This window comes from Glycine max, chromosome 10, assembly GCF_000004515.6.
Source record: "Glycine max cultivar Williams 82 chromosome 10, Glycine_max_v4.0, whole genome shotgun sequence".
Lineage (NCBI taxonomy): Eukaryota > Viridiplantae > Streptophyta > Magnoliopsida > Fabales > Fabaceae > Glycine > Glycine max.
Window position 1 is genome coordinate 48,613,250 of NC_038246.2, and position 254,089 is coordinate 48,867,338.

Here is a 254,089-nt window from a genome sequence, read left to right on the forward strand (position 1 = left end):
AAGCGAAAGAAGCTGGTAGCATCACTTGGGCATTGGAAGCACCAAACCTCGTGGTTTGTCGTTCCATAATCACGTTCACACTAACAGACACGCGCCATCAGAAACATAACCAAATTCACTTTATTATATTCTGAATTCACACTGGCTTCTGTTCCGTTAACTTTTAAAAAATTGTTATATTCCCCGTTAGGTTCCTATTTTCTTCCCTATGCTCTCATTTGACCGAGACCGTCGGAAAAAGAGCGAAGCTTCCACACATGCAGCTACCATGAGGAGGGGGAAAATTGTATATTAACCTATGATCCGTTACAGACACTGAAATTAAGTTCACAATATAATTTGGGAGGTTATAAGATGCACATTCACTCATATTGATGAGTAATGCGTTGAGAAAACAACTTTTAAGAAAAAAGTTTAACACCTCTTTGATTTTTTTTTTTTGGGGGGGGGGGTTAGAGATCATGAACATTTTCCTAGTAAATAGATTGTTCCCTACTGTGCCAACCCTCTTGATGATTCTACCTGGTGGTACTATTTAGTTTTTATTTTACACATAATTACCCAGACAAAATAGGGAGAATATCCAAAATACCATATGCTCTGTAATGACAAATGCAAATAAACGTCGACAAGTAAATTATGGTTACTATTTACAAGTCAGACAGCAACTCCGTCAAAAGATAATGTAAAGAGTAACATCCATCCATCACGAGCATTCATTATCTGACAATTTCAATATCGGGAGCACTGACAAAATAAAATCATAACACAACCGGAAACATACAAGAGATGTTCGGTACATTGAGTATTGTCCCTGTAACTCTACTCCATTATCTCGGCTATATCAAAAACAACCACGTTAACGATCTTTTCAAACACAGAACTTCCACGCCATGTAGAAGCTGTTAGTGCCAAACTGGCTGTGGTCGATGGTAGACTCTTTAATATTACCACCATCGACACTTACATAACTTGCTAAAGTAACAAAAGTTTAATGGGTCCACTATACCAAAGCTTCACCACCTTCCCTCGTTTATGGAAGGTAAACTAAAATTTTAACCTCCAATTGCTCTATTCCGAAGTGGAAAAACGAGCTCCAACTCCATAGTTGGATTCTGCATTGAGAATAAAACCCGTGAAATTTTATGCTCTATTTACAGAACTATATGGAGGCATACACAAACTTCCACAAAGAACCAACTGAACCCCTACTCTAAAATCTAAACGTTAGTAGTCAAAAACTAGTGACTGCTATTAACAATTGCCTTGAATTGATCCTACCCCCATCTGTTAGATTTCCATCTTCCAGATCATGCTATCAATGCTGCAGTTATGTGATTTCTCCAGTGCAACAACTTTAGTCCGATGTACTGCTAGTGAGTTCTTTGCTCTTTCATCCTGAGGAAGTTCGCAAGCTTCACTGACTGAAGCTGTTCTCAAATCAGCTGGGGGAATGAAGCAGTCGACAGAAAGGCCTTGAACATTGAACGCAACCTCGTCGATTGTCCAGGCCTCTTCCATTCTTGTTTTAGTATGGCTCAAGGCCATCTCCCCAAACCTGAAAAGAGTTACCACAGAATGCCCAGAGTGGGCAATCATTATACCTTCCACGGGCTTGTAATCACTAAGGAATGAATTGATTGTGGTTTCCCAATAAACTGCATCGCCCCCATTAGACTGGATCCGGGTCAGATGGGAGTCCTCAATGTGAACAAGAAGTCCAGTCTTCTGGCTAAAGTAGCCAAACAAGACATGCCTTATGATCTCAGCAGGACCCTCACTCCGAGCCTTCAATGTTTCAGGGTCAGTACAAAGCTTCAAGATGAAGCAATCTTCGCCATTGATGTTCTTCTCTCCTATGCATTTGGCATCAGCAAACATACTGGCAGTGGTTCTAGGGTCAATACCCTAATCAAACAAATACACACACTTAGAAATTACAGAGGAAAGGGTAAACATAACAGACACTAAAACAAAAACAAACAGCACATGTATGTGCAGTAGGGAAATCAAAAAACAGATTCAACCTGAAGTGCACGGCGCAGAGGCCTCACAGGCCCCTTTGCCGTGTGAGCACCGAGCCAAGGTGTGTGCCTCCAAACAAGCTTTCCATTACAGCCAGCATGAACCTTGCTCCCCCCAACCGCAAGCTCTACATACCACATGTCGGGATCCATCTGCCAGAGCACAAATCCACCAGACTCTGCACACCTATTCCGATTCTTCACTACCCTAGTTGCAGTTTCAAATTCGGAAGCCACCATTCTAACCTTTCCCATGGCATAAGCATTTCGTATGGAGTTCTGCAATTTTAGCCCCCCAGACGCTGCCGTATACTGCTGCAATATGTACTGAGCAGATGAAGTTTCCTGCAAGGGCATCCATGAACAAAACAAAGGTTAATAATAGCTTGCTTATCAACTGAAATTCACTGTTTAGAATAAACGGCATCTTTTTTAAAAAGATGATCCATTGGTCCCCCTTTACAACGAAACAGTTGAATGCAATGCACCAATTTGAGTTAGGAAGCTAAAATTATCTCATAACACACAGAACCGGGTTTTCAGGCTTTTGGTCGGTCCCTATTCTTTTAATTTTTATTTTTATCAATTTATTGCTCTGAGTAGGCACCCTTGAAAAATTATTGAAAGAAGGCACGTGACTCACTGAGTCTCTCCCAAGTTAACCCTTTGAGCGAAACACTGAGAACAAGAGATAAAACTGAAATGGCAAAGTGAATCTGGCACGGGAACAAAACACGACAAGCAGCAAAAAAACATGAAATAAGTTGCCAGAAAAGTCATAGTCTGAGTTGCTAGAGAGAAAGACACATTAAGAGAGGAGGAAGAAAATGACCAAAAAATTCAAGCCACATGCATCCAAAGAAGAGACAGAGAGTTGTTAATTTCACAGTAAAGAACAGCAAAAAACAAAGGATGTTTGAGGAAAAAGGGAAAAAGTGTGCGAGAGAGCTTACAATGGGAGTGTCTTTGATGCTGAGGTGAGGCAAGGGGTCGGTGGAGGAGACGTGAACGGGGGCGAGAGGAGCACCCATGACGCCGAGGAGGAGTCTCAGATCAGACCTCTTGTAGGACACGGAGGGGGCACGTGACAGCTGTCCCTTCATCCAGTGTCCGAGGCCCGAACCGATTCGCTTAGGATCCCCGTTTTCGGTTCCGTCAGGGTCGGGGCCCTCCATGAGAGGGGTGAGCGTCTCTCCCAAGGGACGGAGGCTGGCGGATCTGGCGACGGAGGAGTCAGGGCTGGGGCTGCGCTTCTTACGGCGGAGGAGAGCCGAGATGGGGGAGAGGGTTCGGGCGGGGCTGATGGAGCGAGAACGAGAAGGGGAGAGTCCGCGGACCACCTCGTCTTTGAGGGCGGAGAAGAAACCCTGCTTCTTTTCCATTTCCAAGAGAGACTAGGGAAGAGGAGAGAGAGAGAGAAAGAGGTTCATAGAATGAATGTGAGATCAGAAAACGGTTTTGCAAAAGTCAGTGAGTGGGCGTACGGTTTTCCGGGCGAATGGTATTTGCTGCTTTTTGGGAAGCCTGAAAGATTGTGATAATAATACTATTATATAGTAGCTCTTTTTCGTTTGTTGCAATTCCAACTTCTGAATATTTTCTTTTCTTTCTTTTTTTCCCTTTAATTTCGTACAGACCTCGTGGAATTCATTTTTTTTTTATTACTACATGTTATTGTTTATTCTACATTCTACTTTCTTCAAAAACTCGCACAATATTTCGTTTTAGCCTATTTTCAGCTACTTTCTTAAAAAAAACTCATTAAAAAATATTATTTTATTATTTAAAATAATAAATTGAATGATGATTGTACTACATGTTGTGCAAAACTTCACAAAATAAAGAATTGTTGTGCAAAACAACCTTACAATGGTGGTCTTTATACTTTCTTCAAATAATGAATTGTTGTGCATAAAGAATTGAATTGTTGTACAAAACAACCTTACAATAAATTTAAAATTATAAAAAAATTAAAATTAAAATTTAGTTTTTTTTACAACTTTTAAGATATTATAAATAATAGAGTTAACATATATTAATAGTTTATATTTATTGTAAGTCTTTATACTTACATCTTGTTTCGTGTCAATGTATTTTATTTCTATATGTCAATATATATTTTTTTAACCAAAAACGATGTTTAATTTGATCCTCAACTTATTTTTTTGGTTTAATTTCAGTCTCTTAAATTTAAAAAGTTTCACTTTAGTTATTTAAATTAATATCTTCGTTAGACCAACTTGATCTTTTTATTATTTTTTTACGTAGACAATAATTTTGTTTTAGTTGGTTTTAGTTTATATATATATATATAATTTGTTAAATTTATCTTTACATGCAAATAAATCATTGAAATTGTGAAAAATAGATCTGGTGAAGAGAGGAGGATTTGAAGAAACAAGTGAAATTTGTATTATAATTGTAATTAAAGGTTGTTTGACTATGACAAACTGAAAACAAATATTGTAATGTGATATTATTTTTTACGGATATAGTTTATTTTTATTATTCTACCAAATTTTTATTTTTTTAAATAATAAAAATATTACTCTTCAAATTATTTATCTTGTGCGTTGCACGAGAATATGCATTAGTTTAAATTATAAGACACGACAACTTTTTTAATTGAAACTCACGAACAACTAAAAATAAATAAATATACCAATAAAAATGAAAAATATTTTGAAGTGGTTATAATATTTCTTGACTAATTACAAGGATGATATGTGAAATATGTCTCTATGAAAAAACACTAAAAATGTCTAATTGAAAAAGGTAAGAGAACAAAAGTTGGGTTAATTATTCGTTTAATCTTCATGGTTATAACATTTTTATTTAAAATTAGAGAGATTAAAAAGAAAATTTGTATTTATAGAGAAGTGACACATTGATTTCGAATGTGGCATTTTAGATGTGGGATAGCTTGTATCTAGTGAAGAAATTCAATTCCAAGAGTTGGCCTTTCACAACAACCCGCGACTCCGGCAGCGTCATTGGAGGTGTGAGTTTTCTCTTCAATCCACGACCGCCAATGTTGGAATTGTGTGTCTTCAATATGCTATGAATTGTTCCAGGTGTTGGTCGTCGTTTGTGTTTATTGAAGCTTTGGTCATAATGTACACTAATATCAGTCATCTTTTGTTAGAGGAGCTAGCACTGAGCACCAATATGAAGTTGAATGCATCATGTTTGTTTCACAAAAAAATAATGATAATATATTGTTGTTGTATTAACTTTTAATTATAATATTTAGAATCATATACTTATTGACCTATGTATAAGTTTCTTAACTTATTTATAATTTTTTTTTGTAACTTTATTTAACAGGTGCTGTTATAAAATGAGCTTTTAAACAAGTTTGAAGTTGGGATGGACTTGTAAATTAAAAAAAAAATTGAAAAAGTAATTTTAGAAATAAAATGAAAAAAAAATGTGTACACCAAAACAAAATAGCATATTCCTTTTATTAATAATATAAATTAATAGTATAGATACTATTCCATTTTATAAATTAGATTTAAATAATTACAAGACAATGTAGGCCAAAAATAAGTAGATGGTAACGTGATATCTTCCCTCCTATAGTACGTATACTTAATTCACGTGTTCTTTAGAGACAATAAACAAATGAACAAAATCTCTACCGATATTGTGAACCAGATAAAAAATTATAACAATAAAAAAAATGCTCGGGCCAAACACATGTATAAAGTTGGTTCTCAAAGTTTTCCTCAAATATTAGGTCTCCTTTCCCCAGATTCAATACAAGAAATTACTGAATTACCTATACAAAATTGGTAGGGTTTTTTTTTAAGAACAAATTGGTAGTTAATTTATATTAAAAAAAATAATAGCTACAAATTAGTTTTAAAAATTGATACAAAGTCGTAGTAACATAAAATGCGAAACAAAATAATTAGGAAAAAATAGTTAAAATATTACTTTATATCTTTGAGTCTGTTGGTTGTAACTAACTAGATATACTTATCCACTTGTTGAATAAAAAAGAGCACATACTTATACACTTGTTGAATAACAAAAGGGAATGTTTGGATTTTTTTTTTCAAAGGGAGGCGATATATCTATATACAGAGAGAATAAGTGTTTTATCTATTATTAAGTTCATAAAATATTTAAATTAAAATCAATGATTAATAATAAGCTGTATTTGTTTCACTCTCCAGCAAGATTTAAATCATACATTTTTGTTATTCAACAAAAATGGCAGTTAGAAATGGTCTCACTTGTTTGTATCGTTCTGAAGATTCCTTTTTGTTATTCAACAAGTGTAGAAGTATATGCTCTTTTTGTTTTTCTGAAACATTGTTGGTTTCGAATTTTTCAACGTGGGCTAGTGTTTTTCGAGAGAAAAAAAATGGCAGTTAGAAATGGTCCGAATGCGAAGGAAGTTTTCCAAGATGGGGGAGAAGAGAACGTTAATCCACAGGGTAAAGGCTTTCCTTGATTTGTTCGATTGCTGCGAAATCAATAATTCTTGCGATCTTGATCAAGACTGAAGAGTGAAGAGTGAAGATGATAAAGTGGATCAACATATGAACCCCGGCTGTGGAAGAATGAATGGGCTGAGATGAAAAACATTGAGTTTTGAACTTCATGGATGCGCCTCTTTTATCTGAGATGAGATCATATTCATGTGCCTCTTTGATATCATTTTTTTATTTATAAATTCTCTTACTAAATAAATTATTTTGCACGTGTGAACCTTAGAGAATTCTCTTTGATCGATTGCTACAACTTTCATACAAGACATCAATTTTTTATATATATTATTTGTATAAAAAATTACACTATTTGCTTTACTAGGACTTTTAAGAAAGTTATTTACTGTACAAGGAGGAACAAATCCAGTATAAAAGGGGCTGAATTTTTTTTACATAATTATTTAAATAGTTAAATTTAATAAATAATAAGTTTTAAAAATATTTATTATTTATTTTATGGATAAAATTAAAGATATAATTTATTATTAGAAAAAAATTAAGTAAATATCAACTTAAAAACATATTTTCTTTTATTTTAATTTCCCCCCCTCATATATATATGATCTTAAGGAAGAGAGATCAAGACCGCGCTTGTCTCTCTTGGATTCGTCCTTGTATGCAAGTTAACAAGTTGATCATATATTAATGTCATTCACGAAATATTTGTTATGTTACAATGCAGTCTATTATTAAATTCCACAAAAAAAGCCTATTACTAAATTTATTAGCTATTCTTGCATTTTAAATTTACTACATTAATATTGAACATTGTCAGCATACAACACATTATTTATTCATAAATCAATGGTTAAAATATAGAAAGATTTGCCCTCCAATAAAAAGAAAATTGTAGGATTTTAATATTTTCTGAAAATATTTACCAAGTTAGAAATTGATCATTTCTTTCTTGTAATTTTTCTTTTCTTTAGAAGAAGTTAAATCAACTACATATACAAAAAAAATTTAAAAATTAAGAAACTTAATTCTTATAAAAATTAAAGAAGAAAAAAAGTAGTATATAGAAAAGTCAACTGAACCTCCACCATGACGATGACACCTTCATCAAAACAAGAACAAGTTCGTTCATCAAACCAAATGAAGCTGAAGTATTTGCGATGCCAAAAAAGTTTAGAATGGATCCAGTCACTACACCTCCACAATGTGGTATTTGCAACTGACTGTAAATTGGTAACGAAACATATAGATTCAGGAAAGAAAGGTCTCTCAAATTTCTCTCTCATTTTAGCAAATTGTAAACTATATATTTTGGTCTAATACTCATAATTTTACGGTGAGTTTTTCTAAAAGAGGCAAATTGTCCTAAAGGGAGTACTTTTAGAAACTTATTCTTGAATTGGGTCTCTTTTAAAACTATTTATCCCATGGTACTGCTTTTTACGCGAGATGCATGCAAAAACCATGCAAACCGTCAGTCCCATTGACAGGTTTGCTATGGGTGTGACACATGGCAAAGACGCCACTGATACGGGCGATTTCTCCTGACATCGTCACCCCATTGGCAATTTGGTCATGCAAGGGGGTGTGACTGGCGAGTTCTAAGAAGAGGGCGTATTTAATTTTTTTCCGTTAAAATCAATCATTCATAATTCAACTACAATCAATTACAATTATATTTAATTTTTTTCCGTCTAATTTTTTCCATTAAAATCAACATGCCTAATTTTTTTCCATTAAAATCAATCATCCCTAATTTAACTACAATCAATTACAATCGTATTTAATTTTTTTCATTTAATTTTTTTCCATTAAAATCAACAATGATTGTAAGTGATTGTAGTTAAATTAGGGATGATTGATTTTAACGGAAAAAAATAGTCATTATTGATTTTAACAGAAAAAAATTAAATGGAAAAAATTAAATACGATTGTAATTGATTGTAGTTAAATTAGGGATGATTGATTTTAACAGAAAAAAATTAGACGGACAAAATTAAATATAATTGTAATTGATTGTAGTTAAATTAGAAACGACTGATCTTAACGAAAAAAAAATTAAATACGCCCTCTTCTTAAAACTCGCCCGTCAAACTGGCTACACCCCCTTGCATGGCCAAATCGCCAATGGGGGTGGCGATACCAGGGGGAGGCGATACACCCATAACAAACCCGCCAATGGAACTGGCGATTTGCATGATTTTTACATATATCTCGCGTAAAAAACAGTCTCATGGGATAAATAGTTTTAAAAGAGATCCAACTCAGAAATAAGTTTCTAAAAGTATACCCTTTGAGACAATTTGTCTCTAAAAGACAAGCAAATCTTGGGACCTACAAACTAAACTAGTTAGGGCACCAAAATATCATGTCGGCATTCATGATTATGATTATATTCGCTTCCAAGTACACTAAATTATCTTTGATGAAATAAAGTAAGTTTATTTCTTTTTTTTAAAAAGAAGAAAAATCTTCCGAAGTAACTTCAATCTTTGTATTTGAAAACAAAACATGTTTAGATAAAATGGAATTAAGTTGGTCTTTACACGAATTTTGAAAGCTAAAGAAGTTTTTTTTATTAAAAAATAAAAATTAAACAGAACATGTATTTTGTAGAGTATAAATGTTTGAATAGAGATTGTATTCGTAGACTGGACCGAACGGCCAGGTGTATCATTGAGTATCAGAACTAGAAGGATTAGTTATATACTACTACGACGGAAAAGAAGAACAATGAACAGTTAAGCATTGTTTTCTATTCCGTTGGGGCCCAAATAAACGCGTTTTAACTTTATCCCTTTTCGGTGCATCCATGATCCAACTAATAAGAGGCTAAGAAAATCTCCCACCAAAATCTTAATCTTAAGATTCTTTATAAACCAAAAGCCTCTGCATACACCTCTGCCTTTCTTTGCCTATTTTTAATTCCCAAAAAGATATTGTTTGATTCCAAAAAAATATAGATGGAAAGGATTAGAATTTAATATTAAAAATTCAAATACTTTTTTAAATAATCACATAATATTAAATTTTAATCTTAATCATTTGATTATACGGTACATATTTAATATTATTCTTATATAAAATAATTTTCTCTCATATATATATATATATATATATATATATATATATATATATATATATATATATTTGTTTCTACTTCCTCGTTCGAGCAAATAAGGCTTGTAATTTGTAAAAATAAATTTTAGTTTAAGATAGTCTCTGTCAATTTTGGCGGGCATGGCTATGACATGTCTCTGAATTTTTTTTAACTGGACTTAAATTCTACAAGGTTTTAAGTATTACACTATAATTTTCAACTGGGGTTTGTAATCTTGAATATAACTTAAACAACATAATAAAAAACTGATAATTAATAATAATAGTTCTTGATCCAATTTATATATTTACTCAAATTTAAACATATATGAAGAATCTCTACCAAAAAAAACATATATAAGGAATTCATGATGAGATTCTGTTGTGTATCAATTAGCATCTGCTATGGTTCCTGAGGTGCACTTTTGGATTTTAATTGCTGTTCTCTTTTCTATATATGTTACTCTTCAGTAGTAGGGCCAGTTAGTTTAATCAAATATCACTTTTTTTTCACATAATTAAATATCAGTTATGATTCAGAGAGTTGCCCCATCATCCAAAAACAGAAAGTCAGAAAGTATCGGAACCCCTATTTTGCTAACAAGCTCACCAACTGACCCCAAATAAGAAGTTACCGACAGGTGCTTTTATCTAAATAATTTAATTATTTTTTTAAATAATTTTTATTGCAATAGAGCTTATATCATTAACTAAATACTTGGAGGGAGATAAGTTTTGCCACCCAAAGCTCTATCAAACTCGAATATAATTATTTTTAGTAAAAAAATAATTTTAGTGTAGACCAAAAAAAACTAATATCATAAACTAAATTGTAAATTTTATTAAAATAAGTTAAAAATAATTCATGTTAATATTTTTTTTTATAAATATTATAAGTAGAAAAAACTATAAAGCATTTTATGAATATAAAAAAACTGTATATATATATACAAACTCTTTCAGATGCACCTCATATATATATTGATTCACTATCACTGGCGTTTGCATGATCTTCAAACTTGGAGTATCATAAAGGCGTGGGCCTCCAGAATTACAACTAAATGAAATGATTACTAATTAGTGGGCCAATCTCATTTTTATGTCTGCAGTAGACAAAATTGTTGTTCCTTATCGACAAAGGTATTCTCTTCCCAACAACCTTTTCCTTCTTCATCTTCTATATATTTTTTGTTTATTACTTTCAAAAAGTAGGAGATCGACATAACATTTTTCTTTTCCCAGTCCCCCTTCAGTTGGATTTGATGTTGCACCCTCCTACTTGTAAAGCTGCATTAATATATAGTTTCCAGTTTCCACATAAGCTTATTTAAAACCCTCAAATATTGTCACTATCAATTAGAATGTACATAAAACATAAGTGATCCAAGTGAGTCCAGCGTAGACATATGATTATTAATTGTAATTTGACGGGTGTAATAACTTGATTAACTTTCTGTACTCTTTTCAAAGACTTCAACTGCTGACTTAAATAACTATCTACCACAAGATCTTGGAGTTTATAATTAATTGAAAGCTTACTCCCGTGAGTTTTGTGACAATAACATCATATAGGTTCGAGGCGCCTAATTATGTCGGTGGAATATATGCATGGAATTAGGACAATGAGGCTTGCTTTAACCAACCATTTTTGGCCATTAATTGACTTCTCAAAATAACTAGTAAAACTTTTGTAGAATGCGTGACAGATATTATATATGCAAGTTACACATTTAATTTCATTTGTACATTCTTTTGTAAGTAAGGAAATAAAAATAATATTTACCCATCTTGTGATTTTTTTAATGGTTTAAATTACACACACATCTCATATACTCATAATTATATAAGTAAAACATGTTGAAGAAGTGCACGTGAAGTTTGAATTCAATGGGTATGATTATGTCCTTGTAACAGGATCTAAGCTGGTTAGTTAATGGGGATTTTTCCCAAGGTATCTTGTAAGGGAGGTTTCTCAGTACTAGACTACTACTAGTTACCACTAATAAATGTCCATTAAAAGACTTGTTCCACATGCTAGTAGTCACTGGTTACATTCTTTTTCTTTTTTTTTTCTTTTTCCTTTTTCAAATGCATGTTGTCACTCAATTCCTAATGTGATGGCTGCTACTTAGTTCTTTCTAACTGCCATGTTGAAATATTCTTCCCCATTTTGTTGCAACTATGTTTCTTTGTTTTGACTAGAACAGCAAAAAGAATCCATGTTCTGCTTCTATTTTGCAGTGTGCTATTATATACTATATGTCTTAGTGTAGCGTAATAATTTATATATGAATCAGCCGGGAACATATTAAAGTAGAGTCTCTTCTATTTGGGACCCAAACCATATGCTATTTTCATTGGTCTTGCCAGCAACCTTCCTCTTTACGCGCCACAGCACGTGCAACGCAGGTTTAGGGTCATGAAGAAAAATATCATGACATAATAGGGGATGAGAAGAGGAGCTTCATTTTTTTTTTTCTCACTTAAAAAGTTTAAGTAAGTTAGATCTAAGGGCTCTTAAATTTTCACATCGATAAAAAAAATCAAACTTAAGTTCTTTTTAGCATGTGAATTTATTTCTTACTAACCAATATTTTTTTTTCTAGTACAAGAGAAGGTTGATGTAACGTAGTATAAGAACGTATAAACAAAACTGGGTCTTCATCTTCTTGATGGGTGTGTGTGATCAGTGGTGGGCTCAGCTTTACAACTAATCTTGGAGGAAGAGGAAGAGCATGAGAGAGCCAGAAGAAAAGATCCCATTTAAAAAGTGGGAGGAGGGGTCAACTTTTTCTTCTCTCTTTTTTTCATTTTTTTTTCCAAGTTGTGTAGCTGTCAAATCTGATGCATGACCAAAGTGAGGGGCCAACGGGATTGGGTTTAGAGTGGCAGATTTGGTATTTAGATTTGAAAGTTTTAATATCACATTCAATGATGGCTAGGACTAGGAGAAATAAAAGCATGGTAACTTGATATATTTTTGTACCTTAGCTTAACTTTTAATTAATAATATTTTTTTTTGTAAAATATTTATATTTATATAATAATATATTGTTAAGAAGACTTACTGAGAAGAAAAGAATAAAAAATTATCAACGGCTACTATTGCTGTTTTATTTGACATTTTGAAACCATTTTCACATAATTTCTCATATTCTATTGTTGAATTTAAGTTGACCTTGTCCTTCACTCGTGTACTTAAAAACCATGAGCAGAATTAGTTTCAAATATAAAACAAGATAACTTTTTTTACTACTTAAAAAAAGATAATATTAAAACTTACAATGCCTTTTTTTTTTATTTAAAAAAAGTGTCGACCCTAATATGACAAAACATAATCACCCCGGGAAACTAATTCTTCTCCTACTAATCCCATCGAAATTATATCTGAAAAAATGATTAGACATGAAAATTAAATCTTGAATTTGCGGATAATTTGTTTGACTTCTATGAATTCTAATTAACTTTGACGAAAAACTTATTTTAACTGAGTTTGGGTTTGAATTTTTCCTACTTTATAGAAACAGATATCAGGTTGAAACTCAGGGATTTATACCCTTTCCTGCACTACACGCACATATAATTTAGTTTTCAAATTTTATTTTTATAATAAATGTTTTTTTTATTTTTTATATATTATTTGGATTAAAATTTAGTTAGTAATTTTTATAGCATATGAATCTTTCTTTAAACCTTGAATAGTTGAAGTTAAATTATTATTTTTTAATTTGATGCATTTAATTATTTAAAATGTTATAAATACTTTGTTGAAATTATAGAAATTATAAATATGCTACCGAAATAATCCTATTTCATAGTTTTTGGCCAATGAATTTTGAACACGTGCATCGTGCGCGTGCAAGTGTGCAACTAAGTTGTCTTCATTTTCAATTGGGCTTAATAGTGTTTTTGAACATTTCTAGAAATTGGGGTTGAACAAATCCCAAAATAAGACCCATTTACAGGCCCAAATAAGAAAAAACAGCAACTTAAAGAAGAAGAAGAAGAAATGAAGATTCAATAGCCATAGGATGCGAAGAAAAACTGGTGAAAAAAAAGAGAGACAGGAAGAGATAACTGTTTGAATCAGACTTAGACTGTGGTTTGCAATTTGCATTGTGACATACATACTCTTATCTATTTTGGTTTGCAATCACTTTGTGCGATCACCATGGTCATCGATATCGAAACCTTGGAAGACAGGTACACTCCATCAACTCTATATCAAAATGCACTGTTTGTCTTATTTAATTTTCTGTTATTTTCGGATTGCTTTTGGTTATGTAAATTGTGGCTGCTGGTTAGTTTCAGTCCTACGCTCTTAATTTCCATTCAATTGGCCGTTGCTTGTTGGAATCAGGAACTTGATCTTCTAGAACCGAATTCGCTCTTTTCGGGGGAAATTATGGGAGTTTCTTTTTAAAATTTACTGAATTATCACTGTTTCTCCCTTTGCATTGTCTTGTTGATCACTATTTTTGGGTTGTAAAAGAATAACAATGGGAAACAAGCTAGAAGCCTATTCACAGCATGCCTGCTTAAATTCATTGATAGTTTCCGCAATTGCTAATGAAATCATTGTTTGCCTTTCTGCATTATTGATTTCATTCTAATTAAGCTAATATTGGTTTTGGTTCTAGGTATATTGATTCTTGCAGGAGACATGACGTTTTTCCTAATTCTTCTATTTTGTCAAGCCTTTTCAAGGTCTGTTGTTTATTTCCATCACAAACTTTGCCGCTAGAGTAATGCAAGCTATTTCATCATCTTTGTTATATTCAAATATATGCAACTTTGCCCTTGTCCTGGTTAGTGTAGTAACTAGGGACAAGACGCACACACACACATATGGGAGCTACTTTTGGTTATTGTGAGAAATGAGAACAATAAATATATAACATTAGATCATATTTGAATGGTCAAGATTAAAATGAAAATGCACATGAATTTTTTATGTGGTTATGTGACTACCGACTAACTTATTATCTTGACCATCCACACATGATCCAAATTTATAGCTCTCATTTTTTACAATACCTAAGTGTTCTCATAGTAGTCGGCCCTGTATATAGAACAGTCTATATATATTACTCCATTTTTCCATGTGTTTACTCTCCCCATGTAGGGGGCAGTGACTGTATTCCATTTTCGACTTTATTTTATTTATGAGGGGTAAGAATCTAAACCTGACCATGATCTCGCAGGCTGAGGTAAAAAAGTCCAACCATGAGCTGTGCAGCCTGGAGATTTTAATTGATGACCTAAAGGATGCTGATATTGCTCCACTTTTTGACTTGTGCATGAACTTTGACGCTTCTGAAATAGAGGCTGTTGATGTACGTAATGAATCATCATGTGTATTAAATGGAGAATATGCATTATCACTGATGCGTGCTATTAATCAAAAGCTTCGAGTAGTCCATCTACAGGATCCGTCATTTGGAAAAGACTTCTTACGGTATATTACAATGTTTACGATGAATTATCTTTGAATAAATGACATAATTTCTGATTCTTACTCACCTTTGTTTTCACCTTAACGAATTTGAAATGGTAATTTGCAATTTCTAGCCTTTGGAATTCTGGCAATTCCAAACAATCAACAATCTTCATGTTACTGAATATGGTAGTTAGGTTTTCAAGTGATTTGATAAAAATTTGTGCCATGTATTTTCATTCAATGGGTGTGACATTATTATCCTGATACTGGCTCTTTTCTCACTAAGGATTACCTTTGGCATTGGCAGTAGGTTAGTAGCCAATTAACATAAATTGCATGAGGTGCTTCGTTTCTATTGATGATATATACCAATATTGGCTTATGTTTGCCTAAAAGTCTAAATGGTTAATTCATTATTGGGAGAACTGGCCTTTCATGGTTTAGCACTTTCTGGTGTGTTAGATTTTCGTTGTAAATTTTCCTTTTCATAACTATTGTTGAATCTTATCATTAGGGATATTTCACAACGGGGTTTGGCATGCCAAGTTTTGACATTGAGGTGTTCACGTTTTCGGAAGCTGAACTTTATGGGGGAGTTTATGCATATACACACCCTAAATCTTGATTTCAGTTCTTCTCTTACCAGTTTCCAGGAAGACTGTTTTAATTGTATGCCCAACCTAATGCGCCTCTCAATGTGTGATACACGGATTACAAATCTTTGGACAACTGTTGCAGCTCTCTCTAAGCTTCCTTCGTTGATTGAATTAAGGTTTCAATATTGGCAGTATTGCAATGATGCTGTGACATCTTTTATCTCATCCAGTGGTAAGTCTGATGACACTGCTGATTTTAGCCTGCTTGATAGTGTTCCTTTTATTGGTGAGCCCTACACTTATACAACAGAACTGACAGATCCTAACTTTAATGCTGAAGATCCTCTAAGAAATTTTTATTCCTTTGATGAAGAAGTTATAAATCATGATGTTCAAAGCATGGTTGAGGATTCTTCAGATGATAGTGAAGTTGACTTTACTAGTCGTCATCATAAATACTGGTTGTCAGATGTTTTTCCTGGGTGGAGTTCAGAAGTGCCTCTTCAGAATGAGGTAGTCAACTTGGCCGCTTTCTCCCTTCTAGTAGATTTCCTTCACACTCTTTGTTTTGGATGAATTAGAGAGAAAGAAATAGAGGGATGGGATAGAAATAAATCACTTTTTGAGTTTGTATTGTGATAAAAATAATGAAGGAGAATTTTTTTTTTGGGTGAGGCCCACACAAAAAAACTAATCTCCCTGCATGGAGAGATTTGTGTGGGAGAGGGGTTTATTTATTTTTTAATTTCAGCATTGTCTTGTTTTACTACGAGATTTTATAAGATAATATTTTTTTTATAAAAAATAAAAAAATTTGTAAAAGAATTGAGATTATCATTTTTTGGTTAAATAAAAAATTATATAGACAAAAAGGTTATCTAATACAATTTATTCACTTTTTCACTCTCTTTGCCTCTCGTCCACATATGTGGAGGTAAATTTCTCTATTTTATTCTTTCATATTACTATCCATCCAAATAACATATTTTTTCTCCTTCATTTCAACTCCACTTCTATCTCCCGTATTTCTTTCTTTCTTCCGTTTATCTAAACAAAGTGCTAAGAGACTTAGAGTGGTCTAAATAATAGAACGATAGTGGCAAATCCCCCTTGCTTACTAAGATGTTTTTCATTGTTGCAAGTGATTGTAAATAGTATGCTATCAGTTTGCAAAAAAGATAATAGTTTGGGTTCTAAAGTAATCAGTTATTACAAGCTCAGGCTCGTGAGGTTATGGCATCAGCTTGCATTCAATATTTCTTTAGGTATTGTGTAGAATGCTATTTGGTTGTGGTAATAATTATAGCTTGGATACTGAAATAATCATATTAATTAAAAGTATATTGGCTTTCTGTTTCCAATTTCCAGTTTGTTTTCATGGTCATATAGTATTTTGGAAGTTTAGTAAATGACTGTATTTGTTGGATTGTAATTATAATATGCATGCTTTGAGGAAAACATAAATGAAATGCTTAATATTGAATTGCATAAAAGACATATTTTAGTGGTTCACATTGCAGAATGAAGATGGAGAAGAGTCCTTGCAAGCTGCTTTTACAGACTCTAATGCTGATGTTTCTATGAAGTATATGTCTCGTCATGCATCACCAATATGCTATGAGAAGCATTACAGAGAGTTCATGATAGCTTCATTGCCAAATCTAAAAAATTTAGATAATATGCCAATCAGAAAGATTGACAAGGAAAGGGCTACCGGAATATTTTCTCAATATTTTGAATATCTTCCATATAAATGGAAGCACAAAGAGAGTGTTGTAAGTATCTTACAGAAGAGAGAAATAAAATCAGTCCACAATAAGGTGCAATCTTCTAAGCATAGGCTATCATATCCTTCTGGAAAGTCCCAATATTTTTATTCTAGGTCTCTTTCTGCTGCTAAATTGGGTTCTTCAACTTGGCCTATTTTGCATCCCCTTTCTTTCGTAGGATGTGAATTGGACAAGGGCTTTCATCCAAGGCAGTTTGAGTACCATCCATCTGACTCCAGTTTGATGGTCTTTGGAACTTTAGATGGTGAAGTAGTTGTCATCAACCATGAGACTGAACATATTTTGAGTTATATCCCGTCACTTGGAGCAATGAATAGTGTTTTGGGTCTCTGTTGGCTCAAAAAATATCCCTCTAAGGTATGCGTTTATTGCATAAAAAACAACTTTGTAGATTATACTTGGTATGGTTATTAAGTTATCTGGTGGATACTAGCAGCAACATATATATTACTGGCAATAATTGAGGTGATTGTCCCAGAATACTACATTAGCCTTTACAGAATCTGTTGTTTTTCATGCATAACAAGAGAGATTTGATATTTTGTGATTTTCTGCTCCATTTCTAGTACAGCCTTGCCAGTTATTAAGATAATTGGTATTTAGTTACCGTTACCAAAATGGCTGTAAGATTATTTATCAAAGGCATTAATTCAGTAAAGTATCTCATTCTGCATTGTTAGTTTTAGACTTTTAGAGCATTTACTCCTTCAGTGATTTTTGTTTGGACAGCAATCTCTGATTCTTTTCATTTCGTCTTGTTGCATGTCAGCTTATAGCAGGATCAGACAATGGTTCCTTGAAATTGTATGACATCTACCACATACCAAGAAAAGTTACTGGCTTACATGGGAATTTTGGTTGTGTTACCTTTGATGAATTCGACCAGTTGACATCTGTTCATGTTAACTCTATGGATGAACTATTTCTTGCAAGTGGTTACTCAAGAAATGTTGCTTTATATGACATCAACAGCGGGAAGCGCTTACAAGTGTTCACAGATATGCATCGTGGGCATATTAATGTAGTCAAGTTTGCTAATCATTCCCCGTCAATTTTTGCCACTTCATCATTTGATCACGATGTCAAGATGTGGGACTTGAGACAAAAACCAATACACCCTTGCTTCACTGTTTCAAGTTCCAGAGGAAATGTGATGGTTTGTTTTTCTCCAGATGATCAATATATTCTTGCTTCGGCGGTAGATAATGAGGTGGTAATTTTTACTCAGTAGTGTGATTAGTTACTGATCACTTTATGTGAAGTGCAATATTTTGCTATTTATATAGGAATGGTCAGTGGTCATATAGTAGTGTGATTTGTTAGAAGTTACTGGTCACTCAGTAGAGTAGGCCTTGCAACAATGTGAAATCTGGTTCAGCTTTAAAACTAGTAACAGTTTCCATTAGATTTTTGTTATCTATATAGTACATTAACTTAAATTGATTCAGTACAGGCCTGTCTTTCTCTTTGTAAAATTTTATCTCAAGACCACATTGTTGTTGTCCAGACTGACATGTAAGTTTATACAGGTTAGACAATATCTGGCTGTTGATGGCAGGCTTCACTTAGTTTTTGATATAGCTCCCACTGATAGTTCTCAAAATTACACCCGTTCTTATTACATGAATGGGAGGGACTACATCATAAGTGGTAGTTGTGATGAACATATCCGTATTTGCTGTGCTCAAACAGGGAGGCGCTTGAGAGATATATCCCTTGAGGTAAATCAATCATATATTTGGTGTGTGTTATACATCCAAAAAATGGAGGATAAAGAGTTTTACATTTACAGGGGGTGGGGGTAGGGTAGAGATCTATAGCATTTTTTTTTTTGGCAAAATGATTGCTATTTTGAAAAGCTCTCTTAGAAAGCTGCCAAAAAAAATAATCTAAAATTAAGCTATTATAAACATGCACTTACATGATAAGACTGCGCCATTTTTTGAAGCTACACTTTCCTAACTTACCTGTCTGTTTATATTCCCTCCCATATTTTTTCTAAATCAAACAAGTAGTGTCTCAAAAGCCATCTGAAAAAGGAACATGAATAACTAATATCTGATTATTGTGTTTTCATTTTATTGAATCATTGTACTAAAATTACTTGTGTGCTTCTATGCAGGGAAGAAACTTAGGAAGTTCCGTGTTTGTTCAATCTTTGAGGGGGGATCCTTTCCGAGTAAGTTATGACCACTGTGTGGCTTCTTTATAGTTAAATGTATCTCACTATCCTTTTTGGATATTTTATGAATTTTTTTTGCTTTTTTTTTCGTTTTACATTTTCTTAATAAATTTCGCCTACATTTTTCTTCAAAAGTAGCTTTTATATCAAATTTCTTACTGTGGATTTTTGTTTTCCTAACTAAAGATACCTTACAGTTACTTATGATGTTGAGAGTTATGACAGTTATTTTGACATGCCTGATATTGCGACAACCACCTATATGTGTGACCCTTCTACATGTGTCGTTTCTGAGTTTTCTCAATAATCATTTGTAAAATGACTTAAAGTTTTCTGTTTCTAAAAATCCATTCACGGTATGAAAATTGAAATTGCTGATTTGAGTAATTTATACATGCAAATTACTTCTGATGCAAAAATGTGGAGATTGGTGACAACCCCAATAATTTCCCGCCTTCTTGGTGTGAACTTCAACATGATTAAAAGTGATTGTCTAGGTGGGAAATGCTTTTCCGAAAGGAAGGAAACAATTATTTTAAATTTTTATCTTTACGAGCAACTCAATTCTTTCGCATCATGTATTTCTATTCTTTTTCCTTTGATATTATGAATAGGATTGAGTACCACGGTGTTTTTTTAATTTGAGTTCTCCTTGTTTCTTTTAAATGATGTTGTGTACAGGATTTCAATATGAGCGTGTTAGCAGCTTACATGCGGCCAGGCTCCAAGTCTAAAATTGTCAAGGTTGTGCCATATTTTTTTACATGCATTATTCTATAGCACGACAATCTCAATGATATGTTCATTGTTCTCTCAGTTTTTTTTTTTTTTTTTGCTTATCTGGAGTGTGACTAGAAAAAGAAGAAAAATAAAATTGAGGTAGTTGGATCCATTATTTCGGATTACTCCCAAATCTGGGAAGAAAATGGAGACAATAAGCTACATTACGAATTTAACTTACCGAGTTTCATTTTCTGGAACTCTAAATATTTTACAATCTTATTGCTTTTTTTTACCTTAAAATATTTCAACAAAAAATTTGTTTTAGAATAGAAGGATTCTCTGAGTTTTTTATTTTTTGCTACCTTTAACATTAATTGGTAAAAAGTGCTACCATATTTAAAATTAAAATGCGTATCATATCCAGATATAATAGAAATATATTATTAATCCAACAGATGAGTTTTTCTCCTTTTTTTTCAGAGGTATGTAGTAAAATGTTATTCTTTTCAACCTTCATTTTTCAATTTCGATGGATTTCCATTCCGTCGAAACGCAAGAAAAAAATTGCATTCTTATTAATTATTATGCCTTTCACATTGAAAGATTCAAAATGAGAGGGATGAAAGATTTACCAAGCAAGAGATAAGTTTTCTCAAATTTGAATTTTTGTTTACTTTTTGCAGATCAACTTACTAGCATCTAGTGACCATGCCAACAAGGATGATTCTGATGATTTGCGCCCTTGCCCGTTCCACAGTATGGGAGGTTGATGTACGATTTTGTATGTATTGTGTAGAGCTTACAATCTTTGTTTGTAGAATTATCAATTATGATTTGGGCGGCATGCCCTAACTAAGTTTTGCTTACTTGTAATCAAAATTCAACGAGTTTAAATAAAAAAAAAAAGCATCTGTAATGACTCAATTGTTGCATTGATCAGTCATCAGTGCTTGTAAAAGCTTCGTTGTACGATGATATGATATGATGAAAGGCAACATCTCATGTGGTTGTTGAAATTCCTTTTTGATCCAAAGCCCCGTTGAGAATACTCTTTTTTAACATGATGAAATGCAGAAAAAATGTCCGTTCCTTATATTTTAACTTTTAAGAGATATAATTTTTAAAAATCCATTGCCATTTGTAGTTAATTTCTAAGAACAAAAAATCTTGTCGATCGTCATTTTTAAAATATATTTTATAAGTTTATTTTTCTATTTTTTTATAACGTTATCATTTTGTCTTACAAAAAATATTATACAAATATAAATTTTCGTTTTATAAAATAAAAAAAATGATTCATTAATATTTAAGAATTGAGAAGTATGACCAAAGAAAATAAAAATTAAGAAAAATAAATACTACAAAAGAAAAACACAAAGCGACAAAGTGAGGAAGGCACTAGAAGGCTTCGTAGGCGCAGATTCTCAGAATAGTGAGAATACGCGTACTACTGTAAGAGTGAGTGAGGGCCTTAACTAATATTTATTATTTATTAAGGCTGCTCCTCCCCACCACCGAGGCACTGACACAGCGTATATTTAATGACATTTCATATTTACCACTTTCTTTTCTTTTCAGTTCATAGTAAAAAGGCTATTCACTGAATCAGTCTAATTTAATTTTCAAGGTTCATCACTATAAATAAATGCTCTTGCTAATGCCAAAGCAAAAACCTCTTGTTGAGAGTTGAAACACACCTACTACAATTGCTAAAGTCCTTTCTTGTCATAGCAAAAATGAAGCTTGTCTTTGCCACCCTACTGTTATGTTCTCTTCTTCTAAGCTCCTCTTTCTTGGAGCCAGTCATCGCCTATGAAGACTCGTGTAAGATTTTCTCTTACTGCTATAAAGAAGTATATATATAAAATCAGTGAATATTTTTGTGTGTTTGTGGCAGCTTATTGCAGCAACAAGTGTTCGGACAGATGCTCATCGGCAGGGGTTAAGGATAGGTGTCTGAGGTACTGTGGAATATGCTGTGCTGAGTGCAAATGTGTTCCTTCTGGGACCTATGGGAACAAGCACCAGTGTCCTTGCTACAGGGACAAGCTCAACAAGAAGGGCAAGCCCAAATGCCCATGAAGTCTTGAACTCAAAGACCAAGTCACATAGAGACTTAAGAGAATAAGACTGGTGTTTGTGTTTACAATTACATCGTGAATTCCCAAGCATAATGGTTGGACTCTTGTTTCCAATGTCTGTTGGATATATGTTAGATCTGAACGGGAATAAATTACATATCTTGGATAATATAACCATCTCTTCGTCTCAGTTTCCGCTTTTTGACCTGTTCATCACTCTATAAACTTTTTTTTAACTGGTTTATAATTAATTTTAAACTAAATGTTATTTTTTGTCTTTTTTTTCATGTTTTTAAAAATTTCATTTTCACTGTAACATTAAATAACTTAATGGAAAAGTATGACTTTTATACATATTAGATGATGATATAACATGTTAATTTAAATTATATTGTTTTAAATGATTTATTTTTTTTACTTTTTATGTTTTTAAATGATTTTGTTTTGGTATTTTAATTTTTTAAAATAATTTTATTATGATTTATTAATTTTGTAAAATGATATATTTTGGTGCTGATAATTATATATAATGTCAGAGTTTAATAATTATAATTGAAGACATTGTTTCAAAATTGTCTCACAAAGAGACAGATGCTTATGAGTATTTAATTACTGCTCCTCTTCTTATTCTTGAAAACGAGATAGATATTCCATATGCTGCCTCGGAAGTAGAGTTACGGAGATATGAGATGGTTTAGTATCCTGTTTCTAGACAATTATTCCGTGCAAATGTTTGTTATTTCTGGTGATCGCTTGTTTATCTTTGCTGAGAAAGAGAAAGAGAGGACTATAATATATACTTAAGGGACTTTTCTCCCTACATCCATTATAGGAAAACAAACACAACTTTTTCTTGCTACCTGTTAGCTTATTAAATAATATTTACGCCATTTTTTAATGATATGAATATATTACATCTATGATTCAACTGGACAAAAATAAATAAATATATGTCAAATTAAAAAATTAAACAAAATTATAAATTTTTTTAAATAGAAAGACTAAAATTGTAAGACAAAAATATGAAGATTAAAATGACTAATCAAACATTACAAGAGAACTAAAATTATAATTTATTTTATAAAAAATACAACACACTTTTAACATTTTTTTATATATAAAAAAAACTAAATAACATTTAAAACCATGTTAAACTGAGGTCTTTGACTTTTGACCTATTTTCCCCGCCCCTGTTAGTACTGGCGGACCATTCTCTCCCCTCTTTAATCATCTACTTGATACTTCCATTTCCCCATTTATTTTGCTTAATCACAAGTATCCTTCTAAAATTTTGGTTCTCTTTTGAGTCTCATTCATTTTTTTTTTCACCTAAGAAGTAATCTTTGGATAATTTCTTGGAGCTAGGAATAATAAGCCAAGAAGCATGAGTGTTATCCGTTGCTTAAAAATAATTATTGAATTTCTTGAGGCATGGTGAATTGGTGATTACTATAAAAAAATTATGAAGAGTTGCAATTTATTTGGGTGTAAAGAAGGAAGAGAGAAAATATAATGTATTTTTATTTAGATAACAACATAATAAAAAATAAAGTTAATACCAATATATCTAGCAATATAAAATAATTTTGTTTTAAAATAATTATTTTAAAAATTAATGCCTGTACACAATTTTTTTCTTCTCAAAAACAAAAGATAACTTTGAAAATAAAAAAAAAAAAATGTTTGATCTTAAAAGTAAAAGAGTAGGATGATGTTGTTAGATCTTGCACTGGACCTGCACCGTCGATATTTTCTTTCTTATTTGGTTTTTTAAGTGAAATGTGCGGCAAACCTTTAGATCCAGAATCAATTCAAAGTTCAAACGATAGGAGAAGAAGGGAGTAGCGACGAACTCAAACGGCGTCGTATCGACTCGTTGCTCATCGATTGGATTGAAGGGAGAGAGAGATCTGGTAGTGGTAGCGGAAGATGGATAAGGGTAAGATCGAAGAGGTGATCGAGAAGCAAGTCCTGACGGTGGCGCAAGCCGTGGAGGACAAGATCGACGACGAGATCGCCGCCCTGGAGCGTCTGGACGCCGATGACATCGAGGCCCTCCGCGAGCGCCGCCTCCAGCAGATGAAGAAGATGGCGGAGAAGCGCTCCCGCTGGATCTCCCTCGGCCACTCCGAATATTCCGAGATTCCCTCCGAGAAAGACTTCTTCCCCGTCGTCAAGGCCAGCGAACGCGTCGTCTGCCACTTCTACCGCGAAAACTGGCCTTGCAAGGTTCCTTCCTACACACCTCACTCACTCACCTTTCATTTTCAATTCATAATTTCGATTACTTATAACGCTGTTTCAATTTATATTTAGAAGAGAGGAAGGAACATTCAATGTTTTGTTCGGGATTTGTTTGCAGGTTATGGACAAACACTTAAATATTTTGGCAAAGCAGCATATCGAGACTCGCTTTGTGAAACTCAACGCTGAGAAAAGTCCGTTTCTGGCGGAGAAGCTCAAAATCGTCGTTCTTCCAACTCTTGCCCTCATCAAAAATGCCAAAGTCGATGATTATGTGGTATGTATATGAGACCAAGCTCTTGATCATATATGTTTGCCATGATTGTTATGTTAGATAGGATTTCAGCTATTTATTTTTTTATTTATGCTTGTTTGGATAAACTTCTCAATAAGCCGATAAGCTGTTATAAGAGAAGAAAATAAGAATGTGAAATGAATTAAATTTTACTCACAAGTTAAATTCTGCCTCGGGAGAAGCTAAATGAGAGAAGTTCTGTAGATTAGCTTATGGATTATGAAAGAAGCTTAATTCGTTTTACTTTTCCTATAAGTGCTTATTGAAATTTATGCAGAGAAAGTTGTGTTGAATTTTAGTACCACTATACCAGCAATATGATAATGGTGGTATTGTGTGTTATTAGGTGGGGTTTGATGAACTTGGTGGGACTGATGAGTTTAGCACAGAGGAGCTGGAAGAAAGATTGGCTAAAGCTCAAGTGATCTTTTATGAGGGCGAATCATCGTTCAACCATGCAAGGTCCAGTGCCAAAACCACAAGAAGTGTTCGACAGAGCTCCAGAGCAGACTCCTCAGATTCTGAGTAACCTGCATTTCCTGATGAGTTTGTTTTATTTACCTGCACCCTGAGCGACCGGGTTATACACTCTAAACTTGGTCTCAGTGACTGCTTTGTGGTGTGTCTCTATCTGTAAGAATTTATCAGGATTCTAGATCTAGTAGATCTTCTTGAGGTCATCCTTTTTTTACAGTGCCTATTTTTGAGTTAGCGCCCTCCCCCCTGATTATAGTAACTTCATTAATCTTTGTTAATAGTTTTATTTTATGAGTTTTGAGATTGATACAGTGCTTAATTATTGTGTTTTGCTAATGCATTGGTATTACTATACACAGTCCCGTGCTTTCTGGAGTGTCTAGTGTGTACCCATAAAGTAAACGCTGGCTGAAGATGTTTCTTCGGTGGAAACATATATATGGCTATATATATTGTGGTTTGAATTTGGATCATTCTAAAGAGATTACGGATTCTCAAATGGGCATGGGAAATTCATGAAATTTAGAGGATAGCTAAACCTTTTATATTAACTCCAAACAACAACCTTTCATAATTTGAATTGTTTGGATTGGCTGTGCACCAAAACATTTGAATTTTTGAATCCTTGCTTAACTTCTTTCTAATTTCAAGGAAAGATGCCTAATTTTACACTAAGACAAACTGAGAATGCAAATGTAGTCTTTAGCTTCCGTAGATTTGAGCAAGGTAACATGAATGTCATCATCCCATTGGGAGCATGGTAACAAACTTTTTGGAAAGCAGTGGTATCCAACGCAAACTGACGTTCCAGTCAAAACGTTTTTGCTTTGGAATGTGTAATTTTCAAGTTCAACTTGAGTACAGCATGTATCCAAAACACACTTAAACACCGAAGTTATAGTTCAATATATCATACTTTCTATAATTTGTTAGGAGTGAAATTTATATCAGGGTTTTAAACTGTTCACGTTATGCTGTTATCATGTTAATCTCAAATCAAATGTTCAGTTCAAGATGTGTGATCAGTGCGAGTCTCTTCCTGAGCTAGTTGGCATTAGAATACTAAACTATCTTTCTATTTACAGCTTTGCCAGGATCATTGCCAGGAATGCTTAAAAAAACTAGTTTTAAAAAAATAACTATAACTAATTTTATATAACTAGTTATATAAAATAGGTATAAAACTATAATCAATTTTATAGTTATAGGTATTTTAAATAACTTATTTCTATTTTTAAAATAGTTATAAAATTGGATTCAAATAACTTATTTTTATTCATCAATAATTATAACTAGTTATGTAATTGGTTTTAGATATAATTCGATATATAAGTAATTTATTAATAACTAGTTATATACTCATATTTAAAAAAAATATTTAATTAGTTATATTAAATTATACCCATATTTTTAAAACTAATTACGGTTATAGTTATAATATTCACTTATAATCTAGTTATTTATAGTTATAATATTCACTTATGATCTAGTTATTTATTAGGTAACTTAAATCCTCACATTTTGAGCATCCCTGATCATTGCCATTTTTTAGTTTCCACCAAGAATATTCCTAACCCTACAAGTTGTTTCACCTTGTATTGGATAGCTTCACGTACCAATATAAGTGCTTATGGTAGTAGAGTTTACCAGATTGTGTTACACAAAAAACTATTTGACCATCCTCTCCAAAAAAAGGAATTATATATGTACTTCATGAATAATGAGTATCCAACGGAACTTTATTGCATACCAAAAAACACATAAAATTCACTATCAGACAAACTTTGGAAAGACACATACAAAACACACTGATAGTATTGAAGATGTGGCTAGCAGACTCCACTATCTCGCCACACACTCCACTATCTTATTTCACAATTTCCACTCAAACGACAAATTAAACACTAACATATAACAACACTAAACTATTGAAAATTAAACTCAGTAGTCAAGCTTTAACCTCACAACAAACAAACAATCCAGACACATCAAGTTATATCTGCTTCGTTCAGACGCTTGTGATCATTGATTGCATCCTGCTCTGGCACACAGTAGCACCATTTTTCCATAAAGACAGCTACTCACTTTTTTTTCATTGGATAAAATGATGCTGCAAAGCCTTTCATGCAAAGGGCCCTGCAATGAAAAAAGAAAAGGTTAAGCCATATATTGGAGAACGATTTTTACATATTATTAAGGTTTAAATCATAACATCAAAAGCCGTTAGGAGTATAGTATATGGTATTTTCAAATTTAGAACATGCTTCTCTATCTGATATAGATTCAAAACGTTTTGCTAGAGAAAAAAAGGATGACCAAATTTAACACTACTACTAGGGTATTGTATTGTGTGAGTAACAATGCCAAACCTCAGTGTACTTCACTGCTCTCTGAACAACATAATTCCCGTAAGGATGCTGAACAAGATTCAAAAACTCGGGACTTTTCATTAGCTCCCGAGCTATAACAGCAACATTATCAGCTCCAGAATATCTTAAGAGCTCTTCCACTACATTGCTAGCATACTTGTTCTTAGATAATCTAATATATCTATAGCGAAGTCGTGATATCAACATTGAATTTACTTCCATCTTCTTCCTTTTAACTAAAAACTGCATCACATAATTTCTGTGGATAAAATGAAAAAAAAAATTAAATAGCGGTAATAAAGTGTAGGAAAATTCAAACTCAAAAAAATATATTAAGAGTTGGAGGTCAAACCCATATGAATCTTCAGCTAAGTCCACAGCATTAAAGATTAATTTGTTGACTAGTTGCATGAAAGCTGGTAACTCATCATACTCTATACATTTTTGAATACTGCAACATCCACATTTATCTTTTGCAATATCAACACAATTCTTCGCCACAACATCCAAAATAATCTGAAAGAAAATTTTTCGATTAATTAAGGATTGATGGAAAAAAAATGTTAATCACGTTCACATGTGCGTAACATAATGGTATTAATTGACTGCAGTATTGAAATCATGTCAACCCGGAAAAGGAAATTAAAGAAAGCAATTCATTAGGATTAAAAAAAATTAAGGCTATGCATTACATTTTGACACACGGGTGGGAAAAGCTTCAGGCACTGTTGAATGACATAGCCACCATTAAAATTTTTCATCAATGCGAGACTGATACTCCGCATAATAACTGCAATTTTATGTATCATGGATGGTTCTTTGACGTTCGCAAGAATCTGCTGAATAACCCGATTTCTGTAGCAAGAAAAGTAGGTTAGTTAATTAGTAAGCATTAAATAAAAATTCAAATTTTAAGAGAAGAAGTGTGTATATATTTGGTACCCTTGATCATCCATGCACACATTTTTAAGCTTTTGCAAGTCGACGATGATCAAGTAGACAAGAGCGTTCTTTTGAGCCACGCTAATATTGCTTGATTGAAAAAGCTTCTGAATCACAAAGTGTCCAAAAGGGTGGTTGATTAACTCATGCAAATGGTACTTCAGTTCTTTCAAGATCTTGCAGATTTCTTGGGGTGTTCCCTCATTGATCTTCTTCTGAAGCAAACGAGATCCACGTGGATCCTTTGCCACAGAAACACTGTGTCCAGAATGAGTTTCAAGATTGTGATGTGGCAGTGTTGCATAATCAGCAGCCCCATTAACCCTTATGTGGTGCAACGCAGCTTCATACATAAGGTCAGTGTCATAATCATTAAAACCATAAGGATTCGATAAGTTAAGCGCTTCCATGCGAGGCAAGAGGCTTTGGACTCCATAAGCACTTCTCTGACCGTAATTCAAGCAGCCAAACCCGGAACCTTGCAGATTTCTTGAATATGAAGGAACCGAAGTACCCACAAAAGTGGGGTTTTGAAGATCCTGCATGAAGGGGAAGGGAAGATCGATGCCGTCGTTCTTAGCCATTGCAAGTTAAAGAGAAAAACAAGGACTGAGAGAGACTTTGAAAACAAATTGAACCTAATTATCAGGCTTCTATACATAGATGATCTATTAGTCTGGGATGATATCTTTAAATTTGAAATTTTATTGATTGTTAAATAAAGGAAATATATTTTGTTATATCTAACAGTTACAGATATAATAATTATCTTTTTTTTAAATGTAATTATCTTGTTTCTTACTTCTTGCTTCTGTCAAGAACAAAAAATCTTGTTTCTTGCTAAATCTATACATTCCTTTAAGTAACTGACATCTATATGCCATTAAATTAATTTTTTTTAAAAATACACAGTTAAATTTTAAGTCTCATAAAAATTATAATAAATAAATATTTTAAACATATATATATATATATATATATATATATATATATATATATATATATATATATATATATATATATATTAATAATTAAAGTCAGCTTAGTAGTTTAGTAGTGAGAGGTTTGAGTTTTAACCTCATTGCCAGTATACGAAAAATATTATTTATAATTTTTTTACAGATTAGATTAAATTTTTCAAATAAGTTCCCCAATTTTTAATTGGGGCCATGACCATGTAAATTTTTTAATGAGTCCATAAGACTCTTAAAACCATATGATAAATTGTTATACATTAATTCCAGGTACTTGCCTTCTTTTTTTTAATTCAGGATCTAATTAAAAGACAATAATTTAGAAACTTACTTAAAAGTTCTCAAATAATTTCAAAACCTATCGAAGTAATTTAAACTAAAAAAAGAAACTAGAATAGGACGTTGATGCTGGTTTACCTGACCAGTGGCTCCAATAATACCCATGTTATGTAACGAAGCTTCATGCTTATTGTTGGTCCCATAATCATAGAAATCATAAGGATTTGACAAGTTCATATCAAATCCTTGCACTCCAGAAGAAGTACCAGTTTCACCAATATGATTGAACCAACCCAACCCAGAGTGTTGCATATTTCTTGAAGGTAAGGGGAGAAAAGTTTCATTCACAGTGGGATTTTGAGCCCCAATAAGCCTCATGCCATGTAACCCATGATCATTAAAACCATAAGGATGTGACATGTTCATATCATGGATATTCAACAAATCAAACCCAGAGAATTGCGGATTTCTTGAAGGTAAAGGAAACGAAGAAGTTGTTTCCTGAGTAGGATTTTGAGGCTTCTTCTGCTGCATGAAGGGGAAGGGATTAAAGTCCTCATCTAGTGCCATTAAAGCAGAGCAAAGAACCCCCAAGGGAGACTTCCAAAAACAGATTGGAGCCCAAGGGTTTGGTTTGTGATCCATGTTTCATATCTCGGTTTTTATAGGTTCTCTTGTTCTAATTCTAGAATCATATTTTAAATTTCAAATATTTGATTGACACAAGATGACGCATAATAATTACGGATATCTTTATCTTTTATTTTCAAATGTAACTATGATTTTGTTTCTTTTTAAATATGTATATTCTTCTTTTAAAAAAAAGATAATTACATATTTTTTTAAAAGATGAAAAAATACCCCTAATTATCAGATATAATAAACAGATAGTTGTATGATCTTGTTAATATATTAAAAATTTAATATGACATTATATGATTAATAGATAATCATATATTTTAAGTATATGTTCAAGATATAACAACAAATAAACATCTATATTTCTTTTTGTTACAAGATATAACAGAACAAACAAAAGGAATCACAGCTAACACATATATGACATTAAATTTCATTTACAATATTCATTGTTAAATTTTCGTATAAACTTATGTACACTTAATTAAATGTCATTCTTTCCATGAAAAAAAATAAATGTCATTCTTGGTATATGTATAATCAAAACAAATTTAACATTTCATAAGTTCCGATCGAATACCTCCTTTCAAAAAAAAGTTCCAAATACTTACTCTAAAAAAAAAAAAGAAGTTCCAAATACTATTTTGTGTGCCGAAAGTTTAGTGTTATTTTTTTTACTTTACATAATGCATCTTAAATTAGTCAACAAAACGTGGAATTTTATTCTAAATAATGCATTTCTTGTAAATGTTTCACTGGTATATTTAGTTTTAAGATTTATAATAGTAATAAGCACGTATTATATTATCAAATCATTATAAATTTTTTTGAACAGTCAACAACTCATAAGCCATCTTTGTTATAATTTCAAAATTAATTAGTTATTATAAAAGTTTGCAACCTGATGATAATTATAAAAATGAACCAACTTATCATATTTGCACGGTTTTGTGATTAAATGATTTGAATAATAAATTAACAAATTTATCATTTTATACTATCATTTGATAAAAGTATTATTTATCATTTATAATATTAAATAAGTTAAATTGTAATTTTAGTTTGACCCACTTCAATTTTTTATACGTGATATTGATTTTTTCCCTCACAATTTTAGTTTACACATTTTAGAAATATTATAATTTTAGTTGAATTGTCAATTTTGCATGTTTTTTTATATTAAAATATTTCTTGATAGTATTTTAAATAAATATTTGTATCTAGGTTTCAATCTTACAAAATTGAAGACCGAACTGAAATTATAAATTTTTTAAAATGTGAAGACTAAATTTGTAGGGGAAAAAATAGGAACATCAAAATCACGAATTAAAAATTAAAAAAAAAAATTAAAATTTACAATTCGACCAACTAAATAATATATATTGTTATAAATTTATTGATAACAATTTAATTTATTAGCTCCAATTATTCAATATACTGAGAAATTAAAACATAAATCTTTTTGTAAATATTTTATCATTATATATGCTGATTCTTGCTTTCTTTGGAGTTTTGAGTTTTTAAGGTCAGTTTTTAACAGTGTTTTTACCTCCAGAGAATTTAAATAACTTTTACCTGAGCATTTGCTTTCACAACAGTCATACTGAATAATTTATCTAACAAAAATAATAGTGATTAAGCATGTTTGCACTGGCGCATCACTGAATTTGGATCCTCTATACTCTGCAATACTGAACGATCCTCTCCACTAGACATGAGAAATAACCTTCTACCTGCGGATACCGTTCCGACTTAGACGTGAAATATTTGCTTTAACTGGATATAAGGACAGATATAGCTATTACCCAAAGCTGGAATGAAGATGGAGATCAATGTCAAATTATACTCGTACCTCTCTGCACCTCCCATTATTACATTTTTTTATATTAAGTTTTTTGTCACAACAACATATATATATATATATATATATATATATATATATATATATATATATATATATATATATATATATATATAATATTAAAGATTTTATTATTATAATTTTTAAAAATATAAATCAATTAGTTTTATAGTTAAATAATTAAATAAGAAACTTAAAAATCTACATTTAACTATAAATATAATTGAATTCTTAATTTTTTATTCATTATATTTATTATATTTATATGCTGTTTGAATTAAAATATAATTAAAAACTTAATATATAATTTATTTGAAATATATAAGTAAAATAAAATTATAAAAAAGAATGTAATATTGGGAATGAATATTAGGTATTACAGTAACGGGAAGGGCCAAACCTATTCCAGACCTCTCCTCCACTTTTGAAAAGTTGGATTGGTATAATATTTGATACAATTATTAACGTACAATCAGAATTTGTTTCAACATGCAAGCTATACAGAGATTTTATTTCTCTGCCGAATGGTTCAGGTGGCACACAATTTGAAAGGCTCTCTAACATCACTTGGGTTTGCAACTCGTGGAGACAATGTGCCGATATTTTAGCACGCGGTACAATTCATTTTGCTAGTTGTGATTTTATTTGATAGCTTGATTTACTTAAAATGAACTTTACATGCTAGAAGACGCTACCTAATTACTATTCACAATCCCCAACAACCCAGGGGATTAATCTCACAATTGTTCTCATGCAGATACATGGTCAAAGACTAAAAAATCATTGAAGTCTAACTCCCAACAATTAAATCCTTGCACAGATAGCCAACCTTGCAAGCTTTGACAAAAAAATAACAGGCACAATTTCCTGTTCCTGCAATCACAGTTCATCTAACAACAGCACACAAGGTTAAAATGGCTTGCTACTTTCATATTCTTCACCAATCCAGCCAATGTATGATATATGCCCTCAATTTCAGGATGTGACAAACAACCAACAAGAAATTCATGTACAGCTCCATCCACAATAATCCAACTACTTCCTGGTTGCTTCTTGACCCCCTTCTCTTTCATTTCCAGCCGCAGCCCCGAGACATCACTCCATTGATTATCAGATGCAAGTGCATTAGCCAACATAACATAGCCTGCAGAATTATCTGGGTCTACTTCAACAAGCCTCCTGGAAACCTCTTGGGCCAACTCAACTCTAGAATGGAGCAAGCAGCCTCCAAGCAAAGCACCCCAGACAAAATTGTTAGGCTTGAAAGGCATAGAAGTCACAACCTCAATAGCTTCTTCTATGCATCCTACTCTTGCAAGGAGATCAATATAACAAGCACAATGTTCCAATGTAAGAGTAGTGGAAAGGGTCAGTTCTCTGAATATCTGGCGTCCTCTCACCAACAACCCAGAGTGACTGCATGCACTTAAAGCACCAAGAAATGTTCCGGCATTGGGTTGTAAGCCAAATTCTGGTATTTTGTAGAAGAGTCTCAATGCATCCTCTCCTTTACCGTATACTGCAAGACCCATGATCATTGCATTGAATAAGACAACATCTTTGGAGACTGTATGCTCAAAAACTTTCTTTGCCTTATCCAAATTGCCACATTTAGAATACATGTCAATTAAAGATGTGGCAAGAATTTGGTTTGATCCAATAGTGTGTCTGTGTCCTAGAGATATTAGATACCCGTGAACCCAACTACCAAAACTCAAATCACCAATTTGAGCACAGGCTGAAAGCACACTAACCATTGTGATATGGTTAGGTCTAGTGGTTTCTTCTTCTACCATCATGCGGAAAAGATTTAATCCCTCCACAGGACAACCATTTTGAACGTATGCATTAATCATAGCATTCCAAGGAACCACACTACTTTTTCCGGACGTAGAAATTCGGTCAAAATTTTCTCTACTCTTCTCAATTCTCCCCCATTTACCAAACAAATAAACCAGCACCGTGTTAACCGAATCATGGCAAGTTTCTCTAGTACTCACTCCATCACCAACCAATTCTAAAAAAACGTTAACCCATTTCTCAATTTTTGGCATCTCAAGGCTAGAACAAGCGGATAAAACACTGACCATAGTATCACTCTGGGGAAGCAAGTTCTGCCTAACCATCACTTGGAAAAGCTGCAAAACCTCCTCACTGTGACCAGACTGAGCAAAACCAGTGATCAAGTTAGTCCAGCAGCTGACTAGCATTTTGTCAGGAATTTCATCAAACACTTTACGGGCAGATACCAAACTGTTAAAGCCTTTGGCATACACAGAGACCAAGCCATTACAGACAAAAGGGTCAGAGAGGAAACCTATCTTCTGAATGTGGGCATGAATCTGTTCGACGTAACGGACATCTTTGGTCCGAAAGCACGGCTTAAAGAGGAAAGAGAAGGTTAAGTCGTTGGGCGAAAGTGAACGTCGTTTCAAATAGTTGAACACGGAAAGAGCGTGAAAAAAGTGACCATCTTGGGCGAGGACTCTGATGATGGCGTTGAAAGGGAAGATGTTTGGGTTTTGGAGATGGTGAAAGACGCGAAGAGCAGCGCGTGATGGGTAGTGCCCAATGAGGCGCGTGGCTATGAGGTTGTCTTGGTGTGCGCCAAGATAGAAAATGCGTGCATGGATTTGGAGAAGGTGAGAACGTGGAATGTTGCCTTGTAGGAGGGTGGCAAGGTTGGTGGGGTCTGCAATGGAACACGAAGAGGGAGAGTGAAGAAGAGCAACAATGGGTTTGAACTTTAACCTTTGGGTGGTGGGAAAGACAATCTGATGAGACAGTGAAAGCATGTTTGTTTGGTTGAATTTTCATTTGAAGTACGTTGTAAAGGTTACATGTTTGATGTCAACGAATGTTGTGTTACTCTTGAAAGTTGAAAGTTAACGTACGATCTGTTATTTTGAGGTGTCATCCTCAACCGTTGCAGCTAACTAGAACAAAAATGTAGAGCATCTTTTGATTAGGATTATCATTCTCTGGTGCATGTTTCAAGTGTTACACCTTAATAAGAACGAGGCAAAGGCATGTATAGAAATTTCACATAAAACTTCACAAAAATTGGTTAATTAATGAGCAAGAATAATTCTAAATTCCCCTACTACCTTTTATGATAATAGGAAGATTTGTAGGAAAGATAAAATAAAATAAAAATATAGCATTGCTCGCTTTCAATGCATGCTGTACATCCGTTTGAGTTAAAAACACACCCTAAATGATAGTTTGGATTTTAGAACCGGTGTCAATTACTCCACAAACGTGCATATCCTTATTAAGGGCTCCATATTGTAGCTTTTGATGCAAAAGCTACACTATTGGCGTCCGTCCATGCCCTTTAGACGTGTTTTCAAGCACACATAATTAGTAGCCGTAGCTATTTTGATCTTCACAAGAGTTTTTTTTCAATCTAAAAGTAAAGTAAAAATTGCAGAAATTTTAAACATTTTCTATAAGTACTAATACAATGTCTTGCTTTAACAAAACTATTAGCTGTTTATTACCCGGATCAAGACATCGAATGAGATAAATGGAAAATAAAATCTAGATCACCTAACTAAATTGTTTTAGTATTTAAATAGAGAACTGGTACTGCATAGTTCGCCACGACATTTCCATTTTCTATAATCTATAATATGTTATCACCCAGTCAAAACAAAATACCATCTTCGATCCTACCGATGCTCTAACACTAGAAGACCGAGAATTGGTACATGGCAGGAATGCAATATTCTTCAGTAAGCAAAGATAGCTCCTCAGCAGAAGTGATTGGTACTTGAGTCTGTATCGCAAAAATCATGTTGAAACAACACGTCTATATACAGATTGAACCACCCAATTTGAACTTCAAGCAATTGGTTGACTGCCAGAAACATCATTCTCGGCATCACTTGTCAAGGAAAGCAAATCCGTCAACTCCAATCGACACTCAAGCCCTCTAAGATAGTGTCCCAACAGCATGCACCTTTAGGAAAGGTGTCAGTAAGCAAACGTTAGTTTGGTTTCTTCAGAACATCAGCGTCAACAAACACTACAATGATAAATAACTGCAAACATTCCAAAATAATTCTTTACCCCCTTTTATACCAGTATTAACCCTAATTACTCATCCTTACTTATTAAATAAATAAATATATATATATATATATATATATATGGAAATGAAGGAATGTAATCAAAAGCAGGTAGGAACTGACCAAAAGAGCAGGCGAGCAAGATAATCCCGAGTTAATGAAATAACAGGCTGAAATTGAAGAGCAGAGTTCTCAAGAACCTCAGCACAATCCTCACTCCCAGCATTTGTTGCTCCAACTGTTGTATTTTCTGACATGGTGGAAGGTTTAGAATGCATCTTAGGAGAAAGAGTAGCTAGGAGACCATGGACAACAGAGAGGATAGTGTCCTTAAGCTCAGGGGATGTAAATTCTGAAAGCTGAGCAACCTGCTCAATAGCCACACCAAACTAAATTACTAATATAAATTGAAAATAAACTGAAAATATAGTCAAATGAAATAGACAAGCACAAGTTAATAATGTCACAAATACAATTAAGAAGGAATACAAGAGAACATGATTCGTAAATGTTTGAATGAATACTTGGATTTATCACATCCTCAAACTTCCATCGTAGCAGTGGAAAAGAATACAAGTATTAAGGCCTAAGGGGCAGAAAATTATTAGAATCTTACAATTCATGCTTAGGAATCCTAGGATTCGATACAATTGAGCTACCTATTGATTCATATCATAAGATGAATCTCAAATGAGTTTGTATCTAAGGATGCAAGAATAAAAACTATGCAACTTTGTATCATTGATATGAATCATACAATTCGTTGTTTTTTTTTTTTTTTGTTTTTTCTCACATCTATTCTCAAAAATTTGAAAAGTCATATAAGCTAAAATTGTTAAATGAAAAGGAATTGAAGGAGCATTTTTAAACTTGTCCTATTTGATTATTTTTGCCACCCATTCATTCAATTCATGGACTCTATTAGGCTATTTCATTGCTTTGTTTTCATTCTTCTAAAATAAAGGGTTCACAAACTCACATATAACTAATAATTTTGTTTTATCTATTTGTAGTTTGAAATAATTATATTGAATACTATATATCATCTAAATCTTACGGTTTGATACAATTATACAAATTATGCTCCACAATTCAAAAAATGTACCACTTAGGACTGGTAACATGGATCAAATAATTTCCAAATATCATAAAATTGATTGTATTTTAAAATAAGCAACAAATACAAAAATTAATTGAAGTACGTTTCCAAGTAATATTTGAAGACAAAATGACAAATCAAGGCCAGAAATAATTGAACTAGGCAAATACATAGCCAGTACACAGCATATACAGGGGGGAAAAGGGTCCAAATGCAAAGACAACTCAGGAATTTTCAGGAAAAAGGAAAAACCTGTTCAGGTTGAAGAGATCTCAAGTAATCCAATAAATCGTTCTTTTCTTCTCCAACAAACTGTTGCATTTGAAGAGCAGCACTTTTCCTCTTTACTTCATGCAGCTCCTTTAAAAATGGAAAAGAAATCAAAAATAAGTCAAACAGGTTTATTGTATAGCTAACCTATTTTCAATTAAGGGACGTGAATTCAAATCAATCATTAACAAGCACACAAACAAGAGAGCATGTAGTATGAAGCTTACCATGAGATATGTGACAATCAAGAATTAACAATGTCCAATACAACATTTATTTCACTGATCATTCAATGCATCATGAATCCCATGCTTAAACTCTTTGAAATATCAAGAAACAAAAAATACCTTTTTCATAGAAGACAAACGAGATTGCAAATTAAAAATATATTGTTGAGCTTCAGCAGATATTTCACCAAGCTCTTGAATGTCAGCTTCCTCATGAAGCTTTTCAACTTTGGAAGACAAATTCTTATTTTTACCAAACTCAATTGCATTTACACTGTCATGCATCAACCCTTGTAAGTCCACTTTCATACTCTCTGCCTTTGGCTTCTCTATATCTCCTTCAAACATATCAAGGTTTTTCTCAAGACAAAGCCTATATTCAACATTCCGTAGTGTATACCTACAATATAGGAAAAATGGTTTTCATGTTCCCTCTGTATTAACATTACTAGGTCATGCATAAAAAGTTAAAAACTGAAAAAAGTAAAATTCTTTAGAAGTTTCAGAAAAATAGGGACATTTATCAACATGGATTCATTCAAATAAACAGTAGTGACATATTCTCTCCTTCTCCAAACCGTTTATCCATTTTACACAAGTTTGTGAATCAGAGAAACTAATAACAGGTTTCAAGATAGCAAAATTGAAATAAGATTTTAAAGCAAAAAATACAGCTACAAGTACAACCATAATAACAGTCCTACGGGCTCCATGCATTGAATATATAAGTCGTACAAAAATGTTTTGACATGGAAACTGAAATTTACCCAGTCATCATTGAAGAAATCAGTAACTTGGAGAGAGGTTCCCACAAGGCCTCAATGACAACATGAAATTGATCAGACGGAAGCAAGCCCAGCATACCAGATATAGTCCTCTTCATGGCATCTGCTGTAGTTGGTGGAACATCCTTCTGAATGTGGCTAACATCCAGAGGTTCTATCTCTTGTATCAACTCGGTGAGCACTGATTTCTAGAAGTAGAGTAAAGCACTATTCAAATTCATGATCACATCAAATGCTAAACACTACACATACATACATCCTTCGGATGAAATGGCACGAAGTAAGTCCACGCCATAAAATTAGAAACGGAATTATTTTTAAAAAAATGAACTCTCTAATTAAATTTGCACTCCAGTAAAGAGAATTATGATTCATGAAAAATGAATTGAAAAGGCGACAGGTAAGAGTAAGAAATAGAGGAAAGAGTACCTTGGAGTTGGAGGCGAAATCATGGGAAGAGGCAGCGAGAACGAGGAAGGGGGAACGGGGTTTAGTGCGAGAGAAAGAGAGAGAAAGGGAGGGGCGAAAGAGCGAAGGGTTAGGGTTAGGGTAGCGATGGAAAAGAGGAAGAGAGGAGGAGAGGATGGAGGAAAGGGTTGCCATACCAATGAGGAGGACAACCACCAACACCACTTTTCCTTCCCTTCTCTCTCTGTGACGTTGTCTCGCAGCCACAATAAAGCAGTAATTAGTTTGTGGGTGATAAAAATAAGGGGAAACGAAACATGTCAAAACAACACACGATTACGATAGATGCCTCCTTCACCAATTGAAAACCTTCCTTTTCTTCGCACTCAATTGTCTTTGTAGGCCCCTAAATCATCACTCTATCACATAAATTTTTTCTGTTTTTATTTTAAAGAATCTTTTTTTTAGAGAAATTTTAAAGAATATAATTTAACTTATTTTTTCTGGAGAAATATGATTTAACTTATACATTACTCTCTTTATCTTTTTTATAAAGTGTTTGATTCTTTTTTATGAAATTTAATGAAAAAAAAGTATTGAAAGTTTAAAAAGTTCTAAAGTCATTTAATCACAATCCAATGATAAATTTTTTTTATTTTTAAAATAATTATCTTAAAATAATTGAAATAATAAATTATGATTAAATGATAATATAAAATTATTTTACGCATCTATATCTTTTTGGGAGTAATGAGTATCTTTTTTATCTTGGGTTTGTGATTATTTATGTTTCATTTCCATATATTAAATTGTGAAATTAAATGTATATATAACAAACTCTAAAATAAATTATAATTTCAATTGTTAAAATTTTAATTAATAGTTATTGTTGAACATTGTCTTCTAAAATGTCTTTCCTTTAATCCTTCCCTTCATTTTAAGTGAGTCAAATGTACCTCTCTCAAATTAAACATTCTTTTTTTTAGAGCATCAATTAAACACTCCTAATATTTTTTCTTCTTCACATGTTCACGACAAATAAAAAATAGTTTTATGTGTCATTCAATCACACATCATCGATGATGATATGATCATGTACGACAAACGATGTATAATAGTTTGATGTTGTCATTCAATCACAAAGTAACGTTGATAAGATTTTTAAAGTAATTATTATGAAAATTAATAACCTTAACATACATAATAAATTATAATTAGATGATGGTGTAAAACTTTTTACACTATTGTGTACTCTTTTTCTCATAAAAAATAAGTCAATTATCTCAAACTACCCTATTCTCATCTCTAATTTTATATTTTTATGATGTTTAAAGTTCTTTTGTACAAATTATGAACAATAATAAAAATAAGTTAGTTATTGAAATAACTTTACTAAAATATTCTTACTTTGTAAATGTATTATTTATAATTGTTTTGTGATTAACGGTGGTAGTTGAAAAATTGATAGAAACAATACTAAAAAAATCATTTATCAAGGATAAATTTAAAATAAAAAATTTAATATCTCATTTGAAGATCATAAACATCACTTAATATGATTTTTTTTAATCTTAAAACATTAGTCATTTTGGAACAATGAGATGAAAGTATGTTCATGATGGTATATCTTTTTCAATATATCCTCATTAATATTCATCTCTAAATTGAATTTCAAATTTTTTATAAAAAAATGATAAGTTATATTTGATAAAATTAATTGAAAAAGTTATCTAGAAGCTAAAAACTAATTTATTAAATTATACGGGATCGGTAAAACTAACTATTAAAATAAATAAAAAGTGTAAAATGATACAAAATAATAAAATTATAATTTATTTTAAAAAAAAAGATAACAAGAAAATTGAATAAATATATTTATGATAAAAGTGAAAGAAAATATAAAAAAAATAAAAACTAACATTTTAGAAAATTCTACTTCAAATAGTATTTAAAAAAAACATTACAAACTATTAAAAAAATTATTAATTTACTGAACAATTAAATAAAATTTTCAACTAGTAAAAAAATTAGAAATTAATTAAAATGTGTTGTCCAATATAGTGTTACTAGTTAAAAATAAGAAGCGTCTATAATTTGAGAATTCTCACCCGTAGATTTGTATCTTTGCATATGCTTCATTTTGTTGTATAGATGAAGATGCGTTCTCCTCTGTGGTTTGATTCTCCATGCCCAGGCCCATGGTGTTTATTTATTGTAGAAATTGGCGAACCGATGAAAAGGATGTAATTTTTTTTCAAAATTATCAAATGGGATAAAATTTAGATGAATATCCCAAGTGAGTAAATCATAAGTTAATGCAATTGAAATTATTTTTTTTAACATGATTTTAAAGTTGTAAGAGTTTTTTTTTTCATTAAAGTCATAAAATAAGTTATAACTTTATTATTTTTTCAACACGACTTTAAAGTTGTAAGATTTTTTTTTTTCTTTTTTATCGAAGTCATAAATTATTTTACAATTTTTTTTTTGCATAACTTTAAAGTTGTAAGGTATTTTTCTAATCACAAGTAGTTTTTTATTTTAATTATTTAATGAATCAATGTATGTTTTATTTTTTAGTTTTATTTTTATATTGTTTTATTTAATATTTTTTCACTAATATTAAGGATTATTGTTTGTTTTGTAAATTAAAAAAAATAATGCAAAAGAAATAATTTTAAATTAAAATATTAAAATATACTTTATTTAACAAAAATATTAAAATGTTTTGTTACTAATATTAATAAATAATATTAACTTCTAATTTATCAAATAACATTATTTTAATTTTAAAAAATTAACATTTAGTTAATTAATAATTTCATACAGCAGTATTAATTAATTTTATTTTATAAATTAGTTTAATATTAACAACAAAAAATAATTTGATGATAAAAGCCATTGTTAAAATAAAAATAGTATAATACAAATTAAACACAAGAATTAAATTAAAAAATGAAAATAATATTAGTCATCAACTTGGTTGTATGAATAATTACTACTATTGTGTCTTTAAGTTCTATACAATGAGCATTCATTGGACTTATCTGGAATTGATTTCTCCATCTTATTATGTATACGACTAGCAGCTAATTTTCCTATCGTGTCTCGTCACTTTAAAAGATCAGACATGAAATAAGAATCCAAATATTGATGTTACTCAACAACAACAAATAAACAGTTACACATGATCACTATCATCATCCTAGAATAAGATGAAGGATATGTAGTAGAATAAGAAGACAACAACTATCAATAAATCATTGCCTCTAGTGCTTATTAGTATATTTTTGTATCATTGCCGATAAAAAATAAAACAAGAGATGTAGTCGAGTTATGTTGGGTAGGGTTTACTAAGTTGAGAAATCCAAAATAAATGAAATCAGGTTAAGTAAGTTTGAGTTCTTATTTTTTTGGGTAGGCAACTCGAAACCAAATCAAACCATTTGAGTAAATAGGGTTTGCAGCACCACTAATACTCCTAAACAAATCTTATATCACGACTGATGTTATTCTTTGTAAATCTAAAATATAATGTATATATTTAAAATTATTCATTTATTATAAAATTGTATTTTAGATTATACACTACACAAGATGCATGTTTATTTTTCATATGATTAAGTTTTTAATAATTAAATAATTGTAAATATATAATTTATTTGATAATTTAATTCTTAATAAAATAAATATATAAATTATATTTTATATTTATAATAAATAATTTAAATTATAATATAAAATTATTTTTAAATTGAAATGGATACAGAACCAACTAAATAAATATACAAATAAGACAAAATGAGAATATTTTGGATAGTTGAGAGAGAGATTTTTTTTCCTATTAGCGGATGACATGTGAAATACACTTCTCAAGTAGAAAAAAGAGTTTGTTGAGAATGCTTGAACGTGATAACGAGAAGAATCTCCCACTCTTAGTTTGTGTTAGAAACAGCGATGGCAGGTTCATATCAGCTTTTGTATGAGTTCATTTTATAAGAAAAAAGAAAAATAATAAATAAATAAAAGAATAATAAATTTATAAAATTAAATTTATATAATCGTTAATTTATTTATAAATTTTATTATTTATTATTAATATTACATTAAAAAATATTTTAGAATAATTATAATAAGACGAATGAGTACCAAAGTTTGTCTTATAGTAAATAAGAGGACACAAATACTCTGCAGCAGCAGCAGCCAACACAACACATGCCCAAATCCCAATTCAATTCATGATGGAGGAAGATGACGATCACACCAATTATCAGCAAAATCACCTTGATTTGTCCGTTTGTGAGTGGTCGTCTGATCTGTCGGCCTGAGTGTAGCAGCTTTTAATTTGTTATTATTTGTACTAAACCATATAATATAACCCACACCATTTGGAAGATTTCTGCTACTGTTACTGCGCCTTTATCCAGCTAGCAAAATTAATGTAGTACTCTTCAGTCTTCAGTATGATCTCCATTGTTCTTTCTCCTAGGCCTTACTTATCAAATCATATATTCCTACATTTTTGTTCAACCACAATAATTAAGGATACTGAACCAACATCTAGTAATGTTTTTTTTATCGTCAAAAGTCAAAACACAAGTTTGTCTCATCTAATTTTCTAATATTACCTACTCTTTGACTCAAAAAATTTGTTCAATTATACTAAAAGAAAAAAACTCATAAAATCATTTTTCTTTTGGTAAAGATAATTATTAACTCATAAATTCATTTTTTTATTACTTTTAGTTTATATATAGACCCCTTGGTTATAATTTTAAATTAAGTATGCATATTTGTTCTCCAACACTTATGTTACATTATTAAATCCGTCTTATTCTCGGGAATTATTGTATAAATGTTGTTTGCAGAAGTTATCCTGAACCAATTATTTATTAACACATTATTACTTTATAATAAATAATTACTTATTTTTAATCTGCAACATGATTATTTTAAGAATTTAAATTATATATATATATATATATATATATATATATATATATATATATATATATATTTTAAATTTACATAACTTGTCTATACTTCTCTACACGAGTCTCTTATGCACATATATTCCAAACTATATATAGATATAGCTTTTACAAATTCTATGTTAAATTTGTGTAAAAATGTCAACTCAAATCAAATTTAAAGAATTAGAATTTGTTCGGAAATTTCCATTTTTCTTCATAACAGTAGAAGATGTCAAATTTTCGTGTGATCGAGGCACCAGAATTTTAAAACTACTGTAAACAAGTTATACAAATTAAAGTCAAGCTTTATATATTTAAATAAACTAAACTCATGCTTCAAATTACTTACTCAACTAAGACAAACAAATTTCAGTAGTTGTTTTTCTCTCCCTTTACAAACCAAGTAAATCTTTAAGTTTTTGTCTCCCTTGAACATGAAATCCTAGATTAGGTACATTAACGATTTCAACTTCCAAGTTACCCCTCACTGATTAGTTTGAAAAAAAAATTCTAGTTCATAAAATTATAAAAAAGTTTAATAAAACTCATTGTTTCAAATCTAAGATTATGCGTGCACAGCATAGAGTATCAAATATTCTGGCAAAAACTATATAAACACATGAATCCAAGAAAAACTAAATAAACATATCTCCATTGAAAAATGTACCACGAAAGTAGGCATATTTAGCCGAGGTTAAGGATTAACAATAACTACAATAGAAGGTGAATTTTATCAATGGGGACTGAAATACAAAACCAAAGTTCCAAATAGATTACTTAAGGGCGGGCACGAAAAATGTGAACATCGAACAATGCATCTCCAATTCGCAGCTTAGTTTCCTTCTCAAATTGAGCCCAACCGCTGGACAACTTTGTTCGAACGTCACCGATCACGTTTACACGCCATGGCTTCTGTCCAACACGTAACTCCACGGTCTGTTTGTTATGCAAATACTTTCTCATGAAATTGAGTGGTAAACGCTGCATCAAATTATTTTCATCAACACAAAATGTATTAGAGTCTGACTAATAACTTGATCTTATAAGGAGACTAATGACTTAATTTGCTTCATAACTAAACCATACCGGCCTGGTATCTCCCTGACGATTTCCCTTTATAGTGATTTTGAAATAGGGGTTTTCCGGTGTGAACTTCGCAGCTTTTCGCATGGCTGCATTTGCACAAAACCACGGGGTTATATAAGATGAACTCTGCATAATTTTTGAAATATCTACACTTACATTTTTACTCTTTATATTCAACTTTACTTTTTCCTAGGGAATAATAAGCGGGAACAGATCCACGAATGCATTAGGGGGCGAATTTTTTTTCACACAATATTTGAATATCTAACTTCTAATTATAACAAATAATTATTTTATAAATAAAAAGTTTCACAAAAATATTTATTATTAATTTAATGTATAAAACTATAGATAAAATCTACTACTAAGAACAAAAAAAAAAAAGAAGCAAACATTAACTCAATATTCTATTTTTTTATCCATTTTTTTCTATCAATATTTTTTTCTCCTTCCCAAGCACATATATAAAATGATCTTGAGGGAGAGGGGTTGATATTTTTTTATCCATTTTTGTCCAACAACTCCAGTTGAGCATCTCCTCAATTTTTTATGAGGTTGAGGGGTTGATATTGTTGATTTCGGTTTAGAGTTCTGACTTGGAGCCACCTCATCCAAAACTTCAAAAGTGTCATTACTATTGTGGCACCTTTGATTTTTATCATACACTCCCCATGTCATACTATTGTCATTAGATCAAACTCTGTAACCTCGCTCATTTTCCAAGTTTTTTTTTTTAATTTCAGCAATCATCGTCTTCACTGTAGGTGGTGAGCCATGTCTGTCTATTAGCACTGATTTTATTTATGGTACTAGAAATTTTCAGAGTGTGTAGCCTATTTTTTAGTAATAAGCCCCGAATCCTTCTATCCCAACTTGCTTTTTCGATATTTAAATTGGACATTATGACCGAGCAGATAGATTGTTGCTGATTTGATAAAGGGTCATATATTTAATGTTCTTTTGATTAATTATTAATCATCTGAAGCAGGGCAAGGCCTTAACATCATGTGTTTTTTTTTTCTGTGTAATTTTTTGCTACTATTTTTTCCTTTTGGTAGCAAGTACTTTTTTCTTTTTTTATTGCAAAGAACAAGTGCTAAATATATTTGCATGGAGTGCAAAGTAGCATTTTTAGTTGTTTGTCTAACCCTTTGAAATTATCAATAGAACTACCAACATATTTGAATTGCTTGTGAGTTTTATAATGTGTGCTAACAGAAAGTTTTTTGCAGATGATTCCAAACAAGTTCACCAAAATATATGGGGGTAATCTGTCAAACCCTGTGTTTCTCAAAGCTCCAGATGGAATTAAATGGAAAGTTTATTGGACTAAAGATGATGGTGGCCGTATTTGGCTTAATAAAGGTTGGAAGGAGTTTGCCACACATTACTCCCTAAGATACGGGCATATGGTAATGTTTAAGTACAAAGAAACACACAATTTGGACGTAATGATATTTGAGGGGGGAGTACATTTGAAATAAATTATCCTTGCCACAATAGTAATGACACTTTTGAAGTTTTGGATGAGGTGGCTCCAAGTCAGAACTCTAAACCGAAATCAACAATATCAACTCCTCAACCTCATAAAAAATTGAGGAGATGCTCAACTACCCTGCAAGACATCCTTGTATAAAAAAATGTGAAGGTGAATTTAAGGGCATCTTTGATTTTTATTATACACTCCCCATGTCATACTATTGTCATTAGATCAACTCTGTAACCTCAACTCCTTGCTAGCTAGCACGCACTAGTGTAGTTGTTGACAATCACAAATCACAGAAAGAAAAGGATAGTCGAAATGGGAAAAAAATCACTCCATAGAGATCGACAAACACATAGTAAAAGGAGAAGAAAAGCAAACAGAAAATGGGAACAGATTTAGCTAAGAAGTCAGAAGAAAGAAAACTAAACACGCTTACATTGTAAAGCGCAGAAGAAGACCAAACAAATACTATGAGAAATAACGCTTACATTACTGCAGAAGACAAGATCTCTCCTCCTCCCAGATCTTCTTTTTCTTCGTTTTTTTCTATCTTTCTGAGTGTGTGTTTGTGGGGAGAGAGAGTGATGCAGATTGGTGAGAAGGTTGTTATTATGGGACTGTGAAATAAAGGGGGATATTGATTGATAATATGTCTTTTTGGCCTTTGTCCAAAAGTGAACAAGAGTGGCAGGGCTAGTGCTACACGCGCTACCTAATAATATACATATATGCTCTGATACGAATAGATGTTGCTTTTGGGGGGTTTCCACTTTGAAGAAACAACAAAAATCCTTTAAGCATGTGAGCCTGCATGAGAACAAGGTACAACTAGTAGACTCCATGAAGGAGACAAAGACGTACAATTGCTTGCATGCATGGCTCATTAATATTAATTAATGTCACCCAGTCCAGCAACTGCTAGTTCGGGAAACAGGAGGAATACCACTCTCACCACATTAAACTCCAGATATAAGCATAAAAAAGTACTCCAGATATTAATAATATCATAGAATAATTGAAGCTGACGTTAAATAATAATAATATATAATATATATGTTCTGACTATGAGAATAAGTAAGAAAAAAACAACTATCTGCATCAAGGTATTCTTTTGATGTGCCAATTTTGTTTTAGATAGATTTGGCCATTGTTTTTTTTTTTTATATAACTTAAAGTATATATTTATATTATAGCTCTAGACGTTGCTTGTTAATTGATATCTTATTAATTTTTATTTATTTATTGTATAAAAATTAACATATTATGAGTCTTTTTCATGCTTGTAATTTAAATATCTAAATATTCTTTTAATAATGAATAGTGTAAAGATATACAATGCCATGTAGCAGTTGGACGAAGCTAGAAACCAAAATCATGATTTTTTTAAAAGTCGGAGGATTAAATATTTTAATTTTAAAATAAGAGATCAAAATTATAAATTTTTTAAAAAAATAGAAATTACATTTATGTTTATAAAAATTAAAATATTTTTATAAATTATTTACTTATAATATAACTATTAATATTTTGTTATAATATAAAGATGTTTTATTAAATTAATAATCAAATCAATATTATATATATATATATATATATATATATATATATATATATATATATATATATATATATATATATTTGCAAAATTTTCTTTGTTTTAAAAAAGATAACCAATAGTTAAAGTAAAACTTGACTCTAAATTCAAAATGAAAAAATATATTCAATTATCTATTGTTCCCTACTTCACTTTTCTATATATTTATAGACTTAAAAAACAATGGCATGATTTCTCATTTTTAGGACTATTATTTTGAGACAAGAGAGCACATCAATAAGCTCGTGAAAGGCCAGGAACGGAGCCAAAATTACGATTCGAGGGGCTAATAAAAAAAATTATAATTTAATTTAAAAAATAAATTTTCACGTGCGTAATATATATATATATATATATATATATATATATAATATTTTAAATAAATAAAACCTTTATAAAATCAGGACTATTTGCTTTTTTATCGTTTTAATTGCTGAGAAGCGCCAAACTGGGCCTATTGGAAGGTCCAATAGTGATGCCCTACGTTGTTTGTTCGAACGGTGGCCCAGATTTAGAGGAGTAAGGAGTAGTATAAACGAAGCACCGCTTTTTTCTCTCTTTGGCGCTGAGATTGAGAAAAGGGAACTCTCACGAAACTCAACTCTTTCTCTCTCTCACCCTCTTCGCTCGCACCCAATCGTCCCCATTTCATTTCATTTCAGATCGAACCCTTCTTCCTCCTCGTACTCCCTTTCCCATTCGCCGCGGAGTTACTCACACCCACACCGTAAGTTCCTCTTTCTCATCACTCCATTTCCGTCTCGTTTTTACCGTCTCTGGTTTCTCCGACTTGCTTTGCTTTGCTTTCTCCTCTTTAAACCTCCCATCTTGTATTTCATATTCTTTTTTCAACTTGCCCTAGCTTAGCTCAATCATTTACACATACTCTCTTTCGACTCAAGGGCTTTGGTTCTTTCGTCGGGTGGAGTTAACTGCTTAAATATTTTTGTGACATTGTTATGTTGTTGTCAGCGTTGTCGAGGAAGTTGTGAAGAAGATTCGCTAATGAAAATAACTTCACTGTGCTAATGTTGTTGCTTTTTACTCTGTTCGATTTTGTTTTAGTTGAATTCAATCAACAATTGGCTAATTGGTGTGTGTCTGCTGTATGAGTGAATATTTTGGCTTTAATGTTTGTTTCACTTTCCCACTTCCATATCATATATGTCGTGGAAAAGCTCAATGATTATTATTTTTGGTTTGCTTGTAGTTACTAGGCTCGCATTCAGATTATAGTGGTGGATGCTACGGTGGTACGTGTTTCCTCAGAACTATGGCTAGTCCAACTGGAGAATTGACAAGCCATAACGACGGTACCACCGACCGGATGGGAACTGAACAATGTGAATTGTCAGAAAAAACGCCTCAGATAGGCTCTGAAGGTTTAGAGAATGAACAAAAGGAGCTTGGTACTGAGTTAACCAGTTCGGTTATTGAAGAAAAATCAAATCAAGTTTCTGCCATTGTAACAGAGAATGCCGTTATTCAACTGCCTGAACCGCTTCAACATGACTTACAAAAGAATTGCCAGACTGTAGAAGGTTCATGCCTTGAACAAAGTACTGTCGAACAAGTCACTGTTGATTTATCTAATGATAAACCTGAAAACAAATGCAAACCATTGTCTGAAAATGTTCAAAGTGAACCCGTAGAATCCATTCCTGCCGTTGTTGTTGAAGGCCAAATGCAATCCAATCCATCTCAAGCGAATATGAGTTCTGTGAATGAATTATTGGATCAACCTTCTGGAGATGCTGTGAACAATATTAGTTCCAATTGTTCAGAAAAAATGTCTAATAGCCCAACTCATTCACAGTCTAGGCGCAAGGGTAAAAAGAACTCTAAATTATTGAAAAAGTATATGCTAAGGTCGTTAGGAAGCAGTGACAGAGCTTTGCGGTCAAGAACAAAAGAAAAACCCAAGGAACCTGAACCAACTAGTAATTTGGTTGATGGTAACAATAATGGAGTTAAGAGGAAAAGTGGGAGGAAGAAGAAAAAGAGAAAAGAGGAGGGAATTACTAATCAGTTTTCTAGAATCAGATCTCACTTAAGATATTTATTAAACCGAATAAGCTATGAAAACAGCTTGATTGATGCTTATTCTGGCGAGGGCTGGAAAGGATACAGGTATTTATATTTTATCATTATCTTGTGGTTGTGCTCTGTTTGACTTGTAATCTACATTGGATTTGCATCCTGATCTATGTTAGATCCTAGCTTATGTTTATTAATATCGTCTTTATTGGTTAATTGCTGGGAAACTGAAATGGAACTACATCTGGAATGTTCTGGTCATTAGTGCTTTAGAGTTTAGAGGCCTTACTTTAAAGTTTCAGGATAAGATGCCCTGTAACTTACCTTTTTACAGGTAAGAATGATTGTAGTCTTTTAACTGTTGTGTTTAAGTATCAGGATTATTATTGCATGGAGTCTTATTATGTATGAGTTCTGAAACAGTAAGCTATTGTGTTTTGAATGCAGGCTATCACTCCTTTTGTTGCATTTGGATAAAATAGTTTAATAATGGGATCTTAGATATTTGGATTTGACTTTGACATTGTATTCAAATATTATATCATATATTACAGGGCATTAAATTCTTTCCATAAATAAATGTAAGAAAATTAATTTTTATTTACTTTCCCTGTACTTGAATTTCCAGCTAAAGAGCGCTACAACTTGTCAAGAATACAATTAAGATCGTGATCTTCCTTATGTAATCGAGGGATTGCCGCACTGTGTCAATCCTAGAGACCATCTCTCTGGGTTGGATTTGTGTCTGCACCCGAGATTGCAACCTGTCATGCAATCATATTTTCCCCTGTATTCCTCTGTCTTCTTTGACCACTCGTTTGCCCAACTTGCTTCTCAGTTCTCACTTCCCTTGTCTTATTTGATTTAAATCCCTATCTTGCACTCTCAGGCTCTCTGCTCTAGCATTGCTGTGCGTTGTCTCCTCTCTGTTTTGCATCTGCACTGGTTTTAGTTCTTCTTCCTTTAACATTGTGCTGTGCGTGCTGTGCTTGGACAATGTTCTTCTTCTTCTCCTCCTTCTTCCTCTGTTCTTTCTCAAGTGGGGCTGCAGCTACTGCTACTGCCTTTTTTCCCCTTATCTATGTCATTTTTATCATATGTATAATTGTGAGTCTTCTGGTGGGATCTTATGATCTGTATTACAATCTGTTTTAAAATCCTTTGACTTACAATCTTTGACCCCATCCCGATCCTCAATAAAATCTGGTTTTTGACAATACAATTCATGCATGAGTTTTCTGGGAGTGACAAAAGTATACCATTTGATTTTTTTCTTGATTATGTAAAAACACAATTACTAATGTCTATCACTATATGCAACCTTGTATGTAAGAGTGTATAAGTAGTGTACTTAGTTTAGTTTACTACTATAGTTAGTTAACAGTTAGCTTTAGTTACTTTTCAGTTACAACTGAATCTCAACAGTACAAGTACTGTTATTGTTAGAAATCTCAATGCCTTTTGTAAATTCTACAATGAGATATACAAATCTCTTTCCCTCTCTCTCTCTAGAGTTCTAATATGGTATCAGAGCTTTTTGATTTACTGTAGTTAGTTACTCGTATACACTACTTATACACTCTTACATTGTATGATTTGAATTTTATCTTTAATGCTTCATGTGCTTTGGGATTCATTCAATTTGGTCCCTTGCTGTTTTCTTCTCTTACCTTTCTATCACTAAACAAATTGGCTTGAAACAAAAATTTTATGCAGTATCACAATCTCACTACAGGATTAAGCTACTGAGCTAGTAAATCAGTTGTTTCAAGCTATAAGAGTATTATAAGGAGCTGCAGTTATTCAACTGCAGACTCAGTTAGTTAGTATTAGTTTTCTAACAGCTGTTGACGGCTTTTAGTTTAGTTAGTGGCAGTTATATGAATGTTAATTCTTCTAACAAATCTGTCTATAAATACCTCTTTGTAATCTTTAGACAGTGGGCTAATGATAATATTTTCACTCCTTACTTTCATTTCTTTTTTGTCTCTATTCTCTTAGTTTAGAAAATTTATGAGAAGCTTATCCTCTGTGTGCTACATCTTTATTTGTGTTGTTGAACAAAATATTTTTACTCTGATATTTTGGAAATTACATATACAGATACAAACGTAGTTTAATCCACATGCATTCTTTAGTATTTTTATCATGATTCTTTATTCCTATCCTTTCTGTATCTGTAGAGATGATGACATTATATGCGTGTTTGAATGAGCATTGACAAAATTGTTTTTGAAAGGAATTGGTTTTTTGAATGAGCATTGACAAAATTGTTTTTGAAAGGAATTGGTTTTGGTTAAAATTGATTTTGAAGTGATGTGATTTATGTTTGAATGTATTCATTATAGAATCAAGTTAGGAGTAAAATTCAAAGTTGCTTCAACTCAGAATTAATTCTGAGCCCAGAATCAATTTTGAAATCTCCTCAAACGTGAAACCAAACATGTAAGAATTTATCCAAAATCTATTCTGAACCCAAAATCAATTCTCCAACGTGAAATCAAATTCACACTGTATTTTTTTTGTAGCCTTAGCTAAGAGTTTGTTTGATCTTGTCTTCTAGGGGTTTGTTTGCTCCTGTTTTCTTGTGAACCTTAGTATAATTGGTAGTTCCACTACTAAAAAGCTGTATCATGGATTTGTGAACCTTCAAATGCTTGAAATTGTTTTATTTTTTTATTTTTTTTTTGAGGTGGTAATTTTGTGTCTATTGGTTTGATTGTGATAACTTTGCAGTATCGAAAAGTTAAAGCCTGAGAAGGAGCTTCAGCGGGCTAAGTCGGAAATTCTTCGACGCAAATTGAAAATTAGGGATCTATTTCAAAATTTGGATTCATTGTGTGCCGAAGGAAAGTTTCCAGAATCTTTGTTTGATTCTGCAGGAGAGATTGACAGTGAGGATGTAGGTTAATCCTTTATATTAATTCCTGAATTTTCTCTAGGATTTTGGAGATGTGAGTACTTTAAATATTATGGTGCAGATATTTTGTGCAAAATGCCAGTCCAAAGAGTTGAGCACTAATAATGATATAATTCTTTGTGATGGTGTTTGTGACCGTGGATTTCACCAGCTCTGTTTGGATCCTCCGATGTTAACTGAAGACAGTAATCCCCTGGTCTACCTTATTGATTGGTAACTTTGTTCTTTCAAGTTATTTATCATTTATATATTTACTTCTGTGGCTTACAGTTCCACCTGGCGATGAGGGTTGGTTATGCCCAGGATGTGATTGCAAAGATGACTGCATGGACCTTGTTAACGACTCCTTCGGAACAAGTCTCTCTATTAGTGACACCTGGGAGGTCAGTGGCCAATTTTAGTCTCTTCTGTCAATCATTAATATTTTGGATCTTCCTATCCTGATTATATGTCCGGTGTTTAGAGAGTCTTTCCTGAAGCAGCATCATTTGCTGGAAATAATATGGATAACAACTCGGGAGTTCCTTCTGATGATTCTGATGATGATGATTATAATCCTAATGGTCCAGATGATGTGAAAGTTGAAGGGGATGAGTCAAGTTCTGATGAATCTGAGTATGCTTCTGCTTCTGAGAAATTGGAGGGTGGTTCACATGAGGATCAATACTTGGGCCTTCCATCTGAAGATTCTGATGATGGTGATTATGATCCTGATGCTCCAGATGTTGAATGTAAAGTCAATGAAGAAAGTTCAAGCTCTGATTTCACTTCTGACTCCGAGGATCTTGCTGCTGCAATTGAGGATAACACATCCCCTGGACAGGATGGAGGCATCAGTTCCAGCAAAAAAAAGGGTAAAGTTGGTAAGAAGCTATCTCTGCCCGATGAACTGTCATCTTTACTAGAGCCAGATTCTGGCCAAGAGGCTCCCACTCCTGTTTCTGGGAAAAGACATGTGGAAAGGTTGGACTACAAAAAGCTGTATGAGGTAAGTTCATTTTCATGGCATAAGGTTTAAAATACTACTCTTTGAGTCTACATGCATGTTCTGTCTTCTCATTTGAAGTAGGATATACATTGTATAAATTGACAAATGATACATAATGATAATGCTTATAGAGTAAGCATACATGGGTGAGTATGTAGAGTCAACATTAGTTATTGTCCCATTCTTTGGTTTCATTCCTCTCCCAATATTTTAGGCAGTCATCTTTCATTTGTAGGAGACGTATCACAGTGATACGAGTGATGATGAAGATTGGAATGACACTGCTGCTCCAAGTGGAAAAAAGAAACTCACTGGCAATGTAACTCCTGTGTCACCAAATGGAAATGCTTCAAATAATTCTATACATACTCCTAAGAGGAATGCTCATCAGAATAATGTTGAAAATACAAATAATTCACCCACTAAATCACTTGAGGGCTGTTCGAAATCTGGTTCCAGGGATAAAAAGTCTGGATCTTCAGCACACAAAAGACTAGGAGAAGCCGTAGTTCAGGTAAGTAATTAAATTTGGTTTTTAAATTTATTCTGTTTAGAGATTCTTTCAATCCAGTTTCTAATTTGCATACTTACCTCCTAATTGTCTTTCAATTATATTGTGGCCTATAGTTATATTCATAATTGATAATACCACATGCTAAATTAAAGTGTGTAAAAGACTTTTGGTTGTGAGGGGGGTGGGGGAGTATTGTTTTTCTTTTGATCATATTTTGATTTCATAATAAACAATATTCTACAATTACAACATTTCATATACTGGCAATAGCGAACAGAGAACAAGGATGATATCATGAAAGACCTGTGTTAGAGAACATTTACTGCAACAAAAAGAAAGGGCAGAACAATCTCAAAGAGAGAGCAGGGAACAGTGAGAGTGAGCTGAACAGAATGTCTGAGATAGTGCCAGAGAACAGAGCAGGTCTGGAAACACTAGGAAGGTGCTGGAAAAATGTCAGGCAGGGGACAGTGCTAGAGAATAGTGTGTCTTGTTTGACAATTATTTGTTTGACTTGTTAGAACTGTAAAAATATTTAAAATAAGTATGAGTATATAGAAAATATGAATGAAATAGTGAAAGTACAAATAGGTTTCTAAGAAAATTCTAGGATGCATTAATATCAATCTTAGAATTTGGGCAGAGGGTCTAACTCAATCCTATAAAACTAACTTGTAACTCAAGGACTGCCCAAGCTTTATGAACTTTATTTAATCTATATCTTTAATCAATGTGGGATTAAACACCACCATTGAGGCTGCAATTTAAGGCTGACTAGGTGAACTGCAATTAAGGCGGCTTTCCAACAAGTCATCCCAGACTTTAGAGAAAAATGAATAGACAAAGAGGGTGTTCATCGTCTTTTCCAGAACTCAAACATCATTGCTATGAGCCACCTTTATGCTGCAGCTGCATCAAGCCATCATCCACCTTCTGCTGGATGCTTTAAAGCCTGCATCTCTTTATTTAAATGACCTGCTTGTCTCAGTATGAATTGACCTACAGCTTGCATAGCAGCTTATCTTGTACCATTGATTTATATATATTTTTTTCTATCTTTCCATTCAAGAGGAGGTGAACAGCATGCACACATTTGCATGGATGTTCAGGTAAAGGGCTTACCTTAGAATGACTATTTTTGTATTTTCAGAGACTTCACAAATCTTTTAAAGAAAATCAGTATCCAGATAGAACCACAAAAGAAAGCTTGGCACAAGAACTTGGACTTACTTATCAGCAGGTCATATCTTTTAGTTTTTCACTTTCAGTGAACACATTTTATTTTTCTCGTGACTTTCTGAATTTACCATTCTTTTTCACTCAGGTTGCCAAATGGTTTGGCAATACACGTTGGAGCTTCCGGCATTCATCACAAATGGAAACCAATTCAGGTATAAATGCTTCACAGCAAGTTACTGATGGCAGAGCTGAAAATGAGGGGGAGAAGGAATGTGAATTAATATCTCTGGAGTTCAGTGGAGAAAAATCAAAAACCCCAAACTCTAGAAAAAGGAAGCATTTGTCAGAACCCCTATCTGAAGCACAGCTGGATATCAATGGCTCAGCAGCAAGTTCACCAAATGTTCATCTAACGCAAATAGGCAATAAAATGAAGACAAGGAAAAGGAAATGATGCTTAGTTGAGAAGTCGGGTTTAACCTTTTCCTAAGGCTTCAAATTGCAGTATCCATCCTTTTGTGAGATTGAGATCCCATGAGATGATCAGCTCAGATCTCGATGGATTTGTTTCCATTTAGGAAGGTAATCTTGTGTGCCATTGTATTTTTTAAAAATAGCTTTCCAGGTATTGATCTCTGGTGAGTTGTTTTGCCTCTCTTGCAAACACTAAAAATAGTTCAGTTATTAGTTTTTAAATTTTTATTTTTTTTATTTACAGAAATCTCATTCCTTGTTCCAAATGATGTTTTTTCCCTCCTTTTAAGGGGTTTACTAACATTACAAAAAAGAAAAGAAAAAAAACGATGAAAATAGGGGAACAATTTATTTTTGTACCTCAGGATTCAATGCCATTACTGTGTTAACCTGCAGGGAACCCTAGTAAATATTGCAGCTTATGTGTTTGACTGTTCACAATGTATGGATATGGCTCTCATCTTGCATTGATCGTGTGTGGTTCGACATTCAAGGTGGGTTGTTTTCGGGAATCATGAAGCTGCTACGTTGGTCAATTGTTGGCAATCCCCATTTCCTTTAAACAAAAATTTGTCATGGATCTGTGATTTGAGTAATAGAGTGGGGGGATGGGAGCATCATATATTCCAATTGCTGCATGCACATTGCTTAACTTAATAACCTATTATTATTGTGAGGAATGGAAGTAAAATAACACATTGAGGGACGCGTGGTTTGATAATTTTGGTTGGCTATAGTCGTTTGCAAATGCCCAAGTTGGGCTTGTAATATATTCTGGTAGTGGAAACTGGGAATGACCGCATTAAAAGGGGGAAAATACGCATAATATGATATTGGCAATAGTTAAACTTGGCTATTCTGAAGACTTGCCTTCAATTTCAAGGTGGTCTACCGTAGTAACTTTATAGTTTACTGAAAAGAAATAATCTTTGACTGACTTTTAAAATAATTACTACAAAAACTTAATAAATTTATCAACCAAAACTTAATTGTGATTGAATAGTGTTGTTAAAGTCATGTACATTATAGTGTATGAGTCGGATTGTTTAAATTTACTTGTTGAGATCAATGTGTTTGGTTAACTATTAATTAAGAATCAAGTTTTACCCACAAGGATGACTTCCCGTCTCATGGGAAATAAACTTTCTCAGCCCTTCCTCTAAGAACAATGGGTGAACATGAAAATGATTGCTCTAAGCATTATTGCATTACTTCTTAACAAGCATGAGAGTAAATTTTCCGACCCCATATTACTGGTAATAAAAACGCTCCCAAATTTAAGTGAGAAGATGCTGTAGGTTAGTTTTTATAGGGTGCAGAAAGGAAAAGGCCCAGGTCCAAACTTTGTTAATTTCGAAAAATCGGCCCGACCCGTATATCCCGGCGTAGCGACTGTGTCGGTGAGGTTAAGAGGGCCTGATTGAAGGGCCCATATTCAATACCCAATTCTTAATACCGAGTCTCTGTGACTCAAACTCGAAGGTGAAGGTGAAGGTGATGATGGAATTGGAAGTCGACGAGAACGACTTGAAAGCCGCCGGTGCTGAGCTCTTCGTCGACGGTGGTCGGCGCGGCATTCGCATCAATGGCTGGGTGATCGAGACTCGGAGGCACTCCATACTCAACTCTTCCACACTCCAAGAGTGAGTCATCCTCGCATCACACTTAACCCTAGCTCCTCTAATTTGAATTGTCGAGAGTTTAACAAAGCGTTTTTATTAAGCTGGCTATTGATTTGTTGGATGAGAAATCCGAGAATTTTGTTTTGATGATGAATGTGTGTACCCTGAAGGTGGGAACAGAATCTCGATACGTCTCATTTACCAGAAATGGTTTTTGGGGAAAACACTTTGATTCTAAAACACTTGAGCAGTGGCACCAACATTCATTTTAATGCATTTGATGCTCTACGTGGCTGGAAACAGGAAGCATTGCCGCCAGTTGAAGTTCCTGCGGCGGCTAAATGGAAATTTAGAAGGTGATAGCTATTGGCATGTGCACTTTCATGTTTACGTATAACTCAAAATCCTGTTAATTTTGCTTAGATTCATTTGCTATCTTTTCTTTCTAGGAAGAAATTTTTATCGAGTGTGAAATTTTCTGGTAATTGCTTGCGCTGTCTAACCCTCCTATTGAATAGGATATGTAAATGACCATGCTGTTAGTCTCACACTCTTTTTGGGAAAAATGTGCAGCAAGCCCTCTCAGCAAGTAATACTTGATTACGACTATACATTTACAACACCTTATTGTGGAAGTGGCACTATGGAGATTGATAAAGATCCGGTATGCGTTCCTTCTTTGTTTCTCCACAGACTAATCTGGTATCCTAAATGCCATTTTTCATATATTTGAATCACGTTTACAATTTTGCAGTATGAGTTTTCTGATGCCCGCAGCTACATATTGGGCCTTTTGTAATAAGAAAATAAGGAAAATTGCATTAATATGTTTATTTATGCTTTATTCAAGATATTTATTTTTTTGTATGGTAGAATGAGGGAGAGAGAGAGACTTCTAAGGAAACCAGTGATATCCATTGGGAAGACTGCAAGGATCAAATTGATGTAGTTGCACTAGCATCCAAGGAGCCAATACTTTTCTATGATGAGGTGGGTAGTGAGTACCTTGAATGATTACTTAGCAAACCTCTATGTACAGATTTCTTTTTGCATGCCGATCTTTTTGTGAGAATCAATTTTGCATTGTTTGTGAAGAGAGAGCTCAAGTGAAAGAAAGAAAAAGCATATAATTATTGTCCTCATCATTTCTTTACCATTGTGCTCCTTGTTTTAAAAATTGATCATGCTGTTAATCTGCGAAGGTGAAATAGTTTAGTGAAATCTGCTTTATATTAATGATAGTCAAGAACTAAAAATCCAAAATAGATATGTTCATATTTTTCTTGTTTAAGTGTCTGACCTATAATAAATTGTCCATAGTCTCTTCCTTGATGGTATGTACTTTACATCCTAATTGAATCCTCATTGTGAACAGGTAGTGTTATATGAGGATGAACTCGCTGATAATGGAGTATCACTTCTTACTGTAAAAGTGGTAATCCTCATTGGTTTCTTTTGTTGATTGGGGGTTTGATAGTTGTTATGCAAATTAATATGATTACCAATGACTGATGGTATCACCTTTTTGGTTTTACAGAGAGTCATGCCAAGCTCTTGGTTTCTGCTGTTGCAATTCTGGGTGAGCTACTCCCTATTTGTTTACTGAATTAGTAAATTTCTTCAGTCTTTTAAGTGAAGTTTGGCTAGCAAATTAGGTATTTCATTATTATTACTGTTATGGTTGATCTGGTAAATCATGTTGATCTTATAAAATACTGAAGTTATCGCTTAGGATCTATAATGCACCTGACAAACTTTGAAATTGGTGTCACTGTGTCAGCACATTTACTTGCTTCACATCACTTTCCCTAAACTTATAATTTTAACTGATTACTCTGGTACTGATACAGCTTAGAGTTGATGGAGTGTTGATTAGACTGAGAGAAACACGTATGCATTGTGTATTTGGTGGAAATACAAATCCCATTATACTTCGAGAGAGTTGCTGGAGAGAATCTACATTTCAAGATTTGTCTGCTGTAAGTTTGTGTTAGCATCACGTGATATGTTCTTTATATTTATTCTGAATGATACTCTTTGTCTGTTGTTGACCGTAGTAAATACAGAAACAAAGTGAGTGGATGCTTGTCTATTGCTCTCTGTGCTGAGCTAGTAAAAATTAAGGACTTTAGGTTGTTTGTCTACTGCTTTTTTACTTTCCTATGCATGTTTGTTTTTTTGTTGTATGAGATCATGGATGAAGTGCCATAGTGTTAGCCAAATGGCTTCAGCAACTCAAAAGGAAGGGTTTTTCAGTTATGAACTCAAAATTCTTTAAAAAATTAATTTGTTGTCATTTGAAGTCCCTATATATATATATACATCCATTAGAAAATAGAAACATCAATTTTATCATGAGTAACTGAGTTGGTTAAGATATGGTCACTTATCCTTCTAGAAAAATGACATTTAATTATGTTAAGGTATTAATCCTTTTTTTGGCCTATATAAACTATTATGATATGCTAGTAATGATTATTTTGATTCAAGCCTTTTGGAATTGAAATATTTTCAATTTAATCAATATGCACCTGTCACAGATTAAATCACAAAACAGAGAGCATGTTTTCAGATAATCTACTATATAGAGATTGTAATCTGTTAAATCAATTTAATGTGATATTTGGAAATCATAAAGAACAATTGAATTTGTTAAATGAATCTTGTAATCTATTGATTCCTATGACAGAATGATATGTTTATCGTTTTGAAGCTTTAATCTGTTAGCAACTAATTTAATAGATTATAACTAAATTATTACCCATTTAAATTATTGATTTTATGTCTTTGAGTGCTAATTTATGAGCTTGAAGTTTGATCTCTTGTACTTGCAAGTAATTGTCTTCATCTAAACTCTTCTTGAGATCCTTATTGAGATAATTTTTTTCTACGTATGGTCATTTTTGGGTTAATACTATGAACCTATTTTTATCTCGTAAGTTCTAATTACCCATATAAATCTTAGGTAATAAGAACAGTTAATAATACTTATTGTTGTAAGAGAACCACTGGTTTTCACTGGGCTTCTAACTTTTGGGTGGGAGATCTTGTTGCCATATAGTTACTAGAATATATGAATAAATAATTCTGAGAGATATATGTAAATATCTTGCTTTTGATTACCAAGATTTTGTTAATGAAGTAACTGAGGAGAATGCAATAAATAGATAATTGAGTATGAAAGAGACCACTCCTGTGAAGCTACTGAAGTGAGGGCAAGCTACTTTGAGTGGAGAAGGGAATGAAATAGAAATGCAAAATTGATTTTGTTTTGTCATTGTTGGTTTAGTTTAAAAGATAAAAAATTGATTCATAAGGTCTGTTAGATGTGTAAATAATAGAAGGGAAATGTCAATCTTATAAAATCGTCATTTTGTTCATTGCATAAAATAATATAATAAAAAAATTCTGGTCCCACACAAGCTGTCATATTTTCTAGTTTATTCTCTGCCCTGTCCCTGTTTGTCTGGACAGATTGGAATACGAGGTCTCCTTTGATGCATTTCCTCCTAATATCTTCATTTATCTGGTCTTTTTTGCTAATAAACAGAAGGAAGGATAGGGCTCTTCTTCAGTGAGCAGTGGGTGTATATATCATACTTTATTTTAAGGATGAATACATCTCTACTTATTTACTTTCAGAGGTTTTTTCCCTTGAGAAAGCATGTCTAATCTCAATTATTTCTCATTCTTCTCTTTAAAATCTGTCCAGCTCAAATGACTCTGTTTTCAAGCCTTGTGACAATGACAGCTGGCCAAGTGACTGGTGGTAGTGATAGACTGTTTTAGTTTTTTCTAGTATCATAGCTTTAGCTTTTTGTTCCCATGTTTTCGTCTTATCCTTGTACTGCTTTTATCTCTGTCTAGTTGCTTTGGCGTGGCTATCATTTTCAAGTTATAATTTTTTTGTTGAGCGCCTTTCTAATTGTACTTGACTGTCTGATTGATTGATGCAGAAAGGGCACCCTTTTGATTCTGGTGCGTATGGTGATCCAAGTTTCATCAGCCAGAAGCTCCCCATCATAATGCATAAGACCCAAAAGCTTGTAATTTCCTCTTAAAGTTATAAGACTGTAAATTCCCATATTGCAAAAGTGTTTCTGATCAATTCTTAATATGTATTCATCTTTTACCATGGCTGGTTGAAACCATAAGTTGCTTATTATGAGATAAGCTCTAGATGCATGCTAATCATGTTTTGTTCTTGTACGAAAGGTTGGAGGGAGGGTTGATCTAACTACTATTTATGTGAGGGACTCATTTACATGAAAAATGTAGAAGTTACAGTTATTATATAGGTTGGAGTTTTTATAATTTATCATACGAACTTATGTATTTGGTCACAATTTTAACTACTAAAATTTTCTATTAGTTATAACTTTTCATGTTCTTCTCAAAAGTATAATAATCTTTCATTTTCAAGGGGCTAAACTCGTTGGGAAACAGAAAATGCATGGAACCGAGCAGACGCTCACACTTACACTAGGCAATTTGGAAAGACTTTTCCGGGTTGTCTTTGTATGAGTCGTGAATTTTGTTCAAGAATCGCTATTTTAAAGCAAGTGAAGTGTTTCTAGCAGATGCCACTTTCTATCCAATTATATTATTATTTCGAAGAAAAGCATATCTCCTACCCTAATATTGGCAAAAACTTAAGCGTATTTTGACCAGAGTCACTTCCAAGATCTGTATCGTCAGCACAGCTATGATCTGTGAACGCCAGTTAATTTTGAAGTTTAAATAGAAATCATAGTGACTTCAGCGGACTGTAATAAATCAGAACTTTTCTCCGTACATGGACATTAGTAGCATAGCATCAATTGTCATACTGGAAAGTTTCATTCGTATGTTGTCTTTAATTAAAATCTAGTATTAGAATTGAGGCTTTACACATGTTGGAAGCATTCCATCTTGAACGTACCTAGCATCCACAAATTGTTTTCTGTAGTCCTTGCTCTTAACTTTTTTAATCTTCTGTCAATCGAATAAGATGTTCTAAAGTACATGCAGGAAGAAAATCAGGACTTTAATGTCGAAAAGCTAAATCTCCCCAAGTCAGTAACATTGTCAAGTGAGCACTGCATATCAGGAGTTATATCAAACTTGAAGGAACTAAAATAGATAGCCAGGGAGTTATAACTTGGGTTTTCTGGTGCTAAACATGTAGTCATATAGACAATGAAAAACAAAAATCTCCTACCATTTACTATGCAGTAGCAGCAGCATCTGAGTTATTGACTCTCCCAGCTCACTAACGAACAAGCTCTTTTGGCTAAAAAGGAGGATAAGGCTCCAAGCTGAGACCAAACCTCTTGTCAGAGTCTGAGGTCTAAATCAAGCTTGAGTGGCTCCTGTGGTGACTGTGGCTGTTTTGGAACCAAGCGAAAGCTGCCTGGCCACACCATATCCGCTTGATCCTCGGTCCAGAAAGGTGTCCATGCCATCCCAATCCTTGCATATGCATCATGAAAGCTCGGTGCCACCATGATACCATCTCTGCATGGCTTGTGCACAAGTGAGTGTGGCTGAACACCAAGTGATCGACACATAGTTAGTGTGTTCATGGAGAATCCCATTATTGCCATCGACCTCTGAGATTGGTATCTTCTGGCAGCACCCCTTTCCCTCTTGTGAGCGTTCTGATGGCCTCCTAGTGCCTGTGAGCTAAAGAACTTCCTCATGCAGAAGTTGCATGAAAAAACTTTGGCAGTGGCTGGTGGTACAGCTGTTGAGAGTAAAGTAGTAGTTCCACCTATGCTCAGGTTCAACCACTCTTTGGAGTTGTCATCTTCGCTTCCATGATTGTCCTTGTCTCCGTTCATCATTTCACTTTGTTGTTCTTTGCTTGCTGTAAGAGTCGTTTCATCTTCTGTGATCATCATTTTCTCCCCTAAGTTCTCTTCTGAGTTCCGGTGATCAAGGGAAGTTGCATATATGTAAAAAGGCTCATTGGAATCCTTTTAAGGTTAGATCAAAAGCAGAAAAAATAACAAATGGACAAGGGCATCAAAGTGTAATGGAAGTGAGATGGGATGTTTTTTTATTTTTTTGTCATCCTAATCAGTAACCCCACCTGTTGATGCTTGGTTCTGTAGGGAACAATGCTTATGTCATCTTCACTGTTGCACCCCTTCAAGCTTAGGATTCCCCACTATCTTCTTTTATCCTTTTTTTTCCTCTTTTCTCCTTGCAAAGTTCTATCTATCCTTTTCTGGCTAACTTAGGAATAGCTATAGAAAAATATAAGGCTGACAATGCTAAATCATTCCATCCCTTGTCAAAATCAAATCTCTCATTTTATTTGAACTGCCTGCCATGTGTATGCTCCTCACACCATCATGTAACAAATCTATGTGCTATACTTTTTTTTCCTTGAGTAGGATAGATATCAGATATGATGGGTTTCCAAGATGGAGTCTTGATGTTTATCTACTTTGGTCACTCACTGCTATTGCTATATTAATTGATTTGTTTATTTCCCACCTTTTTATATTCCCATTGACAGTGAAAGTAGGATCTGACTTCTGAGTTTAAGCATATGTAAGGTGGGGTTGGGCTGGCTTTACATTGCTTTTTGATTTGATGTTTTGTGGGTTCTTATTTCCAATAATGGTTGTAAAAAGTTGGAAACAAGATAGCATGGTCCATAGCTATTTCAGTAACAGTTTTCTCTGTGGATCCAGGGCATCTATGTGGGTGTTTTCTTGTTGGGGCTTTTTGGTGTTCCTCTCCTAACTTTGTAGTTGGAGTGTGTATAATATGTGCAGAGGAAGAAATGCATCAAGGGTCCAGTTGCACTTGCCCTTAGTTTATCTTTTTTCAATGGTCCCATCATACAAAGCCACTTGTTTGTACTTGGTCACTCTTTCCCTCATTAAACTGAGTCATAATGGGAAATTTCCACCGTTTCACTGTTATGTCCACAGTCCTCACACTTTCTCTCTGAAACAGACCATAGAAAAAGACACATCACCAACCAATCACAGCTCAGCTTTGTGGAGTGTATGTAGATTGAAGATAGAAAGTGCTTGGTCCTTGGTCGTGCATTGCATGACACCGAATTCAAGGAACAGTGTCATGGTTTCTGTCTCATAGCCACTTTTGAGAACAACTAAGGGGAGCAAAAGATATTTCTAGATTCTGTTTTCTGCTACAGATATTTCTAGTTTTTTACATATGTATAATTTCTATCTTCTGATTTTCAGTTGGATAATTATTTAGAGAGATAAACAAGAATGAGTACAACTTATATTGATTAAACAAGATTAGTTTGTGAAATAATCTAGGTCCAACAAGATCTAAGTACAAATTACTGTATAAAGAAAAAAGATGGGATAGATGTGTCTGCATAATCCTCCAAGGAATAGATAAGGGTAAAATGAAAGCCGTTAACAACTAAACAAGTGCTTTTTTTTTGTCTGCAGTAATCATGATGTGATCAAAGAACACACCACTTTTTCGTCACAATCTCTATGGAATAGTTACCCTAAATGCTGGAAGATCGAATCAAACAGAACGGCATATTCTTCCAGGCTAGCTGCATTAGGCAAAATTGGGGAATGTTGCTGTTCCACTCTCGTTCAGATAATCATATCAAATTTGAGGGTTAAATTCGAGCTAAATCATATCATATATTATGTTTTACAATTTTTTAAGATTTTAATTTAAAGAAAAAAGATTATATAACAAGCATTCTAAAAGTCATCCAATTACAATCTATTACAATCCATCATGTATAATAATTATATTGATTTTTAAAATAATTATCTTAAAATAATTCAAATAATTATACCGTGAGTACATACACATTAAATTCTTTGATTAAAATATACCTTCCATTATAAATAATAATAATAGTAATAATAATTAAAGTATACCTTCACTTTGTTATTATTTAATAATAGATAGTCTTATATGATAATATTGTTAATTTTGTAATTCTTATTTTAAAAATTATATGTAAAATGGCTTTTAATAAGTTGTAGCAAAAACATTTATCACCGCTAAAAACACAAAAAATATTTATATTAATAATGTATGAAAAGTAAATAAAATAAAATTCAAAAAATATTTTTAATCCGTATACTTTCATTCAATTTAGTTTTTGTATTTTATAAAAGAAATGTTTGTAGTCTGTTCCCATAGATAATGTTGACGTTATTTCCTACCTAACAAAAAGATTATATTGTTTATTTACATTGCAAATTCATGGAAGCAACATTCAAGAAGCAAACAAAATCATAAAAAGACGCAAAAATAAATCTACAACAATTATTGAAGAATAGTAATAAAAATAGAACCCTTAAAAGTTTCTGTATAATTTGTTTAGGGAAACATATTAATAACTTTTTTTAAAAAAAAAAATTCACTTCATTTTAATCAATTAACATAAAAGTTAACCCATTTGTGAGAATCTTATGATAAGAGACTAAAAACAATTTTTTTTTATAAAATACAAAAACAAAATTAAATTATATGAAATTTTGAAAACTAAAAATAAGATTTCACAAAAAGGAACCAAAAACATATTTTTTTTTTCTAAACTTCAACATAAAAAAGAATTGTGTAAACAAGGAGGCTAAATTTTACTTTGGAAAATTTTTACTTTTTGCTACATATCGAAAACCTTTCAGAGCTTAAAAACAATAGAAAGATCATAAAGAAAACAGGAGAAAAATGTTATCCAGAAACGTAGGATGAAGCATCGTGCTATGGTAGGTACAATGAAAGCTAGAACACAATTTATAGAAAAAAAAAACTAAATTTTGAAACAAAACTATTTTCACAAAACAATTCCTTCTTAGGATAACACCTCTTTATATAAGAGTTGAAGGAGAAAAACACATTATATTGCAAATAGAATAAAATTTGATAATAATAGCATAATAAATTTTAAAAAGACTAGTATTGCAAATAGAACTATTTTATGCATAAATTTATACTTGTTTAATGTTAATGTTCTATAAAATAAAGTTTTCAAAAGAAAAATTAGGTGCTAAAGTTTAATTGGCATTTGGCATTAAAATCAATGGACACACATAATGATGTGATACAACCCCTTTAAAAAAATTATATAAATTAAAAATTTTCAATGATGTGAAGTACCATTGATTAATCTCCATTATCATAACTTTAAATTTGTTTATAATTTGGTAGAAGTTATAATATAATGATAATGACAATATTACTAAGACTGTTTGATAAAGATGAAAGAGAATGAAAAGTGAGTAAAATGAATAATAAAATTTTGTGAAACTCACATTTTTTTTCTCTCTACTTTCATCTCTTTTCACTTTCATTTTTTTTTTCCTCTACCAAACATCCACTAAAAGACAGAAATTGACGTATAAGATTAATAGTAAAGTTTTTAATTTATATTTTTAATAAAGGTTAAAAGTTATTAAAAAAAAGTTAAAAAGACACTCAATCGTGGACTAATTTAGTGCATTAGTTGACAAGTGATCGATCCACAAATTATTTCAAAATACATGAAAGATAGGCGACAAATGTACAGAATTTAACCAAAAACCAGATACAAGAACAATCAAGAACTAATCCTGAATGCTGTTTCAATTTGGAAAGAAATAAGAGGTTTTCTCAGGAGTAAGAAATAGAACAAATTAAAAATAGCATAACAGATGAGCCTCATTCAAGAATCCTACAACCGTTACTTCGCAGATAACACTATTCATAAATTATTGGTCACCAGTATCATCAAAGGCAACTATGCAAATCCAACAGTTTCCTCACGTACCTGCAACAGCAAAGGAAATCACAGCAGCATAAGCATGAGACATTACATGGCATTTTATGATTTTAGACAACATTGCTACACTTTACACTCTTCATCAGATCAATTGCTCACGAGTTTACATTACGCATAATGTATACTTTTCACAAACTATATGTCCTCATGCGCATGCATTGCATCTGTTACATTGAAAATGGAAAACACCAAAGTAACAGGAATTTCCAAATAGGGTCGAGTGGTCATAATGTACAACCATACCCAGCAAATACTTGTTTGACTAAGAATGTCACTTCTAAAAGCAGAAATCAATGTTGATTTTCTTTTGGTGATAAAATACTTATAGAAGATTTAACATAAAAAGGAATAGGGAAAGGCTGTAATCATCCTTCACATAAAAGGACAAACTGTAGTTTTTGACTACCATGCCTAGCTGCCTGAGGCTTTCAAAGTGTCTTCGTAGGAAGAATTACAAGGCAGCAACTTTACCATAAAAATCTCACATCTTTCAAAGCAAAGGATTTGGAGTTGGGTCAAGGAGATAATTTAAGTTTAACCATGATAATCAATGGGAATTTAGAACCTCACCTCAGGAATCAGGATCACCTGTGAAAGGAATGTAGTTTACTCATTAGTAGTACTAGAAAACTGATGAAAGGACTGTACATACAGCCCTTTCAAGGATGACTCTGGCATGGATTTTATTTCAGGTAAACTAAGCAAATGGATGCATGGAAGAAAAGGCTCAAATTGTTCCATTCAAGTTAGTTTTTGTAGGAAGCCTCTGAAAAACTTGTTGGGAACCATAAAATATTTTATATTTAGGTGACAGCATTTTCAGAGTGATGTAGAAACTTAAAAACCTAAAAGTTAAATACAGTTACAAAAAAAAAATAAAGAAAAGACAGCAAAAGCAAAATAAGCAAGGATACAATAACTGCCCAAAGCATAGATTTTCCAATGCTAAAGTTAATAATAAAGTATCACATTAAATGGACTGACAAAATGTATGCCCAAGGGGAGAAAAAGAACACTCAATGTCCAGGAAATCTGACTACTGTTTCAGTTCATCTCCAAGAATAACCAATTACATACTTATGTATGGTTTAACTGAACATTATTGAATTTATAATTTTGAACAAAGGAAAAAAAAAGGGAACCTACTATGCAGCATTCTTCTCTCGCCATTGGATGATCGATGTCCTTGCGCATCACCCATCTTTTCCATTCATCCCTATAAATTTGAATCTTAATACCTTCTTATGAACCAAGCTAGACAAACTCACAAATCCTACCCATCTCATCATCTCTTCACATTACCTAATTTTAAGTTCTATCATGCCTAGAATTTAAGATTTTCTATAATCCAGAAGTATTTGTGTGGTAATTTTATTAAAACTCGTTTTTTTTGGGGGGGTGGGGCATTGAAATGAAAATGGTTAAAAACAAGGATAAACCATTTGAAGAACATTTTTACATGCGTCCTAGAACCAAACCAGCAAGACTCACAAAGAGACTATTAGCGATCTTGACAAGAACGACGGAAGGTACCATGGGACAGTTCGCAGCAAGCACGCGCACTGACAGCAACGTGTGACGTCATGCAAGTTATAGTCAGCGGCAAAAGCGATTGTATGCACCCCAATTGCCCCAAATTCCTGTTAAAAAAAAATACACATTTTCAATATAAGCACTACATGGGAAGATATAAGGTTGGTTGGTTAAGAAAGAAAGAAAGGAGGGAAATGTCGCGGGTTCTAGTAACAAAAAACTAACAAACTGAAAATTAACCTTTGCCGACAAAAATAAATAAAAATTAAGCACTACATCTACAAGAAAACTACAAAATGGGTTCCAAATCACAAGAATTAAAACGACGAATGATTGGAAATTCCTTTTGAAACGATTTCGATTTCGTTGTCGTTAATTAAGAAAAAGGCAGTGAAACGGCACCTGGAAGCAGGCATGGAAAAGCGGCGGGACTGGACGCGAGGAGCGGCGAGTGGCGGCGGACGGAGGCGGGGAAGGGGTGACGACGGAGCCGCCTGTCGAAGTGAGGCCCTAGCGGTGGACATTAAGGAGCGCGACAGAGAAGCCGAACGAAAAGCCATTTGTGAGAGATGAGAAACGAAGTTTTAGGGCTTTGCGAGGGTTTAGTGGTGGTGGCTGGTAGCACTGAGAGACTGAGACTCAGCATAGGTTTTACTTAGGATATATGATGGAACACATACAACGATGTCGTTTCAGTTTAATTTCAATTTTTAACCTTGTCTGTACTTTTCTTTTTCCTTTTTCTAATTTTTTAGGATGATTAAATTCATAAATTTATTTTCCATGTAGTTAATGTAATGCTTATTAATCTGATTCTTTTAATATTTTCAATGATAAATGTATAAAATTTTAAATAATAATAATAATAAGCATTTAAATTAAAGACATGCAATATCAATATAAAAGCTTTTATACTATCAATAGAAAAATCTTTAATATAATTTTTAAATTATTATAATTATTAATAAATCGATTATATATAATGATTTATAACAGTATAAACATACTATCAGTGTATATTATTTATCTATATTAAAAAAGGAATTTGTTAATTTTTAAACGAAAAAGAAGTAATATTCACGAAAGAAGAGTTTAAACAAAAAAAATATTATATATTTTTAAAAAAAATATCTTGGATTAGAAAATACAAGTATTCTTCAATCCATTTGGTCAGAAATTAATCTCGATATGTGATCATCACTCTTGGTTAAGACCACATTTCCTCTATAATGTAGTCTCATATGGGAATTCTGTTTTTCTTTCCAAAGCCCAAATTCAAGTGGATAACAATGATATCAGATAATATGTACAAATGTTTAAAATCAGAAAAAGAAAAAAGAAAATCTTGCACGAGTACAATGATATCAGATAACAATGAAATTCAAGGAAACAAAAGTTGAAGCCTTAACATGACGTATATAGAAATTGAAATTCTACCAAGATTTTCATGATAGCTTAACTTGTTTCTGCAAAAGCAAAACTGGAAAGGGGAATGTGCTGTGAACAGGTTGTTGTAAAGTCCTCCTTCGAAACCAAATCCACGATCAGGCTCCATCAAGACAGTCAGGTGTTTTATCATGCGATGCGTGCTCACTATTGTGAACTTGTGCCCACAGTGAAGCTTTTCAAGTTGTTGACCACCTGGACCATCATCTCCTGTAATACAGTGCAAAAGAATGCTAACTACTATTGAATTGTATTATTTATTTTTATCACTCATTACTCAAGATGAAAAAGATTATAGATTTATGTCATGTCGTGGTATATACAAGGTTAAATATAAACACAGAAATCCCTGATTTGATAAAAGTATACATAATTATCTATTAAACTAACTAAAGGCTTTTAAGACATCACATAGTCTATCTATTTCTAATGTACTCTCAGGTCTCAACACACAAAATCACTTCAGCTATTCATAAGCAACAAACACATGGTACCTATTTTATACTAGTGTGTTCCAATGAGATATTTATAATTAGATATGGTTGTTCCAGTTAATCTAAGAATATGAAATTTCTACACGATAAACAAGAGCGTAGTGCCATACATATTGCAAGAAAAAACAACTATTATCTCTGAAAAGAGTTTAGCTCTTAAAGTTCTCATAAAAGACCTCTTTTAATTAGACTAACTTCCACAGCTTTAGAGGTCTGGAGTTTTCTCGACACTAATTGTGTGTCCTGGAAACAATCCAAACAGATGTGAAACATGTCGATGATGTACAACTGGGTCCTTAAAATCTGCTGCCTGCAAAATAAGTAAGGTGTGTTATAGATAACTTGGAATTGCTAGCCTACAGTAGAACTTGCTAGTTGCAAATCAGAACAAGATATCAGAGGACAAAAATTGGCCAAATGGACATTAAAGTGATGGAAGGAAGTAATACATATATCAAACATAATTGCATACCCATTCTATAATGGAACCATCTCTAGCAACTTACCCTTGAATCATGATGCATTTTGCCATCAAAATGCTCTGGTAAATTCTACATCGCCCACAGAGTATTTTATTTTTGCTGTTGCAGTATCCAAATCCAGCTCCCTATAATATGACTCTTGAATAATTAAGATGGGGGAATCAGGAAACTCTAACTTGATATCACCGAGAAGTTGGTATACCTTCATATCAAGAAATAACAGTTAAGATTAATTTAGGAATGAGTGCCAACATTGTATAAAGCTTCCTTAACTCATGCGTCAACTCCATAATCCAAAGGAACACCAACAAGCACACGTTTAAAAGGGGAAGGGGAGGGACCATGAATAAGAATACTAGTTGAATAAAGTCATGTGATTGGTATTGTAGAAAATACCACCTCAGATTCCTCTGTTCACATATCATATTGCGGGGTTGTCAACCCCTAACATCAGTCTAATAAATAGCATAATTCCTCAAAACTTAGAACAAAGATGGTTATATTAATTGTGATATAATACATACATCAGAAGGATCTACTGACAACTTGGCAGCTGCTGCCGTAGCTTCAGAGAATTTTCCATCATCAACCAGCTTTCTGACTTCAGCCAGTGCTTGTGGAGCACTTTTGTTGCTGTAGTCTCCAGGAATCCCAGTCCAAAGTGTGTCCTCTACGAAACAAATTTTTATCTTCACATTAGCATGCTTCATGAAAGATAAAGACATTATTAATCACAAATTCAATGAATTCTAAGAATACATCCTTTTTTTAATATGCAAATATTAGTTTGTTATAATGTTAGTTTTATTGGAAGAAGGGTTGGAACCCGTGACTTTTTTCCTCTTCTTTTCTCAAATTCTCTCTTAATCATCCAACCCACTTCCTTTAAGATTACACCCTTATACAGATTTAGTGATAAAGGGTATAAAATAAAATGCGCGCTTAAACGTAAAAAAGGGGAATAAAACATATATTATATTTCTATTTATTAATAACATTTAACACTGTGTAATCAGCAGCATATGACAACAACATCACTTTCATTAGCATTTGGAAAAAAGTAACAGCAACTAAACAGAAAGTATTTGAATACCATTGAGCTGGAGAGCTTCTGAGGGTACGGCACCCCAAACCATGGCACCAAGACGGCCATTGCCAATGGGGATGGCATCGGTCCAGTGAGTTGCAGGTTCAGCAAAAGTAACCTTCAAGGGCCTTGGAGGAGGATCATCATCTTCTGCATTTGTTAAACTTGGTTTCCACCAGTTCTTCTGTGGGGTGTGGCGCACCATAACCCGTTCACAATCTTGCACTGCCCAAGATAAACGATAATGAGCATGAGACGACAAAGTAAAGAAGAAGTCGGTGGAGTAGGAGAAGCTCATAACTGTGCTTGTTAGCTGTTGGCATCTCTGCATGCAACTTGTTTAGAGTTTCTACATACAATACAACATTTTATAGGACAAATTATGTGTTTCGATTATTTTTAGAAGAAAAAAAATTAAATTACTTTCTTCATATGAGTTAAAAAAAATTCATTAACTAACTTTAGTTTAAAAAATATCATTTTTTTCTTTCCTTATAAGTTTTTCTAAATAAGCTACTTATTTACTCTTCTTTCTCACTAGTTTAGGCTGTATTTGGGTTAGAATGAAGGAATACACAGGAAGGAGATATAAAAAAATTATTAAAAAATAGAGAAATAGAATATAAATAAAATGATAAATTATGTTGTTTGATTTAAGAGAAATAGGTAAGAAATATTTTTTTTCCTAAAAATCATTATTTCCCTAAAAACCAAAGAAAATCAGTGTATTTGTAAAAAGAAATTTGTCCGAACAATCAGCTCGCAACTTTTTTCTTCATTCAGTTAATTATCTAACTCATCTTATATTTTTACCACGTCTCTTGTTTATTACACTAACTTCTTAATTATTTAAAAAATATTAGATTGTATGTTAATATTAAAAAAACAAAAAATCTCATAAATAGATTATGTAATACATTTTTTTTATAGTTTATAAATTTCTTAACCGATTTACACAGCTAGAAGATGTTATTTGAGATTAATAGTAAAGACTAAACTAAATTTTTATAGATATATAGAGACTGAAATTCATAATTTTCTAGTAAGAACTAAAACTTAAAATGAAAACGATTAAAAAAATCGTCAATTGAATAATTTTATATATTTTATAATATTTATATTTTTTCTCTAATGTAATATTATTTTTATTAATTTAAGTAACTCAAATATTTTTTTTTAAATTCTATAATTTGATACTAAAAAGTATTTTTTTCGGCAATCTATTAATTTTTTAATTGCTTTGTTTCTAATAATTTAGGGATTGTTACCTGAGTTGCTAATATGACATAAAATGAGAAAGCAACTCATTAAAACTGGCTGTGAATGAACATGAAGTAACAGAGAGCCAGAGATTGCTTTCAATTCGACACGCATTTGCAGGTCCACATAAAAGGACAAACTTAGCTGCCTGAGGCTTTCAAATTGTCTTAATAGGAAGATTTTCAAGGTAGCAACTTGTTTAGCATAAAAATCTCACATCTTTCAGCAAAGGATTTGGAGTTGGGTCGAGGAGATCAGTTAAGTTTAACCACAATAATCAAAGGGAATTTAGAAGTGAAAGGAATGTTGTTTACTCATTAATAGTATTAGAACACTGATGAAACGAGTGTACATACATATAGCCCTTTCAAGGATGACTCTGGCATGGATTTTATTTATGGTAAACTTAGTGGTGTTTGTTTTATCATCCTGCAAAATACAGCCGGAAAAAATAATATTACATTTGTTACCAATTAATAAAATAATTAATTTAGGATATATTTTTTATCCTTCTAATACAATTTATTTAAAACTTCCAAGGATAAATCATAATTCAAATCCTGAATTATTTGATTAATTGATTAAGAGATACAAGTTATTATCATTTATACTAACTATTATACCATTTAAAAATTTTGAATACAATTTGTTTGTCATATGTTTACCTTATAATAAGAAAAATTTGTATAATAAAAAAAATCTTTATAACATAAAATGAATATTTTAATAATTATAATATAAATTCTCAATAAAAATTAATTTAACCAAACTTAATTATCTTCGAGAATAAACAATTATTCTCAACTAATTTTATAGTTAACTTATTTCCAAGAATAATATTTCTGAAACTAAAAAATTATCGTGAAACAAATACCCCTAAGCAAATTTATGCATGGAAGAAAAGCTCAAATTATTCCATTCAAGTGATTTTTTTGTAGGAAGCCTTGTTGGGAACCATAAAATATTTTATATTTAGGTACTAGCATTTCAAGAGTGATGTAGAGAGTGAAAACGTAAAAGTTAAATACAGTTACAAAAAAAAAAAAAAAAAGCCAGCAAAAGCAAAATAAGCAGGGATACAACAACTGCGCAAAGCATAGATTTTTCAATGCTAAAATTAATAATAAAGTATCACATTCAACATCTGGTTGATCCATTTGTATGAAGTTGAATAATAAATGACAATAATATTACACGGGTTTTACACCACAAAACTTAAAACAAATGCATCAACTGAAAAAGTTCTCCCTTAAATTAGTAAATTACATCCTCCGTGGCTATAAATGTGACTCTGGAAGAATTAACTTAGGAATCAAGATAAATGTATCTTGAACCACCAAACTACATCCAACATTGAACCCTAATACCCTATGACAAATTGCAAAAAGCAATTCATGTTCCTCAGAAGATTTATAGAAAAGATTCAAGGATTCACTTCGTTAAGGGAGTATGCCTTCACACACTTCAGAAGGTTATTATATGAGTAAACTCTGCCGGGCGATAAACTTGTTAAGACCACATTTCCTCTATAATGTAGTCTAAGTTGGGAATTCTGGTTTTCTGTCCAAAGGCCAAATTCAAGCAGATCTCCTTCTTTCCAGCAAATATTGACTGTCACCCCACCACGAGCTTTTAATCCTTTCACACAACCATTCGCCCATTTGTCGCGTGGCAATGCAGGAAGCAAGTAGAGGTCCTTCGTTGTGCTTTGAACAAGCATTTCTGCAATTGCTCCAGAAAAACTGACACCAAACAAATGCTTTTTCTCAGCCAAGCTAACTCAGAATTATTAGCATGTCACCAATGCTAAAGCAACAATTTCATCACAGGCTAGGTTTCTATTTCTGCATATAACTTCCAAACATGTGGGTGAACTAAAGAAAAATACTATGATGTCAAAGGTCCAATTAAATTTTTTGAATGTAATGGATTTCTCCACACTTAAGAACCAAAGTTTGGAGTTATAATGTGGATAAGATGCAATAGATTAAACAAGATATGATAATTGCACAAATTATTAAAATCACAAAAAAGAAAAATTCTTGCATGAGTGCAATGATTTATCAGATAACAATGAAATTAATGAAACAAAAGTTGAAGCCTTAACATAATGTATAGATGTTGAAATTCTACCAGGAGTTTCATGATATTTAAGCTTAACTGTTTTTGCAACAGCAAAACTACACCCTCCTTCCTCAGAAATGAGAATAAATGTACTTCAGCTCAAGCTTTTAAATGATGAAATTGACAAGATACACCGATACTACAGTTCATAAAGATGGGCCTTACCCAAAGTTTGCATCAATCTGAAAAGGGGGATGTGCTGTGAACAGGTTGCTGTAAAGTCCACCTTCAAAATCCCTTTCATGATCAGGCTCCACCAAGACAATCAAGTGTTTTATCATGCGATATGCGTGCTCACTATTGTGAAGATGTGCCCACAGTGAAGCTTTCCAAGTTGTTGACCACCCTGGACCATCATCTCCTGTAATGCAGTGCAAGAATGTTAACTAAATTGTATTATTCATTTTTAGTATTGAAGATGAAAAAGAAAGCAGATTTATGCCATGCTGTCATATATGCAAGGTTAAACATAAACATAGTAATTCCTGATTTGATAAAGGGATGGGATACATAATTCCTGGAGTACCATTATAATTGTCTACTAAACTAACTAGAGGCTTTTAAGACAACACATAATCTATCTATTTCGAATGTACTCTCAAGTCTCAACACACAAAATCAATTCAGCTATTCATAAGCAACAAACACATGGTACCATTAGACAGTATTTTATACTAGTGCCTTCCAATGAGATACTAATAAGTAGATATGGCTGTTCCAGATCATCTAAGTTTATGAAATTTCTACATAATAAATAAGAGCCATAGTGTCATACATATTGCAAGAAAAAACAACTATATCTCTTAAAAGAGTTTAGCTCTTAAAGTTCTCATAAAAGACCTCTTTTAATTAGACTAACTTCCACAGCTTTACAGAGGTCTGGAGTTTTCTCAACACTAATTGTATGTCCTGGAAACAGTCCAAAAAGGTGTGAAACATGTCGATGATGTACATCTGGGTCCACAAAATCTTCTGCCTGCCAAATGAGTAAGGTGTTATAGTTAACTTGGAATTGCTAGCCTACAGTAGAACTAGGTCGTTCCAAATCAGAACAAGATATCAGATGACAAAAACAGACCAAATGGACATTGAAGTGATGGAAGGAAGGAATACAAATATCAAACATAATTGCATACCCATTCCATAATGGAACCATCTCTAGCAACTTTTGTCGGAGGAAGTTTAGACTGATACTTGGTGACTCTTTTGATAATAGTATCATTATGCCTTCCCAAAACCTGGTTTTGAGAAATTTAGTGACCAATACAAAATTATGATAATATGAAACTAGTATTGGTTTGAGAATTAAGATCATTTTTCACCTCAGCAGCAGAAATGATCATAGAGAAAACTTCTTTTATGATTGAAATGTCCATGGTTGATGAGTAGCTCACACTAGCAGTTTTTCCGTCTGGTGCAGTGAACATGTGCTCTGGTGAAGTGGATGGGTTGGTTTCCAATAATCCACCACGGCCTTCAATCAACCAATCCAACAAAAATGTTGTACATCCTTCCAACAAAGGATAAGCTTTATTCTTAAGAAAATCCTAATATAAAAGAAAATTCAACCATTACTAACATAGTATTTACAAATAAAAATATAGATATATATGCCATGATACAATATCATATTTTTCATCCCTAGGTAGACATATCTAACAACTAGTCTATATTTATAACCTCAAAGGTTCGTTTGTAACAATGGCAGTAAATAAGTTGCATCCTTAAAGGAAACTCCAAATCTATAATTACATTTTCTGGTTGTGGTTTCAAAGTCCATTTGAACCTTATAATACTTATACAGCATGTTGCTCCCTGGAATTATTAATCATCATAGCTGAACAAGGCATTGTATGGATTAGTATCAAATTTTGAAATCTTATTGTGTACATAAAACAAAAAAATGAAAAATAGATCAACTACTTATATAGAACCCTATTACAACATGAAGATGAATAACATCTTTCAATATTTCAGGTCCAACATATAGTTATGCCATGAAAATAGAAGCAGATTAGTTAGGCATGCATGAAAGGAAACTCTACAAAGTATGACAGTCCATCATCAAAATGTTCAATAACTAGAGGAAACCTAAAATTGTTGAATCTCGCTAAACAGCTCTTTTCACAAGATCAGTTTTGAGTCAATACTGTTGAATCAAGGGTTAGATAATTTACTCAAAAACCAGAACTTACTTTGTCCATTGTATAAATATAATGCTCCCATAAATGTGTACAAAGCCAAGCTCCACCCATTGGCCATAAAGCCCAAACAGCCTCACCTCGATCTGGTGATGTTTTACCCCATATGTCAGAAACTTGATGTGCAACCCAACCATTTGCTTCATAGTTCACCTGTATGCAAGATCAAAGGAAAATATGGATAGAACATATAAAATTCATGACACATTGAGCAAATGGTAATATGCTAGACTATATTTTCTTTTGCTTTTTTGCTTTGCTACAAAGTTATTGATAGCTTACAAGCATATGAAAGAAAGAGGGAAAAGTACAAAATACCTTTGCAGTTTTTTTACCAATGACTGACAAAGAGGAAATGAAATCAAATAAGGGCTCTTGACACTCGTGTAGGTTGCAAGCAAGGGATGGCCAATAATTCATTTGAAGATTAATGTTCAAGTGAGGAGCACCACTGGATGACATAAAAAAAGACAAATTACAAACTCAAGAATTCTTCATGAAGTTACTTCTAGATATATATTTAATTCTCCATATCCATTTGACAACTCTAAGCCACCTTATAACCTAGAAACTATAGCGTACAATTTTTTTATTTGTTATTTATTGCTAGAAGAGGGATGAAAAGAGAAGGGAAGACATACTCCCATGCAGGCTCAACATCTTTGTTCCAGATACCTTGTAGGTTTGCCACCTGGGTTCCAGGACGCGAACAAGAGATTAGAAGATATCGACCATATTGAAACAAAAGCTCCACAAAGGAAGGATCTTCATCAGTTTGAAAAGATTTGACTCTTGCTGAAGTTGGAATGGTATCATCACCTCTCTTCTGAGAGATGTTAGTTTGGGAGGAAACCAATTTTCTTCCCTCCAAAACAGATTTTCCTGAACCAGTCTTGGAGCTTTTAGAGAGTTGCAATGAGACACGGTGAAATAGATTTTGATAGTCAGCCAAGTGGCGTGCATAAAGATCATCATATGAAAATTTTTTCACAGACACCATTCTACTGAGGGACTCAGAAGCAGGATCCTTCTTAGAGTCTTCAGGCTTAGTAAATGGGCCATCAAAGGAAGAAGAAGCTGTCAAAAGCAAAATAGCCGAATCTGAACCTTCAACTCTTAGCTTCTTATCATCCAAAACATGTATAACCCCTTTATCTTTGCTAATCTGCATATCAAGAACTGCAGAAAACTGAATTCCCTGTGGATTGTCAATTGAATTCACTCTTGGTCGGATCCTACTGCCAGGACATCTCCCTTCAATTTTTATCTGATTTTGGCCACTTACCCTTGAATCGTGATGCATTTTGCTATCAAAATACACTGTAAATGATAATGACCCAGGCTTGCTTGCAGATAACCTTGTCACTATCACTTGGTCCGGATTAGAAGCAAAATGTTCTCTGGTAAATTCCACATCACCCACAGAGTATTTTATTTTTGCTGTTGCAGTATCCAAATCCAGCTCCCTATAATATGACTCTTTTGAATAATTAAGATGGGAATCATGAAACTCTAACTTGATATCACCGAGAAGTTGAAATACCTTCATATCAAGAAACAACAGTTAAGATTAGGAATGAATGCCAACATTGTATAAAGCTTCCTTAACTCATGCACCAACTCCATAATCAAAAGGAACACCAATAAGCACACATTTAAAAGGGGGAGGGGAGGGACCATGAATGAGAATACTAGTTGAATAAAATCAAGTGATTTGTATTATATAATAATAGCACCTACTCAGATTCCTCTGTTCATATATCATATTGCTGGGTTGTCAACCCCTAACATCAGCTAATAAATAGCATAATTCCTCAAAATTTGGAGCAAGGATGGTTATATTAATTGTGATATATTACATACATCAGAAGGTTCTCCAGACAACTTGACAGCTGCTGCCGTAGCTTCAGCGAATTTTCTATCATTAACCAGCTTTCTGACTTCAGCCAGTGCTTGCGGAGCACTTTTGTTGGTGTAGTCTCCAGGAATCCCAGTCCAAAGTGTGTCCTCTGCAAAACAAATTTAAATCTTCACATTAGCATGCTTCATGAAAGAGAAAGACACGGCTAATTGGTTTCGCTATGCATAACATAGTGCAGCATGACCATGTCTTTGACATCTGAATTATATAAATTTACAAATAGAAATGCCTACAGTATTGGAGCAGAAATTTCTCCCTAGTGCGCTGTTTGGATAAACTTTTCCATAAGCATTTATAGGAGTAGAAAAAGTGAATTAAGCTTATCTCATAAGCTAAAATTAGCTTATATATAAAGTTAAAATAAAGTTTTAAAGAAGTTAAATGAAAGAGTTTCTACAAATTAGTTTATACAAAAGCTAATAATCCACTTTTCTTCCTTATTTTCGTATCCTGGAAGTTCTTATTAAGAAGTTTATCCAAACAGGTCCCCCTTGATTCCAACAAAGATTGATAAGAACTTCAGAAAAACCATACCACAAAAACTAGCCATTCTAGATGCAGAGTCTAAGGCCTCATAAACCTCAACTAGAATCCCATACTTCAAATTGGGACTCAAGTCCCAAACCATATTGGATCCTAACAAAGATCTTGAAGGAATTAAGGACAACACCTACATGTCCTGTGTTGTTCACATTACTAATCACAAACTCAATGAATTTAAAGAATACATCTTTATACAGTAAAACTTGATAAAGGGTAGAAAACAAAATAGGGAATAAAACATATAGTATATTTCTGTTTATTAATAACAATTAACATTGTGTAATCAGTAGCGTATGACAACAACATCACTTTCATTAGCATTTGGAAAAAAGTAACAGCAACTAAACAGAAAGTATTTGAATACCATTGAGCTGGAGAGCTTCTGAGGGTACGGCACCCCAAACCATGGCACCGAGACGGCCATTACCAATGGGGATGGCATCGGTCCAGTGAGTTGCAGGTTCAGCAAAAGTAACCTTCAAGGGCCTTGGAGGAGGATCATCATCTTCTGCATTTGTTAAACTTGGTTTCCACCAGTTCTTCTGTGGGGTGTTGCGCACCATAACCCGTTCACCATCTTGCACTGCCCAAGATAACGATAATGAGCATGAGACGACAAAGTAAAGCAGAAGTCGGTGGAGTAGGAGAAGCTCATAGCTGTGCCTGTTAGCTGTTGCCATCTCTCAATGCAACAACTCGTTAAGAGAGTTCCTACATACAACACATTATATAGGACCCATTATTTTATCGTCTCATTTACTTCTTTCTTCATCACTAATTTACTACTATGGCTCTTCGATATGAGATATAATTATTTAATTTATCAATAAAAAGTATTTAGATGATATTAAAAATATACTCAAATTATTTATTTTGTCATAAATTTTAATTTTATTTTAAAATTATCTATTAGATTAATAATTTAAAATATGATTATTTTAAAAATAATAATTAGAGTAATTTACTTAAAAAAAACTATAAATTCTATTTCATGTACAGTTTTTTTATGGTTTATAATTTTTTTAGCCGGTTTACATTGTACAAAAATGGTATTTGAGATTAACAATGAAGACTAAACTAAATTTATACTATAATAGTAGTAGAGAGACTAAAATTTATAATTTTCTTGTAAGAACTAAAACATAAAATGAGAAAGGAACTCATTAAAATTGGGTGTGAATGAACATGAAGTAGCAGAAAGCCAGAGATTGCTTTAAATTCGACACGCATTTGCAGACCCACACCGACGGCATTTTATCTAGGAACCGGACAATGCAAATATGCCACATCTAACAAATATCATAAATAAAATAAAAATCTAACAAATATTATTATTAATAAATATTTTTTAAATTACTGAAATTTCATTTTTAAGTTTTAAATTAATTAATAGTTTGATTTAAAGGTGTTTTAAACAAGTCTTTTAAAAAGATTAAATTAAACTTTTAGAATAAACAAATGATTATATTTTTAGAATAAACTAAAATAATTACACGCTAAATTATATGGAAATTTATTCAAATTACTAATATGGCTAATAATAATAATAATTGATTTAAAAAAAACCTCCAACCTTCGGAGTAAAGTTTATATATTCATATATAATATGGCATCAACCTCGAAAAAAATAAACTGGATTCGACAATAGCTGTGTGTTTCTATGCTATCTTTGTTGGGATAAAAAAAAATGGGAAATATAATAATTTGCACGTGAAAGTTGCAGTGACCGGTGTAGGGCGGGGCAGGGATCAGGGCCAGCTGCAATTCAAAACGTAGGGCAGGCAGCGTAATCACGAGATATCCAACATTTAATCATTAAAAAAAAAATGACAATATTGAACAGATACTCACATCACATGTAATGTTAAGTTTTTTGGTACATATATCATTAAGTGAATCCAAACAAATACTAGTGAATCTTGTATCTTACGGGCTGCTTTACCAATTACATATTAATCATAAGTCATAACATTTTTTAAAAAAGAAACAATACTTATATTGTAATAATAATATAAATTAAATTTATTTGGGTAAGAATAATTTTTAAGATTATAATTTAAATGTAAAAAATACTTAAATATATTATTGACTCATTATAATTTAAGATTAAAATTTTAATAAATAAAATATTTTTTTATGATAAACAAAAAATTAAAATTTAATAAGTTGTTTTTATACTTTTTATTTTGTCTCAGTAATCTGCTAATTTAAATACAAAATTAATTATTACAAATAATGCTTTTATGTAATTTTATTATAAACTTGTTTGTTGTACATTTTATTATAATTTTTTTATAAATCTAAATGAAATAGATTGTTTTATAAATACTTGTCACTTAATATATCTAAATATAAAACTTATTTCGTATAGTATATTAAAATAGTAATGATTAATTAATTAACAAAGTAATTTATTTTTTACGACTAATTCAACCACACACTGAAACACGTGGCCTCTAATTATTTAACACTTTTTTATGTGTAAGTAATTTTCTTTTTATAAATGTATTTTGTGTATATTTTAAAATTAAAGATGAATAAGTTGTTTATACAAGCAATTTTGTATTAGCCACAAGCCAATAGTCAACAAAGTCATGCTTTCAATTTGGGAAAATTCAATTGAAAATAGATGATGTGAACTTGTCAAGTCATTTAAGAGAGGTATATTATTTATACTTTTACAAAAATTATGACAGTACGTACTATTTATATATCTTTTCTGATACATTATTTATTTTATTACATACTTCCGTAATTTTTTTTCTTTATCTTTTTCATTATTGTAAAAAAAAAATATAGAAATATATTATATAAAAAAATCTCATTGGGCAAAGAGTAGAGTGCGAAATTCGCCGCATCTACCGAAATCAACAGAAGTTAACTATAAATCTGCTTTGTACGAATATTAGGTTTGGTACTTGTCTAACATGCAGATAGAAATGTTACGAATTATAATCAATAGGCTAAAAAAAAAACTCAGCTTGGTCCTATAAAATAAAAAATATGTTAGTTGTTTAATTTTCTTAAAAACATCTTTTAAGTTTTTTTAAGTTCTTTAAAGATTTAAAAATTTTAATTTTAATTTCTACTTAACAATATTAATTGATGATGTAACAATAAAATTAATAATTAATTAATTTGTTTCATCATCAAGAATACTGATGAAATAGTAGCGTGTAATATTTTTTTTAGATTATATTTTAAAACTTATCATTACCTAGTCTGATGTCATTAATTTTAAATAGAGAATAACTTAAAAGTACAACAAATTGTCATTTATTAATTATAGCAATTGAGAGATTAATATTATTATTTGATAGCTGAGACATGATATTATTGTACCCATTTGTATACTTGTGTTTTAAACAAGTATCCAAATTTAGTTTTATATTTGTGTGATTAACAATTTTAATTTTCATTATTGTACTCTACAGCCCGCATTTTACCTAAATGTAGAAAAGTTTTGTTTGCTGAATATTTTGTTGCTAGGAAGTATTTAGGTTGAGTGTGATTCAACTTTGGTGATCTCATAATTGGAGTCTTTATAGTAGATGGGAAAACTATTTATACTCGTGTAAAGATTCATTTTTTTTTCCATATATATAGAGAGAAGGTAATACTTGTCTTGACCTTTTAGTTAATTTTGGGGCCAATTGTAGGTCTGACTTTTGTTGGTGGGACACTACTTTGAGTTTTGTCAGGGGTGAGTACATACGAAATAGAGTTTTCCTTCCTACATATATATTCTATTGATTTTGAAAATGAGTTTTGAATTGGTCTCTCCATTTAGTATTTAATGATATTTATTTATAAAAGGATACCAATAGTTGAAATGTTTTTTACAAACTTTAGAATTCACGCTATTTTTTTCTTGAAAAGTTTTGTTAAATCATCCAAATGTAATCATGCATATCATCAGAAACATAATCATTTAGCTTAATCATTCTTAAATGTAATTTATAATTTTTGAAGTTGATACATTCTTATTGCTTACAAAATAATATTTAAAATCCTAGTGTTTGGTTTAATTTAGTTTTAAAGATACCAGAAAATTATATTTTTCCAAAAAAAAAAAACTAGACATACGTGTAACATTGTATTAATTTAATTATTTCACAATATATGCATTTCTATTTAACACAAATATTTATATAAATATTCAGTAAAACAATAATATTTTTATTCTATTTAAAAAAATCATTAATTCATCTTACATAAATATTTGTTCTCCAATTGTATTCATTAAAAGTATCGATCGTAATTAATTGTATTTTCAAGTCACTTGCCATTAAGTATTATTGAAATTAACCATTTAGAAATACCGAGAGTATAAAACCATCAGTTTTTTTAATGAATTGATTTTAAATTGTTGAATGCGACTAAAGTGTGCCTATAAATTGATTTTGATCACAAATTTTGTATTAAAATAAAGGTCACAAGTCACAACAGGAGAAATTAATTATTATTGTAAACTAAACGTGCCCTTAAAAGTTTAAACAAGAGTTATATATTATTGCTTTATTCATTTATTTGACATTTTATAACTTGGGAATTGTATATGAAACCAGACACTACAGATAAAGCATTTGCTTAGTAATGGCTATTGTACATATATTGATATATAGCACTTAAACTGCAGTGCCATATATATGTATATATACTAACCAGCTAGTGGCTAAGTTTAGTACTAGATGCATTTTTACACAAACTTGTGCGTCCTCTTTTGGTGGTTATAATTAGGTGAGAAGGGTTTAAAGTTTGATATGATTGCGTGGTTGCTTAGGTTGTTTTTCCATGAATAAGAGGCAAGTCAACTTCATCACACCACTCGATGTACCTAGTTTCAAAATAAGAACCCTTTGCTTGGTTGGGCAAATAGCTAACCCAAAACTCTCCCCCTATTCTCCACTTCAGCACACTCCCTTCCATCTCTTTGCTAAGCCTCCACCCTACTTCCTCCCCATATTCATCCCCAGCAATAACCACCGATCCGCTTTTATTAAACGCTCTATTTGCCCTCACATAGCGCCCTCTCAGCCCATGAGCCGGGTCATCACCCTTGGGCCTCCACGAGCCCACTTCCTGGCCCGTAGTGTTATCATGCAAAACGACGTCGAATATCGCCGCGTTCCCTTCCGCGTCTTGGTCCATTCTCCAACTCCTACTCCGCGTCCTCCTCGACGACTTGGCTAACGCTTTCACGTTAGAACCCTGCGACTTCTCGAAATTACCCTCCACAATCCTCTTTGTTTCCACTTCGCACTCTTTGTTCTCCGTGGACCGGCCCAAGCTCAGCCCAGCGCAATAAGTGGATCCTATCTCCGGGCCCACCCAAACCCGAACCCGTGACGGAAAGTGCTTCTCCTCAACGAAATCATCCACGTCGTCGTTTTGGCTGAAACCTAACCTCGCGAGGTGGAGGCGTATATTATCGACACGTGCACGAACCTGAATGAAACCATCGTAAAACCCAACGGTGTAGTCTAGCTGCACGTGTGCCTCAAGTTGGTGGTGCGCGAGTGAGTAACGGAGAATCGACTCCTTGGCATCGATGCCAGAGAATTGAGTTTTTTGAACTGTGTTGGTTCGCGCCAGTTTCATGGTCATGACTGGCGCGTAACCTTTGAGAATCCAAAGACCGTGAGCCTCGTTGGCGTAAGAGAATTTTGGAGAAGGCAAAAGCGTTTTTAAGCCTAATAATCCAACGTCGAGTTCTTTGATCAAGTGAAGTTTTGTAATGATGTAACCGAGGGTGCGCATGAAGCAGAGTTCGGTGTCGACGCCGACGGTGATGAAGAAAGTTCGGAGGACGGAGGATGCGAGTTTGGACGACGCCGTTTGGAGAACGGGGGCGAGGAGGGAGTGGAAGTAGAGGGAGCCGGCTTCGGGGGGAGCGTGGAAGGCGCAGAGCCAGAAGAGGCGCATGGTGAAGACGAGGTTGAAGAAGGTGGAGAGGGACTCGGGTGTGTGCGAGTCCATGATCCATGCGATGGGGTCGGGTTTTAGTTTCTGGAGCTGGGAACGGGGGCAGGTGCTATCGTGCGCCGTGGGGGAGTGGGATATGATTTCCTGGAGGAGTTGGAGGAGGAGAGGGAGGAACGGCTTTTCTGATGAGAGGTGGCACTTTTCGGAGACCCATAGAGGCTTGTGAGCGTTGTGTGGGTGAAAGCCTTGCAAGCATACGGTGAAGATCACCGCAGCTTCCGAGTCTGAGCCGGAGGTTCGCTCAGCTTTCAGGTGAATGGAACGAGTTGAGTTGTCCAGCTTGTCGTCGTTCTTCTCACTCGCGATTTCGAACTTCATGGGTGGCGAGTGGGACTCGGTCCCCTCCACCGAGTTGGGGAGCTCACATATCCATGACCAAACATCCATAGTGTGTTGTGGATTAATGTGGAGTGTTGAGTGGGAGGGGAACGGGGTTTTAAGGAGGGGATGAACGATAACGGGGTTGCCAACTTGGAAGCAGGTTAAGCCACGCAGGGATCAGGAACTGGTGGTTCTGAGAGCCTGATTCTGTCCTGTTTCAGATTTTAGTTTGGATGCATTGATAGGGTTAGTTTTCTTTCACTTTCTTCTACTTCTATGGCTGTAGAATCGAGTAGAAATTCTTGTCGTATGCAAGTCATAACTGCATACGTAGACTCAGGTTTTGTCATGGTTAGTTTCTGGGGCCTGGCGCCTTACACGTGTGACCCAGTGAAGTTGGCAACTAGGCATGCTTGCTGGTATTTATGAATCACACAAACAAAAGCTTTTAAATATTTGTCTTTCGTTTAATAGTTTGCATGGAGTGAATGTTAATCTTTAATTTTTTATTAGCGGAATGATCTTAATCAATTAAGACCCGATAAGTGAACAAAACTTATTTTTGTGATCTAGGGAGACTTATGACCCACAGAAGAAAACTACAAATGGAGTTCGACAAAGCATCGCAATCTGGCATGCAAGCAAGATGAAGACCGTCGAGAGTGTTTCTGATGCAGTAAGTCCAGCATAAAACCTGATCATACAAAATACTATATTTTTCATTTTTCAATTCAATAACTAATGCAAATTTTACATAGTGTGTACATTTAGTCTACTTGAGAAAAAAAAAATACTCTTGGAAAATCTTACCTGATATATATATATATATATATATATATATATATATATATATATATATATATATATATATATATATATATATATATATATTAATTCTATATCTCACTAGTTCTTTTTTCCTAATCTTTAAAATATTTTCCAAAATTAAAGGACAACAAAATTTGTCTCACTCCAAATACGAAAAACTTCATTCTAAGAAGAAAAAAAAAACACTCGATACTTCACTTGTCTTGAGATATGATTTCTACTCCTATATTATGTATATCTGAATCTTTTCCTTACAAGAAAGTGTTTTTATGAGTTATCAAATGAGAACGCTTACAAGAGTTATTTCATTATTATTGTGTTTTATCTTACTCACATATATTGAATATTTTATTTTATTTTTATTTTCTATATATACTCCTTTCAAAGGAAATTGGTGCATGCTTTTGAGGATCAACTAACCGTTCATCATCGAAAATAACTATTCCAAAGCTTAATTCAAGAATTACACTCCTAATTTCAGAAACTTTCTTATAGGCTATAGTGTTGTAAGAGAAGGAAAGTTGAAGCTCAACTCAGACACATTAAGGGTTTGCTTGGATAATTTTTTTTAAAAAACTTCTAAAATAATAAAAAATACAATGAAATGAACTTTTTTCCTAAATTAAAATTAAAGTTAATTTTTATAAGTTCTCGAGTATAATTTTTATAAAAGATTTAGAGAACTTTTAAAAAAACAACTATTTCATTTTTTTCCTTGAAATTTTTCGGGATAAATGAGAAATAGTAAAGTACAAGTTGATTCCAACCCCAAAATTTGAAATTCGAAACTAACAATATTTTAGAAGCAAATCATGCTTTGGTTCCAAAAGTGGAGCAAAAGTTCACTAATATTAATAATTGTACATTGTAAACAGTAACAATGAAATACTCCATGCACTACTACTCATCAATACATCTCTAAACTTACATGTTGAGAACAACCATCTTATAAATTTAAGGTAAAATAACTTATTTGTTCATTATACTTTTACGATTTGTACTCTTTAGTTTTTATAGCTTGAAAATGATTTTTTTAGTTCATATAATTTATATTTTAATTATTTTTTAGTTCATATAATTTAAAAGGGATATTTTTAGTCCTTATAATTTGTATTTTAATTATATTTTAGTCTCTGTAATTTGAAAATGATTTTTTTAGTCCTTATAATTTATATTTTAATTACCTTTTAGTCCTTATTATAAAAAAATATAAAAATAACTAGTTAAAAATTAATTATAAATTATCAACTATTTTTTTATTATAAATTATCATGCAATAAATTAGTTATGAATTATTTTTTAATATTTTTATAATTGATAATATTACTCATATTTTGATGATAATAATTTAAAGAAAATTAAAATATAAAGTATAGGAACTAAAAAGATAATTTTCAAATTATAAAGATTAAAAAGAAATTAAAATGTAAATTATAAGGACTAAAAAAATAATTTTCAAATTACAAAGACTAAAAGAAAATTAAAAATATAAATTATAAGAATTAAAAAAATACTTTAAAATTATAAGAATTAAAAGATAAAAAAAGTATAAAAACTAAATGATTAATTAAACTTAAATTTAATTAGCAAAGTTTGAAAGGGCCAATTTAACCCTAATTTTGGATGGTAGGAAATTTATCGCTAGGTAGTTTAGGTTCGTCGTAAACCTAAACAAAGTATTATCTTCTTTGTTGATAACAAATAATATATTTGTATACCGGTTATAAAGAAGAAAATTAAGTAAGATACAGAGGAAGAAGAGAGACTCCTATTTTTGGTCATGTCATAGAAGATAAAAGATTTAGTCCAATGGATTATGATGAAAGAAAGAGAGTGAGCGAGAGATAACACAAAATATATAGTGTCAAAGAAATTAAGAAATAGTGGATTAGAGTAGAACTTGATTACAAGTTCATTCAAAAGTTTTAAAACTAATACTATTTTAGGTCTCATTTGGAGTGGTGGTAAGTTGTTAGTTTTTAGTTTTAAAATGTAATATTAAAAATAAAACCTGTTTAATAAAATTGAAATTGAAATAATTTTTAATTCATTTTAAAAACCTGTTTTCATCGAAGAAAGAATCTTGTCAGTCATTATTCCTAACAGCTCAACTCCGTCGCCGGCCACCCCACCACCACAACAGCCACCCCGTTACGGTCCCTAGTCACCCCGTCGTTGTCGCTACTCGCTAGCCACCCCACCACCGTTGTCATCACCCTAATTACTGTCGCCAGCCACCCCATCATCGCCGCTAGTCTCTCCACCACTGCCTCCAACCACCTTGTTACTGTTCCCGACCACCCCTCACCGCCGCTGGCACCACTACCGCTGTTCGATACTCCTTCATCTCACAACCACGACTTTCCTTTTCACAATTAGTATCCCGCAGGCCCATTGTTACTGCCATAGAACTAGCCGCCGACAATAACCTCCGTGCACTTGCAAACAAGTTTCAGAATTGGACGGTAATGAAGCGCATTTTAGAGTTGGGAGACTACCCAGTGACTAGTGGTGTTGTGTTGTTTGGGGAAAGGTGTTACTCTTCCACTGTGATAATCACAGACAAAATTGTCAACAAGTTTTAAGAATTGAAAACTAGGAAAATTTAAAACTAAAAATTAAAAGCATAAAATAGTTTTAATTTTAAGAAATTTTAAAACTTCAGATGAAAAATCACTCCAAACCAGACCTTAATTAAAATCAAAGGCACGTGCTTATTTCAGAAGTATGGCAAAAGCTGATTAATAGTAGTAACCATAAGTAGTAGTTTAGTAAACTCATTAATACATCTCAAAACTCACCTGATGAAAAATTCCAAAGTTTGAAAGGACCAATTTAACCTTATTAAAATGCAAAGATTTGAAATTACTCATTTAACCTTAGTTTGGGTGGGGAAATATCCTTCCAAAGTTTAGGGGGTGTTTGGTTTGATTGTTTTCTGTTTTCATTTTCACTAAAAATAAAAAACGGTGATGAAAATGTGTTTGGTTGGATTTCTAAAAATATTTTCAGTGAAAATGAAAACAGAAAACAACCAAAAAATGAAAACAATAAGATCTCGTTTCCAGTGTTTTGAGTTGAGAACAAAAACCTCATTTAGGGTAAAATGAAATTGTGGTGAAAATGAATGTAATTTTAAATAAATTTAAAAATACAAAATACAAGAAGTCAATATATCATAAATTTTCAGTATTTTTATTTCATGAAAACAGAAAATAAGAAATTAAACCAAACATATTTTTAGAATTCTAATATTTTGAAAATGAAAACAATTTTAAAAAAATAAAAACAAAAAATAAAAATACAAACTAAAAACACTCTTATTAGATTCTTCACAGACCATACTTAGTCTCGTTTTTGTTAACAGCAAATAAAGATACAGATTAAAGATATGCAGATTAAAGATACAGACAACTGAAATTACTAATAACACATTTTTTAAGGTACATTATTTAGTAGTGTTAGATAAAATTTATTAAGACTGACAAAAGTATATATACCTGAAATTCGTATAATTTTTAATTTTTAATAAATTACCGTTAATATAATAAAAATAGGAGTATATTTAAAACATGATGTTACTAAAGTTTATCCAAAATCTTAATGTGCAATTTTTACATGCCTATGCTGATCCTTTGAGGTAGCCTTGTTGCTCCCAAAATCTCAAAAAGAATATCCATACCTAATCCTACAAGGTAAAGCATGCTAGGTACGGCAGAGTTAGCAAGGAGGCATTCTATTGGAAAATCACGAGAAATGAATTACATAATACATAGTAGTACAAGGTAAATCTAAAATACTAGTAGTAGCATTTTGCAAGTCCGTAAGAAGTGCTTTTATATTAAGAAGTGTGTTGAAATGGCGCGTTGGAGGTATAAAACACGGTTTTCTCGGGCCAGGAGGGTTTGACCATTGGTTGCCGAAAACCGAAGTCGTCCTTGGAAAGAGCCCAGTCCCCCTCACTCAGCCCAAGTCTGTAACGGCTGCCATTTACTACTTCACCACCCGCTCCTTAATTTCTCTTTCTCTTTTTCTTTTTTTTTTTTACACTAAGCGGCCTTTTAGCTCCCCAATGAGACCAACATAAGTTTTTATTTTTTTTATCCATTATAAAATTATTTTTTTTATGAGATTTAATTACAGGTAAAACTGATTGTTCCTATCCAATACTATATTTTGTGGAGATGAAATCCATATCTTTTTCTGTAAACTCCCATTGATTTTTTTTTTTTTTTTTATCACACCATTGGATCTCTTTTTTCTTTCATACATTTACTATTTAGTATTTACTACTCACAGAAACGTTGTTCCAATTTACACTCTTTGCCAGTTGACACTTGTTTCTCTCTTTTCATGACTCCCTTTCTCCCAAAAAGTGAAACACCAAAATCCTCCCACAACAACAACAAACAGGTTAGGACTTAGAGAGCCACTCATTCCCATTTGATGGAGGCGAAGAAGGAATATGAAGTGGACCATCTGAGCACACCCACAGGGACCAGTTTCTCTCAGTTACTATTCGGAGATGACGACGACGACGTTGATGAAAGTGCATTGGGTCTCGCTGTGGACCAGTCTTACTCTTACAATTACAACAACCTTACCCGTTCACCTCTTTTCTCCATTCACAAGGCACCCCAAATGCTTTGTTTTGGCAACCATCAAAACGAAGAAGGTGGCGTTTTGCTTCCTGAAACCAACGTAACCCCTCAGAAATCTGTCATCACTTCTAGTGACTCCTCTTCTGCTAGCGCTTCCTCCTGCAACCACACCAACACCGCCTTCAATTCCTTACCTAAGTCTAATAATGTCAGTCATAGTGTGAATATATTTTTTATTTCTTGCTCAGTAATTGGAGAATCTTCTTGGTGGTGGTGTTAATATTTTTCTTTTCTTTTCTTTTTGTCTCTTTCTGGTTCAAGAGTTTGCAGAAAAAGCGACAAGAAGGAGTTGCCAAGGTTGGTGTTGGAAGCCAGAGACAAACTAAAAAGAACAAAGCAGAGAACCCCACCTCAACCGGACATGCAAAGGTGAGGAAAATCAACTACGGATTGTTTGCATGTTATTTTATTTTTCTGTCTTCACTTTGAATTAAAGACTCTCAAGAATCGCAGACACAAGACCCGTCATTTTCTAATAAAAGAAACGTGCAATGATTTTTTAAGTGAGAGGCATGTGTATATATTGTTGTTATATCATAGTTTCATGTAGTTTCACTTATATTATTCTGAATAGCAGAGGAAGGAGAAGCTCGGAGAACGAATTGCAACGTTACAACAACTTGTTTCTCCCTTTGGAAAGGTGAATGAAATACAATTTTATTAGAATTGGAAGTTTGAAAATTTGAGTGATCAATGAGTATCAAAAATGGAGTTGGTTGAATTAAGATTTTGAATGTTGAAACTGCATGTGCAGACAGATACAGCATCAGTGCTTCACGAGGCCATGGGTTATATAAGATTTCTTCATGACCAAGTTCAGGTCCTGTGCTCTCCTTACTTGCAAAGTTTGCCTTCCTCATACCATCAAAATCAGCACGTGAGTCCCATCCCATCTTTCATCATTCTTAGATTCTTCTATCATATTGCCAGGTTTTAATTTTTAAATCAGTTCACAGTTTCATCGTGGTCTTTGATATTGTAAAAAATTGTAAACATATGAAGCTGATGTGGGCACAATTGCAATTCTGTTGCAAAGACCCTGATGTTGATGCTGAAATCACGGTGTTTTTTTTGTGACAATCTTTGATATTGTAGACAAATACATTCCACGTGGTTACAATGGGGTTGCAAAAACCCTGATGTTGTTATTGGCAGCAATTGCGTGTTTTTAAAACCTTGATCATGAGTATGATTTCTTACACTACTAAACAAAATCTACAACTAGCAAAGGTCGGTTTGAGAGGATAAGTTGCAGGGCCCGCATGATGGGGACAACACTGCACATTGCCTTACTTGAAAATGCTGACCCGTGTTTGTGGTAACTCCGCACAGTCAAAACTGTGACACTTAGCCATTTAAGGAAACTCTTGATGACTTGAGGTTTTTTGTTGTGTATGCGATATTTCAGGGGGGCGGAGGTAACAATGAAGAGGAAGTGAACAAGGACTTGAGGAGTAAGGGTCTTTGCTTGATCCCTGTGGGATGCACCGTACACGTGGCAGGTAGCAATGGTGCTGATTTTTGGTCATCTGCTGCAATAGGGAACAATGTTAGTTTCACCATCAGCCAAGCAGTGAAACGAAACCAAGATCAATGAATCCTTTTCAAAAAAAGTTGTAGCCTTTTGGGAAATGGGTTTCCTATGTCTGCCCAAATTGAAGTTGTACCCAATCTGGAGATGGATGGTTGAGGAGGTAAACTACATGAAATGGCAAAGAGGGATAACAAATAACAAGAATGGTTCAAAGTTCACACATGGGGGTACAAACCAGAGGCCATGATTTTGTCCTTAATTATGTAACATCTGTTTTGGTTTTTGGGGGGTCCTTTTCTCAGGACACCTATATCAATATTCTATAGAAGGAAGGAAGGAAATATTTTATGTAGGATTTAGGGATGTGTGCTGGCATTGAACCCTGAACTAGGAGTCTAGGATTCCATATATTTTTATTATAGATATTTTGTCTCTGTAAATTTCGGTAGGCAAGCCAGTTAATGAAGTTATTATAACATATATTTTTATTATATACACATCACAAGCAACGTTTTAGCAAAGGAAAAACAATACAATAATCTAGTCTTGATAGTGTTAAATATGAGAGCATGTCCAGAATATTCAACTGCAAATATGACCATTGAAATAATAGTATTAGGATATTTAATTCCTGGTGTCGTCACATGTGACGGGATTTGCTGTGGTTAATTTTTGGACTTTGGAGTCTTGTATACAAAATAATAGTGGTGCAAGATCAGTAACTGTTGGTGCAACATCCGAATAAGCGTGATATTATGGCACCATTTCATAATGAGGTGATCGCGACTTCATTGATATGAATGCGACATTGGAGTTATATAGCAATTTGCTTCCCACATTATTAACAGGGGAAATCACAATTTGTTATTTTTGCATGCTTAGCTTGCTTGTTATTTAATGAGTATCACATAGTTCCTAGTTTGATTAAGACATTGATGTTGAGTATTCAAAGATTTTTTATGACTCGCTTCTGTTAAATACACTAATTGACTAAATACTTGGTGTTGAGTATTCACAAGATTTTTTATGACTAATTTCTGTTAAATAAACTAATTGACTAAATACTAAGTGGAGTATTTTCTTTCAATTAGTATCTTTTTGATCTGGATGCGTGTATTCATTTTTTGTCATAATTCTCTATAAATATGGAAAAAGTAATTTTTTTATAAACATTAATATGATAGTATCACAATAAATTAAGACATCTTATGTTGACACCCAAAGTCAAATGATCATCTATCACATACCAAAGTCTTCATTCAAAAAATCAAGCAACGCAAAAAAGATTGGAGGATATAGACCCAACTCAATGATTACAAACAAAACCTATAAAAAGGCAACGAATATCTATTTATGTAAAAGTCTGATCTAATAAAGTCAAGAATTTGATCACATCAAGTAAAATCACGGGAGAGTAAACCAAAAATGCATATATATATATATATATATATATTAGATTTAATTTATACATAAAATCTTATTTTGTCTCCTCCAAATTTTTGGTTAAAATCCCGCACTGATGACATGTATGGCGTGAATTATATTGGAGAACCAATTGCTATGGTAATTAAGAAAAGTCTCGAGATCAAATAAGCTTTAGACAATTTAGTCCAGCACTTGTTTCTTGGATAACAGAGCAAATAGAAGGTTTTAGATTTAATTATATAGAAGCACAATGCACAATGTACATGGCATATTGGATACATCGTACGTGAAAGTATTGACGATAAAGACCAAAAGCGACTATATGGCAGTAGAGCAAGACTGTTAAGTATTTGTAATCGTTACTATCTAAGGATGTTGGTAATAAGCAAGTAGCAAATTGGATGATCCAAATGAATATGTTAACAGGAGATGAGGAATAGTTCAAAGAGAATGTTAATTATTTAAATTATATAGAGAGAGAGAGTTGTGGAAGAATTGTATTTTATTATTATCTAAATTATTTTAAAAAATTCATCAAAAAATTTCTGGTAGGTTTTAGACACTAGAAAACGAACTGCCAGAAAATTCACTAAAATTAATGTCACATCATCGTTTAATCATAAATAGATGTTGAGACTAAAACCTTAACGAAAAAAATGTTTAAAGACATTAATCAATCAAAGTTTTGTTTAACGACTAAAACCTAAAATTTTAAAAAGTTTAAGGATTAAAAACTTAGTTAATCTTATTTTTTATGTATTATTAGTCAAGAGTTATTTTTTCAAATGATCAAAATTTATAAACTAAAAAATATTTAATATATAAATATTTTTTTTATTTTATTTTAAATCATTTTATATGTTTTTATTTTGAATAGTTTACATATTTTTATTTTACCAATTTATTATTGAATTTCATAAATTAACATGAAACTATTTACTTATTTTTTTAAAAAATTGATTTTAATATAAAATTGTTTTTACTCTAATTATTTACTTTAAATTATAAAATATTTATATATTCAATATTTTTGTTTATAAATTTTGATAATTTTAAAAAAATTAACAACTCTTAACTAATGCTATAGAGAAAATAATATTAATATAGTTAACTAAATAAAATCTGTATTTTGTTGTGTTATGTTATGTATGAATAATTTTACATAAATAATTAGAGTAAAAATAACATGTATATTAAAATCAATTTTAAAAAATATATAAATAATTTATGAAATTTAATTATAAAAATAAAATAAAAATAAAAATATGTAAACCACTCAATATAAAATCATATAAAATGATATAAAATAAAATTAAAAATATTTATATATTAAATATTTTTTAATTTATAAATTTTGATAATTAAAAAAAAATAATAACTCTTGACTATTAACCGTACATAAAAAATAATGTAGCTAACTAAATAAAATAAGTATTTAGTGATTTATTACTTTGTCTATGAATAAAGGATCACGATTTCAATTATTAAAGATATTTTTATTTTTTACTTTATTGAAATTTTTTTTTACATAAGTATCATGTTAACAATTTTGATAAGTTTTACATCGGCATCAATATATCAAATAAAGTCAATATTTGATTTTAGATAATTAATCGATAAAATAATTAAAATTAATTATTTAAAAAAATAAAAAAACTAAATGTCTTCATTTGAAGATAGAGGACTAAAATTGTAATTTAACTTAGAAAATAAAAGTAAAAGGCAATATACTCTTCTTTACCCCAAATTGATTTTCTAATATGGAAAAGACGTCGCCAAACCTATTCGGCTCTTTTTTTACTATTTTTTTTCTTTTTTTTCAATATGTTAAATTCTTAACTAAAGAGTTTGACATATATTTTGGTTGGTAATTGGTATATGTACACTGCATTCTTACGTGGACATTGTCTCTAACGATTTTACATGGACCCTTAACCCCTTACATGAAGTTTGATCTCCAATATATGGTTTCCGTAGAAGAAAGTTATCAATTATTTTTTTTAAGCAGAAAAATTAGTCATCATTAAAATCATCTTTTACCAATAACATAATGACAAAAAAGAATTGTTTATAATTAAATTTTCAATTTTTATTTAGACTTTTATAAATATTAATTCTCTCAATATATTTTCCATATACGTTCAGACCACCCAAATTGAGTTTTAACCATCATTATTTTATTTTCTCATAAATGTTATCTCAGCCTTTTTTTAATTATTTGTGAAACATTTTATAAGTCATCAATATTCTTTTTCTAAAATAATATTTTTGTCTCTAGTCTATATTTTAGGTTTCAATTTAATCCTTTATGCTTTGTTTGGTAGAAAGGATAAAAATAGAAGAAATATATTTGAATTAAAAGTAGAATGATTTTTCCTCTATTTTCCTATCAAAAAAAGCATTAAATTTATAATTTTCCGAGCATTAGTGAAGTCATTTTTGATTGACTTAACAAAGCACAAATTTTCTTTTCTTTTCTTTTACTCGCATAGTTAGATAAAAAAATGAGAAAATAATATTTTGATATAAAACATTTTTATCCTTCTATAAAGAATTATATAATTTATTTCATAAAAAATAATTATATAGTTTATCTTATAGATACTAAGAAAATGTATAATGAGTAAAGGATAAATTAGATATAGTTTAAAAAAATGGTCTGCACTTTTTAAATATTAAAAAATTTTGCGTTTTGTGGAGAGCAAAACATTTTTTTTAATTATTTATTTACTATTTTTTATATATATTTTGAAAAATAAAAATTTAATAATATTTTATAATTAAACCTAAACAACAACAAAAAATCAGTTTTTTCAATTAATTTTGATCTTATTATGTCTATTCACAATTCGTGATCCATCCATTAATACGAAACTTCCTCCAAAGTCCTACCAGAATGTAAGACTCTTTGCATTGCGAAAGCAAAAAGTAATTGTGTAGACCATGTTGACCTCTACCGGCGAGAATCTATAAAGTGCATGGTATATATGGGATTATGATGATAGTTGCGATTAAGTTTTACATGACATATGATATAATTAAGAGTTATTATATTATTTTTAATTGGAAAATTCAAATACCATAAACAAAATCTCATGTTGAAGTCATGTGAATAAAAAGAAAAACTGTGATTAAAAAAGAAAACTCTATAAGAATAGTCAATCTTGTTATCTGACAAGATTGGTGGTCGAAAACCAATAAATATTTGGCATCAAGAACTACAGACATTTAATGTCTAAAACTACCTAATAGTTTTACGTATTGATGGTCCGAATTATTAATTCGATGATCCCCATAGGACGTGGCAAACGAGAATTAATTATTGAAGACAGACAAACGGGTAAAACAGCTGTGGCCACAGATACTATTCTCAACAGGAACAAAATGTAATATGTGTTTATGTAGAAAGAAAGACATTTCTATTGGTCAAAAAGCAGTGGCTGGTGAATACCTTGAATACCTTACAAGAAAGAGGAGACATTTCTGAGTAGAGAAAATTGGAATAGGTACGATATGGCACCCCAATAATTACCTAGAAGTTACCTAGAAGTTTCAGACTTAGGTTATGGAAACAAACAAACAAAAATACATTAACAACGTCAATGGCGTGTAACGACCGGCAACTTGACTTGTGTTATATATAAAGCATCCAACACTATACTTTTGCAATGACCAACCATATACTAATTCTCCAAGAATAAGAGAATCCAAAAGTCTCTCAAAAAATAACCATGATGATGCATGTCCTTTGCTTCTCAGTGTTCCTAGCAGCAGCAATGCAAGGAACACTGGCGGTTGAATACAGTGTCACCAACAACGCCCTCTCAACCCCTGGTGGTGTTCGTTTCCGTGATGCAATAGGGGACGAATACGCCAAACAAACACTTGACTCAGCCACCCAATTCATATGGGGGGTCTTCCAGCAAAACGCTCCTGCTGATAGAAAAGATATACAAAAAATAAACTTATTTGTGGAGGACAGGGTTGTGCCAAATGGTGTTGTTGCATATACAAGCAAGGATGAGATTCATGTTATTGCAAAATATGTTAATGACTATGGTGGGGATGTGAAGACAGAGATCACAGGGGTGCTGTATCATGAAATGGTCCACGTTTGGCAGTGGAATGGGAATGGTCAGGCTCCAAGTGGATTAATTGAAGGTATTGCAGACTATGTTAGGCTGAAGGCAAACTATGCACCTAGCCACTGGAAGAAAGCAGGGGAGGGACAGAAATGGGACCAGGGTTATGATGTTACTGCTCGTTTTCTGGACTATTGTAATACTCTCAAAAGTGGGTTTGTGGCACAATTGAACAAGCAGATGAGGACTGGTTATAGTGATCAATTCTTTGTTCAGTTACTGGGCAAGACAGTTGATCAGCTTTGGCAAGACTACAAGGCTAAGTATGGCAATATACCCTAGGTAAATGGCTAAGAGCTTGCTAATTTAAAAATAAGCGACTAGTATGTCGCAATCTCTATTGTAGGCTTGTATCAACTCTAAATATTTAAAGTTGCAACTTATAGTAAGTTATAGTGGAATGGATGTTCTGATTCTGATTTGTAAGTCATGTGTACGCCAAAAATTTACAAGTTCAAGAAAAAACTATTTCTATATTTTTATTGGTGATGTGATATTAGCAGTATATAGAAAACAAAAGCTACAATATATACTCAGATCTTACTCTTACCCCAGATTGATATTCTGCGTCACCTATTTCAAACCTATTTGACTCTGTTTTTACTAATTAAACAATGCTTTTTTTGTTGTTTATTTCAAGATGTGCAATTCTTAATTAAAATTTTTATTCGATTTCTTTGAGCATATATTTTAATTGATGATACATTAAATTTATTTAATAGTTTATAATTAAGTTCCCCTTTAACATATCTTTTTCAAATGATATAGAATGTGACCAAGACCAAGACCATTCATGATTCATAGGAGACTTCCCAAGACCAAGACCAGTCATAGAAGATTCCCTGTTCCCACTCTACACGACTCAACGCGTATGAGATTTACAAAACTCTGACGTTATTATATCAGTTTAAATTTACCCATTTTATAAAGAATAAAAAAAAATTCTTAAGTATTAATAACGTATTTTGATATGATTTTTAATTTCTAGCTAGTTTAATTTTACAGTAATTTTTATGGAGTTGGATTTCTACATACTGTGTACACCAAAAACAATAGTATGCAGTCAATATAAAAATCATTCAAAAATCACGGTGGATATAAATTTTAAGATGGTCCACAAGAGAAATGTTATCAGTATGGATAATATAATTAGAAAGTGATCAAAACTGTTACTAGAGCAACTCAGTTAAAATGTTGGGGAACACGATACATTACGGAGGTATTGAACTATTGATATAGCAAAACCTTGTTATGGCTAGTATTGCCGAATTGCTGAAATAATTTCAGCAATGCCTTCAAATTTTCTTCTTTCTTTGAGAAGCATCTTAGCTAAATCAAGTGCCCGCCGTTCACAACTTGCCCGTTTAGCAGCATCAGTAATGGATTCGAAATCCTCAACATGTGCCACACCAACAATTCTCCTGCCAATCAAATAATGATGATGCAAGTATTAGCCATTCCACCTAAAATAAGGATTTTCATGTTCTTTTGTGAAGATGGTAACACGAATCAGCTCATGAAGTTTTAACTCATTTTGCTCAACTTTAGGCTATGTATGGATAAAAAGTTTGAAAAGTACTTTTTGTGACATTTTGATACACAAGATGGAGAAGGAAAATTTGTTGCTTTGGAAAAAAAATTACTTTTGAACTCTCCCAATTGAAATCCTAAGATATACTAAAGACCATGGCACAAAGCTAGTCCGGACTTTACATCAACAGGTGTGTTAAGCATTATAATGCTGACCATATAGCCTAGTGAGAGTAACTTCAGAGCATAAAGATGCACAATGGTCCAATGAATTCATGCTACCAGGGGCAGAGCCAAATATTTGGTTTCAGGGGAGCCAAGAAAAAAATTATATAATTTTATAAAAATAATTACATTTTTGCATGCTAATATATCAAAGAAATTAATATATTATTATATATCAATTATTTTTTGATAAATAAAAAATATATATAACTACATTGAGTACAAAGGTAATACTATATTAGAAAAAATCTAGATAGATAAAATAATTAATTTTAGATAATTATATGTAAGTACCTCAGCATTACCAATATTTCATTAATACTTATAATTTATCTTTATCTCTCTAGGAAACATTAGATCATGTTAACTATCATACTTATATATTTCTCTCTTTTTATCTTCCTTAAGTATATCTAACATAATAATTTCATATGTAATATTCCTATGATTTTATTATAAATTTTATGGGAGCCATAAATATTTTTTTCATAGTAATTTAAGTGCTTTAAAAAAAATTTGGGGGGTCATGGCCCCTGCAGGTCCCCCTCCCTCCACCCCTGCATGCTACAATGGAAAGAATGAATGACTTATGATGGATATCTTCCACCACGAAGAAATACTATGGGTTAAGGAGAGAGTATGACTCTAAGGTAGAGGCAGCCTCAACCAAACAGTTACTGAGACGACTCTTGACATGTACAGCACAGGCATTCTAACATTCCCATGCAAGAAAAGCTTGTTTCAAAAATGATTTTACAAGAAAAAAAAACCACTCAAACATTTAAAGGGCAAAAGATTAGAGGTACTCATAATACGACAAAACATGTATGTGTGATCAAATAGAATTAAGTCTACAGGCACCACTACCCCTATATATATTTGTACATATACTGATAAATTGCACCAAGAGAATCCATGTCAAATATCCAGTTAGTTTCTACTGAAAAATCATGTACGATACTTTGATATGAAACCTTCTGACATTAGTCATAAAAAAAGATCAGCAAAACTTTTTTACGAAGGAAAATAAAGTCCAAATATATATACTTGTATAATGATTCTTTGAAAAGAAGTGTGCAACTGAGATATTGAAATGGAACTGAGTGATGAAAACACAAAAGATACAAATACAAGGTCTAAATATGAAAAATAACACAAATATACAAATCAACAAAATTCTAGAGTTATTTACTAATATTATAATAATGAATAGTCAGAAAAAAAAAGTGAAAAAATAGGTAAGTTTAATAGCTAAACAAGCTGGCAATAGAACAGTAAGAGACAAACTACCCCACAAGCTTAAGCTATCAGCTGTGAAAATTCATCAATGGTTTTATATATAACATTCCATCTCAAGCAAGAGCCTTTAGGCGTAAAGAATGAATAATGCATATGCTCAATTTTAACTAGTACTGAAATTCATTTTTTTTTATAAAAATGATGGATGCAGTTTCAATTGAAGTGAACTTCTAACGAATTTAGTCAGAAAGGGTAAACCATATCAATACTTAAACAGCAACTGAGCCTTTTTCACTAAATGGGGTCAACTACATAGATCAAATGAGTGACCATCTCAGGAATTTTTCAGTATGGTGCAAGGCTATACCATATGAATGACCATCTCAAAAATTGAAGTTATTAATTATAAGATCAAGAATTGTTATATAGCTAACATAAACAAGAAATCCCAGGAATCATGAATGCAAAAATTCTATAGCATTCTAGTAAAAATGATTATCTGCAATCTCACATAACGTTTTGTTACAAGAGGAAAAAAATATTAGAGAGAAAAAGTCTCACCTAATAATTTTAGCAGCACCAAATCCAAGACTGTCGTGAAACAAATCTGTCATGTATTTCTTCTGTACAAGCAGTTGAACCTCAGGATTGTTATAGATTGTTGGAAGATATGCTTCACCAGCACCATTTTTGTGCTCATCCCAAAGTGAAGTGAATTTTTGATAGAAAAGATTCCAACTGTCTTCGATTGTCTTAAGAATCCACTCCTTATAGGCCTGCATAACGTAGAGTTTTATATAAGGAATAACACCTTTTTTTTCCCCTACAATCAATGGTCTTCAGCAATTATTTAGGATTACAGTTTAAATGCCAAATCTCATTATTTCATGCATCCTGCAATGCAATGCAGTAACTCAACTGAAAGGAAAAACCAGTCATTGGCACCACACAGACAAAACAAGATAACAAAACAAGGTAATTCAAAACTACAAATAAGCAGAGACAGCAAAACTCAGAAACATAATGTCATGATATCTCTAAGGATATGTAGGACCACTTAATGAAAATCGGCCTCTGCAATGAAACCGTACCAAAGTGAAATAAAAATTACAATATTAAAAAAAAGAAGAAGCAAGAAAGAGAGTTTAAGTTATAGTTAGATTATGGAGAATAACAAGAAAAATGTGACCAAATAACAACTATAGTATGCAAAGAAGAGGACAAGGACCACAGAAGACATGGAAAAAGGGGACCTACTTTTCGATCATTTGCTTGATCAGCATGCCCATCTTGAGCAAAGAAAGCCAAAATCAAGTTTCCCAAGAATGCTCCAATATCAAAACCCATTGGTCCATAAAATGCAAATTCTGGATCAATAACTTGAGTTGATTCACGGGTAACCATCACAGAACCAGTGTGTAGATCTCCATGTATTAGTGCCTGGGCCCTCTCAATGAACCTACAGGAACATAAATTCCTATAAAGAAAAAATCTAACAACAAAACTACTGCATATAATGGGTAAAAAAAAGTGAGTAATAATACTTAGATTTCAGCTCAGCAACTTCAAGCTTCAGCGGATTGTCTTCCCGAACTGCCTCAGCATCACGATCGAGATAGGGGGAAGTCCAACGATTATATTGAGAAACTTTATAAGGGTCGGAGAAAACAACCTGCTCAGTGAGCCTGCATAACTCCACATTCCCACAAAATTCGGCAACTGCAAGAAGCCAATATGAATTCAATCCAATGGTAACACCATAAATAATTAAATTTGTAAGAACTTCATTATAGTCACAAGAAGAGACTATCATTCAACCCAATTAAGATAAACTTTTCAATTATACACTGATGGGACAAGAAAACAAAATGAAGGTTAATTTATTCACCTGGTCCTTGTTATCCTCCTTTTGAATTTTAGTTCCCACAGGAGAAAGAAGTTTTGGTTTTTATTGCTAAAAACAGAGAAAACTTTTTGGTAGTGTAAAACGCTATAAAAACTTTTTGGCAGTCATAATCTGTCACAAAAAAACTGTATAGAAACGGGACTAAAATTTGTATTTTTTTCATTGAGACTAAAACTTGAGAAGGGTACAGCTACAGCTACAGAGTCCAAGTGAATAGTGTAACCTAAAACCAAATAAGCATTACTGCCGATGTACCTAGTACTTAAGGTGAAATGACAAAAATATCCTTGATCCGTAAGCCTTTTATGGATCAAGTTGATCTGTAAGGGTTCTATGGATCAAGTTGATCCGTATTGTTCCGTAAAAGACTTGTGGATCAAGTTGATCCGTAAGCCTTTTACAGAACAATACGGATTAACTTGATCCGTAGAAGCTGTACGGATCAACTTGATCCGTATCAATCTTACGGATCAACTTGATCCGTACGATTTACGGATCATCCTCACACACACTCATCACAAATGCAAAAAAAGTACAAGGGCAGTTTTGGTATTTTAAAAAAATGCTGAGCACACCTAGCAACGCCCAACCAAATAAGAGAGGCAAAACTAATCAAACTTGTTACATACGTCAAAATCAATTTATACATCCTAACATTTGTACAAGTTCCCTCGTCTATAAAGTGAAAAGGGTAAGAGGTTATACCGTCTCGTTTGTGGTCAGATGTGGAACGGAAAAGCAGAGACGTGAAGAAGAGTGTCTTTGCCATGAAATCAGCCATGTGTTGAGCCAAAAGAGGGTACTCAATCCCAGCAATCAACCCTTTTCTGAGGATTATATGTGGAGGCTCCAAGTAACGCATACCAATCAAAGACATGGTACGGTCAAAGTGATATACTTCAGGAACATGTTCGGGGCTCAAACGACCCTCTTCTTTCAGTGCCAGTGACTCAAAATACGCTCTCTCCTTCGTCATAGGCCACGATTCCCCTATGCAACGAACGTATGGCAGAGCCTATATAAGAAGAAAGACACGAAATTGGCGATTGCCCATGATTTTGTGAAACATAAAACAAAAAGTGTTTGTGTGTTACCTGTTTGATGACAAAAGAACCTGCGGGGTTGGAAACAATGAAGACGAAGTTAAGGTTGCCATCTCCGACTTCTTTGACAGATAAGTCGTCGAAGTTGTCGGCGAGTTTGGAGGAGAGGGCGGGGACGGACTTTATGTATTCGATGAGGAACTTGTCGTCGAGTGGTCGGAACTCCGACAAAGACATGGTGGCCGCCGGCGAAGAGGGAGAGGGAGTGGAGCAATGGTACTCTCTCCCAAGTCGCAAATGGATGGAATCTTTCGTGCGTTTTTTCTATTCCATTTGGAGTAGAGAGACGCTAACAAATTCCTGGGAATTCTTTTTTTTTTTTTACGGTAACAGGAATTTTATTCTTCATGTCTAGGGTCAATTATTTTATTTTATTTTTGAGAAAGGTAACAGATTAAATTATTGATGAGAAAATTAAAAATTGGTGTTGCATACTTCTATTACTTAGGGATTCATTCACAAAAATGAAATACCAGTACTAATACTTGGGGAGTTAAAAATATTATCATATACATGTCTCTTTATCATAGTTTATCATGAAAATTTTGTTTATTAATTTTTAATTAATATTCTTAAAATACTTATTAAGAAGATTCTAATGTATAATATACAAATACAAAGGATTATAAATATACTTTTATGTTTAGTAATGATCGGAAATAATTCAGTAATTTCAAAGAGTCAAATAAAGAGAAAAGTGATGAGTGATAGAAAGACTTTTTGTTTTGGAAAAGGAAAAATGGTAATGCAATGAACCTGGACAGAATTTTGACTTTTTTTCTGTTCAAAAGACAGAATTTTGATTAAGTTTGGGGTTAAGGAATGGACCATGTTAATTTTAGGAGAATCCTTTTTTTTACTGCATTTTAGGATAATCCTAAGATTTTTTGAATTATGTAAGTATGAAGAAACTATTTTTATTTAATTTAAAATACATTATTGTTTTTATTCATTAAAAAGGAAGAATAGACATATTTTATTCATTGCATAAAAAAAAGCATATTTTATTCGTGTAGCTAAAAATGTTACAAAGGAATTTTTCGTTTTAATAAGAAAAAAATTATGCTATATGATTTCTTGTAAAAATTAATTATTATACTTTACATTGAATAGTATTATAAAAAAGAATAATATTATAGCCGTGAAAAAAATAATATTATAAAAATTACTATATTATTACTTTATATTTAAAGTAATAACATGCTAATAATTAATTTGTATTGGGTTAAATATATTTTTTATACCTTAAAATATCATCACTTTTATTTTTATTCTTTAGAAAAAAGTATTCTTTTGCTTATATATTTTAGTAAAAACACATGTTTTTAGTTTTTGGTGAGAGACCAAAATTACATCACTTCGATAAATATAAAAAATAAAAAAATGATTAAATTTTTTACATGGGATAAAACTAAAATTTATAATATTTTTAGAAACTAAAAACTTATAATTATTCACGGATTGTTTAAAATAATAAATAAGAAAGAATGAAGTTATTTTCGTGAAAAATTCCAATAATATGTAGAGGGAAATTTTTCCACTTTTTTTCATCCTTTTTTTCCATACTGCGTTCTATTTCTATCTTCTTTTCTTTCTTTTTTTCTTTTACTTTTTTCCCCTCTATTTCTTCCCTCTTCATTTTATTCTAAATGCTAATATAAAAAGTAATTTAGGCCTTAGGGGAGTCAGCTCATTAAGTTCCTAGGAGTGTTCTCAGGGTAAAAATATTTTATAATGATTAAAACTATGAATGAATAATTAAATCATAAATAAAACAATAAATTTAGAAAGAAAGCAATAATATTAAGATAACATTAAATTGATAGGAAGGATCATTACATAAAAATACATTTGGTATCCAAACTCCAACAATGAATAATTTAGCCTCTCACATTCATGAGAGGCTCAAAAACAAAAGATGAAACAAAGAAAATGAAAAAAAATGAAAGAAGAAGAGCTCTCAAGTGAGTGTTTTGCTCTCTTTCGTACCCTTGCTAATCAACTCCTTCCAAAAAGCACAGTATAGTCTTTTATAATCTTCAAAACGTTGCACGGTCATGCTTTCTAAAACTGACTATATATTAAATCTGTATGTGTGCGCTGAACACATATGTAAAGTACAACTGACTCAAATACACTGACTTCCAGTTTGGCTTCACATGCACTAGTGTTATTCTAATTCTTCATACATCTTTTATTCTTCTGATCATGTATCTAAAAACTCCACAAAATTGAATGAAACACTGTAAATTTACTAATTATAACATTCTTAAGATAAAAACTTAAAAGAATCTAAATTTTTATCTTTTTAAGTCAAAAAAAAATAAATTAGATAATTGTTATTTAATTTAAATATACAAACTAAGTATGCATAGTTTGTTTTCTGTGAGTTTAGGAGCTTTGATTTTTGTCCCAGGGTTCAGGTCTCACTGGTTTACCTCCATACATCGGAATGCTGCTCGGACTTGGCATGCTTTGGATCCTCACTGATGCTATCCATTATGATGAATCTGAAAGGCAGAAGCTAAAAGTGCCACATGCTCTGTCAAGGATAGACACTCAAGGAGCACTATTTTTCTTGGGAATTGTATTATCTGTTAGCAGGTAGTGAGGAAATATATTTTAATTTTTCTGCTGTGATAAGTTTTGGACAATAACCATGTATTCATGCATTTAAAACAATAATAAAATACATCAAGTCATCGACTAAAGTTCATTGTCCCTTTGAGTAGTAGGGCATTTGCTATGACTTAATAGGTCTGATATCCACAAAGTCTAATCATTCTGGAAAAGATGATATATATTATCTGGTTGACCTTTTCCTATATTATGAGATGCATATATTGTTCTCTTGCATGAACTGTGATTACATATTATTTCCAGACATATCTTTAAATTTTCTAGTTATGTTAACCGGTTGTATTTGATCATTTTTAACCATCATGTTCGGCAGCCCGGAGGCAGCAGGTATTCTTCGGGAAATAGCAAATTACTTTGATGCACATGTCCCAAGTAGTGAACTGATTGCAAGTGCTATTGGACTCATATCTGCATTAATAGACAATATTCCATTGGTTGCTGCCACAATAGGAATGTATGATGTCTCTTCTTTCCCTCAAGATTCTGAGTTCTGGCAACTGATTGCATTATGTGCTAGTACTGGCGGATCCATATTGGTTATTGGCTCAGCTGCTGGAGTTGCGTTCATGGGGATGGAAAAGGTGGATTTCATTTGGTACTTACGGAAGGTACTTCCTACTGAACACTTAGACATATTGATGTGATAAACTGTTAGTGCATAGTTCACGAGAGAACTCGTTTATGTCCTTTTTGCAGGTTAGTGGCTTTGCCTTAGCAGGTTATACAGCTGGTATTGCTTCCTATTTAGTGCTTCATAATCTCAACATCTTGCAACCATCTCTAGCGGAGGCTCCTTTCCTTTCATGTTTCATAAATCAAGAATTCGGACTTCATTCCAATCCATTGTCATGGTATCAAAAGCAGCATAGTTTGTAAAATATTGTATACAAGTAAACCAATAGTGTAAGTTGTTAAAGGTTAAGGTTTGAGTGTGCAAAAATTATGTAAGACGAGTTTAATCTTGACTAATCTTAACTATCTGTGTAAGCTTGAATTGATTAGATCTGTGTACATGCACAGGTTGCATTATCTTTACATTTGTTTTAAAATATAGAAATAAGTTATATTTATCTATATAATTTATGAATATTTTATATATATATATATTAAAGTTCAGCCCAGGGTGAACCATGTAATAGGTGATGCTGGTGAATCACTTAAAATGATCTTTTATAGACAGTCATTTTAACCATTCAATAAAAAATTATTATATTTAATGATCTATTCTAATGGTTCACCTTAAAATTCACCATGTATTAAACAATATTTCATTTTTTAATTTGATTAGATAATATCCTCATGTTCACATATGACTGAATTAGGTGATAGGAGACATTGGTGTAAGTTATTCACAAGAGTCAAAATAGGTTAGATTGTTTGATGGAAATTTATGGACTAGCCTACATTAGATCTAGGTTGGACCAGACCTTTTTTTAGAAAATAAACTAAACCAAGACTTCTATTAAAATCTACTCAGTTAAAAAAAATAGTCAAGCATTAAATTGTCGTTCAAAAAGTCTAATAGGCAAGTTTATTTTTCAAAATATAAATATAAAGAATCACTTCCTGAGAGACTAAAGATTTATAATTATGGATCATAAAAAGGCAAATTGAACAAGCAAGAACTCAATAAAACAGGCACATTATTCCTTTTATTATCCCCCCAAATTACTGCTACACGTTGGATGATAATGCATCAAAACCGGGCACATCTGGCAACCATGCCCAATCCAAATTACAAAACAAAAGGGAAAAAAAATAATAGGAGCAACCATTTCATCTTACAATTTAAGGAAAACGAACTCTTCCACAGCAGGAATGTCTCCAATCTTCTTCAAAGATTCCTTGCTAGGTTGTTCGTCCACTCCAATTGCCATAACAGCTTGCTTGCGTGGAGCGATCCTTCCCACACTCATGAAGCTGACATTCACGTTCTCCTCACCCAAAACGCTCCCAACCTTTCCGATCATGCCTGGTTGATCTACCTGCCTACACAGTATGATACTACCTTCCAAACTCACATCAACATCAAAAGACCCAACCTTTGTTAGATGGGGGATGCCATCTTTCACCCGACCCTCAACTTTAATCTCCCCAGAATCTGATATGGCACTAGCAAATCGAGATTCCACATTAGCAATCTGCACCTGAACGAATTCCAGTGGATTCTCAGGTGAACCATCAAGAATAACCTTCTCCTCAGTTATCCTGATCCCTCTTTGCTTGGCAGTGAAATCAGCATTAACCAAGTTCACAAAAACACTAGATATGGGCTCAATCAGACCCTTGGTTATCATGGCACGGAGAAGACGAGTGTCCAGATCATCAGGGCCCCTAGAGGTGGCATAAGTGACCTTCACTGTTTTCACACCGCTTCCTCCTGCTACCAGCTGGACAGCTAGCCTACCCAATTTCTCTGCAAGATCAATGAATGGTTTCAATTCTGTTAACACCTGCACTCACAAAGGAAAGAAATAGATGTCAAACTTGGCCATACCCTTGTGTAAACCAACTTTAATTCATGAATCACATTATATTGCTCACTAAAGCAGAACACTAATGAACTCCAGAATTTCAAATTTGACGAGATAAAGTCATTGAATAACACTAATACTGTAATTTCCCTGTATTTCCAATTGCTCTAATCAGATTTATCAAACCAAACTTTGTCATTACATTAGGCATTTAGTTTTAAACCATTTGAGCAAATAACAGCTAAAATTAATAATTAAAGAAAATAGATGATGTCTTCCAAATATCAATTTCAATATCTGAGACTGGTTATACATTTAAATAAATGAATTTACAATGACTTTCTCAAGCCAAACAGCTTCATGAAGTTGAGAACAACATAAGCAAGGGATAGTAGCAATGGCAATTTCATCAAATAATGTTATTTATTACGAAAAAGGAAGAGGATAAAGATGAATTTTTTTCCTAGTACCTCTGAGGGAACCATTGGTGCATTGACTGCAGTAGCAGCAAGCTCCCCTTTCAATGCCCCAACAACAGCTTCTGCTATTTCAATAGCCACACCTTCCTGGTCATCATTTTCAAGAGTTTTAAAAACATCAGTGGCAAGGGAATAAAAGGAAATGCTCATAATCATTTTCAAATGCTTTAAGTTACCTGAGCTTCCATGGTACTGGCACCAAGATGAGGTGTTGCAGTAACGAGCTCATGCAGAATCAACTTGCTGTCTTTGGGTGGTGGCTCCTCAGTGAAAACATCAAGAGCCGCCTGAAACAAAGAGATACAGCACAATCATAATCCCTCTAGTAAGCAGAGATCCAAATATTTATTTTTTATTAAAGTGATCTGTAGCACTTGAAATTGGAAATGGCAAGAACCTGAGCTACAATTCCAGAATCCAGTGCCCTAACAAGCGCATCCTCATCAATGACCCCTCCACGAGCAACATTGACTATGCGAACTCCTTTCTTCATCTTGGCAAATGTCTCGTCATTGAGTATCTTTGATGTAGCAGCCGTAAGAGGCATATGTAGAGAGATGAAATCCGCAGTGGCAATGGCCTCATCAAAGTTCACAAGCTCCACACCAATGGCCCTAGCACGGTCTGCAGGAGCATACGGGTCATGCGCAATGACATTCATACCAAGTCCCTTGGCACGACGAGCAACTTCAGAACCAACCTTCCCAAATCCCAACACCGCAAGTGTTTTCCCAACCAAGGAAACTCCAACATATTTATTCCTCTGCCATTTCCCTGATTAACAAGGGCACAAGTAAATCAAAACCAAACAGCAGGAACTCAATTGACCAGAGAAACTAGAAACAGAATCCACAAGACCACAACACGACTACTAATAAAACATTACAAGAAACACGGTATTCAAACAATAAACCATAACTTCATCTCTCTCTCTCTCTCTCTCACACACAAAAATTTATATATATCAGGAAAATCAATTTCCTCGTTTTTAAGATGAAGTATTCAATAAAAAAATTGGCTCCATATATTCAAGAGACGTTTCCCTTCAAGCATACCAAAACATGTGAAACTAAACAAAAGGAGGCAAAAACATTATAGCATAAAAAGATGACGTAATATTCAAACTCTTCATAAAACATTAAAACATTTCAAATCAAGCATAGTTCAAAAACAGGATCCAGATTGAAAGATAACTGACCGGCTTTGACGGACGCATCGGCCTGAGCGACGTTCCTGGCCATGGCTGCAAGGAGCGCGATTCCGTGCTCAGCGGCGGCGACGGTGTTGGCGGTGGGCGCATTGACGACCAAGCACCCGTGCTCGGTGGCGGCAGCCAGATCCACATTATCGATTCCGACGCCGGCTCTTCCGACGACCTTCAACCTGCCGGCAGAGGACTCGAAGACCTCGCGCGAGACCTTGGTGCCGCTGCGCACGATGAGGGCGTCGCAGAGCGAGATCTTGGTGCAGAGCTCCTCGGTGCTGAGGTTGTAGGAGCAGTCGACGTTGGCGAAGTCCTTGAGCAGCTTCAGCCCCGCGTCGCCGAGCTTCTCCGCGACGAGCACCGTGGGCTTTGCGTCGAGGCCGGCGGAGACGACCAGCACGAGGTGGCGGGAGGCGCGGCGTTGCGGGCGGAGCGAGACGGAGAATGCGGAGAGAGGGATTTTGGAGGAGAGAGAAAGTGACGGAGATTGGAATCGAAGGGTTTGGGATGTGGCGGTGGCCATGATTTGATTTTTAGGGAGAGAAAAATTGAAAGTGGGCGAAGGAAGACTATGGTGTTTAAGACAAGTGAGTGAGTGGGGGTTTTATATCGATGGGGTTTATCAACCACCTTTTTCTTTCTCTTCTAAGTTATTATAAATTTATCATAGTTAATGACTTATTGTTATTATCAATTATTATATTTACCCCTTGGATTTGTTGGTAAATCCACGTTCTCTTGTCGAATGTACTTGACCACAATCCGGCAAGTGGAGTTGCAATGCTTATAAGTAATCACTCTCACCCAATAACAAAATCAGGGGATTATTTTTCTACATTTATGAGAGGAATTAAAATTATTATTTTTTTATCCGTAAAGATACAAGATAGATTAATAAATTTCTGAATATATTTAATATTTTTTTTTATCATTTTTCATTATAATCAATATTTAAATTCCTCAATTATTACTTAATAGAAATGAGATTTAAAAATGATAGTATTGTAAGAATTTAGCTTACATTGACTTTTAATGTTTAGAAAGTATTAAAAAATCATCTAATAAAAAATTTATTGAAGAATTTATGGGAATATTTAAAATACTCTAAAATAATGAGATTTAAAAATGATAGTATTATAAGAATTTGGCTAACATTAACTTTTAAGATTAGTTCAAACAATTACAAATGGTTTTTTTATTTAAAACATATTTATTATTATTTTATATTTTAATGTAATATTTTTATTAAAAAAATTAATGTTAATTGCTGAAAATTATAATTGGACCTTTACCTGAAATTAGATTTACTTAGGTTTGCCAAATTCTCAAAGGGACTCTTGTAAACAAATAAAAAACTTATCATGCTCAAGAAATATATAAAGGATGCGAACAAGTATGGCATATATTTGCATTAAAAAAAAAAAGTATTGCGTAGATTTGACGGAGTTAAAAGAGCTTCGGACTAAGATTATCTTCAATAAAATTAGCTATGATGAATTGTAATCTATGGTAAGATTTTGTAATATATGATCAATATTTGGGTTGAGAGATTTAATAATATACTTTAATAATGCTTATATACTTTTTTATATGTAAGAATGGAATATAATATCAAACAATTTATAATATTCATTTACTCTGTTGAATCAATTAACCTATTTCAATTTTAAGAGTTTAGCCAACAATATTTACTTTTTTTAAAATTTTATCAAACGGACATTTTTATCGACCTGTGCTTGGCGATCGTATTGGAGTATACTTTTGTGAGATACATTACACCCTCATTTTTATGCGAGACACGGGGAATAGTAAAATATTTGTCCATAAAGAGTATAATCGCATGTATTAAGGGCTGATTCATAAATATCTGAAGGGGGTAAAAAGTATGTAAAAATAAATATTTTTTGAAGTGTTAAGGTGTCTAATAAATATTCATCATTGTTTTCGATAATGAAGATTTTATATCAAAATCATGATTAAAAAAATATATTTTTGAAGATTAATAATAATAAAAAATTAAAAAATAATAGTTAAATAATACAGTATATATTATTTATCCAAGTTATGTATCTGCTATGTATGTCATTTCTTTATAATTAAACATTTTGTCAATTTTTAGTATAAAATGAATGAACAGTACTGTAGTTGGTATAACGAGATTATCACCTAAATTAAATTCGAAAACGTATTATACCGACGGCAATAAGCAAGTAGCAATTGCTATTACTTTTGGGCGAGCACTTGGATACTGATCCAATGAATTTCAGTGTTGAATTTGGTGCACTTCTAAGTTCCAAGTTCTTGAAGTCAACAAGGACACTCGGGTACCACTGTACCAGTGTCCTTAACCCATTAACCAGTTCGTTTTTCTCCACAAATTAGTTCTCGTTGTTTTATCCATTAGCTCAAGATTTGATGAGGATTTCTTAATTTTTTTTTTCAATCTATTATTATGGTTTGGAAGCTTGTTTAAGTAAGCTCGAAATGATAAACTTTTAAATACGTTGTATGCTATGCAGGCACTATAACTCTTGGAGACCTAATGATGGATTGAGCTGCTCGATCCTAACAGGCACAATTTATTAAAAATAAACAAAAATCGAATGTTTATGTTTATAGGAAAGTTAGTTTAAAAAATTCTGAAGTATGGTGAAAAGGCACGAAGTTTTTTCTTTTCTTTTTAATGAACAACCTTTGAACGACGAAAGATTCGGCGTGCGGTTGGTGGAGCTGGTCAGATAAAAATAAAAAAGATTCGAGGATGAGACGCTCTCCTTGTCACGTGGAGCTACCGAGCTATTACAGTCCAATGAGTCAAATATCCCACCCAACCCGATTGTGAAGAATGAAAATAACATCTATGCGGGACCTATTGGGTTGGTGTGCTTTATTTTATTATATCTCTCAATGATGGTTGGTGGAGGATCTCAATTTTATTTAGAATTTATTTCTTATATAAAAAGATAATTTTATCAATTTAATAATAGTATGATTATTCTAAATTTTTACTATAAATAATTTGATTTTTAACTATTATTAACATTAAAATTTAATGTTGTGTTAAATTTGTTTGAATAGATATTCAAATTTTGAATTAAATAATCTATTGTTATCACAAATTAATCAGAATAAATATTTAAAATAATTAATTATTACTTATTATTGTAATTTAAATTGAATTGTGGATGGTATAATTTGTCCGTCCTTTTATTTTACTGTTATCATTCATTTTTTCATATTAATTGCAAAAAAATAAAAACAATGGAAGTAAAATAACAAAAAATGATAATACAAATAGAAAGTGGAAATAAAAAGACGGAAACAAACTTAAAATAGTCTATGGATTTGCTGATCCAATTCTATGAATAATGTTAGCCCTTCAAGTAGTTGGTACAAACCTTTATTTTATTCTACTTTTTACATAAAATGTTCTTTTAACCATTTTTTGTATTACAATTTTGATGTTATTATAAATTAGTTAAAATATATATTTAAATTAATCAGTCATTTTTACCTTTTGTTTTTTAGTATTCTTTCTTTCGTGAAATTCCCATGAAATCCAACTGCGAACCCAGCCGTGAAAGCCAGCGAAGCCCACCAAACAAAATCGATTTTGCTTTTCTTGTTTTCATATTCAAATTTGTACCACGAAGAAGTCGTTAGGGATCCCTTTGGATCGTTAGGGATAACTTCATTGATAAAAAAAATCACTGCAGAGACAATGAAGTGGCCATCCATTTCATAGGATTCAGGTGGTGGTGGTGACGAGGACAACGAAAGATAGGTGGTGGTGGGACGAACAATGAAGCTATTGGAGTGATGGTGGTTGGGCGGAGAAGAAAGTGCGAATTGGGACAAGTCATTTCACCAAGGATGAGGAAAGGTTGTGGTGGTTGACAGAAAGGGATGACACCATCGTCAACTAGTACGAAAGAAATATAGAATTGCAATTGGAGAAATGCTTAATCCTCCTCTTAAATCATCTGAATAATCCTCCTCCTTTAAGAGTTGACATCCGTCAACTTGGTTATTCGTAAAATATTAATTAATTTTACCTTTTGTAAAAGGTTTTTATTTTCCAAATTTACCATTACACTCCCGTAAGCCAAAGAAAAAAAAACCCCGCAGTCACGACCACATACCCCTTCAAATGCACATCGAGGAAGGTTTCGCGGCAACTGAGGAGGAGGTAAACGATGGGGCAGAGTAGAGACAAAGAAAGAGAGCAAGGAAGAGGGAGCGGGAGTGATGGTGTGGTGTCGGGGGGCTTCCGGTCTTGGCGGCACAGAGATGCAAAGCTTCAACAGAGCGGGAGAGGAGTATATACCAGAGAAAGTGGTATGTTGTTGCATTTTTTGTTCCGTCTTTGCTACTATCCTTAGACTTAAATCACTCTAATTTCACTTGAATTATTTTGTGATTCCTCTCCAGATATGTTTAGGACCACCCTAACTTAATTTTCATTCCCTCTAATATGCTATATAGCTTCTGCTGGCATGTTGGTGATTTATGCGCAGGGAGAGCAGTTGTTGCTCGTCAGTGGCTTGGTCCTGGAGTATAGTAATTATTTTAAGTTTATTCATATAATGGGATGTTTTGAATGTTTGCATATGCTGGGAAATAGGATCTTTTTGGGGGCATAGTAGATGCTCTGGTTACCCATATATATATATATATATGCATTGTCTAAGTGTATATATTAAGAATCTGGTTCATTTAAGAGGGTACTTAGAAGGGGCAAGTGATTGGTTTTCTGAAAGAAGAGGTATAGAATACAGCCAGCATGGTTTGATAACTCTAATTCGTTCTTTGTTATGTTCACTGTTGTTTTATATAAAGTTCTGTTTGCCTATCAAAATAATTTCCTTTCCCTCAATTTATAGAAACCTTCATCAAATTTTTAATTGTAACTTTTCTTTCTTTTTGCAGTGGGGTAGTTGCATCAAGCAAATTCAGACATTCTCTTGGGAAGAAAAGTAGGAAGCAAAATAGTGAATGATAAATGGAAGTAACAGTGAATGAAAGGATGGCTTAACCTGTGTTTCTCCTCTGTGGCTGCTGCAACTTGTTGAATTTTAATTCCTTTGTATCAATGATGATAGATTAAAAAATATATGAAGTGATTTTATTATAAGTGGTTGCTTCTTTAGCAGATGCAAGACCCCCCCCCCCCCCCCATCGAGCATGTGTTTTTAGAGTGACTTAATAAGTTTAAATTAACAAGCAATATTGGAGGCATACAGGAGAGTTTTTGATACAAATTAAAAGAAGAGAAGCAGAAGTCTATAAACAAAAAAAAGACACAACAAGAGTTTTTTGGTTTGTGAGAAAAAGACACAAAAGGAGGCTTTTAGCTTACGAGGGAGTGTAAGGATAGATTTGAAGAAGAAAAACTTTTTACGAAACAGCCAATAATTACGGGGGAGTGTAAGGTCAAATAAATTATGATTTTATGAATAACCAAGTTGACAGATGTCAACTATTGAGAAGGAGGAGGATTAAGCATTTCTCTTGCAATTATTCTGCCACTGTCGGCACAACAAGTTTTACTAAACAGCCAATAATGTTAGCACAGTGCAAACAAGAAGTTATTCGAGACAAGTCGAAACAAGCTCACACACATGGCAACAGAATCACCAGTGGTACATAAAAAAACAGAAGTGAACTTGGAATAAGTGGTTTCAAATTGGGTAGCATAATTTTTCAGTAGTTCAGGCATGAAAATGGGTAAGATAGGCCTCAGCCAGCTTGTGACCCAATTAAGTGAAGATTATCTTCCTTCAATTGCAATCCCTTTGCGTCCACGCAAATCACGTTTGGAAGATCAATTACTTTTTGTGCTTCTCTCACTTTCTCTGTGTGGTCAGACCCTGAGGCTAATGCAACCTACACGATCCACAATCATAACATCACATTTAAGACTTACGGGTTACGCGCTATTTTTTTTAATTAAAATATATTTGTTCGTATAATGGTTTTATATTACTTTGTACCAAACTAATAATGCAAAAGAAGATGCCTCTACCAAAAGAACATTTTTGTACATGAATTTATTACCGTCTATCACTTTGCAAGTATGAAAATACCCGTAAAAGAAGATGGGGAATTGAGGTCTTGACGAAGATTGTGGATGAGAGTCTCCATGTTGAACTTGTAAGCCGCAGCGTCTTCCTCGTGGATTGCGTGGCTTTCACCTTGGAACCACAGCACCGCCGGAACCACCCCGTCCGACCGCTTACTACGGTTGTTGGCGTCCCTGATAGCCCCGCCACGACCGGCCATGTTGCTTTGACCTGAGAGTATGAAGATTTGCCTTTTGGTTTTTTGGTGTGTGTTGGTTTCCATGACTTACCAGGGGATTTTGATTTTCACTTGGAAGTTGGAAGGTTGGTTCTTTCAATTGATATTTGATAATCATGGCCTCATACCAAGTGCCTATCGTTATATAAGTAGTGCACCCTTAAAGTAGTTTCTAAACTGGGATTGTTGATAATACTTTTTTTAAGACATCTTTTTTTATTAGTATTAGTTAAAAAAATATAAAATTATAAGAGAAACTAGTAACTTATTAAATCAAAAGTGAGATCAATACAAAAATTGCAGTTAGTGATAGTGTTTTCAATAAAGTGTGTGAATAGAATTTCTCGATTTCATTTAAGCTCTTGAAATTATGAAAAAAAAATATTCTTTCAATAATTATAATGTTTTAAACTATGATAGTTGTGTTCATAAAAAATGAGAATAATTTTGATATATATACATATATATGATCTCTAACGTATATAAAAAAAACTGTAGTGATAGAATAGTGTTTGACAAAGTATATTTTCTTTTATAACAAACTATTAATAATTATTAATCTTTAATGTTAAGAATTTGTAAATTTGATTTCTATTTTCAATAATTAACCATTTTGATATAAGTTGGTTAATTTAGTTTTGGATTTTATTATAGGTAGGGTTTGAGAAAATTAGTTCAAACTACTTCAACATCTACAAGCTAGAGCCAAGAGTCCAAAAGATTAAAAAACAAGTTGTAAATTGTATAGTTTAATTAGTTTTAGACATAATCATATTCAACTTCAAACAAATCTTATTTTTTTGACATAATAAAATTTAGATTTCATTATATCATTCTCTTGGATCTTAACCCAAATGTCCAAGAGAACTCTACTTATTAATTATATCATTAGATTCTTATTGGATTGACCATTCTAAAGTTCATTAATTCCAATGTCAAACAACTCAATTCAAATATTAACATTATTATCATGTTAGATTTAAAAAGAATGACAAATTACAGTTTATACTTAAATGCTTCTAAACTAAATCTTGTTCCTGTAGCACATACTTAGAGGAACACTAATAAATGTCAAAATCTAGTGTTAAGACTTAAGAACAAGTTATTCTTCCGTGTTTAGAATTCGGATGGCACAAGCCCTACATAGTATGCAGCCTTTCAAGCTTAGCTACACGAATTGACTATAACTTGCCCAATGTATTTCCAACTCCAAATTATTGTCCCCGTTACTCATAAGTGACAAGGAGAGGTAGACCCTTCGTGACAATCAATACACAGAAAATTTACTTCCTAAACAAGGAACTCATCTTCATAAAATCTTCATGGATCACATAATTACGCTCTGCACGAATTGCTGTCATTAAGAATCCACCATTAAAGTTTTGCTCAACATTCAATTGTAGAAAAAATCACCATATCCATATAAAGAATGAAACTGTCTAATAAAATATTCCATACCATAAAAAGCATACAAAAAATTGATTTTTAATTTTACAATTTCATTATCACCGGAGAGAAAAGCCCATGAAATAAAAGCTCTTTCATTTGTTGAATAAATGGTCAGTGCAGAATTCATTTGTAAAACATTATGATTCATGACACAATTTGCAAGTTCATCTTTCACATTAGAAACAATTCAGTAAGTGAAAGTAAAGTCAATCTGAAAGTGTAAGGTGTAAGAAATGTATTTAACAAATGGACCAGTCCTTGTGATTCTGCTACAAGGGAGCCTCTTCGCTTGCATCTTTGAAGTTCAAAACATCAACAAAAATTACAAATCCCGTGACTCCAGTGCACGAATACTACAAAGTAGATGATTCATCTGTATGCAGTATAAATATTTTTGGCATATTCGTTTGCTTACTCTTGTCCTCCCCAATTTATTTCATTAAAAAAAAAAGTTTATTTTTTCTTCTTTGTCGCAAAATGCTAGAGTTGTTACAATTGATTATTATGAGTGATTTTACCTACCGTCAGTTAGTCTTGAAAAAGACCGTAACAAATCAGTCGGTCTTGAAAAATGTGATAACAAATTTCGGTCATATATATGAGGAAGTCTTTCAATTAATTTAACTTTAAAAATAAAGTTATCATTTAACAATACATTACATCTAAATTAAATCTTGTGAGATACATTCCAAATTTTTTTTAATTCTTAAATATAAATTATATTAACATTGCTCGTTAATAATTTACATTTGGAATTAAACAAAACTTTCAATCTATCTCATTTGATTGAGTTCAGATTTAATACATTATCAAATACTAACTTTACTTTGGAAATTTACTGATGTATATGACTGAAATTTGTTGTCACCCGCTTCAATCGCTCAACGGCTGGTTTGATACCGCCCCTTTTAAGGCTAACTATTAAGCTTGGCCAATTTGCTACCGCTGGAGCCGTCATCGCATATTACCAACCATGGTGCAGGGTTCCCGCCAACCTGCCATTAGACCAAGTAGACAAGCTATAAAACTTCATAGAGGAGAGATTCTTAGGAATTCTGGTCTATGGTATAACATTTGAATCTCAATAATATCACATTTTCTCTACCATAATTAATTAATTATTGTGAAAAAATGTTTGTACAATAGTTAGTCTTTTGGTCAATTTATTTGTAAAAATGTATGTATAGTTAAAAAAAATACGCCATTATTGTTTGTAAGTTTTGTCCTATAATTTATGTTTTTTTTTTAATGTGCACTAAGATGTCCTTAATCAATCATAATAATATTTCACATAGAATTATAAACTTCCTACTCGCTCTATGTTTTAGCCAACATAATTAACCAAATTAAAATTATATCTTGGAAGCTACCGTTAGATACAAAAATTAGAATACCAAGATAGCAAATACAAAAATTATAACACACACAAAACAATACTTATAACAATCAATTAATACATTACAAAGGAAAAAATTTAATAGAGGAAAGCAAAAGGGGGGAGAAACACATAATCTTGCTGTTTGCCAAATACTGTGGGCTAGATACAGCAAAAATGGCATTACTACTAGAATATTTTAAGTATCTTTTTTTTTTTTTGAAAAAGCACAAGATGAGTATCAAAACAAGGGTTCATATTTACATAAAGTATAACAGTACCCTCTGAAGTATACATAAAATTAAGCCGGAACCTCCTTAACAATTACAAATAGAGTAATTTCCTATCAATAATGACATATATAATAATCACAGCACGCAAACATATTATTCAAATTCAGCCCTTACGATAGGGTCAACATCCCGAAGAATCTCCACTCCGGAGCTTGTTTTCTCATCCCTTCGTCCGACGGCACTAAAAATCTTGTTGATAAAAGAGTATTCTTGGTAGTTTGATTTGGGCTTACAATATGGACTGTTACACACAAGATTTCGGCTTCAGTTTGGAAGATTGTCCCAAGCCGAAATTAAAGGAATTAAAATATGACAATCAAATCATTTAAAAATAACCTTACATCATAACTTAAACTATTTAATATAGATTTAAAAATTAATTTATATTTTATATATTTTAAAAATTATAGTTATATATAAATATATATTTATCATGCGCAATACACACTAAAATATTAGTTTAATAAAAATAAAAATAAAAATATATTTATTGTGTATTTAGGATGTGATTAATTCGGTGGTTTTCTTTTAAAAAAATAATCATTAAATATTTTTTAAAAATTAATTTTTGGAGAATAATAATGAAGAGATGAGATGAGAAACAAATGTTTATTATGTTCCGTAGTCTCGGTTTATTGTGCTGACATGGAGCACTAATCCCAGGATCCAATTACAAAAGTTACACAAGATTAAGGACCTAATTACAACTTTACAAGTTTATTTAATTTAGGGATCTAATTAGAATTTTGAAATAGTTAAGGGACCTAATTACAATTTTTAGCTTGGAGTCCTAATTAAAAAATTTAAAATTGTTTTGGAACCTAATTACATTTTTTAGTTTGGGGACCTAATTATTTTTTTAATAGTTTAAGGAAATAATTATTTTTTTATCAATATTTTTAATTATAAGGAAATTTAAAATTATTTTTAACAGTATAAAATAATAATGACATTAATTACATTTCTCATAGTGTGTATGTGCTAAATAGTGATAGAATATATAAAGAGAGTGTCATGTGAGAACTGATGATAATTATGAATAAGGGTTTTTATTATTTAATTTGACTTGATATTTAAATAAAATGTCATTTAAATATATATGTTTGCTTTGATTTAAATACAATATCAATATCAATTTTATGATTTGATTTGATTTAATTTTGAGTTTATTTTTCAATTTTTTAATTTATAAATCAATAAAATCTATTTTTACCTGAACTTCAAGATTGCTTTTAATTTGACAATTAATAAAGTTAAATATAACCTATTAACCAGATGAGTTGTAATCAACTTTTGAAAATTATGTTTCTTCAAAAAAAATGAAAATTATTGTTATAAAAAAATAAACTTTTGAAAATGATATTTACATAACCATAATAAAAAGAGCAACAAAAAATAAAAAAAGCACAAAATAAGATATCACATGATATGTCAGGTGAAACACTCTTTTGGTGAAGGGAATGCCTCTGCGAATGCTCTCGCTAGGATGGGCGTGGCTGCTACTAGTGTTTGGACTTTGTTGACCTCTTTTAGAACTTGTCAATCATCTCCAGGCTAACAGTTAAGGAGTGTGATGTTTTGCAGATAGTTTTTATGGTTTTTGGGTTTCGCTTTTCTCTTTGTGTGTGTGTATATATATATATCACTAAAAACCACTTTTAAAAAACAAATTATTTATAATAAATTAGTCATATATCGTCAATGTCATAAATTCATAATTTAATATAACAAAAATATATATCACCCTAGGATCACACATTGGCACATTAATTTAACATAATATTTCATATAACTAGAAATCAATATAAATATATCAAGATTTGGTTTTATTTTAACAATAAAAATTGAACCAAATCAAAAGTTCAAATGCATTTTTTTGTTTTCAATTTTATAATAGTTTTCAACTTTTTAAAATCGATTTGGAGATTTAAAACAACTTTGGTTCGATTTTGAAAACTCTTAATCGTGAGAAATGAAAATATTTAATTATCAGATTCACTATAAATAGTATTGTTGAAAATGTTTAGATCATATATTTCATAATTGGTGAAGTGCACATATAAATTAGTCGATTATTACAACTTCGAACGTTAACTGTGATTATTTGTTTTTGTAAAGTATTAAATTATTAAAAATAAAAGAAAAAATAAATAAATTATTAATAGAAAATTAACATTATATTCACATGAATAATAAATTTTGAATTTAATATAACATACTCTGATTTTTGTCATTAACAACAACATTGAGTCATTGAGACGTCTCACCTTTTTTTTTCTCATCTAAGGTCAGTTACTAATCGTGTAGGATTTAAATCTGAACAATTTCCTTATTATCATATTTTCAGATGGAATAAAAGAAAAAAAAAATAACATGAACGAATATATTATATTAAGGCAGCTGATGAGAGCGGGTCATCGTCTGAAAAATACAGCTAAATCATTTTAAGATTCACCAAGAAACAAAACCCATCAATGGATACTCGTTATCTATGCGAACCCATCATCAACAATGTCCCGACACTGTTTATTTTTCTTATCTTCGAGCAGGAAACCACGTGCATTGGAGTTATATTAATTATATAAATTAAAACCACCAAGCACGTGCTCCACTGTGCCATGAAGCATTCGTTTAGTCCATTTTATTTTATAAAAAAAAAAATATATGTTCATCACTATCTATTTCTCTAAGAAAATGTTTTAAAAATAAGCGAATATTTCTATAGAAATTTAAATTTGACTAATTTGTCGAAGATGGACCGTGACAGCAAAATATCTTAACATGTTTGATTTATAGGCACGCATGATCGATGATTAAAAAAACACACCGACAATGAAAGAGTGCACACTATTATATCAAAGACTTTGAGATCCCCAATGTCCAAAATTGTGTGCAGTATAAATCAGAAGCACTAGTCCCCCATCATTCATATGTACGACTAAACATGCATGAATCACTTCTTGCGCAAGCTTAATAGTCAGCAAGACCGGCCATGCGTGCCCATGTCCGTGAACAAAATGCACCTTGATTATATAAGATCAGACAAGGATTCGATTCAGTGGTCAAAGTTACAATCATTGTTACCTTGCATAAACAAACATTTTTGTCTCCAATCTTTTCTTCTCTTGATGCCTAATTCAAGTCAACAAAAGGCTAAGCACCTTGATCTAAAAAACGGGGTGTGAATATGAAACACATCATCATGGAGAAGAATTAATGGACTGGAGCAGCAACGGGGATTTTGTCTAAGATTTGTAGAGCCTCTTTTATGGACGGTCTCTTTTGTGGGACATGGGAAACACAGCTAATCCCCAACTTGAACCACGCCAATACCACATTCTCTCTCCCTTCTATTTCAGACTTCATTGCCACGTCAGCTATCCTCAAGACCCGGTTTTTCTCATCTTCCACCGAACCCGGTTCGTGCCACTGGTCCAACTCCCGGTCCGAGAGAACCCTCCCAGTTAGAAGCTCCAGCAAGACCACGCCAAAAGAGTACACGTCCCACTTGTTATTGGGTTTGATGTTTTGAAGTGACTCTGGTGCTTGATAGTGCATTATTTGACCCACACCGCTAGTGGATGGTCCCATTGTTACGAATGGCAGGTCTTGTTGGTTTCTTTGGTTCCCCATTAATTGTCTTGCCGAACCGTTCGCTCTTTGGGTTACGTCATTCAAGAGGAGCCGGTCCAGCCCAAAATCGCTTATGATGGGTTCCATTTCCGAGTTTAACAAGATGTTGCTGGGTTTAACGTTGCCATGCACGTGTTTCTTCTCATGAATGAAAGCCAACCCTCGTGCCACCCCTTTCGCTATCTTCAACCGCACCTCCAAGGACAAGTTCATTGGGGATGTACTTGCTCTTCCTAAACCGTATTAATTAAACTCCCATCGATAACAAATGTACCAAATAACATAGTTCACATGATTAAGCATTATTATCTAATCAAAATTAGTCCCTCAAAAAAAAATCTAATCTAAGTTAAAGTTTCACCTTGATAACTTACACGAGTTTGTATCACAGTTCAACATAAGTTGTCAAGTGAAATTCTAATTTTAATATCTGATTATATGAGACGGTAGTCTCTTTGACACTCTCCCCAAAAGACTTTTTCTATAATTGGTTAGAGAGAGTACCATGAGCATTTCTCCTAACGATAATTAGAGTTTCATCTTACTAATTCATACAATAAAGATTTGTATTAAGTTTAGCAGATGAAACTCTGACTCTAATTATAATTTGAAAACCATACTAAAACCAACTAAATAAAGTGTTCAAGAGATTAATACGAATGATATTGATGGTGTAGAGGAACTTACTGTGATCTATGGTGGCGAGGCTTCCATTAGGGACATAGTCACATATTAGGAGTTTATCTTCTTGGCCCCAGCAGAAGCCACGAACCGTAACCAAATTCGGATGGCGAAGCTTTGCAATGGCACGAACTTGGTTCTCAAAATCCTTCCTTCTCTCAATCCCACACTCACCGATCCTTCTAACAGCAAAGGATCTTCCGTCCTCCAGCACCGCCTTGTAAACAATGCTGAAGTGGCTGTTTCCCAAAATATACGCTGAAGCCTTGAGCAAAGTCTCAAGCTCCAAATTTGTCTCCCCGTCCACGGTCACAAGAGTGCCGTGTCTCGGAAGGTTCCCGTTTTGTGCTGCCATGATGTTCACTGCGGTGTTGCTCTCGCGGTCACTGTCGGAGCTCGTTGCTTCTGAAGTTTCTTCTTCTTTGATTGTTAAGCAGGAACAAGGAAGTGAAGGTGTTATAGTTCTCGCCTCCGCATCTTGTCTTGAAACAGTTTCTTGTTTCTTTTCTGGGTTGTTGGCGGAAGAAGCATTAGTGTTTGGTTTTGGATTTGGATATCGTTTCTTTCTCTGTTGGTTGATGAAGAGAATGATGAGAGCCAAAAGGGCCATGCCAGCTAAGTCTCCTACCACAATTGCTGCTATGGTGGCGGGTTTTAGGCCACTTGGTGAGACATTCTGAGAACTGGTGGTGGTTCCTGATGTGTTTGTTGAAGGGGTTGAGTCAATTGTTTTTGGTATGGCTGCAATGGCTGGTGAAGATGTGGTGACATTGGGTGGAGCAGAGGACATAGTAGAGGGAACAGTGCAAAGAATCTTCAGAGGCTTACCACAAAGATCAGCATTCCCTGATAGAAACTCTGTCTTCTGGTTGAGCAAAGCCTCAGACCCTGGTATTGGTCCTGTCAGATTGTTGAATGAGAGGTCCATTGTTGTGTTTACAGGAATCTGTTTCGCAAATGCTGGTGGTATTGTTCCCGAAATCTTGTTGTAAGAGAGGTTCAAGTAGCGCAAGCTTTCGCCGCCGAATTCATTTGGCAAAGATCCGTTGAGCAAATTGGATGACAGATCCAGAATCTCCACGTAGTTGAACCCGGTTGGGACACTGCCAGAAAAGTAGTTACTCTTCAGTGAAACAACGGTTAAGTTTGGTAGAGTAGAGAGGTTTTCTGGGATCAAACCGGAAAAGGCATTGTCAGAGAGGTTGAGAAGTTTAAGGTTTGTCATTTTGCCAATTAGCTCAGGTAGTTTGCCTGAGATAACATTGTTTGAGAGGGAAAGTACTTGAAGTTGAGAAGAGTTGAAGATAGTGTTGGGTAGAGAGCCATTAAGGAAATTGTTGGAGAGATCGATGTGGCGAAGGTATTGGATCAAGCCTAAGTCTTCAGAAACGGAACCTAAAAGTTGGCTATTGGGAAGGGCCAAGCTAGTTACTCTGAAAAAGTCAGGGGTGCCAGGGGCTCCAATTTCACTGCATGCAACACCATGCCATGAACATGGTGTTGCATCCTCGTAGTTCCAGTTCTCTAAGACTGATAACGGGTCGTTGAGGATGGAATATTTGAATTTAAGCAAGTGAATCCCATCAGAGTTAAGAGATGTAAATGCAACAAATTGAGATGTAACAGATTGAACAAGTAGAAGAAGGAAGGATGAGAGTCTCCACCACAAATGGAGATTCTGAGAGTAAAGGCTCATGATTCCCTTTGGCAATACAACATATTGAGAACTAAACTACAAGTTCATGGTGTAGAAAAAGAGCAGGTATAGAGGGGAAGAGACAAAAGGATATGGTTACCTACTACTCCTTGTTTGTTTAGTTCACCAAATCTTTTGATCAGTTTGGTGCTTTGGGGGGTTGGAGAATTAGTGGAAGAACTTTTGGGGAGTAGCTAGGATGTGTTAGAGTGTGGCAGACAAACAGGCTGTATGTGAAAGGACGAAAAATGATTAAATGAGGGTACTGAGAAAATAAAGGAATAATTGGATTGAGTTTGTAGTTTTGTAGAGAGAAAGTGGAAGCAGAAAGAAAAGATAATTCTCCTGCTTTGTGCAGATAAAGATGAAGTGAACTCACTGAACTGAACCTAACTGAAGGAAAGATAATAAAAGGGAGTTATATGGTACTGCTGTGCCTACTCTCTCTCTCTCTCTGTCAAGTCTTAGGAGAAAAAAAAACAAAAAATTATTTACGCATAATTGGTAAGTAGAACTGAAAGGAATCTAATTGTTGCTAAAAGACACACGAGTGAGTTGAACCCCATGACTTGTAGCAGAGTATCTGAACAGTCCACCACCACCACCCCCGTGAATTTAGTATTTCGTGGATGTGGGTGAAAAAAAAAATGAAATTTCTAGGAAGGTGATTCTAGTACATATTTTACACCGTGTTTAACATTAATAAAATATGCAGTTTGTAGTGACATGGAATTTACAGCTTGTAGGAATTATATAGACTAATTTTTAGGAATTCCATTGATACTTAAATAAAAAGACAGCAGGAGGTAGTTCTTTCTCTCATCTGTAAATAAATTTCTGGCAAACAAGAGTTACAACAGTTATGGTAATTCAATGTGATTCAATGACAACCAGAATGCAATTCATGGAATAATGAATCGCAAAGGAATTTCGGGTATGTCTATTTCACTGCAAGATGTCCATTATTAATTATTCCTATTTAAGTCATTTTTTACTTAAAATATCCTTCTTTTTTTTCCTTTGTTAATTAAATTGTTAACAAAGATATGTTAAATGCAAAATTCTTGAATAAGAACGATAATAGGGACGTAAAATGACAATAGATAGTTTCTGGAAATCCTTATGAAAATGCAATGAGACAATAAGTTGAGGTCATGGGACCTGAAGGGGCGGGGGGCACTCTTTTCTCTGTTTGTGAATTGTGCTTGCCCCGTTTCCATTGGGTTCGGTACCACCTACGTTTGGTTCCTATCATGGTCAAAGACAATTGAAGGATTGGGACAATGATGCTGAAGTGGTGTCAAATTAACAAAGGTAGTAAGTGATCACAAATAATTTGTTAATGTTCTTTAGCTACTGAAGTCACTAATCACCATTTGGACACTTGTGCCTTTTGATTTGATACGTAGTACAAACAGTTTAATAACAAAACAGGGGAGTCACGGGCGTAAACTATATGGAGGGAAAAAAACATTTCACCAATCACATTTCAATGTTCACTATACAAGTAAGGGTCATTTATAACACAGTAATTGGGAAGGTGTTCCTGTGACTTCACATGTGTCTACTTCAATAACAATTAAACTCATTGCAACTGCCCTGTCACCATCATTTTCTTAAATAATGGACTCTGAAGGTTTCAAAAAGCATGCCGTGTATAATCTTAATTCCAACCTTAAAAGTGATAGATTATTGTCCATCATGAATGTAGGCCACGATTTTTAATAGGGAAAAGTTCATAACCCCAACTGTTCAAATAACAAATATTATATTTTTCAGTAGGGAAAAACATATATAAAATCCAAATCCCGAAGCCTTCTTTTTTTAATCTGAGTCACGAGGTTACATAGTTATTTTAGCACAACACACAGATTTGAAGTTATTAATTTATGTGAAGACTGAAGATATGATATATTTTATTCGTGAGTATGCTTGTAAGTTTTGTAAAGGGACAAAACTTTCACATGAGACTTCAGCTTTTCTGAGATGAACCCAGTCCAAGACTATGAGCAAATGTTTTAAATAAACAAAACGAGGACACTTGCTCAGGTAATTAATGCCATATGAACACACTAATATCTTTGATTGGATTGCTTAAATTCTCATTCTCAAGACGCATTTCAATGAGTCGACAGAAGATTACATGCAGATGCAGCGTACTATCTGACAAGAATGTGGGAATGGTTTCGCACAAGGATTTCTGGAACTACTAGTTGGGCCTGATTGTATATCTTTTCAGGATCACTGGACTTAGGGACCAATTGTTTCTCCATCTAAGGAATTTTGCAACTTGCAAGAAAAGAAGTATGTGTTGGAGCTATAATATGGGAGAATATTTAAGAATGAAACTTTAAAATGTATACTTGATAATTACAAGTAGGGACTGATTAGATAACTTGCAAAATGGTTAATTAAACATTATTTTATATAGTTATCGATTCCAACATGCAAAATGAAAAGTACCGTTGCCCTGCTTTTCTCACTTTTCTCTTTTACTTTTCTTTTTAGCTCAGGTTGTCTTGCTCTTTCTTTCAGTGGTTATGATGCATTTGTTTCTTTTTGGTGTTTCCTCAGCACTACCCGTTGATGGGGCAGTAAACTACGACACGTGTGACCACATTAAGTAGTATTTAAGATCACGTTAAGTATTTCCGATCAAACCATATGCCAAAAATATATTTTGTCTAAAATTAGACCTCGTGATTTCTTGGAGGCATAGTTCAAAAACTCAGTCCCACCCGACCGGTTAGACTGATTTAACTAGGATTCAGTGACATAATCGGGTCGATTTGATTATTGGACTGATCGTGCATCTGATCCGTGATGACTCGATCGGTTTGGAAGGAATCTGACGACCCGAATTGATATTTAAAATGTGTTTCGCGTAAAAAAAATTAAAAAATGCTTCAAAAAAATTCAAGACTTGTGTAATTGTATAATTAAATTATTATTTTTGAACTTATGTTATCAACTTTAATATTTTAATTGTTATTTTGGATTTTAGAGTATGAATGAATTTTTCTTAATCAACTAATGTTAGGTATGTACTTATATATAATAGATACATATATAATTTTAAATTTTTTAATATATATCGAGTCAAATCAGACCAATTACTGATCCACCGGTTAAATCATTGACCTATTACTTTAACAAGATTACTGATCACAACAGATTTCATAACTAGATTTCATAACTTTGCTTGGAGGTGTGTCTTTTGCCTTCTTGATTATCATCTAATTTTAACCTATCTTTTGTTGAGCTGGAAATGATTTCAGCCATTGAAATTCATTTATTATAAAGAAATATTGAAGGCGAATATAGTTTTAGGCTTCAGATTATAAACTCCCGAGAATCGCTAAGTGTCTAGGGTTCAATATAATATAATAATAGCTCACGAGATACAACGTCTAGTTTTCTTATTATTTTTGCACCAAACTGATGGCATTGTCCGATAATCATAAATCACCCTAGCATTAATTTATTTATTTAGAGTAAACTAATAGGAATAGATCTTCTCAATTTATAAAAAATCGCAAAATTTCAATTTAAATAAATAATAATTGTTGGATTAAAATTAATTGTTAGGATGAATTTTAACTTTCACATATTTTTAACTCACATTAAAAGTATCATTTTATCACTATTTTACATATTTTTAACTCACATTAAAAGTATCACTTCATCATTTTAGGAGTATGATGTTTGTTGGATTAAAATTAATGGTTATAATGAATTTTAACAAAATTCATTGTTTTATTTTCATTATTTTACTTCACATATTTTTATAAATTGAGGAGATCTATCTTCTTTAAGGACCTTCATTTCCTAACCTTCTTCCTTATTTTCGTACTTTCCTCCTTTGTCTTTGGCATCTTCCCCATCATCCCCCGAAACAAGAGTTACCCCTCTCTTTCCTCCTTCACCTATGACCCCACCACCACCTCCTGCATCCTAAACCTTCCTAATTCCTCCTCCTCCTCCGTCTCCACGTGACTCTCACTCGTTGACACAACATCATTTGTTTCTCCAAAATTGGTGAAGGGTCTCATATGGACTCTCGTCATCACCTTCATTCTCAGCGTCCCCTTGTGCTAGGCTCTGCTTCTCTTACTCAAGCATTACACCAAACAAATTGTCTACATTGTTATTCCACTCTTTATCGCCATCCCCGTTTTCCTCAATGTGTATTGGTTTGTGGCCTGCACCCTTGGCGCGTCTTGCAGCAACGTGTTCCCCCTCGCATACCGGGTTCTGGTTTTGGTGTTCTTGTTTTTGGTGATTGGGATCATTTGTGTGGATCTTGGTGGTGAATTGGCATCGCATGGAGCTCACGGTGAGCATAATTGGGGTCACTTCCCATGCACTTTTGAGGACATGGCTTTGTTCGGGGTGCGGCCTTGTTTGTCTGTTGGGTTAGTAATGTATTTTGTTCCAATCGTGGTTTTCATGGTGTTTGCGAGGTTTAATGGGAAGATTATTGCGAAGAATTTGAAGAGTGGATATGATTGTGAATGGAAGGAGGATTCTTGGGTTCCAGCTTATTATGCTTTGGCTGTTCTCACCATGTTATGGTCTGGGGCCAGTGGCGGAGCCAGAAAAATTATAAAGTCTGGGCAAAAATTTAAAGATAGCAAATTCACATTGTATATAATATGTAAATAGTAATCAATCAAAATAAAAGAGACTCGTCATTTTGTCAACAAAAATATAGTTTAAAATAAAAGAGATAAACATAATCTTACAATAGCGGGTTAAATAAAATTACGAGGCAAGTGTCCTTTCCGAGACTTCTTTGCGGTAAATGTTCGAATAATATCAATATCATCAAGTGACTTGAATATCTCCCGCTCGGTGTAACATACCATCAAGTCATTGAACCACACATCGTTGATCTTATTGCGCAATTTAGACTTGATAATCTTCATTGCTGAAAAAGCTCTTTCAACGGATGTTGTCGACACCGGCAATATCAAAGCTAGCTCAATAAGTTTATAAACCAATGGAAATACCAAATGTTTCTCAGTTTGAACCATCTTCATAGCCAAACTTTGAACATCTTCACAAGTGGAAAAAGAAACATTTCTTCTCACTTGAAGCACATAAGTTTCAAGTTGATCCCTAATTGTTCCTCGGTCATCATCAGAAAAGTCTGCATGATAAATATCAGCAAGACGAGCAAGCTTATCAACATCAAACTTGGAGAAAGAGTTCTTGGGGTCAAGACATGAGAAGCAATCAAGTATAATGTTACTTCCTTCACTAAAGCGGTGATCCATCTCCACACATATTTTATCAATAGCAACATAAAAAATCTCTGCACGGTAATGATGAAGATTAGTGATAGTCCTCCCTTCTGCTCTTGAACGACCCCGAACTGGTATTTCGTCATCCATATTTGGTGCCAGAATACTTTTAGCAACACAAAATCCTTGGACATCGGCAAAAAAATTATTCCAGCCACTCTCTCATTGTGCCCAACCGAGCTTTGACAACATCAACTAATTCCATGGCATTCACAATATTAAGATCTTTTCTTTGCAATATATTTGAAAGCTCGTTTGTTTCCTATGACCTGGATCACGCACAATCTCATTTGGGTTAAACTCATTAACCACATTAGGTGGCGGTTCTAATTCGGCTTCTTGTTGTACAACATTCACATTCTCAATACTTGCTCTATCAACCAAAAATCTCCTCATCTCTGAAATTAAATGATCTTAAGTTAATACTCAATTAACAATTAAAATCATAAGAATCAAAATTTAAATAAGAATAGTTTTTCAAAATAAAAGTAATCTCTTATGATTTATAAAGAGTAGGAACAAGCATTATATTATATTCAATTAAACACCATTATAGAAACTAATAAAATTAGATAACCAAAAGAAACCTTTATTGTAGATAATTTATCTATCAATAAACAAATTTACAAGTGGTATGATTCCACTGTAAAAGATCTTTTTACTGCTATTATAAATAATACTATATGCTTATAATATTACTAGATACACACTTTAGTTTGACTTATCAATAAAACTTTTATAACCAATGAATCTTGCTGTGTAGTAGCTTAATCTGACACTTAGCAGCACACAAAATGACAAAATATATTATAAAGTAAATATTTTTTATAATGAAATTTATTGAAGTTATCAGTATGATACAATATTATAATTTCACCATATGAGATTTTAGATAAACTTGAAAAATATGGGACCCATTTTCACAATGTTAGTACTTCTATATAACATAAAATATTTAACCTTTCAAAGACAAACCCAAATTTTTCTTCTTCTCTGTGTCTGCTACTACTAGGCGGTGCAAATAAACCCAAATTTTTCTTCTTCTTCCTCTCTGCTACCTTTGTGTTAATTGTTTCAATTTAAAACCACAATCAGTTGAAATTAAACAATTACTAACCGAAAAAAAAGGCGAAGGCGGTAGTCGGAAAAGAACCAGTAGGTGTCGATGGCGGAAGCTTTAAGGTTTCTACAGTGTTGCTGCGGTGACGAAGCTTTACTTCTTTTGTTTCTGTTACCTATATTTTTGCCCTTTTAATTTTTAACTCTTACAATTGTTTTGCCCTTTCAATTTCTTTAATATTTTTCTTTTAATTTTCTCCATTTTTATGTTTGTGTAAAATTATTTCATAATTTATATATAAGTATTTATTTATTATAAATTATAAATTTTAGTTATATAAAATAAACATTCACTAAAATACTAGTAATTGATAAATGTACAACTTAGATTTATAGAACAACATCACATGATATTTGCTTTAAGCTCATAGTAAATTTGTGAAAAAGCTGACCAATAATAATGAATTCATGTGATTGGTGTTTCTATAGTTGTTATTACCCTATTGCATGAATTATCGTAATTATTGTTTACAAAGGGTAAATAAATGAGAAGGAAAATTCTACCAAGAAAAAAAAAAAAAAAAAGAGTGAAGGATAAGAATACACAGTCCACAAGAAGGGTTATGCCAGCTAGTTCAACTAACTATTTAACATCAAGATACTTTTTGTTGAATCTGCGTGCTAAACATGATAGTTGCCCGTTTAATTCATTAATAAAGAAAAATAATAGTACAGCACCAAAAAAAAAAAGAAAAATATTAGTAACATAAAATTAGAAGGGTTATGCCAGAGCCTGGGCAATTGCCCAGGGTAGCCGGGCCTTGAAACCGCCTATGTCTGGGGCAATTATGGTTGAAGCTCAAGTTTATGTCATTAGTGGGACTATTGCTAATTGGTATTTCTCCAAGGAACATCAAACTCTTAGAGTGTTAGAGTGATGCTTTTAATGTGAGTTAAAAAATATATGAAATAAAATTGTAAAAGTAAAACAATGAGTTTTGTTAAAATTCATCATAACCATTCATTTTAATCCAATGATTATTATTTGTTTAAATTGAGACTCTGCAATTTTTTATAAATTGAGGAAACTCATTCCCATAAACTAATGCATCCTTACATATGATGAAGTCCATTTTATTTATAGGCTTAATTAAGTTTTTCATATCTAAAATATAGGTTATTTTTAAATTACTACCTAACATTCATTTCTTTTTTCATCCAAGTACTTGAAAAAAATTTCAGTTTCATTTTACTATTTGTCGTTAATCGTCTTCCGTTAAGTGATGATGTGGTAGACGAAATGCCACATAATCACGCCTTGTCATGGATACTTCATTGTCATATTATCACCTTAAATGACATGGCAATGACGTGTTGGTAACAAGACATGGTGACGTGATACTCTGTCTGTCACGTCATAACTTAACGGAAGGCAACTAGGCAGGTATTAAAATGAAATTGAAATTTTTTTCAGGTGCTTAGTTGGGAAAAATGTATTTTTAGGTAGTAATCTAAAAACCGTCTATTTTTCAAGTATAAAAAACTTATTTAAATCATATATAATTGGTGTTTTGCTATTTATGATCAATGTACATATGTAGCATGTTATGTCTTCCTTCACTCTTCTTTCTTCACTATTCTTTGAATTTTCTTTTAACTTTGTCCAGATATTAAATGTATACATCTTAATTCTTTAATTTCCCCTTTATTAGTATCTTATTAATCTAGTTCAATTGATTAAACATGATAAATTGATAGGTGAATTATTGTAAATTTCAAATAGTATTTTTTTATTCCTACCAATAAAAAGTATCTTATTGATTTAATGTATATTCTTATTTTGAATGAGAAATTATCTTAAAAAAATAAATAGGATAAAGCAAATTAAATATATGTTCATCAAGTTATTTTAATTAGTTTAATTTTTTTGACAAATTTACAAATATTTGATCAAATAAAAGTGTCTGAGAAACATTTTTTTCTTATTGACTTATAAGATTTGATTTTAAACATAACTTAAATTTATAATTATCATTTTTATTTTTATTTTTAATAAAATAATAGAATTTATCATTTTATCTTAAATTAAATTATTTATTTTGATAAAACTTCTCCTTTATCATTTGTTAACTAAAAAATTGTTTTTCTAATTAGTTTAATTAAGTTTATCATACATGGAAAATAGAACGTTCCCGATTACTACCCAAAAATTTATTTTTTGTTTAATAAATACGTCAAAAAATTTTGTTTCATTTTACTACATGTCGTTAGTCGCCTTACGTTAAGTGATGATATGACAAATAAAGTGTCACATCAGTATACCTTGTCATTGACATATCATTGAAGGTGGTGATGTAACATCCCATTTTTAGTAAATAAATTAAAAGATTTTTTTAGTTTAAAAAATATAGTTTTAAAAAATGGTGAGGTTTTTATAATCAAATAAATAAAAATAAATAACTGTATTAAAATAATGGTTTGAAGGAAAAAAAAAATTTGATTTATTATTTGATAGGAAATAAAATAGAGTTACTTTTTATAAAATAATAAAAATAAATAGAGTAAATAATAGGTTGTGAGTACCTAGCTATAAATAGAGATATGTTAGGCCATGTTGAGACTGACGATAGACTCTACGTCTCCTCTTCCTTTTCATTTCATTTTCTCTTTTCCCCTTCCAAAACCCTCTATTTTTTCCGCATACACTCAAGTCTATCTTAGTAAAACAAAAATCTCAGACTCGTTAACCGTTGGATCATCATGATATTTCCTCACCAGGTTCACAACTCATTTCTTATCATTCTCACCGTTGGAAATTGGAAAAAAATGTCAAAGTTAAGAGAAATATTCTTCGCATCGTAGTTTTCTCTTTTCCCGCAGAGACTCAACCTGTTCGATAAAACTACCACCATTGACTCATTAACCATTGGATCATCATTATATTTAGACACCTGAGTTGTAATTCAATTATGCACAACTTCACTGTTGGGATTGTCGAAATAATATTCATGGAGAAAGAAAAGTGAATCGTACAAAGATAGTACAAAATGAAGGTTTTAATCTCTTCTCATTCTTCTAACGCTTGGAAATCCTATCAGAGCAAATCAGAGAAAACACTTGAGGAATCTCAAGAAATTGCTAGAGATGCCGCTATCGTTGTCAGAATACACACGTGAGCCCGCTTAACATATGTAGGGATCCCTAGAGGATTAAAATAGAGTTTATTTTGGGATGTTTATTGAATTATAATTTTTCCTTTACGATTATAAATACAATATTATTGCGTTTGACAAACCAATTGATGTTATGATGCGAATTGGTTGATTAACTTTAGTGCTCTTGATGTTTTTCATATTTTTTACCTATGATTTTGACTCATTGATTTTAATATGATTGTGGAAAATTGTTTGAGGGGTTTTACTTCCCATGTTGTGAGAAACATTTTTTATAAAAATTGTTATATTGAGATTATGAAATGATGATTCAAATTGTGAGTAAGTGACAAATTGATCCTGTGATGAATGGTGAGATACATGTGTATTGAGATGTTAAAGGTTTTTTAGTTAAAAAAATGGTGAGATACATGTGTATTGAGATGTTGCATATATTAAGTTGTGAGCTATGAACTGTGCAATCACACAATTGTAAGACCCTTTAAGGGCGACGAGTTTTTGCGTGACGAATATTGTGATAGGATCCATTGTGGGAACCCGATGAGTTGAATAACTTTGAGGCGCAACGAGTAAAAATGATTTTGAAAATAATCAAGTAATTGTGTGTATTGCATAGTTCATAGGTAAAATGTATATGATTCATGAGGTGTGATAACATGTTACTTTGAGATTATACCATTGTGATTGAGATCGAATGTATGTGATAAATTGAGTATGTATTGACTTGTAATATATATGTGCATTGATACGTTGTGTGCATTGAGTTATGAGCTATGAATCGTACAATCACATGACTATAAGACCCTTTAAGGATAACAAGTTAATGCGCGACGAGTATTATAATGGAAATCACTGTGGAGTCATCTGTTTTGTACAATTCATAGATAGAGTCTGCGTGCTAAAATATTTTATAGAAGCGTAGGCATTGGGGGTAAATACACCCGGTTTGAGTGCTCCTTTAAGCCTGTGCCGATCCCACATGGTTGGAACATTCTCGCAAAATAGCGTGACCCTGATTGGTCTCCCTATGATTTTACCTAGTGAGAGTGACCTGACTTACTAGTGTGTGATTTGTCTTGTCATGAACTCCTAGGCGCCCGACGAGGTTTTTCACTAACATGGTACTGCATTGCATATAATAGGATTGAGTCTCAGTGTATTTGTTGCATAACCCTTGTGTATTGATCGATATTGATTGATTTAGTAATATTGTGTTTTGATTCTTGAGTACTTGAATGTTGCGAAAATGAATGAGACATGTTGTGTTGTGATGTGATGTTATGCGACAAAGTGGTAGAATGATGTGATCTATGTTTAAGTAAGTTGTATCTCAGTTATATGATGTGTATATCTATGTTGTCATGTTTCTCTTTATTAGCTAGGAATGTGATAACTCACTTCCCGTGTGCTATTTGTATTTGGATCCTGTGATGATTTCGAATCTTGTGTTCGTGGGAGCAAATGGTTAGGTGAATGACTATGAAGAACCTCATGCTAGAGGATGCGAAACACAATGTTCTGATAGGATATGACATTGGGGTATAAGTTTTTATATTAATTGTATGAAGTTTTGGACGACCTTGTTTTGAGCTGAGATGACTTATTATTTATTTGGACAAGTTTTATTATGATGTTAGAAAAGCGAATGTGAGTCTCTTACCCTTTTGAAAGACTTTTATTTAAATGTGTTTTAAAAACTTTTAATTAATTATCATTTCTTATTCCTTTTATTATTAGTACATATATGTGAGGAGTAGAGGACATAATAAATGACATGAGAATGAGTCCGTGACAAACCGTGATGACGTAGTACTACGTTTGCTATATCATAACTTAATGGAAGACAACTAATGACAGATAATAAAATGAAATTGAATTTTTTTTCCAAGTACTTAGGTGAAAATAAAATGAATAATTTAAAAACAATTTATATTCTAGGTATGAAAAACTTAATTAATCCTTATTTGTATTTAATTTTAAACTATCATTTTATTTACGGCATGTCTTCAAGAATAGAAAAAAAAAATACTAGTACAAAATATCTAACACCGTTGGTTAATGAAAACGAGTAACATAAACATAAATAAAACAATAATGATAATGAGTAGTTTGCCTTTTATCACTATGGTTATGTTTTGGTCTTCAATTTTTCATTAAAATAGTCTTTTTCCAGCAATTAAAAAGAGAATTGGGTCTGAAGTTAGAACTTGGAAGAAGGCCGCTAGAGAACAACAAAACGTGCATTATTACTATTGGCACCTGCCACATTGTCAATAACACCTCAATTATATTAATTTTTTTTTTCACAATACCTCTGGCTTTTGACACACGAAAACTTGTTTCAATTGTGTTGTGTCGAAGGGTGTTAAACATAAGGAGATATTTTACTAAAAAAAATCAAATAAAGTGAGGGTGCCAATAGTAATACCCCAACAAAACCCATCGATGATTTAGTTACAAAGGCTCAATGTGAAAGGGGAAAGGCTGTTACTTTCTGCACCTTGAAGTTGTTTCCTGCACTCTATATGGAATGTTTTTACCTTTTAGATTGTTCATAATGGAAGACACAAAGGGGTACATTTCAGAATGTAATTTTGCATTATTACATTCTGGATTGACCATTCTGGAAGCCGTAAAGGAGGTGCAGGAAGCAATAGCCTAGAGGAAATGGAGCAAAATCCAACTAAAAACTGGGCCTTTAACATTCCGAGTTTGAAAGCGTGGGAATCTGGAAAGCAGAAGACAGAAGAAGAAAAGACCGTCAAAAGTCGAACGGAGACACTACTCTTTCTTTCACCCTAACACAACACCGGCAATGCAGACGCTACTTCTGCCGGCAACACGCGCCGGCAGCTTCACGGCAGTTCCTCTGTCAGCCTCCGCCGTCGCCTCCCCTCCACTCCCTCAACCATTTCTCAGCCCGAATTCCTTCCCCTCACTCCTTCTCAATCGGGCTCGTTCATCTTCCTCTTTTAGTTCCTCCATCGCTCGTCAACCATGGAAGAAGCTTCCCTTCACCGCAAGCGCTTCTTCGCAAGTGTCTCCGGCATTCACTCCCTCCAACGACGAATCAGATAAGGCCAAACTCGAGCAGGTACTGTTGTGTGCTCTTGGATTATTCGATTGCGAATTCGAATCGCATGCATTTCTAGGGTTCCAATGTGTGGTATTGTTGTGGTGCAGGTGGCGAAGAGATTGGAGAAGACGGCGAGATACTTCAAACGTTTGGGTAACTTAGGGTTTTGGGGTCAGCTAGTGTGCACCGTCGTGGCTGCCGTCATACTCTCATTCTCCGTCGTGGTCACCGGAAAAGTGACATCGCCGGCCACATTTTATGCCACGGCGGGTGGAATAGTTGCTGCCTTCATTTCAGTGTTTTGGTCCTTTGGCTATATTCGTCTCTCTGAGAAGCTTCGAAAAACTTCAAATGACCCTACCAAGGTGTGTGTGAATTATTGAATTTGCTTAGGGAGATGATGTGAAATCATTTAGTGTTTTTTTATGAGGTGGCATAGTTTTTGCTTTTACTTGTGTTTTCAGGCTCCTCCTCGTGCTGATGTAGTGAAAGGCTTGAAAAATGGTATAATGTTGAACCTGTTGGGGATGGGTGCTGCTATTCTTGGGATGCAAGCCACGGTTGGATTGTTAGTTGCTAAGGCTCTCACTTCCTCGGCAAACCCGTATTATCAGGGAATTTCTCCCGGTAGCACCCCAGTGCTCGCATTGGATGTATTTTTGGTGCAGGTATGTCTTCAATATAAAGTTGTATTTTTTCCACCTGAACAACAATTCTATCTGTTTGGGACAAGTTTTGACTACTGTTATTTTGTGGAGCTTAACATTACAATAGGATTGAAAACAGAAACAATTGAACTCTCATAATAGCTATATGTAAAAATTTACCCCCTTGGATTTTCAATCAATAATTATAAATTATAACTCCTCTACACTTTCACCTCTGAAATGCACCCCTTACTTTAGAGGTGTCAAATTTGAAATAATGTAAATGACTTCTGGAAATAGGAAGGCTTTGATGTTGTTTAGTATATTTTTTTCCCATCAAGTTGATCTGTTTAGTATCGCATAATGAAAATAGTAGTACTTTCTAATACACTTTCTGTAATGTTGCCTTGTTTATTGTTCTCAAGATTTTTCTAGTACACCTGCATTTTTGCAATCATTGATCCTAGTGAAAATATTTCCATTTAAAATGAGAACAAAAATCAAAATAATGTTTGACTGCTTGGTGCCACTCATCAAGAAATGACTTATTGTCTTTGTTGTACAGGCTTCAGCGAACACTATTCTTTCTCATTTCCTTGGGCTTGTTTTCTCACTGGAGTTGCTGCGATCAGTCACATTACCACCTTCAGATGCAACTCCATTTCCCAAATTTGCGTAATATGTGCCTCGAGACTAGATAATGAAATCACACACCCAAAAATTGTCCCTCGTCTCTTGTGGTTATTTGCTTAATTAATTGTGTTCAGCTTTTTGATACAGCGTTTTGAGGCCCTCTTCCTAGGCAATTGACCTCATCGTGTATTTCCAATTTTAAAAGATCCTGTGCAATATTGCTAATAAGCATGATAACTCCTCCGCAAATGAAGATCCTTGGACATTGGAGTTTTCACTTACTTTCATAGCTTGTCTACGGTTAGTGTCAATCAGAGAAATTTCAAATAATTGTATATTAGACCTGTCATGCAATCTGCGGGTTTTTGTTTCTTTTCAAAATACTTGCCAACTTGTTTGACAGTATGATGTGGAGTCCTTGTCTGAGGAAACAGAATTTTTTTTGTTAGAATTGTATTTTGGCCATGATTTTGTATTTGCGTCAGAATCTCGTACAGTATTGGTTTTGGTTCATGCGCAGGATTCACATAATAGTGGGTTTTGTGTGCAGGAATTTGATCGATACTTGCAAGTCAGGACTAAGAATTAAGAAGCCTTAAGGACACATAATAGTTAGTAAAAACTATCTTCAATCATGTCAATCTGTCCACACAGGCGGTAATTTCAATGTTAAAGAGTCATTTTTTTGTTACTTTTTTAAGAGTCATTTTAAATGCATGATTATAAATTTTCTTCAAAGAAATATTTTTTTCATCACTCATACTAAGCCGTTGCTATTATACAAAAGTATATTTTATTATTTTTCTTTACTTTTTAACATGGAGGTATCTATTGAATAATAAATTAATAAAATTTTATTTAAAAAGAAAATTTGTATAGAAAAATAATCAAACTGTAAATAAATTTTTAATCAAAACAAATTCATGTTTTTAATTTAAGTCGTTAAAATAAATCAGTCGAGTTTGAATTACTTTTTTCTTCTTCCAAAACATAACTTTTTACTTGCTTTATTTAGGCTAATATTCTCTTATATATGCTTAAGCAGATGCTTAATTTAATTTAATTTATAAAAGTGACTCATTTTTTTAAGTTTATACAGTTACAGGTATCATTATAGAATTCATCAAAGTTTTTATTAAAAACAGGAAATTATGACTCAAGCCCAATTTAACATGCCTATCGAGTCATCTCGTACTATATGAGGTCCGTTTACTCTTCATTCGTTTCCTTTCCAACCTCTTTCTAACTTACAATTTCATATGAAAATGTACAAGTGGGAGAGATTGTTAACACATTCATAGTGGCTACCATCTTGAGGGCTAAAGTTAGACCAAAATAGTTGACCAGTTCATAACACCAAACCATTTTGTACATTACAAAACAGATAAGGGGAAAGAATCGAGCCACACCCACCTACTTAGAAATTATTAGATAGCCCTGAACTATAATGACTATATATACTAAGTAAAATGAGTTTCTCCACTCAAATTTATTAAGTAGGATCTCAACACAGAAAAGGGCAACAAGGAAACATGAGACTGAGAGTCAACAACCATCATGTGTGATATATTCCGAGTAACTATTTGGATGCTTGCATTAGTCTCTATAATATTAACCATATAAAAACACGAGAAGATCCATGTTATTCTCAGTATCTACTAGGTTGCTCTCTCTAGTGCAATTTTTTTTTTTCTTTCAATCCTCTTGCAATTGCAAATCCTAGTTGTGTGGAGAAGATGGGAACATGCTTAGAGTTGAGCTTCTACCCCTGATTTGCTCCAAGGTATGCAGTGCTGTTAGAGTTAGTTCGATATACATGTTCTTCATATTTTTTATTTCAGATAGTTCTTCGGGAACCTGCATTACAGTCTCTTTATTTTCTTTATCACTCATGGAGCCAAAACCATTTTGCATAAAATCCTGGCTTATTGATGAGCTCGGGCCATTGTTGAAAAGAATGCTTAGTATCACCTCACACTCCTTTACAAGCTTGTTAAGCGCATCAATTTCATAGAAGGGCTGCTTCACCACAGCTTGGATAAAAGGTGAGCGAAGTAGAGCACCAGTTTTCTTATCGTGTTTTTTTATTATCTTCACTAAACCTGCACTTAAACATTCATCATCAATCAAACCCCTTCTCAATCCAAGAAGAATAAATAACACATGAACTCATAGTTATCACAAATCGTTATCCAAGAAGAATAAATAACACATGAACTCATAGTTATCACAAATCGTTATATATAGTAAGTTTGTTTACTTTTATAAAAACTACATAAAAAAGTGTTACCAATTCTGATTAGTTGATAGACAATAGTTAAAAAACTTTCACACTGAAAGTATATGCCTATTAAACTCATCCAAGAAACTTCTCTTTAAAATAAATAAAAGACAGAAAAAAACACTTAGTCAATAGTAGCATTCATGCATGAATGAGCTCTTAGAACATAACATGCCTGTGTAGTTGAGAGCACTGTAGTTCTCTAACAAAACCATCTCCCCATGAAAATCTACTGTTTCCGTCCCCAATGACATCAGGTCTACATTTGAATTCACAGCTTCTACAACTCTGTCTTGCAACTCCTGCAACACAAACCGCAGATTATATATTTATGGTCCTGGTTGAATAAATAAGTACAAATAGTAAAAGAAAATAAGTTAATTTATAGAAGTTCTCCGATTTAGCTTCTCCAAAAGCTAATTTTAATATAAGAGAAGTTAAATTCATTCAACGTCATTATTTTCTTTTCGCTTATTGAGAAGTTTATCCAATCAATGCTGATATAGAAGGCCAAAACAAGAAAAGAAGGAAGAAAAACGTGAAAGAAATGTGTATGTGGATGGTTAGTTACCCTCCATTTGATGACATATTCTTCTTCCTTGTCTATAAAGAAATTGTTGAACTTGTCAATCTCGAGCTGCAAGAGAGTAAGGAAGTGGTTGAGTTCGTTGGCATCCAATTGGGGTGGAGCTTGGCCATCTTCGGGACACATAACGTTCAATTGTTTCTTCAAGATTTTGTAGCACAAGAATTTGTCGCGCCAATCAGGCAGCGTCTGCTCAATCAGCCTCTTCAGGATCTTCTCAAACTTCATGTTAATGCTAACAATCTGTTAATCACTAAGCAAAATGATGTTTGTTGATTGTTAGTGATCGAGTAGGTGGAGTGGAGAGGATTGAAGGAAATGAAACACCGGTTTTTATTGAGTTCGGGTATTAGATTATTCGGGCGGAGTGAATGTTGAATTTTGGATATTCTTCTATGTTCTAACACGCAATAGCGTAGGTTTCTCTGTCTTTTTCCTTGATGCGAGGGATAACAGTATGTATTATATTTCTATTCTGCTGTTTTTCTTGTCTTGTTAGAAAATGCTCTCGGGCAAATCTACTGCTACCACAAGGCACTTAGGATTGATCACATGATGCCCGAATCATAAAATGTACTGTGGTCTGTAGTGAATTGACCAGAATATTATAATTTACTAGTTAATGGATCACAATAAACTATCGACCATAATATAAATGGATATTCAACATATATGTCTCTGATTGCACATGCTGCCAAACAATTAAATTTTAATGCTTGTACATGGAATTAGTGCATTGGTTAACTTGGAATATTTGAACCCATCAAATACGAGTAAACAATGATTTCCAGGGTATCTCTTAATCAATAGTTAGGGACTAATTCCTGAAAGTACTCAGATATATTTAAAGAGTTAATTTTTTCTCAACAAATGTTCATTGATACACACGGATTTCAGAATCAAACCCTTAGCCAGATGCTTTAAAGGATGTGCTATCCTCCAATGAAACAGTAAAAGTTATTCTGCCCAGCCCAGCGTACAATGAAGGTTCCATTTGATTCCAAAAGTGCATCGAACTGTATAAAGCACATGGAAGGAGAGCATGCTGGTGCGATCAGTTGCAGTGGGAAATGAGGCCACTAAGGATATTTTCAATTGAAAATTTATTCTTCAAAATTATATTTCATAAAGTAAGGTAACTTGCTTCAATCAAGCGAATGATAATCGTCTCTTGCACTAGTTAATATGCTGTCTTTTCTACGTTTGTTTTTAAAATAGTTTTACTGATCAATAGATCTAAAGAATGCAGAGATCATTTTGTAAAGTCTGATTACAATATATTAATTCCTGCTTCTATATTGCGTAAGCATATTATTTTTTAGAGCATTGATATATATATTATGAAAAAAATCCATTCGAATTGCACCAACCTAAACATGGACGGATATCATCATTTTTAACCTCTATTGATTAAAAAATTAAAAGAAATTATGTAAGATGAGATTTGTCGAAATTGTGTTTTGTATAGATTTTACGAAATTCATTCATTTCTGTTTTTTTTTTATTTATTTATTTTTTTTATCGCGAGTTGGTCTAAATGAAAGTCTGAGTGCGATTTTGAAAATAAAATAAAAATTATTGAGACATCAACCACCTCGCATAAGTCATGACCTTATCTCAAGAATCACTCTAGCCTGCAGATTGAGGAGTTTTAATTTTTAAATCAATAAATTTTGTCACGTGTTACTTTTGTGCAAATTTGTGTCAAAATTATATTTCCCTTGATCCTCCTCTCTCCATAGAGGAGGAGCATATTCTTGATCTCTCTCGCTTAGCGTCAGGAACGTCCTCCCCTAAGCTATTTGGGCAACTTAACCCATTTTAATTCGTCAGTGAATTATTTTAATATTTATTTCACGATTTTAGTAATCACATTTAACAACCATCGATGTTGGACAATCACTGGTTCAGGATTAGCTCATATATAATCCAATCCCTTACAAAAAATACTAAATTCTATATATGCGCTTAAATGCCTTCTTTTTGTAACGATGAATACCAAGCACTCTATTCATTCAATTTTTAAACCAGTGTGAAAATCTTATTTGATAGAATTGCGTTCAACATTGGTAATAATATGTTAATCAAATAAGGGGGATTATAAGTTGTTCCTATGGGGGTTTGGGTACCTGTACCTCCCAAATAATGTGATATTGAATATAATCAATTAAGTTGTTTGGGTCTAGAAACATTGGCTGAAATAGGCAAAATCTAGATATCTACGGAATTGTTTACACAAGCTGCTAGGGAGTGTAAGTAGGAATGACAATAGCATTTAAACTTAACGGCTCCCTAAACCAAAATACTCACAAGTTACTACGTTGGAGATTTGATTATATTCTTTATCAATTTAAGCTGTACAAAATTACATGTTAAGTCGTTGCAAGCATAACAAGAGAGAAAATACAATGAAAATTTTCTTTCTTTCCTTTTCTTTTGCATTGAGACAAAGCCTTAATTTGGAAGTTGTCAACTAAATACAACAAAACCAGGCCAGGTTCCAAAACCCAATTACAGAACAAGTGCGATCCTTACAAAAAAACTTGGGCATTATTCCATGTATACTCCCTAGTTTGAGCTATTAGAAAGCTTTTATCCTTGTTTGATTTTAGCCTCAAGTGAACACTACCCTTTCAAGGTGGTTCAATAATATATTCCCAGCTAATAAAAATGAATTACTTATGGGGCCATCAAAGAAGAAGAGCGCAATATTGACCAATAAGCGAATATCACACATGTAAAAGTTAACGATCCGTGGTCTTACTGGTCTCATTGCGCCATGCACAACATTGCCATTCACATATCTCCGCGTAAATCAAAAGTGAGGAGAAAAAAAACAGCAACAACAACATGAAAAGAAAAGCCACACTTCAAAAATTGGTAATGTAGCCAACTCAAATGTAGTCAATAAACAAAATATAAATTAGCAATCACATTAGCAGCAAGCACACGCCAACCTGAGGCTAGGAATAAGGGCGACACAATGCCAAGACCTTTGTTACTTATTAGTTATTATTATTATTATTTCCAGTGTTGTATTCCTACTTAAGAAAAGATTATCACAGTACTCATAGTGGTAAGTAAACACTTAAGCAATACATCATATAACCAACCCAACCAAAAACTTTTTCGTGGCCAAAACCATCATGTCATGTTACCATCCTAAAAAAAACAAACTGACATTCAAGTTCTCCATGTCCTTTCTTTTCTATTTTTCCCCTCTCTGATAATCTTTCTTATCCAAATATAGTTTAACTAGGGTAATATACCCATTGATAAAAGTTCATGTAAAGCATCTTCCAAGGGGTACATAAGAAAATCGTAAGAGAATAAGCACCTAAGTCAAAGCTATTGGTCAACCCTGATTCTGAAGAATAAGCATACCATCTTCTAACCATCAATCAACAGAGCAATAGAATCCCAGCAAAAAGAAATTTCAAACCTCAAGAACTTCATCGTACACTCCTAACTAGACTTCACTTATCCATTTGCACCCTGAATTTCAACCAGAATAAATTAACCAAAAATTTCAAGTAAACAATTCAAAGGATTTTTACAGAATGAAGGTATAATTTATATTGCTCATAAAACTCAAATAAAATTGTTAGAATTATTAGTTGAAAAAGTTATACAAAAAAGTGTCTCCATATAAAAAACATCTAACCGATTTGGTATTGACACCGGTAAATGGAATTTGCACAAATATGATATAACTACCAGAAAATACCAAATTACACATTTTTATACATTACAATGCCATTTATCCCATAACTAGTTATTTCAACTTCACAGCATATAACTTCTATATAATGACACTTTAATTGACATGGAAACTCACCAAAAGCTAACATGAGTGTTAACATAAATGCAACTGGTATTTTATTGATTTTTTTTTGTTGGGGGTGGGGGGCAGCACAAAAAAGTTTTCTGTCTTAAGTAGAGAGCTGCCAAAACTAAAAGTTTTCTGAAGACAACTATTGAGACACAAATAGGTACGTAGTATTTAAGCTCTCTTCCACAGGCAGAACTAAAATAAGTTACATTGCTATTAACAGTAGAATCATGGACATTTAATCATTCAATAGACAAGTTGGCTACAAACATAAGTAAGATAATATGCTTTTGAGTAACTATTTGCATCAAATACATGCAAAATTATAGAATGCTCTTACCATGTTCCTACTGCACCTTCTTTTCTTTGTTTGAGAGTTTTGGAATCTTGCTTAAAACAGTACTGTGAACTTTTGTATACTGTGTCTGAATAATCCCATGAATCACACACAGCCTGTCATCAACTCGGTCCTGGTACTTGTCATACAACACAGGAAGAGACAAGCAAAGAAGAACACCTGTCCAGAAAGTTATTGAAATATTAAAGCAAATGAATTCCAACCAAGAGAGTTTCACAAAAGATAGTCTGACCATGTAAAAGCTACATAAGCATAGAACTTACCAAAATAGATCAAAGTCAAAAAGTTGAACAAACTACCAATGTAAGATATTACCCACAATACACCAACAACCTGATTCACCAAGTACACATAAACAAGTGTCAACATAAAATTCTGTACTCAAAGTGCTTAAATTCATCAATCTCAGCGTAAAACGAGGATAAAAATATAAACCCCATACCTGGAGGCAAAGCAGCAAATTCCTCTCAATTGCTATGTCATGTGCAACGGACAAAGCCCGATTCATCCAAATTTGCAGTGCATCAGCAACCCTGGCAATAGTTTCCTCTGAGATCTCCAGATCGGGGAGAGGAGGAAGAGGTCTGCATCATTAAACAAATCAATTTCGACTTCAAGTGAAGAAAGCACATTCAACACTACTCTAAAACACCTCTCTAAACTTTAGCAGCACTCGGAACATATTCTTCACCGTTAATTCAAATTTCATGAGCATAAATTTTTATAACAGTCAACAGAGCATATCTATCTACATGCAATAATTTATATTTCCTTAAAACGCATTAATGTTCAATTCAGCTATGAAGAGTTCAAAACTTTGAATATTAGTAATTAAGTATACGAATCTAGCGGAGATATAAATCTAGGAAATGAAACATGATCTGGAGGAAGTGAAGGACCTATTGAGAAGGTTAGCAGCTTTGGCCCAGAAAAAGAGAATAACAACAAGAAGCAACACTACATTGGCGACGAAGGACAAGAAATTGTAACCGGCTCGCTCGAAGAGGTACCACAATGCGGTGGCAGATACAAGCACCGCAACCGCTCCGCGCCAATTCTTCCACAGCACCACATCAGCAACTATCACACATCATCAAATCAAATGCAAAATTAATCAACTCTGATTTTCTTTACTATCAGATTACACAATCAAATTCTAGCTATCAGTAAAGGATCCATGGCGGATTGAACGAAATCAGAGAGAGAGAGAGAGAAAGAGAACTTAAGCCTTCGCCGAGAAGACGGTGAACGGAAATATGTTTAGAATCTCCCATGGTGATTGGGGAAGTTTAGTTTAGCGGTGGGTGCAGCGTCAGTAACAAACTATAGAATTGATATTACTAACAGTGCGATTACGGTTACGGTGGCTCTTTCTTTCGTTTTGCTCACTAGTCACTACTGCACGCACAAGAGGAAAGAGAAAAACGCCAAAACGGCATTCGTTCCAACTTCTAACCCCTATTCGAGGGCTGGGCCGGCCCATCAATTGTCATATTATCACAGATAATTTGTTACTTATAATAAATCATATTTATCATGAATGTTATACTAATTTATGTGGTTTGGTTCAATTTTATCATAATATATATATATATATATATATATATATATTTTGATTTGATCATTGAACCAGGAATCTAGTACTTAGATTGAATCATTTATCAATTTGATTTTTATAATTATGCTTTCATCTTTGTGACCCAAACATAGGCTAAAGAATTAAATAGGAGAAAGAATGAAAAAAAAACGAAAATGATTTATTAAAATACTATTAATAAAACATTACACGTGTTAAATTTGAAAAGAATCTTCACAATTTGGTATTTGACCCTAGTAGGCTAAAGATACCAACTACCAAGACAATGAGATCCTAACAATTTAAATAAATTACAACTTTTTTCCCTCAAGAATGTATATTAAACATCTTGGTCCCTAAAATTTTATATATAAAAAAAATCCTAGTTCATGAGTTTACAAGACAATGTGCACTTAAATTATTTTTAGTGTAAAATAAAAAAAAATGTAAAGAGGCTAAGATGATTTTAGAGATTTAAAATCTAAAATATTCAAACTATATAATTTTGAAGACTGACTTGATTTTTTCTTTAAGGAATTGACTTGATATTTATTCTCCAAAAATAGTTATTAGTTATACTACACATTTGCAGGAAGATGATTTTTAAAAACAAAAACAAGTTAAAGATTAATTTTAAAAAGATGTGACTAGAATATTTATTTAGAATTTTTTTAAAAAAATAAGCTTAAAAGTTTAATTTAATTTAAATGGTAAAATAAAATTATTTTTAAAATACAAATACAAATATGATCAATAAATTTTACACCTATAATTAATCATTGTGAGGGTTCAAATATTTTTTTCAAGAATTTAAAGATTTTCATTTTTCGTAAAATTAGTTCTCCTTGTAGCAAAATTAATTTTTAAAAAATGCTATATCTACATTGATACTTTAAGAATGAATTAATTGTGACATTTTTCTCTTCCAATCTGGCTAAGTTGATTTGTGTGACGTTTCGTTTGTTATCATTCACTTTTATACTACATCACTACACACAATGAGTTGCAAGATAGAATCTTTTAAATAAAAGGCTTGTAAGATTTGTTTCTCTAACTACATCAAATTTTTTGCTTGAAACAATATATAGCATCGCTTTCGAACACAGTACTTCAGAAATCACATATGTAATAATTGAAACCCAGAGCAATGCCTGTGTTTTATCTAAGCCAGATATCCCCAATTACTTGAATCAAATTTTAAAAGTTAAAGCTGGTTTCAAGGTGCTGCCTCCTCATCATTATCAGAGTCTCCATCACTTGAGGAATCTTCTTTCTTTTGCTGCTCTTCTCCAGCATTTAATTTGGTCTTTTTCTCCTTTTTCCTTTGCTTCTTCTTTTGACGTCTTGCTCGCTTCTTTGCTGTCCGTTCCTCAGCCGCTTTTAGTCTTTCCTCTCTTCTCAAATTAAATTCTGCCACCTCTTTCCTTTTCTGGTAGTCGACTTCCATCCTGGCAAGACGATCTTGCTCCTTGCGTCTCATTTGTCGATACTGTTGGAACCCAAATTTAAAGCATATAAGAAAAACACTCAGAAAAATATCCATCACCCTACCAATTATTGACACAAAAGAAAAAAGCAAATATCCCAGATATCATGCCAATTTAAATAAACTTCTGAACAAGGGAGAAGAAACTAAAATGAATCAAAATCCTCACATAAGTTAAAATCAATTTATGCACAACTCATGTAGAAGCTTCATCATCTCATTCTTCCATAAAACACTGGTAAACTTAACAGAGCTAGGCATATTTGTCTAAGAAAAATCTAAACAGCATGTTTTACAATTGAAAAGCTCCCTCGAGCTAGAAGCTAATCAAAACTGGGCCATCATGTGTTGGATAAACACAAGTGGGAAGGTAAGCACTTCAGTATGCATATCTAGGTTATTACTTGTTACAAATCACTCAAATAATAAGATATTCCATGAATAGACCATAATGCTTATAATATAATTCAGGACAGTTGAGATTAAGAATGTCGCTCAAGTGCAAAAAAGGATGCCTTACCACTAACGAGATTAAGAATGCTGCTTAAAAAAAAATTGAGCATAGTTGATACCCTTGATCGTCCAATGTTCTGACTTCCGATAAGTTTAAGCTAAAGACTGTGTTACCTTCAGAATTAACTTATTAGCTACAGTGGGTAAATCAATAACTCATCAATGAGCAATTAGCCTTTGCAACATTGGAGCATGATGATTTTGCCAACCAGTTCACATCCAAGTATCCAACTACTCCTTGAACCTTTTATATCACACTTTATAAACTGTAGTTTTTCTAAGTTTAATCCCCAAATAGGAGTAGTGTATGGTTAAAAACTCAAGCACAATTTTCTTTAAGATTCTTTAGTCCCGAGGCCAAATTTACTTCAAACACTTTGAACCCTATTCATCCCACCCCAGCACTTATTAACCAACAAGACGCCCGGCATGCACCTTCGATTCATAGAACTTCCACAGTTCCACTCATACAGTGTCTTTCCAAACCTCTCTCCGCCACGATGATTTTTCATATTTCAACAATAGATCCCCCTCGTTTATATTTAATGGGTCCTCAAAATGAAATTTCGAACAAAACCTATTGGTACCCATAATGGAAAACGAGTACTACCCTGATAATGATCATTTTTCTTCTTGATAACAACTACCTAACAGTTTTTGCACAGCATTATCAAACCTGCACCTTATTTCAGAGCTAACTCAAGCACAAGAGGTATTTTTTAATTTTAAATAAGTAAATAAAGAAAAGAGCGGTTATACCTGGTGGAAGTCGCCGGAGCCTGAACCGGCGGAACTACCGGAAGTATTGCTAACACGGACGGGAACATTGTCGATAATCCGTCGGAGCTTGATTTCTAGGTCCTCCTCATCCTCTTTGAGGGAGACCGGAGTATATTCCACTATCGCATTAGTTGCTGCTACCGGCGGAAGGGGCGGCTTTGAGGTTCCCGGCGCCGGGACCATCTGAAACTCACCGTCTCTGGGTTTGCCCGTCGACATTTAGGGGACTTGCCAAAACCCTAATTTTTCAACTTAGACCTGAATCCCTAATTTTACCCACAAAGTAGGTTGAGTTGGTTTAAGACCCTAATTCTAAACCCTTGTTCTTCAGAACCTTCGAATTGCACGGGACAGCGGCATTCGCAGTAGCACAACTGGGTCGGTTTCTCTCCCAATCACAAAATCCGAATGCCAGCTTCTTGAATTAGGGCATTTCGCAGTTTCGTGTCATTCAAATCCTTTATTCTTTTCTTGTTTTAAAAATAAGAATAAAAATAAAGGGCATGTCATATGATATGATATTAATAATTAATAGTTGAAATAAATATAACTTTTAAATTATCTAAAGATTGTTGATAGTTTAATAATATTCATATACACTGAGTAAAATAATTTAGATGTTCATCAAATTATAAATTATCATTTCAATTAATTTAAGTTAATTATATCAAAAGTTAACAAGTTTATTATAAGAAGAATATATTCACTTCTTAGTCTTTGACCCCTTAGTCACTACAAACACATTTGTTTATTGTAATAAGATGTGTTTATTTATTTATCTCTTGACTCAAAATGGTGGGAGTAGGTTTGAAAAAAAGCTTAGAGTGTCTGAAATTCTCTTAATGTCTTTCTTTTTTCTTCTCATCGATGTTACTTCCAAGGACTTGCATGGTAAAAAAAAAGGGAGAACAAACATACTTGAAGAGCCCAATACCATTGTTATGCTGCCTTCAAAAAGGATGAATCCCTACTAAAAAGAAATATATTTATTCTTTCCCAATTAGTTGGACAATAGGTGTGATGTTTTACTTGAGGAGAGGAGTTTTTGGTTAAAGTCTAGAATGACCCAACAATGTCAAAAAAATAATAAAAAATTAACTTAACTCTTTTGTGCATGTTTTTTCAACTGAGGGAATATAACTCAGTTGATAAAATTATGCTCTTACAATCGAGTAATTGTGATTACGAATTAAATATCTAATTATTTAAATGATAATGATGATAACTTTACTTAAATGAATGATTGACTATTTGTAAGTAATGAGAAAGAGAATTAAAATATGTCCGTCAAACTTTTTACACTTTATAATTTTTTTTCTCATTTTCAATATTTATAAATACGTTACTTTTTTTATGTTCAATAGATACGTCCTTTATTAACTCATATAAAAAATATTTATTTTTTTAATATTTTTTCTTAATAAATTTTAGACATTTTGTAATTTATAATCAATAAAAGTGTGACTGGGTTGTGAAATTTGAGAAATTTATATTTTTAATAAATATTTACAAATGCTATATTTTATTAATATAATTGTTGAATTTAAAAATCTCGATGAAAATTATACAACGTATTTTTTATATTTTAAAAATTAATTAACATTTTCATATTATTTTTCTTTAATGTATAATATAGAATTTATAATATTAATAAAAAATACATTGACAAACATTTAAATTATTTAAAATTGTGACATCTATTTTGGCCCCAGAAAAAACCAAAGGGTCTCAGTGTCATTCCTATTTTGATGGGTTCATGGTTGACTGTAGAAAGCTGACCCATGATATGGCTATTTTTAATGTTTTCTCTGTAAGGAGGCAGGTTAACAGGATAGCTAATGCCCTTGCCAATCTAGCTTTCTCCTTTCGTGATCACGTGTCGATTCAAGATTCACTCACCTCACCAGGTGGAAGCCCTTATCCATGAGTATGTAAATACTTTCAAAGTTGGTGAATGATAACATCACTTTGATGTATAAAAAATGTCGCATCTAGAGAATTTGTCTTAAATTTGATATATTACTATCATTATGATATTGTTGTACAATTCAATGGCTAGATTAATAAGACTTAGTGCAAGTTTGGCTACAATCTTTTCAGACGTGCGTCATTGAAGTTTGACAATGTGTGTGTTTGTTACACCATGTTGATGACACCCAAAACCACATCCCAATGATAAAAAAAATATGGAAACTACAAAGTAAAGCTTTGAGAGAGATCTATAACCAAACACGATAAATGTGTATTTGGTATTGCATCAAATACTTGTGTTAGCATGCAAATACACATTCGATGGCAAAATAGATGTAGCGTGTGTTTCGGAAAATCGTTGGAACACACTTAACCGTTCATCCAACACTAACAATACAAAATTCTTCATTTAATGTCTGGGAATATGTGAACTACAGTCTACACCATTCGAAAGGTGGGTTTAGGTTAGGCCAATAACAAACATAGTGGATTGGACAAAAAAAAGATTTCATTTGAACTTCTAAAATAAACTCAAACCCAATTTTACAAGTTTTTGTGAGCTAAGACTAAAGGTTAAAATTTAATTCATGTTCAAAATTTAAAGCTTAAGTCATATATTTTATCACACAATTTTGAGTCAATTCAATTACTGATTATAACAAGTCAAACCAACAAACCCAAATTTAATTTAAGTTTTTAAAATGAAGCCTATGTTGAATGAAATCTCAGATTGTATGAGATTTATTTGACTAGGCCCAAATCGATCTAAAAATAATAAAATTTAAATTGTAAGTCAAATATTTCAGTGAACAAGTTTAAGTTGAGCTACTTTGCAAGCTCTGTGAAAGTTGTGGACTATAATAGGCTAGGTTAAGCAAGGAAATCTAAACTTATTTTAGGCATCTAAAATAAGAACTAAATTAATATTTGTACAGATGTACAACAACTAAAATAATAAATTATACAATTAAGAAAAAAGAAAAAATATAAATATATGAGATATAATAAATGATGAGAGATAAATAAAAAAATAGAAAAAAAACATTATTATATGGTTTATGACTTGATTTATTAATAATTTTAATTGATGCATTGTAATTTTCAACTAAATATTTAAAAAAAATTAAATTTAAAATAGTAATTGTTTTTTGGTGTAATTTAAAATAATTATTATAAAATCAATAATCTTATAACAAAGTTTATAATTATATAACAATATAAAAAAAATTACACCAATGAATGTATTTCTATGATGATGTATGAAGGCTTTGCTCCCTAGTAAACCAGAGTGGGTCAAAATTGTAATCGGCCTAGGTTGTTGGTGTAGCATTTTACTTTTCAGTCCCTGTCCATCTCGCATCCGAGAGAGAGAGAGAGTTCGAGGCAGCTACCGGAGAGAGAGAGAGAGAGATCGCACAAAACAACATATCACACATCACACATCACACATCACACACAGCAAGAGAAAGAATAGTAGAATCGTGTGGATCGTTTGCAGAAGAAGAGGTAAAGAGAAGGAGTGACCGAAGCGAAGATGTTACCCACAGCTTCCAAAGGACGTTCTTCTTCCTCCTCCTCTTCCTCTCGACCTAACAATCCCATGCTGCTTCCCTACCTCCGCAGAATCATCAAGGTTCCTTCCGATCTCTTCCTTTCATTTCACAATTTCCCAGATTTACTTCTCGCACCACTCTAAGATCCAATTCGTGCTTTTATCTCTCCCTTTCATTCTGGTATCGTAAATCCCGTTGCTAAAATTACCTGGCGTGTAAGTCTAATTGTTAGATTAGCCTCAATTCCTTAATGTTTCGGCTCATAATTGAAAAGGTTGGATCTTATTGTTCTGATTTGAAGAGTCCGTTACTCGTTAATGTTCAATCTGTGCTGATTCATTTATTATTCGTTGTAGTGGCAACAAATGGATATTGAATATACTTTTTGGCAAATGCTTCATCTATGTACGTCCCCGAAAGTTGTGTAAGTATATGTAAATTAAATCATCATCTGTCTCTCCTTCCCCTGTTACCACTTAGCAATGAAAAATTGTGTTTTGTTACTATGATCTAACGTAGTAGCAATGTGAGTCCTCTTTTGTTGGACATTTGAATTGCACCACTGCACATATGGGCATAAGTTCTTGGTTGAGTTTCTGCTCAACTCTTCTGTTTTGTGTGTATTTACAATTTTGTAGTATCTTTTTTCTCTGATGAATTTTTTTGGTGTTCTTGATATGGAACTGTACAACGGATGCAGCTATCAGCATACTAAATATCACAAACGTAAGTCTATGAGTCATTAATATCTTTGATCTTCTGATTTATTGGTACACATTTTTTAATTTTATCAGTGATTGGTTCAGCAATGTTTACTGAGCTTCTGTCTTACTAGGCTATGTATCTTAGCTAGCCTTTATCTGCAATAAATATAGTAGGCTAGTTACATGAATGCGATATGTTCTTGGGAGAATTGGGAGTTGTTGTTTATCTAAGTATCTTATATGCATTACAGGGTTGAAACTGCATTTAGTAATAGGTTGTCAAATCTGAGAGTCTATGAAAACTTGTCTAGTGTCCATAAACTTGACTGGTAGTCGTAATACAAAAATATTTGAAAAACATTATCATAGTGACAAGGAACGGTGCAAAGTTTGTGATAGGGGGTGTTCCTAGGTATGGGTTGCCTGTGAACCTGAATTGACCCAAACCAACCCAAATAGTTTGGGTTGGATAATTTTTGTGTTTGGTTCAGTCCCAAACCAAATCAATCAAATCTGTTGAGTCACAAGGTTTAATATCTGGACCCACTGACCCGTTAATTTGTATTAAATTTTTATTATTATATATAATATATATTTTTAAATTAAAAAAATCAATTAATAATTAAGCTAAGAGTGAGTGAGACCGTGCCCACTCTCCTATCTTCTTTTCTCACTCAATTCTCACAAATCACAATTTCACTCTCACGAAAATTAGGATTCAAACTATTTTAGATTTAGTTGAAATTTTAGTTGGACTACTCATTTGACTATTTGAGAACATTGAAATTTCCAAATTATCATTTAATAGTTTTAGTTTTGGGATTTTATAGGCTTCATGAGTGTGGTGTTTGTTTATTATATTTCAATTTTTAAATCATGTTTAGCATGGTATGTTAGCCTATGTGATGATGATGACAACAATGCGATTCCTCCCATGATCTTTTATTCCACTATTTGACTACACGCAACAATTAAAAGTAATGTATTCGATATTTCATTTAATAAAAATTTCAGCTTATAAAAAATATTAGATTTTAAAAATACCTGACAAATTTAAATACTTTGACCCGTTGACCCAACCCAATCCAACCTGTTTACAAACGGGTTGGGTTTTAATTTTTTTTCTTGAAAAACCAATCCAAATCAACCCGTTCAAATTTGATTGGATTGGGTCACAGGTTTGGCCAAACCCAATCCAAACATAATAGTGGAAAATAGAATAGAATGCAGGCAAGATAGTGCTCAAGTGCTTACTTTAACAGGCACAGAAGCACTAAGAATAATTCTCAAATATATCAAATTGTATTAAAACTCACTGATCTGAACTAAACAACCTTAGAATCATAAACCAATGTGAAGTATTAACAAATAAAGAAACACTACAAAAGAAGCTGCAATTAACGAACACCCCAGGTCTGCAGCTAGCAGCCCTTCTCTAAAGCAGAAGCCTTACTAACCTCCTTTCGCCAAAATCCCCCCTCCATATTCCCCTTTCTCTAATCATGCTAGAATCCTCCTCTCCAACCAAAGGTTGTCACCTGTCCATTCTGTTATTATACCCATCATGCTTTCCCTTAACTGAGAACCCCTCGTTGTCCCATTAGCTGCTATTCCTTCACCATTTTCCAGATTACTCTCTTGTTGCCCCAACTTTCTTCCTCTCTTTTTCCTTGTATAGACTTGGGTTACCTGTGGTCTATCAATGGACTTCGAAACACAACACAAATAGATCTATATTTTTTTATAAAAGAAATGGAATGTGAGAAACTCCTTAACTATCACAGGTTGTGATGGGTCCATAATATTTAAAATAAATTGCTAGATTGATGATGATTTTCAATATTCAAGAATTATTTTCTGGGTTCTATGGTTCATGAATGGATTGCAGAAATACTTTGATAGTGTGGCTTGTTAGGTCACAAAGGTAAGTGTTTGCTTGTGGGAGGAGAGCCTGTGTTTTTTGTTTTCCTTGATGTGAAAACGATGCTTTGGAGGGGGGAGTTCAAGATACTGTCATTATTTTGGGTAATTTGGGGACATAATTTGCATCTTATATCAGACTCGTAAACTCGGTACTTAATTCGTGATTCAATGTGAGTTTGAGTAAATCTGAACTAGTCCAGTTGAGTCTACCAAGAAACGAGTTTGAAATTAAGTCTACTTGATTCCCTTACCTAGAACTGTAAACTCTTATGATTTACAAGCTAATGTTTGACTTGACAACTATGACTGATGAATGATGCTGATGATATCCTTCATTGATCTTATGCTGAAATTCCTTTTAGCCTGTCTGGTTTCACTTACTTGGGCTGGCAATGTTTCTGATCAAACAGAAGAAGTTACTAGCACGCTTATTCATTGACTGATATAAGACTAATCAAACTATTATATTCCCATTACGTGAATCTCTTTTTAAATTTTATGCATGCATTTAAACATATTTGTAAGTCTGTATTCCAGTGATGGGATAAATTTTAATAATTTCACGGTTTACCTTTCTTTCAAGTAAAGGTGCCTTTAAACACGGCAGTTAAATCTTTTTCTAATGAGCTGGTTTTAAGGGTGAGCCGTGAAGAACTTTGGCTTATTATTAGGCTTGCAATTTGCAAATCAACTTAATTTAGTGATACATAATGATGCCAATTTTTCATGGTAAAAAACTGTAGGTTTAGTTATATAATTAATGCCTTTGATTTATCAAATTAGAAAATTTAATTTGGTGGTTTCAAAAAATTGTTTAATTGATTTTCTTCTTGTTCTTATTAGAAACCAAGAATCAATGGGCACGTGATGATCCTGCATTTGTTGTGATCTGCAGTCTTCTTTTGGCAGTTGCAACTTTGGCTTATTGTGCGGCGTATGTTTTTCTTACATTTTGATTGTGGTGTTTTGATGGTGGTGGTTCTTCGTAGATGTGAAAATTCACTTTACTTTTGTAAAACAGAATGAATATGCAAATGCAACTAATCACTAATGTAAATCATGTAAACCCTTGTATTTCATCTATTTAGCTGAAGGATGATCATTTTTGAAAATTTCCCTTATAGAAACAGGCTATTGCTTTAGACTTCAGTATGTATGAATTTTTTTAAATCATGAATCATGAACCAAGGTTTTAGTGTGATTGGATGATTCATTATATATATTTAGTTTATAGTTTTTTCCTCTTGGCCTCTACTAACTTTTTGTATTGCTGTATTTTCCCATTATTTTTCAGGTATGACCATAGTACTGCACATACACTTCTTGTTATCTTCTCAGTGTTGTTTTTCCACTTTATATTGACTGGTGTATTTCTGGCAACATTTTGTTGGTAAGGCTATTCTTGTAGTAAATATTGCATCCTTTTCTTTGAATCACTTGATCTTGATACCAACACTGGTGCATATTTTTTACCCTTGTAATCTCCAGGTTCCTGACAAATTCTTATCTTCGAGAAGAGGCTCCAAATAGTTATGTGGTTGAACAGCGTGTTGAATGGTAAGTTCAAGAATTTTCTTTCCAGTTTCACTTGTGTTAATTTAGTTGTTTGCTTCAATTTTGAGAACATTCCCTAATATTTTAAAATGTTTCTTTAAAATGTTTGATCAATTGATAAGAATGGAATTGAACTGAGCACCTTTTTCTTGGAATTTTGTTGATTATTTTTCAATAGCTGATTATATTTTTTGTTTTTCATGGAAGGATGTATGCATTTGATGTGCACTGCAACTCTTTCTTCCCATTGTTTGTTTTGCTCTATGGTAATTTCTGACTCTTTGGTTAGTATGGACTCTGTTATGCTATAGGAAGCTACTATATCTTGCATTAGAGTGGTGCTGATGTCTGGTTCTTTGGCAGTGATCCATTATTTTCTATCTCCTCTATTGGTGGCTCATGGTTTCATTCCAGTATTGCTGTCAAATCTGCTGTTCATGGTCGGCGCTTCATACTATCATTATCTAAATTTCTTAGGTTATGATGGTAACTCTCTCTCTCTCTCTCATTATGATCAACTTACACCAGTATAAGTTACACCCACTCTTACACTGTTCAATAGCTTTTTATAGATAATTTTATCCCAAAACTCATCATTAGATTAATCCAAAATTTTAGACTAATTCAAAATTACTTGATATCTTATTCATTTGCATCAAATTTAATGTAATATATACATTTAAAATATATGAAAATAAGAATCACTTAATTATCTTATTACAATCCACTTTTTATAAGATTTATCATGAATAATCTTGGTAATATGTATAGGATACTTTTAACCGCTTCACAACAATTAAAGTATGTAGTTAATGGTATTAAATTTATCAACAAGTTGTATGGTTTTTCCATAATTACCCTTAAAACCATTAGGATTCCGTTTTGTTAATCTATTCTACCTATTTAATTAATGTATGGCCACTTGAGGGATTTTTTAAAAAAAAAAAATCAATCCTGTAAACACCTTGGATGGAGTCTTGTAAAAATGAAGACAAACTTCCCAAAAGGTTTTTATAAAAAGATCAGAGGTGGTAGTTACGATTCAATAAATGGATCAATGAAAATCACTTTTTATACGAAGTTATTATATTGGTCTAAGTTAATTCCTCCTCATTTAGATTAGTTCATAATATATTTTTTTAGTGTAGTTTCCTTGGGTATGGCTGTATTTGTCTGGAAAAGTCAGTTCTTGTGCTTTCTTGAATATTTGCAGTGAATCTGTTTTAATTGTTGCCAATTATACTGTAGAACAGTAGAAGTGTCAGTTATTGTGTTTTCTTGAGTATTTGCAGCAAACACCCTTTCTGTGTGTTTTACTCTATAAAGTCCCTTTCGTATGATGTGGAGGACAAATTCATATGATGTGGGTCTGTTGGATGTGATGGTCAACATAGTGAATAAATGTACATTAACTTGTTTTTCGTAAACTTGTTTCCTGAGTGTGTATAACTGTGAAATTACAAGTTTTTGTTTTGAATTTATGGGAGCTGTGAAAATCGTTGAATTAATTTGATTAAGATTTCTGGCTGTAGTTCTGCCCTTTTTGGAGAGGACCACCTTTTTCCTGTACCCAATTGGAATCGTAATTGTCCTTTCTCCAATTTGTAAGTATTGAATGTGCTTACCATTTCTTTTTTCCATGACGGGTTAATATTGTATCTGACCCCAATTTCTGATTTGCAGTGATTTTAAGTGGTTTCAATCCTTCTAGTTACTTTATGAACATGTACTTCAGTCGACAAATATGATCATTCCAGCTAGAACTTTTGACCTATCGGTGTCCTTGTTGAGGTTATAGAGTAATCAGAGAACTGCAACATGAGAAGGCTTTAATGAATGTTTGATTGTTTGTTTGAAGAATGCAGTGGCCCAGCAATGCCTCATTTTAGGCCTTCTAATACTACTACTACTACCAATCGAAGTTGGACTGTAGCGAGTCAGGGTAGTCATTGTATTTTTTACAGTTATTAGATAGAATATTTGTTCAAATGAATATACTCAATTGTAATGATTTTTCTTGGTCGATCTACTAACAAAGAACAATTTTTATTGATATATTCTTTCATGAGGCTAGATATAATTACTCTCCAAATGAAATGTCGTTGGCTCTACATTTACCCTCGTCACTTACCAGAGTCATTGTTAGCTTATTTGAGTGTCATTAGAATCCACTCAAGCCAGGTACCAGTAAGAGTCCACGAGGACCTAATCAAAGCCCGGGGAGGGGGCTTCTTGTATGTATGATAGGTGCTCTCGTTTTGTATTTTATCCGACTAAATATTGCTTCTCGGAGGAGTTAGTTTCAATGGCGTGGATGAAGGTAAGAGGTACTTATAAAAGTACTTTAATACTTAAGTCAATGTTTAAATTAACAACGTAACTATGTGATAAAGGAACTGGAGTCCTGGAGATAATTGAATGAACTAATTAAAAAATTATATTATCCTAAAAAGTTGTTTGATACTTCAAAAAAAAATAAAAAATTCAAGAGCAAAATGATATATTTAATATTAGGAGACAAAAGTTGTCATGATAGAGTCCATCATATGCAAATTAAACTCTATAACTCTTGTACCAAACTAACAAGTGTTATTTCTATCTTCTCAAAAATATTTTGAACACAGCTTAAAATGTGATTTGTCATATCGAAATTATCAAGTTATGTAATGATTTTTACTTTTTTAGTGTCAAGCAACTTTTTTTTATATTAAAAAAGTGGACTCCGCTCAAATTCCACATTCCAAATATGTCATATGGTGTAGTGAGTTCCATGTTTCCCATTTAGAATGTGATGTGCGAATTTTTTTGGTAATACGTGACATGTGAATTAACATATTTTGACATTGCAATTCAAATTTTTTTTTCCCAGTTTATTATGAGAATACTGAATATTGTTCATTCCTACCGGCGACTTCTTTAAAATAAAGAAAAATCTCGACAACCATTGGTATGGAATATTGAGTGTTGACTTGAGTGGCACGTCTTCTGCCGTCGACGTCATTATTTCCAACCAACGTTCCCCTAAAATACAATTACTCCACAATATACTGGGAGTGACATTCAAAAATCAAAATTTTGCAGAGATGGGAACAAGGCTATGCTTGCTACGCATAAAGTCAGCTTTTACAGCACTGTCATTGATATGAACCAGGCAAGGCAGAGACTTCGTTGAACCTGCAAGATAGAGGCTGTGAACTTTTGGTTCGATGCAAAATTGAAAATTAGAAAATGTCAAGAGAGAAAAAACAAACAAAGAAATAATCAAACGAAGTGCTTTTTTGTTTGTTATATATATATATATATATATATATATAGCATTTCATGTAATTACATTTAGGTAGGTTCTCTATTTTATGATATGATAATAAATATTTTTAAAATAAATTATACTAAAATAAAAAAGTAACATTAAATAAAAATCGTAATAATTATAATAAAAGGCATCTATATTATTATAATATTTATTTTTACTTACATATAATATTAATTTATTAATGTATTACAATATAATTTTCAAGCACTTTAACATTGCAAGACAAAATTAAACATGCAACATGGTTACATTTCCATTAAAAAAGTAAAATGTGATCAGAAATAAAATTAAACATCTAAACTGACTTAATATTTGAAAAAAAAAATACCCCATCAATCATGTTATTTTTTAAGTAATAAAAATGACAACTATATTTGAGAATTTTAGAAAGTAATTTTGTCTAATAAAATAAATTTAAAATCTTTAAATAAAATTGATTTTAAGATTAAATTCAAGATAGTAGCTTCATTAATTGATTTAGGAAATAAATTACATGAAGCACGATGTATTGAGTAAACGGTAAAAGTAGAAAACCGCAGCCTCAGTGTAGCTGACCAGGGTAAAAAATCAAAACCAGTAGTCTGCCCTGCAGCAGCCAGCAGGTAAGTGTAGCCACTAGCTACATAGCTTGCAGGTAACTGACAAAAATAATTCTATTTCAACAAAATATTTAATAATAATCTCATTTTAATACTACTTTGATCCATCATAAGTTGACAATGATAAGACGAGGCAGAAGCATGTGAAGCTGGAATAAAATTTGTCATACGTACGTGTGTAGCAGAGAACGCGTATGAGGTATGATTCAGTGCCCATTAATATCCACTTTTTTTTTTCTTTCTTTCAATGGCGGAACGATACAGCAATTTACACAACAAAACTATGGTGTCTTTTGCTTTCCACGAGAATTTGATATCAAATACTATATTTTAATGAACGTCGTGTAACCAAAACAGAGAAAACAGAGCACTCTTTTTAATAAACAAAACACAGCTTCTTTTTTAGAGTGAACAACAAATACAGCTTTAGTTCTCAATTAATTAATAACTTTTCCAGACTCTTCATGATGGAAGGATGGATGTTGCGTGTGTCGTGCTAGTAGTATACTTTCTTTCTTTTACTGATCGACAAGTTTGCTGCCTTTGACATCCACAACAAACCTGTATCTCACGTCATTCTTCTCCAACCTTTCAAAGGCTTTGTTAATGTAATCCATGTTTACCATTTCAATCATCGAACTCAGACCCTTCTCTTTCCAGAACTCCAACATCTCCTCTGTCTCCTTCATGCTCCCAATGAAGCTTCCCGTTATTGACTTCCTCCCTTCACAACCCAAATACACATCATTAAAATGTAATTATTGTATAAGTATAATGTACTTTTGGTAAAGAACTATTGTATTACCATTAATTTATTATATTTAATAAAAACTATTGTATTATCATTAAAATGTAATTATTGTATAAGTATAGTGTGCGTAATAATTATTTTAATAATTTAATGATTGTGCACTGTCAATGAAGTAAAATAGTTTTAGATTGTTATTTAATATTAACTAACTAATCGTGTATATAAATTTTAAGATAATTATTATAAAAATTAATAAATTTATGATAGACAACGATTGTGACTAAATGATTTTTATTGTCAGAATATTTTTTTTGGACATTTCTTTTTCTTATTTCAAAAGTGTTACTTAAAAAAATTTATAATTAATTGAAATTCTAAAAAAAAAAAAATAGAAAGTGTATCACAATTACCTAGCATGACCATGGGGCTAACAAATTGAAGAGGGGTGTTGATGACCCCCATCAAGATCAACTTGCCATCAAGTTTGAGCAAGGAGAGATAAGGCTCAAGAGGGTGACCAACAGGCACAGTGTCAATGATGTAGTCAAGTGAATCAGCAGCTTCCTGCATGGCAGTGGCATCAGAGCTAACGAGATATTGATCAGCTCCAAGGTGTTCAAGTGCCTCTTGTTTCTTCTTGTCAGAAGAGCTTATCACAGTCACATGATGACCCAGTGCCTTTGCTATCTTCACCCCCATGTGTCCCACTCCTCCAAGCCCCAATATTCCACCTCTTAGCCCACTCTCTTTCAGCCCAAAGTGTACCAGTGGACTGTACACTGTCACACCCGCACACAGTAATGGTGCCACTTGCTCTGGCGCCAAACCCTCTGGAATCTTCACCACAAACCTGACACCCCCAATATACACAATCAAATTAATTAAAATACCCTCACAAGATTTTTTTTTTTAATAATTAAACATGTAGTGGAAAGGGTAAAGGATGTAGCTCAGTCGATTTAGCATATTCGTGAGTTATGATAAACTAATCTCCAGATATGTCAATTCCTAATGGTAAAAAAAAATAAAAATGCAGGGAAAAGTGCAATAATTAGAAAGAATTGATTTAATTTACTTTTGCTCAACGATCATGGTTTCAGCAAAGCCACCCTGTGTGGGTTTTCCATCGACATAAACATCATTGTAAGACCAGATCTTCTTGCTGCAGTAATTCTCAATGTCTTGTTGGCATGGCTGGCAGTTTTTGCAGCAACCTACGAGGAGTCCAACTCCCACCAACTCTCCCACTCTGAACCTGCTAACGTTTGATCCCACCTCCAGTACCTCACCAACCACTTCATGTCTGGAACAACAAAACAATCATCAATATTCAATATTGGTGAGTGGTAACAACATTAATTAAGAGAATAATAATGATTAACGAAAAAGTACCCTGGGACCATGGGATAGTTGGACATGCCAAGATCATTTTTAATCTGGTGGAGATCAGAATGGCAAATTCCACAGTAGTGAACTTTAATGTAAACATCATCAGGGCCTGTGTTTCTGCATGTTTTATATATTTTATATTTTTTACACAAGGTCAGAACCAAACAAGATAAGATAGTGGAGTATAAAGCATAAAATTAGAAACACTAATTATTATTAAACTAAAATAGATAGAATTTTTGAGATGACCTTAGATTGTAGGTGTATGGGGAGAGAATCCCTGAAGGGTCTCTTGCTGCCAATCCTACTGTTGTTCTTTCCGCTTCAAGACTACCCATTTCTTTCAGAGGCAAAGGGTGAAGAGAATTGAGAACTAGATAATGGAACGAAGACAAAAGTGTTGTTAACTTGCTAAAAGGAGTGGCCTTAGTTGATTAGTTATTTTCAGAAGATGCGTATATATAAAGGTGCCGTAGCCAACAACTCAGCAATCAGCATGTAGTGTGGACCCTTCGGCGGTAGGTGAATGGAGGTAGTTTTTATCGGATACGTTAATATGTACTCTTCTACAGCATCTCTACCTTAGATTCATCACAGTGTGTACAGAGTAGTGCCATCCAATGGTCACAATTCTATTTGAGGAGTAACATCCAGGTGTGTTTCTCAAGCTACTTTTTTATCCGCTGCTTTCCTTCTACGTATTCATTATTTATTTTAAATATCTACACATTTATCAACTGGTTTGATTGATCTTATGTTTGTATAAATAAATGAAGTGCAAAATAAAGTTATTTGGTTGAATATAATATAAATATATGTAACCTCAACGAACATTTATTAATGAACCTACAATCAAATCAAGATATTATTTAGATTAAATTAGTTTCTATTCTTTTAATTTATTTTTTAATTTAATTTAATTTTTTAAATCAATTCAATTTTATCTTTTAGTTTAAATGTTAAGAAATCACTAAATGACATCGTGTAACAGTTCAAAATTATTATTAAATAATTTTAAACCATCATAAAATATATATTTTAAAAAAATTAACTGATTTTAAAAATTAAATAAAAATAAATAAATAATTCAATTGAATTAATTTTAAAAATTAAACAATCAAATTAAAAATAAAAATTAAACTTAAATAATAAATTAAAAATAATAATTTAACTTGTTATTTATATCGTTAATCTAAAGTTAAAAAAGTATTATGTCTCGTGAATAATTTTTAAATTTTAGATAAATTTATTATTATTAACTAATTAGTTATTTTTTTAAAATTTTAATAAATTAAATAATTGAGTCTATATAGCAAACGGGGAGAATATTAATCCTCTTCTTCCGAAACTTTTACTACTATGGCCTTGCGTCATGCATACGTGACACGTCCGTCGATAAATCGTTGTCTATTTGACATTTGTTAACATGTTTAGATGCTTTTGCCAACTTTCGAAAAAATTTGTGCTGGTTAATAATTCCTGTCGCAGTTTATCATTAGGTGAAGTATTTAATAAAAAGTAGAAAATAAAAAAAAAATAGTTTATCTGTTTCGGGGACCACTTCATTGTTATTGTAGTATGGAATTATCTTATGAGTTTATTTTTTAATAAAATTGTTCATAAAACAAACATAATACTAAAGGTATTATGAAGCTTAATGTTTATGTGCATTAGGTTTTTTTTTATCCGTTTATGTGCATTGGCTATTAAATACAGTAGCTGATAATATTTCCTTTTTAAAAAAAAATTGAGGCAAGAAAGCAAAACGGAACTTTGTCAACACTGCTCGCAACTACTTATTGGCAATGACGCAATGATCCTCATTGTGGGCCACTGCATTGAGATCATGAAGTTTTGTGCACTGATTGCAGGCCCACTACTCCACACAACATGACGGGCTACACACTCCCCAGTTCCCACCACTACGATAATCACAAAGTAACCATCATTGACAAATTTACGAAAGAGAGTTAGTTTTAAAAATTAATTACTAAAGAGGATTTCTTTTTAAAGAATTTATAGTCAGGGTCTGTTTTCTGATGGATACCGCCATTGATGTTGGCGACAAGCTTGGTGCCGCCATTGAAGATGACGACATAGCTTGGTACCGCCAATGGAGATGGTGACATAGGAGCTTACGTGGAGGGTGTTACCTGTGCTGTTGGCAAGACACCTCCACGTTGGATTTGCCAATGGAGTTGGCGTTACGGGACCTGACAAGGGTGGGTGAGTGTGTCGCTTTCTCTGCTGGCGATACAGGTGCATCTCGTGATAGCTTACAATGTTGCAGATGTCAGTTTAGGGTTACAGCTTTTGCAGTATTAGGGTTGCATGCATGGACTGAAAACACAGAGTAGGCTTAACTTAGGTTTTTGACCGTTGCTTCTTTACATTTCCTTCTATAAAATTAACCTTCAACATCTTAAATTTTTACGCAAACTTCTCTTCTCTTCTCCAAGTTTTCTTCTTTCTCCTTTATTGAGTTTCAGTGAGTGAGAGTGTATACGTGTGTGCTACACTTCCATTGTTTTACTGTGTATTTGTCTTCCATAATTCATTCCTGGTAAGTGGTTTTCTTAAATAAGATTTATATATTCTGATTTATAATTTCTGTTGTTAATATTATAAAAATAATAGGTTAGTTAGTATTAATAGGTATTGTAAATTTAGGTTAATTAGGATTAATATATATTGTAAGGTTAGGTTAGTTACTATGTTGTTTTTAATTTTTATGTATTAATAGATATTTGAAGGTTAAGTTATTCTTAATTTTTATGTATTAATAGATATTTGAAGGTTAGGTTAGTTAGTTTGGTTTGTTGTATATATTTTTAGATATTATATATGTGATATAATATTATTAGCTTTAGAAATATTAGGCACAAGTAATATACCTAATATTAGGCCGGCATACCTAATATTAGGCAGGCACACGTAATATTAGGTATTTGTAGAAATATTTTTATTCAGCCACACTTATTATTAGCTTTAGAAATACTAGGCACACATAATATACATAATATTAGCTAGTTGTAGGAAATATTAGGCACAAGTTAATTTAAGGTTTAATTATATATTTGTAAATTTTAGGATAGATGTAAATTTTGTGTTTTTGTAATATTTGCTAGTTGTAGAAATTTAAGCATTTCAAACGTAATTCCATAATTCCTTTGCTTTTGCTGAGTTTCATTGAGTGTTGGTTCCTTTGCTTTTGCTAGCTGCTGGTGCTGGTTCCTTTGCTTTTGCTCAATTTTTCTCTTTCATAATTTCTGGTAAGTGATTTTCTTAAATAACATTTATATATTATGATTTATATATTCTGTTGTTAATATTATAAAAATAATAGGTTAGCTAGTATTAATAGGTATTGTAAGTTTAGGTTAATTAGGATTAATAGGTATCGTAAGGTTAGGTTAATTAGTATGAAAATATTATTTAGTTTGTAGTATATATTTTTAGATATTATATATGTGATATATATATATATATATATATATATATATATATATATGATACTTTAGGCAGCCACAACCAACGATATTATTAGGTTTAAAAATATTAAACACACGTAATATTAGACACAGGTAATATTAAGTAGCGATAGAAATATTAGACATAAATTAATATTAGTTTTAGGTACATATTTGTAAATTTTAGGTAAACATAAATTTTTAGTTTTTGTCTATTTGACATTTGTTAACATGTTTAGATGCTTTTGGCAACTTTCGAAAAAATTTGTGCTGGTTAATAATTCCTGTCGCAGTTTATCATTAGGTGAAGTATTTAATAAAAAGTAGAAAATAAAAAAAATAGTTTATCTGTTTCGGGGACCACTTCATTGTTATTGTCGTATGGAATTATCTTATGAGTTTATTTTTTAATAAAATTGTTCATAAAACAAACATAATACTAAAGGTATTATGAAGCTTAATGTTTATGTGCATTAGGTTTTTTTTTATCCGTTTATGTGCATTGGCTATTAAATACAGTAGCTGATAATATTTCCTTTTAAAAAAAAAAATTGAGGCAAGAAAGCAAAACGGAACTTTGTCAACACTGCTCGCAACTACTTATTGGCAATGACGCAACGTTCCTCATTGTGGGCCACTGCATTGAGATCATGAAGTTTTGTGCACTGATTGCAGGCCCACTACTCCACACAACATGACGGGCTACACACTCCCCAGTTCCCACCACTACGATAATCACAAAGTAACCATCATTCACTGTCACACTTCAAAACAAATAAGAAGTACTATATTAATTTCTAGAAAATAACATACAAATAGTGATAAATTCGAACTAGTCATCATAATAATTTATTAGAAATTATTTAAAACAGAAAAACTAACTTGAGAAAGTCTACAATACATTGGAATTTATTTCTTCAAACTTAAATAAGAAAATATTTAAAAAAATCAAGAAAGTGATTATTAATTAATCAGATCCCAATTAATTGGTTAGATAACTACAGATATTGCAGCTCATAAATTCTTTTTTAAGTAATACTTGGGCTTATTTGTCTCTCTAAATTGTCTTCTAAGTTTGACGCAAATCATCAGCAATTTATATAAAAAAAAAGTGACCTGTTTTGGTACAGTTCTGAATACACATTGATATTTTTTTTCTTTGAATTCCATAACTAACCTAACAAAAATTAATGATAAAAAAGCCTTACAAAGCTTATTTTATTCTCCTAATTTTATTTATTTATTTACAGTGATGAGCGTTCCAATTTTTTTTATAAAGTTTTCTGGTTGCATCTAAAAAGTATATATTTCTCCTGCCCAAGAGACAAGAGGAGGCGGTGAGGGTGCGTGGCTGAGAGCATGAGACGTCCTTGCTCGATGATCCTTTCTTCAAAAACTGTCCCAACTTATCTTGACATTATTACATGTGAATTTGGAACAAAAACTTAAGACCTTTGTTTTCTATTCTCTGGTACCTAAAATGTCAATTTTTTCAACAAAAAATGGCTACATATCAAGGTCTATGACTTGTTGATGAGTGCTGAAAATCATCGATCGCCTCTGTCACGGACTCGGTTGGATTGTATAATGGCACATAAAACATCGGAGATTTATTAATAATTTTTTTAACCACAACATATTTGGAAATTTTATTTGGTTCCTAGCTAATCTACTCCCAACTGAGTCGGTTTATTTTGAGAGTAAAGTGACTCAATTTTTAAGTCAATCCCAACCGTAGTTTTTTTTCCCCCCACAGAATCATAATTTTTATTTAAGAGACACAAATTAATATTGGACTACTCTTGCCAAATGACTTTTGATAGTAATTAATAATTTGGAAACAAAGTAACACAGGTCGATCCTAAGTCTACATGCTGCATAGTAATAGTTCCCTCATTTGTTTGAAAAGAAAATTAAAATTACAGAACAGTTCAAACTTTCATATTTCTGACAGGTGCTTATGTGGAAATTTTTAGAAAATGAGTATGATTATGATGATATAAGATAATAAAATATGTAAATATTGATAGTTAAGCTATTCAATGAAGATGCATAAATAATTTTATAATATATTTTGAACAAATATAGTATGGTACGTGAATAAGTATAGTAACATAATCGATTTATCCATTTGGAAAAATGGGTCGAATATAGGGTTGGGCCTGTTAAGAAAACGGTGTTGAATGTTTGTTCCGGCTGTGATCCGACCCGGTCAGAATGTAACAACACTTATTCATGACCCGACCCGAATGTAGCATTATCGATTTATATACGACTCGTATATAATTTAGATACCCATTATTATTTGGTAAAGTTTTGTCCGTAAAGGTGGAAAAAATAATATGCTGACTTATGCGATAAAACAACGTAAAAAACAGAGGAGATTACAATCATTCTAGCAAATGTGGCTGAGACGAGACAAGTTATATTTAGATGTGATATTTTAAAAGTGAATAAAAAAATAACTATTTAATTAACAAAGTAAAATTACTTTTTTTATATGGAGGGGTTAACTTAAGCCCCTAAACATTCTCTCTAATACGTCAAGAGGAAGAAATGGACATTAAGTCCTGCAACAAATAAGTTATAATTTGTGAATTTTAAGCTCGCAATATTTTGTTAAATAAAATAGTTATAATTTAACACACAAAAATATTTTTTTCTTTAAAGACAATGCATAGAGTAAATTATACTCTTCATTATTAAAATACAAAATTTAGTCATCTATTTAACTTAACTCATTCCATAAGAGATGAATGTATGCATTGCAATATTCCAACCCAACTAAATAGTGGTTGAATTAAGAATTTAATTTAATTTTTAATTCCTTTAATATTGTTTCTGAATTTTAATTTAAATTTATGTAATAAATAAATTTAAATTAAATTATTTTATTTTAAGGCTAAAGAAGTCTCAGAAAACTAACAACTAATTCTACGGTGTGATAGGCATACAAACGGGCCCTATGAAAAAAGAGGCTACAACCTAGAGGAGGATATTACTTAAAGCACCTCATTATTTACTTTGGCGCACTCTAAGTACATTACGAATTATCAAATCCTAATGCAATTGGAGGATGCTATAGAAGGAAAAGTACTAATTCACTAAAATGGGCCATTTTTTTTTTGGACAATAAATGGGCCAGATTTTTAATGTATAAAATTTAAAATATTTTTCTTTTGTAAACAAACTAAAATTTAAAATTATTGTAATCTTAATCCATTCTAATTTAAATTTTGAATTTCAACTTGTCATATCAATAAAATATGACATATCTCAATTTCAATAATTGTTTTTATAATTTTCTTCTCAATTTCAGAAGTGTCATCTGTTTAAATTATTCATATTTAATACAACAGAATATTTATTATGATCTTTACTTTACTTATATGTATACAGTTAATTTTAATTTAAAAATGTTTACTCAATACATGAAAAACCAGCTAATGCTAACACTAATTTTGTGAAATATTTTTAAAATATGAAAAATTATCTTACTGTCGGATAAGATTAGCGGATAAATATAAAATGATATAAAAAATATTTAATTATTTGATCACGCACACTAATTTATAAGTTTAATAGTTATTCACTCTCAGCGAATTTTTTTTTTATATTTTTAATTAATCAAACATTATTGTTAATTTGTTAATATAACTTTTAAGGTAGTTATTATTAAAATTAATATATTTATAATAATTTATGATTTGATAATAATATACAGTTATTTCACAATTTTAGTGCTTACGTTATTTTCTCTTAATTTATTTCTAACAACTTATCATTTAAAAAGTAAAAAATATTTTAATTTTGCATCATTAAGGAATGGTAAAGATTTGATCATTTATTTTTATCATTTAAATTCCTTTTTAGTAAACTTTTATATTGTTTAAAACTAATTTTTTACAGAAAAATATAATATAATCAATAATTATATTATTTAAAATTATTTTTTATGATTTAAATGGTCTTTTAATAATATTATTTTAAAAAAATTTCTTTATAATTAAAATATAAAATAAACAACGTAATAATTATTAAAATGAATAGTTTGACATTATACAAAATAGAATTCTAAATTTCATAATAACAATGAAAGAAATGTTATCTAGTTTCTGCAATAAATTAGCAATATTATTGTGAATCTCCTTTATGTCAGTAAATCTCTCTTCCAAGTTTAATTTACGTTGCTAATATTATCGGCAATATTTGTAAGTTCATCAATAGATATGTAATCTGGATGTTTGTCAAGCATAGTAAATATTATGTCATCATGTGAGTTGGTTCGGATATAATCATGTAATACAAATGCAACCATAATAATATCAATTTGTGTATGTATCCTATATTTTGTCACTTGGCTAAGAATCTTTTATCTTTTTTTCAACACTTTAAAATAATCTTTTAATACAACTTCAAAGAAATGAACTTGTGATGCAAGTAAAAGAATGTGTTAATTAAGAAGTAGTGCACGCACTAACAACAAATGTGGTGACAGACATGATTAATGAGTTGATTATTGTGTACTTTTGAGAATAAAAAAAAAGACAAAATGTATAATTTATTTTTTAAAAAAAGAAGGTAAAAATTAAGATTTGAAATAAATAAGTGATGTATAAGAAAACAAAAAAGTTAATAAGTTATAAACTAATTTGATTATGTTATAAGTTACTTTTATCTTAAAAATAATGATAAATTCACCCCGACCTGTGTCCAACTCATCCCTGTTTTCAATCAAAAGAATGATGACTCCAGTAGTATATGCACCTAATATACGAAAGTTTGATCAAGTATCAACATGTTCATAAATCCAAGTAACACCTATAATTGACGCGATGTAAAACCAAAGCGGAGCTATAATATATTTAATGATATTAATATTATGATATAGACATGTAGTGTGGGTTCCTTGTCTAAGCTGTGCTTTTCTAATGAGCCAGTCAACTCTGATATTCTGATAACATTCACATGAGTTTTATCAAACAAAAGAGCATAGCATTCTACTATCCAGTTACATGTTATTAATGATAATTACTCCTAGCTAGTGATAGAACAAAATGACTCGAGGATCAGCATCATGTGTTAATTAGTGTCCAACTCCAGGGCTTGGAACAGATTGTTTAAGCTGTCCTGGAATTGGGGCTTCCCCAGTCTCAGATTTATGGCCTTTCCCACCAGAGCTTGGCCCTGAATGAAGCATTGCCCACATTCTCTGGCTAGTGCTTTCTAACTTCCTTATCTCAAGTGGTCGAGCTGCAGTCCCAGGAAGCAACCGAAGATGAAGGAACAAAACTAGAATAAGAGCACTAACAATGAAAGACTTCACTTTTATATCCATCAGATCAGATGTAAAGAGGAGGGCCACTGCTTATTATTTTGGATCATCCAAGGATATTATGGTTTACTAAGTTTGATAACTTTTTATAGTTTCTAAGTAGGAAGGCATGCCAATTGCCAAGGCCAAAGGAATGAAAATGTTTGGCTTTGAAAATGACATATTGGAACTCAAACTGTTATCTTTGCCTTTTGAATATCATGCAAGTGGATTTTTCTGATTTCTAGCTTAGTTTGGCCAGTTGCCTTACCGCAGATGTGAGGGTTTTGACTTTTGAGCATATTATGTCCAAGGCTCTCAACATCAGATTGAATGTAGTTGACAATCTATTAGAGCGTATCAAATTTAACCAGCTAGCTAAGAATGTGTGGTTCAACCAAAGGCTCCAATGCCAGTGCGTCTTGTAACATTTTCAACAGAAAGGTAACATTTACTTCTTCCTCACGTTACATAAACAAGATTCTTGATACATGTTTTTTGCTACCTTTCTAATTCTCTACTACCAAGTCCCAAGGGCCAAGACTAGCTTAGAAGTTTCTTTCTTGAATTGGTTTCATGAGTAAACCTTCTTGATCCTTGAAAGATTTTTGGAACATTAATTTAGTCCTCAAATGCTAATCCCATCCAGAGAGAAACGACTTGTTTTTGGCATTAATGTATGCGTAATCTTCCAAAGATTATTTGAGCAATTTGATCGTTGATTGATTAGTTTTTTGACAGCAACATTTATTTAACGTTGATGTTTATTCAGCCTAAATAATGTCATTCCTAAGATTTCATATACCAGATTAATATTTTTAAAATCTTTTGAGGAACAAACTAAGGTATAGTCTTTTTAAGTATTGCTTAAATCGAAGTAGAAAGACAGAACGGGAAATGTGTAAGTACTTCGGCACACCATATATTCATTCCATCGAAGTCTCGTTATGTGAAAAAATCTCTCTTTAAGTTTATTTTAAAAGGCAGAATCTAGTGTTTATATAATTACTGTGTTTTTTTTTCGCCTTTTTTGGGTAAATTTGTGTCAAGAATTGACATAATTCATCTTGGTTCCTACACTCTAGAGGAACACTTGAGTAGGACGGACCAATTTTTTATTTTTTATTTGTAAGATATTCTCGGTCAACTAATCCCCGTTGGATCCAATTTGGTTTGTCTTTTAGTAATATAGTGCTAAGTTTCAGACTTTTCTCTCAATTCCAATTCATTTACGACAGAATATTCCGTTTTGATTTTACTGTTGAAAGTCAACGAATGGGCTTACTTTACTCTAAACTTTAGTGATGGATGAAACTTGGAAGCAATTACTTAAGATTGTGGCGACTGTCGTAAATAATGAGAGTCACTTAATTTGGAAAGGGTTGATAAGAAGGAATGGCCATTTACCTGATTTAGTAATAAACTAGAATTTCTTTGAGTTTAAATTAGGTTCTAGTTATATTCATCTGATATCTGACATTCATGTTTGTATAAGTGGAAATCGTGAAATTGACTAGCAAAGAATAGATTGAATGTATGAGAATATTTTAATCAAAGTTCAGCTTCAAATGGTTACTTTTGCGTGGAAAGATGTCAAAACTGGTAAATTCCAATTGCCATCACTCTGTTTCCTTTTTGTGGTTTAGTAGCTTGGGGATAGTGAACTGAGGAGAACCATATTTAGAATCTAAATATCTCAAGTTTGGTAACTCTGCACTTTGCAGCTATAAATCCTATTTATTGTTGATTTACTTATACGCACAAGTGGCACGTACACGTTTCAAAACCCAGTAAGATGAGATTCAGGGTTTATGGAAGAGTACTAGTTAACTTTGTGTGGTCAAGTGATTGGTCTAATACGTCCTTGTTTATACATTTTTCATTAGCTAAGTTCTTGCAGGTTAATCTACCATTTTAAAGAATGAGGTTATGTGGGAGGTAAGACTAATTAAAAAGACTTAGACTTCCCATATTAACCCTTCTTGAATTCCTTATACAGAGGATAGCCTTAACTTTTACTTAGGGTCTCCCTTAATTGGTGTTCCGATTCTCGTTTCACAGGATGCTCCAAAGCTTATTTCTCTGTCCCTTGTTGAAATATGCATACCTCAAAATAATGAAAATATAGACGCAGGTGTCACAATTAAAAAAAAAGAAGATAAAGTCACTTTTTAAAGGCTTTTTCTAAGACAGTAGTACTGCTAAATTAAAACTAGACCTGCACGGAAATCCCAACATCAATTTCCAAACAAAAGTAAATGTTGACAGGGCAGCATTGCTATTTGGAGGAAAAAAATATGACCAAATATTGGCATCTGTCTAGTTTTTGAGCAGTTTTATTATACGTCGAGTTGATGTATAAATAACTACAGTTGTTGAAATGTTATAAACAGTATAATATTCTTTTTCTTAAAACATTAAAATATCATAATTTTTTGTTTGGTGAATGTCGTAAAATATGTACCACAACCTCTTTGACTATTTGACAACAGTATATGTTCCTTTTTTGAATTGAAATTTTGTGGAAGAAACTGTTCTGCAGTCGTGCCCTGTCGACACTTTAGCTTATGAAAGTGGCCATCAAGTTGCTTATGAAATTTGAGTTAATTTATATAATTACCCAAAAAAGTTAATTTAAATAATATATTTAATTAAACTGTATATTTTTCCTTAGAAAATATGAGAATTAATTTTCTAATTTAAAACAAATGCATTGATCACTGTCACCGAGGCTCTCCCAAAACTCAAATGTATATAGATTTCTTCTTCTTTGTGACAAATATTTGCTTGACATTCTTAGATTGCGTGGTTTATAGGGTTTTAGGAGTACCAGGTGTAATGAACATCAGCAACAAGAAGTCGCCACCACATTTTTGGTGAGTTGATCTGTGATGTTTCCAGTTTCATTACGAAAATGCTCCAACGTCTGAATCTACAAAAGATTCCATTGACAATGATTCGTTTAGAAGTTGGAGCACTTCTTTAAAGTGTAGGAGAAAAATGAACCTCGTTTTACACCAATTCACCAGTTTCAACTTTCAACACTCTACAATTCCTTTAGCTTTAATTCCAACAATCACTAAATTCTTCTTATGATGGAACTTAATTACCAAATTATCAAATATAAATAGATTGCTGTAGAATGATTAAAATCCGAAAATATTGACTTGGATGGAAAAAATCCCTATGCACCGGAGTGTTCATAATTGGCAAATACATATATATTTTTTATGGCCAAACAGCAATTTGAAAATGATTTGACTTATTGCATTCATGAGGTCTTGTTGGGAGTGATCTGCCACGAAAACAATAGCAATACTAACAATATGGAGTGATTTTTAATTGGAAACTAAATCATTCAAAGAAGTGATCTGTCGTGAGTCACTTACATACAGTGATACAGAACACCTAGACCGATGGCTTCTTGCTTTGAGTTTGAGGTCAATTGGGTTACTTGCATGAACTAAATGAATTTAACCATTTTCTGCCCACCTTTTTCCTCTTACATGGACTCTGTGGTTGTCGCTGTCTTTCGTGCTCACAACCTTGGTTTCAAAAATTAGAACCGTAAGCCTAAATTTGTAACTAAATATAGTGGCTCGTTTGCGTGATAAAATGAACATGCATATATATAAGGTTCCCCATCACTCCTAAATTAACACGTATTTGTTTTCTCTCACAAGTTTCCTTCCTTTAATTTTGTTTGAGACATTATTGAACACTAAATATGAGCATTTTTATAGTAAGAATTCAAACATTGATTTTTCATGTTGTGAGGGTTACTCCTCTTATACTAAACTCAATTTCCATTGAACCTTAGTTATGCTTTGATAGTTTGATTCCCGAAGTATATTATATATAGATTTCAAAGTAAGTTTTTTAGCTAAAGAAAGTATATTTTGTATAAAAGAATATGAATTAATTTAAATACACTTATCTTTATATTATCATGTAATCATATATAGATTTCATATATGTTAACATTGTTGATTTTTGTTATAATTAGTTTAAAATTCATATTCAGAATAATTTTTAATTAGTTAACCGTATATTTTTTTATATTAATAAATGACAATGTTAAAAGTTAAACAAAAAAAAAATCACTCTGAACCAAACTATTTCCACACACATCATACTAATGGATTAAAAGCTAATTGCAAAACTTATCCTATCCAGTAACCTTGACGTCCAAAGTTAATTCAATTGGCCGGTTTTATCACTAAGGACACTTACCAGCCTTTTCTGAAGTTAGGTTCAGAGCCATGAGCCATCTCATGCCCTTTTTTTAAAAACTTAGTATATTCGACTCTTCCAAGGTCAAACGAAATATCATGATGTATATAAATAGAGTTGAATTCTTTATTAGAATTCTCTGGTAGGAATTTCAATCCCATCTGCAGGCTGCATGAGACGTTACAAATTAATTTGACTTCTGATCAAAGACATCGTTTTTTTTACACTATCATCACTTTAAACAATTATATTATTCAAATGAACCTACCTTGTGGGTTCCTTGGTAGAGGTATGATTGAACTAGATCTGGCGGCACCTCATTATATCTTTAGTGTCACATGGTTTTAAATAGTGAAGTCATAGCAAACATTCTTTCCCTATAAATAGGACCTTCCATTTTGTCACTTCAGCAATACAAATCAAAACTAAGATACCCCCCTTGAGAGTATATCATATCATAGCACCAAATAAACCTTGATCAGCTTCATTCAACATGGACACAAGACTCAAGTCTGTCTCTTTGCTCACTCTTTTTCTTCTTGCTTCCTTGTTTGCTTCTTCTCTTCCTGTGTCAGAAGCACGGCCACTGTTTAGTTCTTCACCAAGTAAGAATGGTATTAGTATTATCAGAGAGGTGAATGGAGTCTTCAGAACATTGAAGAGCTCTGGTCCAAGCCCTGGTGTTGGGCACAGACTTAAAAATCTTCAAAATCTTGGAGGGATGAAAGACTCTGGTCCTAGTCCAGATAAAGGACACTAGCAAAATCTCCAACAACCTGCCATAAAGTACCAATTCTTTGCATTAGACTACTATTGTTATTCTCATTTTTTAACTTGTAACATAGTTTCAGAAGTATTGTTATTAAGAGATGACAGAGTGCATATGAAATTAGAGTGTTAGACAAAAATCATCTACCTAGGTGCATGTAATAATTCCACTAATCTTGTTGCTAATAATATGCGAGCTGCATTGTAACATGGGTTTGATTTTACCATTGTAGATGATTTTGTTTTCTGATTAATGCTATAGCAAAGATATTCAGAAGATCTTGGAAAAGTTAAGTTCTTAGTGGAGGCTGCTCTGTATCATTTGTTTAATATTATATGCAATTTTATTAGTCCTTCACATCTTTGGCAGAAACACTAATGCCAAGTTTGATGTCTTTTCGAAAGGTAAACTACTCAACTTCTAGTTTTGCATCCAGCGTTACATGCAAGATTATTTAACGACACAATGCTAATATGCTATTGTTCACCGAAGTTTTTCTATAAACAGTATTGCAAATTATTAATAACCAATCATGATAGGAGTGAGAAACAAATATAGTTTTTAAAAAAGTGAAAGAAAACTACAAAATACAACTAAGTTATTTTTACAAAAATACATTAGCTGGATTTAGCCCCTTTTTCATGATTTAATATCAAAATTACTCCAATATATTTTAAATTATTCTACAAAATTTTGTTTAGTCCTTTTATTATATAATAAGGAGGTCTTGTTACCAAAAAAAAATATTACATGTTAAAAAAATATAATGAGGTCTCAACCACCGAGTGTGTAAATTAATTAGCATAAAACTAATATAATTTCGTTAATAATCTCGAGTTTAATTTTAAATATGTAATTACATAAAATAAGTGAAAACTTTATCACACATGTAGTCCGTATTACTTCTCATAGATAATACATATGATCCACACAAAAAAATTCAAGCAGGCCTCAATTTACATCAGTCTAATTATAATTAGACTCTTACTAATAAATGTCTTAAGTTACTTATTGAGAATTGTTAAATACACTCTATAAATGCTTCTAATTAAAAAAAAATATATTTAATATATTAGTTTTTACATATAATAAATATTATCATTTCAATAAAACTTCCCTATTTTATTTCTTGAACTGGTATAACTAATACATTTGTTAACATTTGCCTTACAATTATTATTGCACAATTAAATCTATTTTTATTAAATGGTTTATCACAATATTTATTATTAGATTAATTTTTCTTATTATATAAATAAAATTAAAAAATTCTTTCATGAATTTAAAAATATTTGAGTTTTTATTATATGCAACAATTAACGTGAAATATACCTTTAAAATATACGAAACATAAAAATCATTAACTATATTCTTATTATTTTTTAATTTAATATAATATGACAAATAATTATGATATTTATAAGTTAATTATTAAATTGATAAATTTATTGAATAATATAAAAAACTAAATCTTATGTCAGGATAAATTTCTTGTTTCAATTGTTTAATGTATGAGTTTCTATCACAAATATATTGATTCTCCTACGAAGCAAAACAGTTATAATTAAGGAAAAATAAAAACATTTATGTCGGACTTGGAGAGCAATTTCCACGAAGAATTGGAAAATAAGGAATTCCAAAATGACCATAAACAAGTGATAGAACAAATGTTGACAACACGAGTAAGACAGTATTATTCTTCTGCCATACACCTAATGGGCATGTTCCGATGACCCAATACATGATGGGCCAGTAGCTTTAAGTCTTAGTCAAATGGGCTAGTACGATATTTGTTTGGACAAAGGACAGCAACTGTTGCTTCCTGTGCCTTCATATTTTGCTTTTTGTACTCCTATTCCATTTCAGGAAAGCTCAATCCATAATGTAACTTTTGTTAGTGAAAAAATTAACACAACATACTTTTTTTCGTTGCGCTATTTTTTTTTTTGGAAAAAAAATATTATATACAACAAAAACATAATTCATTTGTGTTATTTTTTTATATATAATTTAAAGCAACGAAAACATATTTCCTATCCAAAAACACTACTCATAGTACTAATAATCATATGTGTTATAATATTATATGAACCAACCATCAAACCTTTATTTAAAGAATTTAATGACTATCTACTAATATTGTAAAAAAAATTCACATTATCATTTAATTACAAAACCACCATTGCTATAACATTTAAGGTGAATTAATTGTAAGTTATCAAACTTATCACACAAGGTGATTTGTGATTTAATAACATTATAAAAATTGGTGCATAATTTCTTTTTCTCTTATTTAAAACCAATTTATTATAAATAAACAATCAATTTCTCTTTTATCTCTTTCCCATCATATTTTCTTCTTATCTCTGGTTTTTGTTATGTTATTTATCATATCAATTACCTTTTTTCCCTAATTTTTTAATATACTTTTCTTCTTTTTATTCTAATTCATTCCAAAATGAGATGCACGTTGATGTTTTTTTCTCTCTTAAAATCCCAAAATTAATTAATAGTAATTTGGAGATATTGTTTCATTTTCATACGTGCACTCCAAAATTGCATACAAACTGAAATGGGACCAATGGCTAATTGGGTAAGGTTTTAGAAGGATGAATGTAGTGAAGTTGCATGGAATTGGTACAGAAGTGAAAAGAACAAACTATGTGGTTATAACTTCCATAAAAGGACATTAGACAAAATAAAATGGGTTCTCCACCTTTCAGCAATGGAATGAATAATGCATTCTCTTCCTTCAAAGTAAAACAAGTTGTTTCCCCTGAAACTCAAATTCATCGGCTTGCGTGTTGTAGTTTTACTCAAAGCCAAGGAAAGGAGAGAGATAAAGAAGTGACATGCGTCTTCCAAATAGTCAAAGTGCCAAAGAAGTGAAATCCTATTTAGATATTGTGAAAATATCGCGTTTTGTAGAATGGTTTAGTCGTGATGATTTTATTAATCCCCAACTTTTACAAACAATATAGAAAATAGGTTGTCAATGAGAATATTTTAGATTTACTTTCTATTTAGTAATTGTAAAAATTAACTACATAACCTTGATTTGTCTATTGCATACGAGAGTACATAAGAGTAAATGGAGCACCATTACCAAGTTTTTTTAAAACTATTCTTACCCAAATCCCTGGAAACATAATTCTCGTATATGAAGTAAATTTTGTTGGAGATGGAGCTGAAGGTTACTAACAAGTCTTTCTTATACGTGTGAAAATACTGTCCAAATATATTTGTGGTATCCTATATAAATTTTCTAGCATACAATAGAAACTTTTTAGACGTGAGAAAACTCAAACCGAAGAATAAAGAAAGAAAACAAAAGAGAAAAGAGAAAATTCTCGGTGTGCCTAAAACATGATCTGAAAGGCTGTATTTATAGGGGAGAAAAAGATACCCTTGAGGACTAAGACATAAATGCAAAAGCAAGTCTAATAAAAATATGTCACATTAAAAACAGAGATTTCCGGATAAGCTTTTGTAGGGAGGAATTTGATGGATTTACACTACATTTAGCCCAAGTGGGTTAAGGTCTTAAGTTCATGTGCGTGAGATTTTCATCTCTTACTAATTACTTTGAAAACTCATATCACAAAATGATTGATAAACATGAGTCAAAACTATCACAAAATATAAAACTTGACCTTTTGTGATATGTTTCTAACTAGAACAAATTTCACATTGTCGATTATTAAGTGCACTTATTTGTAAGATCGAACGAAGTTCTCTGTAACCATTTTTTTTTGGGGGGGTGGGGGATCGTCCCGTAATTAAGTGCACATATTTTTTAGAATAAAATTTTCAGTTTCTCAATGTTTATACAGTATTTAAATATGATAAATTTTAAGGAAAATTATGCTTCTGACAAATATATGATCACCATATTGTATTTTATATAATTAAAAGAATTTTTTTTGGAGACAGGGGGCTTGACATTTTTTGTAGGAAATTGGTCCAAATTTGTGCTAATGTTTAAACAAACTAAACTTAAACGTGTGCTTCTGGTCTCCGGAGTAGTAGACCATTAATTAAGCTTTGTTAGGAAAATATACGTATATATATATATGGCTTCACAAAAACTTTACACCCAAAAAGTGTCTGAAAATAAAAATTTAATTTATACCAAAATACATGCGCGCAGGCTGCTCATCGACCAAAACTGGTGGCTTATGGTCATAATAGAAAAAGAAAGATGACCTACTCATGATTCCTCCCCTATGATGACATGCATGCATGAATGTGGACGTGGTTCATCCATTTAACTTGCATTTGAACAAACATTTTGTTTCTCCCATACGTATAATATGAATATGAATATGAATGTCATTGTCGTTCCGACGGCTGTCTTAAATATAATTTCAAAATTAACTTTTCACAATATATACTCAGATAGCTAGCTAGTGGATCAAGTAACAACTTCCTTATTTCCGATTATAAACGGGTATGTTCAGCTAAACGAAATGGAATTAAGACGATGTTTTGTTTGGTTGCCTTGAAACCCTGATCTGATCTCATTTGTTAGTGAAGCTGCAGTCATGAACTTTGTAAACAAATTAATTACGCTTATAAATCCGTGTACGTGGTCTATCAGTGTGTTTAAAAGAAATTAAATTTCTCTCATAAATTAAAATTATTATATATATATATATATATATATATATATATATATAAATAAGTTACATTAATTTATAAAAAATCTCTCTCATTTAACTTCTTTAATATGTATAAGCTAATTTTACTTATGAAAAGAACTCAATTCATTTTTTTTATAATGATTTTATCTTCTTATTTTCTTCCAGGATAAATGTTTATTCAGAAATTTATTCTAATTAACATGACCAAATTTGAATTTATTTATTTTCCGCTTCTTTGAAATATTTTATATGGAGTTTAAAACTTGGAGGAGAAACATTAGGGAAGTGGAAGGGTGTCAGCCTCCAGTAGTTTATGGGCATTATGACACTACACTATCAATGAACAGTGCATCCAAACAACGTACACTATAAAAAGAAGTGCACCATGGTACTCTATTCACAACAATTTAACAAAAACATTTACACCTCCTAGCATCAATATATATATATTTTGCCTTATTCCTTTTGCTCAGTCTAGCTATATAGCTCCCTATCATGGCCGAAAAACTCCAATCCTTTGCTTTCATTGTTATTATTCTGTCGTGCCCTTCCTGGCTGAACATCTGATACAAGCTATAATCTAAACCTGATTTCGAGGAGCAGGGACCTTCACTCAAAGAAGAAGGAATTCAGAAAGGACATTTTTCATTGCCTTTGCTTGATCTTACATGTATTATTTATAACCATCCTGCATAACAGAATTCTAATCTTTTCGTACAAAATGGAATATTACAGGATCAAGTTTGCTAAGTCTGTCTCCTACTACCCGACAGAATCAAGCAAGGCTGATATGCTAATTCCTAATTCACCCTCAAATGTAATCCTTGAGGTAAGCTGGTCTTGCTACTCTTCTCTTGGGCTTATCCATTGCTGTTTGCACCTGTGTTACTGCTTGCACCCCTGTAGTTGTGTGTTCTGCATCCGTATCAACATCCAACATGGGATGGCACGACCACTTAACACACTAGTGCTACATGGAGATGCAGATGCTGATCAAGAACCAATTATGAGACCCATTTTGGATACATCACACAAAGTTGTGAGAAGCTCGAATATTAATGTGGGTGTGATATCGATCGATGGACAGAAGAATATCGTTCGGAAACTAGTAATTGACAACACTGATCCAAGCCCCAAGGGACCAGGGCATAAAGGGCTACTAACTTCAGACTCTCAACTCAACAATTAGAGCTACATAACTAACAAAATTACCACTCAGCTAGCACTCTTCGTTTTTATGTAATTTTAAGCTTGATATTCTGTCATTGTCATTGTCTCTGTTTTATTTTATTTATTTCGCTTTTATTATTTATGAAGGGGGAAATGGAGAATGCTTTGTCATTGTCATATGTGATACTGTTGAGATCTTATACACAATTAATGAAATCTGTGATGTAATTTATCTATATGCAACGTGTATGCATTTTTTTATATTCTTCTAATTAATAATTTATTTCTTCGTCACATATATATATATATATATATATATATATATATATATTGAGAGGCAAAGATGAATGATTTATTATAAAGAGGGCACTAAATGTGGCCCATGAACCAAGAATTACAATAACTCATTTAGAGTTTAGCAGAAAAAGAAAACTATACCGGCATTGGGAAAAAACCAGCTGAATTCATTAACAGAAATCATGGTGACCAAATTAAAATCAACGAAACAAAGTAATCAAACTACTGCTTCCCTTAGACACTACAGCAGATTATATTGCACCAATTAGCAAAGATCAAACCATTAATTTGCATGTGTAGTTCCTTTGTAAATAAACCAGCTGGTCCACAGATAGCATATCCGGAGCAGCCCCTTGGAAAACAATTTTATTCCTATGCAGCCACAAACACCAGCAAGTGGAGTGTCAAAATAGACCAGAAAGTGCTTAACCGGTACCTCTTCCCTCTAAGTATACCCCCATGCTGCATGTATAGTGTTGTCTCACGTGAGAGTGCTGTACAACACTGAGCCCCAGCCACCTGTACACATAACACCAAACCTTGAAAGAAAAGTTACACTGAAAAAACAGATGATTCACATCCTCTTCATTGTAAGAACATAAGACACATCGCTATATTTTTTTTATTAACTCTTCATATATTTCATTTTTATATGTTTCCTAACGTTTTATATTCTCAACCTTTTAAATTTCTTTTTTATATTTTATAGTTTTTCAAAAAAATTTACAAATATATATAGTACGTGCCGCATATTTTTATTGAGGATGACAACAAACTACAACATATATAGGATCGATCCTGCGTAATTATACAAATCTCTCAAAGGAAAAAATTATTAAGTGGTATTTGACTATTATCATCGTTGTTAATCTTTGTATATTCATATGATATGTATTCAAATGTTAATAATTTATTCTCGTAAATTAAAAAACTTAAATGCATGTCGTGCAAAAGTTGGTTGGAACCACAAGTATTTAGTAATTCTGAACCAACTAGTAATTTATTTCCAAAGAAAGCTTAAGTTTGGAAGTAGAAAATATTTGTTATTCATTTCATCCTTTTTCCTTTGCACTTGACACGACTGAGAAGAGAGAAATCATTTTTTTTTTCTCTCAATTCACGCTCACACTCCCCAAGATCAATAATCTACATAGTGGTTGAATATCAGTTTTGGCTTAACTAGAAACCTCTCCAAATGGCGGTGGAGAGGCTTCAAAATACCTTTTGTAGGAAATTGGTCCAAAATTGTGCTTAATTATTTGTTTAAACCAACTTGTAAGCGATTGCTTCTGGACCCTGGAGTAGCATAGCATTAATGAATTAGCTTTTCCAGGAAAATACATATATATATATATATATATATATATATATATATATATATATATATATATATTCACAAAATATTTATACCAAGTTGTCTGAAATAAAAGGAAATCATATTTTTCTTGCTAATACAGAATAAAGAAGTTATTCATGCAGGTTGCTCATCGACCAAACTGGTGGCTTAATTACGATCAGTTGAAAAAAAAAGAAGAAAATTGACCTAGTTCAAATTACTGAAATTAAAAGGTATATATTGATCAGGGCATTAATCTTCTCCCGAATGATGACTTACATGCATGAATGTGTGGTTCATCCATGTATCTTGTATATGAACAATTTTTGTTCTTCCCATATGTATAATATGAAATGTCATTATCGTCCCAATGGCATGTCTCAAATTTAATTCCAAAATTAACTTTTCACAATACTCGGATAGTAGAATTAATAATTTCCTTAAATTTTCTATTATAAACCAGTATGTATGTTCAACCACTCGAAAATGGTCAAGACGATGTTTTGTTTGTTTGCCCGTTTGCCCTTGAAACCCTGATCTCATTTGTTGGTGAAGCTGCAATTATGAATTTTGAAAACAAAGTATGCTTATATCTGTGTGGTCTATATATCGTTGTGTGTTTTATTGTTTGGAAATGAAAATAAGATAGAATAAGACCAAGCTCTCGTTTACTTTTGATCCAATTTTAACTCATGCATAGTTGATTTTGATTTTCTTCTTCTATAAATATTTATTGAAGTTATTCAAACATGTTAAAATTTGTGTTTATTTATTTTTCGCCTCATCTTTGATAGAGTTTAAAAGTTGGAGGAAAAATATTAGGAAAATGGAAGGTGTCAGCCACTCGTTGTTTATGGGCATATATTACATGACACTACGTTATCAATGAACAGTACGTGCATCTGAAACACTATATAAAGAAGTGCACCATGGTACTCTTTTCACAAAACTTAAGAAAATCATATACACCTCCCTCAATATATTGCCTTATTCATTTGCTTGATCGATCTAGCTCCTTAATTATCATGGCTGGAAAACTTCAATCCTTAGACTTCATTGTTATGATTCTGTCTTGCTCTTCTTGGCTGAACATCCAACATGGGATGGCACGACCAATTAACACACTCTAGTGCTACATGGAGATTCTGATCAAGAACCAATTAGGAGAGCCATTTTGGACTCATCACACACAAAGTTGTGAGAAGCTCGAATATTAATGTGGGTGATATCGATAGACAGAAGAATTCGGAAACAAATTATTGATAACAGCTGTTCAAGCCCAGATGGACCAGGGCATCCTGGGGCATGCACTAGTATCATACTCTCAACCCAACAATTAGACCTTATAACAAAGAAAAATAGCACCCAGCTAACACTCTTCGTTTTTATGTAGTTTGAAGCTTGATATTCTGTCATTGTCATGTCTCTGATGTACCTTTAATTTTAATTTTTTTTCCTGATAATTTTACTTTTATTATTATATATAGCGAATACCTTTGTCATTGTCAATCAAGTGTGATACTGTTGGTACACAATCAATGAAATCTGTGATGTAATTTATCCATCTTTGTATGTAATATTAAAGTTTCATTAATTAGAGTTGGTATATGCATTGTTTATTTTTATTTTCTAATTTTTCTAATTTATTACTTCGTTTTTTTATTAACTTTTCATATATTTCATTTCTAATTTATTAAATTTTATATTTTTTACCTTTTAATTTTTTATATAATTAATTTTATAGTTATTTTTAATTTTTCAAATAAATAGCTGTAATTATAAGAAATATATAATAATTTTAATATAATATAGAAGATCTTATTTTATTCTCATTTCCATCTCCCAAGAAGTTCGTTGTTATATAAAAAAAAGTCAATTTAGATCCGAAAGAAATAATTGAGGGAAAAAAATGTTTTTAGAGTGACCTTACTCTCAAAACGCGGCATTTTCCTTGTTCGTCTTTTTTTTTTTTTAAATGTGAAGGGAAAAAAAATCTCCCTATAGCATATCTTCGATCTCTGCAATGTATTTTTTATATTCCTTTTTGTAAGTCATTTTTAATCAATTCACACAAATGAAGAAAGTTTGTTAAACTTAGTTTTTTTTAGTTGATAGTCTTAGATTTATATAAATAAAAATTAATGATAATATTTTATTAATTTATTTTTCTACCTAGATATCTCTTTCATGAACCTTTTCTCAAAACAGTGATATTAGTATCACCAAAAATTAAAAAGCACAGCCACAACCATTTAAAAAGTGAAAGAAATATTAAAAAGTATAAAATAGTTAATCATGATTAACCCTTTCTTCTTCTCATTTCTGTGTCAGCTTATAGCAAAACAAAAATCCATTACACAATTGTCAGGAAATACAAATCAAAACCTGAATCTCCCTACCCACCTATACTTTTTTTGTGGGGCAATCAATGCTTAGTTGCTCCTAATATTTATAACTTACACCCAACTGTATCCTTTCCAAATAATTCTGTACATTAAAATTTCTAAAAGAGGCACCATTCAAAATTCTCGTTTTGTTTCACACATAATTCGTGTATGAATTAAGCAAATTGTTCGGTATGCATGGAGAATTCCTCCACGCCCGAGCATGCAATTTGAGTATCTCTCTAGCTTTTTCCTTAGCCTTGTTTCCACTATCCACCTGAAGCACCAAGCACAATTTCGCGACCACACCGAGTTTCAGCATTTCTTGAACAACATGTGGAGTCGCAGAGAACCTCGAAAGAGACAGAATAATCTTAACAGCTCTATCATTCGCCAAAGTTGAAACCCTTAGAATCTTTTTGGACACAATGGCAAGACCTGCTGCATGGCTCAAAAGTTCTGCTCTTCCCTCAGCACACTGGCATAGCAGTTCCAACAACACCAGCATCATCTCACAAGGCTTTCTCTCCTTGCAATCGAGAAGAAGCTCAACCAAAACAGGAACAGTATCTGCTTCCACAGCTTTGATCCTGTTCCTCCCCCAAGGAGAGAATTGGATCAGGGTTTGAAGGGTCGCTTTTGATGTCTTCTGTGAAATTTGATCCTTCAGGACTTGTACCAGTTCGACAAAAAGTTCTTGTCTTAGATGCAATAGTTGCACTGGTTCAGCCACTTCGGAAGTAGATTTCAACAAGAACACAGCATAAGCGCGTGATTCAAAGAACCCCTTTTGCATGACTCTTGTTAAAGACTCAATAAACTCGCCGTTTCTGAAGCTTAAGAGAGTCTTCAACCCTTGTTCAGATAAATGAAGATTATGAAGCAAACTCAACGCTTCATCGCTTGCACTTGTTTTCAACTCGAATCCAGATCCGTCGTTTGAGTCAGCCTCATTTGAAGAATCAATGTTGCTGTTGTTGTTGATTACAATTGATGCTAGAAACTCAACAGCGCCAGAAGCTTCCATGCACCGCTTATTTGTTTCGCTTCCTGAAGCGATGGATTTGAGTCTTCTGAGGCATGTGAGAGGGGAATGAGAAGCGTCTTTGAGAAGCTTCGAAATTTGGTTCTTGTTAACGGGGGGTTTAGGGGTTGGGATCCTTTCGATGCCGTGAGAAGCGTTCATGGTACACCACGATTGGATGAGTCTCCGAAGGGTGTGGTTTGGTGTGAGATCGGTGTAATCAATCAAGGGCTGTTTGGTAATGGGGCATGTCGTGTTTTTCTTCGAGAACAGCCACGTTTCGATGCTTTCACGGTCGTAGGTGATGCCCGTTGAGACCGTCACTGGATCCTTCATGATTTCTAGCGAAATGGGGCAGAGAAAGAACGAAGGAACATCGATTTCGTTCATGTCCATGTAGATAGATAAAATTAACCTTAACCTTGCGTAGATCAGAAAAGGAATTGAAGATGAGTTTGTGAACTGAAGGAGTTGTTGTTTTGTGTTTGAAAACTTTGGAGTTGACAAATGAGAGAGAGGTGTGGTGTTGTTTATATACACAAGTGCGTGTGCAAAATGTGGTGAAGTCAAAACACGCAATAAAAAAAAAAAAAAAAAACCAGAGCCTCCATTTGAAGAGAGAGAGAAAGAGTGTGCGATGACTTTTCCAAAAGAAGGAAAGTCTCAACTGAGATTGGGTTAACATTACCCAGTCGTTCGTCAACACGTACATGAAACAAAAACATGAACAGAAAAAATGAGTGAGACATTTAATGCACATGAGTGAAACAATTTGCTTCTTTTCATCCTTATCCTCAACAGCAATGAAAATACTGCTTGTGATGCATATTAATTTTGTTATCTCTTTTTGATAAAATTAATTTATAAAATAAAAAATAGTTTTTTGTGTTTTTATTTTAATCGAAAGTTTAAAATATTTGACTTTATTTAGTTAATTTGTAGATGTTATTGTTACATTTACAATTAAATATATTTAATGAACAAAAATATTATTTGACTTAAAATTAATTTTATTCGTTCTAAAATTGACTTTCAAAATTAACAAAACTTGGTAAACACTTTAATTTAGAGTTGAAGCTCAACTCTTTATACTCTAAACGTCATTTGTTGGACAAAGCAAATTATAATCGTTCACTAGTTGTTTTCGATAGTTTAAAACTATCGTAAAAGGTCCTATATGACCGATTTAGAATATTCTAATTCTAGTAGTGCCGGGGCCAAGACATAAAAAATTACTCATATAGGATTAAAATTATAATTTGTAAGCATAAGAACTAAAATGTAAAATTTGAATAACTAAATGATATTAATTAAACAGTCAAACTCAGCACTTCAGCATGTAAAATTATAATTAAACAGTCAAACTCAGCACTACAGTCAAACTCAAATTGAGTGAAATATTCAAAAGGATGAACCACTAATGCATTCTCAACTATATAAATAGTTAGATGCAGTGAATACCTTTTCCAGTAATATGAACTAGCTAGCTAGGTCATTATATTCTTCCTAATTTCATCATACGCACATTGCGTTTTTAATCACTAATTTCTTGAGTACTTGTGCAATTTGCTGAAGGAATTAATGGAGCTAGCTAACACATTGCGTTGACACTGTAACTTGTGCTTTCAACTCCTATATTTACGTTGGTGATTGAATGGCCAGTCCCACACACCCATTTTTATTTTATTTTTTTGTCTAGTACTTTTCACGGCAGCCATAAAAGAGCTATATATTAGAATTACCTCTGCCATTTAATATAGTATACATATTTTTATTCTTTTTTAAATATTTTATTAGTTTTAATTATTATTTTCTTCTATCATCAATATACTTATTATTTTTAATTTTTATTGAATTTATGTGAATAGTCAAAATAAGGTTTCCCACATGCTTTTGTGTTTTAATACAAGACAAAATTAGAGTCCTAAATAACCTAAGACATTGATGTATTTTAATAACTATTTATTGAACTAAAAATCCATAATTAGATATGGTTTTGTAAAAAATAATCATTGAACTAAAAAATCCATAATTAGATATGGTCTTGTAAAAAATAATCAACACCAAACATCTAATTTGTTCTTGTAGAAGTTATAAAATGAAGGCAGCAAGCGAACTTCAAAAGGTTTTTTTTTTTTATTACAAGCAAACTTCAACTTAAAGAAAATTTTTAAAAATGGTGGAAATTTATCTTGAAAAATATAAATAAAAAAGACTATTAAAATCAAAGACGAATTGAATAAAATGAAGAATATTAAACTGCAAAGAAATAACCTAATATAAAAGAAAAAAATACATGAGATAACTTTATATATATATAACACCTTTATATAAATAAATAAAAACCCAATAATAGGTCTTGCATTTGACTAATCACGGGTTCGAAATTCCAATCCTTAGAAAAGTAAATGTATATTTATAAATACTTTTTGAGCCTAAATGTTTTTCCTAGGCTTGAAATAGAGCATCATATATACCAACCCTTCCTCTTATTTTTTTTAACAAAAAAAACTGTTTACATAATTAAATTAAAAATAATTAAAAGTAATTTAAATATTTAAGCTGATAAATGGCACGTACACAAAATAATTACTATATGTAATGAATTTTTATTGTCATATTATTATTGGTGTAGAATATCTATATATTAATCTTGTCAATAATTAAATTTTTTTAAAAAATTGGATTGATTATCTTTAATGAAGTCTTTATTTTTAATTATATTTTTTTATTTAGAAGACTAAAAATTAATCTTGTTTAAGAAATTCAAATATAATTTATTAATAAATTGTTTATAAAAGTCCACCAACCTTGCTTAAGGATATAAAATTATTTATAGAAGTTAATTTTATATTTGAGCGTCAAGAGTATTTTTTATAGGTATATTTTTATTTCGGATAAACATCATATTGGAAATAAGACAAATGGAATGAGGAGCAGGATTGAAGGAGATTAGTTTCTAGTCACTATAGGGCTTGTGCTCTTGGATTCACTCTTAATTGAACTCAGCATTTCACTTGGACACCATTCACACAATCATTCTCTATCTCTTGGGAGCTGCTTATGGTATTTTTAAAATTAATATAATTTAATGAAATTAACGCGTAAAAATAAATTTATTTCCATGACAGAGACGGTAGGTGGAGAGTATTATATAAGCAGACCATTATTATCCCTCTCCATCCATGTCTCTTTTCCCTCTCTCACTGTTTTTATAAGTTTGATTGCCAAATCAATATCCATGGCTTCGGAGGACAGAAACGAAGAAGAGCTTCACGTTCTATTGGTGGCATTCTCTGCCCAAGGTCACATCAACCCTTTGCTTAGGCTTGGCAAAAAACTACTAAGCAGAGGCCTCCACGTCACCCTCGCCACCACCGAATTAGTTTACCACCGCGTCTTCAAGTCCTCCGCCGCCACCCCCACCGCCACCGTCCCCACTTCAATCACCACCAACGGAATCCAAGTGCTATTCTTCTCCGACGGCTTCGGAACCGGCCTAGACAACAAGACCATCACCCCCGACCAATACATGGAACTCATAGGAAAATTTGGTCCCATCAGCCTCTCCAACATCATCAAAGACCACTTCCTCAACGGTTCCCAAAAACTCGTTTGCATCATCAACAACCCCTTTGTCCCATGGGTTGCAGATGTAGCTGCCAACTTCAACATCCCATGCGCATGTCTCTGGATCCAACCCTGTGCTCTCTACGCCATATACTACCGTTTCTACAACAACCTTAACACGTTCCCCACTCTGGAGGACCCTTCAATGAATGTCGAGTTACCAGGTCTTCCCTTACTACAACCCCAAGACCTTCCTTCTTTCGTTCTCCCATCAAACCCCCATGGAAGTATTCCCAAGGTGCTGTCTTCGATGTTCCAACACATGAAGAAGCTGAAGTGGGTACTCGCGAACTCGTTTCACGAACTGGAGAAAGAGGTAATAGACTCCATGGCTGAGTTATGCCCCATAACAACGGTGGGCCCACTAGTCCCTCCATCGTTACTCGGCCAAGACGAAAACATCGAAGGAGACGTGGGAATCGAAATGTGGAAGCCACAGGACTCGTGCATGGAGTGGCTAAACCAGCAACCTCCTTCTTCGGTTATCTACGTTTCCTTTGGGAGCATTATTGTGCTTACCGCTAAACAATTGGAGAGCATAGCGAGGGCTCTTAGGAACAGTGAAAAACCTTTTCTTTGGGTGGTTAAGCGTCGAGATGGAGAAGAAGCGCTTCCACTTCCAGAAGGGTTTGTTGAAGAGACCAAAGAGAAGGGCATGGTGGTGCCGTGGTGCCCGCAAACGAAGGTGCTGAGTCACCCTTCGGTGGCGTGTTTCTTAACGCACTGTGGTTGGAATTCGATGCTGGAAGCAATCACTGCGGGCACGCCCATGATTGCTTGGCCGCAATGGACCGACCAACCCACCAACGCGAAACTGATTTCGGATGTGTTTCGTTTGGGGATTCGGCTCGCGCAGGAGAGTGATGGGTTCGTTGCGACGGAGGAAATGGAAAGGGCTTTTGAGCGGATTTTCTCGGCGGGGGACTTTAAGAGAAAGGCGTCGGAGCTAAAACGGGCGGCGAGAGAAGCGGTGGCTCAGGGTGGCTCGTCGGAGCAGAATATCCAATGCTTCGTGGATGAAATTATAGGGACAAAGTCTACTTGATGGTTGGACCAGGACCAGATACAGCTTTGGTAACTTCTTGTCGGTATTGGAGATTAAGATTCTGCTAGAGTTTGGAGTTTTATGATCATTATATTTATCGCCTTCTTCCAAAAAAAGTTGTGGTTATTATTTTTAATTCCTAGTTTTGTGCTTACTATGATTCGGTGATTACATAATTATAGAACAAGAACAAGGGTCACAGGACTTTGTGGATATGTCATGTGTGTAACCAAAGACTTTCTTTTAATGTCAATATTAGAATAGTTGAGATTTTGACTCTCAAGTCTCAAGTCTTGACAATTTTGTCATTAAAAAAGTTTTTCATAAGTTAAAGAAAGAGTGTTTTTAGATCGGGATATTTTTTTGCCTCAATTCTTCAGGAAAACGAGATTTTTTATATGGATGTACCATTGTAACAAACCACATATGTTAACATCTATCATAATTCAAAATTATCCTAATTAACTAAATATTAAATAAATAAAGATATTATCTGGAGGTGGAAAGGGCCCCAACGCATTGGTGTCTTCTTTTGGAAAGCTGTTAAGAGAGGCTCTGATGAGAAATTTTCAGCGGTGTGGTTCTGGTTCAGAAACAACTATACACCTTCTACGGGATTGTGCCATTTCTACTCAAGTTTGGATGCGTTAGATTGGTAGCAGAGACAACCCTAATTTTTTCGTTGATAACTTTAAACAATGGTTTATGAGAAATGCTGAGAGTTCCAAAGACAAGTACAATGAATGGAATTTGTGTTTTGGTTGCAACGGAACAAAGTGATGTTTCGGCCGTCCTCCCCTAGTGTGAATCAAATAGTTATAATTATTTGGAACAAAATCCAACAGATCCATAGTGGTATTAAATGGATGCCTCCTCCAGAGGCTGTTGATGCTTTCAGTAGGGCCAGCATGGATGGGCAACTTCGAGATCATAATGGCAATATGATATGGGATTGGGTGTTGTTCTGATGCCTGAATTATTCTCTCAATCAAGGTTCTTCTTCTTCAAGTTCTTTCAAGTTTATTTTGAAGTTGATTGGATTCTATCGAATTTACTCTCTCAAAAAACAATTTTATGTGCAATTCAAGATGTACAGACTTCTAAAGTCCTTTTCAATTTTTTGATGTTATTCCTTTGCCTCTTTTGGCAGATTCTTCTCCTGTAATTTTTCCGCGTGGGTTCTAGTTATATTTACCTCCGGTCACCAAAAAAAGAATCAAAATATATAAATTATAATAAAATTTTACACCAATTGTCGTCGTCTACCTTGGAGACTTTCGAATGGAGAAATCGAATACGTCTCTTGGGTTGTTTGATTCCACGTCTGTGACAGGAAAGTAAGTTTGTGACTTTTTTTTATTATGTGTCGTCATTTTCAAATATCTTCTTTTAATTTTTTTTTAGATTTCTTTTAGATTAGTTTATACATTTAAAAATGATAATACTTATTTTTCATGAAAATTTTTAGTTATTTTATGTAAAACTTTAAATTTAACTATTAAATATTATTTTAGTTATTAGATAATGTTACTAATATTATTTAATTCACACATTTTTTAAAAAATATATTAGACTAACGTAATTGATGGATTATACCTTTAAGAACTTATTTGAGTTTTTATTTAGGGACTAATACGAGGCCAATTTGTTTTAAATTAAAAATAATAATTTAATGACATATTTTTTTTTATATAAACATGATTTTAAGAAGTAAATATGATTTGTTTCTCAAAAAATATAAAACTATTTATTTTAGATTAAAAAAATTTAGATAAATCCATCAGAAACAATAAAATTGTTTATTTTATTTTAAAAACACTTTTTTAAATAAAAAAAAACCGCCCATGATAGTGTTATACACTTTTAAGGACTATAATAAAAATTCACTTTTTATATAATTATTTAAATTTTTTAGTAGACAGTTCTTTATATAATGATATTATTTCAAAAAATTTAAATTGATTATTTGATTATTGAAAATTTCAATATCATATGAAAACTTTTATTATTTAACAACAAATTTATTATTTTGAAACAAGGGAAATTTATGAAAAGTATTTTCTTAACTCAACAACAAGGGTGTTTTCTTATTTCTACTATCTTTGAGTGCAATGATAAATTAAAGTGGTGTAATTTTTAGAAAAAAAATGGATTAGTTAATTTTAAATAAAATTTTATTTTTATGAAATTACAAAATCTGACTTTCAAATTTTAAATAAAATGGATTAGTTAATTTTAAACAAAATTTTATTTTTAAATTAATTGAACTTATTTTTATTAAAGTGTTAATGTAAATATTTTAATATTTTTAGTCAGTTAAAAATTACTCAAAATATAACTTTTAAAAGTATTTATTATACTACTATGACAATGATTAAACAACCATTTAAAAAACTTTACATTCTCAATGTTTTCAATTAAATTCTAATTAATTATGCATTTGAGGAAAAAATTAATTTTAATTTGCTTAACTTCTTAAACCAATTTGTTTCTATATTATAAATTAATATATACAACCTTTAGAGTAAAACTCTCACTCTCATTGTTCTCAATTAAATATTGTGATTATTTTCTTTCTACCCTTTTTAGAGGTGCATCTCATACTTACTCTCCTAAGTAGCCAAAAAAAAAAAAAAACGTGGATTCAGGAAGCATTTATTGCTTAATTTGGTCTGTTATACACTTATATTTATACTGTTATGTTTTCAAATTGAATGCTGTGTCGCTATAACAGGTTTAGCCACGTTATATCGGGTTGGGGTTCTTTCCCGTTATTAGAATTGGAGAAGAAATATACCTGTGTATATATTTTTCCTACTGGAAAATTCCAGTGAGTTTTTTCTCGTTATTTATCATCTGTTATGATGCATAGCATCTCATATATTTTCTGTTTTAATCGGTGAATTGGCCACTGCTTTTGCCATACCCAATCTATTAATATATAATATATTCTTTTTGTTTTCCTAAAAAAAATTAAGCAAAAAAATATTATCTCTCTCAGCTATCTCAAACAACTTTTCTTAATTGCATATAATTTTTAATTTATTTTCTTTTATCTCTATCTCTAAATATTGGATTTCCGTCAAAAAAATATATTGGATTTCAATATTTTCTTTAAAAAAGTGTCACTAGTTAAAAAAAACTATTTTCAAATTTCACAATTTAAATCCAAAATTAATATAATTTATATATATATAAAGACAATTTATTATATAATTTATATATTTAAAATATTTACTTATAAAATATTGTGACTATATAAAAACAAATGTTTATCTTTTGTGATATAGGTCCTATTTATAAGATTCAAACTTAAAATAATATTTGTTTTTTTTTCTATAAGTCATAACTAAGATATTTTTTATTAAAATAAGAGAAAAAATATATTAATAAAAAAATTTGAAAGCAAGAAGTTTTCACCAAAAAAAAGAGAGAGAAAAGTATTAATGACAAAAATAATTTTAAAATAATTATAAATTTAAGACATATTTTAGTGTCATCAACTAAATTAATCAATTTTCTTAATCTTAATAAATTAAATAATTAGATCTTATAGAAGGGGTTAGTATTAAATATAATATTTTTCCGTCCCATAATAATTTTGTTTGAAAAGAAAAAAAATATTCCAAAATAATTTGCCATTTTTTTTAAAATATCACAATAATTAAATTTTTCTACTTATATCCTTTATAAAGTGTATCCCTTATAAAGTGAGTTATAAAGACAAAAAGTAAATTAGTGATGATAAGTTAAATCACTTATTTTATAAAATTAATATTTTCTTTCCTATATTTAATTTTCTTGGTCTCCCTAGAATGACATAATACAATAATTAAGACCGAGAAAATAAAATTCGGTTATTAAGAAAATTAGTTAAATTAGGCATTGTTGACCGGGTAATTTTTCAGAACCAGCTGTGATGTTAGCTATGGACGTCGAATATTAGTAATTTACGTTTTCGTTTTTAAAATCTGTTCAACGCCAAGCCAACACTTTCTCTCTTTTCAGGTTTCCAACAGTTTTTCTCTTTCACGTTAGATCAACTTTAAAAATAAAAACATAAGCTTAGTCATAAAACATCAATCGATATACTCGAGTGGTTGTTTAATATATGATTTATAAGCACATTGAGTAGTCTCAACTTTTATCATTATCATCGAATGGTTTCAAGTTTCAATCTGTCATAATGATGTTGTTTAGCTTTTAACCAATCGGGTGATGTTGTTTACAGATTGCAGAAACAGGTCATGCGACGCCGATCTTTATATATCTGTCATCATATATACATACAGAAAATCAAGGTGGACTCCACAGAATATTAATATTTCAACTTTACAGTAAGTGCAGTAATAGATGGACCCGTAGACCATTACAGTAATTACATCCATCATACCGGAAGGAAGCAAACATTACATACTACTAAATTTTCCGGATGACTTGAAAAAACTAATCATAGGGTCATAAAGATCTTGTTTTGCTTGCAAGCTTAAAATGAAGTCAACATGACCATAGTTTTCAAGATAAACCACTTCCGGTGGGGATGGCAATTCCTTGAGTGTGTGCTGGAAATCAGTTATATCTGCCAGAGCATCATTTCCACCGTAAGCCATCCACAGAGGCAATGATTTGGGTATGCGACTAAGATCGAACTTTGGTGGATTGAACTTGCCGTACTCTATCAGATTTTTTAGCTTTCCATAATCATACTTGGAGTAGGTACCTTTGCGGATCACTATTGAACAAACGAAGTCATCAGAGACAGAAATATTAAGAATAATAATGGCACATGAATATTGATTTCTAGACCATCATTTTGTTTAAAAGTCAGGGTGAATAACACAGAAGTTCAAATTAAAAGACAAGTTCTTGAAAACTATCAGGTATTTAATAATATCAACTAAACCTTTTTCCCACTAAGTAGGATCGGTTACATGGGTTAACCGATACCTTAATAAATCAAATATTAGATAAATAACAAGAATTTCAGTGCACCCATCTTTTGGCTCACCGCCAGCCAAGAAGTGATGGCAGTTGCTAGCCAGTACTAATCTTTGTACAGATGTGTGGCCTTTGGCAAGATAAAGCATGTCATAAACATCATAACCATATATCCCAAGCTGGTAACGAAATATGCATTACCAAAAAAGGAAGAAAATATAGCAGAACTTGCTTTAGCTAATCTACTAGCAAGATTGAAAATAATACTAGCCCATTTGAGGAAAACATCCTACTCTTGGAAACATATATGAGTAACATGCATTATTTTGATGCATGTAGCCAAGCACTAAATGAAGAGGTTAACAATATTATCAACCACAAAATTAAACAAACAAGAATTAAGGTTGACATTTAGACAAATTATCAACTTCATTTCCCCTGGCTAATGTAAATACAACAGAACATTGTCTTCAGATTTCAGATTTATTTTCCAATATTTCTTCTATCTCTACAGAGGCCAGTTTAGCTGCTAAACGTTAAAACATCATGCAAATGTTATGATCAATATCAGACATGATCTGAGGAAAATATTTGATGATAACAAGTAGAAGTATTCATAAGAGCAACAACATATAATTATGATATTTCTTCTATCCCTACAGAGGCCAGTTTAGCTGCTAAACGTTAAAACATCATGCAAATGTTATGATCAATATCAGACATGATCTGAGGAAAATATTTGATGATAACAAGTAGAAGTATTCATAAGAGCAACAACATATAATTATGGTTACTAGTGGGACCGTCACAGAGAAAGTGTCATTAAGAGCTACCCAAATGAAAGTTAATGAAGCATACTCTGGAAAAGGTGGTTCAAGTTTTTAGACGATGATGGATGAGGTTCTTGTTCAAGATAAAACTCCACACGTGACTCATTGAAGCAACAATTCTTCCCTGTAATTTCATCAAAGTGTCTTGAGTAGAAGCATTTATCAAAAAAGAAACAAACACAACAAAACTATTGAAACTTGTAGAATGAGCCAAAAGAGCAACTTCACATTTTATTGGTCAAAATGAGTCATTGAAATAGTTAATCATTGAATCTGTTAGCAGATTACATCTTTAAGCTCTTAATGAGGGAATATCCTCTGCCAAGGCCATCAATGTAAGCAGATCTGAACAGTTTGATCAGCACATTGAGTTTCAGGTAATGTCAGTGAACTAACAGCAATGTCAATAATTATTTTCAAGGGAAGGATAGTTTCTGTTTTTTGTTTACTTCACATATTTATAGTTACTCTCTTCCGTAAGCACCTAAAATGAAGGGAATGCCAAACTCTGGTCCCTTGCATAAAAGGAATTCCATTCCATGAAATCACGAATTTCTACTCCACATATGTCATACAAATTTCTTGTTTTTAACATAAAAAAAAACTAAACAACTGACCATCCACATCCACACAACCCACACCATAAATGTCACCCATGCTTTTTATTTCTTAAGCTTTATTCAAGGAATAGACTTATTTCCACCATAGACCACTTGCATCTCGGAGTAGTACCACAGGAAGTTGGTAAAACAAAACACTAAAGACAATTGGGACATTTTACTCTACTATCTTTGATAACTTTTCCTATCCCCAGGACATGACAATGGAGCATCTCAATAACGGATAACACTGGCATAATGAAAGACATAAGTGCATGCATGATAATAATTTAATAATTTGATGTTTTAATTTGCATACTGGTAATTTTGTTATTAGTAAAATCAGATACAGTTGTAAACTTGCATACTCTGACTCATGGGCAGAACATGTCTCTTGCCAACAAAACTAAAAATATTAAATACTAATTTAAAGTATTTTGAAGCAGGAAAGTGAAATGAGAAACTGATAGAAACAAAAAATTTGTTGAACGGCATGAAAATAGCAGAAAGAATTGTCTTCCAAGGGATTCCCTTCTGCAAAGAGTTTCCCCTTTCATACAAATTTCCTTATGCTCAGAATGAATCCTTCCATCCTCATTCCCACTATTTAACTGACAGATCCCCTATAACAAACTGTCCGTAACTATTTGTTACTTCCCTTCCGTCCTAACAGAGAGGACTCACCGTCTCACCCCTTCATGCTCAAGAGGATACAGATTTCACATAACACCCAACTCAATGATCCATCAATTTAAATTGAGTGGGCAGACAACGCTTACAAATTCAGAAATTTGCAATCTTTTATTTGCGCCAAGTTGAATTCACTTACAAACTCAGACATGTTTTAAATCCTAAGTTCCTGGCATTTGCGCACATAACAGGAAGTTTTGTGGTTGCTGCAACAAATCAACTTATATCTTAACTGAGTACTGACACTTTAATGGGGAAGGGGAGGAAAAAAGATAGAAATCCTTTGAAGATGCAAACAGAGAAGAATTGTCTCCACATGTCATGCACACTCATGTATTTATGAACCAAAGACATGAGATGCCTCAGCCCTACTAATGCATAACTGGACAAACTTACAACAGCACATCAAACAGAGAACAAAGAAATAAATTCATCATCAATTTAATCCTCCCATGGACAATAGCAATAGAGAATTCCATCATTTGGATAGGACAGTTTAGCACTCTAAAAAACGCAATAGACTGGAGTTCTCAAAATTGGAGAAGACAATAACAAACAGCTAAATGTGAATTCAGAATCATATACTTCAGAAAAGACAGAAGACACATAGACTGAGCGACATGCACCTGTTATGGATGAAAGCATGTCATTGCAACTTAGGCGGGTATCACATAAGGAAACCAAGAGACTGGCCCCCCATTCGCTGAAAAGTGGAAATAAGAAAAATATATAAAGTGAACATTTGCCAAACTAAAACAACATTGAAGAACACAAGCAAAAGAACAAGATAAAAACCTTTTGAAGTTTAGTTGATGAATGCCCATGGTAAGAATCATCTGAACAAAACCAGTAATCATTTCTCATATCAAGGATCCACTTTAATTGTGAAAATTACTAGAACAAACTAAGAAATACCTCATCAATGTGCATCTTAACCATTCTAAGTACAAGAGGTGCACTGACATGATCCAAGTATGATATTGGAGATAGAAGAGCTGCAGCCTCAACCTTTTCTACTATCTCTGGTTGAGTGAAGGCAGCCAAAGATATAATTGTCCCCTATGGAGGATGGGAAACATAAAATGTATGCTATAGCAACCACCAAATAGCAAGTGAAAAGGTCAATGTCAAGAATTATAAATACCTGTGAATGCCCAACTACAAATATCTTTGAGTTTGTTACTGAATTAATGTAATTGATCATTTCCGCAACATCATACAGGGCTAATTCCTGCCAACTCCAATCCCAAAATTGCTACAAATGAACCAAAGCTCAATTAGTCACATGACTCACATCACAGATATGGTGCAATGTATTACAAACTTGAACTCCAACTGTTTCACCAAAGATAATAAGGTGCTAACAAAATGAAAAGTTTCAATTTAATTGTTGATTTTGTAACTAAAAATTTCAGTACCGACTAAGGAACTTCCAATGCTAAATTTTCTGTTTTATCAAACACGTCCCTAGTGACTCTTAGAGAGAAAAGAAGCAATCAGCCTCATTTGTTGAAAATAATAAAACAATAATAACTAAGCAAACAACTGACAGGCACTCAATAAATTTTACAACACAGAAGGATAAAGTAAGCTATCCACCTTTTTCTTCTCTAATAAAGATATATGTCCATGGCTCCAGCGTGTTCCACGCACGTTTCCTACCCAAACATCAAAACCATGATCTGCAAGTATGAAGCCAAGTGATTGTTCCGGAGTATTTAGAAACCATGCATCACCTGCCTGATCGCATCAAACAGCATCAACAAATCACAGTTGAGATTCAATGAAATGGTTTAAAACTAAAAAATGAATTTGACACTTACAGGAATTAAAGAACTCTCACTCCCCTAAAAAAGTCAAAGGTTAAAACATGATACGAATGTATCGAGTTGAATAAACCTATGATTTGGTCCTCCAAGCATTACCCTCTCTCCTAAGTAGTCCTTAAGGTAATAATATAAGTAATCCCTCATGTATTGAATATTGATCAATCTAGTTCCTAAATTGCTATATTTAACTAGCATTCAGTGGCCAATTTGAAGGGTTTTTTTTAATATTTGGAGAACTACTCAGCATGATTTCTAGTAATCGAGGAACTACTTAAGTACTTACATAATTTTATTTTTTTTACCTTAAAAGGACCATGTAGGAGAGAGAGTAATACTTTGAGATGAAATTAGGTTTTATTCGTTTCGAGTTTGGTATAAAGGAGAAAAGCTTTGACACTATCCCAAACACAGCCCAAAAACCGTGCAAATAAGACAATGGACTGTAGCTACAACAACATTTGTAAACTTCCTAGTCATCAGTTACAGTGGAAACTTATAATAGACGGTGAAATCCATAAGTCAAAGCCAATTGAGTTAAAATAGGAAACGGAACGGGTTCAATTGAAAACGAAAAAGCAATATATTGTAGTGTAGTTAACACATTTATTGCATTGTGATGAATGGGAAGAGTAAAATGAGGAGGTGACCATGAATAATCCATGCAGAAGCAGAACCGGAGGGCCTCCATCTCCATGGTTCCGAAGCCGAAGGGAAGAAGAAGAAGACACACGCTGAAGACCTAACAAGAAACCATCCTTGGTTTGAATCTGAAACAAAACAAAACAAAAGAAAGGAGTCCGTTATTCAATTTTGAGATTAACTGTAAACAGAAACAGAACGGAACGGTATATGATATATGAAAATGAGGTATAGTAGAATTGTGATGCGGAGTGGATGAAAAGAGAGAAGAAGCTTGGATTATGGAGTTAAAGAGAGTACCGTATACTCGGAGCAGGGGTAACCGGAGGGGATAATGAGCTCTTCACACAAACTACCGCCGTCGAAGCTCTGAACATTTCCCAAGAGTATGGAGACAGTTATGGCGATCATCATCATCATCATCATCCCCTATTGTGATGTTATTCCCAATCATATAATGCTGGTTGGACCATCCATAATAAGATCGCGTGGGGGTTAAAAACACCTACTACGAACTATTCGCTCTATCGTATGGAATGGCAAGAAAAAAATTGGTAAATATAGATATAATAAATACGGTATAGGTTAACAAAACTTCTTCTGCTGTCCTTTCTTTCTGTTATTCAGCATCCTCATAGGACCCATAATCACTTCAAACACACTCAATTCCGTTAGCTCTCGCAACCATTGAAATTGGATGAGTTCCGTTGTATGTATTTTTGTTGCAATTTTCGAAGAAGATTGATTGCAGAAGTTTCATGGAACAACATTGTGCTCCGTAGAAACTATAAATGGTTTCGGTCAGCCAACTAAATAACTGCTACCATTTACCAGTGATGAATTTTTTTGAAAACGCGCACTTGAGGGCAGTGAAGGAAGAATTAGACCTGTTAATCCAGCTTCTCCATCTTCACCCATTCTGGCCTTTTTTATTATTATTAATTTTCGTGCTCCCAACATTTTCCAACGCGACAAATCTCTTATTTTATATTATAGTGAATTATTAGGCTTCAATAATTATAGAAAAGAAAAAATCTCCGGCTCTAGTCTATACTACTAACAGTTTGGTGTATATACAGGACTCTCTATTATTGGTCCATGTATTTTTATTTTTTTTAATTTTAAAACTCAAAATATCTTTCTGCCTTTCCTCTCCTCCTTCTCACTAGTATGGGTAAGCATAAAAACGTGCCCTTACCGGTAACCAAGACTTGTCCTCATAAAATAAATATAATATTTATATAAAATACAACTATGTGTCTATGAAATATGAAATTTCCTGAATTATGATTCAAATGTTGAATCGTGATATATATATATATATCACGTTTTATTTGAAAATAATCAATTTTAATCGTTAAATTAAAATATTTTAAATTTAAATTAAAGTTTTATTTAATAGTAAAATATTTATCAAATAAGAAATCAAATATTTTAAAAATTTAACTAATATTATCTTAAAATATCTCAAACCTGTCATTACCATTTCAACTGTTGTCGCCACATTACCATCGTCATGATTATTATCACCATAAATGTTATCGCCATTACTTTCACTACCAACACCACCACCACCACCATCATCGTCGTCATGATCATCGTTGTTAACGACAACTGTGTAAATCATGTTGGTGGTGATAATAACAGTAATTATGGCAACAATCACAATAGTGATGATTATTGTGGTACCGATCTTGATACAAATTAATTTTTTTATAAAAGACAAATAAAATATTTTAGATATTTAATTTCCTATTTGGTAAATTTTTTAGAGATTTTACAGTTAAATAAAATTTAAATTTAAAATGATTTACATCCTATGTATATATACATACATATATATAACCATTCAACTTTACTTAGTTACATAGATAATTAAGATTAGTCAAGATTAACGATTCTCGCCTCTTGTGATCGTGCTCTTATATGCTCACTTCTTGTTTAGCAAAATCATAACCTTCAAGGGTGTGTTTAGATTATAGTTGCATCCAACTAAACCCGCGTTAAATTCAATGCACAAATCACATAGCTTTTCCGTTTGTGCATTGGAATGTGTAATTTTTTCATTCAACGTGAATAGAACGCCTATCGAAACACACTCTAAGACTTGTATACATAATTTTAAAACTATGTTGATTTTGATGCCATGAAAATCGAATTAAATGAAGTCTGGATTCTTGATTTATGAACCAGAAAGGAAAGGAACCTCTGCTAGAGTTGGTAGGGAGATGTTGAGTTTATGGAGAGCTAAATAGGCAACGATACCAGCAGCATAACCTGCAAAAGCAAAGCCACTAATCTGCAAAAAGGAGACAAATGACTTCTGTCATAAATTACTTACAAACATCATATAAGTCTTATGTGTAGAGTAGGAAATACCTTTCGTAAGTACCAAAAGAAGTCCACCTTTTCCATCCCCATGAACGCAACTCCAGCAGCTGAGCCAATAATTAACATGGATCCACCAGTACCAGCACAAAATGCAATCAATTGCCAGAACTCAGAATCCTGAGGGAAAGAAGTGACATCATACATTCCCATTGTGGCAGCAACCAATGGAACATTGTCTATTACTGCAGATATGAGTCCAATAGTACTGGCAATCAGTTCACTACTTGGCACATGTGCATCAAGGTAGTTTGCTATTTCCCGAAGAATCCCAGCTGCCTCCAGGCTGCCAATATGATGGTTAAAATTGATCAAGTAAATCAGTTAACATGAATAATTTGGAAATTTAAACATATGCCATAATGTAATCACAGTTCATGCAAAAGAAAAGGTAAAACAGGTAATATATCATCTTTCCAGAAGGACTAGACTTTTGGGGTATCAAAGTCATGTTTGTATAATTTTTTTCATAAACAGTTTTAGAAGAAGCAATTAAGAAGGAAAAATGAAATAAGCTTTTTCCATAAGCTAAAATTAGCTTATGCATAAGTTAAAATTAGCTTTTGGAAAAGCTATATGAGAGAGCTTCAACAAATTAGCCTATGGGAGAAGCTTATATCATTGTTTTTTCTTCATTATGGAAAAGTTTATCCAAACAGGACCTTAATCGATTAAGTCATAGTAAGTGCTCTTCTACACAAAGGGACAATGACATATTTGATGACATGTTTTTTATTGATTTAAATGCATGAACACTTTGGTTGTTGTCTAAAGCTAACCACAGCAGAAAAATTAAAATATATTTCTCTATTACCTGCTAACGGATAATAGAATTCCCAGAAAGAATAGTACTCCTTGGGTGTCTATCCTTGAGAGAGCCTGGGGTACTTTTAGCTTCTGCCTTTCAGATTCACCGTAATGGATAGCATCTGTGAGGATCCAAAGCACACCGAGTCCAAGCAGCATCCCCATGTATGGAGGCAAACCTGTAAGAGCCTTGAATACTGGGACAAAAATCAAAGCTCCTAAACCCACAGAGAAAACAAGCTGTCCTCGAGGAGCAATCTGTTCCGATGCCAAGACATTGGGAGAATTTTGTCCCTTCCCATTAACTTCACTGAACAGAAGAAGAAAAATTAACATCATCTGAATTGTAATATGTTGAGCTAAATCTCACAATTCAAATCAGCCTGTGGCTGACTTTTGCAGTGGAAGAAGAGTACCTTGTCAGGGACATTAGAGCCAGTGGAACAGCTAGAGAAACGGCTGAAGGTACAAACAAATCCTATAAGTAAAGAAAATGCAATTATGGATACTTGTTCATTCTGCATTGCACTGAGTTGAATCCAAGTGTTCTTCAATCTTCATGCATCAAAGATCAGTTTAACAGAGAGACTTTCACAAAGGAGAAATCTTAATTTAGGGCGATTCAAACAAACAAATCACACAGGAACAAATTTCCAACCAACAGATAACCTTCACTGTTTGAACTGTAGATATTTGCCCATGTATCCACAGCATAGTAGTTGTAACATCACCAATAGGAGTCCATGCACCCCCCGCATTTGCTGCTATTACAACAACAGCTCCAAGAATCCTGTCAACAGAATCCAAATCAACCACCTGAGGATTTGATAAGGTGTATCCAAACCTCAAAATAGTTGGAGAATACTAGAAAATGAAAACTTAGAAGATTCATCCACTCCTCTGATTTTCTGAATTCTTATGCCCTCAAAAAAAAATTCTGAAATTCACTAATGCAGATTAAAAATTTATATGATAAGGCGAACACCATTTCATATTTATGAATCATAAGCACTAGCAGGAACTGATAGAGTAAAAAGATTAAAAATTCATTTCTGGAGGAAAATTTGTCAAGATCTCCCAAATGATAATTAAGAATTTTTAAGACAATGAAAAAAGCCAGAGTGTTGCAGTATAAAATTGCTCATTTGATCCAGGAAGGAGCAGAGCTATCAAGCTTTAGAAGTCGAATACTTGAAACCTTAAATATGGTCATATTTAATACTTCATCAAATGGGTTAAACATTACATTGGAAGTTAACAACATAACAGACACATACTTTCGGTACTCTGATGGAGGCACCAATTTCCGCAACAGAGAAACCATAACTATGGTGGATGTCAGGTTGTCTAGAACTGAACTGAGAAAAAATGTAACAATTCCAATCTGCAAATTTAACGTTAATTTGTCAACTCCCATTATTGAGAGAAAATAATTAGAGATGCGAAGTGCAGAAGATTTGAATTTAGGTTTGGGGGTGGCGATGGAAATTGGTGCATGTCTGGTTCATCTTATTTTAAAGAATAATTGCTTTTTTTTATCAACTTTCTGAGAGAGTTTTAAAAAAACTATTATTTTCCAAAAACAATCAAGAAGCAAACATGCACCAAGTCTTGTCGGCCCTTCTGTTTGTGATGTCTTTTAAAATACCAACATTTTAAATATCAAAAATTGAAAATTTGTTGTTATTGTGCAGCTTAACTGGTACAACCTCATTTTGTGAGTAGGAGCTCTTGAATCTGAGCCCTTCTGCTGTGTGCATCATCCAAATTTAACAGTAACATTCAACAACTAATTTAATTCAAATTTCCAAGAACTCTCAATTTGCAAAGAATCTGCTAGGAAGCATTTCTAGTAGGATTGACAATGCAGACACAAAGCAGTGAAAGCACTTACCACCCAGAGGAGAAGGCGTGGGTTTCGGGTTGTTATATTGTCAGTAACCAGCTTAAATCCTTGATGAGCATCAACGATCTCAACAATGGTCATTGCACCAAGCAAGAAAAACACTATTTCACTGACTTCTGCAGATGCATGTGTAAGCTCTGAAACAGCTATATCAGTTGATGGAGCCTATAGATAAAGAAAGGGAGACAAGCAACCTCAAAATGTAAAAATATAAATAAACTGACCAGTGTCTGTAACTAACATATCAGTAGGCAAACCATCATTTATTAAGTGGTTGTATTCGGGGATGCTGACACTAAGGAAACAGAAACTATAGGGTCAGGAGCAACCTATTTTCCATTATATCAGTGGAAATTACACTTTTCTACATCATATTCTGTGTATCTGTGGCTACCAGTTGTTGGAAAAAAAATTAATCCCCAAATGAAAAACACAATCTTCAAGGTAAACTGTTGTAGTTTTTGAGCCAAATCAACTTACATTTCTTAGGTCCAGAAATCCCTCTAAGTTTTATAATTTTTTCAGAGACTTGTGTAAGGTTCAACAAAAGAAAGTTGATTTATTCCAAATGCAGATAGTAGCATATATAAGACCACAAGTTCTTTTGCAGATTTGAAATCAAACCCAATGTTGAAAATATAAAGATCCTTTGGTTCACACTTGAAATTGTGCTGCAATTTTAAAGGCTGGATGTGGAAGGGCCATATGTTTGAACATAATGGTACCGGTACCAGATACATAAAAATTGTCCTTATTAGTTCCTCCTTATCTTTTGCAAAGATGACCAAGTAAACAAACACTAAGAAAAAAAAAGTGCATATATGAGTATATGGTACCAGATACTTAAGCATCTCTTTTCCATTTGAAATTTACAAATATGCATATATGGGAGTAGATGCATTAAGTGCATTCATAGTATGCTGTGTCCTGCACATTATCAGACAAACAGCAACTGCAACCTAAATCTCAAAAGCATAACAATGGACACATTAAATTCTGATTAATCTCAAAAGTTAAAACACAAAAAGATAGACATTTACCCCAATACTCCGTATCACCCATAAGCTTACAGCCATCAACAGTCCCACTCCACTTTTATTGAAGGCTAGAGATTCTTCAAATATGATGCCTGCATATCCTATTACAAATAGCAATGCCATAGCAAGATCCTACAGTCCAATGTCATGGAAAACAAATAACTATTAGAATATGCATATTTAGAGATATTTTCCCTAATACACGTACTTCACTATGAAATGTGCAGCATTGAAATCAGGATAGAGGACATTGAAGTACCTGATTAGTGGCTACCCAAGAATGATTAATTGCCACTGCCCCAGTTGCAGCTGTTGCTAATATTGCAACAGCTTTGAGGAAATCAGTCTTGGGCTGGTAGCTGTCTTCAAACTCTTGTGAGCTTGTTTCATCGAGTGAACATAGGGGATCACAACTCCCAGATTCTGGTGTTAAGTTCTGATACCATTTTCGAAGTGAAGAGCAGTGTGAGCATTAACATATCAGAAGCAGCTTCTATAACCTTGTAACATACTAATGTGCACTTTTCCATGATGCACAACTAACTGACTGAATCACCACAATCAACCCTTTGATTTTACATTTTTATGTTCTTACTAAAGCCGATTCGACCACTATTTTTGAATTCAAATATTCAATCAATTTTCCGCAAAATTTGGATCTTTCATGTATAAGTGAGGTACCCTTGACCCAGATTATGCATCTCAACATCAAATATCCAAATTCATATATAAGCAGACCAAAATGATTAAAAGGGTATTCTTAGAACTCAGTTAATGGGTCATACAGAAGAAGAACCTGAAACTGTTGCTGAGAACTTTGTTGAGGCTGAAAGGAAGAAGGTGTAGGGTCTCTGGCCTTATCTTCGGCACGTGCCAATACATTGTGACGGAGCAACGTGGGGATGGCACCTGCGAATCTGGTTCTGCAAGAAGAGGAGCCAAAGAAGGGTGAAGATTCAACGGTGCAAAGGCCAAGAAGTGGAAGTCTAGAATTATGCAAATGCTGGAACATGGGCAAGTGTGTCCCAATTGAAAACGTAGCCATTCGCACAACAACACAACTGAGTGTTCTACTTCTACTTGGCAAAATGAGATGACATCAACAGGATGGGTCAATTTAATTTCATAGTAGGAATAACATTGAGTCCAATTTGATTCTAGTTCTAGTTTTAAAAATTAATAAGGGCAATACGAATAATTTTTTCTTTACTCCAAGAACTATGTTTTTGTCATGTTCTGTGTGCCTTTGACCATTGTTAGGTGACAATTGTAAGTTTGTTTAAATAAAAATAAAAAGAAAGTGTTTTTTAAAATTGAAATCTTATTTTTTTATTTAACCTGAAATAGTTTAGACAAACATATTCTTATTTTATTAAAAAAGTTATTTATTTTAATAAATAAATTTAAACAAATTGGCTCATTAGTTTATATTTTTTTAAGAAAAAAAATGAATTTATTAACTTATAATGAATTTAAATATAAATAATTTCTAAATTTAAAAGTAAAAGGTTTAAAAGGCAAAGTATAAAATTGGTAAAAGTTATACTATGTATCCATGTTTTATAAATTAGAATGCATAAACTTTAGAGCAAAATTTTAAACAAAGTAAAAAATTAAAGTTTTAAATGTTTATATTTTAATGTACTTTTTGACAATAATGAAATTTCTTTTAGGATTAAATTATAATTTAATCCCTAAAAAAATCATCTTTTTTCGATCTCTTGTTCTTGAAAATATTTTGCTGTGATAGTTATCCTCTAAAAAAACTGACTCTTTTTAATTTCTCATCTAGAAATAAGAATTATACACACATAATATATTTACTTAAATAAAAAAATGAAATGTGACAGTTTTTTCAGGAATTAAATGTGAAAATGATCTTATTTATATTTTTATCATCAAATTACTTTTAAATATTTTGAAATGTATAAAAAAAATCATCTTCTTTATATTTATATTATAAGTTTGGGTAAGTGTGATAAATTTAAGGATTTTATTCAATTCTTATAGTTGAAAAAACAAAAAGAAAATCATTACAGAGGCCACGTGGGACTTAAGGAATGGTTATGGTGGAACAAGTTTGAGCCACTGACCCCGCTTGAACAAAAGCAAGAGATAAACATTAAACACTGCAAAATTCGTAGGAACCGCACAATTGAGCTAGTTGCAAGTCACCACCATGGCACTTGTTCAACCCTTTGCTTCTCTTTCAATCTCTTTTCGCGGTAACCTCTCTCTCTTTCGTTTATCAGAAAGAAACAATCTCAGGTTCAATTTCTAACTCTCAGAGTTGAACTGTGTTGCAGATGCTCGTGTTTTCACTGCACCAAAATGCTCTCCCACCACTCACTTTCCTCATCGGAATTTGGTTCCAACTCGAGCATCATTCATCGCTGGTTCCCCACTGTGTAAGACTTCTAGTTCCTGTGCTGTGGTTACTCCTTATCATATTTGAAAATTTCATTCAATTATGCCAGTGTCACTGCATTCCATTCACAATAATTACTACCTTTAACTTCAAAATTGAATGCTCGGATGATTTAGCGATCTGGGGTTCTTCTTAATTTCTCAAATATGTTAATTAACAGAAAAAGAAAAAATAATCGCATGTTAGTTACGATTCTGAAATAAAGTAGAACTCGTGAACTGAAACTTTTTGTAGAGTAGACTATCTTAGAATTTTGCAGCTGGAGATTACTACAGGCCACAGCTTCTTCTGTTAATGTTTAGTACATCTTTTAGATCCTAGACTTAATTTTAGCCACAATTAAATCTATTGCAAAATAAGCTGGTGAGTCACAGCTTTGTTTCATTCTATTGCAAAATCTGGTTTTTCTATCTAGGAAAAAACTGCTTTCTATCCTGTGTCTTATTTTCGATAGAAGGATCACACAAGTTAAGCCTGTGAACTAGCTAATTTTAAGCAACTAAAAATGATAGCATGAATGAGAAGTGGTATCTGAAAATATTGCCGCTAATTTTTTTCACATAAACTTGCAATATCGCCGCATTGTTTGTGGATAATCACTTTTTATTTTGTTTCACCACTATCTTCTCGTCAGTTCTTGATATAATCCTAAAAGTCAATCTGTTAAAGTATTTACAGTTGGGATTTGTAGCTTTATCCATTAGACTATAACGTTTATGATGTTTTTTCTTGAATGGTTGGGGAAAGGGGGTGGAACTAAAGAATTGTTTGAATTGTCTCTCTCTAGTGATTCGAAGAAATCATGGAAGGAATGGTGCATGCAAAGCAATGCCTGTTTCAATAAGATGTGAGCAAAGTACCCAGGAAGGGAACAGTTTAGATGTGTGGCTAGGCCGGCTAGCCATGGTTGGGTTTGCAGTAGCCATCACTGTTGAAATTGCTACCGGGAAGGGACTCCTAGAGGTACGATACAGTATATACTATCTAGTAACTAGTGGATTCTTACTTCAGGCATGACTTAGACGGCAAGCACTTGTCTACAACTTTCAGTCATGATACAATTTATCATTTTCGTCAAATGATTAATTGGCTTTCGCCTCCTTTTTTTATAATCCTCTACCTGTTTGAAGTTTACTTTGATATTCTAACTGTAATACACTAATACGTTAATCTTTCTCGCTCCTTTACTTCATTGAGCTTGTGGCATCCACTGGTAAAATAAGCTCAAGTGTTTTTTTTTTTCATTATTATTGTCCTCGTTGGTAATAACTTAATCTGAGTAACTGTTCATGATCTTTTAAACTATTAAGTTCAAAATCAAGCATATGGGTTCACATAACTTAACTAATTCTAAGCTTTATGAAGTTCTGATGCTCCTTACTCCTATCCCCCCCCAATTCTAGAGATTATTAACGATCCATTGCAAAAGAATAACAGTATTCCTTTACTTTGATTTTGCAGAACTTTGGACTCACAAGTCCACTGCCTACAGTTGCCCTTGCAGTAACAGCACTTGTGGGTGTCTTGACGGCTGTTTTTATCTTCCAGTCAGCCTCAAAGAACTAATCACATATTCCGACTCCTTGTGTTTGTTGTAAATTCTGAAGCTCAGAGATTTCATTTTGGGAGATTAATTTTATCATCCTTTTCTGTAATATTTGTTTCGATGAAAAGAATTGGCAATGAAGCCTGAAAAATCAAAGTAACTACGTGTTAAATATAGTATGACCTCAGCTTTCCCTGTTGCCTTCATCCATGTCAAACTTTAGTTTTGTGAATTGTGTTGTCCTCGTAGCATAAGTTGAGAATTAAGGAGGGTTTTCACTTAATATCGTGAAGAGTTTGCAATCAGCATAATGCATTACTCACACAACTAAAATTGGCACGGAAGAATATCCTGCTACACAAGAGAATAAACAACTCTTTACAGTATATACAACTAATGATCCTGCAACCAGTAGTCTGTTTGTTTGGGGGCACAACTGTTATTGTCAATATCATGACTCAACCTAAAAATGAGAGTTTAATGCAGAGCTATTATAATGTGTTTCGTTCTTAATGATCATGACTCAACTTAATTGTTTCAAGTTCAAGATTACAACTTAATTGTTTCCATCACCTTTTTCACCTTCTGGATTGGCCAATCCGAAAGGTAAAAAAAACACTCTGAATTGGTGCAGGAAGCAATTTTCGGGGTGTAGAAAGCAACTGTCTTGTTGCAGTATCTTGTAAGCAGGAGGCATTTATTTTCTATATTTCAATTATTGAATCTGACACCTCTATGTATTCCAGAATTCCAAAATGTAAATTTACATCTCGAAATGAACTTTCTAAAATGCAACAGGAGGTGTCAAATACAATAACTATTGAGACCCAGATTTGCCTCATGCTTCCATTTGCATTATGGACTATATAGTGCTATAATTCGTCTTCGTCAAGATACAGGACCTCCCAAATGCCACGAGTGTTACTAGGTTGCTGACGAACAAAAAGTAAGGGTGTCTTCATTTTATTTACAAATATCATATCCCCAACCCCCAGAAACATAAATTCTCTAGTGAATTCTTCCGTTCCGTCCAGGTACATTCAAGGTACTTTGCCATATCCGGCCAAGGACTCTATCCCAGGTCTTGAATTGATTCGCAATTGAACATTTCCAACCAGGAAGCATGACACGATCCTGGTCATACTCCTTTAATAAATATTAGCCACAATTATACACAACATGATTAACTTTCAACTATGGATGGTCTTCCTATTTGAACAGACATTCTTATACAAGGTAGTGGCAAAAAATGAATTTAAAACATTAGATGACTTGATTATCAAACGAATGTCACAATCCTAACTTGAACTATCTTTTCTCTTCTTTTTAGGAACCCTTCAATGTTCATAAAAAATTGTTTATATATGTGGGAAGTTTCATGTGTTCCTAATTACTACATTGAGTTGCTATGCTCGGCAGAAGTCAGTCACCTATTCAATAAATACTGCTATCAAAATAGTGACCAATTACCATAACCGTTGATTTTTGCATTCATAATTCGATTTTACAGAGGAAGTAATAAAATTATGGAAAGACCCTGAAAAAAAATGATCATTTATAGCAGCCACACAAAGACAGTACATTTCCCTAGATTGTAGTCCAGTTGAAGCCTTTGATTTCTTCTTCTTCTTGGATCCATTTTTGTTCACTTTTTTCTTGGGTTGTTCCTCTACTAATGGTTGCTTGTTCTATATATATTGATGAATGGCAGAGAGTGGATCCGCTTGAAAGTTAGGATCATTGAGAACAGCAGAAATTTGATCTCTTTCAGTCAATCTGATGTACAAGGACAATAGGTTACAAATACAATCTTACATATCAAATGATAAGTTGGCAATGCAATATTGAATAATGATGGGAAACACTCACACTAACATCTGCCTGGATTTACACTTAAGTTTGCTGTCATTCTCACAACCTGGTTTCTTTGATGCCTTCACCTCAGGAAGAGACTCTAAAAGTGAAGATAGATTATATGCCTTCAATTTCAACCTGGTTTCTCACAACCTGGATTTACACTTAAGTTTGCGGCCTTTGTTGTTTTTTCTGACAGAAGACAACATTTTCAGAAAATCAATAACACGGACACATAAAAGTGATAAAACTAGCGGAGCATATATCTCGAAAATGAAATGAGATTCAGTCAGTGCAACAACACAGCAATCAATCTTCAGGACGTCTTCAATAAAGATTCGTCTAGAAATATTTAAGATAACTGGTAAAATCCATAAAAGATAAACCATCAGTTCAAGATGGTTCAAAAGTTTACTATCTAACATTGGAACATGAAAGTCTTCCTTTAAAAAGGAAAAATAAATATGTATATATATAATATTATTCTATTTAAAAATTTTATTAGTCTTAAATCTGTAAAGTAAAGTGCAGTATAAACATCGAAAGATTTTCTTAAAAATCAGTTCATAAGGAAATGGTCTATTCAATTATATAAACAGTTATCATGTTTGTTAATCAGCGGATGTGAGATTCTCAATAAGCCCAAAAACACTTATTAATATTTACCAACTATTTATTCTTTTGTTTTAATTTGCTTTATGATTACACATATCCAGGGAGCGCTAGTCGGTGGGGACTTCCTTGAACTCGAAAACAGATATGAACCTCTTATTGTGGACGGTAGCCGGACCCAGAACGGACTTTGTATCTAAAGCATTAAAAGCAAATCAATAGTATAATAACACGCACGCACATGTGTTGTGACTTGTGAGATTGTGAGGTATAACTATAATTTAAATTATTTAAAAATTCAAAATATCAACGTCATCATCACAAGAACAAATATAAACACCATTCATTACCATAGACCATAGTTTACACTTTACACAGACATCGTCTTTTATTCAGATAGTAACGCACTTCTACATACAAAGAACCTTTTTAAAAAATAGAATAGAAATCTATCTATTATTTATAATTTATTTTTCTTTTTAATTTTAACCGACAACAGATTACGGTGTTGGTCTACCACGGTAGGCTTGCTTGCAAACAGAGCTAGGTTTCTGTGCGGGCGAGCACAGCTGCGACGACCCTGGACACGCATGCAGACAATTGTCCCCCAAGCTGCCGGAAACCGCCGTGCCGGCCTCCATTAGCCCCGCTGGCGGCTTTCCGACGAAAAAGTTGCCGTCGAGGAACAGCCTCTTCATGGACTTGATCTGCCCGTACTCCAGCGGGATTGCGCCACGCAGCGCGTTGTAGCGAATCGACAGGAACGACAGCGCGGGATACGCGCCGAGATTCGCGGGCGCGTAGCCTCGGATTCTGTTAAACCCGAGGTTGAGCGCGACGAGGTTGCTGTTGCTGCTTCCCTCACGCGCCTCGAGTGGCCTCGAGATCTGCACCCCCGTGAAGGTGTTGTTGGCCAAGTCCACTTGCTGCAGCGACGGCAAAAGGAAGAACCACGACTCGACGGTTCCGGTGAGCGCGTTCTCGCTGAGCTCCACCACTTCCAATTGCTTCATCCCTTCAAAGCTTTGTTTTTGGAGAGACCCAGATAGAGAATTGGCCTTGATCGCGAGTTCGAGCAAGTTGGGTGGGAGCTTCGGGATTGAACCGGTTAGTCTGTTGAAGCTGAGATCGAGTCTGCGGAGTGTGGTGAGGGAGTTCATTGAGTTGGGGAGATACCCAGAGAGGGAATTGTGTGCGAGGTCAAGAGATTGGAGTGATTTGAAGGTGGTTATGGAGGAAGGGATTGTGCCCGAGAAGGAATTGGATCGGAGGGTTAAGGTTTGGAGGTTGGAGAGTGAAGAGATTGAAGAGGGGATTGGGCCGAACAAGTTGTTTTCAGCGAGGTCTAGTGTGGTGAGTTGTGTGAGTTGAGAGATTAGTGGGGTGAGTGTGCCTGAGTACCCTGCTGGGTCGAGAGTGATTTGGTTTATTCTTGTGGAGTCTTGGGTGCAGGTGAGGCCGCAAATGAAGGAGGTGCGGCGAGGGAGTGAGCATGGGTCGGTTGTAAAGTTCCATGAGGCGAGGCATGACCATTGTGTGATGGAGGAGGGTTTGATTGAGGCCTTGAAGGCTTTGAGTGCTGCAATGTCTGAGGGTGAGGTCAGGGCTTGGACTAGGATGCTGTAGTTGTGGATCAGAGAAATGGAAATGATGGTTAGGCAGAGGAAATTGAGGTTTTGCATGTTGGATTTGGTGGTATGGTTTCTGACTAAAAGATGGGTTGTTTAGTTGTTAATTTTCTAGGTGTTAGTTTGTGTTATGGTCGTCGGTTTGGAGTGTTGGTGTGTGAGTCAGTGGTTGGTGATATTTTTAGGGGGGAAGGGCCATGCTTCAGGTACAATGTCTGATATTAGTAATAATAAAAAGAAACAAAGTACATGGTGAAATGGGAGGCGACAAATGCTGCTCTGCAGAAGAAAAAATGCATGTGATTTTGGTCCTTCCTCAAAACTTCCTTTGAGGGGACATTAAATACATAGATTTCACTTCATAAAAGTATTAATTGATAATAGATTAATATTAATTATGACATGAATATTAAACAAATAATTTTATAGTACATGTTGAGTCACATTAAATTAACTTTTTATCAATTAATGTTTTAAATTTTATGAAAATATCAAAATTTTAGATTTTATAAAATTAAAGGATTAAATGTTTTAATTTTAAAATAAAAAATCTAAAATTGTAGATTTTGAAAAATATAAGAATTAACGTATAAGGATCAAATGTCTAAATTAGGGATAGTATATTCGTATCTAAAAAATATTATTTTGTGTATGGTACGAATATACTTTCTCCAAATTTTTGCCTATAAATTGTACAGATGGGAAATGCTTCCTCTTGAAACATTATTACAAAAATTTAATATGATGACAAAATTATGAGATACATTGGATAGAAGTTATGAAAAAAAATAGCATGAAAATTATTAGAATTGTGATTATAATAATGATTGTGGTGGGTTTCTCACAATCTCATTACAATCATGACCTTCGTAAACTAGAATGTACACGTTCATTATTACCTCTTGGCAATTGCCTTTTATATATGTATCGCATGAAAATATAGATGGCTGGGTGTGGTTTGACCAAGTTCATTAACGTCAATATTGGGATTCATCTTTATACAACATTGTTGTCCTTTTAAGGTTTTATAATTATTTTTTATCATTGATTATTCTCATTTATTTATACATACAATGAGTTCTTGCATTCAAATAGTATCCATACTATATATATATATATATATATATATATATATATATATATATATATATATATATATATATATATATATATATATATATATCACTGCTGTTTAAATGTAGCCATCAAAATTATTTGTAAGTTCATATATATAAACTTCCAATTCCTCCAAATCACGTGGCTTTGAGTTATCAATATAACCTGGGAAAACAAATATAAGATATCTATTTTGCACATCTTAAAATTTAAAATTTGATAATTTATTCTATGATCCTCATTTTATTTCCTTGACGTGTTAGTAGTTATTTGATTTTTTTCAATAAAAATATTATGTTTATATTAATACCAAACTACTTGATACTTCATTTATGTTAATATCAAATATCACGTTTAGCTTATTTTACTTTGTATAATTTAACTATTATTTTTCTTTATCACATACATTTTTAAAATATTTTAAAGTTTCATTAATTGAATTTTTTGTTATGTCAATGATATTTCAACCTATTAAGTCAAAGGATAATTTCATTTGACAATGTTATGATTATCATCGAGCTGAAGGATTTTTACACATTAAGAGTCAATCACAAATTTTCCTACAAAATAAATCATCCACACTTATGAGCAGAAAATGCTTAAAAATATTTTTTAACCTTTAAATAAATAAAATATTTTATTATATATACATAATTTATGTTCATTTTCAAAATGTGAATTTCGTCGCAATATCCTACCATTTTTAACATCAGTCGTTTCTTAATTTTCATGTTGCATTGTATCCTTGCCTTGGAATATTCATTCTTGACCAAATTGGTGTGAAATTAATTTATTAGAGACAATTTTTTTAGTTTAACATTATTTTTAATAATTTTTACTAAAATTTTAGAATTCAATAATTTATTAAATGATTATTTATTATTAAACTAAGAAATGTAAAGAAAAAATTATCTTAAAATAATCCATCATCCGAAATATGTAAAAAAAAAAAATATGCACGTACACATTTCAAAAATTAAGTAACAGTAATAATGTTTTTTTTTGGTAACATTTATTAATATTATTGCATTTACAAATTTAATTACTAAACATTTCTCTTTATATTTAATGTTATTAACGTAATCTTTATACAAATATATAAAAATTATTTTTCATTCTATAATTTTCATAAACTGATCAATTATGTCTTATAATCAGGGAAGTGAGTACTTAATAGATAAATTATCTTAACACCCTCTTCTTAGTTTTACTTTAACTGCACATGCACTTACTCATTTTTTTGTTCCTACGAATTAATAACAACCTAACTTTTTGGTGTTGGTCACACTGATATTCCCTAATCCCTTGACAATGTCAGACTTTTAACTCCAACCGATCATGTGTCGCACATGTCTTTTAATAATTTTTCTTCTTCTAAAATAGCCATGCTTCTTTGAAGAAGAAAAAATTGCAGCAAAAACAAGTCCAAGTAACTGTCCAAACTAATACAATCGATCTTTCTTGTGACTCCAAAGGCTCACTGTAACTGTTCAATCTTTAAAGATCCCATTCACAGATTCAACTCCACAAAACAAACAATCTCTCCTCTTTCTCTTTTTCCATCAAACCCACTCCCTCTCTTATCCCAAATGCAGAACTCCAACCCATCTTCTCCTCCGACGGTGCATTTTGATGAAGATGATGGCCGTTTTTGTGGCTGTAGGTGGCAGCGCTGCGTAAGCAAAGAAAAAGCTTCGAAGGTGGTGCTGATTTTGATTTGGTTTCGTTTGCGATTCTGGTGAACTTGTTGGTTCCTTGGGGGTGGCTGTCACTTTGTAAAAAGATGATGGGCCGTGCAATTCAGTTTTGCTCACTTGTTTTTAGTGTTTTGGAAGAAATTGCCCCTCTTGGGGAAATGAGAAATTCATGGATATATTTTGAAAATTTATGAGCTTTTCAAAAAGTTTTTTTTTTTTGGACTTTCGAATACACTCTTGAATAGGGATCTAGAACTTCATGTGTGATCAAGTTTAATCTCATAATTTAAAATATTATAATTATTTATAATAGTTGGGGATAAAAATATTATGAAAAAAATGACAACAAATGAAGTTATTATTTTTATAGTAATTATAGATGAACTAGAATGTAAAGGATATTTTAATATAATAAAACAACTAACGCATGTAAATAATTTTAAAAAGATTCTTATAAAAAACAAAAAAAAAATATTCAAAACAATATGTAGTATCTTATAAGAATGACCAAAGGGAGTATTAACCTTTTTTTTTTGTCTGCTAGAAAACCTATGACAACAATTAGTAAAGAGAGAATATATTTAATATATTATAGAATGCATTTAATATAACATTTAATTAAGATTTTTATATATTTAATGTAGCATTTAATGTAATATTTGTATACATTTAATCTAGCATTTAATTTATTATATTTAATGTAGTATTTATATTAATATTTAGGTTAAATTGTAATTTTGGTTTTTCTATTTTAAAATTTGTGATTTTGTTCCCTAAATTTTTAAATTTATGCAATTTTAGCCTCTGCCTATTAAATGAATGATGTAGCACTTCAATGATGACATTAAACTCATTTGAACTAGTGATCTGAAAAAGTAATTTATAATTTAAAAAATATTTTATAAAATAATTAACCATGTACTAATTTATTTACTATTTTTGTCCCAAAGTGTTGCATTTGAAAAAATATGTTCCAAAATAAGTATCACATTTGAATATTCAATGTAATATTAATTATTTTTTCTAGTTTATACTTAGAATGAGATTAATTGGCTAATTACCAATGATACATAATGATTTCATTGATTCTTAATGATAATTTGGTAAACTGAAAATTAAGTGAAAACGAGTCTATAGCTATTTATGTTAAGATAAATTTTGTTAGCCAATATGAACTTTAATTTAGAATTAAAACAAAATCAAAATAGAAAGACATAGAAGAATATGAAGAAAAAACGATCTGTGATTCTAAGAGTGAACCTGATGGGAGAAAATAAAATTATAAAATATAAATTTAGAAGAAAAAAAAAAGAGATTTTAAGTAGTTGTCCAGTTATTGGACCTTGGTAAACACCATTTACCAACCTTATATAAAGAAAATGCGAATAATTTGATTGAAAATAATTTAAATAAAAAGGTTTGATAATGTAATTTTAACCTTAATGATTCATAAATCATAAAATAATTTTAGCTTGCAATTTTGAACATTTTGCCTAAAGATTACTGATATTTAGTTGTTTATTGGATGCCTATATACGAGCTAAATCTTTGTTGAAATTAAATGTTAGACGAGACAGATGTTTAAGAAAGAATTTGACACAAGCTATGTGGGATTCAAGGAATTGAATATGATGCCAAATGGCTGGTAGAGCACACTGACATAAAACTTGTAGGTAATATATTGATGACTTTTTAAGATTTGGGTTGTCTCTTGTTCGACTCATGACTCTAATTCGTGAAGACAATTTCATTGGAGGAGCAATTTGCTCAGATGCACGTGATGATGGAGCAGTTTTCAATCCTTAGAGTCAATTTCTTCAATAGAAAGGTATATCCCTTCTTCTCAATCTCCCATAATTTATCAAATATTACCTATACATTGCTGCAGTTTACTTCCAACTCTTTTTAGCTATTGATTTTGAGTGGGTTAAAAATAATCATCGTGTATAATTGTAGATATGCTAGAGTTTTAAACATGGTGTTGATGCTGGAGTAATGTATGCAATTCATGTTGCTGCTTCCTCAATGTGAAAAATACTCGATCCAATTCAGGCAATGTTTGTTGCTCACGGTGTCAGTGACTAAGGGTAACAAAGCTAAGGCAATTTTGAATTCTCTAAAGTGAACCAGAGTCGAGTCTGTTGTGAGACGTGAACTAGAGTCGTGTGCTTTGAGAACAATAACAAGATGCCACGTAGGGAAGAGCTTCAAGTTGCACGGATTTAATTCGATGGCTATTATTTTTATTCTCATAGTAAATATTCTCATATATATATAAATTAATTCGTGTATATTAAAAAACAATTAAATCATATAATAATTTATATATAATATAGTATTTATAGTATAATTCAAACAAGAAAAAATGGTTTTGTGGTTTATGTGGTGAAAGAGATAGAAGAAGACCTGTGTTTTAATCTCATTTCAACCATTTTCATAATATTTTTTAAAATTATAAACAACTTGTCGCATCATTACTCCACCTTACATTCACTTTGAAACTGTGATTTTAAAAAGGAAAAAAAAAAACTACGGATTAAAAATTATAGAGGATCAAATTACAATTTCATCTTATATTTAGTATACATAATATATATTTAAATATAATAATAGTATCAAATTTTATATTATGAAATATGTTATATTTAATTAGCCTTATATTGTGTATAATACAAATATTCTTACCATTCTTAATTTTGTGTCCATTTTGATTGAGGAATTAGTTTGTCAATTTATATTAAATTTAATAATATAATCAATCAGTCATATATATATATATTTTTATCCTTTCCGGAAACAATATGTCGCCGCCTCAATTTTTCAGACCAAAATGATTTTTTAAAATTTTTTTGTCATTGTTGTAAAAATAACAAATAATAAATAAAAAAATTAAAAAATAACATTCTGTCAAGAGATGGATGTGTTTCATTCATCTTTGTGTTTCATTCATCTTTCTCAGTCAACCATGAACTCTCGATCACTCTTTGCCTTCCTCTTCGCAATTTGCGCGCACTCCGTCGCCGTTGCCGACACCTCCTCCGCGTATCCTTCCATCCCCGGCACGGAAACCGGTGAGTGCTCCCTCCGCGGCGTGGGCGTGGGCGACGGTGTTCTGGTTCCTCCACGGCGAGAAGTATACGAGGAGGGGCGAATCTTCGACATCACTCACAGATATGTCCCCGAGATGCCGGTGTGGGACTCGACGGAGGGGCTCGGGCAACACTTCCTGTGGCTCGATAAGAGCATGAAGAATGGCTCGCTCGCTAACAGCTCTAACATGAAGCTCGGTGTTCACACCGGCACCCATGTCGACGCGCCCGGTCACTTTTACGACAATTACTACGACGCTGGCTTCGACGTTGACTCACTCGACCTAACGCTCCTCAATGGTAACATAACACTACTCTCTCTGCAACTTCTATCATTTGTCTCTTTCTTCAATTCAATTCTAGATTAACAAAATTAGATAATTAATAGTAGGGTTCGTAATTTATTTACTTAAATTAATCATTTTCGTTCATATTGGTGGTGTTGTTTGCTGTCGTTTTGTTTCATTTTTGAAATACTGTTTTTTGTCGATAACGAATTATTTTAGATGCCGACAACTGATACGCTATTTGTTCTGTTCATAGGCCTTGCACTTCTGGTTGATGTTCCGCGGGATAAAAACATTACTGGTATGTATACCTGTTTTTGAACTGCTCCATACTGTGTATATATATATATATATATAGTCTGGTTTTATTATTTTCCGATTAATTCACAATTTCTTATGCGTGTAAATGCTAGATCTTCCTTCACAGTAAATATGTTAGAAAATTGTATTTGTCTTAGTGCCATTCTCAAGCTTGAAGTTGGGTGGATGCTTTGCTTTCCCATATTCAGACTGTTTTATATTGAATATCTGTTATGCAAAATGCAGGCTAAACCCCTGTTATCATTTGTTTTGTTTAATTGAAACATTGCTAATTTTTCTTGTTCTAGCTGAGGTTATGAGGTCCCTGAATATCCCTAGAGGTGTAAGCCGTGTGCTTTTCAGAACTTTAAACACTGACAGGTATGTTGTATAAGTTACATGTATCGTGACTGCTGTATGAAGATTTTCTTCCTGTTTGTCTACCAGAAAAAAAGTGAATTTATTAAAGTTTCTTCAGTGCTTCTCTGATGCTGCTTCATAGTTCTTGCAAATACATGAAATGTGTTTTGTACAGCATTATTTTTTTAGATTATTACAATATTTGTCTTGAGATCTATATCTATGAATTGAACACAAAATAAGATCAAACAGTCACTTGCAGTGTTAATGCATAATTATTTTTATATGTATGAAAAATAAGTTTCTAAAAGGAAATAACTTGTTGTTTCTGAAGTTAAGTCTTATCTCTTATAGTTTTGAAATTGTTAGCAACATTTTTATTTTCTACAAATTGCATTGCATTCTTATACTTTTTCAGTCTTTTGTTACCTTTTTACGTTCAGATTCAATTTTGGGTTGCATATTATAGTCATTGTAGGGTGGTTGTTGATCTGAATCTGTTAACCTGCACACAGGTAATTGTAGTTTCCTTCATTTTTTATGTGTATGGTCTTGTGATGAATAGGTTATTAGAGAATGGAGAGGGGGTGGCTGCTGGCCGCTGGTGGAGTTTATACTCAGAAAAAAGATTGGCTAATTACCAATGATACATATTGAGTCATTGATTCTTAATGATAATTTGGAAAACTGAAAAGTGAAAATGAGTTTAAATCTATTTATCTTAAAAGAATTTTTGTTAGTCAATATGAATTTTAAATTAGAATTAAACAAAATCAAAATAGAAAGACAGAGGAAGATGAAGAAAAAAGATCTATGATTCTAATGAGTGAACTTTACGGGAGAAAACAAAATTATAAGATACAAGTTTAGAAGAAAAAATATGAGATTTTAAGTAGTTGTCCAGTTATTGGACCTTGGTAAACACCATTTACCAACCTTTATATGGAGGAAATGCAAGGGCGGGGAAGGTTTTGAATGAAAATAATTTATATAAAAAGGTTTATAGTGCCTTTCCTTTTCCTCCCTTTCCATGTATCCAAACATACCCTTAAGTATCTTTTATTTGATCATGTAATTATAACCTTAATGATTCATAAATCATGATATAATTTTAGCTTGCAATTTCAACATTTTGCTTAACAATATACTGATATTTAGTTGTTTATTAGATGCTATATGTGAGCTAAATCTCTGTTCAAATATTAGGCGACTCATGTTTAAGAAAGAATTTGACACAAGCTATGTGGGATTCAAGGAGGATGGTGCAAAATGGCTGGCAGAGAACACTGACATCAAACTTGTAGGTAAGATATAGATGACTTTTTAAGATATGGGTTGCTTCTTCCCTCCCAAAAGCATTTCCTCTGTCTCTTGTTCGACTCATGACTGGTTCCTTATATCTTGATCTTACTTTTGTCTTTACTTACTATATCTCTAGTGTGTGTGTTAGAGTTATTAAATTTAGGCAATGAACATTAAAATAATTAAAAATTAGGGTTAAATGTGATAATGATAGGGCATTTTGCTTCATTCTCTCTTTGTTCTCTTATTTCAGGATATAAAAATAGCAACTTAGCATGCAAACCCACTACATATTTTAATTCAATTTTAATATCTTGTACAAGGGAGCAACTACAGTGGAATTCTTTTTCTGTTCCAATTTATTGTAGTCATACTTTTTTTTTTCTTGTTAAAGTTGTTATTGCATTAATTCAATTTCTATTGCAGGAGTTGATTACTTATCTGTTGCTGCTTATGATCACTCCATTCCATCTCATCTTGTTTTTCTGGAAAGCAAGGTAAGAAATTCTGTCTCTTGTTACTCCTTATTAGTAACAAGCTACTCATTCCCACTCACTATCTTGTGTTGAAAAAACTGAAAACTACAACTAAAGATCTTCTAGGCCCTAAATATGTTAGTTAGTGCCTTAAATCCAGGATCGTTCTCCCATCTTAAACTTTTGTACTTGTATTGGTAATGGTGGGTTAGATGTCTAAACTCCAATTTTGGTATTCTTTTTTGGCAATGAATCTCACTAGTGTTTCCAGCAAATGATGGCAATATCAATTTATTTGTCTTCTGTATCATTTGATGTCTTGTTCAGGGAAAATAACTATTTGTATTGATTGCTTTTGTATTTGTGCTTCTCAAATTAATGTACATTTTATGTCTGACACTCTGACCACAGACTTCTCAATAATTTATAAACTTTATGAAACTTAAGTATCACTTAATCCCTATCACTAATTTCCCCTGTTCATTATTCTTAATAGAAATTTATAGATGGTCAGGTTTATCAGCAGAGAACCTTTAGTTTCCATTGCTGATCTTACCCTTTTCGTTCATTCATAACGGTTCTTCAGTTGATTTATCTTAATGTTTGGCTTTAATACACTTGTTTGGGCTCAGCTGTTGATGAACTAATCCAAAATTGTGGTGAGATAGCATTCTATCTGAGAGGCTCTTACCTTTTGTTTAGTTTATTTGGAAAGATAGTTGTAGTTTAAGTCAGTAGAACATGCAGATGGGTAAGGAGAAGTGGTTGTTAGGATGTGTCTTTTAATTTTGTTGTTTGAAAGAAAACTAAAAAATTGCATCATGTGTGGCTTGGATAAGAGCTAGCATAAGCAATGCACTGACAAATTTCAAATACATCAGGAAATCATTCTTGTGGAAGGCCTAAAGCTTGATGATGTCCCAGCAGGAATATATTCATTGAATTGCTTGCCTCTTAGGTTGGTTCACTCTGAGGCATCACCAATTCGATGTATTCTGATCAGATGATCCATGATGGGGTCAAACCTGGTTTTCAATTGCACGGTATGATTATATTATGAGAATGTGCCATATTCTTTCTGTGCATAATTATCCTTACCCTTATTAAGTCAAAATACTGATGCTGAAGGATGAACCTGCCATTAGAAGCAACGTAGCCCCGAATACAATTAGTGGTGTCCATAAGAAGCAGTTTGATGCAAATTGCAAGCTAAGCTGATAGTAGTACGTTGAAATTACTCGTATTTTACGTCCTTGGGTTGTAAACTACCGAGTTATTGTGATTAAACTTCAGTTGCGGACTAGGGGTCCACCTGTATTAACTTATGTTTTTAATATTTACCTAGGCAAGTACTTGCGCAATTCTGAATACGCATGCTTGTACGCCTCAATAATTATATCTATTTCTCTATGAAAAATAATGAAATACTAGTAAGGATCTCGTGCAATATAATTGAGCGTGTGTAAATAAAAATCTGTATGAAATCTCAAAAAAAAAAAAATACTATATTTTAAGAAATATTTTTTTAATACATTGGAAAAGAATAGACGAGAGCAGGAACCTATCTACTTAAAAAGTGAACTCCAAGCGCATCAGCTAGAACTTACCCTCCGTTTGGATTGAAGGTAAGAAAATGGGAGAGGAAAAAAATAAAAAATTTGAATTGAGTGGAAAATGAAATAAAAGAAAATTTTAAATTGTTCTTCCTTCGTCCCAGATTTTGCAAGCCATCCGGCACAATAATTATCCTCCCTGAAATTGAAAGTGTGTTTCAAGAGGAAATGAAAATTATTTGTATTGATAATTTAATATAAGAGTTAATATTTACATTGTAAATGTATTAAAAAAAATACATTTACTTTATAAAATGAGAAAGATATGCGGTTGAACGAGAATCGTATGGTAGTAAAAACTCTTAAAAATAAAATAAGAGTGTGTTTGGATGAAGAAATTTAAAATTCTGAAAAATTTTAAATTTTAAGAAATTTTAAATTCTAAAAATTTCAAATATTTCAATTGAAATTTTTTTATTTTCAAAATTTTGTGTTTGGATAAAAAAAATTAAAATTATGAGGATGAAAAAAATGAATGAAAAAAAAAGAAAAAATATGATTGATGTGCTAGTTATACGTGTTCTTCTATTTGGGAGCTCAGGAAGTATTTCTTGAAGAAGACCGAAGAGAATTTCAATTTCTCACATTTTAGAAGGAAATTGAAATTCCAGATTTCTAGTTGTTTAAAATTCTATTTTAAAATTCCAAAATTTTAAATTCTTTATAAAAAATATCCAAACAATGAATTCTAAATTACAGAAATTCAAATTTTCTGATAAATTACTTTCCTCAGTTAAAATTCTCTATTCAAACGCACTTTAAATTATTTTCTAAGAAGAATGTTGACTAGTGTTCAAGAGTATGGTTGAAATAATTAAATCCTTGAATTATTATGCCATTTAATAATTTTCTATTGGATAATTTTATCTCAAATTTATTGGATTAAAATTTTTTATCATATAAATTAATACACAAAATCTTATATTAATATATAATTGTTTAATGTCTCATTTATATACACAAAACTTGATGTATAAAAAAAATATACATAAAATTGACGTGATATATACTTTTAAAACATATAGAAATATCTGTAAAAAAATATAGAAATAAGAAAAAATATAAAGTAACTAAAAAATATATGATAAAATATTTTCATTATTTAATATATTAAATAATTAATATTATATATAATTATTTATATCTCTTACTTAAATATATATATATATATATATATATATATATATATATATATATATATATATATATATAATTGTCTCACAAAATCAAATAAAAAATGAAATACATTTCTCTTTTTTTATAAAAGGTATTTTCCAAAAAAAATTTAAACAAAGTAGAAAATGACTAGAAGTTAGAAAATATCTCATAAAATATTCTTATCACAGTCTTTTCTAATCATAAAAGACTATATAACTTAAGGATAACTATTTTTCTACAATAGTTAATTTAAAAATAATATAATTTCTTCCTTTTATATATACGACTCAATTATTTAATTTATCATAAATAAAAAAATAATTAATTTAATTGATAATAATAAATTTATCTTAAATTTATAATTTTTTATAAACTATTATTGTAATTAATATTTTTTAATTATTTGTTAATATATATATATATATATATATTAAAGGTAAAAATAACTAATATAAGAATTTTTATAGATTAAATCTTATAAAAAGGATAATAATTTGTAATTTGTAATTAATCAATGGATGAACCTCTTACGTGTCCAAATTATTGGGTGGACGAAAATATCTCGTTCATGGTAACGATAACGAGGAATGGACTGTACGGACTGATGCTGTTCTGTTGGTGACGATTGTATCCACATTGAGACGAAATCTGACGATGAAACGTGGAGCATTATTGTCAGTGCTTGCGTTCGCCTTCGCGGCGGCGATCTGGGCGGCGAACGGCAACGACAACCTCGTCCCGCCTAGGCGGGAAGTGTACGGCAATGGCCGAATATTCGACATCAGTCACCGGTACCAACCCGAGATGCCGGAATGGGAATCGAATAACGGCATTGGGCAGTTCCTGTGGCTTCCCAAGAGCATGAAGAACGGTTCCCTCGCCAACAACTCCGAAATGAAACTCCCAACACACACCGGCACGCATGTCGACGCCCCCGGCCACGTGTTCGACCACTACTTCGATGCCGGCTTCGATGTCGACACCCTCGACTTGGACATCCTCAACGGTCACTCTTCTTTTCTTATTCCTTTATCTTTTCGTTGCCGCGCTTAGGAATTCAAGTTTAGGATAGTTTATAAACACTTTCTTTTATCAACCGAAACACCTCTTAAAGATAAACTCATGAGCAATAAACGGATATTATTAGGATATAACCTAAGGATGTAGTAGACTTGAGGTCGGAACACATGTAATAATGATACTACCATTGCATAATTTCCATTTAAATGCCTGATTGTTTGTTCTGTGTGCAGGACCTGCTCTATTAGTTGATGTTCCAAGAGATAGTAATATAACTGGTATGCATTTTTTTTTTTAATTTCATTTGGTGTACGAGGATAGTATGCCGTGGGCAACTTTCTGGTTTTAAAATTAATTTTGTACTGCTATTATGAAAATGTGTTGTCCTTTTTCAGCTCAAGTTATGAAGTCGTTGAATATTCCAAGGGGTGTTGTACGTGTTCTCTTCCGAACGTTAAATACCGACAGGTAATGTCTACAAGTTGAGCTAGTATTACAACGTTTTGTGAACTCTGGGACTTAAAGTTCAATAAATTTGAAGAAACAGCTTGGAAATATAACTAGTGGCATTCTTGGACTTTTGTGTTTGCCTGAAATATGTTTTTGAAGTTCATGTAACATTAGATTTCCATGCGAAGGAACTTATTGTTTTTATACACTTCCTCAGTATTTTAGTACTAGTTTTTTTTTTAATGCTTTGTCAACTATCTGTTGTCTCTATTTCCTTCATTTTCATTTCTGTTTGAGTGAGCCATGAGTGCAGCTATATATATTTTTATCCATTCTGCTTGTGTCAATGGCTATATTCTCCTTGAAGATAGACTATTAAAGCAGGTGAGGGTGTTAAGCAAAAGAAATATTAATTATGATTAACAAGTTCTTATAGCTGCTGTTTCCATTGATTTTGATTATATGCATATATGCTTGATCAGGTCTTTAGATTTTGACATTAATGTCTAAGCTATGGTATCATTTTCACAATTTTGAACTTCATAGCATTTGAAACCAAATGTTGAACTAAAATTTGTTAAATTATTAGGCGGCTTATGTTTCAGAAGGAATGGGACACAAGCTATGTAGGATTCACAGTTGATGGAGCTAAGTGGCTAGTGGATAACACGGATATCAAACTTGTTGGTAGGTATAAGTTGTTTTGCTATATTGGCTGCAGTTTCCCATGTGCATTTTTCCTGTCAGGTGTTCCAACTCCAATGGCTGGATCTAGTTTTGCACTTGTAGCCTGCTTCCCCTTAAATTATTTTGTTTGACTGACTTCATAGTTTTTTCATACATGTAATGCAAAATAAATAGATGAAGATGAATGTTTAGGCATTTTTGTTTGCTTGTTAGTGAGTTGAATAGCTATAACTATTTCCATTCTTGATGAAGATAGCACAGGATAATTTTGAGCTCCTGTGTGGGAAAACTAATGATCTGGATGTGTGACATTGATTACCTGACATTTATATTCTGTGGTGCAATGCAGGAATTGATTACCTATCTGTTGCTTCTTATGATTACTTGATTCCATCTCACCTTGTTTTTCTAAAAGACAGGGTAAGAAAAAGTTCCCTTCAAAGTGTTAACTTACTTATTGTCTCCACATCAATTCCAATTCATTTGGCATCTGTTCTTCTGATAAAATATTTAACTTTTTAGTTTGGAAGATAGTTGCCAATTAGTAGGTATGAGATGTATTTTGAAATGAGATTGGTAGTCTTGTCTTCAGATTTCCTTGTATAAACCAAATTGAATATGCTTCATTTGTTGCTTGGATAAGAGATAAAATCAATGTGACCTGAACTAACTACTGCAAATGATTTAGGAGATCATTCTCGTGGAAGGCTTGAAGCTTGATGATGTTCCAGCAGGATTATATTCAGTCCATTGCTTACCTCTTAGGTTGGCTGGTGCTGAGGGATCACCAATACGGTGCATTCTGATTAAAAATTAGGGTACGTGTGAGCTTGGAATGGATAACTTGGATTTGCATCTTTTTTCTTTGTGTGTGTGTGTTGGGGGGGGGGGGGGCTGGAAGGGTATGTTCTATTTTTTAATTCTGTCAAAAGTTGAATTCTTCTTTTCAGTGAATCAATAGCCAACTCTGTGTTGAAATTGCTGCAGGAAACAGTGCTGTTTCAAAGTAGTTTTTGCATTTGCAGAGCAAGAGGGATGCATCAATCTTTGCAATACTTGAATTTGGTTCTCTTTTGTCTGCTAGGCTGGAACTGATAAATTGGCATAGTGGTGTGGTGTCCTTATGGAGCAAGATAGTTTCAATGTTGTGCATCAACTTTTGTGGCTTACGTTTACACTTGTTAAAAACATGCATAAGCACTTCAAGAAATCATTTTGAAATGGAAAATAATGTATATATAGATAATTTGCACGTAGCATTAGCACTTCGAGAAAGATGCAATGGAATAAGTTGGCACAATGGTGTGTCTTTGTGGAGCAAGATTAGTAATGTTTGTTAACTTTAGTGGCTCATGTGTACACTTATTCTTGTTTCCTAGTACAGAATTGCAACTTTCGTTTTGGGCTTGTTTCAATAGTTAGTCCATCATAGAGCACCATGTACTTGAAAGTTGATGGATTGAAGATCAAGGTGGGATTGTTATTACTCGCAGCTATGACCATGTGATAACTGGATACTCTCTATCTGTTTTGAATTCTATCAGAAGAGTTTAATTTTTCTATTCAGTAGATCAATAGCCGACACAGTATGTTGAAATTGCTGCAGGAAACGATGCTGTGGATCATCAGTAGTTTATGCGTTGCATAGCAAGAGAGATGCAACAATCTTACCATTACATTGAATTTGGTTCTCTTTTGTCTGCTAAGCTGGAACTGATAAATTGACATAGTGGTGTCATTATGGAGCGAGATAGTTTAAATGTTGTGCAACAATTTTTGTGGCTTATGTTTACACTTATTAGTAACATGCATGAGCACATCAAAAAGTCATTTTGGAAAGGAAAATAATGTGTGTGTATATAATTTGCACTCAGCATTAACACTTAGGGAGATGCAACGATAACACATTAAAACTCTGAATTTGGTCTTTTGTCCGCTAGGTAGGAACTCGTTATTGAAAAAAGATAGTATCAATAATGTTTGTTAACTTAGTGGCTTATGTGTACACTTATAACCATGCACAAGAACTTCAATTCAACAAGTCATTTAAAAATAAAATAAAAGAACCATGTATATAGATATTTTTCACATAGCAGTTAGATCATATTTTAATTACTTAGAATAAAAAATTAAAGGTACTACACAAACAATTTCATGTTTTGGTTTCAGTTTGTTGTTGACAATGGTTGGCTTGGGTCTCAGTTAGTTAATAGCAAAGGCTACTATGCATTGATGATTAACTCGGACATATGGGTGTACATCAGGAATCTGCTTCATTGAACAAATGCTGCTGGAATTGGTGCATGGCCACATTATGTTCACTATGATACTTTAGTGTTGCAAGATTCCACTACCACGGCTACCAATGCGTTATTCAAATCAATCAATTCGCACTCTCTAAATCCCTCGATCACTGTCATATCTTTTTCAAGAGCTAGCATAATAATGCAAGAAAAGCCTCACAATTAAGGTTGATCCTGCCAGTATGGTAGATTGGTAGCAAACAAAATGCACAAAACTGTCAGGAAAAGATGAAGCACTCAATATAACTCCTTTTGTTATCTGCATAGAAAGATGTAGTACTCAATATAACTCCTTTTGTGATCTGCATTTACTATTACACTTTGTCTATTTTCATATCTTGCTCAATCTTTGTCTAGATGGATAAATTTGAAATGAACATTTAGATAGAATGTTTATCAAGTTTATATTGAGTTTTTTTTTTGGAGGGGGGGGGGGGGGGGGGGGGGGGGGGGAAAAAAAAAAAACCGGTAAGTTTTTAATTGATTTGCTTTATAAACAGAAGTTTCTATAAGAGGTAATCATGTTGGACAACAAAAGTTGCTTTTTCTTTTATGATTTGATCTTGATCTACTGTGTACAGAAAGTTTTCACAAGTATTTGGGATCATCATTGCATCTTCACATCTGGCATGCGTTAATAACCTATCCTTGAATCTTGATCACCTGAAAAACTGCTCTAATGAAATAAAACATTGAGGCTAATGATTCAAAAAAATGTTAGAACCGTTTGATTCATTCAAACATTTGTCTGCAAATATGATGCAAGTACGTGTGCAGCCTTTGTTGCATGTTTTTCAATATCAAAGGACTATGATTTTAATTAGCTGACTGAATAGACCAGAAATTTGTACAATTTTCTTTTTCTTTTTTAAAGTTTTATGTGGTACTCCGTGGATGATTGAGGTGTCCATTTGTTTTGTATAAAATAAATGATTAAATATAAAAAAAATTTCTATTACAATCCCATGTAAATATTTTGGAATGCATTGCCTTGGGTTGTGATTTATGACTTGTCATGAATTAACCAGAGGCATGCACTTATCATGATTGTGCTGATCAGGAAGCAGAAGTGTTATGGCCTCCTATGATTTTCAGGAGATTCTGCTTAGATTGATCTTGAAAGTTGCAACAGAACTATATTTTGACAAAGTATGGTCTTTCGAGCTTTGAATGGATGTAAAGATTAATAGATAGAAAGGACGAGAAAAAAACAGATTGAATTCTAAGTTCTAACAAAGCTTTAGTCAAATTGAAAAATGATATCATTCTATGTTGGTAATTCGTTTCTGGCAGTGAATCAGAACTGCTAGCTCTACCAACTATTCAGAATTAGCTTGTCCGTTCCTATGTTGCTGCAGTCACTTTTGGTGTCATCATTCTCCGATCTTGAAATCTTGACATTCCAAGAAAGAAGGAAAAAATTGAACATAAATCAAATTCTTTATGTTTTACTTGGTTCACCCATTTACCCAATTATTTCACTGCTGGAGTTTGGGATTTCTACTGACATACATGATGCACAACAGCTAAAAATGTAACACGGAAAGAGTCACGGGTTCTATCTTTCTGTGACGAATTGTGCCATGTGGGTCGAGCTACACGACCTGCAGGCGATAGTATATGAAGCGACAAGCCTCAAGCAATGGCTCATAACTTACTGGACCATATCTGAACTCATCCACATTCTTCTAATTTTGATCATACAAATATCTGATTTTAAGTATTACACAGATAGAAAATAAAAAGACTAACAGTGTGTTTCAGTTACGCGTTTGAATGAATGTTTGACGTGGTTTCTACATTTACAGAGAAAATATTAGCGTGTTTAGATTCTCATCCACGTAACTCAAACTCAAACATGGATGCAATTCTAATCACGGATGCTAATTCAAATACAAACTAACTTTAAGCAACTTTTACTAATGTGACCTGACTTTAGACAGGTGTAACATGTGTCCAAACACACACTAAGAAGACTAATTTTAAACAAAAAAAGTCTATGCACAAACACAAAATATGATTAATTACTAGTTCTTGGTTGCCTTATTTATTCAAATACAACAACATAGTTCAAACAAGGACATTGCACTTAATCAAAAATTAAATTTCCAAAACGCACGAATGTATTACAACTTATACATACAAAACAAGATTTAATTGATTGATCTGTCGTACGTGCTGTTGGATATATTATTTCTCTCATTTGTAAGAAATAGAATAGAACAAACTTTCTCTGTTGGAGATACTTTGCTGCGTGACATATTATTAATTACTACCGTAGGATTTGACTTTTCATGATCTACGTACATACACATGATGCATGTGTTTGTTTTTGTGTATTTGTTGGTGTCCTCTACTTGTCGCATTATACCAACAGTGTTTTGTACCCCAAACAAACACTTAAGGTGATGATTACCTCATATAAGGTCATATTTGAGGGTGTTCATCATTTATCACCATTCACTTGTCAACTAGCGTGCTTTCACTGTTAGATAGTGTTTTAAGGCTTTTGAAAACTTAACTTGTGAAGTTGTGAAGGTGCTAGGGGTCACTCTTGCCTGTCACAAGATACCCAAATCTTTGTCTGATGAGCCAGACATGCTTGCAGCATGGCAGCCAAGTTTCACAGATTTGGGACACAAGCCATGCTGGGGTTAATAGCTGGCCCCTTAGGCTAAAACCATCAAAAACTTCACTTGTCCTTTTCTTCTGACTTTGTAAAGGAACCCAAGAGGCCTTAAAGGGAATCCATCTCCTCCTTGCTTAACAATAAATTTTGCCTTGTTACAAGAGAGGGGATAGACATTAAGTGCATCTTTGGTTTACTGATGAAGTTGTTGTGATACACGTTTCAATGCAATCCAACGGACAAAAGTGAAATGAAAGCAAAATTACGGTCCTAATTCTTTTGAAAAAAGTACTTTTGCCTCAAACATATTTCTCTCCACCTGATTTCCAAACATGCTAGCTAGCCACCCTTGTGTTGTGTCTTTGCATTGGACCACACCTAAACGCATCACTGTTTTCTGCCTTTTTGTTTTAGGCATTCAATGCTACTTTGTCTACTTCTCCCTTATAAACGTTTTATTTTCCATATAAGACATTACATCTATATGGTGGGGTACTCCGTTAAGGCGCGAAGAAGATTGTTTTAGGCCTCCTACTATGAGGTTGTAAACTAGCAACCTCAAAGGCTTTCCTCAATTTATTGATCTCTGGACTTGGTTATTCTAAGTAGGTAATGAAACCAAACACTCATAAAAGAACTTGTGCTCAGTTCATTTAATCTTTGAGACTGAGTAATGGCTCTTATTTATTGGCGTATTCCAGCTCATCAATGTCATGTTTATCAACTTCCTAGAGGGATATTGGCACCATCTCATTGTTGCTCAGACCAATTCGGGTTACAAAACTTAGAAGATTTTGAAAATACTTTTGAAAAAAAAATTAAAATTAGGAAGCTTGTAGCTTCCAGGACTTTAGAAAAGCCAAAGATTTCCCCCATCCTAGTTCTGAATTTCAAATGCTATCAAAACTTAATTTAAAATGTGTGCACTTTGGACCACAATGTGGTGCAAGTTCTGAAATGGGGTTCAATTTAATATAACAAATAGAAATGTACACAATGTTTGTACACATTTATATATCTGTGGCATAATGAATTTTACTCGTACACAGCTTCAGGATAACATGGCCAAATCTGATTATGTTTCTAGTGTTGGCATTTTTGTCTCTGCTTGGGATGATGGTGGCCAGTTAGAATAGGATCGTTTCCTAGCACATTGGATGCCGATTGCTGGTAGCAAACATTAACTGAAAAAATTTAAAAGGGAACGATATCATAATAATTTGGTTCACGCATTAGGTGTGGAAATGCTAGTTGACAGAGGTTTCGGGGCCTCCATTTCTGATCCATTGGGGCCATTCAGAATAGTGATGCATCAACTGCTTGGAATCCATTGGTATTTGGGACCATATATGAATTCTGGATAGTTCCTTGAGAGTTTGAGAAGCAAACATCAACACCTTGGTTTAGAATTTAGAACGTAGTTGGGTGTAAATTTGTCTGTGCTAGAAGCAGCTTTACATCAACTTGAAAAGATCATGTTGTCTTATTGAAAGAATCAGAATTCCTTTCTGCTTTTCAGATAGAATAACATGCTATATTTGACCTCCTCTCACTAATAACTAACCGTTGAAAACATACCATAAAAACTTACTTTTTCTCAGTAAATAATTTTTTCTCTGACAATATAAGATGTATGATAGTTAACTTTTACAATAATTTTTTTAAAATTCATATCAACAATGAATTTTGATATAGTCATTAAACTTTATTTTTGTTTTGTAAAAACATGTATCCTTCAAGGAATACAATCATGCTCGAGATAAATAGATTCATTATGAAATATAAAATTCTCTTTTTTTTAGAATTTAGTATAATTGCATATTGATTTGCACTCAAGGTTGTTAGTTAAACCAAAATAACTTCAACTCAGATCATCCATGCCACGTACTCGATGACTAAGAATTTTTGTTCGCAGGTTTTTTCTTTCTTATCCTTACCCTGATGTCGAAACCTGGAAACTATCTAACCTGTGATGAATTATTTATTATTTATAAAGCAATTACAATGACTTTAAGAATTATGTACAGGAAATTATTACTGGCAACAAGAAGTTTGGTAACGAATTTCAATTGTGTGGCAAGTAAAGAAATGAATTTCAAAACTTCAAATCGTTGAAGAATTTACTTGTATAAATTGTTGACTTCATTCTTTTGGTTGATTTAACATATAATTGACAAAATTATAGCACAATGATGCGACATATTACCTTATTATAGAGTGGATTACTTTTGCCTGCCCTAATTGTCTTTGTCGTGGAACAGTCAAATTCTTCCCTGTTTCATCTGCTTTGGGTGAAAAAAGCAGATTTTGATATCATATTTTTTTAGTGAAAAACCAAAACTATAGTAATCCATGATGAAAATACGTTAACAGGAATTCACGATGAACCGTAGTCAAATCATTTTGTGGAATCATGCATGTCATGTGCTAGAATGTAATCTAGCATTACATTTTTTTGCCAACTAGAAATGGATATTTTGTTAGACATGTAGTGAAACAGTGAGATGAATTGTATGTTCATTCCATTATTATATAGTGGCATTCTTTAAGAAGTACTACTAGTAAACAAGTTAATCACCATTATTTGCTTTTATGATATTTTCACTTTTCTTGCTTCTAACAAATAGCAGTGTCATTATTAGTGGGAGAAGAGAAATTATTAATGGTTAGAGTTAGATGATTTGTAGCATTTTGGGATGATTTACAGTAAGAATGGTCACCAGCTTCACCTTTCCACAAGTAGATACGGCTGGCTGTGGCTATGAAGCGGCTATATTATCAAAAGATTGAAGAGTACGTTTTATTGTGCAGCCTAAGCAGTGTTTCCATGTACTCTAGAAAAAAACCTTGGTGGGGTCCACTAGCATATATGGTCCTCTTTTTATTGTTCTTTTAGACTTTACAGCTGTAAGCATGAAAAGCCAGAGGAAAATTACATTGAGGGGTTTTAGCCCAAATTTGTATTCATTTTGAATTGAATTTATTAAACAATGGCAAACACAGGATGAGACTAGGTCAAAAGAGAAAGTTCAAAATCACCAAGCTAAGCCCCAAGGCATCATACCATCATATTATTCTACAATTATTGGTGTGGGGGCATACATTACTGATCTCATAACCTTTGGTTCTTAGGAATAAGGCTGTTTCCTTTTGGAAAAACATTTTCCCCTCTTGAGTTTTTCTCCCTCTGACTCCATGAAGTCATGATCGCTAGCATCCATCTAGCACTATCTTTAATCTACCAAACTTTAAGTTGAGAAAAATATTAATAGAACCAGAGACAATCTTCCAACAAAATCAGATTTTGTCTCCCATAATAAAATCCCCTACCTTTATGAATCCTATCATAATTTACAATTAGTGGGTGTTTTGTCAAAATCACCAATAAAACCAAAACAATTCTAATTCTACTTACTACTTCTTTTCTTCTTTACTACTCATTCTCCATTTCATGGAGACAAACAAACATGGCCCTCTTATTCCTTTAAATTCCTCCAAGAAAAACTGTTCTAAAATACTAAACCATTACATATGTGCCATTCTTATTACATCATGCTCACATACCAAGTTTTTTTACTTACACTATCTTTATAGAAATTATTTGCGTTATACACGTGAAAAAAGCAGAATGAACTTTATTTTTGTTTTCACACGAGAACAAAGACAAAAATAAAAATAAAATAAAAAAATAAAGCAAAGAGAAAAACCAAAAGGTGAAGCATGCACTATAGTGAATCCACTAGAATGATCATCATGAATCTTTGCATTCATAAAAGAAAAAGGGGTAGGAAGAAAAACAAAAAAGAAAAAAAAAATCTCCACGCAACTTAGAGAAAGGGAAGGTCTACGGAATGTTATCCACATGGGGTACGCAACCTTTCTTGTTTCTGTAAAAAGAGTGTGCACTTAATCATAGTTAGTCTAATCCAACTAACGACTAACAAAGCAAAGAGTGCATAAGTATTGAAAAGTTAATGCTGTGTATCCCACTACTTTGAATTAGTTGTAAAAGTTTTTCCCCATGTTCTTCGATATGTTATCGTTTTGTCATATTAGTGCTAAAATAGACACGATTAATCAATTGTCTCCTATTGACTGCAATTAGTTGTAAAAGTTTTTCCCCATGTTCTTCGATATGTTATCGTTTTGTCATATTAGTGCTAAAATAGACACGATTAATCAATTGTCTCCTATTGACTGCAAATGCATAATTATGGTGCAATTAGACTTGATAATTGAACAGATAAAGTGTGACAATTAATAACAACTAGGAACCAGAAAAACTAATTCGAAGTGAGGTTTGTAACCTTATTACATGCAGAATTTGTTTTCAAATTATACATCACAGAAATTACAAGATATGCTGTCTATTTACATCGATCACATCAGAAAGAAATTAACATATAGAAAACTTAGGAGCATTCTGACAACTTATTTATAGCTGAGGACAACTAGATTGGTTATTCAATTCAAAATGAAAAATTAGAATAAAATTTCAATATTTTAAATACATTACTCTGAAACTGTAAAATTCGCAGCATATTACTCAGACATGAAAATAGAGAAAACGCGCTTGAATACCGCCATCTATAGTTTTTGAACGTTCTAATATTATAACTACAGTGGCAAAGAATTTTAAAGTGTTTATCACGTTTGAGAATTTAATTTAATGCATTGAACTAAAATAACGTTACCGTCTAAATTATGCTATTGTCTTACTGTGAGAGTTGATATGATCATATAAGATTTTTTGTATTCAGATGAGTGTCAATAATATATTTAGCGGAAAAATCGTATTTAATTCTAATGGTATATAATTTCCACTGTAAACAAGATTATGCTTAGGGAAAAAAACTATAGCGTTACGGTTGTTGGATTCGCAGAGATGTAGGATAAGTCATATAAACCAAAATAAATTATGCTAGCATGTTCGTCCTTACATGCCTCTAAGAATGTGCAGAAGGAAGAGTATGCAATTAATATTGCACATCTTTTCAAGTTTCCAACTAAAAGGTTCTAATGTACCATATGCTTAATTAATGCTATCTTACTCTAATTATCTACCAAATAATGACATGCAAAGGCAACAATATGTGCTACAAAATACATGTATAATTAACTAGAGGGCCCTACAGACAGACCACGCTATTGTTGACGCCCTTCTCGAAGTGCTCTTGTAGCTATAGGGCTAAGCTAATGAATAGTTTGGTGTTGTTTTCAGTGGGTCTGGGGTTAGGTTATAGAGTAGTAGTATTAGGCTGAGTTCAATGTTATAAGACCAAGTTTTTGGCCCTTGATACGAGGTCAAAAGACTGAATCCCCCAATCAAGAAACCCGCCCCCCTCCCCTATGACCAAAACCCCACTGGCCGACAAACTACTACTCCCTTCACATGCAAACAAATCCTTCTCTTCTTAATGTGTGCAAAAACCCTTCTTATTTTGTTTTGTCTCACTAGTTTTTTACCTTATAAAACCACATCATAAGAAAACATATGGTAAAGAAAGCTTAGGGTGGACCATTTGCGACTCTCATCTCTATGTCACAGTACCCCCCTCCAACAAAAAAAATTCAAGCACACAACACTGGGAAGTGAATAAGAGCATATACAAATGAAGAAAATTGTTCCCAATTTATTATAGAAAATATGATATAAATATGTCCAAATTTGGTATGGTCTATATGCGACCCATTGAACGGAAAAAAAAAAAAAAAAAAAAAGAGTGCCTGAAACATATTATAGAGTGCTCGCTGATGATAGTCTTCAATTCTTCATTGCCAACTTTGTCCTCCTCTTCCCTCAGAGATAGACCACTCATTCCTGAACCTCCACCTTGCCTCTTCAAGATATGTTAAATGAATGTGGCACGTTGTTGGAAATGAAGAGATACCCATAGAGAGGGGAAGGCACTATAGTTCAGCAGCATGCATGGAAAGATTAATTACCACAGTAAATAAATATTAAGACTTTTTTTTTTTGGTTTGTGAAAGGGTATTAATTAATTAAGGAGAGGTGCCAACAATTCCGATAATGAACCGTTTAAGTGGTGACAAATTCATTTGTTGTCCTTGGGTTCTGCTCTTCTTGAAGAGAGGCTCTGGTGGTGAATATAACAATGATGACCCCACTGCCCACGAATCGTTGGAACCATCAGAGCAAAATGCAGCATCAATTACGCCACTTGGGCTGCTTGGGATTTGCTCATACTTGCGCTTGCTAGTGTTGTTGATGTTGTTATGACCATATTTATTGGCCTTTGAGAGTTGGAGAATTGCATTATAACACTCATCTACTTTCTCCTGTTAAAATTACACACCAGTAAACTAGGATCAAATAATGTGCTTATCATGTACATTAATGACATTGTCAGCTTTTTATTTAATCTTAATCTAATTAACATGTTCACAATCATGTACATGAACTAATAATGTTAAATAAACAAATAGTACTTTGACATCTTGATCTATACACTAACCTTGCTAATTTTGAGAACACTTAGAAGCTGAGTTTTGTATTCTATCCCACCACTGTGTTGAATCTGGTCTATAACATGCAGCATTGTTGCAGTGGCCAACACAGAAGGAAGACAACCAACAAATCTTGAATCTAGACACAACAGAACACGCATACCAAAATGATAAGAAAATAAAAGCAACAAAACATCCTCATTCATTCTTTGTACTGATGGAAAAAAAAGTTAAAAGTCTTTTAAGTCAACTCAATAATGCTATTGAAATAGTGAGGGCTATAGTCATTATTCTTAAATATGCTTACCTAAAAGCACAGACAGAAGAAGATGCTCACAGCGCCTGAGAAACTCCCAGTGAAGATGAGTTCTCAATCCAAGCCTTCTTATAATGTGATCTAGAAACGAGAGTGGTGTCACGGGGTGCATCTTCCATTTGAGTGTGGACAGCACCAGAAGCTCCATTCTCTGAATAGTCTTTGCCTCAAACAAATACTTTGTGTCTTGCACCTGAAAACACAACATCGTCATTATAAGATATAAGATATCTATCTATCTATCTAAGATGAATGAACAAAAAAACACACTTGAATGGACAAAGTTTTGCGATGATGAACCTACTTGAAGGTCCAAGAGAAGAGGCACTTGAGTTTCTTCAACTTTTGCAGCCAAAGAGATGCAAGTGACAGCCACAAGCTGGATCATCCATGGCTTCTCTCTTTGAAAATGGAAGCTTAGAAGGAACCTATCCAGATAAGTAACGGCCAGTGTTGCAGTGAGAGCAGAGAATCCATAGTGAGCATTGACTTTCAGCATCCATTCCACTGCCTCACGACGAGGCTGAGAGAGACAAGAGTCCAAATGCACATTATTATTACTAGTATTGTTGTTGTTGTTATTATCATCATCACTGTTCAGATTGTTATAGCCATAGGCTTCTTCATGTTGAACCTTCTCTTTGGAAAAGATAGAGTTTAGTTCCTCATCTTCCCAGAACAAGTCTTGCTCCAACAAGAGCAGAGGGAAAAGACAAGTTGCAGTGTTTGTTGTCACTTCACTTTCATTTTCACCTTCATCTTCTTCTTCTTCTTTCTCCTCCTCTTCCTCTTCCCACTTTCCTTCGTCACAGTAAAGGGCATCAAGGACAGATGAGACATTTTCATTATGCTCTAGTTGGTCATTGTGGTGCTGAATTGCCATCTTCTTCTTCGGTGAAGAAGAGGGTGTGCAGTTCTTTGTTCATTATAAAAAGAAAACACTCAGTAAGACACCCATCACACCCTTTATTTTTCTCTCTCTGTGTGTCTCAGTGTGTGAAGAGAAGTGAGAGTAGATGAAAGCAGAAAAGTGGTAGGCTATGAAGAAAGGTGAAAGGGAGAGATTGATTCTTCAGCTGAGTGGGTTTCACGCTTGTCTTTTATATATAAAATTGTGATGGTAAGTAGTAGTAATAATATATATACTCTATTCTATTGCATTTGCTTATATGGAATTCTTTGTGCTTTCGGTGTTCTTGTTTAGTTGGCGGGCAGAATTGCATAAATCTAACGGCACACACACCAAGCTGGACCCATGACAACAACCTCATATGTAGTGAATTTAATTTTGGCACATTTTATTCATTATGCTGAAAAAGTTTTGCTCCCTCATTCAATTTCGTGATGCAACATTAATCAAGATTATTAATGAAATATCAAGTACGAGATTGAGTCAGGCATTTTCCTTTTAAAAAAAGAGACAGCGCTAGAGATTTTCAAAATTAATACAAGATATGACTCTTCTTTTTCTTAATTATGTGTTTATTTATTTAAAAGTATAAAGTATGAACAGATGTATTACTTTACTAAGAGTCGTGTGATTATTTATAAAAGATCATGAGATATGAGAAATGATCTAGAAATAGAATCAATTTACACTTAAAAAAATATTACAAAACAAGAAAATAACAGAAACAAAGATAAATAAGAAAAATATTTTTCTATAAACTACAATTGACAATAGGTTTGATGTGGACCCCATTGTATCACTAATTTGATACTTGGATTAACCATCTGATTCTGTTCAAAGTTCAATAGAATTCTTTCCACCATTCCTCCCCCCTCCCCCGTTTGTTGGGCTGGGCTCACTAACAGACATCAACAGAAGTAACATGGGCCTAGTTGACCAGCTCATTATTATCATCACATCCAAGTTTTATTATCAAAAGGGGAAGAAAAATTACACTTCTAAAACGGAAAGGTTAACCATTTCATGATTTAGCAGCTTCTGTTCCTATGATTTATTATATATTTTTCCTAAAAAATGCTGATAAATTTAAGAGAATGTGCCAGACCACATGGAAATGTTGTAAGCGGATCGAATATTGACAATTTAAAAATACAAAATAATAAAAGGAAATGTCATTTTTTGTTGTTGTTGTTGTTAGAACTGCCAATTTCATTCTCGGTCAAAATGGAATACCACTTTTTTCTCAATGAGAACATAACGAAACAAAATGAAACTTTTGTAAACATGCGTGCTCTATATATTTACAGTGTTATTGTATCTGTATGTCACTAACGAAAATTAAGTCTAATGAAAGGATTAATCTCTCACAACTTAATACCGGATGTACGGGAGCCAGGCATGGGCTTCAGCCCCTCCTTTTCAAATGCAATTTACATACATACACTACAAAATAATCAGATTAATATCAATTATAATAATATATTTTGTAAAAGATATGTGCCCAGAATTTGTTGTTGTCAATCTTTCTTTTTTAATATTAAATATTAGATATACTTAAAAAGATATTATTAACTTTTAAAATATATTATTATCTGTTAGTATATTCAAACAATTTATAACGTAAATATTAGATATACTTAAAAAAGATATTATTAAATTTTATTATTTTGCAATGTTTTTTACAATGTATAACACTGTAAATTTTTCTTTTTACCAATTGATATTCTTCTTCAGGTAATATTACTTCCTCAATCGTTACACACTTTATTTTTATTCACGGTAAATTTTCAAAAATGTATATGGTGTTTAATTTAGATTTGTTTTAAGTTCTTTTTTTGTGATTGATTGTAGAGAACACTAAGAGACAAATAGAGACAGGTCCATAAACTAAGTAAGTTAAATTTCTCAGTCTCATGCTCCCCAACAGGAAATTCCTAGGATAGAAGAAGTTGATATAAAAAAACAACCTGCACGACTTAAATAAAATATATGATACATTTAAAATTGTTAATATATTGTAGTTTAGATTTTAATTAATATTTATTATTAATTTTTCAGCCCCTTGACTAACTTCTTCGACATTGCCTCAAACTCTTGGAAGGAGGAGAGACGTGGAAAATTAAATAAATATATATATATTGTATTTGTATTGTATGTCTTTTAGATTATTTTTTTTGGAAAGAAATGTCTTTTAGATTCTGTACTTTTTTTTGTTAACAAGATTCTGTACCTTTTAATTATAATAATATTTTTTAATTACATAAAGTATATTGTCATTTTTTTTAATGTGAAGACCAGGCTTTATGAAACATCTTGCGAAAAAGAAAGTACGTCATCAAAGACGATTGGGCCCAATTGGAAAGGGACCCCTTCTCTGTTACCGACTACTTTTCTATTTTATCAAATTAGGGGTATTCATATTTTGTGGGTGGATTCGAAGAAATTCATTGTTGAATTCAATTAAAAAATCTTAAATTAGATTGGATAGGATTCTAGTAATTTTGTTGTTAAACCCAACTTAATCCAATCATAATTGAGATTAGATCGAGTTGGGTTAATTGGATCATAAAATTTAAAAATTATAAATTTTAGAATAGGTTTTCAAAATAATTTTCTTTAAAAGGTAAAATATATAATTAAATAGAATACGTAAATTTGTTTCATAAAAGAAATTTTAGATTTTCATTTTTTTATTTTTGTAATTTATTATACGTTAACATGTAATTTTGGTTCTTTTAATTTTTCAAATTTATAATGTTTATCCCTTTAATTTTCAATTGTAATATTTGATTCCCTAATTTTATAAATTGTTAATTTTGTTCCCCTAGTAGATTATTAATTAATAATTATGATTAATAGAGTTATTAAATTAATTATAAATTAAATAAAAAATGTTAATCATTCAAAAAAATTTAATAAAAGAATATGAATCATGATGTGACATTGTTTTCAGCATACTCGTGTGTGGTGGAAGAAGGAGGTGAAAGATGTGTTTATAGAGAAGAAGAAAAACACAGAATTAAAGTTAATAATTTTTATTAAAACTTTTAATTAATTTATAATTAACTTAATAACTCTATTAATCAAAATTATTTGTTAATAATCTAGCAAGGGGTCAAAATCATTAATTTATAAAACTAAGGGACTAAATATTAAATTAAAAATCAAGAGAACTAAAATCATGGATTTTAAAAATTAAGAAACTAAAATTATAATTTAATCTTTATTATATTCTTATTAATAATATGAACATTTTTATTTTATTTTATTATTATATAAATAATAGGATGAAAGAGAGAGATAGACATAAAATATAATATTATATAAATTATTATACAAAAATTATTGTACATTATCACTTCTCTACATATAAAATGATAAAATGAGAGGTCAATTCAATTTATTTATCGGTCAAAATGGAATACCAATTGTTATCAATAAGAATGAAACAAGATATAAAAGTATTCTTAATTCTAATAATATATTTTTTAAATTACATAAAAGTATATTGCCATTCTTAATATTTTAACTTTAATCATTTGCCTTTTTTTTATATCTGTAATTTTATAAATTGATTTATTTACTGCTAATTTTATCTTTCGGATATCTTAAATAATGTTTTTGATTTTTGTCATCATTATAAAAAAAAGGTATTTTTAAGATTGTATAAAAATTATTTTTTATGGAGATATTTTGTGAAGACAAATTGTTTTAGGTTTGATTATAATTCTATACTAAGTACTAATAATTATTTTCTGTGTTATGGGAATATTTTTTAATTTCATAAAATTAAAAAGATAAAAATATCATCATTGTTCTTGTATCTTAAGACAGAAAAAAAATTATGTAAAAAAATAAAGAAATCATATAATATAAGTTTGTTTTCGTTTCTTGAACTGGTTACAGTTTGAGGTTTGATTTGATTTTAGGAACTAGCTAGCATTCCATGGATTGCATAAGTTGAGGTTCAATGGAAGCATTATTAAGTCTCAAAGTTGTCATCGGATCAAACTGGAAGCGTTTGATGCATTTTGGCCTGATAGTAGTGATAAACACCATGTTACCTGTGAAGCAATTTGTTTAGGGCATCCAGAGAGTGGACAATATAGCGTTCATGACTTCGTAAACAGTCTTTGAAACATTCTACTGCATCCCTTAATCATGACTGGTTTGTCAGTTTTTGTGTTTTAATTGTAATTACCCTTATTAGCCTAAGTTTTGAATATGATGGATATTTTGGGTTACGTTTAGGAGTTACAAACCTTGTTTTATCGTGACGGGTTAGGATCAAGAATTGAGTCTTCTTCTCTCACAATTCTTTTCGGGTTTGATGTTCTCCTTTGTTTTTCCTTTTTGAGTTTTAACATGCCTATATGTGAGTTGACCTTAATTTTCTAGGATTGGGACATAGTCCTTGATAACCATTGGATTTTATTTGAATTGTCTTTGTGTTCATTTGAGTTTTTTTTTGGTAAGGCAAAGTGTTCATTTGAGTTATGTTTTTTATTCTTTTCTTATTGATGTTATCTATGCAAAGCGATTGACAATCATTTTTCATAATTTCATGCGTTTAGGAAATAATTGAAAGGTGAATCTTATAGTTTAAATCACAAAAATAAGTTTAATCATTTAACAATCAAAGAATTAACAAAAAAATTAAGGAGTTTAATTGTATATAGCTATCACGAAAATAAAAGTTAATTCAATTCGATATATCTTCCTATCCTATAAGAGAATAAAGATTGCCTTATGGCTAATTTACCTTCAAACAGAATCAACTAGAATACTAGATAAGACAATTAATCCAATAGAAATTTAATTTACAAACCCTAATGCTAAAAGGTTTTCCCATTAATTTTCCCCAAAATTTTAATCGTTTGTTATATTTCAATTTTTAATTGCAACTTTTCTAATCACTCTAAAAATCTGAACTACTTCTTCATTAATTAAGTAATTTATTAATGAAGAAAAATCTATAAAAAATGATCTAGAAATGTCAATGATAAACAGTGATTGCAATCGATAGACAAACCTGGTGGATTAATAAGTTAAGGTGGATAAATAACTTACTACTGAAGGTCTTATTGAATAAGAGGACTTATGTACAAGTTAATTTTTTAATCGAAAGAAAAGTAGGGTTAACCTATTTTGATATAAGCTATTTTCATAAGCTATTGAGAAAAGCTTATTGAAATAGCAGAAACTAGCTTATGTATCATATATACAAGTGCTCATGTGATACGCTAAGAAGAGTGCTAGCAATTAATACACCCTCTAATACATCTTTTAATACATTCTCTTATCTTATTGGTTAAAACTTTTTGAAAATTAAAAATCAAGAGAGTCATTAAATGAGAGTTGAGACCCATAAAAAAGCATGATTTTCAACAAATTTTAGTCAATAATAAAAAATATGTATAAAAGAATGTGCTAAAAACTGTATTTCTAATATTTCTCGATAAAATAAAGTCTAAATAAGTTGCATTTAAGCTCTTTCAAATAGGACCTTAACCTTGATGTCATTAGGTTAATTTTTTTAATTTTATATATTACATTGAAATAATTAAATTATATTTTGATATCACCTTTTACAATACTAGTAAAGTCGCAAATAGACCACCGTATTTAGCAACCGAAAGAACCAGTCGCAATTCAAATATAACAACTGATTTAGTGACAGACAAGAAAATATTATTATTTGAAATTGTCGACGCATTTAGAGATTGATATGTTTGGTCGTAGACTTATCTATCACTAAAATTTCGCAGTGGGACTACTTTGTGTTTTCTTCTTCAGCTATACCAGTTTTGTGACTAAATATTTTATTGTCTTTGCGACCGATAACTTCCAGTCGCTAAGATGCTATTAAACGGTAACTTAGTGACCGAAAATTCATGGGTTGCTGAAAACTTTTAAAATAGCCACCGATTAACAATCAGTCACCGAGTCAATTAAAAACTAAAAAATAGCTACCGTTCAATTTTCGGTCTCTAAATTATGATATTACAAAATTCAAAAAATAAAAAATCGTTAATATAAATTTTAAACTTTCATCTTTTCATATATAATTGCATTTACTTCATAATTTAAAATTTATGATATTTTTCATATTAAATTCACTTTATATTATATTGACTAAAATATATAAATTATTATTAAATATTTATCTTTAAATAATTTGTAGTACTTATTTTTAAAAATATAGTGTATTGATGACATTCTTCATTTTATAATTTTTAAAAAATACTAATTCAGATATAGTTGATATTGAAAGTCTAAATTATCTAAATTATTATTCTAAAATTAGCATCTATTAATTTTAATGGTGGAGGAATTACAAAAAAATAGAACGGAAAGGCCCACACACCAAGCGTCCACGTGAAATTGAAAACAGCCCCTTGTCTTTTTTTGGGGAACTTAGGTAATCGTGATCTAATATCCATTTCAAGGCCAAACGATTTTTGAGGGGTAATTTTTCTTCTAAATTAACAAATGGAAGTAAATTTTAGATAAATATTAAGAAAGAGGTAAGTCATAGAGTATTTTTCGACTTCTGAGTTCAAAAATTATAAATTATTTTAAGAGTTTTTTTTTCTTCTACGAAAGTCATAAAAAAATTGATGCCTTGTTAATTTTTTTATTAATTTTATTTGAAAGTCATAAATTATTTATGACTTTAATCTCGTTTATAATTTTATTTCAATAAATAATTTTATTTTTAGTTTTATTTAGTATTTTTATATATTTTTGTATATTATTTTTATTTAATATTTTTTATATTTTTGTGTTATTTTTATTTAATATTTTTATTTTATTTTATTTAATGTAATGTATGCAATTCAGTCCTTGTAGAAACTAATAAATCAAAGATATTCTATAAAATTTAAGTGCTTTAAGTTAATTTTAGTTTAGGAAAGAAACTCAAGATATTTTATCTTATGTGTGTGTGTGTGTTTTTTTTTACAGGTGTTTTTGGAGAATTTTATTCACATAGTCTGCATAAGATTATCTAAGTCCACTCTTCCCATGGGAAATGTTTTAGGTGCTCTTTGATGTACTTTCTTCTTAAATCTTAAGTGTCTTAATATTTTAATACAAGAACTAAGAAATGTAATAAAATAGTTATTTTCTATCATAATTTTTTTTATTTCTATTCCATAATAATTTATATAATTAAGTTGTCATTAATTTTACTTTTACGATAACTGTGTAAATCAATTAAAAGTTAGGCAAAAGAAAAAGGGTATAACTGAAGGGGGAAAAAGGCTTAAAAATATATTTAGTCCTTACAGTATACTTATTTTATGGTTTAGTTCTGATAAAAAAAAATTGTCGATTTGGGTCACTAAATTAATAAAAAAAAAATTGTCCCAATAATTATTTAATGATAACATGACCAACTTGTATTGGATAATAAATATGATTTTCCTAATAGAAACTAAAATGAAATAAGAGAGACATAAAAACTTTAGAAAGTTATAGCAATTTCAGTACAATGGCTGTCTATCTAAGACTTTTATTCACGTTGTCTTTGTTAGACTTATTATTTCTCAGTTATACATTGACAAATCATTAAAAAAAAGTTTAATTATCAAAAGACTTAATAAAAATT

At 32.5% G+C, this 254,089-nt stretch overlaps 35 protein-coding genes, 2 long non-coding RNA genes and 1 pseudogene across 49 annotated transcripts; 16 read left to right on the forward strand and 22 right to left on the reverse strand.

Moving 5' to 3' along the window:
- Nucleotides 1-738: 738 nt before the first annotated feature.
- Nucleotides 739-3,560, reverse strand: LOC100813032 (uncharacterized). The gene is made up of 3 exons (XM_003536546.5): nucleotides 2,978-3,560; nucleotides 2,028-2,369; nucleotides 739-1,908 (listed from the first exon to the last, which is right to left on the reverse strand). Exons 1-3 carry the CDS (start codon nucleotides 3,404-3,406, stop codon nucleotides 1,291-1,293), a joined length of 1,389 nt encoding a protein of 462 aa, XP_003536594.1. The 5' UTR covers nucleotides 3,407-3,560; the 3' UTR covers nucleotides 739-1,290.
- A 10,024-nt stretch (nucleotides 3,561-13,584) lies between these two features.
- On the forward strand, nucleotides 13,585-21,190 carry LOC100806443 (uncharacterized). 6 transcript variants are annotated; one of them, XM_006589565.4, is made up of 11 exons: nucleotides 13,585-13,783; nucleotides 14,221-14,287; nucleotides 14,785-15,038; nucleotides 15,535-15,848; nucleotides 15,936-16,129; nucleotides 17,122-17,763; nucleotides 18,176-18,616; nucleotides 18,936-19,127; nucleotides 19,529-19,585; nucleotides 20,270-20,332; nucleotides 20,995-21,190. In XM_006589565.4, the coding sequence occupies exons 1-11, from the start codon at nucleotides 13,752-13,754 to the stop codon at nucleotides 21,079-21,081; spliced, it is 2,343 nt and encodes a 780-aa protein (XP_006589628.1). In that variant the 5' UTR covers nucleotides 13,585-13,751; the 3' UTR covers nucleotides 21,082-21,190. The 6 variants fall into 6 exon arrangements, with proteins under 6 accessions (XP_006589628.1, XP_040861893.1, XP_014618880.1 ...); XM_041005959.1 differs by having other exon boundaries at nucleotides 15,990-16,129; XM_014763394.3 differs by having other exon boundaries at nucleotides 15,993-16,129.
- Nucleotides 21,191-21,882: 692 nt separating this feature from the next.
- On the forward strand, nucleotides 21,883-22,582 carry GASA17 (gibberellin-regulated protein 17). Its single transcript, NM_001371550.1, has 2 exons — nucleotides 21,883-22,135; nucleotides 22,209-22,582. The coding sequence occupies exons 1-2, from the start codon at nucleotides 22,048-22,050 to the stop codon at nucleotides 22,391-22,393; spliced, it is 273 nt and encodes a 90-aa protein (NP_001358479.1). The 5' UTR covers nucleotides 21,883-22,047; the 3' UTR covers nucleotides 22,394-22,582.
- A 535-nt stretch (nucleotides 22,583-23,117) lies between these two features.
- On the forward strand, nucleotides 23,118-25,762 carry LOC100814116 (thioredoxin domain-containing protein 9 homolog). The gene is made up of 3 exons (XM_003536548.5): nucleotides 23,118-24,621; nucleotides 24,755-24,913; nucleotides 25,278-25,762. The coding sequence occupies exons 1-3, from the start codon at nucleotides 24,322-24,324 to the stop codon at nucleotides 25,458-25,460; spliced, it is 642 nt and encodes a 213-aa protein (XP_003536596.1). The 5' UTR covers nucleotides 23,118-24,321; the 3' UTR covers nucleotides 25,461-25,762.
- Nucleotides 25,763-27,396: 1,634 nt separating this feature from the next.
- LOC102660153 (pumilio homolog 9) lies at nucleotides 27,397-29,303 on the reverse strand. The gene is made up of 5 exons (XM_041006233.1): nucleotides 28,720-29,303; nucleotides 28,470-28,632; nucleotides 28,130-28,293; nucleotides 27,778-28,036; nucleotides 27,397-27,444 (listed from the first exon to the last, which is right to left on the reverse strand). Exons 1-5 carry the CDS (start codon nucleotides 29,301-29,303, stop codon nucleotides 27,397-27,399), a joined length of 1,218 nt encoding a protein of 405 aa, XP_040862167.1.
- Nucleotides 29,304-33,362: 4,059 nt separating this feature from the next.
- LOC100807506 (putative pentatricopeptide repeat-containing protein At3g08820) lies at nucleotides 33,363-35,267 on the reverse strand. The gene has a single exon (XM_003535646.4). It carries the CDS (start codon nucleotides 35,265-35,267, stop codon nucleotides 33,363-33,365), a length of 1,905 nt encoding a protein of 634 aa, XP_003535694.1.
- A 602-nt stretch (nucleotides 35,268-35,869) lies between these two features.
- Nucleotides 35,870-39,716, reverse strand: PM23 (seed maturation protein PM23). The gene is made up of 6 exons (NM_001361056.1): nucleotides 39,356-39,716; nucleotides 38,909-39,114; nucleotides 38,262-38,541; nucleotides 37,897-38,004; nucleotides 36,669-36,913; nucleotides 35,870-36,436 (listed from the first exon to the last, which is right to left on the reverse strand). Exons 1-6 carry the CDS (start codon nucleotides 39,527-39,529, stop codon nucleotides 36,319-36,321), a joined length of 1,131 nt encoding a protein of 376 aa, NP_001347985.1. The 5' UTR covers nucleotides 39,530-39,716; the 3' UTR covers nucleotides 35,870-36,318.
- A 9,261-nt stretch (nucleotides 39,717-48,977) lies between these two features.
- LOC100306715 (homeobox protein HAT3.1) lies at nucleotides 48,978-57,291 on the forward strand. Of its 2 annotated transcripts, XR_416550.4 has the most exons (10): nucleotides 48,978-49,200; nucleotides 49,684-50,603; nucleotides 53,247-53,412; nucleotides 53,492-53,615; nucleotides 53,701-53,813; nucleotides 53,894-54,418; nucleotides 54,654-54,932; nucleotides 56,083-56,172; nucleotides 56,257-56,693; nucleotides 56,982-57,291. XR_416550.4 is itself a non-coding variant. In XM_006589567.3 (9 exons), exons 2-9 carry the CDS (start codon nucleotides 49,747-49,749, stop codon nucleotides 56,563-56,565), a joined length of 2,463 nt encoding a protein of 820 aa, XP_006589630.1. In that variant the 5' UTR covers nucleotides 48,978-49,200; nucleotides 49,684-49,746; the 3' UTR covers nucleotides 56,566-56,807. The 2 variants fall into 2 exon arrangements, 1 of the variants encoding a protein (XP_006589630.1); XM_006589567.3 differs by lacking the exon at nucleotides 56,982-57,291 and having other exon boundaries at nucleotides 56,257-56,807.
- A 626-nt stretch (nucleotides 57,292-57,917) lies between these two features.
- On the forward strand, nucleotides 57,918-62,527 carry LOC100815886 (TIP41-like family protein). Of its 2 annotated transcripts, none has more exons than XM_026123970.2 (8): nucleotides 57,918-58,228; nucleotides 58,378-58,563; nucleotides 58,781-58,871; nucleotides 59,081-59,201; nucleotides 59,587-59,642; nucleotides 59,745-59,786; nucleotides 60,058-60,186; nucleotides 62,164-62,502. In XM_026123970.2, exons 1-8 carry the CDS (start codon nucleotides 58,083-58,085, stop codon nucleotides 62,266-62,268), a joined length of 876 nt encoding a protein of 291 aa, XP_025979755.1. In that variant the 5' UTR covers nucleotides 57,918-58,082; the 3' UTR covers nucleotides 62,269-62,502. The 2 variants fall into 2 exon arrangements, with proteins under 2 accessions (XP_025979755.1, NP_001239702.1); NM_001252773.3 differs by having other exon boundaries at nucleotides 58,064-58,228; nucleotides 59,081-59,197; nucleotides 59,583-59,642; nucleotides 62,164-62,527.
- Nucleotides 62,528-63,055: 528 nt separating this feature from the next.
- Nucleotides 63,056-64,141, reverse strand: LOC100306296 (uncharacterized). Its single transcript, NM_001249694.2, has one exon. It carries the CDS (start codon nucleotides 64,087-64,089, stop codon nucleotides 63,523-63,525), a length of 567 nt encoding a protein of 188 aa, NP_001236623.1. The 5' UTR covers nucleotides 64,090-64,141; the 3' UTR covers nucleotides 63,056-63,522.
- A 3,496-nt stretch (nucleotides 64,142-67,637) lies between these two features.
- On the reverse strand, nucleotides 67,638-70,186 carry LOC106795008 (uncharacterized). Of its 4 annotated transcripts, XR_005886752.1 has the most exons (5): nucleotides 69,909-70,184; nucleotides 69,507-69,613; nucleotides 69,120-69,189; nucleotides 68,544-68,561; nucleotides 67,760-67,961 (listed from the first exon to the last, which is right to left on the reverse strand). It is a non-coding gene; the product is annotated as an uncharacterized lncRNA (long non-coding RNA). The 4 variants fall into 4 exon arrangements; XR_005886751.1 differs by lacking the exon at nucleotides 68,544-68,561 and having other exon boundaries at nucleotides 69,909-70,186; XR_005886749.1 differs by lacking the exon at nucleotides 69,120-69,189.
- A 669-nt stretch (nucleotides 70,187-70,855) lies between these two features.
- On the reverse strand, nucleotides 70,856-73,367 carry LOC102670239 (alpha-L-fucosidase 2). Its single transcript, XM_006589568.4, has 5 exons — nucleotides 73,022-73,367; nucleotides 72,453-72,598; nucleotides 71,953-72,130; nucleotides 71,623-71,756; nucleotides 70,856-71,162 (listed from the first exon to the last, which is right to left on the reverse strand). The coding sequence occupies exons 1-3, from the start codon at nucleotides 73,344-73,346 to the stop codon at nucleotides 71,978-71,980; spliced, it is 624 nt and encodes a 207-aa protein (XP_006589631.1). The 5' UTR covers nucleotides 73,347-73,367; the 3' UTR covers nucleotides 70,856-71,162; nucleotides 71,623-71,756; nucleotides 71,953-71,977.
- Nucleotides 73,368-75,423: 2,056 nt separating this feature from the next.
- LOC100817294 (alpha-L-fucosidase 2) lies at nucleotides 75,424-81,866 on the reverse strand. The gene is made up of 10 exons (XM_003536555.5): nucleotides 81,429-81,866; nucleotides 80,464-80,609; nucleotides 79,242-80,143; nucleotides 78,919-79,051; nucleotides 78,595-78,753; nucleotides 77,722-77,946; nucleotides 77,536-77,637; nucleotides 77,240-77,375; nucleotides 76,565-76,760; nucleotides 75,424-76,017 (listed from the first exon to the last, which is right to left on the reverse strand). The coding sequence occupies exons 1-10, from the start codon at nucleotides 81,742-81,744 to the stop codon at nucleotides 75,699-75,701; spliced, it is 2,634 nt and encodes an 877-aa protein (XP_003536603.1). The 5' UTR covers nucleotides 81,745-81,866; the 3' UTR covers nucleotides 75,424-75,698.
- Nucleotides 81,867-85,574: 3,708 nt separating this feature from the next.
- On the reverse strand, nucleotides 85,575-87,512 carry LOC100817826 (uncharacterized). The gene has a single exon (XM_041005960.1). It carries the CDS (start codon nucleotides 87,434-87,436, stop codon nucleotides 85,844-85,846), a length of 1,593 nt encoding a protein of 530 aa, XP_040861894.1. The 5' UTR covers nucleotides 87,437-87,512; the 3' UTR covers nucleotides 85,575-85,843.
- Nucleotides 87,443-94,884, forward strand: LOC100809107 (transcription factor bHLH113). Of its 3 annotated transcripts, XM_014763395.3 has the most exons (7): nucleotides 87,443-87,616; nucleotides 87,944-88,046; nucleotides 92,575-93,007; nucleotides 93,121-93,228; nucleotides 93,437-93,499; nucleotides 93,614-93,736; nucleotides 94,268-94,884. In XM_014763395.3, the coding sequence occupies exons 3-7, from the start codon at nucleotides 92,645-92,647 to the stop codon at nucleotides 94,454-94,456; spliced, it is 846 nt and encodes a 281-aa protein (XP_014618881.1). In that variant the 5' UTR covers nucleotides 87,443-87,616; nucleotides 87,944-88,046; nucleotides 92,575-92,644; the 3' UTR covers nucleotides 94,457-94,884. The 3 variants fall into 3 exon arrangements, 2 of the variants coding, with proteins under 2 accessions (XP_014618881.1, XP_025979969.1); XR_005886753.1 differs by lacking the exons at nucleotides 87,443-87,616; nucleotides 87,944-88,046 and having other exon boundaries at nucleotides 91,970-93,007; nucleotides 93,614-94,177; nucleotides 94,268-94,405; XM_026124184.2 differs by lacking the exons at nucleotides 87,443-87,616; nucleotides 87,944-88,046 and having other exon boundaries at nucleotides 91,976-93,007; nucleotides 93,130-93,228.
- Nucleotides 94,885-99,485: 4,601 nt separating this feature from the next.
- LOC100527902 (BSP domain-containing protein) lies at nucleotides 99,486-100,440 on the forward strand. Its single transcript, NM_001248483.2, has one exon. It carries the CDS (start codon nucleotides 99,550-99,552, stop codon nucleotides 100,240-100,242), a length of 693 nt encoding a protein of 230 aa, NP_001235412.2. The 5' UTR covers nucleotides 99,486-99,549; the 3' UTR covers nucleotides 100,243-100,440.
- A 595-nt stretch (nucleotides 100,441-101,035) lies between these two features.
- LOC100818359 (methylthioribose kinase) lies at nucleotides 101,036-106,303 on the reverse strand. Its single transcript, XM_003536556.4, has 6 exons — nucleotides 105,955-106,303; nucleotides 105,566-105,875; nucleotides 104,499-104,673; nucleotides 104,212-104,413; nucleotides 103,516-103,730; nucleotides 101,036-101,381 (listed from the first exon to the last, which is right to left on the reverse strand). The coding sequence occupies exons 1-6, from the start codon at nucleotides 106,138-106,140 to the stop codon at nucleotides 101,216-101,218; spliced, it is 1,254 nt and encodes a 417-aa protein (XP_003536604.1). The 5' UTR covers nucleotides 106,141-106,303; the 3' UTR covers nucleotides 101,036-101,215.
- Nucleotides 106,139-109,479, forward strand: LOC100810185 (sodium/proton antiporter 1). Its single transcript, XM_014762780.1, has 4 exons — nucleotides 106,139-106,216; nucleotides 108,380-108,567; nucleotides 108,917-109,211; nucleotides 109,300-109,479. The coding sequence occupies exons 1-4, from the start codon at nucleotides 106,139-106,141 to the stop codon at nucleotides 109,477-109,479; spliced, it is 741 nt and encodes a 246-aa protein (XP_014618266.1).
- Nucleotides 109,480-110,229: 750 nt separating this feature from the next.
- LOC100819264 (D-3-phosphoglycerate dehydrogenase 3, chloroplastic) lies at nucleotides 110,230-113,417 on the reverse strand. Its single transcript, XM_003536557.5, has 5 exons — nucleotides 112,755-113,417; nucleotides 111,954-112,330; nucleotides 111,733-111,843; nucleotides 111,548-111,643; nucleotides 110,230-111,056 (listed from the first exon to the last, which is right to left on the reverse strand). Exons 1-5 carry the CDS (start codon nucleotides 113,281-113,283, stop codon nucleotides 110,385-110,387), a joined length of 1,785 nt encoding a protein of 594 aa, XP_003536605.1. The 5' UTR covers nucleotides 113,284-113,417; the 3' UTR covers nucleotides 110,230-110,384.
- A 2,851-nt stretch (nucleotides 113,418-116,268) lies between these two features.
- Nucleotides 116,269-117,894, forward strand: LOC106795009 (uncharacterized). The gene is made up of 2 exons (XR_001383310.3): nucleotides 116,269-117,098; nucleotides 117,690-117,894. It is a non-coding gene; the product is annotated as an uncharacterized lncRNA (long non-coding RNA).
- Nucleotides 117,895-118,271: 377 nt separating this feature from the next.
- On the reverse strand, nucleotides 118,272-119,213 carry LOC100810712 (probable carbohydrate esterase At4g34215). Its single transcript, XM_006589571.4, has 2 exons — nucleotides 118,847-119,213; nucleotides 118,272-118,646 (listed from the first exon to the last, which is right to left on the reverse strand). The coding sequence occupies exons 1-2, from the start codon at nucleotides 119,103-119,105 to the stop codon at nucleotides 118,624-118,626; spliced, it is 282 nt and encodes a 93-aa protein (XP_006589634.1). The 5' UTR covers nucleotides 119,106-119,213; the 3' UTR covers nucleotides 118,272-118,623.
- Nucleotides 119,214-125,205: 5,992 nt separating this feature from the next.
- On the reverse strand, nucleotides 125,206-128,641 carry LOC100820334 (receptor protein kinase-like protein At4g34220). The gene is made up of 2 exons (XM_006589572.4): nucleotides 126,498-128,641; nucleotides 125,206-126,043 (listed from the first exon to the last, which is right to left on the reverse strand). The coding sequence occupies exons 1-2, from the start codon at nucleotides 128,185-128,187 to the stop codon at nucleotides 125,391-125,393; spliced, it is 2,343 nt and encodes a 780-aa protein (XP_006589635.1). The 5' UTR covers nucleotides 128,188-128,641; the 3' UTR covers nucleotides 125,206-125,390.
- Nucleotides 128,642-129,810: 1,169 nt separating this feature from the next.
- LOC112998197 (uncharacterized) lies at nucleotides 129,811-135,490 on the forward strand (annotated as a pseudogene).
- A 4,965-nt stretch (nucleotides 135,491-140,455) lies between these two features.
- LOC100775427 (uncharacterized) lies at nucleotides 140,456-142,545 on the forward strand. The gene is made up of 4 exons (NM_001254971.3): nucleotides 140,456-140,819; nucleotides 140,909-141,166; nucleotides 141,266-141,469; nucleotides 142,014-142,545. The coding sequence occupies exons 1-4, from the start codon at nucleotides 140,541-140,543 to the stop codon at nucleotides 142,125-142,127; spliced, it is 855 nt and encodes a 284-aa protein (NP_001241900.2). The 5' UTR covers nucleotides 140,456-140,540; the 3' UTR covers nucleotides 142,128-142,545.
- A 1,096-nt stretch (nucleotides 142,546-143,641) lies between these two features.
- Nucleotides 143,642-146,169, reverse strand: SPX5 (SPX domain-containing protein 5). The gene is made up of 3 exons (XM_003536561.5): nucleotides 144,934-146,169; nucleotides 144,538-144,664; nucleotides 143,642-144,183 (listed from the first exon to the last, which is right to left on the reverse strand). The coding sequence occupies exons 1-3, from the start codon at nucleotides 145,174-145,176 to the stop codon at nucleotides 143,801-143,803; spliced, it is 753 nt and encodes a 250-aa protein (XP_003536609.1). The 5' UTR covers nucleotides 145,177-146,169; the 3' UTR covers nucleotides 143,642-143,800.
- Nucleotides 146,170-148,053: 1,884 nt separating this feature from the next.
- Nucleotides 148,054-150,597, reverse strand: LOC100527732 (reticulon-like protein B11). The gene is made up of 6 exons (XM_003536562.5): nucleotides 150,361-150,597; nucleotides 150,038-150,218; nucleotides 149,581-149,722; nucleotides 149,402-149,471; nucleotides 149,121-149,297; nucleotides 148,054-148,443 (listed from the first exon to the last, which is right to left on the reverse strand). Exons 1-5 carry the CDS (start codon nucleotides 150,410-150,412, stop codon nucleotides 149,128-149,130), a joined length of 615 nt encoding a protein of 204 aa, XP_003536610.1. The 5' UTR covers nucleotides 150,413-150,597; the 3' UTR covers nucleotides 148,054-148,443; nucleotides 149,121-149,127.
- A 1,120-nt stretch (nucleotides 150,598-151,717) lies between these two features.
- Nucleotides 151,718-153,996, reverse strand: LOC100777035 (PRKR-interacting protein 1). The gene is made up of 2 exons (XM_003536563.5): nucleotides 153,473-153,996; nucleotides 151,718-152,203 (listed from the first exon to the last, which is right to left on the reverse strand). Exons 1-2 carry the CDS (start codon nucleotides 153,710-153,712, stop codon nucleotides 151,931-151,933), a joined length of 513 nt encoding a protein of 170 aa, XP_003536611.1. The 5' UTR covers nucleotides 153,713-153,996; the 3' UTR covers nucleotides 151,718-151,930.
- A 2,793-nt stretch (nucleotides 153,997-156,789) lies between these two features.
- On the forward strand, nucleotides 156,790-163,287 carry LOC100500001 (UNC-50 family protein). The gene is made up of 10 exons (NM_001248514.2): nucleotides 156,790-157,097; nucleotides 157,374-157,441; nucleotides 157,718-157,743; nucleotides 160,488-160,578; nucleotides 160,939-161,034; nucleotides 161,133-161,201; nucleotides 161,406-161,464; nucleotides 161,562-161,684; nucleotides 162,731-162,802; nucleotides 162,882-163,287. The coding sequence occupies exons 1-10, from the start codon at nucleotides 156,999-157,001 to the stop codon at nucleotides 162,944-162,946; spliced, it is 768 nt and encodes a 255-aa protein (NP_001235443.1). The 5' UTR covers nucleotides 156,790-156,998; the 3' UTR covers nucleotides 162,947-163,287.
- Nucleotides 163,288-165,483: 2,196 nt separating this feature from the next.
- On the reverse strand, nucleotides 165,484-167,710 carry LOC100777558 (probable cinnamyl alcohol dehydrogenase). The gene is made up of 5 exons (XM_006589573.4): nucleotides 167,500-167,710; nucleotides 167,254-167,367; nucleotides 166,937-167,164; nucleotides 166,272-166,711; nucleotides 165,484-165,834 (listed from the first exon to the last, which is right to left on the reverse strand). Exons 1-5 carry the CDS (start codon nucleotides 167,586-167,588, stop codon nucleotides 165,629-165,631), a joined length of 1,077 nt encoding a protein of 358 aa, XP_006589636.1. The 5' UTR covers nucleotides 167,589-167,710; the 3' UTR covers nucleotides 165,484-165,628.
- A 23,061-nt stretch (nucleotides 167,711-190,771) lies between these two features.
- On the reverse strand, nucleotides 190,772-192,400 carry LOC100811258 (E3 ubiquitin-protein ligase PUB22). Its single transcript, XM_003535652.5, has one exon. The coding sequence runs from the start codon at nucleotides 192,284-192,286 to the stop codon at nucleotides 191,021-191,023; it is 1,266 nt and encodes a 421-aa protein (XP_003535700.1). The 5' UTR covers nucleotides 192,287-192,400; the 3' UTR covers nucleotides 190,772-191,020.
- A 2,369-nt stretch (nucleotides 192,401-194,769) lies between these two features.
- On the forward strand, nucleotides 194,770-196,921 carry LOC100778995 (UDP-glycosyltransferase 84B2). The gene has a single exon (XM_003536567.5). The coding sequence runs from the start codon at nucleotides 194,982-194,984 to the stop codon at nucleotides 196,563-196,565; it is 1,584 nt and encodes a 527-aa protein (XP_003536615.2). The 5' UTR covers nucleotides 194,770-194,981; the 3' UTR covers nucleotides 196,566-196,921.
- A 3,960-nt stretch (nucleotides 196,922-200,881) lies between these two features.
- On the reverse strand, nucleotides 200,882-207,050 carry LOC100780409 (triacylglycerol lipase 1). The gene is made up of 9 exons (XM_003536570.5): nucleotides 206,391-207,050; nucleotides 206,099-206,218; nucleotides 205,222-205,362; nucleotides 204,767-204,877; nucleotides 204,538-204,681; nucleotides 204,418-204,458; nucleotides 204,249-204,325; nucleotides 202,362-202,457; nucleotides 200,882-201,297 (listed from the first exon to the last, which is right to left on the reverse strand). The coding sequence occupies exons 1-9, from the start codon at nucleotides 206,514-206,516 to the stop codon at nucleotides 200,975-200,977; spliced, it is 1,179 nt and encodes a 392-aa protein (XP_003536618.2). The 5' UTR covers nucleotides 206,517-207,050; the 3' UTR covers nucleotides 200,882-200,974.
- A 995-nt stretch (nucleotides 207,051-208,045) lies between these two features.
- On the reverse strand, nucleotides 208,046-213,384 carry LOC100779521 (sodium/proton antiporter 2). The gene is made up of 10 exons (XM_003536568.5): nucleotides 213,025-213,384; nucleotides 212,488-212,664; nucleotides 212,232-212,360; nucleotides 211,180-211,356; nucleotides 210,563-210,669; nucleotides 209,955-210,075; nucleotides 209,702-209,763; nucleotides 209,293-209,595; nucleotides 208,470-208,764; nucleotides 208,046-208,389 (listed from the first exon to the last, which is right to left on the reverse strand). Exons 1-10 carry the CDS (start codon nucleotides 213,271-213,273, stop codon nucleotides 208,273-208,275), a joined length of 1,737 nt encoding a protein of 578 aa, XP_003536616.1. The 5' UTR covers nucleotides 213,274-213,384; the 3' UTR covers nucleotides 208,046-208,272.
- Nucleotides 213,385-214,370: 986 nt separating this feature from the next.
- Nucleotides 214,371-216,401, forward strand: LOC100306702 (uncharacterized). The gene is given in 4 exon segments (NM_001248240.2): nucleotides 214,371-214,453; nucleotides 214,535-214,636; nucleotides 215,444-215,619; nucleotides 216,118-216,401. Coding segments are annotated over 4 exon segments (429 nt in total). The 5' UTR covers nucleotides 214,371-214,407; the 3' UTR covers nucleotides 216,223-216,401.
- A 2,595-nt stretch (nucleotides 216,402-218,996) lies between these two features.
- Nucleotides 218,997-221,373, reverse strand: LOC100780948 (leucine-rich repeat receptor-like serine/threonine-protein kinase BAM1). The gene has a single exon (XM_003536571.5). The coding sequence runs from the start codon at nucleotides 220,348-220,350 to the stop codon at nucleotides 219,169-219,171; it is 1,182 nt and encodes a 393-aa protein (XP_003536619.1). The 5' UTR covers nucleotides 220,351-221,373; the 3' UTR covers nucleotides 218,997-219,168.
- A 4,548-nt stretch (nucleotides 221,374-225,921) lies between these two features.
- LOC100781483 (cyclase-like protein 2) lies at nucleotides 225,922-230,284 on the forward strand. Its single transcript, XM_003536572.5, has 7 exons — nucleotides 225,922-226,498; nucleotides 226,742-226,786; nucleotides 227,094-227,166; nucleotides 228,352-228,449; nucleotides 228,874-228,944; nucleotides 229,805-229,966; nucleotides 230,052-230,284. The coding sequence occupies exons 1-6, from the start codon at nucleotides 226,024-226,026 to the stop codon at nucleotides 229,928-229,930; spliced, it is 888 nt and encodes a 295-aa protein (XP_003536620.2). The 5' UTR covers nucleotides 225,922-226,023; the 3' UTR covers nucleotides 229,931-229,966; nucleotides 230,052-230,284.
- Nucleotides 230,285-232,227: 1,943 nt separating this feature from the next.
- LOC100782032 (cyclase-like protein 2) lies at nucleotides 232,228-235,413 on the forward strand. The gene is made up of 7 exons (XM_041005961.1): nucleotides 232,228-232,700; nucleotides 232,948-232,992; nucleotides 233,110-233,182; nucleotides 233,754-233,851; nucleotides 234,201-234,271; nucleotides 234,540-234,669; nucleotides 234,839-235,413. The coding sequence occupies exons 1-6, from the start codon at nucleotides 232,349-232,351 to the stop codon at nucleotides 234,666-234,668; spliced, it is 768 nt and encodes a 255-aa protein (XP_040861895.1). The 5' UTR covers nucleotides 232,228-232,348; the 3' UTR covers nucleotide 234,669; nucleotides 234,839-235,413.
- Nucleotides 235,414-244,391: 8,978 nt separating this feature from the next.
- On the reverse strand, nucleotides 244,392-246,702 carry LOC100782569 (cyclin-D3-1). Its single transcript, XM_003536574.5, has 4 exons — nucleotides 245,872-246,702; nucleotides 245,559-245,760; nucleotides 245,260-245,390; nucleotides 244,392-245,083 (listed from the first exon to the last, which is right to left on the reverse strand). Exons 1-4 carry the CDS (start codon nucleotides 246,448-246,450, stop codon nucleotides 244,787-244,789), a joined length of 1,209 nt encoding a protein of 402 aa, XP_003536622.1. The 5' UTR covers nucleotides 246,451-246,702; the 3' UTR covers nucleotides 244,392-244,786.
- Nucleotides 246,703-254,089: the final 7,387 nt, after the last annotated feature.

What these genes read in the sequence shown, in the direction of transcription:
- LOC100306296 (NM_001249694.2), bottom strand. Translation starts at nt 64,089, where the DNA reads ATGATGATCACAGAAGATGAAACGACTCTTACAGCAAGCAAAGAACAA.
- LOC100814116 (XM_003536548.5), top strand. Translation starts at nt 24,322, where the DNA reads ATGGATAAGGGTAAGATCGAAGAGGTGATCGAGAAGCAAGTCCTGACG. An exon ending in GCGAAAACTGGCCTTGCAAG is followed by an intron (nt 24,622 to 24,754) that starts GTTCCTTCCTAC and finishes ATTTGTTTGCAG; the next exon opens with GTTATGGACAAACACTTAAA. An exon ending in CCAAAGTCGATGATTATGTG is followed by an intron (nt 24,914 to 25,277) that starts GTATGTATATGA and finishes GTGTGTTATTAG; the next exon opens with GTGGGGTTTGATGAACTTGG.
- LOC100810712 (XM_006589571.4), bottom strand. Translation starts at nt 119,105, where the DNA reads ATGGAAACCAACACACACCAAAAAACCAAAAGGCAAATCTTCATACTC. An exon ending in TTCCCCATCTTCTTTTACGG is followed by an intron (nt 118,647 to 118,846) that starts GTATTTTCATAC and finishes TGGATCGTGTAG; the next exon opens with GTTGCATTAGCCTCAGGGTC.
- LOC100817826 (XM_041005960.1), bottom strand. Translation starts at nt 87,436, where the DNA reads ATGGATGTTTGGTCATGGATATGTGAGCTCCCCAACTCGGTGGAGGGG.
- LOC100809107 (XM_014763395.3), top strand. Translation starts at nt 92,645, where the DNA reads ATGGAGGCGAAGAAGGAATATGAAGTGGACCATCTGAGCACACCCACA. An exon ending in CCTTACCTAAGTCTAATAAT is followed by an intron (nt 93,008 to 93,120) that starts GTCAGTCATAGT and finishes TTCTGGTTCAAG; the next exon opens with AGTTTGCAGAAAAAGCGACA. An exon ending in CATACCATCAAAATCAGCAC is followed by an intron (nt 93,737 to 94,267) that starts GTGAGTCCCATC and finishes GCGATATTTCAG; the next exon opens with GGGGGCGGAGGTAACAATGA.
- LOC100811258 (XM_003535652.5), bottom strand. Translation starts at nt 192,286, where the DNA reads ATGGACATGAACGAAATCGATGTTCCTTCGTTCTTTCTCTGCCCCATT.
- LOC100779521 (XM_003536568.5), bottom strand. Translation starts at nt 213,273, where the DNA reads ATGGCTACGTTTTCAATTGGGACACACTTGCCCATGTTCCAGCATTTG. An exon ending in CTTGGGTAGCCACTAATCAG is followed by an intron (nt 212,361 to 212,487) that starts GTACTTCAATGT and finishes ATTGGACTGTAG; the next exon opens with GATCTTGCTATGGCATTGCT. An exon ending in GGGTGATACGGAGTATTGGG is followed by an intron (nt 211,357 to 212,231) that starts GTAAATGTCTAT and finishes CTTTATCTATAG; the next exon opens with GCTCCATCAACTGATATAGC.
- LOC100780948 (XM_003536571.5), bottom strand. Translation starts at nt 220,350, where the DNA reads ATGCAAAACCTCAATTTCCTCTGCCTAACCATCATTTCCATTTCTCTG.
- LOC100500001 (NM_001248514.2), top strand. Translation starts at nt 156,999, where the DNA reads ATGTTACCCACAGCTTCCAAAGGACGTTCTTCTTCCTCCTCCTCTTCC. An exon ending in TTTCTGGCAACATTTTGTTG is followed by an intron (nt 161,035 to 161,132) that starts GTAAGGCTATTC and finishes TGTAATCTCCAG; the next exon opens with GTTCCTGACAAATTCTTATC. An exon ending in AAATTTCTTAGGTTATGATG is followed by an intron (nt 161,685 to 162,730) that starts GTAACTCTCTCT and finishes TTCTGGCTGTAG; the next exon opens with TTCTGCCCTTTTTGGAGAGG.
- LOC100777558 (XM_006589573.4), bottom strand. Translation starts at nt 167,588, where the DNA reads ATGGGTAGTCTTGAAGCGGAAAGAACAACAGTAGGATTGGCAGCAAGA. An exon ending in CCATACACCTACAATCTAAG is followed by an intron (nt 167,368 to 167,499) that starts GTCATCTCAAAA and finishes TAAAACATGCAG; the next exon opens with AAACACAGGCCCTGATGATG. An exon ending in AACTATCCCATGGTCCCAGG is followed by an intron (nt 167,165 to 167,253) that starts GTACTTTTTCGT and finishes TTGTTGTTCCAG; the next exon opens with ACATGAAGTGGTTGGTGAGG.
- LOC100781483 (XM_003536572.5), top strand. Translation starts at nt 226,024, where the DNA reads ATGGATGTGTTTCATTCATCTTTGTGTTTCATTCATCTTTCTCAGTCA. An exon ending in GCGGGATAAAAACATTACTG is followed by an intron (nt 226,787 to 227,093) that starts GTATGTATACCT and finishes TTCTTGTTCTAG; the next exon opens with CTGAGGTTATGAGGTCCCTG. An exon ending in AGAACTTTAAACACTGACAG is followed by an intron (nt 227,167 to 228,351) that starts GTATGTTGTATA and finishes TTCAAATATTAG; the next exon opens with GCGACTCATGTTTAAGAAAG.
- GASA17 (NM_001371550.1), top strand. Translation starts at nt 22,048, where the DNA reads ATGAAGCTTGTCTTTGCCACCCTACTGTTATGTTCTCTTCTTCTAAGC. An exon ending in CATCGCCTATGAAGACTCGT is followed by an intron (nt 22,136 to 22,208) that starts GTAAGATTTTCT and finishes TGTTTGTGGCAG; the next exon opens with CTTATTGCAGCAACAAGTGT.
- SPX5 (XM_003536561.5), bottom strand. Translation starts at nt 145,176, where the DNA reads ATGAAGTTTGAGAAGATCCTGAAGAGGCTGATTGAGCAGACGCTGCCT. An exon ending in AATATGTCATCAAATGGAGG is followed by an intron (nt 144,665 to 144,933) that starts GTAACTAACCAT and finishes TTTGTGTTGCAG; the next exon opens with GAGTTGCAAGACAGAGTTGT. An exon ending in CAGTGCTCTCAACTACACAG is followed by an intron (nt 144,184 to 144,537) that starts GCATGTTATGTT and finishes GTTTAAGTGCAG; the next exon opens with GTTTAGTGAAGATAATAAAA.
- LOC100807506 (XM_003535646.4), bottom strand. Translation starts at nt 35,267, where the DNA reads ATGCTTTCACTGTCTCATCAGATTGTCTTTCCCACCACCCAAAGGTTA.
- LOC100775427 (NM_001254971.3), top strand. Translation starts at nt 140,541, where the DNA reads ATGCAGACGCTACTTCTGCCGGCAACACGCGCCGGCAGCTTCACGGCA. An exon ending in ATAAGGCCAAACTCGAGCAG is followed by an intron (nt 140,820 to 140,908) that starts GTACTGTTGTGT and finishes GTTGTGGTGCAG; the next exon opens with GTGGCGAAGAGATTGGAGAA. An exon ending in CTTCAAATGACCCTACCAAG is followed by an intron (nt 141,167 to 141,265) that starts GTGTGTGTGAAT and finishes TTGTGTTTTCAG; the next exon opens with GCTCCTCCTCGTGCTGATGT.
- LOC102660153 (XM_041006233.1), bottom strand. Translation starts at nt 29,303, where the DNA reads ATGGCTAAGAACGACGGCATCGATCTTCCCTTCCCCTTCATGCAGGAT. An exon ending in TCCCACCCGTGTGTCAAAAT is followed by an intron (nt 28,294 to 28,469) that starts GTAATGCATAGC and finishes ATTTTCTTTCAG; the next exon opens with ATTATTTTGGATGTTGTGGC. An exon ending in TTAGCTGAAGATTCATATGG is followed by an intron (nt 28,037 to 28,129) that starts GTTTGACCTCCA and finishes TTTTATCCACAG; the next exon opens with AAATTATGTGATGCAGTTTT.
- LOC100780409 (XM_003536570.5), bottom strand. Translation starts at nt 206,516, where the DNA reads ATGATGATGATGATGATGATCGCCATAACTGTCTCCATACTCTTGGGA. An exon ending in TTCTGCATGGATTATTCATG is followed by an intron (nt 205,363 to 206,098) that starts GTCACCTCCTCA and finishes TGATGCGATCAG; the next exon opens with GCAGGTGATGCATGGTTTCT. An exon ending in TTGTAGTTGGGCATTCACAG is followed by an intron (nt 204,682 to 204,766) that starts GTATTTATAATT and finishes CATCCTCCATAG; the next exon opens with GGGACAATTATATCTTTGGC.
- LOC100815886 (XM_026123970.2), top strand. Translation starts at nt 58,083, where the DNA reads ATGATGGAATTGGAAGTCGACGAGAACGACTTGAAAGCCGCCGGTGCT. An exon ending in AACTCTTCCACACTCCAAGA is followed by an intron (nt 58,229 to 58,377) that starts GTGAGTCATCCT and finishes TGTACCCTGAAG; the next exon opens with GTGGGAACAGAATCTCGATA. An exon ending in ACTTTTCTATGATGAGGTGG is followed by an intron (nt 59,202 to 59,586) that starts GTAGTGAGTACC and finishes GTGAACAGGTAG; the next exon opens with TGTTATATGAGGATGAACTC.
- LOC100527732 (XM_003536562.5), bottom strand. Translation starts at nt 150,412, where the DNA reads ATGGGAGATTCTAAACATATTTCCGTTCACCGTCTTCTCGGCGAAGGC. An exon ending in ATTTGCTGCTTTGCCTCCAG is followed by an intron (nt 149,472 to 149,580) that starts GTATGGGGTTTA and finishes TTGGTGAATCAG; the next exon opens with GTTGTTGGTGTATTGTGGGT. An exon ending in TTTGACTTTGATCTATTTTG is followed by an intron (nt 149,298 to 149,401) that starts GTAAGTTCTATG and finishes CTTTCTGGACAG; the next exon opens with GTGTTCTTCTTTGCTTGTCT.
- PM23 (NM_001361056.1), bottom strand. Translation starts at nt 39,529, where the DNA reads ATGGCAACCCTTTCCTCCATCCTCTCCTCCTCTCTTCCTCTTTTCCAT. An exon ending in ATTTCTTCAATGATGACTGG is followed by an intron (nt 38,542 to 38,908) that starts GTAAATTTCAGT and finishes CCTATATTGTAG; the next exon opens with GTATACACTACGGAATGTTG. An exon ending in GTTTGTCTTCTATGAAAAAG is followed by an intron (nt 38,005 to 38,261) that starts GTATTTTTTGTT and finishes CCATTTTTAAAG; the next exon opens with GAGCTGCATGAAGTAAAGAG.
- LOC100782569 (XM_003536574.5), bottom strand. Translation starts at nt 246,450, where the DNA reads ATGGCAATTCAGCACCACAATGACCAACTAGAGCATAATGAAAATGTC. An exon ending in TCTTCTGTCTGTGCTTTTAG is followed by an intron (nt 245,391 to 245,558) that starts GTAAGCATATTT and finishes TGTTGTGTCTAG; the next exon opens with ATTCAAGATTTGTTGGTTGT. An exon ending in GTGTTCTCAAAATTAGCAAG is followed by an intron (nt 245,084 to 245,259) that starts GTTAGTGTATAG and finishes TAATTTTAACAG; the next exon opens with GAGAAAGTAGATGAGTGTTA.
- LOC100778995 (XM_003536567.5), top strand. Translation starts at nt 194,982, where the DNA reads ATGAAATTAACGCGTAAAAATAAATTTATTTCCATGACAGAGACGGTA.
- LOC100819264 (XM_003536557.5), bottom strand. Translation starts at nt 113,283, where the DNA reads ATGGCCACCGCCACATCCCAAACCCTTCGATTCCAATCTCCGTCACTT. An exon ending in ATTCTGGAATTGTAGCTCAG is followed by an intron (nt 111,844 to 111,953) that starts GTTCTTGCCATT and finishes TCTTTGTTTCAG; the next exon opens with GCGGCTCTTGATGTTTTCAC. An exon ending in CACCAATGGTTCCCTCAGAG is followed by an intron (nt 111,057 to 111,547) that starts GTACTAGGAAAA and finishes TTGTGAGTGCAG; the next exon opens with GTGTTAACAGAATTGAAACC.
- LOC100782032 (XM_041005961.1), top strand. Translation starts at nt 232,349, where the DNA reads ATGAAACGTGGAGCATTATTGTCAGTGCTTGCGTTCGCCTTCGCGGCG. An exon ending in CGACTTGGACATCCTCAACG is followed by an intron (nt 232,701 to 232,947) that starts GTCACTCTTCTT and finishes TTCTGTGTGCAG; the next exon opens with GACCTGCTCTATTAGTTGAT. An exon ending in AAGAGATAGTAATATAACTG is followed by an intron (nt 232,993 to 233,109) that starts GTATGCATTTTT and finishes GTCCTTTTTCAG; the next exon opens with CTCAAGTTATGAAGTCGTTG.
- LOC100806443 (XM_006589564.4), top strand. Translation starts at nt 13,752, where the DNA reads ATGGTCATCGATATCGAAACCTTGGAAGACAG. An exon ending in ATCGAAACCTTGGAAGACAG is followed by an intron (nt 13,784 to 14,220) that starts GTACACTCCATC and finishes TTTTGGTTCTAG; the next exon opens with GTATATTGATTCTTGCAGGA. An exon ending in AAGTGCCTCTTCAGAATGAG is followed by an intron (nt 16,130 to 17,121) that starts GTAGTCAACTTG and finishes GACATATTTTAG; the next exon opens with TGGTTCACATTGCAGAATGA.
- LOC100306715 (XM_006589567.3), top strand. Translation starts at nt 49,747, where the DNA reads ATGGCTAGTCCAACTGGAGAATTGACAAGCCATAACGACGGTACCACC. An exon ending in GAGGGCTGGAAAGGATACAG is followed by an intron (nt 50,604 to 53,246) that starts GTATTTATATTT and finishes ATAACTTTGCAG; the next exon opens with TATCGAAAAGTTAAAGCCTG. An exon ending in TCCGATGTTAACTGAAGACA is followed by an intron (nt 53,616 to 53,700) that starts GTAATCCCCTGG and finishes TGTGGCTTACAG; the next exon opens with TTCCACCTGGCGATGAGGGT.
- LOC100818359 (XM_003536556.4), bottom strand. Translation starts at nt 106,140, where the DNA reads ATGTCTTTGTCGGAGTTCCGACCACTCGACGACAAGTTCCTCATCGAA. An exon ending in ATCTGACCACAAACGAGACG is followed by an intron (nt 104,674 to 105,565) that starts GTATAACCTCTT and finishes GGCTTCTTGCAG; the next exon opens with TTGCCGAATTTTGTGGGAAT. An exon ending in GGTGCTGCTAAAATTATTAG is followed by an intron (nt 101,382 to 103,515) that starts GTGAGACTTTTT and finishes TTTGATTGGCAG; the next exon opens with GAGAATTGTTGGTGTGGCAC.
- LOC100817294 (XM_003536555.5), bottom strand. Translation starts at nt 81,744, where the DNA reads ATGGCAACAGCTAACAGGCACAGCTATGAGCTTCTCCTACTCCACCGA. An exon ending in GATGTTGAGCCTGCATGGGA is followed by an intron (nt 79,052 to 79,241) that starts GTATGTCTTCCC and finishes TATGTCATCCAG; the next exon opens with TGGTGCTCCTCACTTGAACA. An exon ending in ATGGTTCCATTATGGAATGG is followed by an intron (nt 77,376 to 77,535) that starts GTATGCAATTAT and finishes CTCATTTGGCAG; the next exon opens with GCAGAAGATTTTGTGGACCC.
- LOC100813032 (XM_003536546.5), bottom strand. Translation starts at nt 3,406, where the DNA reads ATGGAAAAGAAGCAGGGTTTCTTCTCCGCCCTCAAAGACGAGGTGGTC. An exon ending in GCATCAAAGACACTCCCATT is followed by an intron (nt 2,370 to 2,977) that starts GTAAGCTCTCTC and finishes ATGCCCTTGCAG; the next exon opens with GAAACTTCATCTGCTCAGTA. An exon ending in CTCTGCGCCGTGCACTTCAG is followed by an intron (nt 1,909 to 2,027) that starts GTTGAATCTGTT and finishes TTGTTTGATTAG; the next exon opens with GGTATTGACCCTAGAACCAC.
- LOC100810185 (XM_014762780.1), top strand. Translation starts at nt 106,139, where the DNA reads ATGGTGGCCGCCGGCGAAGAGGGAGAGGGAGTGGAGCAATGGTACTCT. An exon ending in GCAAATGGATGGAATCTTTC is followed by an intron (nt 106,217 to 108,379) that starts GTGCGTTTTTTC and finishes TTTTTGTCCCAG; the next exon opens with GGTTCAGGTCTCACTGGTTT. An exon ending in ATTGTATTATCTGTTAGCAG is followed by an intron (nt 108,568 to 108,916) that starts GTAGTGAGGAAA and finishes CATGTTCGGCAG; the next exon opens with CCCGGAGGCAGCAGGTATTC.
- LOC100820334 (XM_006589572.4), bottom strand. Translation starts at nt 128,187, where the DNA reads ATGAGCCTTTACTCTCAGAATCTCCATTTGTGGTGGAGACTCTCATCC. An exon ending in CCTCGCCACCATAGATCACA is followed by an intron (nt 126,044 to 126,497) that starts GTAAGTTCCTCT and finishes AATACGGTTTAG; the next exon opens with GAAGAGCAAGTACATCCCCA.
- LOC102670239 (XM_006589568.4), bottom strand. Translation starts at nt 73,346, where the DNA reads ATGCAGAGATGCCAACAGCTAACAAGCACAGTTATGAGCTTCTCCTAC. An exon ending in AGAAGCTCTCCAGCTCAATG is followed by an intron (nt 72,599 to 73,021) that starts GTATTCAAATAC and finishes TTTGTTTCGTAG; the next exon opens with AGGACACACTTTGGACTGGG. An exon ending in TGTCAGTAGATCCTTCTGAT is followed by an intron (nt 72,131 to 72,452) that starts GTATGTATTATA and finishes CTTGATATGAAG; the next exon opens with GTATACCAACTTCTCGGTGA.
- LOC100527902 (NM_001248483.2), top strand. Translation starts at nt 99,550, where the DNA reads ATGATGATGCATGTCCTTTGCTTCTCAGTGTTCCTAGCAGCAGCAATG.
- LOC100777035 (XM_003536563.5), bottom strand. Translation starts at nt 153,712, where the DNA reads ATGTCGACGGGCAAACCCAGAGACGGTGAGTTTCAGATGGTCCCGGCG. An exon ending in GCTCCGGCGACTTCCACCAG is followed by an intron (nt 152,204 to 153,472) that starts GTATAACCGCTC and finishes GGGTTCCAACAG; the next exon opens with TATCGACAAATGAGACGCAA.